This window comes from Rhynchophorus ferrugineus, unplaced genomic scaffold (genome assembly GCF_030347505.1).
Source record: "Rhynchophorus ferrugineus isolate W39M unplaced genomic scaffold, kcgeb_rfMv2 rfM7, whole genome shotgun sequence".
NCBI lineage: Eukaryota > Metazoa > Arthropoda > Insecta > Coleoptera > Curculionidae > Rhynchophorus > Rhynchophorus ferrugineus.
The window spans coordinates 2,701,182-2,989,539 of NW_027472586.1; the positions used below are offsets into that span (position 1 = coordinate 2,701,182).

At 31.5% G+C, this 288,358-nt stretch overlaps 2 protein-coding genes and 2 non-coding genes across 20 annotated transcripts in view; 3 read left to right on the plus strand and 1 right to left on the minus strand.

Annotated features, from left to right (window-relative positions):
- The first annotated feature begins 28,993 nt into the window (after positions 1-28,993).
- Positions 28,994-183,951, plus strand: LOC143200173 (fibronectin). 7 transcript variants are annotated; one of them, XR_013006652.1, is made up of 9 exons: positions 28,994-29,256; positions 98,351-98,395; positions 107,951-108,129; positions 122,731-122,869; positions 143,479-143,624; positions 151,551-151,699; positions 153,161-153,382; positions 179,924-182,055; positions 182,679-183,951. XR_013006652.1 is itself a non-coding variant. In XM_076410578.1 (9 exons), exons 3-9 carry the CDS (start codon positions 108,078-108,080, stop codon positions 180,185-180,187), a joined length of 1,014 nt encoding a protein of 337 aa, XP_076266693.1. In that variant the 5' UTR covers positions 28,994-29,256; positions 98,351-98,395; positions 107,951-108,077; the 3' UTR covers positions 180,188-180,322. The 7 variants fall into 7 exon arrangements, 6 of the variants coding, with proteins under 6 accessions (XP_076266693.1, XP_076266695.1, XP_076266694.1 ...); XM_076410578.1 differs by lacking the exon at positions 182,679-183,951 and adding an exon at positions 171,707-171,730 and having other exon boundaries at positions 151,533-151,699; positions 179,924-180,322; XM_076410580.1 differs by lacking the exon at positions 182,679-183,951 and adding an exon at positions 171,707-171,730 and having other exon boundaries at positions 179,924-180,322.
- A 4,577-nt stretch (positions 183,952-188,528) lies between these two features.
- Positions 188,529-188,600, minus strand: TRNAW-CCA (transfer RNA tryptophan (anticodon CCA)). The gene has a single exon. It is a non-coding gene; the product is annotated as a tRNA-Trp (tRNA).
- Positions 188,601-196,078: 7,478 nt separating this feature from the next.
- TRNAW-CCA (transfer RNA tryptophan (anticodon CCA)) lies at positions 196,079-196,150 on the plus strand. Its single transcript has one exon. It is a non-coding gene; the product is annotated as a tRNA-Trp (tRNA).
- A 74,779-nt stretch (positions 196,151-270,929) lies between these two features.
- Positions 270,930-288,358, plus strand: part of dpy (fibrillin-like protein dumpy) — a 254,407-nt gene continuing 236,978 nt past the window's right edge. For all 11 annotated transcript variants that reach the window (XM_076409337.1, XM_076409339.1, XM_076409338.1 and 8 more), the window contains exon 1: positions 270,930-271,070. In XM_076409337.1, coding sequence (XP_076265452.1) covers positions 271,061-271,070 — 10 coding nt within the window. In that variant the 5' untranslated portion in view covers positions 270,930-271,060. The remainder of the gene's footprint in view (positions 271,071-288,358) is intronic.

Below are 288,358 nucleotides of genomic sequence, written 5' to 3' on the forward strand. Positions count from 1 at the left end.
ATTTTGACAATTTTCTATATATATATATATATATACATATGTATATATATATATATATATATATATATATATATATATATATATATGTATATAGATCGTCCGAGGTGGGAGACGTGTTCAAACTTGTTTGTCAGCATATTTACCTTCTGTATTTCTGGAGTGAGAGGCCTGGGACGGAATACGCAGCTGGGCCTATATATATATATATATACATATATATATGTATATATATATATATATATATATATATATATATATATATATATATATATATATATTTATATATATATATATATATATATATATATATACATATATATACTCCTTATTTGAAGTCAGTTAAAACGCGGCCCAGCTGCGTATTCCGTCCCAGGGCCTCTCACTCCAGAAATACAGAAGGTAAATATGCTGACAAACAAGTTTGAACACGTCTCCCACCTCGGACGATCTGTGACCGATCGTCATAAGCGTCCGATAAGACAATAGTTCTCGACATTTTTAAAAATCAATTTCAAATTAATTCATTACAGTTTTTTTACGTAGATACAAAAGGAATCTACCAAATATTACAGATGATTAACATATCTAACTTATATGTATCTAATAACAATGTCAAATAAAACAAAACAGAGAAATAATTATGGTTTTTCCACTTGTTTGAAGATGTGTGATGCTATAAATATTGATAGAAAACTCGTAAGTGCTTGCTATTATCTGTCGCTTAAATGTTATATAATTTCTAAGAAAATTTGAGATAAATCTGATTATTATATTGTAGAAAACGCAATTGTACAAAGATCTCAATACTTTCGTTATATCCAGTATTGATTTTATTAGTTTGTTATGCTCGGTACAAAACAATGCCTGTTATTTATAAATGTATATCAATTAGTCACCGGTGAACCCTGACATTACCTTCAGCAATTATGTAACTCTCTGGAAGAAGAAACAACGTATCACTACAGTCCAAGGAAAACTAAAAACCGGAAAACCAAAGAAAAAGACGTACGAACGTTTATCGGAACTTCTCCGAAACTTTTCTCGCTCGTTATCGGTCCCGTGAACTATCCAACCCTCTGATCGAAGCGTCGCGACGTCTCGAGCGTCGACCACGGACTGGAAAAGTCGCCGCGAATCCATCAACTCCCAAGGAGAAAGTTCTTCGCTGCGTTTTGACGCGCGCATCCCGTCGAATTTCCAACCGATCCCTTTTTTGTTGTTGTTATTGTTGTTGTCTTTCTTTGTTCGTGTTTACCGAACGAGGGGAGGCGGGAGAATGGTTGCAGACGTTAGACGACAAACTGCGAGTGCCACTGGAACGATAAAAAACGATGAGAAAAATGGTAAACCGCGCGGTTTTTCCATATCGTGGTGTCTGGCTCGGGTAATATATCATCGGCGAGCGAGTGTGTAGGTGGCAAATGATGATGCTATTTAATTTCGCGAATATCAGATTCAATTGGATGGCTTTGTATCCGATAATAGACTTTTTTCTTCCGTAACGTTCATGTTGTAATAATTCTTTCTATTCAGAAGTATCTTGTGGAATATTTTCAAATTTCTATACTCAAATTTTCATGTAGAATATTCCGTTTGTGTAATATATGGGAAAAATGCCATAACAATAAATCTAAAATGCTAAATTGCTAATAAAAAAAAATCTCTAGTTCTCATAATGTAAAATGTGCCAGAATAATTTACCTTTCAGATGATGATAAAAATATCAACATACATGTATTTTGTGACGAAATAAATGAAAATACATATTAAATTGTCTTGAAATTCGTAATTTACATGTTATGTAACAGAAACTGATATCTGTAAATTTTTCGAAAGCGCCTTCTTCATTATATAACTTAAAAATTAGAGGATATATAAAAATGTACGAACTAACATTCAGTTTTACGTAATATTATTTATAACATCTGTAATTTTCACCACCGATCTAACAATAGATTAAAAATTTCAGCATAAAATATTGAAAGTATATGGAAAAAGTGATAAAATTTTGTATCTTTCGGATCAACATGAAATTGTCAAAATATTTGTATTTTAAGGTAAAATAAACGAAAATTCATATTAAATAGTTCTAGAGATTGTAGTTTTTAAGATATTTGATGTAAAGCGAAATCCATTAATTTCTTTAAAATAAACTTTCCATTATATAATTTAAAAACTAAAAAATATACGAAAATTTGCGTACCGTCATTCGATTCAGCACAAAATTCTTTATAAGATCTGTAATTTTCGTTAACTAGCCATAAGTTGATTAAAAATTGCATTAGAAATATTGAAAATGGTAAAAAATCGCAAATTTTCACGATTATATATATGGAAAAAATGGTAAAATTTTGTATCTTTCGGATCAGCATGAAATTGTCAAAATATCTGTATTTTAATGTAAAATAAACGAAAATTCATATTAAATAGTTCTAGAGATTGTAGTTTTTAAGATATTTGATGTAAAGCGAAATCCATTAATTTCTTTAAAATAAACTTTCCATTATATAATTTAAAAACTAAAAGATATACAAAAATTTGCGTACCGTCATTCGATTCAGCACAAAATTCTTTATAAGATCTGTAATTTTCATTAACTAGCCATAAGTTGATTAAAAATTGCATTAGAAATATTGAAAATGGCAAAAAATCGCATATTTTCACGACTATATATATGGAAAAAGTGGTAAAATTTTGTATCTTTGGAATCAACATGATATTGTCAAAATATATGTATTTTAGTGTGAAATAAACGAAAATTCATATTAAATAGTTCTAGAGATTGTAGTTTTTAAGATATTTGATATAAAGCGAAATCCATTAATTTCTTTAAAATAAACTTTCCATTATATAATTTAAAAACTAAAAGATATACAAAAATTTGCGTACCGTCATTCGATTCAGCACAAAATTCTTTATAAGATCTGTAATTTTCATTAACTAGCCATAAGTTGATTAAAAATGACATTAGAAATATTGAAAATGGCAAAAAATCGCAAATTTTCACGACTATATATATGGAAAAAGTGGTAAAATTTTGTATCTTTCGGATCAACATGATATTGTCAAAATATATGTATTTTAGTGTGAAATAAACGAAAATTCATATTAAATAGTTCTAGAGATTGTAGTTTTTAAGATATTTGATATAAAGTGATTTGATATAAATATCATATTGCCCACGGGCAGATTGTTGAATATCTAAGAGAATAATAAAAAAAATGCATTTCTAGATTATATGTTATCAGGAATTATAAATGCTACAACAGTTTTAACTACACTATGTAGCTACAATTAATTTATAAAAGTTATTATTAAATTATATACACTACAGAACATCTAACAATAACCCTAAAAAGTCGAAGAGGCAGGTCTTTAGTCAATAAAAACATATAATCCTCTCTCATTGATTATAAAACGTTTACTTCTAAATGTACCAGTGAATGCTATTCCGGTCGATGTACTTGTTTAAATAAACATTTCGGAGCTTCAGAAACAGAACTAATTACCGAAACGCGAGAAAAAACCCGAATAACACATAATCCGGACCATCCTTAGGCGATGCACGATAAGAAGCAATCAGAATATGCATGACTTTTGAATCCCTTTGATAAAACGTCGCGTAAAAGCAACACTTTTAAAAGGCCCTTATTAGAGCGGCGCAAAATAAAGACCGACTATGAAGATAACGTTGGAGGGATCAGTGGAAATGCACACTCACGGAAAATCTTTTAGTGTTGTACCTCGTGACGAGGACCCTTTAGATTTCGAGGTCAAAAGGATGGTATTTAATTTAGTTGCAAGGAAAATTAGGATGACCTTTTACAAAGGAGATGTAGCGTGTATAAGACAACGTTTGGACGAGGACGTATCAATTAGTGTCGTCTTTTTCTCATTCATTGACTTTTACGAGCGCAATGGAACAGAAGAACTACATTTGTGTCATAGTATTTGATTAATTAATGAGAAATCCTTATATTCTAAGTATTAAGGTTATTACACTCGGTTTTTTTTGACGACAGATTTTAAAAATATTGTCACTAGTCGTTGCTGACTATCCTACAATTTGTCTTAAATGTAAATATATATTTAGGACGTCTTATCGAACCTATCTTGGTATCTAGTGTAATAATACTTATGTATTAACACTGCTGTTTTTTTATTAAATGCACCTCACAACACTACACTATACAATATCAAATTATTTTGAGTCTGTGGTCTGTTCTTCTGTTATCTAAGAGTTACATTACTTCGATATTAACATTAGAATGGAGGTTGCATCCTAAAATTCTCTTGGTTTTCTGAGTGATAGTCGGTCTAAAGGTCTCGGTTCAATTAATCAATCCTGTAGTATCTCGGTGCAGCTACAATACATCTCAGGACTTGGTTCAGAAAAACTTGTACTGTATTTATATTAGTTTTCACGGAACATCCCCATAACTGAATACCGTATGTTCATATAGGTTTCAATACTTGAGGGTATAATGGCAATTTATTAAGAACCGATATTGTGATTTTATTCCAACATTAACCAATACATATTCTTATAGTTTGATCTAAGTCCTTTTGTTTTAATCTTTTTCATGTTCTTTCCAGCGAATTTTTGCATCAAAATTAATTCGAGATGGTTAGCGTTTTTTGTTACATGTTTACGTTTTGAATCCACATGATTACTTTTTATAGAAAGATAAGCTTTTAAGGAAGCAGAATAAAAAAAATATATCTAAAAATACATTAGGAAAATATTACTCCATCTGTAATTAGTATTATGGCCGAAATTTTGATTTTCAACAATGCAATGGCCCTAAAAACCTCTTAAAGCCTAAAAATTCTTCAAAATTATGTGACGGGTTCCTAGAGCAACCATCAGGCCTCTCTCCTCCAGCAAGCAGTGAATTTCATTTGCATTTCATGCAATAGTGGAGTAATATGTAAAAAATGTGTTGGCACAACATGTACCTCTTAAAGCCATAAAAAGGCAGTTAACAATGAGAACAAAATCATAAATATGTATAATTTTAATAAAGCAGGTGCATTGCTTTTAAATAAATATTGACTCCAAGATTAGTGTTTGTATAATAAAAAATCACTTTAGCTTTACACTGTTCTAGCCTATAGAAAAGAGTAGATGTGATGGTGTGTATCGATTTTACCATTAATTCTACTTTTGCAAATTGGATCCACTTCCATAGATAATATCATCACAATATAGATAAAATTGAGCTTGTGGAAATAAAAGTTCACATGTAAGAGATATATCACTCGATGTGCTCTTTGTCAGTGAATATTGAAATGAAAAATATGAAAAAACAAGATACCTACCCCTGTATTGGTAAAAATTGTAGTACATCCAGATCTAGATCTAGATCCAGATCAGATATTAAAAGATTATATAAAAATTAGAATTAATATTACAATAATTTTATTAAAAGTTCTTGGTATTCAAGATATAATTCAAGAAAATATATTCTTGAAATATATATATAATTTACAAGAACTGGCAACGTGGCAAAATACATATTTAGTGCGCGTCCCTATGTGATTTTTTAGGAGTTTTGTGTCAAATGCTGATGAAAGATGCGGAATATCATCCTGCGTTATTAGAATATTGTGAGATTTTTATTGGAAGCGTTTTATTTTATTTATTGAAAACTGCAGTCCAACAATATATTATTTACGACGTAATGATGGCTCATCAAGCGTTAACGACAGGCCACAAAATTTCGAAATCCATTGTCATTATATCGTTTCATCAGTGCCAATGGCCCGCGCAAGTTACGCTCCTCTTCCAAAATGGTAAAAACGATAAATTTGATCCCTCACCAAATAAATTAATGTCCCGCTTCATCCATCGGGACCCGTAAACAGGATCCACGTGAATTTTTACGTTTCCCAATAATAATAAAGTTACTATTGATAGGGGAAAATATAATCGTTTATTTATTTATATTTTATTGGTACTTCTACGATATAAACATCATATAATTATTGAGTTTGATTTTATATAATAATAAAAAGGTTTCATCTGTAATAAATAATACATAAAATGTGTACTAAATAACCATTAATGCAAAAACAACAAAAAATAAATAAAATGATTATCTTTATCCTTTTTTATGTATATTAAGGTCTCCTTTCACCAACTAGGAGTTTATCTGGACTGGACCTACGGTTTAACGCGGGCTCCGAACCGCGGTCCTCGGCATTAAGCTTACCGACTGGCGAGTGACCAACTTATAAATCATCCCAGAAAAAATCCGGTCTTACCCAGCTTGGTTACCGGCGTGACTAGGTTCATTTGCCTTGTCGGATATTGCACTCTTGCCTAGGACAATCACAAATATTAAACAATCACAAACATAAATCTCGAACCTTGCCCCAGCAAGATTCGAACCCGCCACTATCGCAACGGTAGTATAAGTTCCTTGAGATGGATATATTGTTTAATTCTGTGATTATTCTATGACAATCTAAAGACAAGAGACGGGAGGGTGTTTTAAGCAAATTCCAGGTGTTTAGTATGACATAGGATCGTTGATAAGCTATATTATATCTTTTAAGCCAAAATGGACAGATTCCTTTATCAAAACTAATTTAAGGTCTAATATATATATAAATCATCCCAGAAGACATCCGGTCTTACTCAGCCTGGTTACTGGCGTGACTGGGGATTATTTTCCTTGTCGGATTTTACAATTACAATTTTTATGCGGAAATTTTAAACATTCACAAACACAAATCTACGACCATGCTCCAGCAAGATTCGAACCCGCCACTATCGCAACGGTAGGTGGACCGTCCTGTCGCCTTTACCACTACGCCACCAAGCCGTCTCTTTAAATTTTAATAATCTGCTTTGGTTGGACACTTGTATTTCTTAGATATTTTTTACTCTTGATACTTACCAAAATAATAATAAGTTCCTGGGGATGGACATCTTGTTTAATTCTGTGATTATTCTATGACAGTCTAAAGACAAGAGACGGGAGGGTATTTTAAGTAAATTCCAGGGGTTCAGTATGACATAGGATCGTTGTTAAGCTATATTTTATCTTTTAAGCCAGTTGTTAACATGCTTGGAAATATTCCTTCATCAAAACTAACTTAAGGTCTCTTATATGTATTTTACAATTTAGAAATACATATTAAAGAAATGTATTTACAATAATTAGATTCACTACTGTTTTTTCAAAAAATTAGGTCTATAAATTAAACAATCAAAATAATTGATACAAAGGTCAAACAATAAAATGTATTATAGTCGCATATTAATCCTTTAATTCTTTACTATTATTGATCGTTTTTTATTCAAACTTGTCGTAACTCTTTAATAGCTCCCACAATATCGAAAAAGTCTTCACTTTCCATTTTAACATCGTTCTTTTTCGCATATATTTTAAAGTCTGCGTTTACCAACTATGGGTTTATCTGGACTGGACCTACAGTTTAACGTGAGCTCCGAATCACGGTCCTCCGCGTTCTAGCCTACCGACTGGCGAGTGACCAACTTTAGAGATCAACCCAGAGGATATCCGATCTTACCCAGCCTGGTTACTGGCGTGACTGGGATCATTTTCCTTGTCGGATTTTTTAAACAATCACAAACATACATTTACGACCATGCCCCAGCAGGATTCGAACCCGCGGCTATCGCAACGGTAGGTGGACCGTCCTGCCGCCTTTACCACTACGCCACCAAGCCGGCAACATCGTTTTCGATTTAAAATTTAGGGCTCTGTCTTCCGATTCAAAATTGCCTACCAACATTTTTCGATCCAACGTTGCCAGATTTTGATACTAAAAATTACCGTAGTTGATTTACTTACTATTGAAAATAAAGAGAGAGCCAAACATATTTGTTTATATATTATGTGTTATCTGTATCTGTGTCATATATTTAAGACTTAATTTTTTCTATTTTCAAAGCATAAAATATAAAGCGGAATAAATAGTTCTAAATTATAGAACATATTTGTTGATAGGTACTCTTACAATGTCCAGCATAGTATTTCACAATTTCAGGTTTTATAATATTGCCATACAGTAAAATGAGCTTTATGTCAGTGAATCATTTAAATATTATTTTGAAAAAAATGTAAGTCAGTGAAACCCTCCACCACATATATATTACCTTATTACATATACTACCAAATAGTTCAACCAATAGAACGAAACTAAACCAAACCAAGTCCATTCATGTTACCTAAACTCTGAGAAAAAGGAACCTGCCCTTTGGTAAATTTATATAATAAAACCATCCCAGAAGAGAAACATGTAATATACTGCGACTTTTACTTGGACCGTAGATTAACTTGACAGAAGCACATCTGGACCAAGCGGAAACAACTTGACAGCAGGCTCTGTACTCTGAATTAGTTAACAGGTCGTCACCCTCGTTTAAACATGGAGAGAAAAATTATGGTACAGTAATCTATTATTAAGCCAATCTGTATATACTACATTCAATTATGGGACAAAGCAAACAACAGCTATATAAAAATATTGGAAAGGTTCCAGAGTAAGATTGTAAGTAACCGGCTCAAGATCCAAGATCTTGCTATGTGAAAGATATAGCAGGAAATAATACGGTATTGCACAAGGTATCAGAGGAGACTTGGGCAATATTACAAGTGAGATGGCATTGGTTCTGAGTGAAATATAAGGACAACAAGTCTTAAGAGATGCGACATCCGCACTCTCAGCAACATATTCAAGTAGAGATAAAACTATCTCATTAAAAAAAAAAACAGTAATAAACAGTTTTGGAGATAGACAACACAGTAGCTCATTACTCTGAAACATGTTTCCATGGTGCTAAACAGAGAAGGAAAAATGTATAGCCTCTTAATGATAAAGTGTTGAATGTTGCATACATTAAGTGATTATTTCAATGTTCCATGGCTGTTATGTTTAATTTTGGATGTTTGAAACGGACTTGGAAATATATGTAAGGGTAACAAAATTGATTGCTACTGTTACACTACGTGAAACCAAAAATAAATGTAACCTTTATTTGATATTGATTGAGATCAAATGTTCCCTAATCACATCCATTAATTTAATCCAACTTAGATCTATCACCCTTCACGGAAAGTAATGAAAATCGTAGAAATTATCAATGTTGTGTCCTGATATTCGCTAAAATGGCGAAATTTTTATTGCAAGGACACAAAGTTTTTAATTGTTCTTCTTTATTAGACTGTCGACTTATTCTTAGTGTCAGTAATAAAGGCTTCTCTTTTACAGCCGTTTTAACAATTTAATTTTTTAATGTATCATAGAGAACCGACATTGTTACAAATTATTAAAACAGTAATTTCGCAAGTCCTCATTATAATTAATATAACAAAAACTTGTTGTTTCCCGTTGTTTATTATCGTTACAATTTTAGTACATTTCATCATGTTACTACATTTTATTAAAATACGTATTAACTCATCAAAAACGTACAAAAAAATATTTATTAAAACCAGTAATATTATAATTTTTATATTTATATTATGTCAAATATGACTAGAAATGTTAAGTAACTGTATATAAATTACAGAAGTCCTTCCAGTATTACTTTATATAAAAAGAATTCTTTTCCGCAATTTCTGGATAACAATATTCGGAATCTGTACTTTGTTCAAACTTTCCAGGAAAGGTGGCGCTAACGGTCGGGTTTAAATGAATTTTATTGTATTGTATCACATTATCTCTATATAATTTTTATAAATTTTATTTTACTTTAGATATGCTCAGTACAAACCTAGTTTAGAAATTACATTATTACTATTGTTCTGTTGTAGTCGCACCAATATACAAGCAAGACTAGTACACGATATGTTCTAAATTAGAATTAAATTATACTATTTGAGCTAATGCTAAGAGAGAGAAGGAAAGAGAAAGCTAAGAGACTAATACACTCTACAAGTTCATGTGGTTTGGTTCGCTTCAGGCTTTTGATTTCCGGCGACTTGGATAGCTTCCTAAATCCGTTTGATTTCTAAGCCATAGTACAGTTCTTCGTGGATTATGTAGCGATAAGTATTAGCAATTAATCGTAGAACTTTGATTTGTAAATAATTAGCGTTGTGGTAATTTATGAAACAATGTCAAGAAAAAGAAATAAATACCTGAAGAAAAATGTAGAGAAGAATTTTACTAAATATTGTTTGTTATGTATATTTTTAATAACTAACTTATTGTTCGTTCATACAACTAAATATGACCTTTATAGGAAAGCTTACTGTTTCCTGTTTTTATTTATCCTTCCGAATTTACGAATAGGAAATATAACTGAACGTAAATTGGCTTGACCTTGTCATTTTCCAATAGAATGGAACCGATATGGCCTCACCTACTACCACACAAATTTCCGACTACTTTTCCATAAAATATTAATTTTACAGGTTTCACCAAATACAATTTTAATAGACCGGATGTTTGTAGCGTATGCGTTGTGTTATCGTTCGCATTTATTTATAAAATAATAGTTATTTCTTTATTTACATTGTTGTATGAATATTCAACACCCATGTTGATGATACTGGGATGGATTTAAATATATATATTTATTTAACAATATCATATATATCTTAAATTAAGCAACCATCAATTAGGCTTGAGAATTATGCCGTTATAGGTATATTGGAAAAATTGTTGAAAATTATGATTCCGATAAAGATAAACTCTTTAAAATATAAATATTTTGGAATGAAAGATAGGAAAATATATGTAAAATTACATAATAATGAACTATTAATTCGAATATACATATTTTGTCGAATGACTTCAATCCTAAAAGCTATATAAAAGCTGTTATAAAACTTGTAAGTTTCATTGGCCTGCGATAATTTAAACGAAAATGGCAGGAAAAAACGCCAAAACAGCAAAAAATCACTAATTTTCACGACCATAATCATGGAAAAAGTGCCAAAATGTTTTATCTCTTGGAAAGCGACAAAAGTCTCCAAATACACGTATTCTAGTGCGAAAGAAACGAAAATCCATATTAAATTGGCCTAGAGCGTGTAATTTTTGAGATATGTGATATAAACTCAACTACAGCCATCTTTTGAAAATACATTTTTCATTATACAACTTAAAATCAAAAGCTTGCATAAAAATAGTTATACCACCATTCAATTCGGCGTAAAATTCTTTATAAACTATGTAGTTTTTATTAACTAGTGATTACCTGAATAGAAATGACCGTGAAAAATTTGAAAATGGCCAAAAATCGCAAATTTTCACGACTATATATATGGAAAAAGTGCCAAAATATTTTATCTCTTGAAAAGCGACAAAAGTCTCGAAATACACGTATTCTAGAGCGAAAGAAACGAAAATCCATATTAAATTGGCCTAGAGTTTGTAATTTTTGAGATATGTGATATAAACTCAACTACAGTCATCTTTTGAAAATACATTTTTCATTATACAACTTAAAATCAAAAGCTTGCATAAAAATAGTTATATCACCATTCAATTCGGCGTAAAATTCTTTATAAACTATGTAGTTTTTATTAACTAGTGATTACCTGAATAGAAATGACCGTGAAAAATTTGAAAATGGCCAAAAATCGCAAATTTTCACGACTATATATATGGAAAAAGTGCCAAAATATTTTATCTCTTGAAAAGCGATAAAAGTCTCGAAATACACGTATTCTAGTGCGAAAGAAACGAAAATCCATATTAAACTGGCCTAAAGTTTATAATTTGTGAGATATGTGATATAAACTCAAGTACAGCCATCTTTTGAAAATACATTTTTCATTATACAACTTAAAATCAAAAGCTTGCATAAAAATAGTTATACCACCATTCAATTCGGCGTAAAATTCTTTATAAACTATGTAGTTTTTATTAACTAGTGATTACCTGAATAGAAATGACCGTGAAAAATTTGAAAATGGCCAAAAATCGCAAATTTTCACGACTATATATATGGAAAAAGTGCCAAAATATTTTATCTCTTGAAAAGCGACAAAAGTCTCGAAATACACGTATTCTAGAGCGAAAGAAACGAAAATCCATATTAAATTGGCCTAAAGTTTATAATTTGTGAGATATGTGATATAAACTCAACTACAGCCATCTTTTGAAAATACATTTTTCATTATACAACTTAAAATCAAAAGCTTGCATAAAAATAGTTATACCACCATTCAATTCGGCGTAAAATTCTTTATAAACTATGTAGTTTTTATTAACTAGTGATTACCTGAATAGAAATGACCGTGAAAAATTTGAAAATGGCCAAAAATCGCAAATTTTCACGACTATATATATGGAAAAAGTGCCAAAATATTTTATCTCTTGAAAAGCGACAAAAGTCTCGAAATACACGTATTCTAGAGCGAAAGAAACGAAAATCCATATTAAATTGGCCTAAAGTTTATAATTTGTGAGATATGTGATATAAACTCAACTACAGCCATCTTTTGAAAATACATTTTTCATTATACAACTTAAAATCAAAAGCTTGCATAAAAATAGTTATACCACCATTCAATTCGGCGTAAAATTCTTTATAAACTATGTAGTTTTTATTAACTAGTGATTACCTGAATAGAAATGACCGTGAAAAATTTGAAAATGGCCAAAAATCGCAAATTTTCACGACTATATATATGGAAAAAGTGCCAAAATATTTTATCTCTTGAAAAGCGACAAAAGTCTCGAAATACACGTATTCTAGAGCGAAAGAAACGAAAATCCATATTAAATTGGCCTAAAGTTTATAATTTGTGAGATATGTGATATAAACTCAACTACAGCCATCTTTTGAAAATACATTTTTCATTATACAACTTAAAATCAAAAGCTTGCATAAAAATAGTTATACCACCATTCAATTCGGCGTAAAATTCTATATAAACTATGTAGTTTTTATTAACTAGTGATTACCTGAATAGAAATGACCGTGAAAAATTTGAAAATGGCCAAAAATCGCAAATTTTCACGACTATATATATGGAAAAAGTGCCAAAATATTTTATCTCTTGAAAAGCGACAAAAGTCTCGAAATACACGTATTCTAGAGCGAAAGAAACGAAAATCCATATTAAATTGGCCTAGAGTTTGTAATTTTTGAGATATGTGATATAAACTCAACTACAGTCATCTTTTGAAAATACATTTTTCATTATACAACTTAAAATCAAAAGCTTGCATAAAAATAGTTATACCACCATTCAATTCGGCGTAAAATTCTTTATAAACTATGTAGTTTTTATTAACTAGTGATTACCTGAATATAAATGACCGTGAAAAATTTGAAAATGGCCAAAAATCGCAAATTTTCACGACTATATATATGGAAAAAGTGCCAAAATATTTTATCTCTTGAAAAGCGACAAAAGTCTCGAAATACACGTATTCTAGAGCGAAAGAAACGAAAATCCATATTAAATTGGCCTAAAGTTTATAATTTGTGAGATATGTGATATAAACTCAACTACAGCCATCTTTTGAAAATACATTTTTCATTATACAACTTAAAATCAAAAGCTTGCATAAAAATAGTTATACCACCATTCAATTCGGCGTAAAATTCTTTATAAACTATGTAGTTTTTATTAACTAGTGATTACCTGAATAGAAATGACCGTGAAAAATTTGAAAATGGCCAAAAATCGCAAATTTTCACGACTATATATATGGAAAAAGTGCCAAAATATTTTATCTCTTGAAAAGCGACAAAAGTCTCGAAATACACGTATTCTAGAGCGAAAGAAACGAAAATCCATATTAAATTGGCCTAGAGTTTGTAATTTTTGAGATATGTGATATAAACTCAACTACAGTCATCTTTTGAAAATACATTTTTCATTATACAACTTAAAATCAAAAGCTTGCATAAAAATAGTTATATCACCATTCAATTCGGCGTAAAATTCTTTATAAACTATGTAGTTTTTATTAACTAGTGATTACCTGAATAGAAATGACCGTGAAAAATTTGAAAATGGCCAAAAATCGCAAATTTTCACGACTATATATATGGAAAAAGTGCCAAAATATTTTATCTCTTGAAAAGCGATAAAAGTCTCGAAATACACGTATTCTAGTGCGAAAGAAACGAAAATCCATATTAAACTGGCCTAAAGTTTATAATTTGTGAGATATGTGATATAAACTCAACTACAGCCATCTTTTGAAAATACATTTTTCATTATACAACTTAAAATCAAAAGCTTGCATAAAAATAGTTATACCACCATTCAATTCGGCGTAAAATTCTTTATAAACTATGTAGTTTTTATTAACTAGTGATTACCTGAATAGAAATGACCGTGAAAAATTTGAAAATGGCCAAAAATCGCAAATTTTCACGACTATATATATGGAAAAAGTGCCAAAATATTTTATCTCTTGAAAAGCGACAAAAGTCTCGAAATACACGTATTCTAGAGCGAAAGAAACGAAAATCCATATTAAATTGGCCTAAAGTTTATAATTTGTGAGATATGTGATATAAACTCAACTACAGCCATCTTTTGAAAATACATTTTTCATTATACAACTTAAAATCAAAAGCTTGCATAAAAATAGTTATACCACCATTCAATTCGGCGTAAAATTCTTTATAAACTATGTAGTTTTTATTAACTAGTGATTACCTGAATAGAAATGACCGTGAAAAATTTGAAAATGGCCAAAAATCGCAAATTTTCACGACTATATATATGGAAAAAGTGCCAAAATATTTTATCTCTTGAAAAGCGACAAAAGTCTCGAAATACACGTATTCTAGAGCGAAAGAAACGAAAATCCATATTAAATTGGCCTAGAGTTTGTAATTTTTGAGATATGTGATATAAACTCAACTACAGTCATCTTTTGAAAATACATTTTTCATTATACAACTTAAAATCAAAAGCTTGCATAAAAATAGTTATATCACCATTCAATTCGGCGTAAAATTCTTTATAAACTATGTAGTTTTTATTAACTAGTGATTACCTGAATAGAAATGACCGTGAAAAATTTGAAAATGGCCAAAAATCGCAAATTTTCACGACTATATATATGGAAAAAGTGCCAAAATATTTTATCTCTTGAAAAGCGATAAAAGTCTCGAAATACACGTATTCTAGTGCGAAAGAAACGAAAATCCATATTAAACTGGCCTAAAGTTTATAATTTGTGAGATATGTGATATAAACTCAACTACAGTCATCTTTTGAAAATACATTTTTCATTATACAACTTAAAATCAAAAGCTTGCATAAAAATAGTTATACCACCATTCAATTCGGCGTAAAATTCTTTATAAACTATGTAGTTTTTATTAACTAGTGATTACCTGAATAGAAATGACCGTGAAAAATTTGAAAATGGCCAAAAATCGCAAATTTTCACGACTATATATATGGAAAAAGTGCCAAAATGTTTTATCTCTTGAAAAGCGACAAAAGTCTCGAAATACACGTATTCTAGAGCGAAAGAAACGAAAATCCATATTAAATTGGCCTAGAGTTTGTAATTTTTGAGATATGTGATATAAACTCAACTACAGTCATCTTTTGAAAATACATTTTTCATTATACAACTTAAAATCAAAAGCTTGCATAAAAATAGTTATATCACCATTCAATTCGGCGTAAAATTCTTTATAAACTATGTAGTTTTTATTAACTAGTGATTACCTGAATAGAAATGACCGTGAAAAATTTGAAAATGGCCAAAAATCGCAAATTTTCACGACTATATATATGGAAAAAGTGCCAAAATATTTTATCTCTTGAAAAGCGATAAAAGTCTCGAAATACACGTATTCTAGTGCGAAAGAAACGAAAATCCATATTAAACTGGCCTAAAGTTTATAATTTGTGAGATATGTGATATAAACTCAACTACAGCCATCTTTTGAAAATACATTTTTCATTATACAACTTAAAATCAAAAGCTTGCATAAAAATAGTTATACCACCATTCAATTCGGCGTAAAATTCTTTATAAACTATGTAGTTTTTATTAACTAGTGATTACCTGAATAGAAATGACCGTGAAAAATTTGAAAATGGCCAAAAATCGCAAATTTTCACGACTATATATATGGAAAAAGTGCCAAAATATTTTATCTCTTGAAAAGCGACAAAAGTCTCGAAATACACGTATTCTAGAGCGAAAGAAACGAAAATCCATATTAAATTGGCCTAAAGTTTATAATTTGTGAGATATGTGATATAAACTCAACTACAGCCATCTTTTGAAAATACATTTTTCATTATACAACTTAAAATCAAAAGCTTGCATAAAAATAGTTATACCACCATTCAATTCGGCGTAAAATTCTTTATAAACTATGTAGTTTTTATTAACTAGTGATTACCTGAATAGAAATGACCGTGAAAAATTTGAAAATGGCCAAAAATCGCAAATTTTCACGACTATATATATGGAAAAAGTGCCAAAATATTTTATCTCTTGAAAAGCGACAAAAGTCTCGAAATACACGTATTCTAGAGCGAAAGAAACGAAAATCCATATTAAATTGGCCTAGAGTTTGTAATTTTTGAGATATGTGATATAAACTCAACTACAGTCATCTTTTGAAAATACATTTTTCATTATACAACTTAAAATCAAAAGCTTGCATAAAAATAGTTATATCACCATTCAATTCGGCGTAAAATTCTTTATAAACTATGTAGTTTTTATTAACTAGTGATTACCTGAATAGAAATGACCGTGAAAAATTTGAAAATGGCCAAAAATCGCAAATTTTCACGACTATATATATGGAAAAAGTGCCAAAATATTTTATCTCTTGAAAAGCGATAAAAGTCTCGAAATACACGTATTCTAGTGCGAAAGAAACGAAAATCCATATTAAACTGGCCTAAAGTTTATAATTTGTGAGATATGTGATATAAACTCAACTACAGTCATCTTTTGAAAATACATTTTTCATTATACAACTTAAAATCAAAAGCTTGCATAAAAATAGTTATACCACCATTCAATTCGGCGTAAAATTCTTTATAAACTATGTAGTTTTTATTAACTAGTGATTACCTGAATAGAAATGACCGTGAAAAATTTGAAAATGGCCAAAAATCGCAAATTTTCACGACTATATATATGGAAAAAGTGCCAAAATGTTTTATCTCTTGAAAAGCGACAAAAGTCTCGAAATACACGTATTCTAGAGCGAAAGAAACGAAAATCCATATTAAATTGGCCTAGAGTTTGTAATTTTTGAGATATGTGATATAAACTCAACTACAGTCATCTTTTGAAAATACATTTTTCATTATACAACTTAAAATCAAAAGCTTGCATAAAAATAGTTATACCACCATTCAATTCGGCGTAAAATTCTTTATAAACTATGTAGTTTTTATTAACTAGTGATTACCTGAATAGAAATGACCGTGAAAAATTTGAAAATGGCCAAAAATCGCAAATTTTCACGACTATATATATGGAAAAAGTGCCAAAATGTTTTATCTCTTGAAAAGCGACAAAAGTCTCGAAATACACGTATTCTAGAGCGAAAGAAACGAAAATCCATATTAAATTGGCCTAGAGTTTGTAATTTTTGAGATATGTGATATAAACTCAACTGCAGTCATCTTTTGAAAATACATTTTTCATTATACAACTTAAAATCAAAAGCTTGCATAAAAATAGTTATACCACCATTCAATTCGGCGTAAAATTCTTTATAAACTATGTAGTTTTTATTAACTAGTGATTACCTGAATAGAAATGACCGTGAAAAATTTGAAAATGGCCAAAAATCGCAAATTTTCACGACTATATATATGGAAAAAGTGCCAAAATATTTTATCTCTTGAAAAGCGATAAAAGTCTCGAAATACACGTATTCTAGAGCGAAAGAAACGAAAATCCATATTAAATTGGCCTAGAGTTTGTAATTTTTGAGATATGTGATATAAACTCAACTACAGTCATCTTTTGAAAATACATTTTTCATTATACAACTTAAAATCAAAAGCTTGCATAAAAATAGTTATACCACCATTCAATTCGGCGTAAAATTCTTTATAAACTATGTAGTTTTTATTAACTAGTGATTACCTGAATAGAAATGACCGTGAAAAATTTGAAAATGGCCAAAAATCGCAAATTTTCACGACTATATATATGGAAAAAGTGCCAAAATATTTTATCTCTTGAAAAGCGACAAAAGTCTCGAAATACACGTATTCTAGAGCGAAAGAAACGAAAATCCATATTAAATTGGCCTAAAGTTTATAATTTGTGAGATATGTGATATAAACTCAACTACAGCCATCTTTTGAAAATACATTTTTCATTATACAACTTAAAATCAAAAGCTTGCATAAAAATAGTTATACCACCATTCAATTCGGCGTAAAATTCTTTATAAACTATGTAGTTTTTATTAACTAGTGATTACCTGAATAGAAATGACCGTGAAAAATTTGAAAATGGCCAAAAAGCGAAAATTTTCACGACTATATGTATGGAAAAAGTGCCAAAATATTTTATCTCTTGAAAAGCGACAAAAGTCTCGAAATACACGTATTCTAGTGCGAAAGAAACGAAAATCCATATTAAATTGGCCTAGAGTTTGTAATTTTTGAGATATGTGATATAAACTCAACTACAGTCATCTTTTGAAAATACATTTTTCATTATACAACTTAAAATCAAAAGCTTGCATAAAAATAGTTATACCACCATTCAATTCGGCGTAAAATTCTTTATAAACTATGTAGTTTTTATTAACTAGTGATTACCTGAATAGAAATGACCGTGAAAAATTTGAAAATGGCCAAAAATCGCAAATTTTCACGACTATATATATGGAAAAAGTGCCAAAATATTTTATCTCTTGAAAAGCGATAAAAGTCTCGAAATACACGTATTCTAGTGCGAAAGAAACGAAAATCCATATTAAACTGGCCTAAAGTTTATAATTTGTGAGATATGTGATATAAACTCAACTACAGTCATCTTTTGAAAATACATTTTTCATTATACAACTTAAAATCAAAAGCTTGCATAAAAATAGTTATACCACCATTCAATTCGGCGTAAAATTCTTTATAAACTATGTAGTTTTTATTAACTAGTGATTACCTGAATAGAAATGACCGTGAAAAATTTGAAAATGGCCAAAAATCGCAAATTTTCACGACTATATATATGGAAAAAGTGCCAAAATATTTTATCTCTTGAAAAGCGATAAAAGTCTCGAAATACACGTATTCTAGTGCGAAAGAAACGAAAATCCATATTAAACTGGCCTAAAGTTTATAATTTGTGAGATATGTGATATAAACTCAACTACAGTCATCTTTTGAAAATACATTTTTCATTATACAACTTAAAATCAAAAGCTTGCATAAAAATAGTTATACCACCATTCAATTCGGCGTAAAATTCTTTATAAACTATGTAGTTTTTATTAACTAGTGATTACCTGAATAGAAATGACCGTGAAAAATTTGAAAATGGCCAAAAATCGCAAATTTTCACGACTATATATATGGAAAAAGTGCCAAAATGTTTTATCTCTTGAAAAGCGACAAAAGTCTCGAAATACACGTATTCTAGAGCGAAAGAAACGAAAATCCATATTAAATTGGCCTAGAGTTTGTAATTTTTGAGATATGTGATATAAACTCAACTACAGTCATCTTTTGAAAATACATTTTTCATTATACAACTTAAAATCAAAAGCTTGCATAAAAATAGTTATACCACCATTCAATTCGGCGTAAAATTCTTTATAAACTATGTAGTTTTTATTAACTAGTGATTACCTGAATAGAAATGACCGTGAAAAATTTTAAAATGGCCAAAAATCGCAAATTTTCACGACTATATATATGGAAAAAGTGCCAAAATATTTTATCTCTTGAAAAGCGATAAAAGTCTCGAAATACACGTATTCTAGTGCGAAAGAAACGAAAATCCATATTAAACTGGCCTAAAGTTTATAATTTGTGAGATATGTGATATAAACTCAACTACAGTCATCTTTTGAAAATACATTTTTCATTATACAACTTAAAATCAAAAGCTTGCATAAAAATAGTTATACCACCATTCAATTCGGCGTAAAATTCTTTATAAACTATGTAGTTTTTATTAACTAGTGATTACCTGAATAGAAATGACCGTGAAAAATTTGAAAATGGCCAAAAATCGCAAATTTTCACGACTATATATATGGAAAAAGTGCCAAAATATTTTATCTCTTGAAAAGCGATAAAAGTCTCGAAATACACGTATTCTAGTGCGAAAGAAACGAAAATCCATATTAAACTGGCCTAAAGTTTATAATTTGTGAGATATGTGATATAAACTCAACTACAGTCATCTTTTGAAAATACATTTTTCATTATACAACTTAAAATCAAAAGCTTGCATAAAAATAGTTATACCACCATTCAATTCGGCGTAAAATTCTTTATAAACTATGTAGTTTTTATTAACTAGTGATTACCTGAATAGAAATGACCGTGAAAAATTTGAAAATGGCCAAAAATCGCAAATTTTCACGACTATATATATGGAAAAAGTGCCAAAATATTTTATCTCTTGAAAAGCGATAAAAGTCTCGAAATACACGTATTCTAGTGCGAAAGAAACGAAAATCCATATTAAACTGGCCTAAAGTTTATAATTTGTGAGATATGTGATATAAACTCAACTACAGTCATCTTTTGAAAATACATTTTTCATTATACAACTTAAAATCAAAAGCTTGCATAAAAATAGTTATACCACCATTCAATTCGGCGTAAAATTCTTTATAAACTATGTAGTTTTTATTAACTAGTGATTACCTGAATAGAAATGACCGTGAAAAATTTGAAAATGGCCAAAAATCGCAAATTTTCACGACTATATATATGGAAAAAGTGCCAAAATATTTTATCTCTTGAAAAGCGATAAAAGTCTCGAAATACACGTATTCTAGTGCGAAAGAAACGAAAATCCATATTAAACTGGCCTAAAGTTTATAATTTGTGAGATATGTGATATAAACTCAACTACAGTCATCTTTTGAAAATACATTTTTCATTATACAACTTAAAATCAAAAGCTTGCATAAAAATAGTTATACCACCATTCAATTCGGCGTAAAATTCTTTATAAACTATGTAGTTTTTATTAACTAGTGATTACCTGAATAGAAATGACCGTGAAAAATTTGAAAATGGCCAAAAATCGCAAATTTTCACGACTATATATATGGAAAAAGTGCCAAAATATTTTATCTCTTGAAAAGCGATAAAAGTCTCGAAATACACGTATTCTAGTGCGAAAGAAACGAAAATCCATATTAAACTGGCCTAAAGTTTATAATTTGTGAGATATGTGATATAAACTCAACTACAGTCATCTTTTGAAAATACATTTTTCATTATACAACTTAATATTATTCCATTGTAATATATAATCTAACTCATATTATTCCAAAACTACACATGTGTTTTACCTATTGATCAGATGATTGCTTATTTTATACAAATATCGTGCGTAGTGACAATCGATGTCCCAAAGAAAGGGAATCCAAAAGATTCTCCGCCATTCCTCGTACAATCAATGATTACTTATTCGACATTCGAGGCAATAGCTGGCGCTATTGATTTCATGAATTAGTAAAATCGTTCTAGTTTTAGAACAACAGAAATGGCCGCGGATTAACAACCACAAAGAAATTCATGGCATTTGAAATGTGTGCCCGTTTTCAATGTTTCGATTAAAAATGAAAGAGAATTTTTCCAGTGTACTGTTGCACCTACACACGGATACACGGCAAATTGAACTAGTTTTAATTACTGCATAATGGAGGATAAATAATCTAGAGATATGATGGTGGGTGGACAAACTATTAGGGATAACAATGAGATTATTTAATTATCTATTTTAATTGGATTTATGTAACAAATGATTAGTTTGACTCTATAATCTATTGGGATAGTAAAAACTACAAAAAATTACCAAATTTTTATAATATTCGGTTTAGTGATTTTAATATTGTTAACAATAATAGAGCTAGTTTTAATATTTAGTCACCCTTTGCTGTAATAAGAGATAACAAGTCTCAATATAACACATAAATGGGGCTACTAGAATTAAATCCTCATTTTTTTTACTTAGCCATAACCCTCAAAAAATGCGTGTATAAATTTGAAAGCTGTCGGATCATTAGTTTGTGAATTATAGCATTTTGATTGAAGTAACTTTTATAATTGTGAAAAAAAATTAATAAAACGGAATTTCGCATGTTGATAAAATATTGCTTTTTGAAGGAAAAAATACAGTTGAAGCAAAAATTTGCCTTGATACCGAGTTTCCGGATACTGCATCAGGAAAATCAACCATCTAGGATTGGTATTCCGAGTTTAGACGTGAAGAAATAAGCACCGAAGACGGTGAACGCAGTCGACGCTCAAAAGAGGTTGTTACCCAAGAAAACAGTTAAAAAACCCACCAAATGATTTTGGATGAACGTAAATTGAACTTGAATGAAATAACAGATACTCTAAAGATATCAACTGAACGTCTACATCATATCATTCAAGAATATTTGGGTATGAGAAAGATATGAGCAAAGCGGGTGCAGCGCGAGCTCACTTTTAACCAAAAACAACAACGAGTTGATGATTCGGAGCAGTGTTTGAAGATGATTAAGCGTAATAAACCCGAGTTTTTGCATCGATATCTGACAATGGATGAAACATGGCTCTATCATTTCACTTCGAAGTCCAATCGACAGTCAACCGAGTCGACTGCACACTATGAACCCACTCCAAAGTGTGGGAAAACGCAACAGTCGGCTGGCAAAGTTATGGCGTTTCTATTTGGGGATGAGCATAGAATAATTTTAATTGACTGCCTTGAAAAAGGAAGGACCATCAACAGCGACTATTACATAGCGTTATTGGACTGTTTGAAAGACGTAATCGCCGAAAAACAATCACATTTGAAAAAAAGAAAATTCTGCTTCACCAAGATAATGCACAGTGTCACAGGTCAGTAAAAAGGATGGCAAAAATCCACGAATTGGGCTTCGAATTGCTTCCTCATCCACCGTATTCTCCCAGGTCTTTAGAAAATTCTCGCTGGGAAGAAATTTTCGTCGAAAGAAGAGGTGATCGCCGGAACTGAGGCCTATTTTGAAGCAACAAACCGTATTACAACAATAGTACAGAAAAGTTGGAGAGTCGCTATAATCGGTGTATCACGCTTGAAGGAAATTATGTAGAGAAAAATACCAATTGACCTGTTATATTTTCGCATCTTCCGACAGTTTGAAGTTGTGATGCCATTCTCTGCTGAGACTATTAATTAACTACTGCTTGGTGGTAATCACTTCTTTTGCAATCGCCCATTTCCTGAGTTCCCACAGTTTTCTGTGGGAATCATGTCTGGTGAATTACGTGGCCAAGGTAAAACGTTTAATTATTTTCGATTTTTCGAATTTTTCAAAACGCTCTTTTTACTATTTTCGCGGCAGATGTTCTTAGTTTTTCGTTCGATACGAGGTGCTTGTACGATTTGCTACGAATTTCTTTAAAACTCTAGAAATAGCAGCTACCTCTGCAATGTGAGGGGTGCCGTTACAACATTTGTATCTTTCTGCATGGAGACGTGTCCAAAGCCTTTCCCATTGTAAAAAATTGAAAATTTGAGGTAATCAGGTCGAACAATTAATTGAATGTAAATTCATAGACGACACATAACAAAAGTATTATTATACGAATCACTACTTATCTTTTGATTATTTTAGACACATAGGTCGGTTAAAAGTAATGAAACTTTAATATCCAGATAATAAAAACACTACACTGCGAGCATTTTACCGAACAATGACCGAATGAGAAGAACCGTCATATAATTGACAAATGACACGAGCATAACTTGTTACAATTTTACAAGAACAGTAATAATGATACCAGTATCTTTTTAACGTAAAACGACATCATCATTCAATGAAACAAATATAATAAACTATAAAATACGTAAATAAAATTACTGTCTGGAGTAGTTTGGCCACCTACTGTAATTAGTTTCAGGATCTTTGATCAATAACAATTCTTTTACGTTTTAGTGGTTCTTACGTTATTTTTGGTTTAGAACATTCTGGTAATTTTTTCACATTAAAAGACTTGTATTGAGAAAGATTATATATAAATCAAAATATTCTCCACCATTTCCGACAACTTTTTCCCAGCTTCCTGATATCCAATCATGGATCCGTTTTTACACGTTCTTGGCATTTCGATGTCGTGTGTCAATCAAATCACGCTGTATCGATCTGAACGAGTGGTAATCAAAATGCGCTATATCTGGTGAAGAAGTTGGTTGCGACAGTACTTCCCATTCGAGCTACTAGAGTGTATCCATCAAACTCTTGCAATTTGTGGCCGAGTGTTATTATGTAATATAATGATTTTGTGTATCTTACTCTATATTCCTGGTCTTTCTTACACGAGCACCTCCTTGAATTTGTTCAACTAGCAGTTCAATATACATATCTGCAGTAATAATGTCATTTGATTTTAGCACCTTAAAATACACTATATCTTGTTGTTCTTACCATATACAGAGTAAGACTGAAGAAGCAATTATGACTGTTCATGTATGTCACTTTAAGTGAGTTGATATGATAGCTGTTTTTATTTTATTTCCATAGCAAGCAAACATGTGGAAATCATTGATTTATTAACTAGCAAACTGCCTGAAGATAGTTTGAAAGTTTGAGCTGTGTTTTTGTCTAATAAGTCTTATAATTCATAATGTTACAACTTTGTTGGTTCTCCTCCTTGTCAATGATATGAAAACCAGTAGTTTTAAATCATTAAAACCAAAACCGATATCTTATATATGGCAGAACAATATCACCGTGGGATTTTACACGTATCTGATGGACTTCTGCAACAGACTTCTCCAAATTAAACGACAAAAGTAATTAATTATAATAATATAAAAACAATTAATATAAAAATCATCGAATGTATTAGTTAGGTTAGTTATTCACATTTATATTTAATCCCTAATTAGTCCCAAACTAATTAAATTAGGAAGATATTTTACAACTAAAAGCTAAGACATTATATTATTTTCTGAGCTTGTAACTTCAGTGTCGTCATTTCCGATCACATTAAATGTATGACAGACCGAATTAATATTAGTTTTAAAAACTAATTTTATTATGTTGCACCAATCATTCTATTCTGTTATAAAAATAACATTTCTTGTAATTATTCCCACTATTTTATCCTCAATCGTTTTTGATTTGCCGGGATATGCAAACTCTAGATATTTCCCTCGTGTGACAGTGATGTATGAACAAACATATTCGACCTCTGCGTCCAGAGCTGCTCTGTTTGTTTTCCTAGAGTGTCCAGGATACTGTTTGCCTTCGGGGTTTAGTTTTTTTTCGTTAGATTTGTTACCGATTTCAGATTAAAACGTTTCAAAATTCTGCACAATAAAAATCTATATATCTTTCAGGATGTTTTATATTTTATAGTTTTATACTGTATAGTATATTGTAAGTATGAGGCTACAATCCCTTTAAAAATATACCTTAGAGAGGATTACTCAAAATTTAAATTATTTTCTGAGATAACATTAGAAACTATAACATAGTAACTGTTTTTGTTAGACAACTGACATGATAATTCAAGTTCTACCGAACCGAATAGCTTGAAATTTGGTATGCCCTTCCTCTATATGTTCTTCCATATTATTTACTATTTTTAAAAAGAAAATGGTAATAAAATAATTTGACCAAAACCTATTATGTTATAGGGTTAAGCTTTGAAAATATTAAAGAAAATTGAACCCTTCCAAATCTAAGCTACATAATAAAACAAGTAAAAGTATAAATAAAGGTGGGAAAGTCCTCAACCACACGATTTTATCCTGTTTTATTATGATAGATAAAAAACAGCCGGCTTTCCTTTCTTCTACCATAATAATACAGTGAGCATTCCCTATAAACTTCTATATCCTTAACTCGTTCTCAGCTTTCAATAGACGGTCGTAAATCACATGGCAAGGTGTTGACCTAAATACGTCGTATAGTCGTTGAAATGCTTTCTTCCGAAGATAGCCTGACGAAAATATAGTAAAGGAAAAATCGAAATTAATTCGAAATCATAGGAAAATCTGATTGATTTTCTAATATAAATTAAAAACTATAAATGAAAGTCGAAATAACGATGGGTTTGGATGTCTAAAAATATGTATTAGGTGTTATGTTGTGTTATATAACACTGGACAGAAAATAATTTCGGATTGTCTTGAAAGATAGTTTTAAACTTCTATATTATTTCAGGTTATAACTATAACTATAACGTGTTTGAAAGGAAATGATCCTTATATTTTTTTAGATATAAAATAAAGGTAATATTTTCTTTTTATAAGCGGGCAGAAAATCTGCATGGACACCAGGAAAAGTAGTGTTAAATATTTGGTAGAATTTTATTTTCGGATCCGGACAACTCATTAGAAACACAGTCAACTCTCAATAACTTAGTAAAAAATGGTTAAACTTAAGCAATAATCTATTTAGAACCATACACTAATATTTGCCTGGTTGTCAAGTGTGTGCAAAATTCTTGAAATGGAATTATATTACCTTGATGATGACTCTATATGGAATTAGATATATAAATTGTATGGAAAAAAATGAGTATTCATTTCAATATTGTCTTCTAGATATTATCTTATTCACAATATAGTACAATTATTTCAGACGAAAGTGATAAATTGGGAATTCTTAGAAAACTTAGACGTAGGCAGCTCTTTGGGGAGAAATAAATGTTTGTGTTTTATCTAATTTATTATTTTTAAAAATAGGTCTGAAAATAATTAACTGTAGTTAAGATGACAGAAAAATATTGTCACTGAGTGTTATACTTGTTTTTTAGTTTGATAGATTATAAATTAACAATTTGGTAATTGATTTCAACAATGATTCTTTAGTGATTGTAACATATATGTGCCTAGATATGTGTGCAACTGTTCAGAATTTACACGAGCATTTGATTGTAATATATAATAAAAAAGGGATACTAAATCCTTTATAGATGATGTGACAAATATATTAGAGGTAATGGTGATTACGTCAGAAGATATAGAAGAAATTAGTAGAATTTTGCAAGAAAAATATACACATATAACAACAAAAGGAAATAAGTAAAAATACATTGATTTTAAAACGACTTGACAAGGAAACACAGCAAAGGAGGAAACAAGAACTAAAAGGAAAAAAGGTTAATATACTCGGCAATGAAAATAAATTACGTTATTTGGATATAAAATTGTTAATTAGGTGGATAAGGCCTCCAGAAGGTACACTTTATAAAAAACGCGCCTAGAACTCTGTTTCATAAGTAGCGTGGAAAAGAGTTTAATGTAAATATAATAAAACAACCCCAACCTACAAACTATTGTGGCTGTTTAATTCTACAGTAGCTAGTCCTTCAATAATATATGCATTAGGTGTACTATAATGTTCAAATAAGTTGTATTTGGTAAAGATTTAGTCTCATTATTTTATACATTGGGCCATACATTTTGATGACGTGGTTTCTGATATGAAAAAAATCTCTTTGAACAACATTGCCGAATCCATTATTTTTAAACTTCTATGGTTTAATTTACCGAAATGAAAATGCCGAAACAAAGGACGGAAAAATACCGGCAAAATATATGCTTGATTAAATGCTATAAGGGAGGAGGTGCTTTCCCTCTGTCGCCGTTATATTCCAACATATTTCATTTAGTGCTCGTGACAGAATAAAAACACAGTTTCAAACTCATCAGCCTACGGCACATTGCACTCGTTTATTACGATTTTCCCTCTCATTTCGTTATAGCGTCTCCGTAATTTCATATTCTGATACATATTTTAATGTATAATCGCGAAGAGAAGAAGGAAAACCTCTATAAAACATTGCATTTAAACGACGTTCTTTCAGATAATTGTTATGTACAATGAGAGGTGGCAATTGCGACTTAAATCTATTTCTGGATTTCTATATAAATGTTTATTATCCATAAAAACAATAGAATCATCATTTTTTGACTAGTGTTGGTGCTATTGATATTGGTAGATATTATTTCATATAATTTACCGCAATAGTGTAGAGGCTGCATAAAAATTACAACAGGCAAGTGACAATATAAATAATTGGAACGAAAATAAATATGTGCATGTGCAGTTCGCCTACAATCAGACCGTACAAATATCAATAACCTTAAATAATACTATCAGTCGCTGAAAGGAACATACAAAAAAGAAAAGAAAACAACTGGAACAGTACATAATAAATTACCATTATATAGGCAAATATTGAAACATATATGGACATACGGAGTTGAACTATGGGGAAGTTCTGCAAAGAGTATCACAAACAAAATACAAACCTTTCAGAACAAAGCCCTGAGAAGTATTGTCACAGTCAGTCAAAAAATCAAGAGAATTGCAAAGGGGCATGAGAAAAAACTATATTGTCATGAGAATATTGAAGTATCGCAACTGTTGGATACCACCAGAGCAGAGTCACAAGAATCAAACCATCTGATCTTGTATAGTGTTGTGTAGTGAGGTGCATTTAATAAAAAATACAGCAGTGACATGTATAAACATTATTTCACCAGATACTGAGATAGGGCCGATGGGTCCTCCTAGTTATATACCTAGATTTAAGTTATCATAAAGACAAATTGTAGGTTAGTCGGAAACGACTAGTAACAATGTAATAATTAAATAATAATAAGAAAACTTAAAATGTTTCTTGCTGCGTCTTTTTGGACCTCCTGTAATTATTAATAAAATAATATTATTGTATGATACTGGAAGTTTCAGGATTTCGGCCAGAAATTGTGATATCGGTTCCCCGTCGAACATGTCGAAGCCCGACGCGCTCATAATCAGACGAGCTCAACTTTCGGACGGAGGAATCCCGACCTGACGTCGCGATGCACCGCGTCGGCGTCATCCGACGTCGCTTCGTCAAATTCGCTCAGTCAACTCGTAGCCTTCGATGCGTGAAGCGTTCGGACTGCAGCCGGTAGAAATACCGAAGCGCGCTAATCCGTAAAAGTTGTTTGTTGTTCGTTTGATTCGCCCTCGCCATCAGTACGAATCAGTGAGCCCTGAGACCATTTCGATCGGTTTCAGTCTTTATTTATGTAGTTTTTGACAGTGAACGTTCTTTTTCTGCATTAAGTCATTGTTGTGTGTATATTACCACAATATTCAACAGGAAATTGTAGCAGAACCCCCTGGTAAGTCTCTGCACACCACATTACTAATAGCCAAATATTCGAAGCTGCTAATTAACACCATTCACATTCTCTGATGGTGATTCTGTCTTGACTGTTTGCCTTCGAAATCACTAAGAAACAATAAGCCCTGACACGATTTCAGTCAGTTTCAATCTTTATTTATGTAGTTTTTAACAGTGAACGTTCTTTTTTCAACATCAAGTCATTGCTGTGTGAAATTTACCATGATACTCAGCAGGAAACTGTAGCAAAACTCCATGGTAAGTCTCTGTACTCAACATTACTAATAATCAGATATCCGAAGCCACTAATTAACACCGCAATAATTAGGCAAAATGGAATGAAACGTGCGTGCCGGCCCATTTACAAAATGAAAGTATGTTTGGGATATTTATATTTTTAGTAACAAATGACCTTTGCCAGGACTATTCGATAGTATCGGAAGTCGGTTCTGTTCTAAATGAGGTAGTATAGGTCAGAGGTAGGTTGCCATCGAAATCCGATATATAACGACCGTCAGTCGATCGAATGAATGGCTTTTATCAAACAGAATTCGAACCTTGACAAGTTTTGTGGCTAGCTAAGTGGTCCTTTTACATTAAAAATAAATAATATAATAAAGGAAACAATAAGGTAATTAACAAAACAACAAGAAAACACATTATTTATGATTTATTACACACAAATCTTAATCATCATCTTAACCAAACCTTAAATTTTAGCCTCGTCAAAATGGTCATCCTTATTTCTAACTAGGGGCATAGAGATACTGATGATCATTTCATTATTTGCTAAATTTCTTTGTTTTTTTTTTGCTCTAGCATATATAATGTTGATAGATGGCTAGGGTGACTGTATTATTGAAAAATTACACTTCGTCCAATTAAATTTACTTCAGAAGCAAACGCATCTTCGGATTCGTCTACATTATTCAGTTTTCCATCAATTTTAATCATATTATTATTACCAAAATATCCTCAAACCATCGTGCTACCACCACCACCTTCTGAAGCCCATTTGACAACAAAAACACGTCCATTCGTTTCCAAAGCCTGAAATTTCAACTCATTCGTCCATAGGGCATTTTTTAGATTTCTGTTATATCTAGTTTTTTTGTATTTTAGTCAATACCAGTTTATTTATTTTAATATTTTCACTGTTGCGCATTTTTTAAGCCACCAATGCTTCGCAGCTGTTGCTGAATATAGCTTTTCTCGTATTTAATTTAAATTAGCACCAACTTGAGGCTCATATAAATGTCAAGTTCCTTTCGATAACATTACAATAGATTTCAGTTCCTGATATTCTGTATATATATATATATATATATATATATATATATATATATATATATATATATATATATATATATATATATATATATATATATATATATATTCTGTTGTTAATATATTTTACGAATCTTTCTAAACGAATGCCTTTTTAAAATGAAATTATAACCAGGATACATGAAACCATATTCCAAAATTAATGAAATAAATTATAGATACTTCTATATGATCTTAAAATAACCGACAAGAAACTGAAGGGGCTCTAGCCCCGACAGGATCACCAATCAGGAAACAAAGGAATTAGCGGAGTGAAAGGGAATATTACATAAAAGCTCAAGGAACTGAACGAGGACCTTTCAAAGCTAATAGAGTAGTTAGTGTTGGAAGATAAATTGGAACGAATAGTGAAGCTTTGGAAAGCTACTATTTAAATAATGCTTAGTAATAATAGAGGCAATTTTGTACCTGAAAAACTAACGTCCGCTCTTAGTATAACTAGAGTTAGTCCAGAAAATATTCCTAAAGTATTAATGTAGTCGGTAAGATTGCATATTTATTTATTTTTTTTACTCTTTGTGATTCCACAATCTGCCCTATTGGCAATAGGTATTTCTTATGTCTATATTATATTTACATGGCGTGCAGAAAATCACTTCATTAAGCTATCTTTGGTATAAAATATTATCTTAATTAATTAGTATTATTCTAAAGCTTATTCTAAAGTCTACATATGTCCAGTAATCACATCAGGTGGTGTTAAACGTTTTAGTCTATGCACTTCATAATCACGTCACATAGTTAGCTGATTAGCGAGTGCATTGGGATGCACTTGAATGCCTTGGTTTTGTTCATTTTGAATTAGTTCTTTCAGCATTTTTATTTCCGTATTAAATTTTCTTTTATTCTCTTCAGTCCTTTGCTGTTGCCAATTTCGTCGTAACTTTCCTTTTTCTGTATTGTACATGATATATGTGTATTTTTCTTGGAAATGTTTCATTGTTAGCAGTCGCGGAATATGCTGTCTCCTGTATATTTTTTGTAATGTTTATTGCTGCTATTTCTATGTCAATTTCAGTTTGTAACGGTAAGTTTAGAGATATGTTTCGGCCTAAGTTTTCTCTAAATGAGGAATTTATTGCTTAAATATATTTTTATAGTGGTATATTAGTTTCCTCTATATTGACGGTGACTATTTGTGGACTCTATTACTCCATTATATTAAAATGTTATAACCATGTTGAACATATATTGAATTAGTTAAAAATTTGAACATAAATCTTTTTTTACTCAGAAAACTTGGTAGTTGTCTAATAAGCAGTATTGCATTGTCAGTTTGATCATACTATTGCAGTACTAAGAGAGAAAATTACGAATGACTCAATATGAACAACTCTTTCGATGCTCTTCACTTTTCTTTACGCAAGATAACATTTTTCTGTATAGTGGTGAGATCTTCAGTGTATATAGGCGCTATTCATGGTATTCATTACTTATGTTGTTTGATTTGGAGAAAGTTGCTGCCTAAATATATTAAACACTTTTTTAATTTTGAATTTTTTATATATTTATATACTTTTTTACGCTTTGTAGTATATTTGTTGAAAAAATAAATAAACGTTATATACAGAGATACAACTCCCATTTTCGTTGATTGAAGTCTGAATTATTCAAATCTAATGTATGTACCTGCTTGAGCTATAAATATACTCACATTCGAAAGGCTTTCAAGAAGTAATTCCTTCTCGACATGAATAGGATGACTGGTCCCGTGTTCGAACAGCTCTATTTAGAGGGGACGCTCATTCAATGGGGAAATGTTCTTGTCCGTACATAAAAGAACAATATACAGTGACCGGGAATCGATTCATGTGACATTAGATGAATTTCAATGCTAGCTAAGTGATTGTTCTGGCGAGCTGTTTTGATTAAATTTATTGATTATCGTTATTATTGTAGAGCAATTTATATAAAGTTGTGTTAGTTATTATATTTTCTGTGGTGTCACTGATTATTCCATTACTGATATCTATTGAGAAAATCGCATATCTGGAAGAATGCCATTTTCTCTATTTAATTAGGCATGTTTTAGTTGAACAACATCTTTTTAAAGGCTATATCGAAATGAGATTCGCTCAAATTTAGTTTTTCTTACTAGTTCTTTAATCTATTGAATTTTGACTTTTAGGTATTTATGAATATGTTAGTAAACTCTTTTACTAAATATCTTTGTATAGTTATCTACTAGTCTTTATTGGATTGGTTTAGATGAACATGGAACCCAAACAGATATTAACTCATTTTAATAATTTTTATTGCATATCCTGGAAACTAAATGATACAATAATCAGAATACTACCGCTAGGTTCTCCTAAAACATCTGTAATTTTCTTTAACTTGACATTGTAGAAACATAAATGAGAGAAAAAAATTGAAACTGCCAAAAAATCACAAATTTTCATCACTATATACATGGAAAAATTGGCAAAAATGTTTACCTCTCAGATAAAGATAAAATCTTCAATAAATATGCATTTTAGGGTGAAATAAATGAATACCCATGTTAAATCATCTTAGATGTGATAGTTTTTAAGATAAATGGCATAAAGAGAAATTACCTCAGTTTTTGAAATGAGTGATTTCTTTGTATATCTTAGAAAATAAAGGCTGTAAAATATTCATATTTTTACCGTTGGATTCAGCACAAAATTCTCTATAACATCTGTAATATTTATTAACCAGTTGTTATTTGAACTAAAATGACAGCAAAAAGCTGAAAATGGCAAAAAATCGCCAATTTTCACGACTATATACATGGAAAATTTATTAAAAATGTGCATCTCTCAGATGAAGATAAAACCATCAAAATATATATATTTAATGGAGAAATAAACAAACATCTATGTTAAATCATCTTAGATGTGATTGTTTTTAAGATACATGGCATAAACAGAAATCAACTGAGTTTTTGAAAATATAGATTTGTTTGTATATCTCAGAAACTAAAGGTTGCATAAAATCTATATTTTCACCATTCTGTTTAGTATAACATTCTCTATAATACACGTAATGTTTATTAACTTGTCGTTATTTGAACGAAAATGACAGAAAAAAAACTGAAAATGGCAAAAAATCGCCAATTTTCACGACTATATACATGGAAAAATGGTTAAAAATATTTATCTCTCAGATGAAGATATAAGTCTCAAAATATATGTATTTTATGGTGAAATAAACGAATATCTATGTGAAATCTCCTTAGATGTGATAGTTTTTACGATACATGGCATAAACAGAAATCAACTCAGTCTTTAAAAACATAGATTTCTTTGTATATCTTAAAAACCAAAGGTTGTACAAAATGTATACTTCTACCGAACGATTCAGCTCAAAATTTTCTATAACATCTGTAATTTTTGTTAACTTGCCGTTAATTGGACGAAAATGAGAGCAAAAAATCTGAAAATGGCAAAAATCGCCAATTTTCACGACTATATATATGGAAAAAGTGGTAAAAATTTTCACCTCTCAGATAAAGATAAAACTTCTAAAATACATGTATTTTGGGGTGATATAAACGAATATCTGTATTATATCACCTTAGATATAATAGTTTTAAAGATACAAGACATAAACATAAATCAACTCATTTTTTGAAAACATAGATTTCTTTGTATATCTTGGAAAGTAAGTATTGTACAAAAACTATATTTCTACCAGTCGACTCAGCTCAAAATTCTCTATAATATCTGTATTGTCTGACTTGTCGTTATTTGAACGAAAATAACAGCAAAAAAACTGAAAAACTACAATTGTTTACCATACAGATAATGATAAACTCTCAAAATATTGAGAGTTTTATTTTTTGAGGTGAAATAGATGAAAATCCATGCTAATTGATCTTAGATTTGTTAGTTTTTAAGATGTCACGTATCCTAACAATTAACAGAAATTACCTCAGTTTTAGAAAGCACAAATTTCATTACATACTTTAGTAGTAAATTTATTTAAAAATCAGGGTATAAACATTCGATTTAGCTCAAATCCGTTATAATCTGTGTAGTTTTCATTAATCTGCGTTTATTAGAACAGAAATGACGACAAGGAACTTAAAAATGGAAAAAGTCCCCAATATCAGTAACTATGTAAATGGAAATTGTGCCAACTTCTATTTATAAATAGTATTTATAATATAGCATCATGAAGCTGAAGCTTGATGATGGCTCAAAGACAATAAATCTAGTATCATTGGTTATTTAACTGTTTTTGATCAAATATTTAGCTCATTTCATACCACAACCATCATATTTACCTGATTTAGTGTCTGAATATCGGCCTATTCCCTAAACACGAAAAAATTTTTCGAAAACGTCCTTTTTAGCGATTTTATAAATTTAATAGATAGCTACTTCAAAAGGGCCTTTATATGTTGTTCAAGGAAATATAGAAGAAACAAAGTTGAAGAAATACAAAAGCTGAAGAAATTATTTAAAAACATAATAGCTACCATACATCACAGTAAAGTGATATTTTATTAATATAGAGGGAATTTGACGTATCATCCTTTCGCAAATCGAACAAACACGTAATTATTTCTGTGCTTATTCTTTCACGTCACCTCTTTGTCGAGGAAAAGTTTCTATTGAATTCGAAAGGTTCCCAATTAAGTTTTTATGGGCGAACTTTTAGGGAAATCCGATAGGAATGGAGGCTTTAATTGGGTAATCGAGACTGCCTTAAAATAGATAGGGCCTTATCTGATATCCCGTGAATGTTTTAAGTATTCTGCTCAGTTTTAGATCTGGTGTGACTGTAATCAACAACTTGAAAATGCTCCCGATGGTTAGTCATTGCCTGGTTTGTTATTAGAATAGAATTATTTTATTTGTGGTAATCAATGAAACCACTTGACAAAATATAATTGATAATTTTTTCATTGTTGCGTGTTTCGTACTCGATAAAATATGTTTAATAAAATAAGTTTCAGGATATAGGTCAAATAAAGACAGTAATTTTGATCAATATATTGAGTAGAATTTAGTTGGTTATTCTGAATTAGAATTAATAAAAAACGTCAATAATGATTTTTTTGTTGTTTGAATTTCCTTGTTTGGTTTAGTGATGAAATTATGTGAAATCCTTTTACCGATACGTAACCAAAATAATTTGAGAAAAGGTGTATTAACATTTTAAGCCTTTTTCCTATATTAAGAGCAGTACTACCTTCTACATCCCTTACATCGAAATGAAGGTTTTATGGATGCTTTCTAGACCAAGTTCTTTTGAGAAAATTAGACGTATTTTATAAGCTGAGACGAGTTACATGTTCGAACTTATGAGACAACATTGCATCTCTTTTTAGCTAGAATAAATTGAGAAGGAATATTTGTCTGATGTAATGCCACAGAAAACTGTTGTTTTTTCCATGGCAATTAATGAAATTTTGCCACTATGTTTGAAATGTTACTGTCAGTCAAACTATACAGTAGCTATTTCTACTAATTTTTTATCTTTCTACATCTACATCGCATGTAGATATTTGGAAATAGTTGATTTACCAATTTTGAAGCTGTCTGAAGACGACAATATATTTCTTCAAATCCAACAAAGAAATTAAAGAATTAGTTTTGAGCGATATATGATTAACATCTGTGAGTTGGATGATGATGGAATTTTAAATTGGTAGTATATATATACGTTAGCTTCGTATACTTCTAGAGTATCTTCAAAGTTATTTTGTACACACATCGTTTAGCTTTGTGACATAAAACGTCGTAATGTTGGAGCATCAACTCTGAGTTTTAGTTCAGTTTGGCTTTAGCGTACAACAAAATTCTAATCTAAATGAAATAATTGAACAAAAATGTTATTAAATATAATTTATTTTAACACTATGGTACATCTAAAAACTACAATTAATTATACAGACACAATAGTTTATAGGTTAGAGTTCTAACCTCTTATCACTATTGCTTTCTAGAATTTTGCATACGTCTGACAACCGGACGACATTGACAGGCTCATTCGTTTACGTGATCGAACTAATTAGACGGCACTGTGTCTCTTTTTAGCAAGAATAAAATGAGAAGGGAAATATTGTCTGATTCTAAAACGAATATACAGATTGCGACAGGCAATATATTAAACATCTCGATAACGTATGTACAAATAAAATTTGAATAGACTATACATATAAAATTAATGTTATGTTTTAATAAACTTTATATATCAAAAGTTAGAATAGAAAAGAAACATGTTGACATGTTGTAGTGACTTCCTTTGAAAATTGTCAAAGGCTGAAAACGTACGAAACATTCAACAAACAATAAAGTACGGGAATACTAGTTTTACACCTGCGGTTATAGAAGCATTCTTTTAAGTTCGACAGCACCCTCATTGTTTTACGTGTCAGCCGTTGACGTGACCAAAGAACAAATTCTAACAAAAGAAAGGAGCAGCCCTGTTGAGCCCTTTGATATTCGTGCTTGAATAGCTTCGTCAAGTTTTCCTTTTTACGTTCTTAATTAATCTTATATCTAATTCGATATTTTGAAGAGATCAATTAACTCAATATTTTATTATTTAAAAAAATTGTAGGGTATATGTTAACCTACATATGCATAAATTCCGTTTATATTTATGAATAGTTTGTATCAATCGTTACATCCTCATTTTACAATACAAATATTTTTTTAGAATATGTCCCTTACTCTGTAATTTACTCTAACCCAGTCTACTAAAAGACATAAAAATAATTTCTCCTTTTATGTAAATGGAGGGTGAATTATATTTTATGAAAGTAGACTGTTCTTGATAAATATTTAACTTCGATTCGGAGGCAAAAAGGGGACCTTTGTGAGAGCATTACTAAAAAATAAAATATGTTCTCTCTCTCTCTCTCTTTATATATATATATATATATATATATATATATATATATATATATATATATATATATATATATATATATAATATATAATATAGTAAACAAAACTTTGCTTCAAAACAGGTGTCAGTTTAGGTGATCACCTCTTCATTGGAAGAAAATGTCTTCCCAGCGAGCATTTTTTTGAGATCTGAGGACAGGAAGTAGTCGCTGGGGGCCAGATCCGGAGAATACGGTGCATGAGGAAGCAATTTGAAGTCCAATTCATGGATTTTTGACACGGTACATTGTTTTGGTGCAGCAGCACTTTCGTTTTCTTCAAATGCGGCCATTTCGTTTTTCAAACGATCGCTGTTGGTCTTTCCTTTTCCAAGGTAGGCAATGAAATTTATTCTATGCGTATCCCAAAATACAGACGCCATAATCTTGCCAGTTGACTGTTGCGTTTTCCCACGATTTGGAGCGGGTTCATCGTGTGCAGTCCAGTCGGATCGCTGTCAATTGCACTTTGGAGTGACATGATAGAGCCATGTTTCATCTATTGTCTCGTATCGACGCAAAAACTCGGGTTTATTATGCTTGATCATTTAATCTGCTTCAAATACTGCTCCGAATCATCAACTCGTCGTTGTTTTTGGTCAAAAGTGAGCTCGCGCGACACGCACTTTGCACAGAGCTTTCTCATACCAAAATATTCGTGAATGATATGATGTACACGTTCAGTTGATATCTTTAGAGTGTCTGTTATTTTATTCAGTTTCAATTTATGGTCACTCAAAATCATTCTGTGGATTTTTTAAATATTTTTATTTGTCCACTGCGTTCACCGTCTTCGGAGCTCATTTCACCAAGTCTAAACGTAGCATACCAATCCTTGATGGTTGATTTTCCTGGGGCATTGTCCCTTCAAAAATCAATATTTTATCCACACGTGAAATTTCTTATCAATTTTTTTCACATTAACAAAAGCTGCTCACTCAAAATGTTATAATTCACAAACTAATGATCCGACAGCTGTCAAATTTATACACGCATCTTTTACATCTTTTTAGTAGCGTCATCTATGTGTCAGGGCGAGGAGTTTTCAATTGACCTGAATTTAAGGTCTCATATCTCTAGTAATACCTATTCAATAAAGTCTTATAGAGAGTTCTAAAGTCTATGGTGAGTAGAATGTTCGAGATGTAAAAGTAGTGTTATTAGTTTACTGATTCAAAAGTTATTGCGCTTTCAATATGGTAGAGTGACATATTTCAAAACTGTTAATCTTGAGCTGTCCAAAACTGTCCTAACCATTTATTCAACATTTTATTTGCAATAACAAAGAAATTTGAAGCAGCTATTTGAAAAAGCAACAGGAACTGCTAAGCTACAACAATACTATTCTTCAGCATGACAACGTTCGACCATAGGTTGCAAACTCAAAAAATATATCGCTCTTTCGAGATAGATTATGGAAAATTGGCTGCTATCCATGGAAAATACTTTAAATTAAAAAAAAAACCGTTGGGACTAATTTAATTAAGGCCTAATATATTAAGTTATATAGAAGAGCATTTATAGAGCTAACTCTTATTGTATCTATGACGAGTATTCATTAAGTGAAGCTTATAATCACGTACCTTCAAACTTTCAGGGCGTCTAGCTCTAACAACAATTTTATCCCTTTATATATTTATATATACAAACAGAAATATATATATATATATATATATATATATATATATATATATATATATATATATATATATGAAAATGTATAAAAATGTATACAGAAAATTTTTATCCATAATCACACATTTTATAAGACACAGAGCTTGTATCAATGTGGCCCTTCTGAAACAACCTTTTGATAATTTTGATATAATAAATCAAAGCGAATTTTATTCCTTTTATACCGGTACTGGTTTTACACATCCGGTACACCATTTGCTAATGTCAGGTAATTAATTTATAATTACAATGTACAAAACACAAAGTTAAACTAACTGCAGAATTTGCTGCCTGAACTCCCTACGGATTTTGCTGATTTTAATATCTTTTAATAATAAACTATGATAGCAAGCTATATTGTATTTTCTCAGAATCTGACTGCTGTTGTTCTCGAGTAATTAACTTTAGGCAGAACCTTTCATAATGAATTTTATTATCAAAACTAGTATGAGATCAGTTTTAAGTAAAGTATTAAATGGATTGATGGAATATTGAAATTAATTTAAAAAATTGATGGTTAAGTTCAATGTCTTCTTTCATTGCTTTCGCATAATTCACTATAAATAGTTTCTATATTAACAATGCAATTCTAAATTGGTTAGTTCTAACTTCTACTAAAGTATATTTGTTCAACTTGTGAATAGATATACCTTTGCATTGGAATACAATTTATATGAATTCAGTTTGAAACAAAATATATATTTTAATGTAAAAATATGATATTGTGTCAAAAATAATTCGTATTAATTCATGTTGAAGTTTTCCAGAACTAACTCTGAATATGTAGTGGTGATTGGTAAACTTCTTGGGCCATAAATCATTAGACAGTTACGATTTTCTAGTCTGAACATTCGTAATATCTTGTTAATGCTGTGAAGATTTTTTTAACGTCCCTGTAACGAAAATGTTCATCATTCTCAAAAAATAAACCTTAATAATTTACAGTAACCATATTTCTACACTATGAAAAAGACAAATACAGTTAATTATAAGTAATTTTGATCCTAGACAATATTTTGTAGACCCATTTTATTATTCCGAAATTATAGGGTTGACTATTTATCCTAATCTTCTTTAATTCATCGTTCCCCTCAAGATATTCTGGAGATTTTTTGTCCTCTTGTTAAAAAGCGACGACATGAATTAAGGCGTCTTTAATTTTAAGTTTTTGTTTTAATGTTTCATTCTGTTTTACCGACAATTATCTTCATTTAGTTTGTCAGAAATGTTACTTTACCTTAAGCGATTTTTTCGAATTTTATTTAAATTCCAGGGTATCATAAAATGTGGGATGTATAGTATTCTTAAATAAACATTTTTTTATGAAAAATATGTCACAAATTTATTCCAACGCCTAATGAAAGAGATATTCTGGATAAACCTTTGAACGGAAACCCGTATAACTATAATTTGGTAGGATTATATGAAGTGGATGATGATTTCTCTGAGATACCTACATGGCTAAGTATCGCATACCCATGCTCTTTCACTTTTTGTATGCAACTAAATAATTCATATCCAAAATATCACAAATATATATATTCATCCCAAATATATTCATAAAAAGTTCTCATAAATATGCGTATTTGATGTTAAAAGGGTACCATTTTAATTTTAAAATTTCGTCGAAAGGAAAATGGTGTAGCTCTGCTGGTCAGAGTCGGCTCTGCATATATATGTCTCTTATTTCTTGACGAATGGTTTGTGTTAAGTCGACTACATGGAATGCTGTTTAAGACATCGTTATCCAGATGTATTCTATTATAAATATTCTTATGAAAAATCACGAGGGAACAAGTACAGACTTAGTGAAGGTCACTCAACGTAGAACGTAGTAGTGTCAACGTAGTGTGAAAGGTAACCTCATCCCGTTATAAATAGGTATTTGGGCCTTAAACTTAAAAAATATCTTAACATTGTAATACAACATTTCTGAAAGTAAAATTTAACATGATTTGAGTTAATTTGGTATATATTGTGAAGTAGACATAAAATGTAGTTGAGTATGTTGTGATTAGCTTCTTTTTCCGCTTCTTTATTACTCTTCATAAAAATATATTTCAAAACAATAAGCCACTGTATTTCCTACTTTACTGCAGATACATATACTTTTTGCTGATGTCTGAATATTGAAATGGTTCCTTAAAGCTTTGCTTTGGAACTTTGCCAACATTTTTACGTTGGTGCTGCTTACTCAGGCTCCCATTTCACCATTTTCCGTCACCATCCCATACCACTATTTTTCTCTCTTTGGTTAGATAGTAGTGGCGACTTATTAAACAGTTCACACTAGGGTCTGCTGTCAAGTTGTATACACTTAGTCCAGTGTTTCTGCCAAGTTAACCTTCGGTGTAAGTAGAGGCCCAAGTACGTTTTACGTTACGATTATTGACTGTTTACGTTTGTATAATTTTACCAACGTAAAAATGTATTTTCTCTTCTCAAAGTGTGAGTAAAATGAGTGGATTTGTCTTGGTTTACTTTCATTCTCCATTGGTTAAACTATTTCTCAATTTTATTGAGATGAAATTGTAGTTGGAATAAAGCAGGTGATAGGTTCAAGCCATATAACACATATACTAGGTAACATTTGAAATATGAGTAAATTAAAAAATAAAAAATAAATAAAAAAGGTAGATACCAAACTACATATACTATAGAATTAAAATATATTTAAATTTAAGAGGTTATTTGTTGTTTTGTCATAAGCCACTGTTATTTGTTTATTTAATATTTTATTTTTGATTAGTAGGTATCACTTAGTATGTGAGATAGTGCTTTGTTTCAATGAAATTCTTCTACTCTTATAAACGAGGGTAAACATAATTGAGTTAAAATCAAAATAACAAGTCAATTGAAAAGTCCCCGGCCTGACACATAGATGGCGCTACTAGGTTTTGGCGTGGCTACTTTGGAATGCGCATGGAATAATCAACAGCGTTACTGAACCGTTTGAAGGACGAAATCGCCTAAATACGGTCGCATTTGTAGAAAAAGAAAGGGCTGCTTCACCAAGACAATGCACCCTGTCACAAGTCAGTGTAAACGATCGCAAAAATCCATGAATTGGACTTCGAATTGCTTCCTCATCCACCGTATTCTCCGCCACCAGATCTGGCCTCCAGTGACTATTTCCTGTTCTCAGATCTCAAAAGAATGCTCGCCGTGAAGACATTTTTGTCGAATGGAGAGGTGATCGTCGAAACTGAGGCCTATTTTGAAGCAAAGGACAAATCGTACTACAAAAATTTTATCGAAAAGTTGGAGGGCCGCTATCACCCTTGAAGGGAATTATGTTGAATAAAGGAAACTAATTTTGTCAAAAAAAATTGATTTACTACCGGTAAGCCGGGAACTTTTCAATTGATCTGTTATATGACGTATTATCTCAATCCGCTTGCATTACGTTATTTTGCCAAGGCCAACTGCGAAAAGGTCTTCCAACCATCTCTACAATAACTTTAACAAGCAAGCAGTAGAAACTCCCAATCAAGCTATAAACTTTCATAGAGTTCAAAATTTCCGAGGCTTGCGATGTCTCTACACAATTTATACAATGCATCCAAGATACCTGAACACATAGACAGTTTTTTGTTTCGTTTGCGATCAAGGATGAATTTATTTTAACACTGTGTATTTTAATTTAACGAAATAAATCAGGCAGCTATTTTTACTTTTTGTTTGTTTTCAGCCACATTCGCAATGTTGTATGTTGCGTTAAAATAGAATTTTTATAAACAAAATTGCGCAAAATTCGTAAACGATATAAAGGCATAAAAACATAAGTATAAAAAAGCATCATAATAAACAGAACGAATATTGTTTTATGTTCAATATTATGTCTGAATCATTATTTTAGCCATAACTGAGAAGTAAAGTAAAGTATTTAATCAATAAGCACGGCACACCTTTGGGAGATATAAAAAGTCCTGGTTATTCAAAACAACATAACATATTGTGTACATGTGCCTTAAAATTCGAGTTAATCCATCGCAGTCATATCAATATAAAACAAGTTGTTTTTATAGTCATTTTACTATAAGAACAAGTTAATTAATTTTCCATTTATTGAGTTAAATTTATTGTTTAAGAAACGTTTAGGCAGACAAATCAACCGACTTAAGTAGCTAGTGTTGGAATAATTTAGAAAAGTTATTGAAGTTACCTACAGATTTTGCGTTATATATTAATAAATCAAATTGAATTCTTTGTTGCCTCCGTTTTGTATCCATTATTTCTCTTTATGAATCTTTATCATAGCATATGAACAGCAGATATTGATCATCTGCTAAGCTGTTCTTTGTTCTTCTATCGTGGATATCAAAATCCTCAGTTCACCAAAGGTTCCTAAACATATTTGATGGGCTTCACTATCATAGTTCTTCAAACTAGGCAGCAAGAGAATTTAAGTTAGGTTAAGTTGTTTAACAGTTACTTGAAATAATATTTATATAATATTATATATTTTTGCTCAAGATATATGCAAGCAGATAACAATATTACTCGTTTGTAAGACAAATATTGTTTATTTATTTTTCTTTATACTTGCTTTGTAGTTATTTTCTTTACAGTATAAAATAAAAGAGGATATTAATTACCTTAATGGTTCTTGTAAACCATCAGTCCCATATTTCCTTAAAATTATTTACTCAAAAACATAGAGCCTCGTCTAAAGCAAGCGGTGCAAAAACTGATAGCGTTTGTTGCCTTGGCAGCCAACATTCAAGGATGCAAACTTTTTCGTACGGTATTAGGAGCCTCCAACAAATTACTTCTGAAGAAACTCTAGTTTGTTGCAAAAAATATCCTTACGAAAAAATGTACGAGGGTATTTTTATCTCGTATAAAAGTCAGTAGTTAGAACCATTAATGTTTTCAGTAAAATAATGTTATAAATTACAGTTCAATCTGTTATTATAAAGTAAGAATATAATATATTGACCTATTTCATCACCTATATATGCACAGGATATTTTAATATTCCCTATCATAACATAATAATGTTGTATCATGTTTTCAATTTACAATGAAAGAATATTACCCTTGTCATGTAGCTTGAATTACCTGAGGGTACAGAACTTGAGAAAACAATTTACGATATATAATTTGAAATAGCTTTGGGATAACAAGAAAAAAGGTCCTTTTGAGATTTCTCCTTTAGGGGAAAATGATAATATGTACAGAAAATATGTACCTTTTCAAATAATATGTAAAATCAGTATTGTAAATCGTTATCCTTAGGTTGAAGTCTCCTGAAGTGTCAGAAATGGTCCAAAAGATTAACTGTTATATTATCTAAATTGATGTTTGTTTGTTACAAATTTATATTCTGTTCGAGTGTTACTTATACTGAATGGCACCTTATGGTTTGATCTAGAAGCACACTTTGGATCTATGGTATTGAACTGTGGGGTACTACTAGTAAATCTAACATAGATATCCTCCAGAGCTTCCAGAATAAAGTGCTGCAAGTCATCATCAATGCCCCATATTACGTGTCCAACAAACTGATTCAGCGCGATATCCCCATAGAAGTGAGAATGAATGAATGTTAGTGAGAAGTACTCTGAAAGACTATTAATAGATCCCAATGCACTCGCCATACAGTTAAATGTGCGTGATGACAGTGTTGTTCATTGGCTCAAACGCAAACTACCATACGAACTGATTAATAGACACATAGAGTGAGATTTAACAATTTCTAGAATAAGATAGAATAGTCATTAGAATAAGTTAGGATAGACCTTAAAATAAGTTAGAATAGTATCTAGAATAAGATTTAAATTATCAGTTGTGCAAGTGAGAATGAATGAATGTTAGTGAGAAGTACTCTGAAAGACTATTAGTAGATCCCAATGCACTCGCCATACAGTTAAATGTGCGTGATGACAGTGTTGTTCATTGGCTCAAACGCAAACTACCATACGAACTGATTAATAGACACATAGAGTGAGATTTAACAATTTCTAGAATAAGATAGAATAGTCATTATAGAATAAGATTTAAATTATCAGTTGTACAGTAGATCACTTAGTGAAGTGATCTTCTACATGTCAGAATACTTATATTATATAACAAAATGCATATAATAATATTTATTGCCCATGGGCAGATTGTTGACGTTATAGGGGATTAATTAAAAAAAATTCTATTGTATATATAAAAAGGTAAGGTAAAAAGTTCTTGGCCTGACAAGAGAGATTTTAAACATAACGGGCTATACATTTTTCCATTTTGATTCAATTATCCCCTAAGAAATAGGAACTATAGGAAGTTGACAATAGTTTGCAGGGACTCTATACCCTCTACGATATCGCTTAAAAAATTGGCATCACGAGACGGATGCCATCAAATAGCGCATGCTATCGTCTTTGGGGATTGGCGAGTGAAGGTGACGGTGATAGCTGATGAACACAAAGAATTAAAGCTGCTGAAGTTCAGATTATTTTCGTACAAATTTTTGGACAGATTCAATAGGTATCTGAACAAATTTGGATAAGGATTTGCCACCAGAGTTGAGACATGGGTCCACCAATACAAGTCAGAAAGAAAACAGCAACGTTTATGGAGATCATGACTAGCTTTAGAGTCCGAAAGGGATCCTGTTTATTGAATACCTTGAAAAAAGCAGACAAAATATGGCGGAATAGAACTCTAATCCTTTTGACCAGCTGGATGCCGAACTTTCTTCAAGACGCATTGTTTGAACAAGAGAAAACACCTCTGTGTGACAATGACATGTGGGTTATGGGGAAACTGACCCCCTACTCTTTTAATTCGACGCCCTCAATCTACTATCTACTCCCAAACTTGAATGAGTCTATTTATGGGTAATATCTGTGTTGAAGACGAGAGATATACTATTTTTAACTGAAAATTGAAGTATCTCATTGTAATACCAAGAACTTCTCAGCCTACCCACGTATATGTAAGACTTAAACTATCTCTAAAGATATTTCCGAATGGAATGAAGAAATATCTCCTCCAGTTAGCTTGAAAAATAAAACGGCATAACAGGAAAGAGCCACGCGGGCGAATCATTCCCCTTTAATGAGGATTTATGGGGGCATACCGAACGGGAGAGTGTTGGAGGAACGTAAAGACGGTTTAAGATAAAACGCTGAATATAACTATAACCGACTTGTTATTGTCTGTCGTTACATGAAAGCGTTTCAGGGATTATCTGCGGCTTTTGACGTCTATTAAACGACTGTATGTTAAATTTTATTGGGGGCCATATGTGATAAATAACGTCAAAACTATTCCATTCCAGGTGCTTAAGTGATAACGGGATATTGCTGTTATAAATTTGTATTACATCATTAGGGATAATATATACAGAGAAACCCAGAAAATTGAAACACCCGACGGCTTCAATATATAACACCTTTTCTCTGAACGAAACACATGTATTTGTTCCTGAGCTATATATGAAATTCCTTCTCCTGCAAAAATATAATAAGACTGACTTTGGAGCCATTTTAGTTCTTCATAAATACACCGACTCAGTTAAAGGAAAAGATAAGTAAGTTTGGTTTCCACGAAAAGTTTATTTAGTCCTTACTCCTTTTTTTTCGTTATGATTCATTCGTCATTTTCATGATATCCTGCAACATCTGAGGCTGAATTTCTTCCATTTCGTGACGAATATTGTCTTTAAGATATTGAATCCTTTGGGGCTTATTCACATACACTTTTGATTCTAAAAAACCCCATTAGAAAACATTTGGTCCGGCTGGCCATGTTAAATCGGGCCTTCGCGGAAAAGCGTCATTCTATTTACTGAACGAGCTGTGTGTACTGTGGCTCCATCCTGCTGAAACCATATGTCCTCTAGTACTTGCTCTTCCATTTCAGGCACAAGAAAATTTCGAATCATGTCTTGGTACCGTTCAGAAGTAACAGTAACTCAACACCTTGGTCATTTTAAAAAAAATAGGAACTAATGATGTTTCTAGCATGAATACCACACCATAGAGTTGTTTTTAGTGGATGCAATGATGTTTCATGAATTAATTGAGGATTCTCTGTTCCCTAAAACCAACTGTTCTGTTTATTGACGTGGCCACTGAGAAGAAAATGGACTTCATCGCTCATTATCATTTTAGACGAGAAATCTTTAATTTCACCAGACAGTCTTAGGATTGCATTACTGTACCCATTCTCCTTGATCAGGATCTCTCGGTAGCAATTTTTGAAATAGCCGAATTTTGTACGGGAACATTTTCAAATCAGTTTCCAAAATTCACCTCAAATTGCGTGCAGAAATATGTAACTGGAAACCACGTCTCCGAATTGATGTTTTTGGAGAATCTGAAGCAATATCGCGCACCAGAGCCACATTTTCAACGTTACGAGACGTCCGTTGCCTTCCTTCCAGCCTGTCTGCTGACGTACCGTACCGTCGAAAATGTAAACGTTAAATTGTGAATTGGAACGATTATTTCCAATAAATACTGTCACTATTTCTGCTCGTTTTTATGGCATATATTTATCCATAATAATATATGGACGTCTACATAACGCAATGGTTAATGTAAAACAAATCAAGACGTTACATAACCAAGATGGCGCGCAATCAAATTGGTGGCGGGACCCTTTGCTTTAGTTTAATAATAACATTTAGTTTAATATAATATCTCATGTTGCTATTCCAGGGTTGCATAAACATGCTAATCATTTTATAGTACCTCGACAGCAGATATTACAAGGCAATATTTCCCTTTATTTTGTTTTATATACGTTCTAAATATAGCAAGAGCTTAACAGCTACAAAATAAATCACTGGTGCCAGTGTTGCTGCGGTTTCCAGTACCTCGTAAATCTGTGACCGCACAAAAATAGATGACTAACATATGCTATGGTGGATTTTGATCAACATTGGCTTGAAAGTAAAGTAAGAGATGGAGAATGATCAAAATTTTCTCCCAAAATTGTGGAAATATATATATATATATATATATATATATATATATATATATATATATATATATATTTCCACAATTTATATATATATATATATATATATATATATATATATATAGATGAAGAGGAGATATATATGAAGGAAAAGTACAGAAAAGTGGAAATTAATACTAGAGAAAAAAGAACAAAGAGTCCTCCTACATAAATATATAGTTTTGAGTTAACTTAAAAACTATTTCTGGATTAGTAAACAACATATAGTAGCAAGATATTTATAATATAAGACATATAGGGCAGGAAAACTAAGAATTTTAAAAATCTGTATTAACATTTTCTAGAAAGTATTATTTTAATCAATAAAATTCAAGCAAAAAATTGTATCCGCAAACTTTCTAACGTTTTCCTGCTGAAAATCTCCACAGATAGCGGAAAAGAAATTTCTCGTACAGTACGAAAGCTTGTTAAGCTCTGGCGCATGAAAATATTCTTTCGTAAAGTAAGTTAATCCGAATCAATTTACGCTCGTCCTTGCTTGAATCTACTGAAATTATGTGAAGATTAAAAGCTATGTCCGCCGTTATGATATTAAAATGTTTATTAAATTTTCTAGATTTATTATTAATGTAAATACATTCGTTACGTAACTAAACAAGGTTTTTGGTTTGATGTATAATAATAATATAATGAAGTCTTGTATCAATTTAATTAGCATTTATTTATTTCATTGTTTTCGTTGTATAAGTTTACGTACCGACAGGTTTCTCTTCGAAGAATGTAAGGAATATTAGTAAACTTGGTTTGGTTTGTCTTTATACTCTATTAGTTAAACCATATCTCGATTTTATTCAGATACTAGCGACCCGCCCCGGCTTCGCACGGGTGCAATGCTGATACTAAATTAAATACACTACAGAAAAAATATGAACGTTGTATATAAAAATATAGCGGCCCGCTCCGACTTTGCACGGGCATAAAATATATATGCCTCAATGAAAACATGATTAAAATCGATCCAGTATTTTTGGTTCATTCATTACTGCCCTTGGCCTGCACGCATTAAATTTGGAGTAAAACAATTCCTCTTCCCCTATACTTACTATGAAGATTTCCTGCTATCTTTGGAATATCTAAATTCATACAATTTTTATTACATTACACATTTTTAAACGCAAATTTTAAATTCGTAATATCTCCGAAAATATTTGTTTAATTTACATGCTGTAAGGAACCATATTGATCTATATTAATTGCACACTGTATTTAAGGTACTTAATTCGATAAGGATTAATGCCGTATTGCTTAAAATAGCTTCGTAAATAAGCCATTTTCTCACGTAAAAAGTAAACAATAAAAATGGTTAATGTGGGTTATCCCTAAAAGATAAACATATACCATCGCGGACTTTTTTGTAGACCTTTTTATGGTGTACAATACTGTAGTACATTAATTTGATCTAACTCGTAGGGTTAGGCAGCGTTTTTGCTAATTGCTAAATAAGCCTAAAAAAATAGGTTAATTTACGACATCACGTTAGAAACCTCTAAAATTAGCAATGTTGCCTTAGTATATTATGCATGTATTATACATATAAACCTTCCTCTTGAATCACTCTATCTATTGAAAAAAACCGCATCAAAATCCGTTGCGTAGTTTTAAAGATTTAAGCGCACATAGGGATATAGGGACAGAAAAGGCGACTTTGTTTTATACTATGTAGTGATTATTGTAACTATAACTTAGTGTTCAGATATTATCTAAATCAGGTATATTTATTCATAAGCTTGGACCAGGGTTGATAATTCCAAATTAATAAACTCTTCAAATTGGGAAGAAAATTGCTATTTCTCCAAGAAATCCCCTCAAAATCTCGAACTGGGTGACTTCTCAACTTGTCATCTGATTTTTGTTCTGTCACAGCGCTGAAAATTGCTCCAGCAATGACGCCAGTGTTGTAATTTGTAGCTGTGGAGATTCTACTCTATATTTACTGCGGATATAAAAGAAAATGTAGGCTCGCTGTAATCAAATGGCTTTGTAATGTCTCACGTTAATGTAATATAACATATTTGGCATGCTCTGCAGAAATCTGCAATAGCAGCATAAGGTACTACAACTAATATATCATTCTGGGCTTGATTTAAATTCGTAGCGTTTATCTTTTATATGCTACTTTTATCTGAGCTTGGTTGGCATCCAGAGTCATTGCTCAACCATAATATTCACCTGAACTAGCCCTATCGGACTTAGAGTTATCGCTCAATGGACAGATGTTAAAAAAATCGTAATGTGACAACTAAACTAAGTTGAAATCGTGCCTGTTCGTTCTATATATAGGTTTCGAATGGCATAAACACCACCTAACTGCCACACAGCTCGTTCCTTATATATTTAGCGGCTAGGGAAGAGCTTCTCCAGCTTGTTAAATTTTCAAGTGTTACTTGACAGCCCCAATCTACCTTTCCTCGCTGAGATTCTAAGGTGTCTATTAACTATTAGACAGTCTTTATTAAACAAACATGTAGAGGCCATAATACGTACAATATATTATTGAATAAAGTTTTTATCGTATATATACGTACTTTATTATAGAAATTGAGGACTGATTCTTTCGATACTGTTCGAAATTACAAAATATTTGTCGGTCTGCGCTATTCATTAATTAGTTAATTACATAAATGTTTTAATTAGTCAGATTATTTAATAGATATTAGGCAAAACTGTTGAGCCATTACAATCGATATATCTCGGAAAGGTTACTGCGCATAAATTAGTATCACTAATAAATATATTTATTCATAGTCATGCCTTTTCTGTTTATATGTATTAGTAAATAATATTACATATTGAAAACCGCCGTTATATTTGTTTTAAAACCTTGTTACGTTTTTTTTGTTGCTGTTTGTTTGCATTTTAGCGTTTCAAGATAAAATGTCTTATTGAAAGAAAAAAAACTTCCCAGCCAAAAGTAGTCTGATAACATTGGTTCGAATCATTATGATTCTTAAACCTGTGAAAAAATCAGAAGACGTCTCCTCTTATCGTTCTATACGTTTTTTATCTATTATCTCTAAACTATTCAATAAACTATATAGTAAGAGACCCAAAATAATCGTAGAGAAGAGAAATATTATTCCATAAATAGCATCAATTTGACTTCCCTAGTAAACACGAAATAATAGAATAAATACATAGATTGTCAACCAAATTAACAAAAACTTAAACGATAAAAAATATAGCTCCGCTGCATTTCTTGATATTTCTCAGGCCTCGACAAGTTGTGGCGTACTGGACTGCATGTTAAATTGAAAAACCTTTTGCCCCATACGCACTTTCAACTGCTGAAATCGTCACTCATGGACAGACAATTTATTACCAAACAGGGCGACGAATACACTGACTTACATCCAATATATTCGGACGTTCCGCAGGGCAGTGTTCTTGGCCCATTATTATATCTAGTGTGTACAGCTGACTGACCGACCTCAAGAAACACTATTATTGCAACATATGCTGATGATACAGCGGTTTTATCATCACACAGGTGTCCAATATAAGCCATAAAAAACCTCCAACTTCATTTTAACAAAGTTGAATTGAAAACGTGGCGTATCACAGCAAATGAGACAAAATCTACCCATGTGACATTCACCCTTTGCAGAAGAACATGTCCCTCAGTAAAATTGAATAATCATGAACTTCCGCAGGCAGATAACATTAAATAACTGGGAATGCATTTCGATCGATGTTTGACATGGAAAAACATATAGGGACAAAACGCAAACACCTTGGGGTTAAACTAAACCAAATGTATCGGCTGATAGGGCGTAAATCTATTTTTGCGATTTGCTATATCTCTGCCATTCCATAGGCACCAAAAGTAACGGAATTTGGTAAACCTAGATTGTGATCTCAGCAAAAAGCACAACATTTGCAAGTTGCAAGTTCTTGTAGGTTTTTTGAGGTGTAAGGAATAACCTATAGGAACGGATGCATAAAACCGCCGTCATCAAGGGAAACAGCTTTAAGGCTTCATTAAATGAATATTTCAAGAAAACACTCAAATATCTTTTTCGTTACTGATTTGTGTAATAAACATCGAGGATGTTTTTATGATATTTCGGGAAAAACAGTATACATTTAATTTAGAGGAGTAGAAAAACAAGAGTATTTTAAAAATGAATAACACCAGAGTGAAAAATATATAATATATAGCTATACTTCATCATTCGCCCAGGGCTCACACTAAATATTTACCACAGGAACTTTAAATATTCAGCTTGTCTTGGATTCCGCCAATGTCTTGTTTTCCTTTACAAAGACGCTGTTTGGATAAACAGTTTAGCGTGCATATTTTTACTTAAAATAGCATGTCGAATCCGTAAACTTGCTTTCTTAGGTCTACGTTGTACGCTTAATATATTTTCTCGAGCAAATTGCGTTGCCTATTTTATAAAATAATGTGATTATTTTAAAGTAGAGTGAATTAATTCAGTCCTGAATGTTTAGATTATAACAAGTCACTCAATAAGTATACAGTAGGTAATTTCAATTATTATTTTATAATCAAATAATGCTTATTTTTCCGAATGGAGGATTAAAAAATCGACTCTTGATGGATAGAGCACTATTTTTATGTTCAAAATACAGTTGAAGCTAAACAATAGCTTGATATGCGTCATCTTGTCAAGCAAATATCATAATAAAAATTGCAGCTGCCCCTATATGACGGAGAAGTATATATGAATGTGTGAATACAGGGTATAACTTGCCTGAAAACAAATCAGGGCATCTTTGAGAGACTACACGCAAACAAACAAGATATCTTATGTCACTATCTAATACTACACATGCGCACTTCAATAGAATGAGTAACATTTCAAGTTAGTTTGGTTATTTACGACGTTTTTGTTATTTAACGGCCTATGTTTCGCTAAGACGTAAACTTAGTTAGCTATATTATTATTACATTATTATCTGTAGTTGTTACTTTTTCCAATAAACATAATAAATTCAAACTCATATCCATGGATACTTAATATGTTGCTTAAATGTCCTTATATATGTCCAATATGATGTATTTCAATATCAAATTAACATAATTAATATATTCAGTTGTGCACATATTAAGTAGAACTTTATTAATAATATTGACTTATTGTCGACATGTTATACACCTATATATACATCTCATTTTTTTCTTTGTGGCTATTATATTTATTGTTATATTGTTGATTCACCTTTAACAATTCCAAAATGTCGGATATCCGCTCATATTTAATCTAATAAAGTATACTTACTGAATGAAATTGAATTATAACACCTATTCAAATGCAAATATTTAACGAACACAGTGCTTGTTATATATATAACACTAAAATATTAGTTCCCCTATATAATAAAGCATAAAACTTTCTTCGCTATTACATAACCACGTGTGCGTGCAGGTTTCCTTGATCTTATCAATAACCGTAACTGCTCTTCGAAGTTTTCGTGTAAACAACTAATTCTTATGAACCCAGATATGTTTAACATCGGAAATTTGTGATTATGAAGACACTATTTTGCCTATTATATCGCTATATGTGGAATTTCGATTAAACTGTATCTGAAACATATTTCGTATGAATTGAAAAAAGAAAAACAAGTAGCAGGCGCAGACAGATAGTCACTGTTAGGTGAAGACACATTATTGACTATAAATTCAAGTTATTGGGATTTACATCACTAAACATTATATAACCTGAATGATCTGGTCTATTCTTTGTCATCACCTCCTCGATCCTATTATACAAGATAAATTGATACTCATTAAATATTTTAATAAAAATTATCATTTAGATGTAGTTGCTCACTATGTGTATTAACTTTGATGAGTCGCTGACATTTTAAAATGAGCATTACTAAGAGCTATTCCCATTTTAATATAATTTAGAGCTCTCCATCCTCACAGGTAGCTTTTTTAACAATACCAGTAACATAAAAATACCTTCTATTTTGATTTTTGATTAAATGTCTTACATTGATTTGACATGCAACTGTACAAAAATTTACTCTTTTGTAACTGTACTCTTTATCATGTATAGAATTTGTCTATAGCACAGCTTTTGTACTGATTTTTTTATTATAAACTATCAATTTAACGGTTATTGTATATTTATGTTCTTTTAATTTATATATATATATATATATATATATATATATAATATTATCATATATCATATATTATCATATATATAACCAATAAAGATAATATAAAATGATTTCATAATTAGATATAAATTTTATCAACTTAAATGCATTTATTTCAATTATCCTTCAAATGATGATGATTTTTCGCAATTGTCTTAAGGGTCAGAAATCAGGCTGAGATAAATCTGACAAATAAGCTGGAAATTGAAAAAATTTGTAGTTTAAATCTCAAAAACTCTTGATTTCTGAAATCTGTCGTGTTCTTTTTGCACTAAGTTATTTAATAATTTTTGCAGAATGTCTAAATTCTTCATATTTATATAAAAGTTATATTTTCTTAAGAAAAAATATGAAGACAATGTCACGGATCAATATAGGCATCTCGGGAAGACATTTTACATTAAATAAATAATGGATTAAGACGATCAAATAGAATTATCTTGTGAAAGGTTACTCACCGTGTTTAACACAGCTTGATAAAGCGAATACAGCGGCATACGTTTCTTGGCCGATGTAATTTAAGAAGGGTGAACAAAACAGAACGGGGAATATACTGTTTATTAATCGTGACCGGAAAATATAGCCAATCTGACAGTGAGTTATGACATTAAAGCAATATATATTCCGACATTATAACATACTGACCAACAATACTATTTTTAAATAATATTTTACTTTTCAGAATTCACAGCTCATAAAAAAACAAACGAAATATCAAATAAGCAAAAATACGTTTCAAAATAATGAAAATAACAACAGTTTCGTAATTAGTCAGGAAGAGCTAAAAAAAGTCTATAAAGTAATGTGAATCTGACTCATTCCGTTTAGAAATAAAGATTGTGAACTATTTTCAAAGACTGTTCGTGTAAAATCAATGTAACAATGGAAATATCAAGTCGAAAAGCATAGAAATTCTTGCTGACATAATTATAATTGTTGTTTGACTTTGGTATTGATTCCTAAAATTATGATGGACAAGGTAATAGTGGAAAATCGAGCTGGCATGAAAAGGCAATGTTTTGAGTACTAATTTGCGATAAAATTTCCATTGTAATATCATTAAATTAACTATTAGGTTTCTAATAAATATGTTTATAAAGAAAATAAATTAATTATTAATTTATAAAAGGCAGAAACGTATCTAAATTCAAATATTCATATTCATAGTGCATTATATTCGACCCATTTTTTACAACACTACATATATTTTCTTACAAAAATTTCTTACATAATTTACCTACAAACATTTTCTTATAGAAACAATTTACATTTATTTTCTTACATAAATTACTCAAAAAATTTTCTTGCAGAAATTACTCAACAAATATTCTTACAGAAATTACCTACATATATTTTTGTTACATAATCTACCTACAAACATTCTCTTAAAAAAACAACTTACATTTATTTTCTTACATAATTTACTCAACAAATTTTCTTACATAAATTACTCAACAATTTTTCTTACAGAAATTACCTACATATATTTTCTTACAAAGAATTTCTTACATAATCTACCTACAAACATTTTCTTACAGAAATAACTTACATTTATTTTCTTACATAAATTACTCAACAAATTTTCTTACATAAATCACTCAACAAATTTTCTTACAGAAATTATCTACATATATTTTCTTACAAAATGTTTCTTACATAATGTTCCAACAAACATTTTCTTACAGAAACAACTTACATTTATTTTCTTACATAAATTACTCAACAAATTTTCTTACAGAAATAACTTGACAAATTTTCTTACCGCAATTTCCTAATATTTTTTTACATATATTGCAGAAACTGTCTTACATAAATTATTTACAGAAATTTTTCGTAATTTGTATTATAATGATACTCTGTCCTTAGATACATTTCGATTGTTAATTTTCTAAATTCTTCCTTAATTTTGAAATTCATCAAAATTGTACTTTGTGATATTTATATTACGAATATATATTATTTACGAAAATCTAAATGGGTAGTGAAATTTTCCTCTTGTGTGTAGAGGGAGACGAGGTTATTTTTTTATTTAAGAATTTTGTCGATTTATTTCAGTATGAGGAAATAATAGGTTTTCAAATTACACTTTGCCAGTGATATCTTTCTTCTAATAGTAAAACTGACTTCTTATTCAGTTTATAATAATTTGTTTAAATGTATATTTAATTGTCCTTCCATAGTTCCACAATACTGATACAACACTAATATGAAATTGCAGTAGTCATGGTAGTAGCAGCCAACTTATTTTACTCGTTCCATTTTATTTAATTTGTGATATATATACAAAATATTATATATTTTAAAACTTTTAACGTTCTACACTTCTTCTTCATATAAGCATTACATTAAATATCACACTCCTTCATGGAAGTAATGTTTCCTTGATTGATAATATAGTTTTTTGGACTTGATTATATAACACATACCAAAAACATTTATATGGACACTGGAGATTTTGAAATCATTGTCCGTAAAAATATTAGGCCCAGAAATACGGTCGGGCCAATTAATTCAGTTTATTTTCATTCGACCCAAATATATCTCGAAGGAATTCTGTATTTTCTACCTGAATAATTACATAACCTAATGAAAGCAAACCGAATGTTGGGAAACAAAAATAAAAACAAAACGGATAACACAATAAAATAATGTTAATTCTTCAGTACTTGGGGAAATTCATATGTATGGTATAGCAGAATATACTGAGGATAATTGGAATCGTTGAGAATATACTTGTAGTTTCGATTCAATAGTAACTTTGAACCTGAACAGTTTTGGATAGGAGATGTCCGTTGAAGTCACTAGTCCTTTTATCCTGATACCTTTTATATACTTATTGTTTTCGTTTTATTACTTATTTATTATAGTAACAAAGATGGTGCATTGCTATATATGAAAAACACGTCTGTTTTCTTGTAATTTAGTGTGTTCCATTATTGAAAATCTTTTTATTGTTCTTTATGTTATGTTTTTATTGTTCTGTTTTTTTATTATTTTATAATTTATTGTTAATTGTGCGTTGACATATTAAATTTTTGAATTAGATAGATCTTTATTATTTATATAATTAGATTGACAATGCGTAGCTGTAATTTTTAGAGCAACATTATGAGTAATTTTCAGTTATTTGGAATGTAAAATTGAAAGCATTTAATCTTATCTGCCTTTACCATTTTGTATAAACCTAATGATGTTTTTTTTATAATTCACAAGAAAATGTTCCAGTTGCTAAAATGACTGTATTTTGTTCTAATATTGATCTAAATTAAGGAATTACCTTACTTTTTCTAGCACTAGAAATCAGACGGAGCTAAATTTGGCCATTTAGCAGAATTTTGGAGCAAACCTATTTTTACCTTGTCTAAAACTCTCTAAATGTTTATCTTAAAGCCATTCTTGAGAGAATGATTGTCTCTTTGCACTTTAATTTTAATCACTGACTTCGTTCAATGTTGTTATTGATCAGTTATATCCTGATGTATGTAAAATAATCAAACTTACATTTTCATTTTTTATAGTTTAATATGAATCAGTACTGTATCTGCTAAGTATTAAATTACTATATTGTAGATACAAAAAACTACATATATTTTATCCAGTGACAATACTATACACAAATTGTAAGAAGGATACTACCCTTTATTCTGCACTCTGCAAGATTAGTATGTTACATCGAGGATATATCTTCTTATAACTAAAATATATTGGCGATAGGGCCATCTACTGGTAATTGTACGATCAATAAAGCTCAAACGAATTACACAGAAACAAAGAAAAACATTTGGAAGAAATTACATCTGATCTGTAACTACTTTGACTCAATTGTAACTTAGTTTCGTAGGTATTTTATTAATACATGTGTAGTAATTATTGAACAATTGAATAAAAACTGCTTTTTTACAATCCTTTTACAGAATTAGTTCGTAATCTATTTTCGCTCATTAAAATCTGCTCTATTTTTCTCTAATGAAAGGATCCAGAGATAGCAATAATTAAAGTAAACAGTCTGCGTAATACTTTTCATATTTTTTTGTGCTGGGTCAACATTTACATTTATTTTCGTATTCCCCCACCGTTTTGGGAACTAATTCAATTCCCACTTTTATGGCAGGACCAGCATGTGGTTCAACCGTAATTGATTATGGAGGCAAACAGAAAGAATAATGTATTTTTATTAGTTTTTGTACAGTGTTTTAGCTGAAATCCGCTATGTCCTAGTTAGATATAGGCATGGCGTAATTTCATGAATTATTAGACTGAAATGTTTACATATATTTGTATTTGTTTATTGTATAATGTCCAAAATAATGAGATAATATTTCTATAATATGTCAAATTAATTTTGAGGAAGTTAATTATTCTTTTAAATTCCAAGATTCTTAAAAAGATACGAATATGTTAGCTGCGATATAAATCATTGAATATGTACGTTAATGACAAATGATTTGCTTTAGTAAATACGAAATATATATATGAATATAAAATCGGATTCTCATTTTGTAAAAGTTACTGCATTATGAAAAATATGGATAAAGGAGGTATTGTTATTTATAAACTATTTAATGTCAAACGAATAATGTTTAAGCTAGAGAAGAGGAAAAAGTATTGAGGTAGTATTTTGAATGGCATATAACTCTGAATGATTATGTGTATTATGTTCAAAAAAAGGTAGAACAGCCAGATAACTGATGCAAAATTTTCTGGTTTTAAACATCATATTCCAAGATTAGGTGTCAGTAATCAAAGGATAGAATTTTGACCCGAATCTAACGTGCTACAAAAATTTTTATATGCGGCTCAATTTTTAAGTTATGCAATAGAAATTGTAACATACTTGGAAACATTAATCTCAAAAATTATAAGTCTTAGAGTAATTTAGCATGGATTTTTGGGTCTTTTATATCAAAATACATACATTTTAAGAGTTTTATCTTTATCTCAGAGTTAAAAAATGTTGCCACTTTTTCTAGATATACAGTCCTGAAAATTTGGGAGTTTCGGCCATTTTCAAGTTTTCTGTTGTCATTTCCGTTCAAATAATCGCATGTTAAGGCAACTTGCTGGCATTATAAAGAATTTTGAGCTAAATCGAATGGTGGTATAATTGTTTCTATGTAACCTTCAGTTTCTAAGCTATATAATGAAAAGTGTATTTTCAGGAAATGGTCGGATTTCAGTTTATCTCATATATCTCAAAAACTATAAGTCCTAGAGTAACTTAGCATGGATTTTTGGGTCCTTTATACCAAAATACATATATTTTGAGAGTTTTACCTTTATCTGAGAGTTGAAAAAATTTGCCACTTTTTCCATATATATAGTCGTGAAATTTTGGAATTTTAGGCCATTTTCAAGTTTTCTGTTGTCATTTCCGTTCAAATAATCGCATGTTAAGGAAACTTGCTGGCATTATAAAGAATTTTGAGCTGAATCGAATGGTGGTATAATAGTTTCTATGTAACCTTTAGTTTCTAAGTTATATAATGAAAAGTGTATTTTCAGGAAATGAGCGGATTTCAGTTTATCTCATATATTTCAAAAACTATAAGTCCTAGAGTAATTTAGCATGGATTTTTGGGTCCTTTATACCAAAATACATATATTTTGAGAGTTTTACCTTTATCTGAGAGTTGAAAAAATTTGCCACTTTTTCCATATATATAGTCGTGAAATTTTGGAATTTTAGGCCACTTACAAGTTTTCTGTTGTCATTTCCGTTCAAATAATCGCATGTTAAGGAAACTTGCTGGCATTATAAAGAATTTTGAGCTGAATCGAATGGTGGTATAATAGTTTCTATGTAACCTTTAGTTTCTAAGTTATATAATGAAAAGTGTATTTTCAGGAAATGAGCGGATTTCAGTTTATCTCATATATCTCAAAAACTATAAGTCCTAGAGTAATTTAGCATGGATTTTTGGGTCCTTTATAAAAAAAAAGATATATTTTGAGAGTTTACCTTTATCTGAGAGTTAAAAAAATTTGCCACTTTTTCCATATATATAGTCGTGAAATTTTGGAATTTTAGGCCATTTTCAAGTTTTCTATTGTCATTTCCGGTCAAATAATCGCAGGTTAAGGAAACTTGCTGGCATTATAAAGAATTTTGAGCTGAATCGAATGGTGGTATAATAGTTTCTATGTAACCTTTAGTTTCTAAGTTATATAATGAAAAGTGTATTTTCAGGAAATGGTCGGATTTCAGTTTATCTCATATATCTCAAAAACTATAAGTCCTAGAGTAATTTAGCATGGATTTTTGGGTCCTTTATACCAAAATACATATATTTTGAGAGTTTTACCTTTATCTGAGAGTTGAAAAAATTTGCCACTTTTTCCATATATATAGTCGTGAAGTTTTGGAATTTTAGGCCATTTTCAAGTTTTCTATTGTCATTTCCGGTCAAATAATCGCAGGTTAAGGAAACTTGCTGGCATTATAAAGAATTTTGAGCTGAATCGAATGGTGGTATAATAGTTTCTATGTAACCTTTAGTTTCGAAGTTATATAATGAAAAGTGTATTTTCAGGAAATGGTCGGATTTCAGTTTATCTCATATATCTCAAAAACTATAAGTCCTAGAGTAATTTAGCATGGATTTTTGGGTCCTTTATACCAAAATACATATATTTTGAGAGTTTTACCTTTATCTGAGAGTTGAAAAAATTTGCCACTTTTTCCATATATATAGTCGTGAAATTTTGGAATTTTAGGCCATTTTCAAGTTTTCTGTTGTCATTTCCGGTCAAATAATCGCATATCAAGGAAACTCGCTGGCATTATAAAGAATTTTGAGCTGAATCGAATGGTGGTATAATAGTTTCTATGTAACCTTTAGTTTCTAAGTTATATAATGAAAAGTGTATTTTCAGGAAATGGTCGGATTTCAGTTTATCTCATATATCTCAAAAACTATAAGTCCTAGAGTAATTTAGCATGGATTTTTGGGTCCTTTATACCAAAATACATATATTTTGAGAGTTTTACCTTTATCTGAGAGTTGAAAAAATTTGCCACTTTTTCCATATATATAGTCGTGAAATTTTGGAATTTTAGGCCATTTTCAAGTTTTCTATTGTCATTTCCGGTCAAATAATCGCAGGTTAAGGAAACTTGCTGGCATTATAAAGAATTTTGAGCTGAATCGAATGGTGGTATAATAGTTTCTATGTAACCTTTAGTTTCTAAGTTATATAATGAAAAGTGTATTTTCAGGAAATGGTCGGATTTCAGTTTATCTCATATATCTCAAAAACTATAAGTCCTAGAGTAATTTAGCATGGATTTTTGGGTCCTTTATACCAAAATACATATATTTTGAGAGTTTTACCTTTATCTGAGAGTTGAAAAAATTTGCCACTTTTTCCATATATATAGTCGTGAAATTTTGGAATTTTAGGCCATTTTCAAGTTTTCTGTTGTCATTTCCGTTCAAACAATCGCATCTTAATGAAACTTGCTGACATTATAAAGAATTTTAAGCTGAATCGAATGGTGGTATAATAGTTTCTATGTAACCTTTAGTTTCTAAGTTATATAATGAAAAGTGTATTTTCAGGAAATGGTCGGATTTCAGTTTATCTCATATATCTCAAAAACTATAAGTCCTAGAGTAATTTAGCATGGATTTTTGGGTCCTTTATACCAAAATACATATATTTTGAGAGTTTTACCTTTATCTGAGAGTTGAAAAAATTTGCCACTTTTTCCATATATATAGTCATGAAATTTTGGGATTTTAGGCCATTTTCAAGTTTTCTGTTGTCCTTTCCGTTCAAACAATCGCATCTTAATGAAACTTGCTGACATTATAAAGAGTTTTAAGCTGAATCGAATGGTGGTATAATAGTTTCTATGTAACCTTTAGTTTCTAAGTTATATAATGAAAAGTGTATTTTCAGGAAATGGTCGGATTTCAGTTTATCTCATATATCTCAAAAACTATAAGTCCTAGAGTAATTTAGCATGGATTTTTGGGTCCTTTATACCAAAATACATATTTTTTGAGAGTTTTACCTTTATCTGAGAGTTGAAAAAATTTGCCACTTTTTCCATATATACAGTCGTGAAATTTTGGGATTTTAGGCCATTTTCAAGTTTTCTGTTGTCCTTTCCGGTCAAACAATCGCATCTTAATGAAACTTGCTGACATTATAAAGAATTTTAAGCTGAATCGAATGGTGGTATAATAGTTTCTATGTAACCTTTAGTTTCTAAGTTATATAATGAAAAGTGTATTTTCAGGAAATGGTCGGATTTCAGTTTATCTCATATATCTCCAAAACTATAAGTCCTAGAGTAATTTAGCATGGATTTTTGGGTCCTTTATACCAAAATACATATATTTTGAGAGTTTTACCTTTATCTGAGAGTTGAAAAAATTTGCCACTTTTTCCATATATCGTGAGAGTCGTGAAATTTTGGAATTTTAGGCCATTTTCAAGTTTTCTGTTGTCATTTCCGTTCAAACAATCGCATCTTAACGAAACTTGCTGACATTATAAAGAATTTTAAGCTGAATCGAATGGTGGTATAATAGTTTCTATGTAACCTTTAGTTTCTAAGTTATATAATGAAAAGTGTATTTTCAGGAAATGGTCGGATTTCAGTTTATCTCATATATCTCAAAAACTATAAGTCCTAGAGTAATTTAGCATGGATTTTTGGGTCCTTTATACCAAAATACATATATTTTGAGAGTTTTACCTTTATCTGAGAGTTGAAAAAATTTGCCACTTTTTCCATATTCCATTTTGGGATTTTAGGCCATTTTCAAATTTTCTGTTGTCCTTTCCGTTCAAATAATCGCATGTTAAGGCAACTTGCTGACATTATAAAGAATTTTGAGCTGAATCGAATGGTGGTATAATAGTTTCTATGTAACCTTTAGTTTCTAAGTTATATAATGAAAAGTGTATTTTCAGGGAATGGTCGGATTTCAGTTTATCCCATATATCTCAAAAACTATAAGTCCTAGTGTAATTTAGCACGGATTTTTGGGTCCTTTATACCAAAATACATATATTTTGAGAGTTTTACCTTTATCTGAGAGTTGAAAAAATTTGCCACTTTTTCCATATATATAGTCGTGAAAATTTGGGATTTTCGGCCATTTCCACGTTTTTTTTATCATTTCCGTTCAAACAATCGCATTTTACTACGCTGCATTTTACGCATTTTACGCTGAATGGTTTTAAAATAGTTATTTATGTAACTTTTAGTTTTAAAGTTATATAATGAAAGATGTATTCAATCAATATTTTTGTTTCCGTCACCCCAAAATACAATTATTTTGGGAGTTTTATTTCTATATAAATATATTTCCATATAAAGAAATTTAAGAACTACAAAATATAATGCCTCTGCTGGATTGAAAACTGTAAAACTAAGAGTTATACAATGAGAATATAGTAGTACTAAGATATGGCGATTTAACTTCACTGCGTTCCAATTGTTTTTATCCAAACGGATTAGGATAAATTTACGCTCTACAGGCCCGACTCACAAAACCATCCTTTATTAATGATGGCGTGAAGGACAAAGAATTCGCTCATTTGGAATAACACCCAAAAAATAACATATGTTGCGGAATTTGATTTAATTTAATAGACTGCGCCTCACTGTGTTCGACGATCCTGATATAACTCCAACTCCACAGGGAACACCTATACGACTCCTACTTAATTATATATGTAGTTAATTAAAAATAACATCGAAATTGTCCTACCTCTGACTTTTTTTTATGGAATTCATTTTTACGTATGTTTTGTTTTATTGTTGCATATACTGTCGAATATACGCTAGTAGGTTGCTTTCTATTGAATTGTGTAATTTTCAGGATGCTTTATTAAAAATAAACATAACATAGATACATTTTATGGTAAATAATTGAAAATCCCTCTTAAATTGCTTCTAAATTATAGTTTTTCGATATATATTATTCACAATCTCTGTCAAAGTTATTGTGTAAAACAATTAATAGCATCACTACATAGTATAAAACAAAGTCGTCTTTTCTGTCCCTATATCCGTATGTGCGCTTAAATCTTTAAAACTACGCAACGGATTTTGATGCGGTTTTTTTCAATAGATAGAGTGATTCAAGAGGAAGGTTTATATGTATAATACATGCATAATATACTAAGGCAACATTGCTAATTTTAGAGGTTTCTAACGTGATGTCGTAAATTAACCTATTTTTTTAGGCTTATTTAGCAATTAGCAAAAACGCTGCCTAACCCTACGAGTTAGATCAAATTAATGTACTACAGTATTGTACACCATAAAAAGGTCTACAAAAAAGTTCGCGATGGTATATGTTTATCTTTTAGCGATAACCCACATTAACCATTTTTATTGTTTACTTTTTACGTGAGAAAATGGCTTATTTACGAAGCTATTTTAAGCAATACGGTATTAATCCTTATCGAATTAAGTACCTTAAATACAGTGTGCAATTAATATAGATCAATATGGTTCCTTACAGCATGTAAATTAAACAAATATTTTCGGAGATATTACAAATTTAAAATTTGCGTTTAAAAATGTGTAATGTAATAAAAATTGTATGAATTTAGATATTCCAAAGATAGCAGGATATCTTCATAGTAAGTATAGGGGAAGAGGAATTGTTTTACTCCAAATTTAATGCGTGCAGGCTAAGGGCAGTAATGAATGAACCAAAAATACTGGATCGATTTTAATCATGTTTTCATTGAGTGACATAGGCATATATATTTTATGCCCGTGCAAAGTCGGAGCGGGCCGCTATATTTTTATATACAACGTTCATATTTTTTCTGTAGTGTACTTAATTTAGCATTGCACCCGTGCGAAGCCGGGGCGGGTCGCTAGTATTTTATAATAAATAGTTTTGATAATGTCACTTATGTCACTGATTTTGTACGTATAAGAGAGGAATATCTGTATCACGACACCTGCTTATTTGATGATTATAAACCAATAGAATATTATTTAAAAATAATATTCATAATACAAATATGTGTTAAAATATTATGTTCGAAATTTTAAAAAGAATAAAAAAACTAAATATTCATTTATTGAGCTTAGTCTTTGTTATATAGATTTTAATAAAGAGTAAATATATTCGAAAACTAGTAAGTCAATAGTCTTATATAATAAGTTATTTTATAAAACACGCCATTAAGCGATTGAACAATCATTTAGATTTCAGAATATTAAAATAATTGTGTGTTGGGTCAAGGTGATTTATGTCTATATTAAATTTACGCCGGTTTGGGTAGATTCTGTCCCCTAGAGACAGTAATTTTCTTTTGGTTTTTACGTGTTAAATTGTTGTATGAAGTCATCAATTTGGTTTGGAAGATCTTTTCCATTGCTTACATAGTGACAAATTCAAGATTAATGTTATATTTACGCCATTAGATGACAAGTTGATTTGATGGTTTGGTAGTACAAATTATACTTTTACCAAGAAATTAGTTTAAATTTATCTAAACCTGCCTTCTTCTTCTTCGTCTTCCCTCATGCCCCCTTGCAATTATCTTCATTTGTTGACTAACTGAGGGTACCTGAAGGTCTCGACGTAGGTAATCAGTCCTATAGTATTTGGATACGCTCACAATGCCTCTCAGGACTTTGTTCTGAAACATTTGTATTTTATTTATGTTACTCTTTGCAGAACATCCCCATAATTGAACTCCGTATGTCCATATAGGTTTCAGTATTTGCTTATATAATAGCAATTCATCATGTACTGATAATTGTGATTTTCTTTCAATTAGCCAGTATATTTTCATATATTTCAATTCCAGTTCTTTTCTTTTCTTTCTTATTCCTTCCAGCGAAATTTTGCATCAAGATTCATTCCAATATATTTAGCGTAGTTGCTATAAGGAATGATAGTATTACTTAATGTTATTGGTGCTTGTACGGTCTGTTTATAGGTGAACTGAACATGTCCAATTCTTTATATTGTCACTTGCCTGTTGTAATTTTCGTGAGGCTTCTTCACTATTGTCTCCCACAGCTATAATCGTAGTATTATCAGCAAATGTAAGCATCGCAATATTCTCCATTTGTGGTATATCACAAGTGTAAAGTAGATAAAGCATTGGTCCCAGCACACTTCCTTGTGGTAGCCCTGCTTTAGCTTCTTTTATTGTAGAGTAAGCTTCTTCTTGCTTGACTCTAAACATTCTGGTTGTAATTTATGATTTTAATAGTTCGGTGTGTTGATTTGGTAACATTTTCTGTAATACATGAACAAGTCATGGAAGAGTGCTGTTAATGCCCGCTGGTGCTTTATAGTTTATTCAAAGTTTTTTTGGTAATGCAAGTTTTTTTGGTAATGCGTAATGGATATTTGTGACGTTGAAACATTGCAATGTTGCTGCATCAACACTGAGTTTTAGTTCAGTTTGGCTTAGACATACAGGAAAATTCTAATCTAAATAAAATAATTGAACAAAAATGCTATCAAATATAATTTATTTTAACCTGACAGTACATTAATACATATATTATCGAATGACTTAAAACTACAATATAAGAACACAGGTATAATAGATTGAAGGTTAGATTTGTTTCGTTTCCATTGAACTCTTTTCCACACCACCCATGAGGTAGAGTTTCTTGGCGCGTTTTTCTTATGTAGTGGTATCTGGAGGCCCCTGGATATCCCCTGGAGGCCTAATCCACCTAACTAACAATTGTATATCCGAGAAACCTATTTTACCTTCATTCGAGAGTATATTTACCTTTTTATGTTTAGTTATTTTTTCCTTTGATGGTGTGTTTAATTGTCAAGTCATCTTGGTATCATATATTTTAGTTCTTCTGCTACTATCTGTGTACACCAATTTTCATAATATTAATAATTGAATTCTGTATAATGCATTTATCATATCTACAAAACAGTTAATATTCATTCTCTCCTCATACGTTCTAACCTAATGTTCATGTTCAGAACGAGATATTCTTTATTATCACAAATATTTTCAAGAATTATGCAAACATTTGAAAACCAAACGATCTTTGCAGGCTGATTTGGTTACATGTTCGAACATATCAGACAGCATCGTATCGATTTTTAATTGGATTAAAATGAAAAGGAAAATATTGCCTGGTGTTAAAAGGAATTTACAAGCTACAATAGGCAACACAATAAACATATTGAGGATATTGGTATTTTGAATAGACTATATCTATTATTTTTGTAAATTGAACACCCACAGGGATATCTAAAGGACCAATAAAACATGATTTATTAACGTTATTACGCGGCAGCATTATTATAGGATCCGGATGAAACTTCGAGCTCGTTCTAATCAATAGAACAATATTTTTGGACGGAATTATTTTATGGCTCAACTTCGTATCTGAAGCGGGCCCCGCGTTTTAATAATTTATGCCATTTTAATCAATATGTCGTACAGTTCATGCCAAAAAGCCATAAATCGACTGATTATCATCTTCGGGAATTTAGAAGTCGAATTATTAATAGACGAAACATTTGATCGATAGATTAATAAATACGATACAACGCAAAACTGTATTAACAGATGTTTTACGACCGGAGTGACGGGTTTCTTTGATAAGGTACGACAGTTTTTGTACATCCGTCTCCACCAGTATTCATTATGACTGATTGGTAACGTATAGATAAATAATACGTTATTATTTAAATTTATTTATCTCTCCTACGTATGAAACATTAATTAGAACTAATAAATGTTTGTCCCATTACTGTAAAATGTCCTCAAAATATTTTTTCCGCATATTGGCGTTTACGTCTGCATATTTTCCATCTAATTAAAACTTTCAACGCAAAGTAAATTTTACAATGCAAACAAGTAAGCCGATAGGTATTTTAAATTAACGCGAAAATCACCTGGCCAAACTTTATTTTATAGGTTCTGAAAGAAGAGGTCGTTGGAAATGTGGTGGCTAATTAAAGTAAAAAGGATTTGAATTAAAATAACATTAAGAGCAACCAAGAAAAAGGTTTTTTAATAATCCAAGTTGTTTAAATAACCGTCTTTCTAAGACCTAAGCTCACACTGTTTTACCAAAGATTGTGCCATTCAGAAACGAAGACTCAAACTGATGTAGTGGGTCAATGTAAATAATTTAATTATAATTGCTCAACAGTATATATGCAAATTACCAGGTAAACATTACGAATTTGGTATCCAACAAGTGTCATTTCCTAGAGGTGTAACATTTTTGCTTTTAGTGACAAACATAATGCAGCTAGAGCGCCTTAGAATTATTCTAGAGGTTCAAGTCAGGTGATTTCGATGCGTTCCAAAATCTGGATAAGGATTCTTACCAAACTTGGTAAGAACTTGCCGACTCATCAGATCCAACCGAATAAGAAATTTCCCATCGATTGAAATCTTGAAAAATAGTTCGTAAAGATCTACCATATGGATTAAAGCCTAGAAAAATGGCTGTGGTATCAAGAAACACATCACAAAATAATGTTATTACATGACTATGCTTATCAGTTTGTAACATTCTAGACTACAATAATGAAATTTACTTAAAAGTACATCAACTTAGTCTTCATAACAATAAATGTACCGATATTGTAGAAACATCCACTAGATATGCCTTGGAAATGGTTCACAAAGAACAACCAGATGATTTATAATCTAGAAAAGTGGCCTCTATGTCAAGGAAAACATAACACGGTAATATTGTTAAATCAAGATGCCCTTCAGTATCTGGAACCCTGAGATTTCAGACTGCAAGAATGGAATGTATTTAATAGCTGCACAACAATAAATTTACGTCCTACGTGTGAAACATTAATAAGAACTTTTTGTCCCATTACTATATCATGTCCTCAAAATATTTGACATCACAATGTCGCAATGTTATATGATACTAAACATAATAATTATACAATGACAATGTTATCAAATATGATGTATTTGGGATTATAGTTCATCATGTTCATTCGAAAGATTTAAACGACAGTATACAGCCACAATAGTATATAAGTTATGGTTGTTTTATAATATTTACATGCATACCCAAAACATTAATAAAAATCTCATGAAATTAGTCACTATATATATATATATATATATATATATATATATATATATATATATATATATATATATATATATATATGAATAATATAAGGTGGCACAACAAGTAAGTTCAATATTGGCTAACAGCTCATAGCAGGCTCTTTCATAACATAGTCCAATATCTTTGGCAATACTTGTTCAATGAAGCCATATTATTGCATTGTTAAAAGAAGTTCATTTATTTGGTGTAAAGTAACAGCACCTTGAAAATAAAGATCCCAGTCTTGTCATATTTTAAAACCCAAAAGAAAAAAATGCAGCGCCTAGGTTTATCCAAGAGTGAATAGTAAGACAAGTTTAATGTTGATGAGCGTCTAAATTAAATGAATGTACACGAAAACATGAACAAGAATCAGGAATAAATTTTTCTCCAATCCATTATATTTTAAAATTAGCAATAATCATACTATCGGGCTATCTATAGAGGTCATCGATGTCTGACAATACCCCTAACTTTTTGCGTCAATCTCTGGAGACACTCATTCCTTTTAGATCGTTCGGACGTTTGTTTGTACAATGTCTGGTTCTTTTTATTCGATAAACCAAGCTCGATACAAAATACGAGACTTGTTTTTCTACATAATTATATTATGAGGTAGTAAAACAATCTATATTAAAACGGACAAATAATAAATACCGAAACTCGGGATAGACAGTTGAAGCAACAACGTGCTATAGTCTATCAAACCGCAATATGACCGGTATTAAATCCAGCTCGGTTAAGAATCGATATTTCATTATGACGTTTAGTATAGAAACGAAATACAAACTAATCAATAGTGACAAGAAACAAAAACAGGATTTTACTTCGACAAATTCGACAGACAACCCCGCCCAGGAAATCTTATTAATTCAACTTTTTAATTAAACTTGTGCTCTTAATTCTCATTTTCTTTCCGAATATCTGGAACCGTGAATTACTAATTAATTAAAAGCGAAAGTTTCCCGCTAATTAAGTCGTTTGTTGTACGAGAAGCCTATTTAAATATATTTTAATGTTTTTTTCGGTAAAATACAAATTGAACTCGCTTTATATGTATATATTATACATGCGCATTACACTGTCAACATTTGGTTTTCATATAAATGGCGGGGAAACAATAAAACTGAATATAATAATGACTCTGTACCGAACTATTCGACTGTTGACATTTCGAGTTTGATCAATAATGCAATTGGCCTAATTTATCCAACATAACCCGGATTATAATTCAAATATACACCAAATATGTCGAAATTATTTTAGTTATATTTGTTCTTAACTCAATTATCATAGTTCATAAATGAAATCGGTGGCAGTTTTTTTAAACGAGTATGTTTGACAGTGTAATATCTAACAAAAGGTATATCTAAAGAAATTTTGGGTTTGTTTAGCTTGCTATATGTCAATCGGTAATGTGGTTTTTCGAAAATTCTCTTTCTATCATGCGAAAATTAATCGTATGAGAAAAATAAGCACAATTACCACTAACGGAGTGTAACAAATAAGAAACGCAGACATCAGGAATTATTTAAACTACCTAAAGTGATATGCGTACGGAATGAAATTTTATTTCAAATTCTAAAATTCGTATGGTTATAGTTACCGTCCAATTATTTGATTGGAAATAACAGCAAATCACTCGAAAATCAAATATCCTCATAAATTTATGGTGGTTAAGCAATAACAGTAATCAAAGTTTAGAATATTTTTTTTTTAGAAATGTTCGCTTTCTTTTTTTTCTGAAGAGTGTAGCAAACTAATTTGAACATAATTGGCTTGACGAAAGCATTTGTTCAATAGGATTTACTACCATAGGTGTATTTTCTAGTTTATATTTGAATAACCTAAACAGATTAAAGAAAGAATGGATAAGAAGACACTACATTTTAATTACATGCTTTAAGCCTTTTCAGAACGACATTACTTCATAACGTTAATGTGCTTGCGGTGCTGTAGTCGCGAAGATAAACGGAATTGAAGCCGATACGCCCCGTTTTCATCTCCACAGGATAAAACAACTTAACAAACTCCAAGCCGGCCGACTGGAGGCTTTCGGCGTTTACGTCTGCATTTTTTTTATCTAATTAAAACTTCCGACGCAGAGTTAATTTTACAATGCAAACAGGTAAGCCGGCAGGTATTTTAAAATGGCGAGAAAATTACCTGGCCAAACTTCGATTCGGACGGCTCGAAATTAGATTCGGTTGGAATTTTATAGGTCCTGTAAGAGGAGGTCTTTGGAAATGTTGTCTAATTAAAAAAAAATGGTTTTAACTAAAATAACCTTAAGAACAATAATCCAAGTCGTTTAAATAATTGCCCTTCTAAGATCTTATATAATCGTTATTCATAATTATTCGTCAGTATATATGTAAATTAGATACATAAGAATCTACATTCTAAGTACCTTAGAATGACTCTAGAGGTTCAAGTCAGGTGATTTTGATGTGTTGAAGACAAAGAAAGTTCCAAATATGGATGAAGATTCTTACCAAACTGTGTTTGAGTAACATTAAGAACAACCAATAGAAAGGGTTTTTCAATAATCCAAGTCGTTTAAATAATCGCCTTTCTAAGATCTTATATAATCGTTATTCATAATTATTCGTCAGTATATATGTAAATTAGATACATAAGAATCTAAGTCTACATTCTAAGTACCTTAGAATGACTCTAGAGGTTTAGGTCAGGTGATTTTGATGTGTTGAAGACAAAGAAAGTTCCAAATATGGATGAAGATTCTTACCAAACTGTGTTTGAGCTTGCCCACTCATTAGCTCAATAAGCCATTTCCCATCGATTGAAACCATGAAAAATAATTCAAAATATCTACCATATAAATTAAAGTCTAGAAAATAGACTGCGGTATCACGAAATCTGTCGCAAAATAAGTATATTTACTTAAAACCATATCAATTTGGTTTCCATCACTATATATTTACCGATATGGAAGAAACATCTACTAGGTCTGCCTTGCGGAAGGTCCATAAAGAAAATCATCGTCTACCAAATGATTTATAGCCTAGAGATGCGGTCTATATATCAAGAAAAGCATAACAACGTAATATTATTAAATCACAATGCCCGTTAGTAACTGGAACTCTGAGATTCCAGACTGCAAGAACGGAATTTATTTAATAGCTGCACAACAACAACTTTACTGATGTTGAAGATATAGCTTGCTGGATCGGCCCCTACATATACCTAGCCATATATCGACAAACTTCTACACACACAAGCTATAAGATTGTGACGTGTTTTGAAATCTTTATTTTATTGTTAAAAACATTGTCTGTCATTGTCGATATGGATCTCTAACACATCATGTTCATTAGTAATAGCGTGAATACTATTTAGGGTTAAAAGCTGTATTACTATTTATATCAAACCTATTTTAGACCTAATCGAATACAACTGGAAAGGTGCAGAATGTCTTTAAAAATATATATTTTGAATTACTTTCTCGATTTTTCCCCCCTAATTTTGGAATGGTGAGTGACAAACAAGGAGAAGGCTTTGACCAGGATATAAAACAGATTGAAGATAGTTATCAAGGAATATTGAATACTAAATTGTTAGCAGATTATTGCTGGTTTGTAATGAAAGAGGATTCTACTGTTCACAAGAGGAAAACTTAATATTTCATCATTTTCTCTCAGAATATATGGCTCAATTTTTTTATTGAGCTAATTTGATTCATTGTCTATTTGTAAATATATATTACTATTTTTTAAATAAAACTAATGATACAAATAAATACACAGGGTTTAAAATTTTCGTACAGCCTTTATTTATTTATAGTACTTCAATTTATCATAACCTTAAAATGGTACGTGTTACAAAAAATCCGTTTAAGTTTTCGTGTTCAGAAGATACAACTTGATTTGATCGAAGAAGCTAATTTATTTAATGTTTTAGAACAATAAAATATTGTCACACAGTGCTATCTGCCAAAGGTTATATAAGGAAAGAATAACAAAAAACAAATGAAACTACACGTGGCATAAAACAGTCAACGTCCTCATAAGAAACTTGGAAACACTATGGGTACAGTTAGTTCATATTTATATCATTCTCATAATTCCAGAAAAATTATTTCGTGGGCAATGCCGGTAGCCTTCTGTCGGAAACTACTTAAATTAAATCCGGCCAAATTCGCTGGGGACAATTTCCGAAAAGCATATTTTATGTTTTTTTTGTCGTCAGGAAAGGCTCGTTTTCACACAGGCCGAGCTGGTAAAGTCGATAACACTAATCGGCAATAATTCGGCGGGAATGAAAAAGGTTGCACGAATATTTCGTATCGAAATTATTTTGTGACCGAGCTGATGAAAGCCGTCACATCGAAATGTCTTATTGATTTCTCGGAAAACTAATTTTCGTCCAATTAAGATTAGTTAAGGATGATGGGGGATGGGGTGGACCCCTCGCTGAGGCAATAGGTTTATTTTTAGATAGTATCTTATGTTCATAACAGCTCTAACAATACTTGATGTTTTCCTTATTTAATTGAATTAAAGCTTTGATAAAAATACAGTCAAGTTATAAGTATTTCAATAAAATATGTTATAACGATAAAAAAATTGATCAAGATTGTTATCAATTTGGATTAATGATTTTGACGTTTGTTGTTAATAGACGTTGTCAACTAGATTTCAATTGGTTTTAAAATAACCTAAAAATTAGGTATATATCTGTGAGAACACATATATACTTACTTACTATCAATGGTAACAATGTTCATGTATTAACACTGCTGTCTTCGATATTAAACACAACTCACTGTACAGCCAAATCAAATGAGAGCTTCCCAAGAGTTGTAATACTTCGGTCTTAACATGATCATGCAGAACTCATTGACCAGCTGAATAAATTCGAAGATTGCTAATCATGGGATAGCAACGGAAGTAAATCGATATCATTTCAAGAAACTTAATTAGCATACAATTGATCAATACAAGGGGGAATCCATTAGTACTTCCTTAGTCTCTATAGTAATAATGTTCACGCATTAACGCTCTTTTTTTAAATTATCTTTAGTGCGCTACATGATCAAATGGTTTGACCCTATTTACTCTCTGTTTATATCTCTTAGCGATTCTTCATTTTAACTACTTTTATTATAGCATAGGTCTAGTCTTGTGTCACTCAAAACATTCCGGCTGAGATATAAGAGCTTGGAAGTTGATTGTGCTGCATTAGCAATATTTCTGCAGTTCGTTTCCAGTGCCAAAACTTGTCTAGGGCTTAGACTACATCGAGGAATAGAGCTTTGTAGACTTTTCTTGAATTGCCTCAATACTTTTACGTCAGTTGATGGATTTTTGTTCATAAACATAAATAGATAGGCTGGTACTAGATTTTATGTATTAGCAATTTGTTTGAATGTTTCCAATATATGTTTTTCAAGAATGAAGTTCTAAATGTAGAAAACTAGTAATTGACCATTTGGTGGCAAAATTTAGAAATAGTTTGTTGAAATGTTCCATTTGTTTAAATATCTGTCAAAATGTAATCAAGAACAATAATTTTTAATTTAACATTATTTAATTTTTTTATTTTTCTGTATTATTATTTCTGCAAATGTTCATTACTTGAAAATCATTACAAATTATACTAGAATATATCAATAAATGCCAGCCTTGTTATATAAAAAATAGTATTAAAAAAAAAACAGAAATATTGAGATATAAAGCTAAATAAGACATAATATATTTAACTGTTTTTTTCCTGTTATTTTTTTCGGAAAAGATCGATTACAATATTTAAATTTATATAATCCATTAAAAAAATAACTAGGCTTGCTACATGATACTTTTATATATAGAACAATGTTATATCGTCGTGAAACCATTTGAGACATATATATATATATATATATATATATATATATATATATATATATATATATATTGGCTGCTGCGTATGCAGTATAAAATAAAATATAAATTTTGACCATAAATAATTACAGATAACCGACTGAATTTTGGCGTTTCCCTAACCTTTCCTTCCTCCCATTATGTGGCTCCTGACTGTTGGGGTAACCTAATGTTATTATATCGACTTCTCCAGGTCCGACCACCTGCTTCGGGGTTTCCTCAAATGGTTTCTCATTACGTCGAGAAAGTTTCGCGACGACATAACATTGCTCTATTCTTTTACTACATACATATTAGATATTTGCATCTACTCTGATTGATAGAAATATTCTGATAAGCTATTTATTGAGAAATATTGGGAATATATTAATCAAAAATCAAATTAATTTTATCATTGTTGTCCACCAACAGAACGTTGGCGGTCTGCACCTGTAATAACTGTTTGGGTTTTAGCACCTGTTAATATACTGAACGTTGCTGATCTCACTATTTATGCAGCAAATATTATAGCTTTTTACCGCCAGTCATGAATCATTATAGAAAACTCTTCTTTTTTGCCTAAAAGGCAATAATACAATTGATGTGATGGTCAGTTTACCTCCATTTTGATCTTCAGTATATCCTACAACCGCCGCGAAAGAGCTGATGCATCAACTGTTGGCGTTCCTGAAAGTTTGTTAAGATTTTTAGCTGGGTTCTCGTCCAATAAGCCTTGCATATTATTGTCCTCAAACATTTTGGTCTCCCAGATCGTTCCTTGTCATGTACGACAAAATCACCACTTTTAAAAGGTTGAAATCAAAACCGAAAAATGATCACAAGTTTCTCATTATATATGAAAAAGTTTAACAGTATGATTCATAAAAACCAAACAAAAGTCATTAATGAATATTTCATAATTAGCATCCAGCAAATGGAGAAATATTATTTTATGTAGATAAATGTCAAAACTAAATAACACCATTTTTATCATAATTATAGACTCGTAAAGTTTAATAATACGTTTCATTTCATGTTAATATACAGTCAACGTTACAGTGAATATTTATGCAGAATAGTTTTAACATTACATTACATTCGAAAGTTTAATTAATTCGCCAAGGTGGAAACATATAAAGGGCATTAATTTTGTCTCAAATGCCTGAAATTGATTGGAAATCGTTTGAGGTTTCCCCAAGGCGGGTCGTTTGGTCCCCCAAAAAACACTTTAACACAATTACGTTCTCCTAACTAAACTTAATCATATAATAAGAACAAGGAATCTGCTCTGAAATATTTCCAGTTACCCATATTACCTATTTTCTGAAATAATAGATCTATTCTGTTCGTACGTAAAATGTCTATAATTAATTACACCTATCTTCGTTAATATATTTCACAAAGATTAATAGTTTATCGTTGGTTGCCATGTTTAAGAAGAAAATATTAAAAAACGATTGGCAGTAAAGTAATGTCGTACATATGGTGGGTCAGCAAGTATTATGAGATGCTAAAATTAAATGAAACTTTTACTGAAGATGTCTACTAAAGTCAATTAAAGCAAATAAATGACGTATTGGTGCTAAAATTACCAGCAATAGCGAGTGACAGATTTAACCTGATCCTCCTTTAAGACAACATTAGGTTATATATAGCAAGTGTTGTGAATGATACACTGTTGCAGCTCAAATGATTAGCTCAGCCGCATCTAGTGCACTCGCCAGACCTAGTACCTTGCGATTATTACCAAACCAAACCAAACTTCATGGCCATTGCTTTGACGAATGGTTAGGAAAGGTAGAAAAATAATCACAGAAAAATTGTATCCGAATAAAATTATTTCTCATACCTCAAAATATACTTCAATTTTATTCTAAAGACTGTAGTATAATTGGTACATATTTTGAGGTATCTAGAGAAATAGTTACTTGAAGATATGTTTCTTTTAATGAGGAATCTGTCTTTTGGAATGATAACTCAAGTATGCTTGAGTTATACATAAGTTAGGAACATACGAAAAAGAAAAGAAAATAAATTATCCGTATATTATAAGTTGCTGCTATACCAGCAGATACTACAACCGATGTATCTAAGGAATTCAGTTATGGGGATGCTCTACAAGAAGTAATATTAATATGATATTATGAAGTATTTCAGGATAAGGTACTGGAATGTACTTGAGGGTGTACCAGATACTATAGGAATAAGAGACCTTTGGATTCCAACTGTTAAAGATAAAACTTAGAGATATGTAGCGAAACATGAGGAAAAACTGCACTGCTGTGAATAATTCTGAACTCTGTTTGGACTCAAGAGAACCAAACCGTGTGATTTTGCGTAGTTCTGCATTTAAGCGCACTATAAGGCAGAAACACAGAAAAGTGCTACTAACCTCTATTTTATTTCATTAGATACTAAGTAAGGACCAATAGATCCTAAATATATACCTAGCTCTTAGGTACTGTGGAGAAAAACTGTTCAAAAAAGAACAACAATTAATTTTCAAATACTAGCAATAATATATCACTAAATTTAAAAACATTATTTCGTGTTACAAGTTTCGTGGAACAGGTTAAATGAAATAAATAAAGAGTTAGTTGTACTGGACATGTACCTAGAAAAGAATTGTATTTAGTTGAACAACAAAAGAGAAAGATAGGTCTTAAATAGCACTTCTGTCAGGTTAAATCTTCTTCATTTTGTTAGCGTTTCTGTTAAATAATAGTCAGTAGCTAAAATTGGTTATTAAACTATATGTTATACCATAGACTACAACCATCAAATGTCATAGTGTATTTAATCACGTCAGATTCCTTGCTAATTAATATAAATAAATTCTTTTCTGAAAAAATCTGATGCAAAATTAAATTATGAAATTCTAAGGGTAAATCGAGTGGAATTAGGATTCGAACATTTCGGATAATCGAAGCCATCGTCAGAAAAAGAAATTCGACGTAAGCTCTGGATTTAAATTAGCGACATTTTAATCTTTTGTCTGTGTATCTTCGTTGAATTGCTACATCAATTATTTAACCGGAATTAAAAGTTGTTGGTGTAATGCTGACAATTAGAAAATTAATATATTAATGCATGATCTATAATTTGATTGTTCTTTCAACATGTTTCTGAGAAAATACATAATTAGTGATATAGACAGTTGTTTATAAGTTTCTTTCATACGTTGTTCAAGATTTTCACAGAATTCTTGTTGATGTTGATATATACATAACCTGGGAGCTATTGTATCGTATGTTTCGGAATACTTCATATTAATACTAGATCCTAGATGGCAGTCTCCATCCCACTTTCGGTTGATGCTCCTAAAAATGAGTGATACTTTATTGTAAATATTTTGAACCGACCTTCTGGTCATAAATTATGAGTGTTTTTAAAACAGTCACTTCCTAATTATCCTTCATTGTTCCGGGTGACTAAATGGGACACTGAAAGATAAAAAATGAACTTTTTGTTTGAAGAGAATTATAAATCCATTACTGGTAAAATAGCGTGAGGAAAATTAGCATTTGTCCACGAGTTTGATACGGAGTTGCAAAAATTCTGAAAATTATTTTAAGCGACCTGATGTCGGTTGTTATTATTTTAATTGGTATACATATATATTAGTGATAATTCGGGATTTTTTGTCTTTTTCAAATTCTTTTACGGCCACTTCTGTTCAAATAATTGTAGTTTGATGAAATAATTATACAATTATAGATTATAAATAATTTTACGCTGAATCGAATTATTAGAATGAATGAATTAGGATTGATTTTGTCTAGTGTTTGTGTTTATTGAACATTATATTTATTATATAGCCTAATATACTAAAAAATATTATAAAAATCAGCGTATAATCCAAACAGACTTAAAAACTTTCTCTGATTTTTTTTATCCCATAGTCCAATTAAAAATCGATACATTATTATCGTTCAGAGTAGAAATATATCTGTGGACACCGTTACGCTTATAGCTTTTGTCCTCGGTTGTAATAGCTTTTGTTAATTTTCCGCTTTCCAAGCACCGTTATATCTCTATACGATTCGTAATTGCTATCAGACCTGTATTTGTTTCTCAATGGCATTCATGTTTTTTAATTAATATCACAATAACTTCAAAAGTAATCTTCATTAATATTTGATTATATTATAATAATGTTAATGTGTTTTTTACTTTATTGTATGTTTTTAGCATTTTTTTATAACTAGGTTGAGATATAACAGGTCAATTGAAAATTCCTGGATCATTAGTTTGTGAATTATAGCATTTTGAGTAAAGAACCTATTGTTATTGTGAAATAAATAGATAAAAAGGAATTTCGCGTGTCGATAAAATATTACTTTTTGAAGGGAAAAATTACAGTTGAAGCAAAAACTTGACTTCATGTCGATTTTTCGGACACTGCGCCAGCAAAATCAACCATCAAGGATTGCTATGCTAAGTTTAGAGGTGGTGAAATGAGAACTGAAGACGGTGAACGCAGTGGACGCCCAAAATAGGTTGTTACCGACGAAAACATTTAAAAAATCCACGAAATGATTTTGAATGACCGTAAATTGAAATTGAATGAAATTACAGACACTCTAAAGATATCAACTTATCGTGTACATCATATCATTCACAAACATTTGGATATGAGAAAGCTCAGTGCAAAGTGGGTGCCGCGCGAGCTCACTTTTAACCAAAAATAATGACGAGTTGAAAATTCAGTGTTTAAAGATGATCAAGTGTAATGCACCCGAGTTTTTGCGTCGATATCTGACAAACGATGAAACATGGCTCCATCATTTCACTCCAAAGTCCAATGGACAGTCAACCGAGCGGACTGGTAAGGTTATGGCCTCTGTATTTTGGGATGCGCATGTAATAGTTTTCATTGAAAACCTTGAAAAAGGACCGTTTGAAGGACGAAATCGCCGAAAAATGGCAGCGTTTGAAAAAAACGAAGTGCTGCTTCATCAAGACAATGCACCTTTTCACAAGTCAGTGAAAACGATGAGCAATATCCATGAATTGGGCTTCGACTTGTTTTCTCATTCACCGTATTCTCCAAATCTGGATCTCAGCGACTATTTCCTGTTCTCAGATCTCAAAAGAACTCGAAAGAATATATATATATATATATATATATATATATATATATATATATATATATATATATATATAATCGATAATATAGACGATAATATATATATATATATATATATATATATATATATAAAGGAGACTCTAAAGTGATAATAAACACTAAGTTCTACTTCCTATCCCAAAAATCCATACATTTCTTATTCTCTAACTAAACTTCCGTAAAGATTATCAATGACGGAAGCAATCAGCTTCTCCATCGGTCCTCCCTCTCTATATATCAGGGATTCAATGAATAAATAAGCTTCCTACTTAGACCTTGGGTTTCGGCAGAGCTTTCCCGATTTACCATTTCCGCTAGGAACGCTTGACTCGCTCCCTTTTCGCTCCCATTTTACACAAAAAAATATTTGTCTGTTTCCTCCTGAATAGAATCTTTTATTGAAAAAAGGTGAGAGAAGTTTTATATCAGAATAATCATACGTAACTTTCAGTAAAATCTTTTAAATTGTGAATAATTTTTTCATAGATTAGCAGGTAATTCAATATAGCTGCCTTAGTTTATATACTTTCAAAACCAGTCATGAATATAGGACTGTCACAAGAAACAAATATCTATATTTACAATGTAAAAATAGTATAAGTAAGTGAATTTATAGTCCTTGCAATTAAAAGATCTAACGCACATCATCAAAATTTATAATGAAATGTTGCCGCACAATTGTAAACTTTAATTTATTTTGACTCTGACATAACAAAATACGATTAATCAAATAGCCACAGTAGTTGGGTTAGAGTTGTTTTATTATATTTACGTTGAACTTTTTTTCCAAACATCTTATGAGGTAATCTGATGACTTAATCTACCCAATTAACAATTGTATATCAAAGTCGTGTATTTTATTTTCTTTAGGGGACATATTTACCTCTGTGATTCTGTGTTTCTTTGTTGAGTTATTTTGATGATACTTCTGAATTTCTCCTAAGTTATATCTGAGTTTCTACAGTTACTCATCTTTAGTTGTTTCTCACCCAGTCTCTTTAACACTCAGAATCACTGTTCAAGTGAATTTATAATTTATCGAACACTTGCTAAGAACTCCTCCATCTGCCAGTTGTTTCCATCATTCAGTAACCGACCAGCGTTTGGTTTAGACGTGCCACCATCGACTGCCCAAGCCTCGTCGCCAGTTAACACCGCTGCCATCCGTTTTATCCATTTTGTATTTTCTACATTTTTTACATTACTTCAATAAATAACGGCCACATAATGTAAACACCACTGTTTCATTTCGTTTTACCTCCATTCACCGAGCCATATAAATTACTCCATAAAAATACCAACCCAGCTCCAGTAATAAAGCCATACCTATTTCCCCCATGAACAATAGCATATGTGTAATAAATTATTAAATAAAACATTATAAGCAACAAATAACAACAAAACCAATGTCATTCTAAATACTAAGTTTTTCCATCAACTTTTGTTGTCTTTATACCAAGCTTCTTAATAAGCTTCTTACGAATGAAAGAGTGAAAGTTCCATTTACCTTCCTTAACTTTATTATAATCTTTTAAGGATGGTAGTATTTCAAAAACAATGTCTTAAAGTTCCATTAGTCAAGGAGATATTAAAGTAAGATACAAGCAGCAGAAACAGCAGAAAAGTCAGTGGTGTACGAAAGATGGACAGGTAGAGAAATGAAGAAATAAGAGAAGACCTCAATATTGAATTAGCGGAAGAATACATAGTAAGGAGATAACAATCGGAGGGGATACTTATAGCACATGGAGAACAAAAGACAGATAAAGGGAAACTGGAAATAAGAACAGATAGGAGAAAAACCAAATAATATAGTTGTTGACAAAACTACATATTCTGATTTCGATCAACATTTGATAGAAATTGTGTACTTAGTTTTATTGATATTCTATTATATTAAATACTAACTAGGCCACTATCTGTGGCTAGTATAATTGAATCAACAAGAGCTGCTTTTAATTAGAGAATTTAATGGGTATTGAGTTAATTTTAGGTTTCCATCTGCTGTACCAACTTCCTAATCAGTTTGGGTATGCTTGCAGCTATTTAGAAACAATAAAGTTATCCACGTCACTCAATTATGAGATAAAATATTCAATATTTTTTATTTAGCGTTATATATTCTTAATAAAAAACAGTCGACATTAATTATTTATTTCAAAATATATAGCAGCTACTTAATTCACAAAATTATATTTTATTTTATGTCAAATAAATTCCTACGAGGTTCCCAACAGCGAGGGCAACAAACTTCCGTTGTCCCCTGTCTCTCTGTCTATATTTACGATGAATAATGAAGAAGTTTCTTCATAGGAATATCAAGAGTCTTACGTTTAATGACCTCTGGCGGGGAATTAAGCAAATTCGTATTCGCTCTGTTTGCTCCGTTTAGTTTAGTTAAAAAAAACATACAACGAAATACTGTTGAATTCGATGGTATTGATAGTTATTTACATAAAATAATATTTCTTCATTAAATATTATTGAGAATTATTAAAGAAACACATCAAATTTTATACTCCACGTTCATTGTGTTGTTTAGTTTAAAGAAATCTGCTGAAAAACTTTGTTAAACACCTTTAGAAACTTACTACTATGCTCTTCCATCATATCTCAGTTGTCGGTTCTGGTTTCAAACATTTGTCATTGATGTCAATGATTAAAAACTACAACTTGGAGGGTCAAAAAGGTCCAATTGCAAGAATTATTGGACTAAACTATAGTTCAATCCCTCAAGGAACCTCCAGACAGCTGAGCAGTTGATGAATTAGCTATATTCAGACTTTTCATGCAATATTAAAGATCCAGAACGAGGGAACGACCCCATGACCGTCATCCGAATTGTCTAAAAATACCATTTCAAAATGTCTTAATATTTCGTTTCCATTGCTAACAAAAAAAGGTAAAAATCAAAAAAGCTTTTCTGTAGAGTATAGTGACTGGAGGTAAAAACTACTACGATACTACGATATCTGAAGTTACCATAAAACTCTAGCGAAGACAAAATGCTAGTGAAAACCTGGGAGAGAGAAAATTCATCGAAAGAAAAAGCCGAATTTGTCAAAAACATCTTTAATGTTGTTAATTATGTCTTCACTACATATCTCACTAGGTTATTACGATGAACGTATTTCCGTCATAAAACTCAACAACCGCCGCATTGACCTGATCTGGCTCCATGTAACCTCTATCCAATTCATAAACTTAAATTACCACTTCAAGATGCAGGTTTTTTGTCGATAGACGACCTAGTGGATTTTATAAATATTTTTAATCAAGACAATTGGAATTAAAGAACACAAGTGCTACAAACACATATAATACAAAGAAACAAGATAATATAACCGAAACGTTAAAGAGAAACAAAAACTATAGGAACGGTCGTTAGAACATGATGGTAAAACTTCTACATTTACTATAGAAACTCTAACAGTGGCAGGTCTATTGTTGTAAGGGTAATCTTGTACTTTTAGTCGTTTTGGTACGTCCACTCACAATGGGGAGTGATAAAAGTAAAACATCTGCAACATTTTAAACAGAAACTAGTTTCAGTTATTATTATTTACTTTGTTTTATGCTCCAAATAGATAAGGAATAGATATCATTACGCATTGCCTTTACTTGGCTGACGTTCATTCATTGAATACGCCGTAAAACTGATAATATATAATTAAAGTTTGCAAAAAATAATGTTATTTTAAAAAATTAGTGGTATTTTGTTTATTCTTGCTAAATTAATTTTAAGAAACATTATGGTGACAAACTGTTTTCAGTAAGACGCAATGCTGGCTGATTAGTTCGACGTAACGAATTAGCCTGTTAAAGTCGTCAGGTTGCCAGACGTATGCAAAATTCTTGAAAGCAATGGTGATAAGAGGTTATAACTCTAACCTATAAACTCTTGCGGCTGTATACTTAACTGTAATTATAAGATGTACTATAATGCTAAAATAAATTATATTTGATAACATTTTTATTCTATTATTTTATTTAGCTTAGAATTTTGTTGTATGTCTAAACCAAAATAGACTAAAACTTAGAGTTGATTGAACATTGCGATGTTTTGATGTCACAAATTTAAATGACGTATGTACAAAATAACTTTGAATAGATTATATGTGAAAATTTTCAATATATTAGTTCATTATAAATTCAATATATTGTTCAATGTTCATTTTAAAAAGGCACTATATATATAAATCAATATATTTTCCACAACTTTCTCCAATCTTTCTGGTAGCGTGGTGATACAGTATCGAGAGAACTATAAATTTTAATTTTATACTTATTTTCATTTCGAAATCATGTGCTAGCCATGCTATGCTGCATTGATCTGAACAAATGAACTTGAAAAGTAGAATGAGAGCTCTTTGAAAGTTTGAGCTGGGACTATCGTCCAATATGTCTTGCAATTTATGAACCTTTTCGCCATTCGGGCCGTTTTTTCTTTATAAAAAATCAACAGTTTCACATCATTACATTCAAAACCCACAGTTAAAATATAATCGAGCATAAATCTAGGTTGCTAAAATTGCTGGATGGACCTAGGTAGTAGATTTCCTCAAATCAAACAATAGTAATAAATATCGAAAGTGTAATCTTGGGCCTTCCATGTCAGATGAATAACGGTTAATTTATGTAAAGAAATATCAAAAGCATGGAATTTAATAGATAAATTTAATATTAAAATATTATTATTGACTAAATAATTGAATATTAGTATCTATAAATCCTTAAAATTTAATTTCTAATAACAAAGACACTTTGCATTTTTTGCATCTGCATAAATACAATATATGACATTACTGTTTGGAACTCTGAATGCAAAAACAACAATCAATTCGATCCATCTCGCAGGAAACAAAGAAAAAGATAAAGAACAATCAATCCAATAAATTGGCGTCAATTTTCTCCTAACTGTTTTATAATTAATACCAACTGCTTCCAGTTAGTTCAATAACGTTAAATCCACTGACATTTACTTGACGCAGGCACAGTTTGTTAGCAATATCTTGAATAAACTCTGAATAAGTATCTTTAAAGTATTGGCAGGAAGGCGACTTGTTATTTTAATCATCATTCTACCTCGTCCTGAAGTTTCTCGAGGATATTCCTGAAAGTTTTGTATTTTGAAGCTGTTACATAGTAAGAAAATAACCGTCGGAGGGATACTTATAGCACATGGAGAACAAAAGACAGATAAAGGGAAACTGGAAATAAGAACAGATAGGAGAAAAACCAAATAATATAATTGTTGACAAAACTACATATTCTGATTTCGATCAACATTTGATAGAAATTGTGTACTTTAGTTTCATTGAATATTCTATTATATTAAACACTAACTAGGCCACTATCAATGGCTAGTATAATTGAATCAACAAGAGCTGCTTTTAATTAGAGAATTTAATGGGTATTGGGTTCATTTTAGGTTTCCATCTGCTGTACCAACTTCCTAATCAGTTTGGGTATGCTTGCAGCTATTTAGAAACAATAAAGTTATCCACGTCACTCAATTATGAGTTAAAATATTCAATATTTTTTTATTTAGCATTATATTTTCTTAATAACAAAACAGTCGACATTAATTATTTATTTCAAAATATACAGCAGCTACTTAATTCACAAAATTATATTTTATTTTATGTTAAATAAATTCCTATGAGATTCCTAACAGCGAGGGCAACAAACTTCCGTTGTCCCCTGTCTCTCTGTCTATATTTACGATGAATAATGAAGAAGTTTCTTCATAGGGATATCAAGAGTCTTACGTCTAATGATCTCTGGCGGGGAATTAAGCGAATTCGTATTCGCTCTGTTTGCTCCGTTTAGTTTAGTTTAAAAAAACATACAACGAAATACTGTTGAATTCGATGGTATTGATAGTTATTTACATAAAATAATATTTCTCCATTAAATATTATTGAGAATTATTAAAGAAACACACCAAATTTTATACTCTACGTTCATCGTGTTGTTTAGTTTAAAGAAATCTGCTGAAAAATTTTGTTAAACACCTATTACGATGCTGCTTCATCATATCCCAGTTGTCGGTTTCGGTTTCAAACATTTGTCATTGATGTCAATGATTAAAAACTACAACTTGGAGGGTCAAAAAGGTCCAATTGAAAAATTATTGGACTAAAATATAGTTCAATCCCTCAAGGAACCTCCAGACAGCTGAGCAGTTGATGAATTAGCTATATTCATACATTTCATGCAATAGTAAAGATCCAGAACGAGGGAACAACCCCATGACCATCATCCGAATTGACTAAAAATACCATTTCAAAATGTCTTAATATTTCGTTTCCATTGCTAACAAAAAAGGCAAAAATCAAAAAAGCTTTTCTGTACAGTATAGTGACTGGAGGTAAAAACTACTACGATACTACGATATCTAAAGTTACCATAAAACTCTAGCGAAGACAAAATGCTAGTGAAAACCTGGGAGAGAGAAAATTCATCGAAAAAAAAAGCCGAATTTGTCAAAAACATCTTTAATATTGTTCATTATGTCTTCATTATATATCTAGCGATGACAAAATGGTATTGAAAACCTGGGAGAGAGAAAATTCATCGAAAAAAAGCCGAATTTGTCAAAAACATCTTTAATATTGTTCATTACGTCTTCACTACATATCTAGCGATGACAAAATGGTATTGAAAACCCGGGAGAGAGAGAATTCATCGAAAAAAGCAGAATTTGTCAAAAACATCTTTAATATTGTTCATTACGTCTTCACTACATATCTAGCGATGACAAAATGGTATTGAAAACCTAGGAGAGAGAAAATTCATCGAAAAAAGCCGAATTTGTCAAAAACATCTTTAATATTGTTCATTTTGTCTTCACTATATATCTCACTAGGTTATTACGATGAACGTATTTCCGTCATAAAAATTAACAATCGTTCTTAAACTTAAATTGCCACCTCAGGATGCAGGTTTTTTGTCGATAGAAGAGTTTATAGATATTTTTAATCAAGACAATTGGAATTAAAGAACACAAGTGCTACAAACCCATATAATACAAAGAAACAAGATAATATAACCGAAACCTTAAAGAGAAACAAAAACTATAGGAACGGTCGTTAAAACACATGATGGTAAAACTTCTACATTTACTATAGAAACTCTAACAGTGGCAGGTCTATTATTGTAAGGGTAATCTTGTACTTTTAGTCGTTTTGGTACGTCCACTCACAATGGGGAGTGATAAAAGTAAAACATCTGCAACATTTTAAACAGAAACTAGTTTCAGTTATTATTATTTACTTTGTTTTATGCTCTAAATAGATAAGGAATAGATATCATTATGCATTGCATTTACTTGGCTGACGTTCATTCATGGAATACGCCGTAAAACTGATAATATATAATTAAAGTTTGCAAAAAATAATGTTATTTTGAAAAATTAGTGGTATTTTGTTTATTCTTGCTAAGTTAATTTTAAGAAACATTATAGTGACAAACTGTTTTCAGTAAGACGCAATGCTGGCTGATTAGTTCGACGTAACGAATTAGCCTGTTAAAGTCGTCAGGTTGCCAGACGTATGCAAAATTCTTGAAAGCAATAGTGATAAGAGGTTATAACTCTAACCTATAAACTGTTGCGGCTGTATACTTAACTGTAATTATAAGATGTACTATAATGCTAAAATAAATTATATTTGATAACATTTTTATTCTATTATTTTATTTAGCTTAGAATTTTGTTGTATGTCTAAACCAAAATAGACTAAAACTTAGAGTTGATTGAACATTGCGATGTTTTGATGTCACAAATTTAAATGACGTATGTACAAAATAACTTTGAATAGATTATATGTGAAAATTTTCAATATATTAGTTCATTATAAATTCAATATATTGTTCAATGTTCATTTTAAAAAGGCACTATATATATAAATCAATATATTTTCCACAACTTTCTCCAATCTTTCTGGTAGCGTGGTGATACAGTATCGAGAGAACTATAAATTTTAATTTTATACTTATTTTCATTTCGAAATCATGTGCTAGCCATGCTATGCTGCATTGATCTGAACAAATGAACTTGAAAAGTAGAATGAGAGCTCTTTGAAAGTTTGAGCTGGGACTATCGTCCAATATGTCTTGCAATTTATGAACCTTTTCGCCATTCGGGCCGTTTTTTCTTTATAAAAAATCAACAGTTTCACATCATTGCATTCAAAACCCACAGTTAAAATTTAATCGAGCATAAACCTAGGTTCCTAAAATTGCTGGATTGACCTTGGTAGTAGAGTTCCTCAAATCAAACAATAGTAATAAATATCGAAAGTGTAATCTTGGGCCTTCCATGTCAGATGAATAACGGTTAATTTATGTAAAGAGATATCAAAATCATGGAATTTAATAGCTAAATTTTATATTAAAATATTACCATTAACTCAATGACCTTACTATTTGGAACTCTGAATGGAAAAACAACAATCAATTCGATCCATCTCGCAGGAAACAAAGAAAGAGATAAAGAACAATCAATCCAATAAATTGGCGTCAATTTTCTCCTAACTGTTTCATAATTAATACCAACTGCTTCCAGTTAGTTCAATAATGTTAAAGCCACTGACATTTACTTGACGCAGGTCGGTTTGTTAGCAATATCTTGAATAAACTCTGAATAAGTATCTTAAAAGTATTGGCAGGAAGGCGACTTGTTATTTTAATCATCATTCTACCTCGTCCTGAAGTTTCTCGAGGATATTCCTGGAAGTTTTGTATTTTAAAGCTGTTTTTGGCCAGCGAGAGGTCTTATTATACGAGGTGCTTCGAATTTTTCGGTATAAGTTAGTTAAATTTTAAGTTAGTCGCTTTTTGGAGTTCGTAGTTACATCTGAATCATAATTGATATGATGTTCATATCAAAATCAAGAAGAGTTAATAACCCACCATCCAATTTTTTTATATATGAAGGTAGACGAACGCCTATTGTAAACTTTAAATGCCGAAGTAATCACCTTTCGGTCCGGGTGAATAGAGGGCTTTTGAGGAATAGACAGGCACATAAAATAGGTATTCGTATAAAAAAACCTAGCCAATTATTTCGGACTAACTTTATATAAGCTCTACACGAAAAAATTCCCCGCCATCGGCTAAAAATAACCGAAAAAAAAGCGCCCGAAGGCCTGTCAAGAACGGGCATTTCATCCCTCCACGATCCCCAATCATTCAACTTTAATACTCTTAAAATACGGTGGTCAGGAATGAAAAAGGTTTCAAAATTGCGAGCTAAATACAGGGCCCAAGTTATATTTCGTGACCCTATATCGATCTAAAAGGGGATATGTACATATTTTTATTATATTATGTCATTGTTACTTTCCGAATATTAAAATGCAATTAAGCATATTTGGGATCATTATCGTATTCCTCTTTTCACACTGCCAGTTGCCAATTTAAAACTGTTTAAAACGCAGAAAATCAAACAATTATCTCCGTTCCTTCTTATCTCAAAATTAGTACACGAAGGTTTCGTAGATATCCGTCGAAAAAAAAATATAAAGGAAGATAAAGAGGAAGGAAGATAGAAGGATAAAGAAGGATAAAGACGTGGTGAAATGAGCACCGAATACGGTGAACGCATTGGACACCCAAAAGAGGTTGTTACCGACGAAAACATTTAAAAAATCCACAAAATGATTTTGAATAACCGTAAATTGAAACTGAATGAAATAGCAGACACTCTAAAGACGAACTAAAGATCAACTGAATGTGCACATCATATCATTCACGAATATTTCGGTATGAGAAAGCTTTGTGCAAAGGAGGTGCCGCTCGAGCTCACTTTTGACCAAAAACAACGACCAGTTGATGATTCGAATCAGTGTTTGAAGATGATCAAACGTAATAAACCCGAATTTTTGCGTCGATGTGTGCTAATGGATAAAACATGGCTCCATCATTTCACTCCGAAGTCCAATCGACAGTCATCCGAATGGACTGCACACGATAAACCCGCTCCAAAGCGTGGGAAAACGCAACAGTCGGCTCGCAAGGTTATGGCGTCTGTATTTTGGGATGCGCATGGAATAATTTTCATTGACTTCCTTGAGAATGGAAGGACCATCAACAGTGACTATTACATAGCGTTATTGAACCGTTTGAAGGACGAAATCGCCGAAAACGGCCACATTTAAAGAAAAAGAGAGCGTTGCTTCACCAAATCGATGCACCATATCACAAGTCAGTGAAAGCGATGGCGAAAATCCATGAATTGAGCTTCGAATTACTTTCTCATCAACCGTATTCTCCAGATCTGACCCCCAGCGACTATTTCCTTTTCTCAGATCTCAAAAGTATGCTCGCTGGGATGATATTTTTGTCGAATGAAGAGGTGATTGCCGAAACTGAGGCCTATGTTGAAGCAAAGGACAGATCGTACTACAAAAACGGTATCGAAAAGTTGGAGGGTCCCTATAATTAGTGTATCACCCTTGAAGGCAATTATGTTGAATAAAAAAAAATTTCTAATTGACCTGTTATAGATTTTCTTTCAACTAACCCATTTATTTTTCTATATTTTAATTCCAGTTCCTGTGTTTTCTTTTTTAATGTGTTCGTTCCAATGTATTTTTGCATCAATGTTCTTGCTAAGGTACCTGGCGGTATTGTTATATGAGACGACAGCCTAACATCATTCGCATTTCTAAGATATAAGAAAGGTTTGTGTCTTGCTGTGTTTATTACTCACATTTATTTTCCGATATGTTATATTTCTTTGCGTATATAATTTATCGCCTCTTTTGAAATTAAACTGTAATATATAAAAAGACAATCAGCCAAATTTGCTACTACTGATGATGAATATTCAGTAAGAAATGGTAATGACTAAAGAGAAATTATAATTTTACTTTTTTCCAAAATTCATCCAGTTGCTAATTGTAATTAGTAAAATTTGCACAATCAAAAGGCTCTCGAATTCAACAAGACTTCATCAAATATGTATGATGTAATAATTAAAAAAGATTCTGACAGAATAAAGATTTGGCGAAAAAGTAATTTCTTCATATTTTTATGTTTTTCACATGCATATAAACTTGAAACATGAAACATTATTCGATGATATTTGATATGCTGATTTTGTTTGTTACTGTGTCTTCCAAGATAATATATTCCAGCAATTTCAACTTGATAGAAATTATAGAAATCCTTGTTTGTTTTTCCTTAGGATAGGTCATCAGTTGTCCTACATTCGCTTCTAATATTTGTTAGCGTCTCTTGTTAATTATGATTGTCTTTTTTGTTATTAAAATAGTTTTAATATGTTCATATCGTTTGACTAACTGTAGTGTATTAATTGAGAATGGCATAAATTAGATTCTTCTATATCTCTAATCTCTATAATATTTGTTTTACGGCATACTAAATCTTTTTAAAAGTGATTTATTCCTTTAAATGATTGATACTTTATACTTAACATGAATTAGTGACCTATTGAGATAGGTATAAACATAACACTGTTCTGAATATTACACTATATAATACTACACTATATATATAATACTATAATATACCGTGAGTAACTATATACCAAAAGCCAAATTATTTTGTGTAATAAGCACGTGCTTCTTCTTTTTCATTATTCGAGTAAGTTGTAATTAAAGTGAGCTTATGTTTTAGTTGCAGCGTTTATAACTCATTTCCTGTCGAGTCGAATAGTGGTATAATGTTTTTCATGTCACCTTTGGTCTCTAAAATATAATAAAAATAAAAATGTGTTAAAAAATATTTATTGTTGTTGATTTTTCTTTATATCAAATTGTTTATTTGTCCATTTTGAGATTAATTTTATTTTATTGTGATTTTTTTCCATTTGCATACTTGTTCTTGCCATTTCCAGTTAAGCCCTTGTATTTTAGTAAAACTAGTTTACAAAGTTTGTAAAGAATGTTGTACTGGATCGAATGATTGTCTTAGAATTTTCGTTTAATCCATGGTTTTTAAATTACACAGTTAAAACTGTATTTTAAAAAATTAATAGATTTCTGATAATTTTGTAAATTTCTGTAGGGAAAAATATATGTTCCAAACTTAAGTGGACGTTAATGTATGTGTCTCATATCTAAGAAAATATAAATTTTAAGACAATTTGACATTGATGTTCGTTTATTTGACCTAAAAATACATATATTTTATCTTGAAAATTATTTGTACGCCCTTTTTAGCTAAATATAATGGTTGAAACAGTAATAGCTAAGAGTTAGGATTAATTTAGTGTATTTTAATAGCGCTAAAACTCCACGAAAGCATCGAATACGCCGATTTGGCAGATCTTCAAGAGTTCGCGTGCTTATTCCCGTTTTAGACTGCGGTAGGGACTCCAGCCGTCCTGAAATGATAATGAAGTGCCGCATTACACATGGCCCGCTCGGTATGCACTATGTCGAATTGTCGAGCTCGCAGATTATTTTCAAATGTTAAGCGCTGACATATGCCCGAACGAAACTATTTTTTTTTCCTTCCAGTCGGAAGCGGTGGCCGTGCAATGGCGTAAATTCGACCTGTCGAGGCGATGGGTCGGTGCACGGCTTAAAGAGCATCGCGTAATGATGCAATAAAAACGTGGACGTGGTAAATTACACATATTGGTGGGGCTGAAATTGTACCGAGTAATTTTAGGGTTTTAGTTAACAAATCGTTTCAACAATCGCACAAACCATTTAACATTTAACCCGTTTAACCAACCCAACCCAACACAACAACCCATTGTTATGATTTTTATTTAAAAATTACTAAATGAACGTTGTTGTTTCAATATTTCTTGTTGAAATCGTTAAAACTCTCAAAGTTACATGCAGTTTTAATTTATTTTTATATATCTTGAAAAAAGTTAAATATAAAGCAATTTAACATGAATTTTTGTTTCTTTTATCCCCAAATACGTCTATATTGAGTGTTTTATTCTTATCAGAGAGGGTGTGCATTTTAACACTTTTTGCCATTTACTTCATTTTTGCTGCCATTTCCATTCAAGTGAGCTCAAGTTAACGAGACTTGCAGGGATTGTAGATAATTATTTTCTGAACCTAACCATTGTTTACTTATGTTTATACTATCCTTAATATTTATGTTTCACAGTATTTTCAAAAAATGGCTGGATTTTCAGTTTATGTTATATAACTTTAAAACTATAAATTCTGGTGCAATTTAACTAGGATTTTAGTTCCTTTCACCTCAAAATATGTATATTTTAAGTGTTTTATCCTTATCGGAGTGGGCATCCGTTTTGGCACTTTTTCCATATATATAGTCGTGAAAATTGGTGATTTTTTGCAATATTCCCAAATTTTGATGCCATTTCTATTGAAGTAACTTCAAGCTAACGAAACTTACAAGGATTGTAGAAAATTATTTTCTGAATCAACTAATTATATAATTATTTTTATACAATCCTTAATTCTTATGTTATACAGTATAAACTGTATTTTCAAAAAACGGCTGGATTTCAGTTTATGTCACATATCTCAAAAAATATAAATTGTCGTTCAATTTAACTAGGATTTTCGTTCCTTTCACCTCAAAATACGTATATTTTAAGTGTTTTATCCTTATCGGAGGGGGCATCCGTTTCGGCCCTTTTTCCATATATATAGTCGTGAAAAATTGGCGATTTTTTGCGATTTTCCCAAATTTTGCTGCCATTTCTATTGAAGTAACTTCAAGCTAACGAAACTTACAAGGATTGTAGAGAATTATTTTCTGAATCAACTAATTATATAATTATTTTTATACAATCCTTAATTCTTATGTTATACAGTATAAACTGTATTTTCAAAAAACGGCTGGATTTCAGTTTATGTCACATATCTCAAAAAATATAAATTGTCGTTCAATTTAACTAGGATTTTCGTTCCTTTCACCTCAAAATACGTATATTTTAATTGCAATATTCCCAAATTTTGTCCTTATCGGAGGGGGCATCCGTTTCGGCCCTTTTTCCATATATATAGTCGTGAAAAATTGGCGATTTTTTGCGATTTTCCCAAATTTTGCTGCCATTTCTATTGAAGTAACTTCAAGCTAACGAAACTTACAAGGATTGTAGAGAATTATTTTCTGAATCAACTAATTATATAATTATTTTTATACAATCCTTAATTCTTATGTTATACAGTATAAACTGTATTTTCAAAAAACGGCTGGATTTCAGTTTATGTCACATATCTCAAAAAATATAAATTGTCGTTCAATTTAACTAGGATTTTCGTTCCTTTCACCTCAAAATACGTATATTTTAAGTGTTTTATCCTTATCGGAGGGGCATCCGTTTCGGCCCTTTTTCCATATATATAGTCGTGAAAATTGGTGATTTTTTGCAATATTCCCAAATTTTGCTGCCATTTCTATTGAAGTAACTTCAAGCTAACCAAACTTACAAGGATTGTAGAGAATTTTTTTCTAAATCGAGCAGTTATATAACTATTTTTGTACAATCCTTAATATTTATGTTGTACAGTATAAACTGTATTTTCAAAAAATGGCTGGATTTCCGTTTTTTATCACATATCCCAAAAAATATAAATTCTGGTGCAATTTAACTAGGATTTTCGTTCCTTTCACCTCGAAATACGTATATTTTAAGTGTTTTATCCTTATCGGAGGGGGCATCCGTTTCGGCCCTTTTTCCATATATATAGTCGTGAAAATTGCCGATTTTTTGCAATTTTCCCAAATTTTGCTGCCATTTCTATTGAAGTAACTTCAAGCTAACGAAACTTACAAGGATTGTAGAGAATTATTTTCTGAATCAACTAATTATATAATTATTTTTATACAATCCTTAATTCTTATGTTATACAGTATAAACTGTATTTTCAAAAAACGGCTGGATTTCAGTTTATGTCACATATCTCAAAAAATATAAATTGTCGTTCAATTTAACTAGGATTTTCGTTCCTTTCACCTCAAAATACGTATATTTTAAGTGTTTTATCCTTATCGGAGGGGGCATCCGTTTCGGCCCTTTTTCCATATATATAGTCGTGAAAATTGGCGATTTTTTGCAATTTTCCCAAATTTTGCTGCCATTTCTATTGAAGTAACTTCAAGCTAACCAAACTTACAAGGATTGTAGAGAATTTTTTTCTAAATCGAGCAGTTATATAACTATTTTTGTACAATCCTTAATATTTATGTTGTACAGTATAAACTGTATTTTCAAAAAATGGCTGGATTTCAGTTTTTTATCACATATCCCAAAAAATATAAATTCTGGTGCAATTTAACTAGGATTTTCATTCCTTTCACCTCGAAATACGTATACTTTAAGTGTTTTATCCTTATCGGAGGGGGCATCCGTTTCGGCACTTTTTCCATATATATAGTCGTGAAAATTGGTGATTTTTTGCAATTTTCCCAAATTTTGCTGCCATTTCTATTGAAGTAACTTCAAGCTAACGAAACTTACAAGGATTGTAGAGAATTCTTTTCTTAATCAATTAATTATATAATTATTTTTATACAATCCTTAATATTTATGTTATACAGTATAAACTTTATTTTCAAAAAAAAATATATTTCGCTTTTTTATATCATAAACTATACCTGACGCTAATTAATATTTATTATTAATACATAATAACCAAAATCAAAACGAGAAAATCCCAAAATATATATAAATACATACAAATCAATACCAAGCCTTCGATTAAATATACATTAAAAGCTTTCTATTCTATTATTGTAATGGATTTGGTGTCATCCATCGCGGGGACAATTTAATATAGCCTAAAAAGGTCACGTCATTCTTTAATGGACCAGCGAAAAGGAAACGGAAATACATTAGAACTTCGCATCATCCGATTTTTGTCTGACGTTGGATTTTTACTTTGTTAGCGGAGAAAGGTTACTGCTCTTTCACCGGTTCAAAACAAAAATATCACGCATATTTTGTACTACAGTATCTGACCAATGTAAAATTAATATATAAAATAACATTTTTAAAGGTGGTCAGAATAAAAATGCAACTTTCAAAGTATTTTCATTATAACAAAAGTAGAGTAATATTTTAATATCAAGTTGTTTGTAATTTACGTTTTATTCTTTCTTAATTTTGTAAGAATGCAGATACTATTGTTTCTTTTTAGTTAGGTCAAACTAACCCTTAAAAATATTAATATAAATAACGTAATTTATTTATTACAATGTTACTAGTGATTGCCGACTAACCTACAATTTGTCTTTACGGTAACTTAATCTAGGTATATACCCAGGAGAAGCCATCGACCCTATCTTAGACTCTCGTGTAATAAATTTGTGTATTAACATAGCCATTTTTCTATTAAATGCGCCTCTGCTCTGTTCTGATGTGATACGAGACTAGTATTACTTCGATATTGGTATCAGAATGGAGCCTCTCTTTATGCCTACTTACAATTCTCTTGATTTCCTGAGTGACAGTTGGTATCTGAAGGTCTCGGTATAAGTAATCAGTGCTGTAGTATCTGGATGAACCTTCAATACTTCTCAGGACTTTGTTTCTGGAAAACTTGTATTGTATTTATATTAATATTCGCAGAACGTCCCCATAATTTAATTCAATTTGTCCATATAAATTTCAAGACTTGCTTCAATAATAGTAATTTTTGATTTACTCATAATTGTGATTTTCTTCCTATCAAAAAATACATATTAATATATTTTAACTTCACTTCTCTTCTTTTAGCATCACGTTAGACAAAAAGCAAAACACATTAGAATCAAAATAAAAAAACTATACTGGTTAGTCGGAAGATACTCTCAGCTTGATCTAAAATTAAAGAGGTTGATCTATAGCACAATTATAAAGCCAATTTGGACCTATGGGGTGCAAATATGGGGTTGCACTAAAAATTCAAATCAGTTAGTCATATAGCGCTGTCAAAACAAGGTTCTTCGATTGATTACCAATGCCTATCACTATGTAACCAATGAAGAACTGCACGATGGCCTGGAAATCAAATGGATTTGCGAAGTTATCCCAAATTTCGCCTTGAAAGAAGAAAGAAGATTACTAAATCATACTAACGTGGAAGTCAGGAGATTGAAAGGAACAAAACTCTACAAACTTGTGTGAACATTTAGTGTGTAATATTAGTGTAACCTATAGCTATAAGTTAATAATTAATAAATAATTATAACTTTATAATTGAGGAATACATACTGATGTATTTTCTCGCACTCGTCTTGCTTGTTAATTAATCCAAGTACATAGGAAAAGTAGTAACAAATTAATTGTAAATTAAGATTGTACTAAGCGTATCTAATAAAGATGTTATAAAAAAAAAACTTCCCTTCTTTTGTTTTGAAGTTTTTCATCTGATTTCAAAATTAAAAATATTTGACGGACGAGTACGATAGTGAGAGTAAAAGAGAGAAATGAAGAGAGAGGGAGAAATTAAAGGAGATAGAGAAAGAGAAAGACGGAGAGGAAAAGATAGAAAGAGAAATAAATTTAGAAAGAGAGAGATATATAAAGATATACAGAGGTATAAAGAGAGGAATATATAAGTACATAATAAATAGAACATAAAAAAGCGCTACACATATATAGAGAAGATATTTCCTCTAAAATTACAGTTTGTGTTGCTCCTATAAAATGCCACAATATATATTTGTTTTTTTTTGCAACTGATTTGCTTTTTTAATATAGCTATATTTAGTTCTTGAACAATAACACAAATAACGATCTATTTCTTGAACATAATTGATATACATTTCAATATTTCCATATCACAGTAAGTAATATTTTGTTGAAGCTGTACGAGTAAAGCACGTTAGTCAGAAAATCATGGCAAGCTCGATATAGAACTCAGCAAAGAGCTCGCTCGTCTTAAACGCCCCACGAAAGTGCATGGAAATTATTTTTAGAAATTGTTTGTTTTCCCAATATCTCGAAGTGGAAGACCATCGGGCAGACGTTCGCGATATAAACACGGACCGTTCTTAATTAGATCTAAATTTAAAACGTATTTTCTGTCGAAATTAACATCTGATGTGCATCGTTGAAAGTTTATTTGTTTTTCTTTTCAGATTTTATGGCAGAAGCAAACAAAATGGATCATGTCTAATTAGTAGGTAAGTCTTATAGTCAGTGATAAGTATTGTCGGTTAATTTTGGACGTTTACATATTATGTTATTAAGTTTGTTATTCAAAGAGGTTGACTTATAAGACAATCGTAAAGCCAATTTGGATTTATGGGGTGCAAATATGGGGTTGCACTCAAAATTCAAGTCAACTAGTCATCCAACGCTGTCAAAACAAAATTCTTCGATTAATTACCAATGCATATCGCTACGTAGCTAACGAAGAACTGCACGATGACGTCGAAATCAAGTTACCAAAGATTTCGCCTTAAGAAAGAATATTACTAAATCATAGTAACGTGGAAGCAATACAACTAGTGGACAACGCGCAGGACATCAGAAAATTGAAGCAAACCAAACCATACGAACTTATATAAAGTGTATACCTTTAGTGTAAACTATAGTTTAAGTTATTATACTTTCATAACTGAGGAATACATGTTGATGTATTTTTTACAACAGTTATTGGGGATATAAAATAGTATTTTATGAACTATTGACTAACTACAAGGTGAGTTATTTCCTGTACTCTTCCCCTGGTTCAATATTGAGGTCTTTTATTATTTCCGTACTTCTCACCGTGCCCATCAATCCATAGAACGTTCTGGGTCTATCTATCATCTGTTTATTTACTCAAATATATTGTGCTTTGAAAACATTTCGTCATATTTTGCTATTTTTACTTCCAAAAAGGGCAAAGACAGTGCAGGTTACTCAAAAATTTTGTTGTGTGCAGATGAACCAAGCCCTGGTTGTTTGTCTCAATCTCTGCAGAACCCTTTTAATGATGTAAATTGCTCTCAAACGATTCCATAAAGGTCAAGAGTTATTCGTTGTCCAATATATTGTTTGAAGTGTTGTGACTAGATTCCTTTCTAAATACATGAAAGAAATTCATATTATTTATTCATCAAGCCACTATTTGCCAATATTTTTACTGCTCTTTGGTAGATTGCGTAAACACACCGTGTTGGCTCTTGTAATAAGAAGCGGAAATTTTAACAAAAATTGTCTCGTTGTACAACAAGCAGTTGCAGTAATTTTGTTTACGAAATACTATCGCGTGGATTGGCTGGAATAGCGGTGACCGGACTGTATTTATTTTGACGGACATGTTTGTATTCCACAATGTGCAATTAGATATCGTTTTGTTCTATTTTACCTGATGATTAACTGAACTTTAATTAATTAGTGGGTAAAAAAGTATTGAAATCTATGGTAAACAACTTTTTTTAAGCTCTCCATCATCATTAATACATTGGAGGTATATGAAATTGTAATCCTCCTTATATCTTAGTTTGAAATTTGAGTTTTGTGGGAATGTTTGCAAGTCAATTGATCATATAATGAAAATGTATTTAAATCTCAGAAAAATTTGTTATTATTTGTGATAATGTTATAATAATTAAATTATTAGATTGCTTGAATTCTGTGATTTCCTGCATGTTGTACAGTATCTGCATTACTTCCGCGTTGCTGCGATTTAATAACCTTATTCTTTGACTTAAGGTGAAATTTTGGATCACCTTGCATATCCATTTGATTTGGAAGTCATCGTAGAGCTTTTCGTAGTTTCCCATCTCAGCGTAGCGATAAGCATTAGCAATTAATCGTAGAACTTTGTTTTGGCCGCTTTTTCATAAATCCAAATAAGCCTATTATTCACTAATAGATCAATATATTTGATTAATCAGTATAGTTCGCTTAAACTGATTATTAAAAAGTACTGACTGCAGCTTAACATTTTGTCTAACGTGATGCTATTTCAATTATTATAAATATTAGCTTGCAACTAACCTGAAAATAAACCAAAGGTGTATAAATAAGAATAAGTAAAAAAACCGTTTTAAGACATTTTATAAAGTATTTTTTCATTAAAATTATAGAGATCATCACTTAGAAAATTCCGACAATAAAATGAAATATTCTCCATCACCATATGATACTATTAATAAGGTCCAGAGGCAGAAAAAACGGTCCGAATACTTGGCAGACGAGGAAAGCTAAAAGATTGAAATTGAAAAGGGACTGAAATGGGGGAATTTATTCAAAACGTGTTTGTACTTGATAATCTAAAGCAAATACTGATATACGAATATATTTTATAGTATATGGTAGCGATTTTCTAAAAATATCCGTATATTTCCGATAAATTCTCGATGAATATTAAGCGTTTATAATTTGAGTTAATCTTCTAAATTATATCTTAAATGGAATTAATTCTAAAATATGTATTACACAAATCATAGATTTTGTGATCAAGTTGGGCGTAGGGAGATGTCCTAAAAGCTCTAAGCATCTTGTTGGGAAATATAAGTAATATTTTAGTTGATGATTAGCAACATTAATAAATTAACAATGGGAGAAAACACATTCGAAAACTATAAGAAAATCTAAAATATTTTGGGTATGATTTCATTAGTATATATCATACTGAAACCAGTCTATTGATCTCGTAAATAATTAGAATGCGGAAATTGACTAAAACGATATTAATATTACCCCAAAGTTACGCAAAAAGATATACACAATTTTAATATCCTATAGGAGATATTATAGATTTTAATGTGTTAGTTATGCTTCATAAAAGTTTGGTTATGTTCTTACCATTCCTGAAAAATTAAATACTAAAATATGTGCTTCACAGACCTATCAATAATACGAATCGACGTATCTTTTTATGTAATTCTTCCTGGACGGTTTACGTTCAAAACACTCTCGTGAAGACGAAGTTATGAAATAATAAAAAAAAAACAGAAACAAATTAGAGATAATAGGGCCCAGTAGTATTCCGCCCTATATTTGGCTTCGGTGAAATTTAAATTTTGTTTCCATTTAGGAACATTTCGGGATTGTTCCCCGATGACCCATTTTTTGTGGGCTTCCATTTTTCTAACTCTATTTCGGACGATACCTGCCTATTATTAGAGCGATTTCGAATTAGGGTTGTTACGTTGAGTGTCCTTAGTAAATAAATAATCGTCCTTTTCGATGGATTATTGGTTTGGGCTGTTTTAGATTTCCTAACTATTGAAGACAATGTATTAACAGCTTTTATTTATTTCAATCAGAGATGTTTATTGGTGAAAATGTGAAATATCTAAGTAAATAATTGCTAAACAACTTCAATGTACCATTCAGTAACATAGTCCTTTCGCCATAGCGTCGCAATGTTGTCAGAAAGATTGGAAAATGTTGTAGAAAACTGTTGAACATATATAATAAACTATATCTCAATAAAAGTCCTCTTTAAAATGAAAAAAATATTCCTTAGAGAAATATTTCTAATATATTTAATTATATTGCCTATGCATACTACAAATTATTAGGCAGGAAAATAATTAAAAATACATTTTGCTTAAAAAAAAACAGTTTTTTTATTCATTTTCATGTTATACACAAGCTTACTGTATTTTCAAATTTGAGTTTTAAACTGTATCTAAAGAATGTTTTTCGAACATAATACACATTGTAGCTAATGTTAACTGTCATTTATAAAACACGTTCATCTAAAATGTGATGAATCCATCAAATTAGACAAAGAAGAGGAGTTATTTGTGGTGTGTTGTGACTGCAGATAAAAAGGATCTACAGTGACATTCTTAAGTACAAAAAGACATGAGTTAGTCCATGAGAGCCATCTACATTGATACCGAAATGGATTATTAATGGCTATAAAGTATTAATGTGCACATGGTGGGATTAGCAAGATGCAGCGTAATAGGAACTATTAACACCAAATATGACTCTAACTGCAGACGTCAGGTCAACAATTAAATAGTGTATTGTTGCAAAAAAGAGTCTGTAACACCTCTTGCAGCTCCATTACGGAGTTCTGCAACATCCAGTGTACTCACCAGACTTGTTTGGCCTGTGTACGATTTTAAAATGCTGAAGAAATACCAAAAAGTATAAATTATTATATATCTGCCAAAGTAACATAGTTCTTTCGCCATAGCGTCGCAATGTTGTCAGAAAGATTGGAAAATGTTGGAGAAAATTGTTGAACATATATAATAAACTATATCTCACTAAAAGTCCTCTTTAAAATGAAAAAATATTCCTTAGAGAAATATTTCTAATATATTTAATTATATTGCTTATGCATACTACAAATTATTAACCAGGAAAATAATTAAATATACATTTTTCTTTACAAAAAACCAGTTTTTTTTTTATAAATTTTCATGTTATACACAAAGCTTACTGTATTTTCAAACTATATGAGTTTTAAATTGTATCTAAACAATGTTTTTCGAACATAAAGTACATTGTAACTGTCATTTATAAAACACATTCACCTAAAATAATTTCTACGATAGTATTAAAATTGTTGTGACGCAAAATATGACGCAGAGAAATCATAAACGGTCACATGGTATCAACGTCAAACACACTAAAGGCTTATACGGTTTTGTTTTATGCGTTTAATGCTATTCAAGTGGAATAAAGCAGTTTATGCTGAAATCTGTCCATATTTAAGCGAAACTCATTTAAAGCTGAACACATTTATGTATAAAATACGCGAAAATATCTTCGTTTATAATAACGCTGATGTTTGTAGCGTTCATCCACGCATACTTGGGGTTTGTATAAAGGATATCGGGAGTTCTAGTATGAAATTGTTTCCAATTTGCTATGTAAGATAGTAACAGGTGCTTCTTTATGATGTATATCGTGAATAACTCGTTTTTTCATACAAATCCCTGTTTATATTGTTCTGTTTATATCTTTGTTCCACATTATAAATAGAAATGTGTATTTGGAGTTACTAGAACAAGCTTTTAGTTTTATTGATTCAGTTACAACACATTTATGTCCTTAGAAATTCAAGTCATTTTATAATATAACACTCTATATCTTTAAGGACTAATTATTGTAACTATAATATAAAAAAATATTTTCATTATTCCAAAATTATGATAATAAATAAATACCATTTTACGAAATTAGATGATGATGAAATTGATGCCAGGTCAAAACTTTATTTAACTTTATAAATTTTATAAAACTTATTCTAATGACTGATTGAACATGTTTAAAAGATGATTTAATGAATAATTTGAGTGTATTTTATAGATAGATGGGGCAAAAGTCCCGCTGCTATTTTGATTGCGCGCCATCTGGGTTATGTGACCTTTAGCTCAGTTTCGCTTTAACCATTGTGTTGTGTAGACGTCCAAATTTTATTGTGTATAAATATACGCCACAAGAACGAGCAGAAATAGTGACAATATTTATTGAAAATTAATCGTTCTATTATTGGCACTCAGCGGAAATTGCGTCAAAGCTGTCCTAATGGTCCAGCTGCTCACAAAACTACAATTTATCGTTTTCATGCGAATTTTCGAAAGGAGGGTATGACAGCAGACAGGCCTTGTTCTGGAAGACAACGAACGTCTCGTAACGCTCTAGGCTCTGGAGCGTGATCATGTTGCAGAGTCTCCAGAAATATCAATTTCTATATTTCTGCACGCAGTTTAAACCGAATTTTGAAAATTAATTTGAAAATATTCCAGTACAAAAGTCAGTTAGTCCAAAAATACAGTACAGTAATGCAATCCTAAAACTGTCTGGTGAAATTATTCGTCTAAATTTATAATGAGCGATGAAGCCCGTTTCCTTCTCAATGGCCACGTCAATAAAACGAACAGTCGGTTTTGGTAATCACAGAATCCTCAATTAATTCACGAAACATCATTGCATCTGCTAAAAACAACTCTATGGTGTGGTATTTATGCTGGAAACATCATTGGTCCCTATTTTTCTGAAAATGACCAAGGTGTTGCAATTACTGTTACTGCTGAATGTTACCAACACATGATTCTAAATTTTCTTGTGCCTGAAATGGAAGAGCAAGGACTAGAGGACATGTGGTTTCAGCAAGATGGGGCCACAGCACACACAGCAGTTCGTTCAACAATTCAATTATTGAAAGATGTTCTTCCACGAAGAATAATTTCGTGAGGTGGCAATTTAGCATGGCCAGCCAGATCTCCCTATTTAACAGCACCAGACCTTTCTTATGGGGTTTTTAAAATCAAAAGTTTATGTCAATAAGCCCCAAACCATTCAACATCTTGAAGACAATATTCGTAATTAAAAAAGTGTAATTAAAACTTAATCAAAATTACCTAGAACTCGGTAAATTGTTATTAATTAAAATATTTGGCAGAAATGGAATACGTAATATTAATTCGTACGGCCCGTTTCGACTGAAACATGAATAATAAAAAAAAACGAATAGCAAATGCCGGTTATTCATATCGTGCTAAACTATTTCTGGTATGTTTTATTAAAATTCACCCTAACCAACTCCAACCTAAAACTGAAGCTTTTACGCGTTTGTTCCCTTTAATATCGCATTCAGTTTGCGGCACAGACGGTATGGCAAAATTCCCTGTTAACAAATGGACAGAACACTGGTTGTTCAGACCCCGGTGATTACATTTAATTTATTTAATGTAAAAAGTGGTTTATTTATTAATTCACGTTCATTATATATATTTTTTAAATTTTTTCACCAAATTAAATATGATAATTAATAACAAAATTATAGAAAAGTCTCCGGCCTGACACATAGATGACGCTATAAGAATAAAATTAATATGTTTTTTAGTTAGCCCCAACCCTCAAAAGATGCGCGTATAAATTTGACAACTGTCGGGTCATTAGTTTGTGAATTATAGCATTTGGAGTGAAGCAACTTTTGTTATTGAGAAAAAAAATGGATAAAAATGAATTTCGCGAGTTGATAAAACATTGTTTTTTGAAGGGAAAAAATACAGTTGAAGCAAAAACTTGGCTTGATGTCGAATTTACGGAAACTGCGCCAGGAAAATCAGCCATCAAGGTATGCTAAGTTTAGACGTGGTGAAATGAGCAATGAAGACGGTGAACGCAGTGGACGCCCAAAAGAGGTCGTTACCGAGGAAAACATTTAAAAAATTCACAAAATGATTTTGAATGACCGTAAATTGAAATTGAATGAAATTGCAGACACTCTAAAGATATCAACTGAACGTGTACATCATATCATTCACGAATATTTGGGTATAAGAAAGCTCTGTGCAAAGTGGGTGCCGCACGAGCTCATTTTTGACCAAAAAAACAACGACTAATTGATAATTCGGAGCAGTGTTTGGAGATGAATCGTAATAAACCCGAGTTTTTGCGTCGATATGTGTCAATGGATGAAACATTGCTCCACACGATGAACCTGCTTCAAAGCGTGGGAAAACGCAACAGTCGGCTGGCAAGGTTACAGCATCTGTATTTTGGGATGCGCATGGAATAATTTTCATTGACTACCTTGAAAAAGAATGATCATCAACAGCGACTATTACATAGCGTTATTGGACCGATTGAAGAATGAAATCGCCGAAAAAAGGCCGCATATTTAAGAAAAAAAGTGTTTCTTCCCTAGGATAATGCACCAAGTCACAAGTCAGTGAAAACTATGGCAAAAATCCATGAATTGGACTTCGAATTGCTTCATCATCCACCGTATTCTCTAGATCTGGCCCCCAGCGACTATTTCCTTTTCCCAGATTTCAAAAGAACGCTCGCTGGGAAGAAATTTTCGTCGAATGAAGAGGTGATCGCCGAAACTGAGGCCTATTTTGAAGCAAAGGGCAAATCGTACTACAAAAATATTATCAAAAAGCTGGAGGGTTACTATAATCACCCTTGTAATGAATTAGGTTGAATAAAAAAAACTAATTTTGCCCAAAATATGTGTTTTACAATGGTAGGCCGTGGACTCTCCATTTGACCTGTTACAACCCAAAATTAAAAGGTTTAAAATATTGAACTACCAGATCTTTTATGATTTCCTTGGTACCATGTTTTTGTTTGTTAGGAAAAAATATTTATCAAGAAAATAAAAACAAATAAAACTCGCTTTTACACATATTAAAAACGAATTACAGAATATCTATACGGAATTATGGAGGCCCCCATTACGTAGCGATAATGTAATTTAATGATACACAATCGACGTATTTACACGGGCCTCGTTAATATTTTACCGGCTGATCCTATGACCTATATTTCAATGAAAACAATTCTATCGATTGTCGTCGAAGGTCTCGTCAAAATATAAGTTTTAAAATAATCGCCGGGGTAACTTATCGATCGATACATGAAGCCGGGACGGGCGACGTTTTATCACGCCTGTTATTTTACCTCGAAATCGTATCAATAAAATGACAACGATTACTTGGTCGGTGCGATTTAACCGATGTTTCCAAAGACAACAAACCGAACACCAGCCCAGGGAAGGTTGTTGCTTTGTTATTCATATCAGTGCGATTAAATGTACCAATAATACAGCCAATGCACGTCATCAAAAATGTATAATGCAACGTTACCGCATCAAAAGTTTTGATTTATTTTGACTCCGACTAAAAAAAATACTAATGTAAATAAAAATCTTAAGCAAAAATAGCGTTATAACAATACAAATGTACCCGGCCTACTATGGTAAAACACATTTTTTTGGCACAATTAGTTTTTTTTATTCGACACAATTCCCTTCAAGAGTGATACACTGATTATAGCGACCCTCCAACTTTTCGATACAATTTTTGTAGTACGATTTGTCCTTTGCTTCAAAATAGGCCTCAGTTTCGGCGATCACCTCTTCATTCGACGAAAATTTCTTCCCAGCGAGCATTCTTTTGAGATATGAGGAAAGGAAATAGTCGCTGGGGGCCAGATCTGGAGAATACGGTGGATGAGGAAGCAATTCGAAGCCCAATTCATAGATGTTTGACACACTTCAAACTGTCCAACAACGCTATATAATAGTCGCTGTTGATTGTCCTTCCTTTCTCAAGGTAGTCAATGAAAATTATTCCATACGCTTCCCAAAATACAGACGCCATAACCTTGCCAGCTGACTGTTGAGTTTTCCCAAGCTTTGGAGCGGGTTTATCGTGTGTAGTCCACTCGGATGACTGTCGATTAGACTTCGGAGTGAAATGTTGGAGCCGCTTTTCATCCCATCCTTCTAATGAGCTACAAACTACGTCCATTTTGTTCGTAATTTCATTTTGTGTATATATTTCAAAATTCTACTATTATTCTTATATTTTTTGAGCTCGTCATCGACTTCAAACTGATCAGATGGTAACAGTTAAAATAATATTGCAAATAGATAAATAGATTTAGATAAGTATTAAGCTAAATTGTATCTACATAGTAGAATATAAAATACATGTAGTAGAGAGGCTAATTAACATTATTAAAATTATACCCAAATATCTGATTATTTTAGATAAAAAAAATGTGAAAACTTTTATGTGCCTTTGAAATTAGAGGTTCTCCCTCTATTTCATCCCTTCCCCCGTTAGAACCTGACTTGGTACCAATGGAACCATCTCGGAAATGCGCTCTTTCGAATAAAAAAAGAATTTTGAAAATGGATCCATAACTGACAGAGAAATCGGTGAACATCGATCGAAATTCGATCATCACCAAATATAACTTCGTGTTTCTGTATAAATATGATGTTATTTCAAGTTGTTTTCGATTTATTTCAGATGCGCTTAGAACTACAAAGTCGAGAGTGATGTGTCAGCAGTCTGGCGACTGCTCGTGGTCTTTCTGAATGAGGAGGGAGCGCCGCAGCCATGCCGGGTGCTCCGCAGGGCTCCGTGTTCAGTTAATATGTGCTTACTGCCTACTGCGATACTGCTCCTCAGTATACTCAGTCTAGCAGGTGAGTAGAATGGCGTAGAGTATAGCGTATCATTAAATAATGCCTGCTGTTGGTAGTTTGATATTTTCAAGTGTTTTTTTAATCGACGCATCTTCCAATGAAGGCGACTCAATGACGAAACGAAAGAATCGAAATATCTCTTTTAATTTTACCATATATATGCCATTATATATCTAATATAACAGGTCAATTGAAAAGTCCCCGGCCTGACACATAGATGGCGCTACTAGAATTAAATCGGTATGTTTTTTTGTTAGCCCTAACCCTTAAAAGTGAAAAAAATTGATAAAAAAGAATTTCGCGATAAAAATTTACTTTTTGAAGGGAAAAAATACAGTTGAAGGAAAAACTTGCCCTGATGCTGAGTTTCCGGGCCCTGCCCCAAAAAAATCAGCCATCACAGATTGATATGCTAAGTTTAGACACAAAATAATTTTGAATGGCCGCACATTGAAATTGAATGAAATAGCAGACACTCTAAAGATATCAACTGAACGTGTACGTCATATCATTCATGAACGAATATTTGGGTATGGAAAGCTCTACACAAAGTGGGTGCCACGCGAGCTCACTTTTGACCATAAACAACGACGAATTGATGATTCGGAGCAGTGTTTAATGATGATCAAGCGTTATAAACCTGAGTTTTTGCGTCGATATGTGACAATGGATGAAACATGGCTCCTTCATTTCACTCCGAAGTCCGATCGACAGTCATCCGAGTGGACTGCACACGATGAACCCGCATATTTATTAATTCTCTTCAAAGGTGATACATTGATTATAGCGACCCTCCAACTTTTCGACACCATTTTTGTAGTACGATTTGTCCTTTGCTTCAAAATAATCCTCAATTTCGGCGATCACCTCTTCATTAGAAGAATATTTCTTCCCAGCGATCTGAGAACAGGAAATAGTCGCTAGGGGCCGGATCCACCGTATTTGCCAGATTTATCCTCGTGCGACCCCCTTTAAGAAGTCAATTGTATCGAGCTAAAAGGAGATGCTGAGAAATAAAACGCCAATATTCCAAAATTTTCGTTTTTCTTTGTTAGGCTGAGTACCTATAGGACTGCCCTCGTGTATAAGAATATCCCTCGTGACTGCCGCTATTTGGCCGGGCCAGATTTTATAACTTCGCGTTTCAATTATCCATTATCAAATCCACAACGGTGCAGTGATAGAATAAAATTTAATAGATAATTTAAAACGTAACATGAGAAATATTACACAAACGATTTTACCATACAGCGTTCATTTATTTTGTCAATTTATTATGCACGACATGGACGTTGTGTATCATAAAATTATTTATGGTACACTTTTTTCAGATCTAAAAGGTTTTTTATGATATTACGTCGACCTCATTTGATGCCATAAAAGTTAATAATAATCTTATGGTTGTTACAATATCAAAAGTGATTTTCTCTCAGTAAGGAGCGATGATAACTGAGTTGTTCTAGCAGGAATTGTATGGAATCATAAAAAATATTCCAATATTTTTATTAAAGGCTCATTCATAATGTTTATAAAAAAAAACTAGAAAGTATTACGTGTTATTGGATTGTCATCGTCCCGGATGATCAAGCATTTTTAAGTAAAGGAAAAAACAATGTACCTGGTGTATCAGAAATTCATTACCGGTTTTTCTAGCAGTTCTAGGCCTAAGTATACAATGATACGACTTGATAAATATGACATCAAACTTCAAAGCTATACATGTTATATTTTTCGAAAGTATCACCGTCATAAATATGAGCATGCTCCAAAAGTGGTGAGTTAGATGTGGAAGATAAGACAAGAGTATTCTGGTAGCCCGAAAAAGGTTTTACGATGTGAAACTACAAGAGTTATTAGATGAAGACCCAAACTCAGAAATAATTGACAGGAGAGTTAAAGGTGGCCCAAGAGACGATTAGTTACAAATTACGAACAATGGTGAAAATCAGTTCAATAGAAAAAGCGATGAAAATCTTTAAAAAAGTCAGTCATGGTTGAAAAACAATGCTGTGTGTTTGGTGAGACCAGAGTGGCGTGGTGTATTATGAACAGTTGAAATCTGGTGTAACAGTTAGTAGTGATTGCTACTAACAACAAATAATCAATTTGAACCATTCAATGATCATTCATTGATACGGTAAAGTCATTTTCCAGTCACATAAAGCAATACCGATCAAGGAAGCGTTGAAAGTACTTCAACGGGACACGCCTTTGCAGAGCAGTACTTCGCCAATTTAGAAGAAGTTAGAAAATGGCTCGAAGAATGGTCTTTCTCAAAGTATAAACAGTTTTTTTTAGGATCGCATCCATAAATATCCTGAAATATTGCCAAAAGATGTACAGAATCAAACGGCTAACACTTTAAATAATAAAAAAATATTTCTTCTATGCAGGAATATAGAAAACAAGCAGCAGCAGATCATGGCAATTTCGGCATTTAGCAATGAACAAAAACAAATTGCTCGTCTTATTGAGTCACTATGTCGTTGTAGATTGAAACGGCATGAAATGCGAGTATATAAAACCCGCCAAAATAAACGGCGATAGTCACGAGGGGAATTATTTAAAAATATAAAGATAATTAATAGATTGTGGGTAACATAAATCATATTTACGTTGGCAGTCACGCTAGTTAATTTTTCTCATAAACCAGAAAATTACATATATTATATATATATATATATATATATATATATATATATATATATATATATATATATATATATACTCGGTTTCTTTTGAATTGTCAACAACGTCCAATAAACGATTATGTCTGCGATTGTGTCATTGAGCTTAATTGCTATTGCTTTGGCAACTGTTTATTGTTTTAATTATTTCCATGTGGAACAAAAAATATTATCTTTCAAATGAAGATAAAACTCAAAATGTCAAAAAATGTAAAATGAAGCACACATTATTTAGTAACTGTTATAGCTTTGAAGATATGTAATAAATACTGATATCCATTAATTTTTTTAAAAACAATTTTCACTGTATAACTTAAAAACTAAGGATTGTATAAAAATTATTATATCACCGTTCGATTCATCGTAAAATTCTTCATAATCCCCGTCTTTTTGCCTGTGAACTTTCCCTTTAACTTCAATTAATATCAAAGCTTAAGGACAGAGACTTTGTTTACCTACCGAACATACTAAACTATATAATTCCATTATCGATATAAACTTGATTTAGATCAACGCGGGATATTACATACTATTAGATTAACTTGCTCTATTCATATCACGATAATCTTTATTAAATTTCCACTGTGATATCATATAATCTCTTTATGGAAATTTTGATTACGGTAGTTCGTAAATTTTCTATGATATTTTACAGACAGGTAATCCAATTAGTGAGGCTTCAGGTGTATTGCGAAATTGCTTTAAATATGACTTATTATAATTTAATTAAAATGGAACAACGGAGGCTCTCTAATATACTATATTTAACAATAGGCCTTGAATATTCTTAAACATTTATGTATTTAGTGAAAATGGTTTGGGAAAAGGTAGCTGTACGCTATTTCAAGTTTCTTTACAACATTAAGTCAGTTTCTCTTATAAAGGAACAAATGACAGTCTGTCATTTTCATTGCTTTAATTGGCATGGCTTCATATCATCTCAGTAGTAGTTATACTTTTCGTTATATAACTCAGAAACCAAAATTTCTATGACAATGATTAAAATTCTCTATAATATCTGTAGCTTCGGTTAATCTGCAGTTATTTGAACGGAAATGGCGGCAAAATATTGAAAATGGCCAAAGAATCGCAATTTTTCACGACTATATATATATGCAAAATGTGCCAAAATGTTTTATCTCTCGGATAAGGATGAAAGTCTTAAAATATATGTAAACTGAGGTGAAAACAAAATGAAAAATAACGTTAAATTAACTTACGACTTTTAGTTTTCAGGATATTTTATTCAATTATATTCCGAAAATACAGTTTCGCAATATCACCATTCGATTAAGCTTAAAATTCTTTATAATTTCTATAAATTATATCAACATGAGGATATTATTATAGAAATGTTAGCAAAAAAACTGAGAAATGGAACCTCTTGATTGAGAAATGAAAAGTCTCAAAATATACATATTACGGGACAAAAACAACGCAAGTCCATGTCAATGTGATTTGAAATGTATTATTTTTAAGGTACGAATAACATAATTTGTGTATTGTTATTAAAAAAAATGTTATACTACCATTCGTTTCAGTGTCCAACTATTTATAACCCCCATAACGTTGAATAAAATGCGTTTATATGAATGTTATGGGAAGCAAGAGGAACTAAAATGATTATGTTTCATGTCTCTGACTACTGGCCTATCACGCCAGCTACCAGAACTCTTGAAATATTAGTTAACAATGCGAAAATTTAAATTCCTTTCTATTTTTTGCGTTTACTTTAAGATGAACGGAGTCTAAAACTGGAGTAACTTAGTGCGCTTAAATACTAGTAATCACGTAAATTTCTTGAATTGCAAATTTATTTAAGTTAAATCTACTGTAGCCATCTTTTGAATTATTCATCGGGAAGAGGCTCCGAAATATTCCCCCAAAATAATGGGAATTTGAACGGAGACATAGAAAACCTTAGGTTGGTAAAACACTGAGAGCAGGTGCGAGTTTTACCATAACGAATTTGAATGAAATTAATCAATTGTACGGTATAAAACGACAATATATCCTTACATTTAAAGGAATAAGGCGTGTGTTAAGTGATGGAATTCCAAGTAGTTACTTAATAAGAAAATACACTTAGTTTATCCAGTCTTTTCTCTCTGTTCGACAATGTACATGAACGAAAATATATCGGAAAATATATACGTTTTATGTCAAGTAAAGAGAAAGTAGCTGGCGTAGAGGAGCATAAATAATAGGCGATGAGAGGGAAATGTGCAAGATGGCTGTCGGATGTGCTGAATACCGATCAAAACCCAATGCCTAAAGGATTTTCACAGCTAGCATTGGGCCGATTTAATGGAACACAAGATTTGAATCATGTTGATCAATAGCTTGAAAAATTCAATTCTCCCGACTTCCTAACCAACTAAATGTCAAAATTCGAGTTAAGTGTCCTGGCTAGTAGAAGGATACTGCTAGCTATTATCCTTATTTGGTATCTTGTGTTTCCGTCTATTCCCAAACTTGATGATGTTTAGTTTTGGTAAGGAATACTGATGTATAATTAAATGGGTCAAAGTCCAAGTTATAAGTCCAATAAACTCTTCAACCTACCCTCGTATGATGGTGAATTAAACATACATCTACGGTAAAATATCTCAACAATAACAAAATTAACAATTTTTAAATTCATACTTTCATTAAAAGTATCCTTTGTTGATGTAATCTATGTTTTACCTTGTTCGCTTTTACTTTTCTTTTTTTCTTGTCGAAAAATCAGCTAGAAACATTTCCTCAAACCTATAGATTTTTTTTGTAAAGCAAATAACCTTTTATTCTGTCTACATCAACGAATCAGTCGAAAGACAGACATTTATTTGATTTCATTATTTGAGATAGTCCTTTTTATAACTCGCCAATAGAGTTTTTTTTATTGTTAACTATTAAATTACTTCGTTAACGTATTAACATATTAACCAATTCAGTTATGTTGCTAACGTTTTTATAAAACTAACAGGTCAATTGAAAAATCCATATGTTTTTTAGTTAGACCTAACCCTCAAATGATGCGTGTATAGATTTGATAGCATTTTGAGTGAAGCAACTTTTGTTATTGTGGAAAAAATTGATAAATAGGAATTTCGTGTGTTGATAAAATATTACATTTTGAAGGGAAAAAATACAGTTGAAGCCAAAACTTGTCTTGATGCCGAGTTTACAGACATTGCCCCAGGAAAATCAACCATCAAGGATTGGTATGCTAAATTTAGACGCGGTGAAATGAGCACCGAAGACGGTGAACGCAGTGGAGGCCCAAAATAGGTTGTTACTGACAAAAAAGGAAGGACTATTAACAGCGACTATTACATAGCGTTATTGGATCATTTGAAGGACGAAATCGCCGAAAAACGGCCGCATTTGAAGAAAAAGAATGTGCTGCTGCACAAAAACAATGCACCGTATCACAAGTAAGTGAAAACGATGGCAAAAATCCATTAATTAGGCTTCGAATTGCTTCCTCACACACCGTATTCTCCATATCTGGCCACCATCGACTATTTCCTATTATCAGATCTCATAATAATGTTCGCTGGGAAGGGAATTACGTTGAATAAAAAAAAATTTTGGCAAAAAAATGTGTTTTACTCTGATAGTCCGTGGACTTTTCAATTGACCTGTTACTTGTTACTTGTAATACTATAAGTAAATAACTGCGCGAGATATAAGTATAGGGAGAAACTGATTTAATAAATATTTCAAATTTAAAAATAAAAACTTATAAAGACAAAATCAGGGGCCTTGGGACTGTGTTAGCTTGTTGATTTATTATTCTTCCACATTACCTTCATTTTCCATTTCAAAATCATAAATATATCATAAAGATATATAACGACAAACTATTAGAAAACTATTGGCTATTTTTATGCGTTCAAAACTAACAAATTCATTATATTTAATTATATTTCCTCGGCATTCCTAAAGCGCAAGGGCCTCCATGCCTTTGTTCGCATTGTCGCCTAAAGGGGACAAAGTTCTAAAGACCCTACACAGTCTAGAATATTACATAAATTATTCGTAATACGGCAATGGTAGATTTGGCTTAAAGAAGTTTGCATTCAGGAACTGTAGGTCATTACTAACGTTTAAATGCAATGAGGTATTCATGAGTCCGACTCGTTATTCCATTCAATCCGATTTTACCACAATTCCACAATCAGTATAAACGTTATACGAGGGTCACTATTTATATTTCAGGGAATTAGCAACACTGTTGTCGTTTGAGTCTATTTGACAGTTCCATCGTAAAGTTTAACATTTTTGACGATATACGTACTCAGACGGACGGACGCTATTTGTTTATTTTATATTTAGTTAAAAGTTTCGTCTCGGCAAAAAATGGAACTGAATCGTGAACATTTTCGTGCGATGATTTTTACGATCTTCAACGTGGATTATCACAACAAGAGTGTAACAATCAACTTAATTTGACTTTTGGGATGAAGCTCCACCAAAAACCACCATGTATCGCTGATTTAATGAATTCAATCGTGGTCGTAGAGTTTCGAGAAGGTCGTTCAAAATTGGCTGTTGTGCCAGAAATCATCGATGCTGTGTGCAAAATGATTAAGCAAGAGGTCATGTCACCTGTTGTGAGATTGAGGCATCCCTAAGCATTAGTTCCACCAGCATATATGCGATTTTACATGAACTGTACGAAAGATATGTTCGCGTTGGATCCCACACAATTTGACAACCGCACAAAAAAAAGGCAACTCCTTTTGGGTTTCAAAACGGTTTATATGTTTATGTTTACAGAATTTACTGAACAGTATTAGGATTTTAGTTTTATTTCACTTGCTTTTATAGTTTAATTGTAACTATTCTTCATCACTTCCATTATCTAACCGTTAAACTTGAATAATCCCTCAAACTCTAGTAATGGGTATTTTAAATTATTAAAACATCAAATGCGGAACTTTCGGTTAGAAATAATTACTGAAATAGCGTTAAGCCAAATTGTAGTTTAAAAGAGACGCCGGGGATATTCCTGTAGATTTTCAGAATATTTAGTTAATAGTTCTTGCATCGTTTGGTATAATGCTGCTAAAGTTTATTCCTAGTAAAATTTGTAAACTTAAAATTTAAAAGAAAATATACAGCAAAAAAAATGTTGCTATTTTTTAACTAGTCGCAAAGGGTGGAGGCAAAAATCCCGCTATCATTTTGATTGTCTATAACTTTGCTCAAAGAAAAAATAAGTAAGTTTGGTTTTCATAAAAAGTCTGTTTGGCCTTTACATCTTTTTTCGTTATGATTGAAAAACTATATCGGCTAAATGGTGACCGCGATCCGCTATGCGACTTTCGACTGTTTCTAAGGCATTTTTATGATATCCTGCAACATTTGAGTCTGAATTTCTTCAATTTCGTGACAAATATTGTCCTTAAAATGTTGAATCGTTTGGGACCATGCTAAATCGCCACTTCGCGAAATTAGTCTTCGTGGAAAAACGTCGTTCAGTAATTCAATTGTTAAACGAGCTCTGTGTGATGTGGCCCCATATTGTTGAAACCACATGTTCCCTAGTCCTTGCTCTTCCATTTCAGGGACAAGAAAATTTCGAATCATGTCTTGGTGCCATTCAGCAATAACAGTAACTGCAACATCCTGGTCATTTTCAAAAAAATAGGGACCAATGATATTTCCAGCATGAATAGCACCCCATAGAGTTGTTTTTAATCGATAAAATGATGTTTCATGAATTAGTTGAGGGTTTTGTGTTCTGTTTATTAACAGACAGACCCTTTCTGCTCATTCTTGTGGCGTATATTTATCGATACGAACTGCATATTTATCGATATCGGCACATAACCATAGATCCAAAATGGCAGCGGGACTTTTGCCCAACTTTATATATCATTAAAAAAGGCAAAATATAACGTATTTTGTTTTTTTAAATACATTAATGCGATCTCTAAGAAAACACAAACCCAATCTGTGTTTTCTAAGAAGTGGCATTGCGAGACGTGGCCCTGGAGCTATAAACTCAATTAACAGAGTCTAATCGAATTTTTCCGATTTTATGGGATGGCAAGTGAAATCCAATAATCGACGTTTATTGTATGAAAGGAAACGAAAATGAATCACAAATAATTGGCACGAACTTATAATTCGAAAACTGATTGATCTGTAGATATTTTCTCGGTTCCTTTTGCATATTTTTTACCGCCTGCTGTCAAAACGTTACAATATAAATTAAATATATATTGAGAATCCGTTTTTTTCTGACGGTTGAGGTTGTCCTTTTGTGTTTTCCCTTTTTATTAAAGTTCTTTCTGCATTAGATATGCTTAGTACAATCTTAATTATAAATTAATTTATTACTGCATTTCATTTGTACTTGCATTAATTCACAAGCAAGACGAGTATGATATAAATACATCAATATATATTCTGCAATAATAAAATTATAATAACTTAAGCTATAGTTTACACTAAGTATAGACTTGCTCTTGTAACTCTTGCACGTTGTCCAGTAGTTGTATTGCCTCTACATTAGTATGATTTAGTAATGTTCTGTCGTGTTTTAAGGCGAAATCTTGGATATCTTCGCAAATCCATTCGATTTCGAGGTCATCGTGCAGTTCTTCTTTGGTTACATAGCGATAGGTATTGGTAATTAATCGAAGAATTTTGTTTTGGCAGCGTTGGATGACTAGTTGATTTGAATCTTTAGAGATCCAAATTGGCTTTATGATTGTATGTTAAATCAATCTCTTTGATTTTAGATCAAGGTAAGAGTATTTTCCGACAAACCAATATAGTTGTTTTATTTTCGTTCAAATGTGTTTTCCTTTTTGCCTAACATGATATGTCTATGCTCTATGATATAAAATTGACATAATATATTATTATTCCTATTGTACTCTATATTTAAAAATACTAAAGTATTTATAAAGTAAAAAACATCAAACGTCAGTTATAATACCCAGATAGTTATGACAATTTGAAGGGAAAAAATACAGTTGAAGCCAAAACTTGTCTTGATGCCGAGTTTACGGACATTGCCCCAGGAAAATCAACCATCAAGGATTGGTATACTAAATTTACACATGGTGAAATGAGCACCAAAAACGGTGAACCCAGTGGAGGCCCAAAATACGTTGTTACTGACAAAAAAGGAAGGTCTATCAACAGCGACTATTATATAGCGTGATTAGATCATTTGAAGGACGAAATCGCCGAAAAACGGCCGCATTTGAAGAAAAAGAATGTGCTGCTGCACAAAGACAATGCACCGTGTCAAAAATCAGTGAAAACGATGGCAAAAATCCATGAATTAGGCTTCGAATTGCTTCCTCACACACCGTATTCTCCATATCTGGCCCCCATCGACTATTTCCTATTATCAGATCTCATAATAATGTTCGCTGGAAAGGGAATTACGTTGAATAAAAAAAATAATTTTGGCAAAAAAATGTGTTTTACTTTTTATTACTTTTTTTATATTAATTAATCGAAGAATTTTGTTTTGGCAGCGTTGGATGACTAGTTGATTTGAATTTTTAGTGCAACCCTATATTTGCACCCCATAGGTCCATATTGGCTTTATGATTGTCTGATAAATAAATCTCTTTGATTTTAGGTCAAGTTAAGAGTATCTTCCGACTAACCAGTATAGTTGTTTTATTTTGGTTCAAATGTGTTTTCCTTTTTGTCTAACATGATATGTCTATACTCTGTGATATAAAATTGACATAATATATTATTATTCCTATTGTACTCTCTATTTAAAAATACTAAATGTATTTATAAAGTAAAAAAAACTCGAACGTCAGTCATAATACCCAGATAGTTATGACAATTTGTGACCATTAGATCACAAATTTCGAGATATGTATTTACGAATTGTTCGAAACAAACTTCTAATGGGGAGGCGTATTGGATTACAAGTAGAAAATTGCTTTTATCTTTTCCCAGGTTTGGTTCTGACAAACTCCGCCAATATAAAAGTTTTTTCTTGGCGAACTTTATGTAATAAAAACGCTTTGATGGGTTATTATTTATGGTCTCCGTATATGAAAAGCTGTATAAAATATTAGAGAGAACCTTAGAGGAGTTGCGGCATCTGTTATCTAGTTACATTACTTTTGTTTTAAGTCATTATTTATAAATGTGAATCGGTAAGTTGGTAAATTTAATTCAAGAAGATTATTTTTAATCTTTTCTCCGTATATCAATTATAACACGAATATATCGCCCGAAGTAACCAAATCTTATTATTCTACCACAATGAGCAGTCTTCAAATCGTAAACTATGGCAGATGTAAGGAGAAAAGCATCATTAGAGGTGCTGCTAACACAACAATTGAAAAGTCTGACAAATAGATGGTGCTACTAGAATTAAATCCATATATTGTTTACTTAGCTCTAACCCTCAAAATATGCGTGCATTTTATAGCATTTTGAGTGAAGCAAATTTTCTTAGTGTGAAAAAAATGGATAAAAAGCAATTTCAAGTGTTGCTTTTTGATGGGAAAAAATAGAGTTGAAGCAAAAATTTGGCTTGATGCCTAGTTTTCGGACACTGCCCCAGGAAAATCAACCATTAAGGATTGGTATGGTAAGTTTAGACGTGGTGAAATGAGCACCGAAGACGGTGAACGCAGTGGACGTCCAACAGAGGTTGTTACCGACGAAAACATTTAAAAGATCCACAAAACGAGCAAAATTCTAAACTAAATAAAGTAACTGAACAAAAATGTTATCAAATAACATTTATTTTAACGTTATAGCAAGATCTAAAAACTACAGTTAACTATACAGTCACAATAGTTTATAGGTTAGAGTTATAACGGCTTATCACTATTATTTTCAAGAATTTTACATACGTTTGACAACCGGACTGATTGTTAACAATTATTATGGGAGAGACGGAAAAGAGATGTAGGTGGTATGGAGTGGTATGGACAGAATCATTTTGTAATTAAACAATTATAATTTTATAGAAAGTCCTTAAGGTTTATTATTTTTAAAAAATGAAAATGTTTTTTTTTTGTATTACAGCATTCCCCCTCGATTTTAAAAAGAGAATAAGTTATATAAATAAGACTAAACTCCTTATTGAGTCCCCTTTTATTGAATAACATATATATTGTACTACAGAATATACATATATATTACAAAAAACTGAACAAAATAAAAATAACAAGCAAAAAACACAAGTTTAAACTGTGTTTTCGATTATGATATCTGTATATCCGTTCTCAAATTCCACGTTAAGCTATAACAAAAAAAAGTAAAAGTTATTTCAACCAATGAACTGAGATCGAAGAGATCGAGTGTAATGCGTATAGATAAAAAAAACCTTTTTTCTCGAACAAAGACAAACTTTATAGTATAAAAGCCTTTTTGATAAAAAGCTTTCATTCCATTAACAGTTCAAAGTACCACGGATGCTGTCCAAAATCGATCTGAAATACCTATCACCTATGAGGATGGGATAGAGGTGAAATCGTTTTCTTAATATAGAATACTAAATTATTTTGAAAAGGAGCCATTGAAAAGTTTACTTAAATGGAATTTTTATAGTTAAAATATTTCAAAATTATATTATCTAATTTAGTTCTAGCAAAATAGCATTAATATGTATTCACACAAATGTAATATCGATAAAAGCAACACAGCGATTGTTGTTTTATTAAAAGACTCATCCAATGAACTGAGGAAAATCGAGGAAAAGGCTCAAATTTCAAAGGCACGTACAAAGCTTTCACATATTTTTTTTATCTAAAACAATCAGATATTTCTGTATAATGATGTGTCGAAGTAATTTAGTATAAAAACCATTCAGTTTGCTTTTTAAGCACTAACCTTATGATATGAGACGTCGTAGTAACAAAATAGGCAACTTTATACAAGTTTACAACAAGTTATGCTCACACGCGGTGGTTGGGTCTTCGCTTCTCAACGGCGACAGCAACAACTTTTATTTGTTCTTTGTTCAAAATTGCATTCTCGACATTCATTTTATTGCTTAATTTTAAGGAATCTGGAGCTGAAAACCATCAAAGACTTTTGATGATGCTGTTTCTTCATGTTTACAATTATCGGCTTTGCTTTCACATAAAAGTGGAGATTTTTATGCTGGTGACAACGGAGATACTGGAGGACCAACAAAGTTCGAGGACAATGAGTTGAAATACTTATTGGATCAAAATCCAGCTGACGCTCAAATAACTTTATTAAACACTTACATGTGATGGGAAAGATCAAAAACAAGAGAAAATGGCAAACACACGAATAAGCTGAAAATTTTATTTGAAATAGTTTTAACATTGCGTTTTCTACCAGATCATCCATCTCTGACTGTGGATGAAGAGTGTATTGACATTTAAGGAAAGTTATGGAAACTCAACCTGTCTTCCTTTTATGTTAAGTTATTTCTTGTATTGATAAATAACTGCTTTTAATTTCTTCTTTTTCTTCTTGATTATCATTACTTTGGTGCATTGATGATTGCTGATGACTGCAACTAACTTTATTTATCAGTTCTATAATTATTGTGGCAGTTAATATTATCTGTAGTTGTATAGCTAATTTATATACAAACTTTTAAAAGTGTATCCGTCAGTTGGACAGTAATAGCTTTTTTTTCAATCAGCGATTAGCATGGATATTTTAGGTGACTCGAAGCCTTTCGATGAACTCAAATGAGAACTAATACCAGAAGAATTTTGGTATTCATTAAAGGTTTTCTTTATTTAATAATCCTATTTTTATTCAATAATTCCTATTCTTTAATAATTCTCTCTGCTTTATTTTGCATTATTTCTTATAAAACCATGTTTTTTGTAAAAATTTTACTATACACATATTGAGTAAATGCTTCTCCATGGACATCCAAGTATATACAATCTATAGATTAAAAAAACGGTGTTTGACTAGTGTATTCACACGTTCCGAATTTCCTACAATCCCATTATTGATTTTGTCTAATAACTACATATAGGAATGGAAGAAATATTCCGTGTTCGAACATATTGTTAATCGGGAATGCAGGTGGTGAAGTGGTGGTGAATGGAACAATTTCTTGTACTCTCAAGACCGATCTCTGCGGAAACCTGCGAAGTGTTTTATTTTATTTATTCTTGTATCCTAAATGTGGGGTTATTGTTTTGTAACTACCCAAAAGTAGAATGTTTGCTCATGCTCCATGTTTCCATTAAACAAATTAATTCATTTCGTGTATTTATGCATATTTATTACCTGTTTTTGGAGTATAAACGGCGTTTCACACAAGAACAGTATAATTCTCTTCGGCAAATAAGGTTTTCTAACAAAATTGGACGTATATCGTTTTTTATGAAGCTCTTTCGCGTAAACATATATCATTTTATATTCAAAAAGAGTACGCAATCATATATATAACAGGAACAAAAGGTAAACAGTCAGACTAGTTATGAATAACGAATGTTATATTTATTGTGTCACAAAAACGTATAATTTTGGCTAAAACTTAGTTAAAAAAGAACTGTTTTACAAATGAGGTTAACTGTACTATAATTATTAACAAAACATAATATAAAAAAAATATAAAAACGGTAAAGTTGTTTTGTAAATCAGAAAGTTCTTCTCTTTCGAATTTATGGATTTAAAGAAGATAAATGAAGAAAACCTTTGCCCGACAAAATAATGGAAACTTGAAACAGATACATGATTATTTTGCATTTTAATGATAACGATAGATATTAATTTAAAGTGTTATTGTTTTGTGTGTCAGTTTACACATAGGGATGGCTGGTAAAATCGATTGGTCGACGATCGATTTTGCTAGGTTGCCAATTCTTGTAAATTTTACGCACACTTCAAGAATAATATGTATTTTATAGAACAGGTTAATTATAGTTATCTGTGTATTTTTTTCTAACTGTGAGCTACAGCGAGCGATTTTCTGTTTCAGGTTCGATGCCCGGTGGGCCCGGGGCTCCCGAAAACATCACCGTCACTTTCCTAAACCCCACCGCCGTCAGAGTGTCGTGGGCGACAGCGTTGGACAACGCGGACAAATACGATGTCACTTACAAGCCGACCGATGCCAGGTATATTGCCTTTCAATTAAAATTAATCGATGATAATTACTGTTGGAAGCTTTGTTATTCCACGGAATTCGTTTCTTGTCCATAAAACCAACGATATACAGCAATTTTATTGGTTTGCTTATTGTATTTTTATTGCTGATAGTACAAATTATGTGGGTCCTTTTATTTTTTTAATTTATTTTCGAAATCTTCGAAAATAAAAAACTCGAAAATCGAAATCGAAAAACTGGATATTTTAGTATTAATCAAAAATAATTTATCTTGCAATATCCCACTCGCATATTTCTTACTGTCATTTCCATCCAAATAACTTTAAGTTAATGAAGTTGGAACCAATTATAGTCCGTTCGATAAAATCGTGAACTCACGTCATCTGAATTGTGACGAATTGTGTCGATCTCTCCATGAAAAGTCTACCAAGAGATAGTTTTGACTCTGGCAGTATCAGCACCCAATTCAATCAATATAAAACTGAGAAATATGCTAAACACCTTTTCATATTCTCAGACGCTTCCAAGAGCGATGCTTATGTGGCAGCAGCATTTACATCGGTGATGTCAGATGGACATTTCAGGCTCCCCGTTTCATCGAGTGTATTGACGACTGAACTATTTGCTTATTGAACTTATACCTCTACATCCGTTCCTACATCGGTTCCTATCCGTGAAAAATGGAAAGGAGCGGCAAAACTTTATGTGGCTCTCTTCTCACTCTGGGATCATTGAAAATGAAACAGCGGATTACTTAGCCAAGAAGTGGGAGGGATCATTTACGGAGAATTTCCTCTTCTGGAGTAGATATATGAAGTACCACTCTATTAGAATTTTTAGACATCTAGACCAACTCGAATGGGTTCTATTAGAAAACAGTAAGCTTTGAAACGAGAAATAGAGTATTATCAGGGCCTTAATACCACTAACATCAGCAGGTGCAACTTAAGCTTATTCTCGCGTCTCAGAATTGGTCACTGCAAACTGACCCATGAGTTTCTCATTAAAGGAGGAAGTCCACCACTGTCAACCAAACACATACTAATGGAATGCCGAAGATATTACTCGCAAAGACGTTTCGTCAACCTGGGAAAGACGATGGACCAGTGGCTAAGGCTGGAGAACCTGGACAAGCTGACTAATTCTCTAACCGTAACAGGACTATTACTAGAAATATAATAGAGTGTATATATCCTTATCACTGTCATGGGTTATGCGACCATTATATTGTAGCATTCATTTATCCATGTATCTATATGCTTTTACATGTTTTGCTTATCATCTTGCAACATACTTGTAATAACATTATATAATTTGACTTATACTGTAAATCTGTTGTATACTGCATATCTGTAAACAGACCCTAAATAGTCCCGGAGACTGATGGATCTATAATATACAAATAAATAAATAAAATATTACATTTTCAATCCCAAAATATATAACACCGCATAATTTACCACTATTATGTCATATTAACTAGACACTAGAACGTATTCAGATCGATCTCCCTTAATCCCATTTAAAATTGTATTGGCAATGCTCGATATGAGATGAACTCATTCGAAACCAATCCAATGGAAAACGTCCAAAACCTAGATTTCTCCGAATTGGATTAGGTTTGTCGACCGGTTCAATTTAAACTTTTTTTTTGGAAAACTTTACTCCGAATCGCTATTGCACTAATAATAAAAGTTTTATGTGCATTTTATGGCTCCTACAAGTACAAGTTCGCATAAAACTCATTTTTAATTGATGCAAAATAGTGAATAGAATGGATAGTTAAATAGATCAAGCTCATTTATTTTTGCAAGTATTTCTTTAATTGTCTAATAACATTGTTTAAGCTGGTATTCTAGTCTGGAAATTTATAGCACCCATTAAGTGTATTACCTTTAAGAGATTTTTCCAAAACACATAATTTTTGGGGGATAAAATTTTTTTCAATATTTTTCTCGAACTCCAACTACTTTTTTATAGGCAATTGCCATGATATCTCAAGTTCTACTGAACCAAATTACTTGAAAGTTGGTGTAAGCTTTCTTTGTACATACTTCTGTTATTACATACTATTATAACTATATTATACTGAAAGTTATACTATAAAATTATGTTAAATTGTTTAAAAATATTTAAAAAAAAACGATTTTTTTAATTTGTAAAATCTCTTAATGAAAAAATAAGCTAATATAGTGGCTACTAGTCATAGAGTGTAATATAAATTATTTGAATGAAATAAGAAGAGAATTATTAAAAGTATTTACCCGACATTTCTACAATACTAGCATTTACGGCTCTGTAGCCTTCAGAAGTTATTAACCATCCCTACAAATATAACCGCTTGTAATCTGTGATAGGCTAGGATCGATCCAATTTACCAACAGTTATCGTACTGCATTTAATTACCACCATGCAGTAAAAGCAGTACATAGTTCTCGACAAAGTTACGTAATAAATTAAATTCTGAGACATGGAAACAGTTCGTAGGATTGGTATTGTAAATCAAATTCAACTCGATTTTCTTCTTAGAATGTGGATTGATATAGAGTTATAATCATTAGCTTATTACATTCATTTTATTGTATTCTTCATGCGATAGCACTGCAATTTTTAAACTAAACCCTGGATAACTAAAAAACTATAGGACATTTTGAAAGCTATTGGATATCCATAAAATTGGTAGTTTTCAATAATCTGTAATTATTGGAGCGAAAAAGTAAATAATAAATATATTTATAAAATTTGAAAGGATTAAAAGCTCGATATGGAAAGAGTCAATTTTTTTACCCGTTGTAAAAAGAAAAATATGTATTTTGGGATCATAACAATTCATACTAAACTGCCCCAAAATACACATATTATTATATAACCCACAATCTGAAGTTCCAACAAAAAGTATTATAACACTACCTGATTCCGTATAAAATTCTTTATAATTTGTGTTAGTTTCAATAACCTGCGATTATTTGGGATCATATGACAGCAAAAATCTTGAAAATGGCATAAAATCGGAAATATTCATATGGAAAAAGTGCACAAAAATTTTATCTCTCGGATAAAGATGAAACTCTCAAAATACATGTATTTTAGGGTGACAAAAACAAATATTCATATTAAACTGCGCTAGAATGTATAGTTTTCGAGATATCTGACCTAAACCGAAATCTACTATTTTTTTGAAAATACACTTATCACTATATAATTCAAAAACTAAAGGTCCGATAAAAACCATTATGACACTACTCCATTCCGCATAAAATTCCTTATAATTTGTGCTAGTTTCAATAACCTGCGATTATTTGGGAAGATATGACGGCAAAACTTCTGAAAATGGCAAAAAAACGGAAGTTTTCATGACTATGTACATGGAAAAAGTTGCAAAAAAATCTTATCTCTCGGATAAAGATGAAATTCTGAAAATATATGTATTTTAGGGTGACAAAAATAAATATTCGTATTAAACTGCGCTAGAATGTATAGTTTTCAAGATATCTAACCTAAACAGAAATCCACTATTTTTTTGAAAGTTCACTTATCAGTATATAATTCAAAAACTAAAGGTCCGATAAAAACTATTATGACACTACTCCATTCCGCATAAAATTATTTATAATTTGTTTTGGTTTCAATAACCTGTGATTATTTGGGAAGATATGACAGCAAAAATCCTGAAAATGGCAAAAAATCGCAAATTTTCATGACTATATGCATGGAGAAAGTGCAAAAAAATTTCATCTCTCGGATAAAGATGAAACTCTCAAAATATATGTATTTTAGGGCGACAAAAAGAAATATTCATATTAAACTGCCCTAGAATGTATAGTTTTCAAGATATCTAACCTAAACAGAAATCCACTATTTTTTTGAAAGTACACTTATCACTATATAATTCAAAAACTAAAGGTCTGATAGAAACTATTATGACACTACTCCATTCCGCATAAAATTATTTATAATTCTTGTTAGTTTCAATAACCTGTGATTATTTGGGAAGAAATGACAGCAAAAATCCTGAAAATGGCAAAAAATCGCAAATTTTCATGACTATATACATGGAAAAAGTGCAAAAAATTTCATCTCTCGGATAAAGATGAAACTCACAAAATACATGTATGTTAGGGTGACAAAAACAAATATTCATATTAAACTGCGCTAGAATGTATAGTTTTCAAGATATCTGACCTAAACAGAAATCCACTATTTTATTGAAAGTACACTTATCACTATATAATTCAAAAACTAAAGGTCCGATAAAAACTATTATGACACTACTCGATTCTGCATAAAATTCTTTATAATTTATGTCAGTTTCATTAATCTGCGATTATTTGGGAAGATATGACAGCAAAAATTCTGAAAATGGCAAAAAATCGCAAATTTTCATGACTATATACATGGAAAAAGTACAAAAAAATTTCTAACCTAAACAGAAATCCACTATTTTTTTGAAAATACACTTATCACTATATAATTCAAAAACTAAAGGTCCAATGAAACTTATTATTTTTTAACAAAACTTCCATCAAAGCCTTTTCTTGGAAATTGATGTCTTAATGAAGCTTTAATCCAACAAGAGGGCCTCTAAGTCAACTAATTGTTTTACTTCGACACTTTCTCCATAAATTACTCCCTCAAATTATCGTCACGAAATCTCTCCCCTGGAGTTAATTCAGTTCAGCGATCGATTCTGGCATACAAAGTGGACATTACCAAACATTGTCTTAATCTCCTAAAATCACCAAATAAACAAGACCTAAATTGAAATAAACAACCACAGTATTATAATTCAATGAGTAGAAAAGATAGTTATTTCTTATAAAATCCTAAATGGTATGATATATATGTGTCTTTTACAGAAGGAAAGATCATAATATTATTTTTTTACGTATAGGATCTCTGTACTGTACAGAAAACGATAAAATATTTCCTGTTATGACATCAAATTTGCATTTATATGGTATCATTATTAAGATAGAACATACGTGCCCTTATATCATGTCATGATAATGCCGGTTTATCCTTTAAAGACTGGAAATGCGATGTTGCTGACTCAGAAATATCAAATAGATAGAACACTATAAAGTAAAATTACCGTAAAAAATACGCAAGGATAACTGTAATTTATTTTAAGAGCATCAATAATCGTTTTTTTGGTTTAATATGAATATTTATTTTTGTCACTCTAACATACATATATTTTGAGAGTTCCATCTTTATCCGAGAGATGTTTATGCATTTTTCGGCATTTTCAGAATTTTTGCTGTCATATCTTCCCAAATAATCGCAGGTTAATTAAAGTAACACACGTTGTAAAGAATTTTATGCGGAATCGAGTAGTGTCATAATAGTTTTTATCGGACCTTCAGTTTCTGAATTATATAGTGATAAGTGTATTTTCAAAAAAATTGTGGATTTCTGTTTAGGTTAGATATCTTGAAAACTATACATTCTAGCACAGTTGAATATGAATATTTGTTTTTGTCACCCTAAAATAGTTATATTTTGAGCGTTTCATCTTTATCCGAGAGACAAAATTTGTATGCCCTTTTTCCATGTATATAGTCATGAAAATTTGCGATTTTTTGCCATTTCCAGAATTTTTGCTCTCATATCTTCCAAAATAATCGCAGGTTAATTAAACTAGCACAAATTACAATGAATTTTATGCGGAATCGAGTAGTGTCATAATAGTTTTTATCGGACCTTTAGTTTTTGAATTATATAGTGATAAGTGTATTTTCAAAATAATACTGGATTTCTGTTTAGGTTAGACATGGTGAAAACTATACATTCTAGTGCAGTTTAATATGAATATTTGGTTTAGTCACCCTAAAACACATCTATTTTGAGAATTCCATCTTTATCCGAGAGTTAAAATTTTTATGCACTTTTTCCATGTATATAGTCATGAAAATTTGCGATTTTTTGCCATTTTCAGATTTTTTGCTGTCATATCTTCCCAAATAACCGCAGTTTAATGAAACTAACATCAATTATAAAGAATTTTATGCAGAATCGAGTAGTGTCATAATAGTTTTTATCGGACCTTTAGTTTTTCAATTATATAGTGATAAGTGTATTTTCAAAAGAATAGTGGGTTTCTGTTTAGGTTAGATATCTTGAAAACTATACATTCTAGCGCAGTCTAATATGAATATTTGTTTTTATCAGCCTAAAATACATGTGTTTTGAGAGTTTCATCTTTATCTGAAAGATAAGATTTTTTTGCACTTTTTCCATGTATATAGTCATGAAAATTTGCGATTTTTTGCCATTTTCAGATTTTTTGCTGTCATATCTTCCCAAATAACCGCAGTTTAATGAAACTAACATCAATTATAAAGAATTTTATGCAAAATCGAGTAGTGTCATAATAGTTTTTATCGGACCTTTAGTTTTTCAATTATATAGTGATAAGTGTATTTTCAAAAGAATAGTGGGTTTCTGTTTAGGTTAGATATCTTGAAAACTATACATTCTAGCGCAGTCTAATATGAATATTTGTTTTTGTCAGCCTAAAATACATGTGTTTTGAGAGTTTCATCTTTATCTGAAAGGTAAGATTTTTTTGCACTTTTTCCATGTATATGAGTCATGAAAATTAGCGATTTTTGCCATTTTCAGAAATTTTGCTGTCATATCTTCCCAAATAATCGCAGGTTATTGAAACTAACATAAATTATAAAGAATTTTATGCGGAATGCAGTAGTGTCATAATAGTTTTTATCGGACCTTTAGTTTCTGAATTATATAGTGATAAGTGAATTTTCAAAAAAATTGTGAGTTATTGTTTAGGTTAGATATCCTCAAAACTATACATTCTATTTAACTCAATGACCGATTTAATTGTCTTGCAATTTCTGATTCATGAACTAGAATTATTCCATTGGTTTTAATTAAAAATCGATATTTTTTTTATAAAAAAAAACTCGCCTTTATTGAAAAACTCGGCAGAAGAAGGACGTTGAGTGCACTTTGTTTGGCAGAGATAACAGATTTAATATCGATTCGAATGGGACGAAATCCTCTCAAGATTCATATTGAATTTTCGGAGTCCCTTCTAAAATATTCTTTTGCATGGTATTATTTTTCCGTAGCTTCGAGCATTTTTTCTATATAAACAAAAATCCATCAACCTGTATCTGAAAATAAAGTAAAAGTCACCAGGAATATGTATTTTTTCTTAGTTCTTGATACTGTTAGTTGCTTTGGTTGCTTTTTCCTTTCGTTGATCGAAAAAGATACATCGTTAAAAATGTAGTAAAGTTGAGGAAGTAGTATTAGAATGTCAATTTTAATCGTGGATATATTTATAGTCACATATATCTAGTAGTAGTTATTCATTAAAGTTGGGATACCTAAACGACATATTTAATAAATATTGGGATTGGTTTTGTAACAAATCAATTGAAACGTCTCCGACCTGATACATAGATGACGCTACTAGGATTGAATCCATATGATTTTTAGGTAGCCCTAAGCTTCGAAAGATCATTAGTTTGTCAATTATTGTATTTCGAGTAAAGCAACTTTTATTATTGTGAAAGAATTAATAAAAAGGAATTTCGCGTGTTGATTAAATATTGCTTTTGCAAGAAAAAATACAGTTAAAGCAAAAATCTGGCTTGATGCCGAGTTTCCGGATACTGTGAAAGGAAAACCAACCATTAAAGATTAGTAGCTAAGTCTAGACGTGGTGAAATAAGCACCGAAGACGATGAACGCAGTGGACATCCAAAAGAGGTTGTTACCGACGAAAACATTTAAAAAATTCACAAAATGAATGACCGTAAATTGAAATTTAATGAAATAGCAGATACTCTAAAGACATCAACTGAACGTGTACATCATATCATTCACGAATATTCGGGTATGAGAAAGCTCTGTGCAAAGTGGGTGCCTCGCGAGCTCACTTTTGACCAAAAACAAAGACGAGTTGATGATTCGGAGCAGTTTTTGAAGATGATCAAGCGTGATAAACCCGAGTATTTGCGTCAGTATCTGACAATGTAAATATGTCTCCATCATTACACTCCGAAGTCCAATCAACAGTAATCCGAGTGGACTGCATACGATGAATCCGCTCCAAAGCGTGGGAAAACGCAAACGTCGGCTAGCAAGTTTATGGCGTCTTTATTTTGGGATGCGCATGGAATTATTTTTGTTGGCTACCTTGAAAAAGGAAGGGTCATCTAAGCAACTATTATATAGCGTTATTGGACCGTTTGAAGGGCGAAATCGCCGGAAACGGCCGCATTTGAAGAAAAAGAATGTACGGCATCACCTAGATAATGCACCGTGTCACAAGTTAGTGCAAACGATGGCAAAAATCCATGGATTGGGCTTCGAATTACTTCCTCATCCGCTGTATTCTCCAGATCTGGCCTCCAGCGACTATTTCCTGTCCTCAGATCACAAAACAATGCTCACTAGGAAGAAATTTTCGTCGAATGAAGAGGTAATCGCCGAAACTGAGGCCTATTTTGAAGCAAAGGAAAAATCGTACTTCAAAAATTTTATCACAAGGTTGGAGGGTCGTTATAATCAGTTTATCGCCCTTGAAGGGAATTATAAAAATTATGCCATGAAATATATATTAAATTGAAATCTACTACCGTATATATAGTAAATATGCTAACACTGGAGTAGATTAATTATTCTACTCCACATAGTACTATTCGCAAACATACATACCCCAATACCGCGTTTATTAAACGCCATATATTTGATTTAAATTTCCATATTTCACACACTCTCAGTGGGGCGCTTCTCTAGCGAGCAAATAAACAAGTATTAGCATTATAAACAGCCAATCTGTTAACCCTAAGTCGAAATCCCCTAGGGCATTGTTAATACTATAAGAAGTAAACGACAATATGCGTATATACACTTCAGTTTATCTATATCGAATGTGATTCATAAAATATATTATAATTTGTATCAATAAACTTTCAGATATTTAAAAGAGATGGGGTTATTAGTAGTAAATCACTTGGAATCATCACTTCCCACATTCCTTATACTATAAACTTATCAATCTTTGCGCCAACAACTGTCACAACTGAACCAAGCGATAGCGTGGTACAAATTCTGTCGGCTTCAGATTAACCCGAGCAAAACTCAGGCTATTCTGTTCCACCGCAAGAAGAAGTTTCGCGCCTATCGCCTCCAAATCGACAAAGTCCCTATCCCTTGGCTCCAGAAAGTCTCATAGCTCGGTCTCCAGTTCGACCGCAGATTTCAATGGTCTGCCCACATCCAGCACGCCATTTGCAAAGGAAATGGCGTGCTGCGACATCAGTCGAAGATCATTTGGTCCTAGCTGGTCATTCTAGTAAACGAAAAAAAATAAATAAAAATATTTGCGTCAGCAACATAATTTACGGGTATCATAGTTGCTTTGTGAATCCACATTTCATTAATAAAATCAGAGAAGGGGAATCAACTTTGGCCAAACCCAAGGGTATTGTTGAGAATCATCCAACCATTCTTCTGATAAAAACAATTATTTACTATCAGTTTCAATGTTAATGTTAACGCTATTCAATATTATGTTCAATTTAACAAGGTCTGAAACTGAACCTGAAAAAAACTGTAACTAACTTGCCTTGAAATATTACTATTATCTTAAGTTGTTAGTAAATAAATAAAAAATATATTTAATGACATTAAATTATCATCATTTTTCTACTACTACATCATAAATAAAGTCTCAGGCAACCATACGAAGATAAAACATATATAATGGAATGAAATAAAATAGATATCAAATATATGACCGCATTTCTTTTCTGTCTTATTCTCGTAAATCTTTGGGCTATATAAAATATATAAAACTATATAAGCTTACATAAGAACATACGTTATACCGGCTGAATTTGTTCAAGTTTTATGTATTTATTTTACTTGCTTTGGATGGAAATTCATAAAAAAATTGTATGGAACTTAAATGTTCTACAATAAAGTCTATTTGATAAAGAACATTTTCAAAAAAGAACTTCAATAAACTTTTAATTCTGGAATATTAAAATTTCTGGTTGCATATATGCAAAAAAAATCATTTAATGAACCTTAATTAAAAAACGGCATTGCGCTAATGAAGTTAGTTGCTTTAGAGCAGTCTGAATTAATGTTCACGGCTTTTTTCCAGAAAAATCGATACATTGTTGTGAAAATCAGTGCAAATACTTACTGAGCTTTTTTGATGCTACGAGAGCTAGCAATTAGAGATAATGATTGCAATTTCATCATTGGCAATGTATTCTTCTTGTATACAATATCAAGCAGCTAAAGAAAACTGAAAATGGTACACTGTCGCCAACAAAAAAGAATGATGATTTAAGTAAGTTAAAATTTGAACAAAGGATCAATAAAAATTTTAAATTTGAACTCAACAACCAAAAAAAAAAGACTAATAATTGATGGAGGATGCTGTGAAATATGAAATACAGCCCTGGAAATTACTAGGAAACAAAAAACTGAAATAATAAAACCCAATAGTATGATTGAAACCAAAAATGTACATTGAAAAAGAAGGTTGGAAGTCTCCTTAAAAGTCTGCCTTAACAGGCCTTACAATATAGTACAATGAGCATAATAAGTACTGCTGTATAAATAAATCTTAAAACTCATCTGGAAATATGAGACTTATTTATGGGGTTAGGTTAAGCAGAGAAATATGTGCCATATCTAAATTTACTTCAAGAGTATTAAGCCTTTTCAGTTGCTGTAATATATAGTTTTGTGTTTCTAGAGAAAATATTAATTTTTTGTATTTATAGTAATTTAGAGTGCTACAATGTTATATATAAGTAATTTTAGTAATACCATTGTGATATTTAATGATAAAGCAGAAAACCATAAAATGGAAAACGGATTTATCCTTATTCTCTACAAAAAAATCTATAAAGCCTTTCCAGCAATGGCGGTTCCCCTTCGTGGCATCTCCAGGTAGTTTAAATGACTATTTTGATCCAGCAAATAAATATAACGTATTAAATAAATCAAATCGCCGGTACCCATTTCATATAACTCCGAAAACTGTATTGGCAGTGCAGCCGATATTATCTAAACAAAAACTCAAATTCCGGATAACAGATAGCGTATGGGGTTTACCGAGGATTAATATCCTAATAGGGAACAAATCCGAGGCTAGGGTCCGCAAACGTCAACTAATTGTTTAACTTCGGCACTGGTCTTATAAATTATCGGGGCCGAATTGTCGACCCCGCATTTGAATGGTGCCGAATCCAGAATGTAAACTAGGTATTAAGGAAGTTCTGGTGGAGTTCTCTGATAGAAATCAACAAATTAGTTATACAGCAACGGTTGTATGTTAAGAAGTTAAGGAGAGTTGTTTTCAAACCTGTAGTTGCTTCAATATCGAGTCACTTTAGCTACAGTACCAAAAACTAGTGCATATATAGCAAGAACTAATATTTAAAAGCTAAAATACAAAAAGACATATTGTACCTTTAAGAGTCTATTAGCTTTTAAAATATAATTCGTGATTTTTTCATTATTACTACTCGTCCTTTAATGTAATTATAATTTGATCTTTTCTATAGAACTTAAAATAAATAGGTGATACTTAAATTAATGTCTTTACTCGCTAGTTTGCCTTCACCAGGTATGCTCGAGATTAACATATACATAATATAACAACAAAACTTCCACAATTATCTACTTTACAATAGTACTACTTGACTAACTCATAAGGCTTGAGTCTTCTTTACCAGGTTTTTGTTGTGTGTGTTTGGGTTCGGTATACATCGTTTCGTGACTACTGGCACTTCTTATAATGGTTTGCTTGCTTTGGTATCAATTTAAAGGTCTTAATGGATATGTCTGTTTCAGCAGTACCACGATGCATCAACAATAATCTTTAATGCTTTATTCTAGAAACGCTGTATCACTTGACTGTTGCAGGTTTGACGCACAGTCCCAGGTTTGAATGCCACGAGTCCAAGTGGGTTTTAATATTGACTTATAGAGGAGTGTTTTTTATATATAGACAACTTGGAATTGTTACCGAGTAGCCCGTTCTTCTAGTTTATTTTTGGAATGAAGGTAACCCAGATAGTTCCTAAAGATTAAACCGAGTCAGTAAAAAGTATCAGGATATTGTAGTTTTAACCGCAGTACATTAACTTGTGGTACTCCTATTCTAATTTCCATTATTGCAGAATAAGAGTCTTGCTTAATTCCAAAGTATCTATATATCTATACCCCCAACTGATGACAGGGAATCCGATTCTTTTTGTTTTGATTACCATTTTTTGACTTAACCCTTCGTCGAATTTTAGGTCGTCTAATGATTCACCATTGCTGATAAGGATCCTAGCTTTAACATATATTAGGATTATAGCCCTAAAGTTCTCGAAGCTTAGACCTAAAAGTTCCTACGTAAGCTGCAAATATAGAGCTTAATTTTAATCCGTCCTATACAAAAAGAACTTCCCCCAATAAAACAATCAGAAGAGGTCTAGTAAAAACATTCATTCTTCTCAACTATTGAATAAAAACTTAACATAGATATAGTTTTCAAAATTCTCTTCAACTTCCTAAATATTTATAAGGCATATATCAAAATATAAAATAAAATAATTATCTTTATTACTAACAGACCTTAGAAAATACATTATGCCAAATCTATATCGCATTACATCTGGTTACAGATATTTCAACGCAGGATAGTTCTTCATTTACCGCTCCGAAAGTTTTACCATAAAAGATTACGTCTTAGTGGGTACTAAAGTTTTCAGAAAGATTAACTAAATCTAGTCCATAGGGAACAATTGCGAAAACTTTTCCCATAAGAGAAGCTCTAGGGCTATGATATTAATTATTTAACATGTCCAGTTTTTGTTTTCGCGATAAATGAGTTGCCTTTAAGATGGATTTATATTCACTAAGACAATTAGTTTTATATGATTTCTGTTATAAAGGAAACTTGGAAATCGTATTATTCGTATTCGAAATTCACCAGAGCCCCAATAACACTCACTAAAGGATTATTTGTCTTGAACAACATTTTCCATAACAAAATGCAATATTTAGTGAAGACACGATTCTTTATCATGTCTCGTTTCAAAAACTAGAAAAGTTATTTTACGAAAACCACTGTATCTGGTCCACTAATTGTTAAAAATATACAGAAATTATAAGAGACCATTAGACCAGAGTCTTTAACGCCCTTTAATTTCATTTACACCTTACAGGAGCTCATTTTTCTTTTAAGTTTTCTTTTCCAATATTGATTGATCACCAAAAAACCTCTAAACATAAACAATAAAAATAAGTCCATAAAATTTGAATGATATTTATTGACATAATGCTTCCTGGCAGAGTAAATGGATTACTTCCGCATCCGCTTTAGAAATTTCCTTTGAATTAGGATCTCTTGTTGGAAGTAACCTTCTAAAGGATAAGTAGCACAAATCATTAGTTATTTTTATTAAAATATTTAATTTTTTCACCTAAAACCTTATAAATTATTTAACAATTATTGGCAATGTTAAATTAAATATTTTAAGCAACTTCTTAACAATTAACAATTGTAAAAGCGAATTATTTTTTAATATATTTTTTTAAATTAATCTCTAAAAAAACGAACAAAAAGAAACACTTGTGGTTCGAGGAGTTGGAAATCCCAGAATCGACCGTTAGAAAGTTTACGTTAACGGTGAAACGTCTATCATATTTTAAGGGTAATTTGATATTTTGTTGGTGCGTTTTATGTTTCTGGGAAAATTGAGATACCAGTAAAGAAACTAAAAGAGCGAGGTTGTCACCTCTGCTCGATTAGGATCTGTCATTCTTGCAAACACCCTGCACCAATAAGAATTGGCATAATTGCCGTCATGTTTAGTCCCCTCCTCGAACTGCATTTGCCAAATGTGATAACTTAATATGCCCAGGGCTTTTCGAGCTCTATGAAAGTTCAATTATGCAGCCGCGATCGTCAGAGTAAGTACGTCTTCCAATCGTGTCGATTAAACAGTGTTTTATGCTGCACAACCCGAGAAAATGGGAGTTTTTCACAGAGTATTTACAATTTTCTTTTTATTTTTATTCTATACATTTAACTATTTATTTACCTATTCATTTAATCATTCAGTTATATATTTATTTATCTATTCATTTATTTATTTCGTTATCTATTTATTTATCTATTCAGATACCAATTTATTCTGAACATTCTCCGCTATTTATTTATTTAATAATTATAACTCAAAATCACTATAAATCAATGATAATGACAAGTTTTATGGTTGCAACTGTAAATATAAATTGTAGCTATTTTATAAACCAGAGGCTAATGCCATAGTGGCCAAAGTTTCTGATGTGTAGCATACATACATAAACGCCACCGAAAGTGGTTTCTACTGGCTCTTGATGGCAGCGTATCTAGCATGTGGCTTTTAGCTTTCTCCCTTATACGCATTGAACGTCCATCATAGCTGCAGCTGGAGAAGTGAGTGCACTACTAACAGTAGTGTTCATGTGTTAATTTGTTTATTTATTTTAAAACTACAGCTTAATCCTAGTGAGACCTACAAACCTTAGTGACAGTAGATCTCGCGCGTTGCCCCTTGATCACATTGCACGTCATTATTGTTAGTGTTAGGACATAAGCTGGTATGTCGCGTGCTATCCCTTCGTACCGTGTGCACATGTCATACTTTATCCAAGCATAGTTCATCATTGCTATCAGATATCAATATTGTCTTTCATCATTATTCTCTAATGACATGTTTAAGCATTGTTATCACTATCGGCATTGAAAACTCAACAGACCGACGTACAAATTCAATTACCAGTCAATTGGTTAATCAACCTGGCCGATAATTCCTTTAATAATTATATGGCTGACTTAAAGTTCTTTATATCTTACTGTTGTTCTCGAAAATTGGTTATTCAGATACTTTTTTATCTATTTCCGAACTGTCGCCCCACTATTTCCTCAATAGACGTTTACCACCTGTTTACTTTTAGTTTAATAGATTTATTGTTGTTTGCAAGTTCTTTATATGATGTTTGTTTTTATTATGTATATATTTCTAAAATAAACAAATATCCTTTAAAAAAATATTTTTTTTGTACTTACGCCCACATAATAAAATTTGTTCTACTCAATCTTAAATATTTATAATTTTATGATATTTTTCAATTTTATATATACTTATTAATAAATTAATGAGTGGCACGACAAGGATGGCTGAAATACAACTGTTGCAACTCAAAAAATATTTATTTATTGCTTAACTTTTTTATTATCTAGAGTTTACTGTAAACTAATCCAAACTGCAAATAAGTCATTGATGTGTATTTAAAATATTTCCACTTTGATTATTATATGACAATTTTTACATAATGCTTTAAGCACCATTTTTAAAATATAAATAGGCATATTTTATATATATAAAATATAAGTTAAAAATAACCATAAATAATCTTCATATAACAACAGTATTTGCTAAACCAGTTCAAAATATATTATCAAACAATCAGCAACAGGTTTATGCCGTTTATTTCCACCCGGTTTCCTCGTTGATATATTTTCTGTAAAATTTTGCAGCTGTTCTAAACTTTCTTGTGGGGGGCATTGTTTAAGCCACATGTGCTTGTTCAGAATTATTCGGATCATGCAAGTTTTGCGTAACAAAAAGCATATTATTATAAAGGCGAACTTGTTCAAACCGAAATAGATAAGAAACATTTTGTCGAATAATAGAGATGATAAAGGGAACTGCATTCATGAACATTTATATGAGAGATAAAATGTTCGTTGGTTTCCTTTGTTGTCCTACGTTCCACAAAATAAAACATATTTTAAAATAGTATTATTAAATTATTACTCAGTATATCATTGTAAGGTTATTAACACACACTATATCCCAGGACTAGAGTTAATTCAGCAAATATCAACGAAGCCTGATGAATACAGAAATTGAAATGAATCAGGGAAACAAACAAGACTTAGTATATGATTAGTTAGTAGTTTCAATTTATTTAGTCCTTAGAGATCCATATTTTGCTGAGAAAACTTAATTAACGATATTATTTGCATTATCACTTAAGCTATTTCTACTATGTTCAACTAAATAATTTAAAATAATATAAATAAAACTTGTTGTAGTAAAACTAATGAAAATGAAACATATAAAACAAATCTAATGTTAAATATTGTATAATGAAGTATCTAAGTATCAAAATTGACATGTTCTATTGTCTATATTTATGTATTATTCATGTATTTAGTTTGTATTTGACTTTTATCACATTACAATATAAATGTATCTTGTATGGATTTGTTATTATCCATATTAATTTCTTTGAAGCGATGTACAGAATAATTACGAATCCAATCTGGATATATGGCATACAAATCAGCGTAGCATATGGTTTTAGAAAATATTTGCACAATACGTAAATGCGCTAACACTAGGGCTAAGTGTAACAGCACAAGAAGCTAAAGAAATGTGACATCCCCAGTCTCAGCAACAGATTCACATAAAGAGATGGATTCCGATTAAATGAAACAGTTAAAAAATTGGTTAACACAGAGATTTATTGTTCTATGACAGCTTGCCAAGGTACAGAAGAGAGAAAATATAGTAAGAAATGGTTAATTAATAAATATAAGATAACCTTGTGGTATTTTTGTTAGTTTTGTTTGTAAAATATCAAGATTTTGTTGAAATGTATTCATAAATATAACAACTGCAACACAGAAAGTACCAGAAAACTAAAATGATGTCAACAAAACAACATAAAAACAATGATTAAACCAGCATAGGGTTATATCCTTTAATATATGTTCATAATTAAATACAGCTATCGTTTTAATGGGACGTAAGTTACACCTAAATATTACCAGACATGGTTATCTCGGTCTCCCTCTGAGCCAAAATTAACGAAACGCTAGGGTGTGCCGGTGAAATTCGAATCTCTAGCTTTGTATTACTTTTGTCTAAATAATTTATTTGATGTGGCGTGAAGTACGGCTAGGCAGATTAAATAAGATTCTGCAAAGTTTCTATTATACGGCTTTATATTAAAGTTGATAATAACATTATCGTAACTCATATTGATTATACTTTAGACGTGTTCGATATTAGACGCCCATTGTGCTTTTGGTAGACATGAAAATATCATTATCAGTCTAAGAATCTTCTTTTTTTCTTGTGGTTAATTATAGGGGGAATAAAGCTCCGTTATATACTTTACTTGAAATAATTTGATTTCAATCTTATTCTAAGGAAAATAAAACCCCTTATGTCTAGAAATATAAATAATTTTTTGTCGAATATAAACACATTTGCTTTTATCTTGAACAATTATAGCCATATCTTTCGTGCTATATAACACCTTCCTCCTGATTGCTGTCTCCTCTAGAGAGCTTATAGCTGTAATACGGTTATTTATTAGTATCACCTCTACCTTTTTCCACTAGTTTTCTCTTCATAATAGCATTATTTTTAATAACATTTCTATGATATACTATTCTGTATAGAATGGTCTCCCAAGTTTCAATAGTTTATAGCTAACTAATCTACTGCAATATCCTTTTTGGTGGCCCTATACCCCGAACTGCAAGTGTTTGTGCAAATCCAGTGGTCTAAAATAGCTATCAGCAACTTTAATATACCATGGGGGCCGTTATATCTGGAACTGGAATGGCTGGTCCAGGAATTAGAGGACAAGAGGTGTTTTCCAGGTTTGGATGTATCGTAATTGTAATAGGTTATGTATAGAGCTCTTCAAGCAACTTAAATTCACCTTTTGTGACCATACAGCTTCAGCTGAGTTATCTTTACCCGAATTCCGTTTAACTACGCCAAGAATTGCTGCTAGTAACTGCGAAATATACTGTAATAAAAACCAAACTCCTTTACCTACACTTTACTCATTACACCTTTTAGCCGTAAACTTTCAACATAAATCCACAGTTTTGTGAGACTACTTGTGAAGTCATCCATTTTCACTCAAGAAGTCGTGAAGAATGATTCAATATACTGAAGAAAGCCCTTTCTGTCATCATATATTCCTTAGTTCAAAAAGTTATATCCAAAAAAACTATTTTTATCAAAAAAATATGGGTATTTTGCAGTTCTTCTTGAAAAAAACTATATTGACGGATTTCTAACTTGAAGATAGGACTTGAAGTTCAGGATAAACATAACATATAGAATGCATAAAATAAATAATTAATATTTCAATTTTTTATTTTTAAACAAATATTTACTAAAATTCCAACAAAAGCATTAATATACAATAATGAAAGTAAATACGTATTTTCTATTTTATACATTTAATTGTGTGTTATTTGATTTATTTACATTACACTATATAATTAATAAATTTATTATTTATCGTATTACAACTAGCATTATTTTGACTGTATTATTAGTAATATATTAATGTAAATATATTATAAATAAATAACAGTACGACATAATAATGTTGTTTATTTCGTATTATATATATTTCGATATAATTTATTGGATTATTTAGAATACTGAAAATAAAATTATTGAAATGCTTTTAACAAAATCGTTAGGTAAATTATTCAATATTTAAAGATTTTCCACCTAATTTACCTCATATAAAAATATATCTGGATATAAATCGAAACATTAAACATAAAATAAACATAAGGAAATTAAAACAAGATACAAGTGCCAGAAATTAAAATAGAATAGTGAGGAGTGTATCGAAGATGGACAAGATGCGATGTAAAGAAATAAAAACTTAACTTTTGAGGAGTCATCTGAACATCAGGAAGAAAACTATTTCCACCCCTATAGTCAGTCAAAAAGAACACCAAATAGTAAATAATATAAACTAAAAATTTACAATAAAAATTTATATTCGTAACAGACTTTGACATAAAAAAAATTACCATGGCGTTCATATTTCTACATATTAATTATTCTTCACTTAAAACTTTGTTCTAAAAGTATCCAAGTTTAAATATACTATCTTTAAGCTGCAAAACTGTTATAAAGTCATGTATCTTTATAAAAGTTTGATTAAAAACTTTCTCGTATGTAGTCTCGTGCGTCTATTTATATTAATTTTGTTTCAGTTTTATTATCATATTACTTGCTTCGGAATATTATGTTAGGTTTAGCAACATGGCAAACTATGTAGCATCAGCTAAATTTACATGTCTTTAATTAAATTGGGAATATTCATATTTTACATTTGGTGATTGTAATATTCATAGCAGTTTTGTTCATTTAAAAAAGCCTATACAAACGTTGAGTATGTCAAGATGAATCCACGATATCCAAAAAGGAATTTAAAGATATTTATAATCACTACGACGATGTCCATAATCAGTATAACTTACTGACTAAACCCTTTCTTTTATTGAGTTTCCGAAATTTTTTAATTCGTTTTTCAATAATTTTAAGTTATTTATTAATTTCAAGTTGTTATGCATTAATCTGCTTTAAATACATGTCGTATTATATCAACTCATTCTTTTCGGAACCTCAAATGTTGTCATTATTTATGATATAACTACGCATATGATATATGTTGAGAAATTAACATATGATATTTGTTGAGATATATTATGTCCATAATATACAAACTAAGTTTAGCATAAGTTCAAATATAAATCATAGATAATGAAGATAAAATAGTAGTAACTCTTTATCTTCTAGGGACAGTTGAAATGTTCCGATTACTTGATCAAATGCTTTATATTTGGATTGTTTGATCCATTTACATTTGAAGATTTACATAGCTCAATGTGTTCTTTAATGATATAAAGATAATCTGTTCACTATTAGAACCCCCAAGTATTTCATATACAGATTCAGATAAATTCCTTTTATTTTTTAAATGAAAATAACTGCTACTTAAAGGTTAGGGGTTAATATTTACCCTTAGTTAGGGAGAATATTTAGCTTGAGCAATCGCTGACATTATCTCTCTTCTAAATGATGGTCAGAGACTAGATCCTCTCGAAAATTTTAGGACGATGTTCTTAATTAACGTCACCAAGTTGCCAAGTTACTAGGTTTACCAAATGGAGCAATACTCATGAGCTATTGTAGACCATTGCCAAATGCCCAGAGCTACTACATTTATTTTCTTACTAAATTCAATGATTATTTGTAACAAAAAGGGGTATTAAGATTAGATATAACTCATGACTCAATGATTCCTGAAATTGACCATAGAAGACCATAGATTAATCTTCTTCATTTTAAAGGTTACAGTGATCTTAGCGTAACAACTTTTGTGTTCCAAGTCATTACGATTAAATTGAATGAATTGAGATTCAAATTGTTTTGACACCCATAATACAGTCCATATCTGGTCACTACTAACTAATTGCCTGTAGTTACAAGAAACAGACCTCAAAAGAATGCTTTAAGGAAAGATAACCAACGACAAATCGTTCTAGGAAACGGTTGAATTTTTCCAATAAATTGTTGTTTAATTGAATATTTATGGAGTAACGTGTTACTAAAGTAACTCAAAATTTCGTGTAACTCAAATTTAAAGAAATTTATAGTCGAATAATATTTTAGACCAATAGAGATAGTATATGAGCGTAAACCAAGCTGCTACATCAATGAACCAGCATGCTATTAGTTTCAGGGTGGTGGCAGTGGTGGCAGGCAACAGTGATGCTGTGACCCTCTCGAACCTTAAGCCAGATACGCAGTATCAACTCACAGTAGCTGCTGTCTGGGCGGGAAGGAAGTATCGAAGTAGGCCTATAGTCTTCCGAACCCTCGGTAAGTAATAAGCACTAAATATACTTTATATTATACTGTTTATGATATTATATAGTCTATGATCAGTCTTCAGACGATTAGTTTTTTGTATGTATTTTAATCAACCACGAATTGGACGAGACTAACTGGACGAGAATCAACCTCATATTCTTAAGGGACTTTCCAAGGATTACGAACTTCTAAAGCATAATAATATGATTGACTACTGTCAATTGAGCTAATTTAATAACATATATGCTTGCAACAGAATAAAGTAACTCAGTAACAGGGTGTAACAGATGTAAAGTCATCATTTTGCATGAGAACACGCAACCAGAGGTTGCAAGAGTTACGAAGGTACCCCTCCTAATATGATGAAAAATATTTTGATCATATAGGTTGTACCAATTTCTCTCAATAGATTCCTTCCTATTAAGATGTTAAAAATGACCGAGCCTAATAAACACAAGAAAATATATTCAAATTAGCAACTAAATAACTGAAACACTTTTCCTACACCCAATATTAAGGAGTTAATACCTTAAGACTGCAAAACAGGGGGAGTCGGCGATAAAGGGAGAGGGGAAGGGACTTCCTAAAAGGAAAGTTCTTTATCTTGTTTATTTGGTTATTTCCTCGAAGTTAAATATTTAAAGATTACCGTCAAGTTCGAGTGGATGCTGCCGCGTACTTTTGTTGATACAGATTTTTATAAATCCTCAGAAACTTCCGAGATATGCCGGTAAACATCTATTGATTTTGTAAAGTCTCCGAAGATTTTACATCCAAGGTCAATTAACTTTTAAAACATGGCGTCAGTTGAATTGATCTTAGATGAAACTAATTAAAAAACTTTTATTTTTTGTTGTTCAGTCACTTAAATATCAATTTGACATTGGAAACATTGTTATTCCATCTCTTGTCTATACATATATTCACCATATAACTAATGTTTTGTGCAAATAGCAACAAACTTGTAAAGCCAAATCCACTTCTAGATTAAAAAATCTTAGGCATCAATGCAGTATTTTACTAAATACCAGTAATATATTTGTACACAAGTTTTGTGCGTGGTATATACAAGATTTAGTTGAATGATAAAGCTTTTACATTAACGTAGTTACAATTTACGACACCATGTAGCATAACCTGTACCCAATCTCTGAAATCCTACCAATTTGTGATGGATAACAACTAAATATACTCAGGTGAATTGAAAAAAGGTATCTGATAAAAAAAGTACGGTGTTTACTGGATTTTAATGGTCGGAACATTAAAAAGTAAACGGCTATCGAGGTTTGTTTTATGAAGCTCCTTAGAAAAGCTCAGAGAACGTATTTATTTTTATGAGGAAATTTTCTCCAGAATGCGGTCTCTAAATAAACAAGTGTAGGTGGGATACGGGAAGGAAGCTTTTATTCCTTTACAGGCAATGGAATTTATTGGGGCGCTGATATTTCCACACCGTATTTTTTTCATTGAATAATTAACTTTTCTAGTTTGCATATGGTAGGTCATTCACTAAGTTCACCAAAGTTACTTTAGTTTATTTAAAAAGATAATGGTATACAACTAACTGTTCATTATCTACTAATTTTTCCTTGATATTTTTCTTCATGGCCGGATATTTCAGACACAAACATAATTAGTGTTTGATGGAATTCCTTCACTAAATGTTGGTACACTAAAGTCTTTGAGGGTTTCCTAATTTATAACATACCCCGAGCCTTAACAATACTCCAAGGAACTTTGTTTTGATGATATTGATGACGGATATACAAAGTGGGGTAAAAGACCTGCTACCATTTTGATTGCTCTTTGCTCAAGGCAATAACAAATAAGTTTGGTTTCACAAAAAGTTTACTTGGTCTTTTAAAAAACGTGATTTTAAAAATTAATAAATAAATTTAAAAAAAAACCATAAGTAAAAGTCTGGTGCTGTTTAATCCGCAGATCTGGGCGCTCATGCTAAATCGCCACTTCGCGAAGTTAATCACCGTGGAAAAACATCATTCAATAATTGAATTGTTGAACGAGCTGTGTGTGCTGTGGCCCCGTCTTGCTGAAACCACATATTCTCTAGTCCTTGCTCTTTCATTTCAGGCACAAGAAAATTTCGAATCATGTCTTGGTACCGTTCGGCAGTACAAGGAATAGCAACACCTTGGTCATTTTCAAAAAAATAGGGACCAATGATGTTTCCAGTATGAATACCACATCATACAGTTGTTTTCAGTGTATGCAATCATGTCTCATCAATTAATTAAGGATTCTGTGTTCCCCAAAATCGACTGTTCTGTTTATTGACGGGGCCACTGAGAGAAAAATGGGCTTCATTCATTATAATCTTCAATTTCAACAGACTGCCTTAGGATTGCATTACTCAACTGCACTCAACTCACTGATCAGGATCTTTGGGTAACATTTTCCAATCAGTTTTCAAAATTCGTTTAAAACTGCGTGCAGAAATGTGTAACTGCGAACCACGTCTCCGAGCTAGTGCCACATTTTCAGCGTTAGGAGTCCGTTTTTTCTTTTCAGAACGAACTTTATGCCGTCGTACTGTACTGTCGAATATTCACTTGTAAACGATACATTTCCGCTGAGTGGCTATAATGGAACGATTATTTTCAATAAATACTATTCAATAGGAGCTATTTCTGTTGGTTCTTATGAAACTCAGTCAAACGTTACATAACAAAGATAGCGCTCAATCGAAATGTCATCGATACTTTTGCCCCACCTTATATCTTTGGTAAACGTCAGAGTTGCACACCAGGTCCACATCGGCTTCAATTTTTATTATATACCGGATAACTCTGTCACATCACCTATGTCTATCTTGCAATTAACAACAGCCTCTTCTTGTATAACCATCAGGTGTTTTGTTAAGTCTGAATGAAGAGACGTTTCAAATTCTTCGACGGTAGTACGCTTCAGTGTTGGATTGTGAGCGTAACGCCTGTCAATTTCCCTATCCGCATTACCCATAAAATAAATTTGTAAGAATTTATGATCTGCATCTGATAGCGTGGTATCACTGGGCGATCACTCCTAGTAGGTGATAAATTTGTTCTTATATCTGTAAGTGTTTAAGATTTTTCACTCATAGATATTTGGCAACCAACGAATTGTCAATCCTTTGTGATAGTGAAACTTTTAATTATAAAATGTTCGTTTTCATCATTTTTTAGGAAATATTGCATATCTTCTAGTATACAAACCTTCCCTGGACTTCCACAAATATTTACAAAACAAAATTAGCTAAATCGGTTCAGTCGTTCTCGAGTTTTAACAAAACTAAGGAACATAAATTCATTTTTATGCATATATAGATGACAATTCGTTGTTACGTGATAAATCGGTCATTATTTTCAAGCAGCCCCACGTTTTTTACAGTTTCATACAGATTTCTCTACTATTTTCTCCTTAACATGATCTTTTATACAACTTCACGATCACGTTTTTGAAGTTTGAAGATGTAATTTGGATCATAATAGATCCAATCCTCTAAACAGGAAAGAGAATATGTATATTTATACCAGCAGTATGTTTACAAATAATATTATAATAGAATATAATAGATACTCTAATCTTACCACTAAAACCGGGTATTCAGTAGGAATTTGAGTTAATCTAAGTTAATAGTCGACACACAATGTATGCCGTATCGTATTATTTTAAGCCGTTTATTCCGGCTCCTGACAGTTCTAATTTAAAACGCACAAAGCCGGAGTGACACGGTACCGTGTTTTCAATGGAAGAACTAAATAAACTGGTTACATTTTTAATAACAAGGTCCCAGCTTGGAAGGTAAACAAACTGCGTGAGCCAACAAACTAAATAATGTATAACGTATTATTGCTTGCTTCATATTTCCGGATGTTTAAACATACAAATAATCATGTGTGTAGCGCGTAATTGTAACTTCTACGCCTACAGAAGAATATATAATATAGCCAGTGTTTTATTTCATGTTTTATATGATATACATTCATATATGAACTAAAAGATGATATTTTTCTAGAATATCAGATTTTTACATCTACTTCGGTTCTTTCAGTTACAGCGTGGATCTTGAGAAATTTCATTCTCTTACCATGCTTGCAAAAGAATTAATAATACTATTTCGACTGCTTTGTTCAATGTTTTATATAGTATATTCAAAGTTTATTTGCATATACGTCATCAGTATGTTTTTATATAGAATATTTTCCTTCTCATTTTATTCTAGTTAAAAAGAAACACAATGCTGCCTGATTAGTTGGAACTTGTAAACGAATGAGCCTATCAAAGTCGTCCTGTTTTCAGACGGGCAAAGTCTTTGGGCAAAGTCCTTATATATATTGTAGTTACGAATATACCATGAAGCTTCAACAATAGCTTGCAGTACCCTATATTGGAATCTTGTTATAATAATTTTAATGCTTTGGCTTTTACTACCGTGGACTTGAAAACCATAAGACCACACACTTTGGTTTCAAAACTTATTGGTAGAGCAAAATCTTGTTATATAGTAACAGAACTGAATAGGAAACTTTAAACATTTTTTGTTATTCGGCTTCAGTTCTTAAAATTTTTTCTTAAAATGTGGATTCCACAAGATATTTGGCTGCATTTCTATATGGGACTATTTGCTGATTTATATACACTGGCGTGTACTTTATTCAGTTTGATGCGCCATTTTTCTGTAACTTTTCGGTTGATTCAGTATCCTTACCACCAATGATTAGGATTACAAAGTCATCTGCAAATGTAGCAATATTTTCAATCAATTAAAAATAGGCAAGTCCCAAGTGGACACCAGATAAAGAATAGCCCAATATTTATGTATTATTATTTATTAGTTACCTATTTCCAGTTTCCTCAAGTCAATATAGGCATCTTTATCTTTTCTTCATCTTTTCTTCCTTATATTATCTGTTTCTAATTACAGGATATGCATTGAGAAAGCCCATTCTTTTGTAACGCTTATAAAATAGTATATAATATTATTTGGACTTTTTGTTTAATGTTTTATACGACTCTCTTCATGTTTCAGGCAAAAATAATAATACTGTACTGGAATCACATAATTTTATAATAATTTAGTTCCGATATTATATAATTCCAGTTACAATATACTAAAGTGGGGATAGTGGAGAGAGATTATGCGAGTTTACCCATCAATTATGATTTTCTTTCGAAGCAATATTTGTGGCAGAATAATTCTGATTTTGAACGGAGATATATCGTGAAGAGTAGAGGAATAGAATAAAGAACCACAGAATTTTATATGTCCTCAGATATACTTTGAAACACCCTAATATATATATTAATTGGCATAGCAAACATTTTGCCTCCCTAAAGAAAATGGGGACACCTGGAGGCGTGAAATTCTGCAGAGTTAAAGCTTATATCGAGGAAGAATATTTAGGCCAAATATTTCTGTGCTACATGCCCTACCAATAAATATACTCCCTCAAAAGGAAAAACGCCCAAATCAAGCAACCTGGAATAGCTGTCAGATCACTGATACAAAATATATAAGGAAACCCAGCGGGTAGCCGTGCGGGCTAAGAGTTTAGCTCGCCAATAATAAAGTACTAGGATCGAGTCTCGCTAGAAATAAAGTTTTTTTAAGTTTATAAAATAAAATAAATGATAGTGTTCATTAAAATTAAGTGAATGTTTGTTTTCTACATTCGATATTATATCTACACTAAAAGTGAGTGGAAAAAATATTATTAAACGAAGCTATTAAATTTTAAGCAGTATTATTTAAGATGTTGTGTTACTTTTGGTTATTCTCCTATTGTTGGAATTATTAAAAAGTTATGGCAAGTTTTATAATCTATCTAAAGTAGTAAATATCCTAACAGGTGTGCTGCAAGTTAACATGATAAAACGATCAGGGTGATCTTATAATTATATACGAAGATTTCCATCGCCCGGTAAATAAAATTCGTTAGCTGATAGAGAAGTCTCGTTTCTCGAATCGACAACATTTTCTCCCTCCCTCTGTTGTGATCGATTTCGGATGGAGTGCGTTGTTTTAATTCATCGAAAACAACGGACCGGGTCGTAAATTATTGAAAAAGCTGCCCTTTTTTTCCTTGTTGCGGCCGACTAATTGACAGGTTCGTCCGATATCGGTTCGGATCCGGAGCGAGTTGCGTGCACGCGTGTGCGTGAGCCTCCGAACGGTCGTTCCCTTTTGATTAAAACTGCTTTTTTGTGTGTCGAAATTGAAACTGTTCCCGTCACTTAGTCCCTTTCTATCTCTGTTGAGGTGTTCTATATTTTATCGGCGTTGGAGTGAGTGGTGTTTGGCTTATGGCTTTCCATTGTTCGGCTGTTTGCTCTATGGAAATTCAGGTATTTATATTATTTTGATTGTGCGATGGATAAATTTACAAATTAACAGCTACATGTCACATCTCCATTATACAGTAAACAAGGTGCTTGAGAAATATATGAATTTATGAATACGAAAGAAAACATAACAGGTCAATTGAAAAGTCCACGGCCTGACACATAGATGGCGATACTAGAATTCCAGATGTTTTTTAGTTAGCCCTAACCCTCAAAGGATGCGTGTATAAATTTGATAACTCTCGGATCATTAGTTTGTGAATTATAACATTTTGAGTGAAGAAACTTTTGTTATTGTTAAAAAAAATAAAAAGGAATTTCGCGTGTATGTTAAAATATTGCTTTTTGAAGGGGAAAAAAAATGTTTGAATCAAAAACTTGACTTGATGCCTAGGTTTCGAATACTGCCCCAGGAAAATCAACCATTAAGGATTGGTATGGTAAGTTTAGACGTGGTGAAATGAGCACCGAAGACGGTGAACGCAGTGAACGCCCAAAACATTTAAAAAATCTACAAAATTGTTTTTAATGACCATACATTGAAATTGAATAAAATAGCAGACACTCTAAAAATATCAACTGAACGTGTATATCATATTAATCACGAATATTTGGGTATGAGAAAGATTTGTGTAAAGTGGCAGCCACGCCAGCTCACTTTTGATCAAGAACAACGACGAGTTTATGATTCGGAGCAGTATTTGAAGACGATTAAGTGTAATAAACGCAAGTTTTTGCATCGATATGTGACAATGAATGAAACGTGGCTCCATCATTTCACTCTGAAGTCCAATGGACAGTCATCCGAGTGGACTGCATACGATGAACCCACTCCAAAACGTGAGAAAACGCAACAGTCAGCTGGTAAGGCTATGGCGTCGGTATTTTTTGGGATGCGCATGGAATAATTTTCATTGACTACCTTGAAAAAGGAAGTACCATCAACAGCGACTATTACATAGCGTTATTGGAGGGTTTGAAGGACGAAATCGCCAAAAAACTGCCGTATTTGAAGAAATAGGAAGTGCTGCTTCACCAAGACAATGCATCGTGTCACAAGTTAGTGAAAACGATGGCAAAAATCCATGAATTGGGCTTAGAATTGCTTCCTCATCCAATGTATTATCCAGATCTGTCTCCCAGCGACTATTTCCTGTTCTCATATCTCAAAAGCATGTTCGCTAGGATGACATTTTCGCCGATTGAAGAGGCGATCGCCGAAACTGAAACCTATTTTGAATCAAAGGACAAATCGTACCACAAAAATGGTATAAAAATGTTGGAGGGTGGCTATAATCAGTGTATCACCTTTGAAGGGAATTTTGTTGAACAACAAAAACTAATTTTTCAAAAAAATGTGTTTTAATATGGTAGGCCGGGGACTATTCAATTGATTTATTAGATATTAAATGTTACTATTCTTTTCATATATATGATCTAAAAATAACAATTATGTGCTGTTATAACTGTGATTTTTATATTGATTTAATGCTTTAGGTTTTAACTCTACACTGATTTTAACCTGTTAAAACTTCTTCTAATTCACTAACTACTACATCAAAGCAATTATCGTAGAATTGTATTGTCTTGCAGAACCTCCTAGATCATCTCCTCAACAAGACTCTATGGCTGTGGTGGCTGGCGCGGGCGCTACGACTATAAATCCAACAGACCCACCAACTACGAAAGAGCCGTACACTGAGGACGATATACCGGTCGAATATCCACAGACAAGTTCAACGGTAGGTAACAATAATTGCTTTAAGCAACTTCCGCCACGCAGGGCCCTCCCTTATCTGCGTCTCCGAATTTGTTCCTCAGTTGTATACTGATTGATATATCTCAAAGGAATTACTTTTCATTTCTGGTACCATCTAGAAGAGAAACCTGTAGAATTTGCTTTAAGAATTGCATTTTAATGACCTGATGCCTGTAGATATTAGGGGTCTCAGAGCCAGGGATTGGTGGGATAGACATTCGGAAGAAGCGGGTTTTGATCTTGGTTGCAATATTTCCCCCTTTCCACACCCACCATCTTAGAGAACCAAAAGCTCCTGCAGCTTATTGATTCAGCTGTATGTGCCACTTTTTCTGTATTACTGGCCTTCTTGTTTGGAAATATGTATAACAGGAAGCGCTGAACTTTTGGTCATCTAAGTTAACACACGTAATTCTGACTAAGCTATAAGTTAACTGAGTACTATACTTACAATAAAGAGACATGGAATGGTAGCTTCCTTTTATAAATTTGTAGCCAAGATCCGTGGGTCTTATCCGCTTGAGAAAAACCACTATACACGCCAAGTGGGAACATTTGTTACTTTATTACTAAGGGAGATTAAAAAGTACAATTTCAATGATATATCTATATTACAGGAGAAATTGGAAGAAAGAATTTTAATAAAATATTCCATTGAAATGTTAGTTAATATTTTTATAAAACATTTTCAAAATTATCAAAAAACAATATCTAACCTGACAACTGGAAACTTGTTTCCTAACTATATACTGTTGTTGCCTTAAATATAATAAACTAATAAACTTAGATAGACTTGTTGATGACTTTTTTATATGTATATGTATAGAAACACAATCCATGTTATATGTGGTAATGCAAAATTTACCATTTTTGTCTTTTCCAATCCTAGTTATTGTTCCATCCTCCACAGCAATCAACACCTAATTATTATTTTCATTATTTTACTGCCTTCAATAGGTTAAGACAAAAGGTCTATGACTATACACATATAACATATTTTAAATCATTTATTGACGTAGAAGTCACAGACATTCTATTAAAATTACGACTAGATATTGCATCTTGGTTAAACAATGCTCTTAGATATCTGGGTCAATAATCATCTAGTTTTTAAATTCACGGAACAAACCTTCCTGTCGGGAAGCTTAATGTGCTAGACCCTTTATCATATTTGAAGCTTCATATCCAGAAAAACAAAACTCTTATTCTGTTTCTACATTTAATTAAATGATATTTACCTTAGATGCTACAAAACTATCGTAACAACAACACATTGATTTAAAATTATACATAATAGGGAAAAAGAACCATATAATCTAAGATGTCTTATACAATTCGAAAACGAAACAAAAAAGAAACCTGTAAATTCATGGGTTTGTACCTGAAGTTCTTTAATGAAAATGTACACATTTATGATGCTTTCATTGTCACTTTTATATTGCAGGTGCGGGGTGTAGAAATAGGTATAGTTCTTCTGGTGCTGGTGGTTTGGATAGCGGCCATAGCGCTATTCTTTAACCGCTGGGGAAAAATAAGAATGTTGCTGCCATATCAGCCGGACTACAAGCAGGAACAGCTCAAAGTGCCGGGGACGGCAGCATGCGCTGCTGCGGTGGCTGCCGGTAACACCTGTACTCACCATGGAACAACAAACATATGTCAGCAGGTATTCAGCTTCGTATCCTGAGACAATATCAGGGAAACAGTTTTTTATACATCTAATATTGTTTCGACAGTTTTAAAAACATCTCAATATCAAACTTCAATCTTTTGAGTAACAGAATACGGTGTTGTTATACCGCTAAGTACAAGACGTATCAGAAAACTGTTTTCCATTCAAAATAACTGTACATATATCCAAAAAGATTTAATAAAGCTGCCTAAAATTAATCTGAAGTATATTTTAAAAAATCTTAATGTTAACAATCTTATAATAACATATACATCTTAATTACATCAATTAATACTAATAATTGGTTATAATTTACTGTAGAACAGTAATTTCAAATATCATGATTGGTATTTAGTTTTAAGGGATTTTGTTATTTGTTGTTTAATCTCAGAGAGTCGAATGAATAATTTAAAGTGTTCAAAAGTTTAAATATATATAATGTCTATTCGGCAACCAATGCCATTCTCCTTGGATCTTCTAACGCTCCCTGTATATATTTTTCTTGTAATGTTCTTTTATTGTCTTCGTTATCTTGTGAGCGAATCATTGCATTCTGTTGTAAAACACTTCCTGCAACCTTTATAAAAGAATTAGTGTCCATTCTTTCCTACACTATGCATACAAGCTTACACAGTTTTTCATTATATACTCTGGCCAGCTATGGACATATCTATTCAAACAATTCAACAATTATAATTTACTTCAAACTTACCTGAGTATAAAATAAATAACAAAAAAATAATTATATTACCTCAACAAACTTTGTAAACATAACATGTCAATTAAAAAGTCTCCGGCCTATCATAGTAAAATAAAATGTTTTGGCAAAATTAATATTTTTTATTCAATATAATTCCCTTCAAGGGTGATACACTGATTATAACGACCCTGCAACTTTTCGATACAATTTTTGTAATACGATTTGTCCTTTGCTTCAAAATAGGCCTCAGTTTCGGCGATCACCTCTTCATTCAACGAAAATTTCTTCCCAGCGAGCATTCTTTTGAGAAATAAGTACAGGAGATAGTCGATGGTGGCCAAATCTGGTGAATGAGGAAGCAATTCGAAGCCCAATTCATGGATTTTTGCTATCGTTTTCACTGACTGGTGACAAGGTGCATTGTCTTGGTGAAGCAGCATTTTCTTTTTCTTCAAATGCGGCCGTTTTTCGGCGATTTCGTGCTTCAAACGGTCCAAAAACGTTATGTAATAGGCGCTGTTGATGGTCCTTCCTTTCTCAAGGTAGTCAATGAAAATTGTACCATGCGCATTCGAAAATACAGACGCCATGAACTTACCAGCCGACTATTGCGTTTTCCCAGCCTTTGGAGCGGGTTGATCGTGTGCAGCCAACTCGGATGACTGTTGATTGGACTTCGGAGTAAAATGATGGAGCCATGTTTCATCCATTGTTACATATTGACGCTAAAACTCAGGTTTATTTAGCTTGATCATCTTCAAACACTGCTCCGAATCATCAACTCGTCGTTGTTTTTCTCATACCCAGATATTCGTCAATGATTTGATGTACACGATCAGTTGATGTCTTTAGAGTCGCTGCTATTTCATTAAATTTAAATTCAAAATAATTTTGTGGAGTGTTTTAATGTTTTCGTCGGTAACAATCTCTTTTGGGCGTCCACTGCGTTCATCGTCTTCGGTACTCATTTTACCTCGGGTAAACTTAGCATACCAATCCTTGTTGGTTGATTTTCCTGGGGCAGTGCCCGAAAATTCGGCATCAAACCAAGTTTTTGCTTCAACTGTATTTTTTCACTTCAAAAAGAAATATTTTATCAACACGCGAAATTCCTTTTTATCCATTTTTTCACAATAACAAAAGTTGCTTCACTCAAAATGCATGCATCTTTTGAGGGTTAGGGCTAACCAAAAACATATGGATCTATGTCCAGTAGCTCCATCTATGTGTCAAGCCGGCTACATTTCCATTGGCCTATATGTATATTTTACGATATTCCGAATTATTTTCTGCTTTACTACTTTTTGCCCATGCCTTGAGGAATACTGAGCATGCTCTTTAAACAACTTTCTTGCTCTGATACCTTTCCAATGTTTCTATATTGCTGTTGCTTGCTGTCTCCCGTAATGCAATGCCATACATCCAGATCAACTTGATGATAGTTTTGCATATCTTAATTTTGCTCTCATTGGTTTAACGGGAGTGAAAAAGCAAGCATTGACTATCACGGACACTTTAAATTATTTAAACTATAACGAGGATATTGTTAAAGTAAAGCTTCCTGTATTAAATGTATGGGTTAATGCATAATTATAATTAAGTACCATTTCTAAACTACGTCGACAGGTAAAAGACCGAAGAATCGATTAGTTTTTGGCAGACTTGAATGAGCATCGGACATTTTTTGCTTAGACTTTTTTTTGTTGTGTATCGATTTTCCCTAGCGATTTGAGCGATGAACGAGCGGTCCGTAGCGCACCGAGCGGTAACCTCTCTGCTTTTCCGTAGATTTTTTTTTGACCAGTAGGCGATTGAATAACATAGATACCTTCTCACTTTATCATTTTCCATTATTCCCGCCTGCGACCACGAATAGTGCAAAAAGAGGAAGCGGGAAAGGCTGCGCTTGCTCTGTCGCCCGCAGCCGATAGCAGGACCAGTTTGTACTTGTTTTCTCTCCAAGAACAGGAACGGCATGGAGATGGCTGGCGGATACGTCGCAGATATCGATTCCGATTAAAAGTCCACGAACAAAATCGTTTTACACTTATGTCGCTACCTCTTATTTATACACCCGACGATTACCAAGACTCTTCCTTACGGCTTCGGGCGGGCATCGGCTGCAGGAACATGCCTCTGTGAGAAAAAATGGTACATACTATTTTTTACACCTTTTTTACCAAGCGATGTGTCACGTTTGTGTACCACCAGCTTTTTAAAGATATTTTACACATAACATAGATGTGGTGTTTCAAATTATTTTGTTGTACATATATATACATACATATATTTGTTTAAAACTTTCATGAATATCATATGAACCAATCGTTTAAGAATGGTTTCGAAAAACATTTAACTGCAAATGCTAATAGTTAAGAATTTTTATAAAATTAATTAATTTATTTATAATCTTAATAAGACTGTGTGATTTTTTCTTCTAGACCATTAAATAAAATGGATACATCTTGTTAAGTTGTACTTAGTAAGTTGCTGAACTTAGACGGATTTTTTGTAACACGTACCATTTCAAAGTTGTGATAAATTAGAGTACTATAACAGGTCAGTTGAAAAGTCCCTGGCGAACCTACAATAGTAAAACACATTTTTTCGGTAAAACTGTTTTTTTTAATCAACATAATTCCCTTCGAGTGTGATACACTGATTATAGCCACTCTCCAATTATTCGATACCATTATTGTAGTACGATTTGTACTTTGCTTCAAAATAGGCCTCAGTTTCGTCGATCCCCTCTTCATTCCACGAAAATTTCTTCCCAGTGAGCATTCTTTTGAGCTCTGAGGACAGGAGTGGGCCAGATCTGGAGAATACGGTGGATGAGGAAGCAATTCGAAGCCCAATTCATGGATTTTTGTGACCGTTGAAACGGTCCAATAACGCTAGTAATAGTAATGATGATCCTTCCTTTTTCAAGGTAGTCAATGAAAATTATTCCATGCGCATCCCAAAATGCAGACTCCATTAACTTACCAGGCAACTGTAGCGTTTTCCCACGCTTTGGAACCGGTTCATCGCGTGCAGTCCACTCGGATGACTGGTGATTGGACTTCGGAGTGAAATGATGGAGCCATGTTTCATCGATTGTCACATACCGATGCAAAAATTAGGGTTTATTACGCTTGACCATCTTCAAACACTGCTCCGAATCATCAACTTGTCGTTGTTTTTGCTCAAAAGTGAACTCGCGCGGCCCACTTTGCACAGAGCTTTCTCATTCCCAAATATTCGTGAATGATATGATGTACGCATTCAGTGGACATCTTTAGAGTGTCTGCTGTTTATTGACTGAACTTTTTTGCGTTAATAGTTCATTTCCATTTCGAAGAAGCTTCAGCCAAACCTTACCATTTTCATAAAAATAACCTGCTAGTTGTTTTTGATGATTTCAATGGGATATCTGAACTTCCTAAGTTAAAAAACTGATTGTTTCTTGTTTTTTTTTATTGTCAGCTTTTATTTTGAAACATTTTTAACTACTCGCTGCTGTTTACAGAAAAATATAATGTTTGCCTTTGATGTGGCAAAACAATAAAACCGAGACACGAAATAAATAATAATTTTCTTCCAACTAGTTGCCTTTCACTAGTCACAAAATTACATAAATCAAGGACGTTTATTATTTTGGGTTTGTCGATGAAACACAGTTTTATTATTTGACGTCAAATGCCATGTTTGTCAATAGCTATTACGTCGAAATTATACATTCAATATCGAAAATACGAGCGTTGTAATTTTATTCAAAATGTATTCGTGGGTTTTATTATCCAGGGGTGAAATTACGGCCGATGTACAGGCCACAATAGATTTAGTTTGAAAATGTCATATGCTCAGCACCGAAGTCGATCGATAAAAACGATATATATGCTTCAGATTTTGTTTAATCTCTTAAAAACGCCTTTTATCCACTTAGGGTTGTGGGTTTGGTATGTTTATTGTAATATTGGGAACTATCGACTGAAATCGACTACCTACTGTTTAGTAATTGAGTACTTTTACTATCAAGTGTTTCTCTCATATTTTTGGTTCGACTGATTTTTACTACTTTTTACCAGTGACTGTTTTCAGCCGGTATTTTGAGTCCGACTGATTTTGTTAATATTTACTAGCGACTGTTCCAGTCGTGTACCTTTCATGAAAAATAACTTTAAAAATATGTATTTTTTACTAACACCATCCAGGAACCATTTAATATGTCTCATACGATTGACATAAAAGTTCAGAATGTTGTTTGAAGGTCTTCAAAAGCCCACTGGATGAAACACACATCCATTGCCGCGCATCTGTATCAAAAGACTTGTAAACTGAAGTGAACAGGACATCGTGAAAACCCTTCAAAGCAACTAAAATGAAAGCGTTCTACGAAAGATGATCAAAATGCCAAAGAAGCCTTGGGGTTGGTATAAAACGCGCTGCAAATATATTCAGCGATTATGTTATATACAAGATATAGTTTCAAACGTGGGACCTTTGAGATATAGAGAATAATAAGTCAAAAATCGGAATTACTGAGCAATATCAGATGATGTCATAAAAATTATCGATTTTTGGCCATTTTCAGTATTTTAGATGCCAATTCCGTTAAAATGAAGACAGGCTAATGAAAATAACAGGTATTGATAATATATGTATATTTAACGTAAAATTCTTTATATATATATATATATATATATATATATATATATACATACATACATATATATATATATATATATATATATATATATATATATATATATATATATATATATATGTATGTATGGAGGAAAAGTTAATTAACAATAATTGTATACTAACTTTCATACAACCTTCAGTTTCTAATTTATATAATGAAAAATTATTTTTCAAATAATGGGTGGGTTTCTTTTCATGCGTGCATCTTAAAAACTATCAATTCCGGAGCTATTTAATATGGATTTTCATTCCTTTCGCCTCAAAATACATATCTATTAACAATTTCATCATTATCTGATAGGAAAACATTTTTGGTACTTCTTCCCTTACTTAAAATATATTCTCGAAAAAACTAAGGATTGCACTTTCTATTGTATATTATATAAACTATAGATTCTAGAACAATTTAACGTGGATTTTCATTTATTTCAGACCAAAATACATATATTTTGAGACTTCCATCGTTATCGCAGAGATAATAATTTTTGATACATTTTTCATACATGTAGTCGTGAAAATTGTCGATTTTTGTCCATTTTCAGACTTTTTCTCACCATTACCTTTCAAACAATGGCAGGTTAATAAAAATAACAGAAATTATAAAGAATTTTACGCTGAATCGAATGGTGGTACGATAATTTTTATACGACCTTCCATTTTGAAGTTATATAGTGGAAAATATATTTTCGAAAAAAATAAGGATTGCAGTTTCTATTGCATATTATAAAAATTATAGGTTCTAGAACAATTTAACGTGGATTTTCATTTATTTCAGACCAAAATACATATATTTTGAGACTTCCATCGTTATCGTAGAGATAATAATTTGTGATAATTTTTCCATACATATAGTCGTGAAAATTTGCGATTTTTGTCCATTTTCAGGTTTTTTCTCACCATTACCGTTCAAACAATGGCAGCTTAATATAAATGGCAGGAATTATAAAGAATTTTACGCTGAATCGAATGGTGGTACAAAAATTTCTATACGACCTTCCACTTGGAAGTTATAAAGTGGCAAATATATTTTCGAAAAAACGAAGGATTGCAGTTTCTGTTGCATATTATAAAAACTATAAATTCTAGAACAATTTAACGTAGATTTTCATTTATTTCAGACCAAAATACATATATTTTGAGACTTCCATCGTTATCGTAGAGATAATAATTTGTGATAATTTTTCCATACATATAGTCGTGAAAATTTGCGATTTTTGTCCATTTTCAGGTTTTTTCTCACCATTACCGTTCAAACAATGGCAGCTTAATATAAATGGCAGGAATTATAAAGAATTTTACGCTGAATCGAATGGTGGTACAAAAATTTCTATACGACCTTCCACTTGGAAGTTATAAAGTGGCAAATATATTTTCGAAAAAACGAAGGATTGCAGTTTCTGTTGCATATTATAAAAACTATAAATTCTAGAACAATTTAACGTAGATTTTCATTTATTTCAGACCAAAATACATATATTTTGAGACTTCCATCGTATACATATAGTCGTGAAAATTTGCGATTTTTGTCCATTTTCAGATTTTTTCTCACCATTACCTTTCAAACAATGGCAGCTTAATATAAATAGCAGGAGTTATAAAGAATTTTACGCTGAATCGAATGGTGGTACAATAATTTTTATACGACCTTCCACTTGGAAGTTATATAGTGGAAAATATATTTTCGAAAAAAATAAGGATTGCAGTTTCTATTGCATATTATAAAAATTATAGGTTCTAGAACAATTTAACGTGGATTTTCATTTATTTCAGACCAAAATACATATATTTTGAGACTTCCATCGTTATCGTAGAGATAATAATTTGTGATAATTTTTCCATACATATAGTCGTGAAAATTTGCGATTTTTGTCCATTTTCAGGTTTTTTCTCACCATTACCGTTCAAACAATGGCAGCTTAATATAAATGGCAGGAATTATAAAGAATTTTACGCTGAATCGAATGGTGGTACAAAAATTTCTATACGACCTTCCACTTGGAAGTTATAAAGTGGCAAATATATTTTCGAAAAAACGAAGGATTGCAGTTTCTGTTGCATATTATAAAAACTATAAATTCTAGAACAATTTAACGTAGATTTTCATTTATTTCAGACCAAAATACATATATTTTGAGACTTCCATCGTTATCGTAGAGATAATAATTTTTGATACTTTTTCCATACATATAGTCGTAAAAATTTGCGATTTTTGTCCATTTTCAGATTTTTTCTCACCATTACCTTTCAAACAATGGCAGCTTAATATAAATAGCAGGAGTTATAAAGAATTTTACGCTGAATCGAATGGTGGTACAATAATTTTTATACGACCTTCCACTTGGAAGTTATATAGTGGAAAATATATTTTCGAAAAAACTAAGGATTACATTTTCTGTTGCATATTATAAAAACTATAAATTCTAGAACAATTTAACCTGAATTTTCATTTATTTCAGACCAAAATACATATATTTTGAGACTTCCATCGTTATCGTAGAGATAATAATTTTTGATACTTTTTCCATACATATAGTCGTGAAAATTTGCGATTTTTGTCCATTTTCAGATTTTTTCTCACCATTACCTTTCAAACAATGGCAGCTTAATATAAATGGCAGGAGTTATAAAGAATTTTACGCTGAATTGAATGGTGGTACAATAATTTTTATACGACCTTCCACTTGGAAGTTATATAGTGGAAAATATATTTTCGAAAAAACTAAGGATTACATTTTCTGTTGCATATTATAAAAACTATAAATTCTAGAACAATTTAACCTGGATTTTCATTTATTTCAGACCAAAATACATATATTTTGAGACTTCCATCGTTATCGTAGAGATAATAATTTGTGATAATTTTTCCATACATATAGTCGTGAAAATTTGCGATTTTTGTCCATTTTCAGGTTTTTTCTCACCATTACCGTTCAAACAATGGCAGCTTAATATAAATGGCAGGAATTATAAAGAATTTTACGCTGAATCGAATGGTGGTACAAAAATTTCTATACGACCTTCCACTTGGAAGTTATAAAGTGGCAAATATATTTTCGAAAAAACGAAGGATTGCAGTTTCTGTTGCATATTATAAAAACTATAAATTCTAGAACAATTTAACGTAGATTTTCATTTATTTCAGACCAAAATACATATATTTTGAGACTTCCATCGTTATCGTAGAGATAATAATTTTTGATACTTTTTCCATACATATAGTCGTGAAAATTTGCGATTTTTGTCCATTTTCAGATTTTTTCTCACCATTACCTTTCAAACAATGGCAGCTTAATATAAATAGCAGGAGTTATAAAGAATTTTACGCTGAATCGAATGGTGGTACAATAATTTTTATACGACCTTCCACTTGGAAGTTATATAGTGGAAAATATATTTTCGAAAAAACTAAGGATTGCAGTTTCTATTGCATATTATAAAAACTATAGTTTCTAGAACAATTTAACGTGGATTTTCATTTATTTCAGACCAAAATACATATATTTTGAGACTTCCATCGTTATCGTAGAGATAATAATTTGTGATAATTTTTCCATACATATAGTCGTGAAAATTTGCGATTTTTGTCCATTTTCAGGTTTTTTCTCACCATTACCGTTCAAACAATGGCAGCTTAATATAAATGGCAGGAATTATAAAGAATTTTACGCTGAATCGAATGGTGGTACAAAAATTTCTATACGACCTTCCACTTGGAAGTTATAAAGTGGCAAATATATTTTCGAAAAAACGAAGGATTGCAGTTTCTGTTGCATATTATAAAAACTATAAATTCTAGAACAATTTAACGTAGATTTTCATTTATTTCAGACCAAAATACATATATTTTGAGACTTCCATCGTTATCGTAGAGATAATAATTTTTGATACTTTTTCCATACATATAGTCGTGAAAATTTGCGATTTTTGTCCATTTTCAGATTTTTTCCCACCATTACCTTTCAAACAATGGCAGCTTAATATAAATAGCAGGAGTTATAAAGAATTTTACGCTGAATCGAATGGTGGTACAATAATTTTTATACGACCTTCCACTTGGAAGTTATATAGTGGAAAATATATTTTCGAAAAAACTAAGGATTACATTTTCTGTTGCATATTATAAAAACTATAAATTCTAGAACAATTTAACCTGAATTTTCATTTATTTCAGACCAAAATACATATATTTTGAGACTTCCATCGTTATCGTAGAGATAATAATTCTTGATACTTTTTCCATACATATAGTCGTGAAAATTTGCGATTTTTGTCCATTTTCAGATTTTTTCTCACCATTACCTTTCAAACAATGGCAGCTTAATATAAATGGCAGGACTTATAAAGAATTTTACGCTGAATCGAATGGTGGTACAATAATTTTTATACGACCTTCCACTTGGAAGTTATATAGTGGAAAATATATTTTCGAAAAAACTAAGGATTACATTTTCTGTTGCATATTATAAAAACTATAAATTCTAGAACAATTTAACCTGGATTTTCATTTATTTCAGACCAAAATACATATATTTTGAGACTCCCATCGTTATCGTAGAGATAATAATTTTTGATACTTTTTCCATACATATAGTCGTGAAAATTTGGGATTTTTGTCCATTTTCAGATTCTTTCCCACCATTACCTTTCAAACAATGGCAGCTTAATATAAATATCAGGAGTTATAAAGAATTTTACGCTGAATCGAATGGTGGTACAATAATTTTTATACGACCTTCCACTTGGAAGTTATATAGTGGAAAATATATTTTCGAAAAAACTAAGGATTACATTTTCTGTTGCATATTATAAAAACTATAAATTCTAGAACAATTTAACCTGGATTTTCATTTATTTCAGACCAAAATACATATATTTTGAGACTTCCATCGTATATATAGTCGTGAAAATTTGCAATTTTTGCCCATTTTAAAATTTTTTGCCACCATTTCGTTTCATATAATGGCAGGTTAATGGAAATCGCAGAGATTATAAAGAATTTTACGCTGAGTCGAATGGTCATACAACCATTTTTATGTAGCCTTCACATTTGACGTTATACAGTGGAAAGTGTATTTTCGAAAAACGAAGAATTACAGTTACTGTTACATATAGTAAAAACTATAAATTCTAAAATAATTTAACATAGATGCGTAGATAGCGGAGGTATTTCAGCACAAAATACATATATTTTGAGACTTTTATCTTTATCTAATATAAATTAGCGAGTTTTTTAAATTTTCAAATTTCTTCCGTTCAAAAATCAGAATTCCTTGAAAATTACAAGATTTATATAGAATTTTACGTTGAATGGAGGGGTTGTATAATAATTTTTATATAGACTTTATTTTTTGAGATAAATAATGAAAAGTATGAGTAGTACTCAACACGGAACCTATTTTCTTAAAAAAATTGTTTGAACATATTTTCCCACTGATTTTTTGATCCATGTATCATTGTAAGATTAAATGACCAAATTTGAAACACCATTGCTCTGCGGTGACTAGTATACCTGATCACGGACGATCACCAGGTGAATTTCAAAAACGATTGAGGGCTCAGCCGGCATTTCCGTGGCAGTAAAGGCAAATCTAACCGACTTTTTCGCAGGAATGCGGCATATGGGACGCTTGCTTCCGTCCCACCCGTCGTACTCGGGACTCCAAGGACTGCGGCTGCCAGTTCGCCCTCCTGCACCGCGTGGACGATACCTAGCAGCAGCCATCGGGCGCGCTCGGATACTGGACGGACGCGGCCGAACGCGCCGAGTGCGCGTGCGAATGCGGCCGAGTGGAGGCGCTTCTTGCCGAGCACGAGGCGATGTTCATCCGGCAGGAATCGTTCGTTTCCGAGTGCGACGTGTTGCGATCCGACGACAGCTGGTCGTCGGTGGAGGGGGACGACTCAGTAAGTCCGGGCACCAAGTGTGTTTCTTGCACTCGTGTTCATACCATGCAAGCTGTAAATATAAGGATACATTACTCCACAGTCATCTCCGGATTTGGCGCACGCGAATATTGAGCTCCATTTAATTTTAAAACAAATAATAATACGAGTTTAGTGCATGCTTACATACAACTTTGAAAAGTCGCCGGCCTACCATAGTAAAACTTATTTTCTTGCCAAAATTAGTTTTTTTTATTAAACATATTTCCCTTCAAAGATGATACACTGATTATAGCCACCCTGCAACTTTTCGATACCATTTTTGTAGTACGATTTGTCCTTTGCTTCAAAATAGGCCTCAGTTTCGTGCATCACCTCTTCATTCCACGAAAATTTCTTCCCAGCGAGCATTCTTTTGAGATCTAAGAACAGGAAATAGTCGCTGGGCCCAGATTTGGAGAATACGGTGGATGAGGAAGCAATTCGAAGCCCAATTTTGACACGATGCATTATTTTAATGAAGCAGCACTTTCTGTTTCTTCAAATGCGGCCCTTTTCTAGACGATTTCGTCCTTCAAACGGTCGAATAATGCTACATAATAGTCGCTGTTGATGGTCATTCCTTTTTCGAGGTAGTCAATGAAAATTATTCCATACGCATTCCAAAATACAGACGCCATAATCTTGCCAGCCGACTGTTGCGATTTTCCATGCTTTGGAGCGTGTTCATTGTGTGCAGTCCACACGGATGAGAATCGATTGGACTTTGGAATGAAATGAAGGAGTCATGGTTCATCCACTGTGATACATCGACTCGGGTAAACTCGGGTTTATTACGCTTGATCATCTTCAAACACTGCTCAGAATCATCAACTCGTCGTTGTTTTTGTCAAAAAGGAGCTCACGCGGCATCCACTTTGCACATAGCTTTCTCATACCCAAATATTCGTGAATTTTTTTGGTTAGTCACTTCACCACGTCTTAGCATACCAATCCTTGATGGTTGATTTTCCTGGAGCAGTGTCCGGAAACTCGGCATCAAGCCAAGTTTTTGCTTCAACTGTATTTTTTTCCTTCAAATAGCAATATTTTATCAACAAGCGAAATTCCTTTTAATCCATTTTTTTCACAATAACAAAAGTTGCTTTACTCAAAATGCTATAATACAAAAACTAATGATCCGACAGCTGTCAACTTTATAGACATCTTTTAAGGGTTATGTCTATCTAAAAATATATGGATTTAATTCTACTACCGCCATCTCTGTGTCAGACAGGGGACTTTTCAATTGACCTGTTATGTACAGCCGTTTTATTTTTATAAAAACATCATAAATAAGGTATATAATTGATTTAACGTTGAAACTATATATAAGGAGGGAAATAAACATTGGAATATTTTTGAAGTAACATATTTTGTTTAAAATATATTGAATAAAACAAAAAAATAAAAATAATTTCTATATGCCTTTCTATTTTTATAAGAACACATTATTTAAATTAATTTACATATTTGAAGAATAAACAAGAACTCCAAGAACGATTTAAATAAACATTACCATATGAAAGACCAAAAGAGTTTAGATCATACCCAGCCGATATAGTTAGAAACCAAATTAAAAAGCCACCACTATATATGAAAGCTCCCAAAAATGTTCAAATATGATCAACTATGATCGCTACTCTTCTTGGCCTACAAACTCCATTAATAAATTGACTGCATCGAGCTTTCAATTAACATTAGTACATTTACTAGCCTAAAATTAATAGGTTATGGTAATTTTAAGTTGAAAGAAATGTCAGTCAATATATCACTATTTTTACAAAACAACAATGTAATTACTTTTACCCTTATATTATAATGCATTGTATTTTCCTTATCACTAGATCATTAGGGTGTCGTTGACAGTTTTATATTTTGTTTATTTGATCCAGGTCTACTTTTGTTAGCAAATATAATTATTTCATAGTATCACTGTACACTCTTCTTGCATCTTAGCAAAATGCTGTTTAACTTCTTCTCTGAATTTCACATTCTTCAACTTCCACTACCGACAAATTCTAACTACATCTTACCCATAAAATAAAATTTAAATCTTTACTAAAATATATTTTGTATAAAAAAAGTGTTCAGTTATTACCAGTTAGTACAATTTTTGTTACTATTCTTGGTGGACAAACTTCATTAATTACTTGACTACTTCGAACACAACAAGAATCCTTTTCTTCTCTGTTCTTGTTATCATTAAATTTTGGCACATGTTAATACCTGTTCGACGAAAATGATGTGTTATAAATTTGGCAGCTAACATTAGCACTATGAACAAAATTGATGCTGTTTGGATTTTATAACTTTTACAAATATAACCGTACATTCTGCACTTACACTCGTCGTTACATATTTTAAAACCAATGTATGTTAAACCACCAACAATAACATAACAATTTAATTATTATTACTATAGAATTATGAATGTAAAACAAAATCTAAATATCCTGTTTTTTTTGTTGTTGTTTTGACTTGATCGACTCGCAAAGAATGTACCGCCATTTTCTATGGTTTATTCTATGATGGATAGTACGCATGCGCCAAACCCGGAAATGCCTCTGGAGTAACGTATCCTGTAAATATACGATTCTTCTTCATATTCGTTTGTTTTATTTTTTGTTTCGCCACGTTAATTGTCTGGTCGACAATATTTTGTTCGTTAATCTTCGGAAAGCTAAATAAGGAATGTTTAAAGGCTTTCATTTATAGTGAGGATTGAGAGATCTAGATTGCCATGTAAAACGAATCATTGTTTATTAAATAGTGCGATCTTTCAACCATTCATGATAGCTTAATTTATCAATTCACCATGAATGGTGTTTTAATAAGTGTCTACAGTCTGTCCGAAGTAGCAGTGAACTCACAGCTTTTATTTATCTTCGGTATAACAACATTCTAATCCAAATAAAATAGTGAAGCATAAATGTTGTAAAATATAACGTATTTTAACGTTATATTACATCTGATGCATATAATATCGAAAGACTTTACCTAAAGCCACAATACTTTGTAGGTTAGAGTTGTTTTATTATATTGAACTCTTCTTAAAATGTCTATGCTATCCCCTGAAGGTTTAATCCACCTAATTAATGATTGTACATTCAAATAATGTATTTAGTTTTTATCAGAGAACATATTTAACTTTTTAAGTGCTTCGATGCAGTATTTCCTTATAAAATCCTTTTAATATCACTGTATTTCTCTCGAGCTTGTTCTGCTACTACCTGTATACATATTTCTTAATAAAACTGGATTTAAATACTGCATTCTCCTTAACAAATTTGCCATATCCGCAAAACGATTAGTATTCTTTCTGTCCTCAGACATTTTAACAGAATGCTCATGTATATTCTGAACAATTACTCACACATCTATTCACATAAATCTGTCACACTCTACAATACGAATTAATACAATTATCATGTATTTTCATGTATACTTATCTTTAATTATTTCCTTTCTTGTCACCCTGTTTTTAAAATTGTCAGCATTGACTCATAAACCACATTCAGAAAGTTTCATTCAAGTGAATAAATAATTAAGCTATTAGTTTCCAATCTAGCACTTGTGATTCTATCTAAACTATTTGCTGTTATCCCAATTATTTCTTTTTAGGTAGTTTAGTTAGGACATTTCACTACTTTACGAACCTTTTTTGAAAGGCCTTTTATATCTTGGATTTACTATATAATAAATATAATATAGAAGTGTCGTAATAAATATTTTATGATTTATTAAGTTTCATGTAATAAAAGATTGGGTAATCTAAATTCACTGCAACAGGTTTTTAAAAAACTATTTTTACGTGTTACTGTTACGAAACATTCCTTGTTTTTTTCCTCAATTATATTTAGAAAAACCAACTTGGTTCATAATCAAAGTTTATTATAATTTTTTATAAATTATTTATTGACTTATAAAGAGCATATCAGCACTAAATATATATAAATAACACTCACTAGTTAGACTGACGAGTTTAACAGACTTTCAAATGTTTTGATAAGTACCTACCATTAACAGAAACTTTTTCAGATATCAGATACATTTGTACTCATTATAAACATACAACAACAGTCTTATTCTTGAAGTGGCTTCATTTTTTATGCCTAAAAATAGAAAATAACATGCTAATGGTAAAATATGGTGAGTGTTACATTATTATTGCCTTTTTACCAAGCAGAGTTTGTCTGAACTTCAAGCCTAGTGATTGACAAATGATGAACTTTGGCTGGAACATATACCATCTTATTCAGCACCCATCAAATATCTCTCTTAAATTTGAGACATCTATGTGATAATTGTAAATTGAAATATTATTCATATAGTTTAATATACTCATATATTATCACTATTTATTGTTATCTTATAACTGTTATTGTCTTATTGTTATTAACTTATTGTCTGGGGAATACGGCGGGTGTTATAGCACTTCCAATTTTAATGTTTCTATGTACGTTTTCAGCCATTTTGCGACAGGTAGTCGAGGGTTGTCATGCTGAAGAATAATATTGCTCTGTCTTTTCTGATATTCGGGCCCTTCTTCGCGCAGTGCTTGGCTCGAACGCATTAATTGACAAAGATATAAAGTTCTCATTCCACTTCTAACTAAATATCGTTTTCCAAAAAGCTATTACTGTATTATTACTTTATGTAACACTATACTAGGTAGGTACTTATCAAAATATTATTAAGAATCCTTTTTCAGATATTATATTTTGAAGGATGAGTCATCTGGTTATTAATATATTAATATAAGTTCAATACTGACGAAAAATTGTGCACACAGGTTTTTCTGAGATATTCAATAAGTTCGTGGATTAAAATTAATACATTGCATCAATGACCATTGCTAAAGTAGCTCTCATCTCTTTTTTTTAATTAAAATCGCTGTCCTAGAAGATGAGCGAACTACATTTTTCGAATAAGCTGCTAATTAACAATCATTTCTTAAGCTGTGCTATAAATCAGGTTCTTTTCGCCATTTTTTAAGCCAAATTGATCCTAAAGTTTCCAATAATAATCCGAATTCGTTATATTACAAGCCTGGAGGTAATTTCCAAGAAGACATATAGTTCTAAGTTCAATTGTAGGCAAATATATGGCGTTATACGAACTTATTGAACTACCTCTTTATATATTACGAGTTATCTACTTCCCTGTAAAGCTTGCATCAATTAAATAAGTGCTAATTTTAAGCGTAGAATTATTGAACTAAGGATTGTTAATGTATAAATCATAAATTAACATGAAATTGTTATTTTTAGAGAGAATTATCAAATTTACCATTTTCCAAATCAAATCAACCTTTTCTGAGATAGGAATGAAAAAGTGCTGGTAAGCTCTATATAAGCTAAGTAGTTGATTTTGTTTTGATTGATTGATTTTTGCGTTGCGGGTACATTTCATTTTATTTCAAAGAACGCTTAGTACACTATGGGATATATAAATACAATGATAAACGCTTCTTTTACACCAAAGTGATGTTTATGATTTAGTTGGTTTTATTTAGTTGAAGCTTTTTACACATTTTTACAATTTGCATGGTCGCATCGTTGATGAAAGCTTTTTGAGCAAACGTCCCACGTTTTTAAATAAGTTGCAACTATTATACTGATGACAAAGTCGTGTTGTTTTATATATAAATACATTTTGTACTTACGGATGAATAAAAACTATTTGGAAAACGCCGTTTTCGTTAACTATATCATTTTAAATATGTTTTTTGCATTTATATATATTTAATCAATAAATATTGGGTAAGTATCACAATATCACGTGTCCTGTTCGTGTTTATACTCACATAATTTAAGGTAGAACATTAGAAAGGGAGGGTACGATTTCAATCGAATTGGACTGGTTCATATAAGTACTACAGCATGTGTGCCGATCAATTTTGAGGAAATATCTGTCATTATTTTCTGACTAATGATTAATATCCCTAAAGAACTTTCCTCGTTTATCTTTATTAATAACTGTCTTACGTCAATTTTTCATTAATTTGGCAGCAAAACCACTTTGGGCTCAGGACGATTAGTCAGCCTTTTCTTGGATTTAGTTAAGTTCAGTCTGTTTTCTCTTTCTACCATTGCACATCAGTCATATTAAGGAGCCATAGTAATATGTCATATTAAGGAGTATAGTATTTTATCCAATAAATACTGTACTGCTTATGATAATGAGTATTTAAATGAACACCATTTTGTTTGGTAAATTTGGAAATGTAATATTTATCATAGACTGATCAAAGCATTAGTTATTAGGCTCTCTATATGACTTCAAGTTGGCTATAGAAGAGACGCATGTGAACACCGTTTGGTTATGTTTCTCTCCTAGAAATATCGGAAGTTCTACAATGACGAAAATGTTGTTTTACCAAAACAGTGCCAAAAGATAATCGACTAATCATAACTCATTAATCTAGAGTCTCATTTTTGCACATTTAGGATTACCTGGACTAGAATTACCACGTAACCAACCAGGGTGGAATTCCAAACCAGGGTCCTCAACATTAAGCTTACCAGCTGTCGATTCTCAGACGTCTGGTGACTTCCAGGAAGGTACCACAGCGGTTTCTCAGATTCTACACTCTCTAAAAACAATTTCAAGCAATAAAAACATTAATATCTTAGCGAAATTTCAACATAGCTCTGTGGCATTAAGAGAGGGTCTAATGCAAAACGCCAGAACTTGTATGAGTAACCGTCATGTGAAGATATTACAAAAAATCTATCCACTAATATAACTTGGGTCGTACCGTCTACTTATGATGTTCAGATCACTTTTTAACCATTTTCACCAAAAATATAAAACTGAACCAAATACTTTAAGCCATTACCTATATATTTAATTATTATTACATAGTATTCAAGTTTGTGTACTGTCAATATGCAATTTATACAAGATCTGTAGAGATATCACTGCATCTTATAAATCATTAGGTTTTAACTAATTGTTAATGATCCTGGCCTATTTTGTAATACTAAATTTTCCATTTGCAGCCTTGCCTCATAGATGAAAATCAGGTATGAATTTATAGAAAACGTTTTGCTAGCATAAAACTTGTACCTGACAACCATCCTGCATTGTTGTAAAGGCTGAATTTTACTAAATTTTTAGAAATATGCTTCCTTATTTTTTAAATGAAAACGTTGTTTTTATGTATCTGCTTAGCTGTTATAGTATTATTTGTTTTAATATTGCTTACATTGATAGTTTAAGAATAGTGTCGTTAGTGCCATAGATATATTACTGTTAAACTAATAAGATTTAGTTAAATTTATAATTAGGATCTTTGTGTTTCGTTAAAAAACTGTTAAGGTAACAAAATTTGGAATAGAAAATGTGTTATATCAAAAATGTTACATGATATTAGTTTCGCCTGTAGATGCTCCATCAGAGTTTCGGTGTGGCTTATATTTTGTCACAATTTGTCATATGTAATGTGATTCTTAATGTCTCCTATATCACCTAGTTATCCTGATACTCAGATATCTAACTACAGATATTTTATAATCTTACAAGTTTTTGCCAAGTCACTTCCTGAGAGTTGCACTAACGAGAAAATACTTTTGCAAACTACCAGTGATAATCAACAAACAGAGATATCAAAGGAAGAGATGAAAGCACTTTATGGATAGCTCTTTATATCAGGCTTGGTGCATTCTAGTCCAGTATAATAGGTTTATGGGCCACTGATGGTACTGGGCATTTTTCGAGGCACAAGGAGTAGAAACAGATTTCGTTCTTGTTGGACAACTTGAGATTCTATTGTGTAAGTAGATGGAACGAGAGTATAAAGACCTATAATCCATATGAAAACCTTAAAATTGACGAAGAACTAGTTACTGTTAGAGGATGATGTGCCTTCTACCAGTAAATTCCTTCAAAAGCGGCAAAGTACGGTGTTAAAATGTATGCTTGGTGGATAGTAAAATGTTTTACACTTTAATATGAAAATGTATTGTGGGAAGCCGCCCGAAAATAATCCTTTCGCTGTAAGCAACCAGTCTTATGATGTTGTGGATCGATTAGTACAATGTGAATCACAATCATCTGGGGACGTTACCATGGACAACCTTTTACTAGTTACGAAACTACAGAAAATGTATTAAAGAACCACAAGCTTGTTGGTAGTTTGTACTTTACGCGCTAATATAACTAAGATATAACTATAATCTATTCAAAGTTACTTTGTACATACGTCATCTAAATTTGCGACCTTTAAAGTTATAGTAACATCGAAAAACTACAGTTAACTATACAGTCACAATAGTTTATAGGTTAGAGTTCTAACCTCTTATCACTATTGTTTTCAAGAATTTTGCAAACGTTTGAAAACCGGACGACTTTGATAGGCTGGTTCGGTTAAGTGTTCGAACTTATCAGACTGCATTGTATCACTTTTTAACTAGAATCAATTGGAAAATATTGTCTGATTCTGAAACGAATTTACAAATTGCAGCAGGCAATACATTAGACATATTGATGGCGTATGTACAAAAAACTTCGAATAGACTATATGTTATCTTAAGTCCTAAAGCCACGTAAAGTGATATATATGATGTCCATGATAATGTGATATATATGAGATACGATGTCGTCAATACATCATGACAAATAAATTAATTCTCTAACCGGAAGTAAACAAAAACCAGGTGTGATAACATTTTATAATCAGACTAAAACTGGTGTAAATGTAGTTGGCAATTTAAGCAAAACTTGCAAAATTATGCAAATTTTATGATATTTTACAGTATGTGATATGCCACACCCCACCGAGTATAGGACAGATTTTTTAGTCACTTAGTATACGGAAGGTTAAATAACTAGCCCCATCAGTATTACAACAGATGATAGGAAACTTCTACGTATTAATACAATAAAAGACATAAAAGGTATTTTTAATAAAAATCAAATAAATTATATGTAATATAATTAAATTAGTTTCATTCTTATCACGCTCTTTATATACTAATAATCTCGATTAAAATAAATCTTGTTGTGGAATCGGTAAAAGACTTCAGAAAACCAACTGCGGTACTCTGGTTAATTTTAAAATGCCGCAATAACTTATTATCCCGCAAACGTTTACATACAAAGCGACTTAACACTTATTTCTATTTATAAGAGCGGACATGGAAATGAGTGCGCGATTTACGCTACCGGAAAAACTGCTACATTTATCCGTATAAAGTTATTGCCGGCAAATTTTAAAATAATGTAGCGAAAATTATCGTTTCCTTCATCTTTTATTCATCGTTCGGAAGTAACAATACATTCTAATACGTGGGCCTTGCAAAATAGAGGTGGATAAAAAAGAATATTCAGGTTTTTTCTTTATTGTGTATGATTTCATTCGGAGTCGGAATAAATTACCATAGCCTTTTTGTTACTCTGTGGTGTTTTACTTTTTCGAATAGTTTAGTACATATCGATTGTCCTTTATGTAGAACTAGTTATTTTCTTTGAATGACTTTCAGGTTCTGAACATCACTAGGATGTACCCAAAATATCAAAAAATTTTGAATTTCTCTCATATAATTTCGAAAAAACACCCTCAGGCTTCCAAGTACTCTCTACTGGTACTAATATAAAAGGACTTTCTTCATTTATCTTCTTTAATAACTGCCTTACGTCAATTTTTCATTAATTAGGCAGGAAAATCAATTTGGGCTCACGACGATTAGTCAACCTTGTCTAGGATTTAGTTAAATTTACTTTGTTTTCTCTTTCTATTATTGCACCAAAGTAGCTATATCAGTCATATTAAGAAGTCATAATAATAATGGTATAGTATTGTATACAATAAGTACAGTACTGTTGGTAATGGTAATGAGTATTTAAATGAACACCATTTTGTTTGGTGAATTTGGAAATGTAATATTTACCATAGACTGATCAAAGCATTAGTTATTAGGCTCTCTAGATGACTTCAAGTTGGCTATACAAGAGACGCATGTGAACACCATTTGATTAAGTTTCTCTCCTAGAAATAACGGAAGTTCTATATTGACACAAATGTTGTTTTACCAAAATAGTGCCGAAAGATAATCGACTCATCATAACTCATTAATCTAAAGTCTCCTTTTTGCACATTTAGGATTACCTGGGCTAGATTTACAATGTAACCAACCAGGGTGGAATTCCAAACCAGGGTCCTCAGCATAAAGCTCACCAATTGTCGATTCTCAGTCGTGTTTTACATCTTCATATAGTTTAGTACGAATCGATTGTATTTAAAATATGTAGAACTAGTTATTTCCTTTGAATATATTTTAGGTTCTGAACATCACTAGGATGTACCTAAAATATATCAAACTTTTCGAACTTCTTTCATTTCAATATGAATAAAAAACCCTCAGGCTTCCAAGTTCTCTCCACTGGTACTAATATATAATGAATGCAGGGGGTGGCCAAATTATTATGGACAATATTGAGATTGACATTGAGGAAAAGCATACTTGCAAATTAATAGAACCAATACTAGAAAATCGTTATTGACCAATTGCATTGTTCAAAAAAAGCTATACCTACTCAACTCCAGTCTCCGACAATCATATTTCAATGTTTTCTAGGCCATTGGAGTCGTTTCTTTTGATGCCGTTGGTTAGGCGTGGTTGTTTTGGAAGGCCTCCGTCCTATTAGATTACCTTCAACCAACCGCCTCCGCATTGTCCTCTTCTAAATCTTTACACCTTTGTTGTTTATTATCGTAGTCAAATGAGAGACGCTCTATTTACGATATTCGAGGCAGATATTTTTGATTTTTCGATCGGTATGAGATGTAGTGATTCTTTTCTGCCATATTTGGCAATACGACTTACCTCAAGATCCTTTTACTTATCAGTTTTCGTTATAATTCAATTGACGATAGGCTTTGAAACTCCAGCAATAGATGCTATCTCTCTCTGGTACAGTAGCAACTTAACTTTATTAACTTCGAACCGTTAATAAAATGTAAATTCGTAGACAAAACATGGCAAAAGTTTTATTATGCAATTGATTAAAAGTAATGAAATTATAATGTCTAGACTATTCAACAACAATATTGCAAAGCGCACTTTATAACGTACAATGACTGAGTAGCAGGAAACATCAAACAGCCTACAAATAACATGCGTACACTATGGTGACACTTCACAGAAACAGTAATAATGATACCAGTACTTATTTGATAGAAAATAATCCTTTAAAAACAAGATAATTGATTCAAACAAATTGAATAAGCTATTAGTTACGTAAATACGAGTACTGAACCTAATAATTTGGCAACCTACTATACACAAAAAACTTTTATAACATAATTTGAGTTATAAACGTATTTATTAGACAATAATTTCATTGTTTTATATCAATTATATAATAAGTAAAGGCTGACTCGCTGATTTAGTTATATCCGGAAAATGAACGAGATTTATTGCGTATTTATTTAATTCATTTTGTCCGTTGTCCATTATATTTTCAAGCCAAACACGACTCCTAACAATCCGACCCTTATCACCCCTCACTGACAGCATATATCTCTGATATGAATCACTAAATTTAAATCGATAACAAAGCCAGGAAAACCATTTGGCTCTGGAAAATATTATATACCTTTATGTTTGGTCCTTTTATATCATAATTAATTTCACTAACTTGCTTTAACAGAAAGTTGTTTGTTGAAATTCTGCATCTGGAATGAATAGGTTAATATGTTTAGTACGATATATATATATATATATATATATATATATATATATATATATATATATATATATATATATATATATATATATATATTTACACTGTTATAAAAAAATGCCTATTTCTTTTTCAATTTTTAAAGTATATGTATGCTAAAATTAACCTAATGTTTCTTCGGCCATACTAGTGATGTAGTGCCAGTAGAGTTATAGTAACAGAAGGCAGTCAGTCGTGAGTGACATACGACTATTAGGAGGATCAATAAAAGTATCGAATCGATGGATCATACCCCTTACAGTCTTGATTTAGTACTCCATGATTTTTTATTACAGCACATAATATATAAATTGAGACTTCAAAGAGATCACTAGAAGACAAGATATATCGCTGGTAATAGCCCAATGTTACATTAGCTAGTACAGATGTTAAGATTTCTAACATTTTTCATAATATAGTTACATATAGGGCTTGAAAGTTAACAAAAAAGACCAGAAGTTCAATTAGTTGGGATCATTACTTACTACAGGAGAAAAATGTCGAATCGGCCAAACTGTAGGAGCTTTTGTTTCTGTCTAAGATGGTGTGTATGAAAAAGTTTCTATATGGCTTCAAGGCTTGGACGGTGTTACCGTCTGACATCAACGAGCTTAAGGTCTTTCAAATACGATGTTTAATACAAATTACTCATCTTTATCCCATCTTAGTGCACTGATTTCGTGTGCAATATTGTGAAAAATAATAAACTCAATTTTGATCATCAATATTGTTTATTTTTATTATCTGGCCATTAATGTAAGTAGCAACTTCATCTTCAATGAGAACAGTATAATAATTTGAATACGAAACTAACAGCCTTGAAAAGAACATCAGAAATCTGGTATTATTATTCAGTACTTAAAATTCCCTATATTATCCTTATAATGGGTTTTTTTCTATTCTGAAGCACCCTAGTGCTTGATAAAGGTGTGACAATAAAATCCTTACAACATCTCGCCACCGATTTTCATAGATTTCCATGACCTTTCTACATATTTTCTCCAGTCCTCTTGCGAGATTGACTGACGTTACAGTCTTGTCGACGTGATATTGTAAAATACGAAGAAACTATTTTAGCTCCGAGCTTACGGTTGTCGAAAGCAGATACGTCGAAATTTCAAAACTGACTTAACAGGTTCGTTTTTTTAGTCTAAAATAATGGATATTTCGAAAAACAAACAACGCGTGTTTCCGTAACGTGTTTTCTTATTTAGTGCCAATTGTAAAATTGTCGAGAATAACATAAAATCCTAATAAAGCCACACGGAGTTATATGGCAAGCAGCAGCACGGCGATAAATCACCAGACCTAGAGAATTACTCCCTGTTAGACATAAAAAACGACGTCGAATACCTCTGACACGTAAGCTATTGCTTCCCTAGCCTCGTTGTATCTGTATTGCGGGTTACATTTGAATTATTTTCTTGCAGTCTGGTTCATCCGATATATAATCGGTTGGGGAACAAGTAATTTTGAGGCTTTTCAAGTTTTACAAAGCTAATTTAGACTTATAAATGCTAATCGATACTCAAACACCATAAATAATTATATACAAAACATCCTCAAGCCAATATGTACTAGGGATAACTAAGGAACACATCAAGCAACAGTGACATAGAAATATTGTCAAAAATCCAGAGCAAACCATTAAAAGGCTTACTCAATAGTCTCCAAAGAAGTACATGTACAGGAAGAAGAAAATAAGTCGGAAAAGCTTTAAAGATTAAAGGACACTCACTAGAAACATACATACGAGCTCTCTGAAGAAAGACACATATGGAAGCTCCCTTCTAAATAAATTCAACCTCAACAAACAAATAAGTTTTGAGGTTGGACAACACAGTGGCTCATTAGTTTGACATACATTTCCATGGTGCAGAATAGAGGAAAAACTAAAGCAACGATAGGTTTACCATTTTGATCAATGCTCTTCGGCCTTCAACCACTATCTTTTTGCTCATTATTAAGCTACAAAATGTTGAAGGGATCCACAATCATTGGATAATAAATATCGAACTTCTTTGGTATTCAATCTTACATAGATGTTTCATAACAAGAAAAATAGTTTTTCGAACATACATAAATTGTATTTATTATAAATTCTTTTATATGTCATTATTGGCATAGTTATAAATAATTTTGATACTTTTCTATCGTCCAAAGTAATTTTTTATTTTGTCTCGATATATGATAGTGAATATTTTTTATCTATTGACTTTTAAAAATGAAAAACCCAATAAGGCCAAATATTAATACATTATTAATAGAATTTAATGTATCTTTACAGACACCAGCAGGAGTATTGTTTTATTTTCGCATGCCCGTCAATGATTAGTTGATTATTAAGACAAAATTTTATATAAAACACTATATTAGAAAGAAAGATTTTCTGTTGATGCGTTCTTGTGATCTCTATTTATTTTAAACTATTTTTGATAGCTGGATAATAAAAAACTTCCATATAGTGTATTACTTAATATATAATACTTAACACATAATGTGTACGTTATCTTATATGTCACAATAATCAAGTATGCACTATATTTACTGAATAAATTACAAAAATCACTACAACTACATATCTAACTATTAGATGTATAACTGCACTATGGCACATTCTTCCGAACATTTATTTCATTAAAGAATTAACAATGCAATTAGCATAATTTTGGAAATATATTTCACTGTTTGCACAATGTTTTGAAGTTATGTATATTTGCTAGAGCGTAACGCATTGGTGGTTTATTGGTTATTCAGGAGCATCAAGCTTCAGCTGTGTTTTTGCACTGTCTATTGTAATGCAATTATCTTATTTTATAAATAAATTCGCCTTTTACCAAAAGTATGTACTAAAAATGTCTATGAATAGCTAAGATATTTTAGGAAAATAATTGTAGATTAACATTACAGTACTGTCCCAATATTACAAATGTCTCTCTTATATCCAGTTCTCTATATGCAAATATTTTTTGATTAAATCTCCAAAATATGTTCAACTTAACAGTTACTAAAAACTGAATTGTTGAAAAATTGTACGCACCTAAACATATATAGATAAATTATAAAAAAACAAAACCCCCAATGATTCAATCAAGAGAATCTACAAAATACAAAAAAGTATTTGTCCATTTACCTAAAGCACCTGACCAAAATCTTGATAACATTAATTAACTAGACGTTAAGCTGACTTAAATTGCTTATCTTTTTGTTTACCAGTACCTTACCAGTATTTTCTTGCACAGTTCATTGTACCCTTAATCCATTTTTATATGCAGTCATGAAAAACTTTTCAAAATTTAACTTTAAGCTCTGTGGAGAAAATATGTAAAAAATAAACTAGTTAAACACCTAATAGTATAGATATTTAATAAATCACTGTGAATCGTGTCGCTAAATCCACCACTATAGTAAATTAAACACTTGATCTGACATCATAGCCTTTTACCAAACACTTCCGATTATTAACAAGAGTTTCTTTTGTTTTTCTTGTGTAGGTCCACGCTCAGCCTCCACGCACACCAAGGCCCCGACTCAACTCGGCCATATTCGTCTCCAACAGCGGTCCAGGCATCGACCCCAAGGAGTTTTTCCGCAGACACGGCTCCGTGTCCAAGCTGTGTCGGAAAGCTCGCAGCGTGGACAACATCTCGCTGGAGGAGAAGCACTTCGGCCTGCCCACGCTCTCCATCAGCGGACCATCGCCTCCGGAGGCGGACGAGGAAACGGAAATCAACGAGACGCAGAAATTTCTGGCGTAGGACGTCGTTTCGCATCTTCGAAGTCCGGAAAACTATCCTCGCCTCTGAGTCGTTAGGATTTCCGCGAACGGTTGTCTGAAAATCATCTGTATGTAAGATACGTTTACCATCTCAACTTCACCTCACCTCGTATGGTTTTGTTTTTTGGTGATATCGACACGTAACAGACTGATATTGTAAAGAAAAATCGAAGTTACACTTTGTAATGATACAGTCTCGTGTGTGGTAGTCTGTCATTAAGGTAGAAATAAATAGGGTCCAGCAAAAAGAGTCACAATGGAAGAAAATTAGAGTTATAATTCGTATACAGTTTTTTATTGGGCTTAACACACGTAAACTATGTTATATATTATACAAAATGTTCTTGAACGATGACAAGTGTTCATAATTGGTTGACCAACCTTCAGTAAATTTAAAAATGTAAATGTTTCCATTAATATCTAGTAAGACGTCTTCATCTTCAGATATTTCTGCACATATCGATGAGTTCACACTTGGTAGCTGGAGCATTAGATCCAACCAGCATCATAGTTACTTCCAGCACAGTATAAAAGTAGTTTTTTCTGTGTTATATATTTTAGTTGACAGTTTATCTTTCTTAGCTTTATTTCAACTTTTTCCAGTGTCTTTCTAAACTACAGTTTAATTGCCCTTCTCTTTTAATACTGTTTATATAATAGAAAGTTCTTTTCACCAATTTTTAAGTTTTTGAATCTCTTGTCCAACTAATTAACACAAAGCAACTAAATTCGCATTTTAATGTATAAGTGTTTCGAGCTGTAGAGCAGATTTTATTGATCGTTGGTAACTTTGGAACTTTAACGTATATCTTCTTAGATGTTAGAAATAAATCAGGAATAACAATATAAGATGGTTCAAAGAACATTTTGTATATAATATGCTATATATTTTTCTTTAAAAGATATAAAAACAAATTTTAACAAACTACTTGTCCCAAATTAATATTATCTTGTGATAGTTATGAAAAGTTAACTGTAGGAAATGAAACAGTATTATCTCACCTGTTTGTGTCTAATAAAATGTTGTTGTCCAATAAAACAAGTCCTTTTGTTTTGTAGATAATGGTGCCAATAATCTATAAAGAACGGTGCAGATTGTACATTGTATAGGTTTAAGTCAAGATAAAGCTTTTTTTATTGAAATTAATTAATTAGGTTAACGTTCCTGGTTGTTATTTGTCACAATATAATTTGGTTTTCACTAATAATTATATGCGTTATCTTATATATTAATTACTAATAAGTAGTTAAAATATTCGTTTTGAAAAATAGTTATTATTGGTTATGTTGTTTTATACATACATTCACGAGATATTTCCTAAAATTCACATCATTATCATTTTCCTATTAATACTTATGTAAAAACTTGAACTGTATAAAATTACTAAAAGTATCTACTAAAAATTTCTACCAATAGTTAAGATATTTTAGGAAAATAACATTTTACCAATCTTGTAACGGTAGCCTAGTTGAAAAGTAGATCGTAGATTAATATTACAGTACCGTCATAATATTACCAATGTCTCTCTTATATACAGGCCTGTCTATGTGCAAATATTTTTTGATGAAACGTCCAAAAAATTCTCAACCCAACACTTACCATGAAGAGGAACTGTCGAAAAATTGTACACGCATACACACACATACAGACAAATAATTATAGGCCACGTATCCCAATGATTCAATGAAGGGACCAAGTACAAAATACAAAAAAAATATTTGTGCATTTACCCAAGGCACCTAACCAATATCTTAATAGCTTTAATAAACTAGACTTTAAGCTGACTTAACTTGCGAAGGTTATGAGAATTATAGGGCCTTTTTATAGTTTCATACATGAAAGAATAGGTAAATCTCTACGAATTTTAAATGCTTGTATCTCCCCAATATTATAAAGTCAATTTATTTAACCTATAGGAATATAGTAAGGCTCTTTTTATAAACACAGGTCGACAGAATTTTAATTAAATATAATATTTATTATTTTAGTACAAGTAAAGCTATTTTTAAACCTTTTTTTTTTGAACTACTAGTTTTGTAAACTTGCAATAATAGTTCATAAACATGTGCTAGTTCATCGAAACCACAATATTTAACATTTTTGTCATAAATAACATGTTTTAACATTTGAACGCTGCTGTTTTTAATTCTTACCACCCGAAAAGGAACAGTTTCCTAACGGTTAAAGCTGATAGTTTGACTCAATAAAATAAGACGCGACGTTGTGTGATTATATGTAACTTTAGTGTAGTAAAGGACATAAATATCAACTATTTAAAAAAAAATAATGTCGACCACTGTAATTATCATTTGCATATGAAATTCTGATGAAAATTGTACTCATACTGTCACTTTCAAAGTCTTTAAGACCTAAATTAAACTGCATATCCAGAAATTTATCAAAGAAATGTAGAGTGACACTTATTTTAGTACTTATAGGGCCTTTTTTAGTTTCATACATGAAAGAATAGGTAAATCTCTACGAATTTTAAATGCTTGTATCTCCCCAATATTATAAAGTCAATTTATTTAACCTATAGGAATATAGTAAGGCTCTTTTTATAAACACAGGTCGACAGAATTTTAATTAAATATAATATTCATTATATTAGTACAAGTAAAGCTATTTTTAATCCCTTTTTTTTGAACTACTAGTTTTGTAAATTTGCAATAATAGTTCATAAACATGTGCTAGTACATCGAAACCACAATACTTAACATTTTTGTCATAAATAACTTGTTTTAACATTTGAACGCTGCTGTTTTTAATTCTTACCACCCGAAAAGGAACAGTTTCCTAACGGTTAAAGCTGATAGTTTGACTCAATAAAATAAGACGCGACGTTGTGTGATTATATGCAACTTTAACGTAGTAAAAGACATAAATATCAATTATTAAAAAAATGATGTCGACCAGTGTAATTATCATTTGAATATGAAATTCTGGTGAAAATTGTACTCATAGGGTCACTTTCAAAGGCTTTAAGACCTTATTTAAACTACATATCCAGAAATGTATCAAAGAAATGTAGAGTGACACTTATTTTAGTACTCATTTAATTATAATTTCAATAAATAATATATGATGGGGACGAATTTATTATTATATTAACAAATGTTAAACTGGTTTATATGTCACCATCCCAAGCCTGCTTGGATTTCGAACTAAATCAGCACAAGATAAATTCGTTAGAGTAGGCTTGAGAGGGTGGAAATAAAACAGAAGATAATCAACGACCAATTAAACTTAATTCAAAGGATGTTATTTTATTGACACGACGCAATTCCCCTTTTGTATTACTGTGATTCGAACCGAAAGCCTTTCTTTGTAAATAGGACACTATTCTAGGTAATCCTGAGTGGCTAAAAGTATCTATTTATACACCGAGGATATGTAAAGCACAAAGCTAGAACACCAGTGTGTTTAAAGTACATTGCTTATAGAGATAAGAACGACGAGCAAGACATATATATTGTTGAACCTTAAATAACGTTTTCCTAATATTATATTGTTTACTTTATTTTTAATAGTTAAGATTTAATTATATTTACGTCAATTAATATTACAGTTCTGTATTTACGTATCAAAACTGACTACAATACAATATACACTAATACTAACATAGTAGGGTGTTTTTTTTGTTTGATTATTATCAGTAATCATTTTATATCATAATACAATATATATTGTATATTGCAATAGAAGTTGTAAGATCTTATCCTAAAATAAATTCTTCGAAAATATATTTTGTGGCCTTTTTGTTAATGAGACAATAACAAGTTCATTGAAGTTCTACTACTTTCGAAATATCTTTTATTAAGTGTCAAAATGGTGAAGGTATAAAAACTAACTGCAGACAGAATGACGAAAGAATTTTGAGTTTAAGTTTAATGCTTTAAAGTAGCAGTTAGCTTGAAACAAACTTGCTACAAGACTTAAGAGAGTGAAATAAGGGTAGAGAATGATCTAAACCACTTATCAATTAATATATCAATACCTATTATCGAAGTACTTTATATTTCATCAAAACTAAATTTTTTGAAAATATGTATTGAGGTCTATTTGTGTATTCAAGTAGGTTTGGCTTATTGTTTAATCTCATATGAGGTAATTAGAAATTTCATCTACTACTACTAATTCTGCAACTGCTAGTAGTAAATAAAAAAAGACGAAATGGTGAAGGATCAAAACTACATGAAGACAGAATGGCGAAGGAGCTTAATACTATGAATATAATCGTTAGAGTATAATAAATTTTAGGCTGATTGTCATTTTACTACTCGTATCTTAAACATTCTTGGCTAAAAAATAGTACTCTAAGTTGATACAAATTTGCTAGAAAATAATTAGCAGACTAAAAAGTGGGAAACATGAATGAGAACTATTTTATTAACAGGACATATTTTATTAGAGGTTTTTCGTTTTATTTTTATAAATATGAAGTTTTTTTATATTTTATGACATATATAAGTTATTTTATAAATAACAAAATGCTTCTCTAAGGGTCTTTAAGTAAGTCATGTAGACTGTTGAGCCTGATACGATACGTTCAGACAGAATTAAAATAATACGGCTCCTAAAAATGGTACAGTTGCCTTATAAAATAAATATTAGTGGTTATGCAACTTGAAAAACACTATTGTTTTATAAAATGATAAAATGGTGAAGGCAAATAAATAAGTAAATATATTGTATGACAAATAAATAAGTAAATAAAGGCAAAAGGTAGTGCTTTTAGAACGGGAATAGTTTAGAATTTTACACTTTAACAGTAAATAAAGCATATATTCATTAGAATATATCTAGGTTTCTAAAAAATCATTAACTGAGTGTACAAAACTGATCAACGCTGACCTTAATAAAATAATTATACAAAAAGGCATTAAAGTAGTTTGGCTTAGACGGATCGGAGACTTGTTGAGTATTAGAAAAATAACGAATATTAATTTTCATTAAAAAATCGCAACACGCAGAAAGCAACACCTTAATGTCAAGAAATTTTTTAAATATTCTTACGAAAGAAAAGTAATTTAAAGGAAAAGGTAGGCGATTAACGGATATTATTATGGAGAAATCTTGTGCAAGTAGCGAGAAAAGTTACAAACGAAAATTAATAAAGACATTGGTTTAAAGAATGAATGGATTTTCACTTTTCTTTTCGGAATACTTTGGAGAGTATTATGGTAAATTTCCTGAGGATAAACCCACTTCCTTATATTCCTTTTATCCATCACCTGATAAAGAACGATTGGGGAACATTAAATGGTCTACTACCTCTTCTAAAATGTTTAATAGCCAACAATCTAGGAGATATGTTGAAGGAGACTAGACAATTATTAGAAATCGTAGTAACAACTCCTATGAGAACACGAAAGCGCATCAAAACGTTTATCAGAAATTTAGTCACCAAATATCGTTTGACAGTTCTTTCCACGCTATCTATGGAACAGTTTATCTCTGAAATAGACAATCATAATAAAAAAATGATGACAAAATTTGCGAGCAAGAAACAACATAGAATGGACTTAATTTATAAAAATGGGTAAGCTTTGTTTGCAAAGAATCTAAAACACCTTAAGTTTTTTATCAGGAGCCGCCACTGTTCGTTTTATTGCAATTATTTAAAGAAAAGTTGTTAAACCCGCTCGACTATTTTCTTTTATATGAATTTCTAACAATATTCATATTTTCGTTCATCCTGCTGGTAAAGGCCTGTGGGTGAGCTAACCTATTAATCTTCGGAAACAGAACGACCACTACGCCATAAACAAAAGCAACCCAAAACGGCGAATTTCGGTTAGCAACCGGCAGAGTCAGCGTCAGCGCTGGGTAGACGTCGGCCGAAGGAGAGTACCATTAGAACCACCCACCGCCACGTCCAAAAAGCCGCGGGTCGATTTGCAATCTCGACAGCGACGACTCCCTCGACGTGGGAGACGCCCAAGGCGGGTTTTACTTTCTTTATTTCGCCGTTTTTGTAATACGTTACGACACGACGGCAGCCTTAAATATGGACAGAGAGCGCGTTAGTCACCGCTGAGACCGTATCTGCCTTCGTACAGGATGACCACGGCCGATTCGCGAGAGAAATGTCATAAGTCACCTTCAAAGTTCCGAGATTATCCGCTTAGGAACGATTTTGAAGTATTTATGCAACCCGGGTGCAATAGATGTGACCGTCGTGACGTTATAAAGTTCACTGATTAGTTCCTCAAACCATCACCCTTGCAATTTCTTCATTGATATCAATTAATTGCCAGTTAGTACACCTAACCATTTCTTCGTCCATCTAACAACTTGTTTGTGTCTTTATATCTCGAACTAGGCTTGGCAGGTTAATACGAGACATATAGTTTATTCAAAATAACAGTGACCTCACGTCATCAAATATTTAATATATTTCCTACCACATTTTGCAAATTCGTTTTAGAACCAGAGAATATTTTCTTTTTCATTTTATCCTAGTTAAAAGGAGATACAATGCTCTCTAATACGTTCGAATATTAACCGAATTGGAGTGCAAAAATGATTCGGTTGTCAAATGTCTGCAAAATTCTTCAAAACATTTGTGATAAGATAATTGTGCTTTGCTTGTTTTGATAAATTTGAAATCGCTGCTTAATATTGGTGATCACCCTGGTTCAAAAAAGTCAAGGCCAATTAAATAGCTAGTTAAATAGCCTATCGAACCACATCGAACGACGCTCTGCAGTTAATAGCAGACACACCACCCCTATACCTGGAAGGCGAGATCCAGGGGTGGGCTGCAGAAAAATACGGATACCCCAATGGGACAAAAGGATTAGAACCGAAGAAAATGCCATGGCGATGGGAGGAACCGTGGGAAAATCGGACAAACAGCGCCGAAAACACCAAGATAGGGACAGACGCTAGTGCCAAAGAAGGAAAAGCAATCATAGGAATAGTGATACGGACAGAAACAGACGCCCAGGAAGAGATAAGTCCTAGAATAAAAGACCAATCGAGCTCTAGAGCGGCAGAATTCGTAGCGAAACAGAAAGCCATAGAACTGGTACGGGACAGAAGACTCCCGGGACTAATCACCATACGAACGGACAGTAGGATATCCATATGGTGGGCCGAGTACGCAAACACACGAAATAAGGACATAATGCAAATCAAAACAACCTTGCTAGATTTGCAGAAAACCGACAGTGATATATCGCTAAGATGGTGCCGGAGAATGACAACGGAGGGCAGACTCGCGAGAGAAGCCACCGGAAGGGAAGAAATAGGGCTGAAGAGAAGGAGAGGTAAAAAGAAGGTGGCAAATATATTGGGAGCAATCCATTAAAGGAAGAATCCTTTACAAATAATGCCAACAAGTAGGGACAGGAAACATAGGACTGAGTAGGAAGGCTGTGCAACTGGTGACAGGCCATGGGAATATGCAAGCTTAACTGCACAGATTCAAACTGAAGGAGACCGATGGACTCTCCGAGTGTCGCACAGGACCAGAAGACACTACGCATATCTTGGAGACAAGCGAAATTGGAAAAAGGATGGATGCCCGAAACAGGCGTCGGACAGCCGACGGGAACTACCAGCTAAGAAACGCAGACGGGCTGGTCGATGAGGAAACTGTTACAAGGATCAACGTTTGGGCCGAAACGGTGATTGATTTTGAGGAAAGGGATACCCAGAACGGCAGCCCAGAAGGAGACAAGTACTGGCGCGCAAGAAAGCGGTCAGGCTAGAGATCAGGGGCTGAACATGACAGGGAACTAAGAGAATAAAAAGCGCAATAACGTCGCGACGGTACCGAACAGGCGCTCGGAGACTCATCCGTTAACCGTTTCGGCGATTTTATGTAGGAATGGCCAGCTCAGAGCTTTAACAAGCACCAGAGCTAAAGACAAATGGTCTACAACTTCAAAATGTAGTCAACAATGAGAATTTATTAAAATATAAACATAATTTAATCAATTTTTTTCAGGGAAAACTATTAATCTGGAATGTATCCATAGAAAACTTAGAGATATGCAGTTTTTGAGGGATGTAGGATACCCTTCATACACTGTTGGCTCATATAGTATTTAAATAGTGTAAAGATAACTCCTGAAGAACTTTAATGGATCTTTCAGACATTGCTTTTAAAAGTGTACAACTTCTAAAAGCATATAATAAGATCTAGGAAGGCTTATTATTTCAACTTGAGATTAATATAATAGAATGAGTATTTTACACTGGATCACTCATGGCAAGATGATAATAAAAACAGGATATATCCTAGGATATAATTTTATGATCTTTCTGAAAGATATTTTTTAAATATACTTATTTTAAGAAAAAGTGATGTTGACCCCGACGTGATTTGAACACGCAACCTTCTGATCTGGAGTCAGACGCGCTACCGTTGCGCCACGGAGTCTTGTAAATTACTGACGCGCCATATTTTAAAGGTTGGTACCTTTAGGTTTATTATTATCATTAATTTTTTTCATTGCATTTGTCAATTTTTTAAATTTACTTTTTATTAACATACATTGTTTAAATAAACTATTAATACAATTTTAAATACACATTTAAAATCGTATTACAAACATAACATAAAACTATCAGACATACTTCTGTCTCATTTTGACTTGGGTAAGACGAGAAGGAAAAATCCGCTTCGATATGCAAACGAACTTTATATTTTTACAAAATGCATTTATATGCATTTGGTATAATTTATTGGATAGGCTATACTTACATATAAGTCTACATAAACAGGAATCACTTTATTTCTTGAAAATGTACTTTTGATTGTATAATTTAAATACTAACCATTGCGCAAAAATTATTGTACCACCATCGGATTCAGTGTAAAATTCTTTATAAAACACGAAAGTTTCATTAACGTACGATTATTAGAACGTTAATGAGAACAAAAATACTGAAAATGGCCAGAAATTGCACATTTTCAGGACTACATGGAAAAGTTGCTAAATTATTTCATATCTTGTATAAAGATAAAACTCTCACAATATATGTATTTTGGTGTGAAAGGAACGAAAATCCTGATAAAAATCCTTTAGAATGTATAGTTTTTAAGATATCTGAGATAAGCAGAAATATGTTTATTTCTTGAAAATTTACTTTTCATGGTATAACTTAAATAGTAACCATTGTGCAAAAATTATTGTACCACCATCGGATTCAGTGTAAAATTCTTTATAAAACACGAAATTTTCATTAATGTACGATTATTACAACGTAAATGACAACAAAAATACCGAAAATGGCCAAAAATTGCACATTTTCATGACTATATACATGGAAAAGTTGCTAATTTGTTTCATCTCTCGTATAAAGATAAAACTCTCACAATATATGTATTTTGGTGTGAAAGGAACGAAAATCCTGATAAAAATCCTTTAGAATGTATAGTTTTTAAGATATCTGAGATAAGCAGAAATATGTTTATTTCTTGAAAATTTACTTTTCATGGTAGAACTTAAATACTAACCATTGTGCAAAAATTATTGTACCACCATCGGATTCAGTGTAAAATTCTTTATAAAACACGAAGTTTCAACGTAAATGACAACAAAAATACCGAAAATGGCCAAAAATTGCACATTTTCATGACTATATACATGGAAAAGTTGCTAAATTATTTCATCTTTCGTATAAAGATAAAACTCTCACAATATATGTATTTTGGTGTGAAAGGAACGAAAATACTGGTTAAAATCCTTTAGAATATATAGATCTTAAAATATCTGAGACATACTTCTGTCTCTTTTTGACTTGGATAAGTCGAGAAGGAAAAATCCGCGTTCCAAAGGAACCTTATATTTTTACACTGAATTTGCTATAATTTAGTGAAAAGACTATATTTACATATAAGTCTACGTAAACATTAATTAGGCACGTTATTTTTAAGGTGGCTTCTATGACGACAAAAATCTAGTCAGTATAAAACTAATAACGAATGAAAACTTCGAACTTGGGGTGTCGACTACTAAGAAAAATATCGATATATCGGTGTATTGGAGAAAGAAAATTATATCATTTTCTATAAATATATATTCGACACATCGGTCAAAGATATATCGCACAAATATATCGATATTTTTTCGGCTACTTCGCACGCTTTTTGTAAATAAAATCTCATGATGACCGAAACTATGCAAAATCGAGGATCCGTTAAACTAAGAAGAACGAAAGTAACCGTTAACGAGACAAATTTTAAATTTCGCGCCCACTTAAAATCATCAGTTGGAGCAAAATTGAAGCAACAAAAAAAAACTAATCGCTGTACCACATAATAAAAATCGAATTGGTCCTGGTGCTGCTACAATATCAATCTATTTTCGTGTAAGAAATTTCAGAGGGTATAAAAAACGAATTAAAATATTTCGGAGAAATTTATCTTTAAATTGGCAGATATAAATAGTTACTCGTTCCTATTGAAGTCAGAGTTCGTGAAAATGTCTTGAAATTACCGTGGTATGACAAAAAAAGTTTTTTCACAGAGTATCTGTTTATGTTTGTGTAACCTCGTACTCTATAGCACTAGTTAGATAAAAAAAACCGGCTAATAAAACGGTTGTATGAGTTGATTGATCATTAAACGAACTGCAGAACCTTATAACGTGATTTCAATGGAAGAAAATTTATGCGAGTCAATTGTTACGGCTCTACTTTTCATTTTGATTTTGAAGAAGAAATAGAAAATCCTTCTCTCTTTTAACTTCAGTGATGGACTTTATCCTTAGTGATGAAGTCAATTATATCTAGTGCTTTGTGTCATTTCTTAAAATATACTTATTAATTTGTTACTAGTTGTTGATAACTAAGCAATAATTGGTCTTGACAATAATTTAAATCTCCATCGTCCTATATTAGTTTCTATTGTAATAATGTCTATGTATTAACACAGCTATTTTTCAATTAAATCCACCTCACTACACTACACTTGATTATTTTGAGTCCGGTTCCCTTTGTGGTTATCCAGGAGTTGTAATATTTCGATATTGACATGAGAATTGAGTGTATCCTCATGTTCCCTTAAAATTTCCTTGGTTTCCTGAGCGACAGTCGGTGTCTAAAGGTCTCCATGCAAGTAATCAGTCCTGTAATATCTCGCTGTTCCTACAAAACTTGTATTGTATTTATATTAGTTTTAGAACGTCCCCATAATTGAATTACGTATGTCCATATAGGTTTCAATTAGCATTGGGAACTATCGACTGAAAGCAGCCGAAACAGTCGATAGTCAAAAAACTAGCGACTGAAAATAGTAATTACTATATTCAGTCAAACGAACGGTTCGACTATTTTTTTTCCAATTCGTGATGTCAGGCGAAGACGAACCCTTTCTTGTATAAATTGTGAGAGAAGAAAGGACAGATATAATTGCTTGGAGCAGATAATTTAATATGTGCTTATATTTTCCAACTTTAGCATAAGCGAGATGGAGATGTACATATTCACTCACGCACTAACATTAAAAAAGAAAAGGAAAAAAGTAATTACTGAATACTATTAATATGCGAATAATAATTTCATTTTAAACGAAGTAGAATTACGTTTATATCTATGTTCTGTTATGTTCTGTTGATCTGTAAAAAGGAATTGACTTTTTATATGGAATGAAATAATACCCCAGAAATGATCTTTCGTATTTTAATATGTTAATTGCTATTTTTAAATAGTATACTGTAATAAATATAGACAATACAATAGAACTTAAACAAAACCCAAAAAACTAAAGATGTAAATAAAATAAAAAGAAACTAATCATGAAATAATTAAAAATGATAGCACAATAACTAGTAGAGCTTTTTTAAATAAACTAAATGCTTTATTTATTATTGAACGGAAATATTTTTTAACAAAAATCGAGAGAGTAATCGAAATATTACCTATTATTGCCATAAAAACATTCAAAATTATTTTACTATTTATTATTCACAATTTTAATCACAACTCAACCCTAATTTTACCCTATTACATTAACAATCTTGAAAAATATCGTTCCAAAATGATGCTCTATTAATATACAATATATTGTTATTTACAAGCAAACTACCAAAAAAATCATAAAACCATATATATATTACATATAAATTTATGTAAGCACAAATTGGGTACATTTTTGTCAAGATCGCGGCTACGACGACAGAGCCAGAACGTTAAAAATCAGTCGAATAAAACTAGTAGAACCAAAAATAGTCACCAAATGTACACGACTGAAACAGTCGCTAGTAAATAGTGAGAAAATCAGTCGGACCGAAAATAGCGACGGAAAACAGTGGACTGAAACAGTCATTTGGTAGAAAGTAGTAAAATCAGTCGAACCAAAAATAGTGACTGAAAGAGTCGATAGTAAAAAGTAGTTATTTACTAAACAGTCGCCAGTCGATTTCAGTCGATAGTTCCCAACACTAGTTTTAATACTTGTTTTTATAAGAGCAATTTATTATGTACCGCCCCGGCTTCGCACGGGTGCAATGCTGATACTAAATTAAATACACTACAGAAAAAATATGAACATTGTATATAAAAACATAGCGGCCCGCTCCGACTTTGCACGGGCATAAAATATATATGCCTATGTCACTCAATGAAAACATGATTAAAATCGATCCAGTATTTTTGGTTCATTCATTACTGCCCTTGGCCTGCACGCATTAAATTTGGAGTAAAACAATTCCTCTTCCCCTATACTTACTATGAAGATTTCCTGCTATCTTTGGAATATCTAAATTCATACAATTTTTATTACATTACACATTTTTAAACGCAAATTTTAAATTTGTAGTATCTCCGAAAATATTTGTTTAATTTACTTGCTGTAAGGAACCATATTGATCTATATTAATTGCACACTGTATTTAAGGTACTTAATTCGATAAGGATTAATGCCGTATTGCTTAAAATAGCTTCGTAAATAAGCCATTTTCTCACGTAAAAAGTAAACAATAAAAATGGTTAATGTGGGTTATCCCTAAAAGATAAACATATACCATCGCGGACTTTTTTGTAGACCTTTTTATGGTGTACAATACTGTAGTACATTAATTTGATCTAACTCGTAGGGTTAGGCAGCGTTTTTGCTAATTGCTAAATAAGCCTAAAAAATTAGGTTAATTTACGACATCATGTTAGAAACACTATCACTCTATCTATTGAAAAAAACCGCATCAAAATCCGTTGCGTAGTTTTAAAGATTTAAGCGCACATAGAGATATAGGGACAGAAAAGGCGACTTTGTTTTATACTATGTAGTGATTAATAACTGTGATTATTTCCAATTAACCAATACTTCCAGAGAAGTTTCACATCAAGATTCATTTCGAGTTACTTAGAGTTGTTGCTATGATATTGTATTGCTATGATATTGGAATGATAATATTATTTATTGTTATTGGCGCTTGTGCGGTCTGATTATACATGAATTGCACCTGCATAGAGTTGCTTTTGTTAAAGTAATAATTATTAATACATTTTTTGTCACATATCACATATAATTTAGACACTGTGAAATTGGAAGTAAAACGAATTTTCTCTTTGTTGATGTTAATTTTTAACATTTCTTCAAAGGAAATTGCGGAAAACATTCACAGAACTGTCAAATATTATTTTTGTTCTAACGCCATCTAGTGTCAAACCGGCCGGAATTTTACAGCGCGGTATATAATGTATTCATTATCATTTTATTCTATTTATCCCACCTGTTTAATGCCAAAGTACACGTTCACTTAGAAAAAACACGCTAATATAAACAAATCCGGACTATAAACTTCAGAGACGACTTATTTAGAGAACGCTGATGACAATTATATTGCATCGCTCTCTAATACATATATCTTGCGGCAGGTAAACCAGAATATAGCTTAAATTACTTGTCAGCGTCGGAAGATTACATTAGTCAGGCCTAGCGTTATACAATTTGTTCGTTAGTGTGATCATAAACATTGAAGCAAACTTGAACTTGAAATGGTGACTTTATACATACCTCGGTCAAAGTAATAATAACAAGTGCTGGTAAGTAAATAACCCCAAATTCTCATGTATATATGAGTATACAGAAGGGTGACTATATTGTTAGGTTCCTACATGTATTCTGCTCATTTTCTCTATGTAAAAAGGCATTTACTAATAAACTTTGGTACAGTATGATACAGATATGATATGATATACGATTTGAATTGAATACATTTATTTTATTGAATAACTTGAGAGAAAAGGTTTCGTGCTGTTTTTGGATATCGAACAGACTCGATGAAAAAAACATGAAGTTATTTTTTAGTTCCGTACAATATTAGGCCAATTGAAAAGTCCCCGGGCTGACACATAGATGGCGATACTAGAAATAAATATATGCGATTTTTAGTTATCCCTAATCCTCAAGGGACGCGTGTATAAATTTGATTGAATTATAGCATTTTGAGTGAGCAACTTTTGTTATTATGAAGAAAATGGATAAAAAGGAATTTTGCGCGTTGATAAAATTGAAGCAAAAACTTGGCTTGATGCCAAGTTTCCGAACACTATCCCAGGAAAATCAACCATCAGGGATTGGTATGCTAAGTTTAGACATGGTGAAATGAGCACCGAATACGATAAACTGAACGTCCACTGTACGCCCAAAAGAGGTTGTTACCGACGAAACCTTTTTAAAAATCCACACAATGATTTTGAATGACCGTAAATTAAAACTGAATGAAATAGAAGATACACTAAAGATATCAACTGAACGTCTACACGAATATTTGGGCATGCGAAAGCCCTGTGCAAAATGGGTGCCGACTGAGCTCATTTTTGATTAAATGCAACGACAAGTTGATGATTCGGAGCAGAGTTTGAAAATGATCAAGCCTAATAAACCCGATTTTTTGCGTCGATATGTGACAATGGATGAAACATGGCTTCATCATTTCACTCCGAAGTCCAATCGACAGTCATCCGAGGAGACTGCACACGATGAACCCGCTCCAAAGCGTGGGAAAACGCAACAGTCGGCTGGCAAGGTTATGGCGTCTGTATTTTGGGATGCGCATGGAATAATTTTGATCGACCACCTTTAAAATGGAAGGACCATCAACAGTAACTATCTCCTGTATTCTCCAGATCTGGCCCCCAGCGACTATTTCCTGTTCAGATCTCAAAAGAATGCTCACTGGGAAGAAATATTCGTCGAATGAAGAGGTGAATGACTGAGGCCTATTTTGAAGCAAAGGACAAAACGTACTACAAAAATAGTATCGAAAAATTGGAGAGTCGCTATAATCAGTGTATCACCCTTGAAGGGAATTATGTTGAATAAAAAAAACTAATTTTGGGAAAAAAATGTTTTTTTTTATGGTAGGCCGGGGACTTTTCTATTGACATGTTATATAATATTGAGTAGTTTTAAAGACAAATGGATGTTTGTGTATTTATATATTGATAAATAAATTAAATCTTTATTAAATATTTGTTTCCATACATGTTGTTTTATTTTCTCTATATCCCTTTGAAATTAATTATAGTTATAGTATATAAACGTAAAATAATAGACAAACTTGGTTAAATGGAGTTTTAAATGACATTTTAGGTTAATTTGGGAAGTATGGGAAGAATTTACAAGAATTATAACTTTGGTTTGTTATTCTAATGTTAATATATTGATAAATAATAATTTAATTTTCTCTTCAAAAAGACCCTTTATATTATATTTTCTATATTATGGAAGATAAAAAAATGTACAAAACATTTTTAATTTGAGCCTTAATATAATTTTTAATCAAATGTACGTATAATTTGCAAGAACTGGCATTATTGCAATTGTAAATGCTTGTACGCATGCCATGATCCTCAGAATTAGACTTTTGTTTCGTAACCCCACTGTATCTAATAAATATTTGCAGGAACGACTCCGTGGCGCAACGGTAGCGCGTCTGACTCCAGATCAGAAGGTTGCGTGTTCAAATCACGTCGGGGTCACATCACTTTTTTTCAATCTCTTTCCATCATGTATCTTTATATTTTTGAGGACCCCAAAAAAAATATTTGCAAGAAATTCCAAGAGTCATTCTTTGAGCTGACTAATATGTTATAATAGACGATTTTCCCACCACCGTGATGGCAACTCTGGTTCAAATATTCAAGTATATCGTCTAGAACTATTTAAAAAACTTTCAAAATTGTCGAGGTGTTGTCATTTCTAATTTTTACGTATCTCTCATTTTAAAATCAATTCCGAAACTATCAACCGTTGTAGTAAAATTTTAAAAACTCTTCGGTCGATATACGTAATCAAGTTCATTAGCTATCTTACTCAAATTAGAATATTTCTAAAATCATTTTGTGAACTTGTTTATTCTGTGCCATGTTCAGCATCATCAGTGTGTGTATGGTTTCGTTTGTATTCAACAAATTTACAACTACAGCAGTTGATGTCCCTATTGCTTACTCAATATCTATGTTCGAGATATGCAAACACTCTTGCTTGCAATATTAGCTCCTATACAGTTAATTCTTAATCACAGATTCGTATGTTTCAAAAGAAACCACTGAGAAACGTATGTTATAATTTTAAAATCTCTCAATGTATCTTCTTTAAAAAAGACGTTGTATTTGTATTTACCTATTCCATTTTTTTGGTGATTCCAATATGTACAACAACTACTATTCCAATGTTGAATTTATAGCCAAATTATCCTTTTATAGGGTTAAATCAAAGGATACATTGTGTCCTATTATCGCTATACACTTTATTGAAAATCTTATATAAACATCTGGACTGAAATGCAAAGAACCAAGAATGATGTACGATTTCATAGGATATTCCCTTAAGTTTATCATTGATCACTTTCAAGAACTATATCATTTGATACCCAGTATAAACCAAAATATTTGTGAAACCTTTTATTTTAATACTATTGATGAAGATACCAGCTATATACGTTAATGACATTGGACAGGTACCCGTTACAGACACAACTGTCAAATTAGGCGTCGACAAGATGAATTTTAATTCTCTTGGCGGGCTAGATAAAACTAAACCCATAAAAAATTAATAGCTTTGCCATGTTGTAACGAAATTTCGAATCGGTGCTTGGTTTAATATGTTTAGCAGGAGTTGCGATCAATTTATTTCGAGACGTTTCAACAGATTATTATTTTCCAAAACGATTCCTGATATAAATGAGTGTTTGCAAAGATTGAACTAATAGTATGTGGGCACAAAAAACGAGATGTCTGAATTATACAAATAACCAGATCGATTAGTGAACATGTCGGGGTTTCTAGCTTTAATGACTTCCTGAAAAAAAAATCGTTTTACGAAAACCAGGACTGGAAATACTTCTTTCTTTTGATGTTTTTAGTAGTCTGGCACGATATTGGCTGTCATACGTTTTGAAAACCAATGAACATCCCATAATGTTTTTAGTAATTTATCGGTAATATTGATTTTAGTCTTAAAATTGATACTGAATGTAGGAAATAATTCGTAACTTTCTCAAAATGATGCTTCAACGGTTTGTCCTCCACGAGGTAGTTGCGATTAGCCTTTATTTTGATTTATTTTACTTAGTTAAGGTTAGAATGTAGGAAATAATCACTATTTATCAAAAATGTAGCTTTTCGGTATAAGATGTTTCTGCAGGAAACTGTAGTAACTTTATGAACAATATTTATATAATAGATAGCATAATAACGTAAGAAAAACTATTATCTTGACTAGGAAACATGTTTACAATAGTTTTTATGCTTTAAAAGTAGTGAATTCGATATGAAAATCAGAGAACCACGTTCACATCCTCCGCAGCGTAGTAACGAAGAACGTAATGTCAAGTGCTTCAAGAATTGTTTGAGTTATTGGGAGTTGACTTATCAGAAATAAACCAAATTCCCAAAAATCTTAGAAATTATAAGGAGGGAAAAATGTTATCATTACCCTTAAACTAAAAGCCAAGTTCGTTGAGATTGAGAAGATATTTTTACATGCGTTGAAGAAAAATGTATACATTAAAGTTCCAGGAGCAGCAACACTTTGTTTCTCTAACATCAACCTTTCTAACTTTAAAAAGAATACAACAAGACGACATTGTTATAATAACCTTTCTTCTAATAATAATCATCCTGTGTATATTTACGTCTTTGGTTTTATCTCATTATTTTTTGAAAGATTCTTTTAAAGATTTCAATAAACTACGATCATTGGAGAATAATAATGTCAGCAATGAATTTAAATCAACCCGAAAATTGTTGATAAAAGTGCTAAAAACAACCAAAAAAAGACCGCATACATAATTTTAAAGGAAATCATAAAAATAAATGTCCAGAATAGCCGCTTCTATATATAAAATCGCTAATTAAGTAACCGCAACATTTTGGCGTGTCAATAAAAGTTAAATAGTCGGATATGGGGCCATTTCCGTTTCTTGTGTTCTCTGCACGTCTCATAATGACCGCTAATAGTGACAAATGCATCATGTATATAAAAATCGAACCATTTATAACTAAAAATACGACAGATTTACAGCTTAAGGGGGTACGTGCAAACGACTGACGATTTCAAACGTATGGGAAACCAGCAATATCTACTAAGATGAAGACATTTTAAATAAGAAACCTGCTTATTTCTGGAAATTTATTTCGTACCATTCGAAGGGATTCTCCTTGAATATGTACATTGAAGGTTTTTCTAGTTTTCGAAAAAAAGTTTTTCGAGGGGAGCTAAATCAGGCGCGTATGGCGGACGCAGAATCATTACGTTGTTTTTTTTGAAGAAAAAGTAAAAAATCGTCAATACTGTGTGACAGGGACCTTTACTGTAATAAAAATACGACGATAACATGCAAATGACGCTTAAAATTAAAATAATTTATTGTCATTAATTATTACACTGATTTTTTGATGTTTTTATAATTTGTAATACCATTTTCACGTTCTATAATTTTTTTATCATTATAATTTTGCCATATAATAAAAAATTGTAAATAAAATAGTAGAACGACGTGGACTCAATGTCTTAGAAGAATATGTCAATTAATTAGTGTAATTAGAACAGGCCCAGTGTATCGACATTAATTTTTTAAAGCTTACAATTGCAGTACAACAGTACTTATATCACAGAGCTCTTTTACTAGTGTTAACTTATAGTCAGTCTTCTTGATTTGGCCTGTTTCTCTGATATAGTCATCCCAGGTTCGCTTAATTCCTTAAGTTTTTACTTTCCAAGTTCTCTTTACCGGTGGAAGAAATGGAAGACACTAATTGCATGCGCTGTAAGGGTCTCTACAAATTGAGTTGTATCCTTTCGTACTCTTCCACTGATTAAACACTCAGGTATTTTCGTATTTCCTTATTTTTCGTCTTGTCCTTCTCTGTTACACCCCTGACATTCATTTCCATCCCTACATAAGTGAATTTACTTATTATAATATATCCGATCTGTTTCAGATGTACTGTAGGTTTTTTGACCTATCATTTGTTATTATTACATCATCTGGAAATGGTCTAACCGACATTTCTGTTTTGTTTCATGTTTTTATACTCTGTAAGTAGTCCTATTTTGTCTATTTTATAAGTCGTTGTTCATATTTCATCCACTAACTTTTTATTATGGTTATTTGTACAAAAATACAGATATAGATTATAGATATATCAAATGGATTTCTAGACTAGAAACCCCTTAAGAAGATGAATCTGTTTTTAAAACAAAAGAACCTGAATAATCTCAACGTATTTCTTTTTTGTTGTTGTTGATGCTATTAGCACATCCGCTGCAAACATTTATTAACTTAAATTAACTACACCATATGGTTTTTTTTCGTTATGTAACATGTCACTATATTTATAAAATAATTTTGTCGAACGGTTATTAAAAATTCTGATCGATTTTTTCGATGGTATCTTCTGTAAGTATACCCAAATATGTATCGAGTCGAGACACCTGTTTGATGTACATTTTGTGTGGATTACACCTGTACTGTATTATCATTTCCTGTTCCTTTGAAAGGCTTTATTAATTATTAAGAGATAGAAGGAATGAATGGTCGCTATGTGTTTCTAACTAGTAAATCTATTATTTATTAATTAATATGGGTTTTAATTATTTGTTGAATACATTCATTAGCCACTAGATGTACTAGAATGTTTTAAATATTATATATAAAACAAATTATTTAAAATAAAAACAAGTGACTTCATGACTTACAGAGTTTTTTGGGTCCCTAAGACGTTCTACTGGCACTGATAAAATGTGATGTGTATTCTCCATAAAAATATGTATATGGGCCAGTGTGGTGTGAACAATAGGATGTTATACTGCTTCTATTTTAAACGTTAAGTTTTCTTATGAAAGATCTTGACCTGAACCCTTTAAGAAAGAAATTCTGACAATTGGTTGTGGTAGGCCAGGTCTCAGTTCAGCTGTTTCAGCAGATTCTTGAAGGTTTGAATAATACTTAAACTTGTTCTAAAAATCTATATAGGAATATCACTCGAAGTAAGTTAATTGATAAAGAACCCCTGAAAATTGGTTGTGGTCACAGTCCATCTGTTTCTGCAGATTCTTGAAGGTTTGAATAATACTTAAACTTGTAATGATATCTATAGAATATCACTCAAGGTGGTTTTATAAAAACAATGCAACTCTCATATAACTAAAAAAGCAGAAGTGATTTAAAATACAAATCATTACAACATTCCTCCTTTTGTCTCACCTGGGTCCTGACTCCTTCTCCTATTTCCAAACATCTATATATGGGAATCGATGTTTATTGAAAGAAGAAGTAACTTTAATCACGAATGCTGCTGTCAAACATTAGAAAATTTTGATATATTGTGTTAAATTCTATAGTAAATGACAAATTTTATTGAACATATTGGTGCTCGCAAAATAATACAAACTCAGTCCAAAACATGAACTTAAATAATCAACAATAATATACTATTAGACTGTTCAAATTACGTTTATCAATTCCTTGATGAAAACTAATTTCCTTGGGTATAAAAAATATCCTTCAGGTATAAAGGATTATTAAGATTCGAAAAAAAACATATTAATACATTCATCAGTATTAATCATAATAAATCAAATCAAACTAATTACTTAGCCTAATCTATATTAATTTTTTTATGCATTATTTAAACTTACTGTTGTTAAATTGGCAGATTTACAAGGACGTAAAACAACATTAGTTGTATATCTTAATTTTGTATTATTGCAAATGACAAAGCTCGGCAATATTTTTAAAAGCATATAATTAAATTAAGGAAGATTTATAGTTTCAAATTATGTATCCAGAAGAGAAATGGATATTTCAAAAGGAAACATTGCGCCTGTCTTCACAAAATATTAATAAAGAGTGTAAAGAAAACAGTTGATGGAAAAAGGTTCAATAATTACTTACAATGTTATTTTTAAATAATTCACGGAGACAAGAATTCATTTTTGGAGCTGAGGTAGTCTTTTGTTACTCGATACAAATAAGCTTGATAAAATATACAATGTACAAGTAAGCATTGTGTACAATAACACCTTCGATACAGATAAACTTAATCAGACAGACAGACAGAAAAAAAACTTAACAGATGGCCGAATCGTTAACAAGCATTTCATAGATTAGAAATTAACAATTTGGTAATTTACTTGAACAGTACTTCTGATATTGAAAGTGAGACTGACTGAATGACACTGAGGCCAATACTGAAGATTATTATACATAGAATGATAAGAGCAAAAACATTTAAGGGTAATTATATATTTAATATAAGATAGCTGTAGAAAATCATATTGGAGAGGGTGAAATATTTATGTACGTAGATACTTGTATAATTGTTTTGAATATACATGAGTTTTAGGTTAGAATTCATACGAAATATTTTGCAGATATGGCAAATTCATTAGGTAGAATGTAATAGTTAATAGTAGGTACACAGACAGTAATAGAAGATACTCAATGTGATTAAACATATCAAAAATTACTTACAAGAATCACGGGAACTAAGTGTTAAAAGGTAAATATGCTCTCTAATGAAAATAAAATACATAACTTTCATATATAATTGTTAATTAGGTAGATTAGGCATCTAGGAAATTACACTATATCAAAAAATGTGCCAAGAATTCTACCTCATAGCTGCTTTGCAAAAAAACTCAATGTAGCTGTACCTGAAGTCTTTCAGAAATATATGTATTTGATGTACTACAATGTTAAAATAAACTATAATTAATAACGTTATTTTTGTTTCATTGTTTTATTTCGGAGACAAAACAAACTAAAATTCAAATTTGATGCGGTAAACGTTACCTTAACGTTATGCATTTTGATGACGGACATTGGCTGTTTTATTGGAAGTACTATACTTCAGCTGTTGATGATACGTCTGCCTACTCCATTTATAAATCAACATACATCAATTTCTCTCTCCATTTCAGTTTGATTTGATTCAGTTACCGTCATATCGCTATGGTCGAGAATAAGACAGTTTCCCAGAAAACCGGTCATGGAATAAAGAAGAAGGAGAATGTCTAGAGCATTCCGCGAGTCCATTATTTATCCGGAGACAATTTTAACGTCGTGCTTCAAGACGTAAGCATACCGAAGCACCTCAAATCTCATGTCACGACAATTAAACGTGATGTTATCATGTACCATCTTCTCTTTGACAACTGCTACTGGCAACTATATGACATACGCCGCGTTTCCATATATGGCCGAGAGCTGAAAAAGTTAAAAGGGATCCGCCATCGAAAATTGTATCACGTTCTTTCCAGTCCTGCATAACGGTCGAAATAAGCCTGATGGGATCGGTTAAATTTAGGCTAGCGTCGCAAAACGACGATAACCTGTTTTTTATGGCAGTCAGTAGGACCATCCACCGGCCAACCTTGACTGGTTTGCGATAGGGCGTTTGTTGTGGCCGCTGCTTCCAAGTATGTACCATAATTTCAAAAGACACTGACAGGGTTTTGTTTTTTATATCGCTGGGAATTATTTTTTGGAACCGTAGATTCAACAAGTTGGCAAAATAATAGCCGTAATGGAAATGAGTGGTATAACTTATCCCCAGTAGCGACGAATTCACGTCATCTTAATTTATAACATCAAAATGTCGCAATGCTGCCGCTTTTAACATTGACATTTTACCCATTTAAGCTTTGATATATAACAACATTCTAATGTACATAAAATAATGAAACAAGAGTGTTATTAATATAATTTATTTTAACACTATAACACATCTAATGCATATATTATCGAAGGACTTAAACTGCAGTTAATTAAACAGCGACAATAGATAATAGGCTACAGTTTTACAGGCTACTATTTTGTTATATTTACGTTTAAAACCTTTCTAAACCATCTATGGTAATACCCGAAGGCTTGATACATATAATTAATAATTGCGAATCTAAATAATGGATTTTTTTTATTAGGGAACATATTTACCATTTTATGTTTTGTTGTGGTTTCCTTCATTACTGTTTTCTTGTAAAATCATTCTCATATCACTGTGTATCTCGTTATTTTATTCTGCTACTACCTGTGTACTTTTTTCTTGATAAAATTTGATTTAATCACTGCATTCTCCCTAATTCATTTGTCAGACCTGTAAAACAGTTAGAATTATTTATCTCCTTCTATATTTTAAACAAATGCTCACATATATTCTGAATAATTGCAAGCATATCTACCCACATAAATCTTACACACTCTACAATAAGTTTTTAGTTATCCTATATCAATTATATATTCACTTTTAGTTTTAGTCATCACCCTGTCTTGGTATTGTCAGCATTGAAACATAATCTTACATCCAGAAACTTTATTAATTCATTTACTGTTACTTGAGCCACTATTCAGGTCAAGAACTGAGCTGCCCATTTTTGATCTAACACTAGTTCACAATTCTACCATTTGTCAATTTCTTCTTCCATCTGCTTGATCGAGTTCATCCAAACCGGAGGATGTTATTGTAGATAATCATTTCCATATATCCAAACAATGCTTGCCTGTATATATTTCTTCACCTGCATATAAGCTGTAATAATTCTTTGCAACATCCCGTTACAATTCCATTTGACTGAATATGCAATGATAGTTACAAAGATGTTACCAGCAGCCATCCATCGTTTATATATACCAAGTGATAATTTAAAATACTTCACTCTTTAACATGGTCACTGGAAAACCTAGTTTATGTTTTTGTTAATTTGTTAATTACAGACTTTGCCAACCACTTGTTGGGAACTTTTTGTTAGATTCCTGTCTCTAACTTATATATATATATATATATATATATACTTGTCTGCCAAAGGCAGTTGAACACAACACATTGAAGGACGTATTGTTCAAAACCAATCAGAAATTGTATGTAACTGACGCAAAATCGCCCTCTTGCATGACAAAGGTCGACCACACCTTATGAGTCTTGTGAGGGGTCCACAGTTGCAGCTTTAACGGAAGGTTCTGCCGTATACAGAGTACTCATCAGATATCTGGTTACCACTTGTTCAGATCCTGAAGACTGATGTTGTAACTTGGAACTGATGTATATTAATTTATAAACGAAGTATATAGAAAGATATATAATCAACAACTGAATCATTTTCTTTGTTTCTTCTATTTTTCCATCTATTACGCGGAAACTTGTAACTGAAGAATATTCATATAAAATGGTGTAGGAAGATGCATCAAGTACTGAAGGCTTGAAAGGAAAAAACAATGATTCTGATACTTTTCCGCCTATGATTCAGAAACTCAGAACTAAAATATAAAAAAATCTGAACCTGAAAACTTTCAAATATGTCTTAATATACACTAATAATTTCAATAATAGGGTCACCAAACAAAGCTATTGTTTTTAAAAAGCTTTTTGGTTAGTGTGAACTTGTCAGTTATTTTGATGATAGTTCTGTTGATCCTGGTAAGTTTAAAAATGACAGCACGGAATATAAAAAAATATGTGTCGACACAATGTTTTATAGGAATTAAAAATGAGACCTAAAATAAAGAAGGTTTGTTTTTCAAAGTTAATAATAATAAAGTTATCAAACACAGTTATTTTACCAAAAAAACATCTTTGTGTACAACGTGTATGTTCGCTTATCCCTAAAAACCATCCAGGTCGCGCCATTAACCACCGCACCGTCGCCAAACCATTTTTATTGCATTTTTCTGGTCTTCAACGTCAAGCGGCTACGATTATTCCGCGAATACGGTGAAATTTCGTTTACATAATGCCGTCTCTGCCAAAGGTTTATTAACTTTTTGTTATTAACAAAGAAACGCCGACTCAACAAACATCCTTTTCGTCTTGGAAAACGAGTTCATCGAGCTCAAGGTCTATCAAGGACGCTACGGCCCACTACGGAGCAGCGCGACGTCATTCTAGTTCAGAGTAGATCGTGTACAGGGTGTGGAGCTGTTTACGTAGGCTTAGTCGCTTAGTAGTTCGAAGGAAACATAGAAAAACACTCTTGGGTAGTAGGTTGTTCAAAAATTCTTGTTATACGACAAGAAAAATATAAATTTATTATGTTTAAAATACATTTGGTCTCCCTGAACCTCAAAATTGTAACAGAAAATCGCTTAATAGTTCGAAGGAAACATAGAAAAACACTCTTGGGTAGTAGGTTGTTCAATAATTCTTGTTATACGAGAAGAAAAATATAAATTTATTATCTTTAAAATACATTTGGTCTCCCTGAACCTCAAAATTGTAACATAAAATCGCTTAATAGTTCGAAGGAACCATAGAAAACCACTCTTGGGTAGTAGGTTATACAACAAGAAAAATATAAATTTATTATGTTTAAAATACATTTGGTCTCCCTGAACCTCAAAATTGTAATAGAAAATCGCTTAATAGTTCGAAGGAAACATAGAAAAACAGTCTTGGGCAGTAGGTTGTTCAATAATTCTTGTTATACGACAAGAGAAATATAAATTTATTATCTTTAAAATACATTTGGTCTCCCTGGACGTCAAATTTGTAATAGAAAATCGCTTAATAGTTCGAAGGAAACATAGAAAAACACTCTTGGGTAGTAGGTTGTTCAATAATACTTGTTATACGAGAAGAAAAATATAAATTTATTATCTTTAAAATATATTTAAACTCTTCTGAATCTCAAAATTGTAACACAAAACCGCTTAATAGTTCGAAGGACACATAGAAAAACACTCTTGGGCAGTAGATTGTTCAATAATTCTTGTTGTACGACATGAAAAATATAACTTTATTATGTTTAAAATTCATTTGATTTCTCTAAACCTCAAAAGTGTAGCAGAAAATCGCTTAATAGTTCGAAGGAAACATAGAAAAGCACTCTTGGGTAGTAGATTGTTAAATCATTTTTGTTGTACAAGAAAAATATAAATTTATTATGTTTAAAATACATTTGATCTCCCTGAACCTCAAAATTGTAACAGAAAATTGCTTAATAGTTCCATCACAACATATAGAGGAAATAAAATAACGCATTTGAAATTAATATTGAAAATATATCACCTATCATATAGAAAGAACTATATTAAACCTGACAAAAGAATCATTATTTATAGCAGTTACTGGTGCGGATTAATATTCTTTGTCTATCAGTACACATAAATTATTAGCAAAAATTATTTTATTAAACCTTATGTGGTTAGTGACTGCGTGTTTATTTTAAGAAAAACGTCGAAGAAAACCACTGTAAATCACTGTAAACATTTCAACAAACCTATTAAGGTATTATACGGTAAGAAACAATGGTTGCTATTTGTGGAAGTTACTATATTATCTATATTTAGAAATATAGCGTGAGAATGAAAAAAATATATATAAATTAGAAAGATGAGTGTGCAAAATTACCTGTAAATAAGTATAATCAAATTTAAATCTTCCAAAGCTAAACAATTAGGAAAATATGTGCAATTTTTTCAGTGCTTTGACGGGTGTCATTTTGCGACAACACAGTAATACCATGTTGTTAACAAGAGGGCGGAGACAGACATACACTGTATATAAATAATAAATTAATAAGTAAATAAAATTAATATCACAAACAGGGGGGTTAGAAGTATAAATAGTATATATACAATTTAATGTGAACACAAATACATGAATACAAACACAACCATAACGAATTAGAGGTTTTATCCAGACAGCAGACGTCAGCACCCATGCCGAAGTGGTAACAGTTATTTGATCACTAACACTAAATTTAGCATAGGCTAGATTCTGTGGAGAAAATTTATTTCTGGTAGAAATCTGACGAGACCGTTTGTATAGCATGGCGACGAAGGGAAAGAAAGTGAAAAGAGGAGAAAAAATTAGCTTTAACCTCAAAGAATCTGTTTTGGTTGGGCACCTGGGACCAACCACGTCTTACCTCGTTTTTTGTGAAACAAGAAACGAATGGGATAAGGCCAGTATAATGCTCTTATTTATTACGAATAATAAGCATTTTAAATAACACACCACTGTATATTTTTACGCATTGTTTATTTTATTCATATATGAAATATATGATGCTAATTCTGTGGCTGTGTCTTTACTTATTTGTTACTCTGGTAGCTTGAATCATCAATGTTTAAAGAAACGAATGTATAAATAAAAAAACATGATACATATACAAAGAATTATTATAGAAACAAAAGGATTCAACGAAACATACCATCAAATAATTCGGTATGTAAGGTGACCCTGGATTGGTCATCCACCTACCAGTTCTTAAAAGCTCTACAATCATTATAACCTCAACCTCTTGGCTATTTAACTTGATTATCAATTATGCGAACTAATAGAACACCGCTCGATTATTGCTTTTGGAATTTCGTATAAAAAGTGTTAGATAAACATGTATTTACTGAACTGAAATTAAACAATCACGGCTAATTATTATAAAAACATATTCGAAAATTGTTATAGATGAGATGTAGTAGAATTGCCTGAAGATTTCATTAAAAAAAACGGAAAAAGGTTGATAATGATTTGGTATAACACTGGGCGTTATCATATCGGTTCCAAACGTGTATTTCAATGGAATATATCGAACCATTGATTGATATACCACGGTTCAAGTTCAAGTACAATCGATATATCATCTTTACAATGTAAGTGAGTTATATAACGTTCGAAATGCGTGACTGAGATGTTAGTCTCTACAGCGTCGCTCATTCTTAACTGTAATTTATTTATGCAGGTATCATGACAAACTGATAAAAAATATTGTTTATATGGTATGAATTTAAGAAATATTGTATTAAGTTCTATAATTTATATAACAATAAAATTATGTTAGTTATAATAATCTTTAATTTTGAATATATCAAGATGTATGAAATTATTGTATAGTTCTGTGAACTTCTCCACTGTTATCCTGGCTGCAAGCACATGTATACCGATGGCTCCAAATCTCGTAGCGGACATGGCAGTGCATTTGTGATGGAATGCCCGGTTGGCATTCCGTTTCAAGCTCCCTGAACAGGGTTCAACTCTTCGCGATATTTAAAACATTGTCCTACATCACAACACAGACTCCTCGGATTTCTATGAGAAATCGAATTAGAGGTTCTATCCAGACAGCACACATGAGCACCCATGCCGAAGTGGTAACAGTTATTTGATCAGTAACACTAAACTTAGCATAGGCTAAATTCTGTGGAGAAAATTTATTTCTGGTAGAAATCTAACGAGACTGTTTGTATAGCATGGCGACGAAAGGAAAGAAAGTGAAAAGATGAGAAAAAATTAGCTTTAACCTCAAAGAATCTGTTTTGGTTGGGCACCTAGGACCAACCACGTCTTACCTCGTTTTTTGTGAAACAAGAAACGAATGGGATAAGGCCAGTATAATGCTGTTATTTATTACGAATAATAAGCATTTTAAATAACACACCACTGTATATTTTTACGTATTGTTTATTTTATTTATATATGAGATATATGATGCTAATTCTGTGGCTGTGTCTTTACTTATTTGTTACTTTGGTAGCTTGAATCATCAATGTTTAAAGAAACGAATATATAAATAAAAAAACATGATACATATACAAAGAATTATTATAGAAACAAAAGGATTCAACGAAACATACCATCAAATAATTCGGTATGTTAGGTGACCCTGGATTGGTCATCCACCTACCAGTTCTTAAAAGCTCTACAATCATTATAACCTCAACCTCTTGGCTATTTAACTTGACTATCAATTATGCGAACTAATAGAACACCGCTTGATTATTGCTATTGGGATTTCGTATTAGTAGTATTAGATAAACATGTATTTACTGAACTGAAATTAAACAATCACGGCTAATTATTATAAAAACATATCCGAAAATGGTTATAGATGAGATCTAGTAGAATTGTTTGAAGATTTCATTAAAAAAAAACGGAAAAAGGTTGACAATGATTTGGTATAACACTGGGCGTTATCATATCGGTTCCAAACGTGTATTTGAATGGAATATATCGAACCATTGAAAGATTGATATATGACGGTTCAAGTTCAAGTACAATCGATATATCATCTTTACAATGTAAGTGAGTTACATAACGTTCGAAATGCGTGACTGAGATGTTAGTCTCTACAGCGTCGCTCATTCTTAACTGTAATTTATTTATGCAGGTATCATGACAAACTGATAAAAAATATTGTTTATATGGTATGAATTTAAGAATTATTGTATTCCGTTGTATCACTACATAGTATAAAACAAAGTCGCCTTTTCTGTCCCTATATCCCTATGTACGCTTAAATCTTTAAAACTACGCAACGGATTTTGATGCGGTTTTTTTCAATAGATAGAGTGATTCAAGAGGAAGGTTTATATGTATAATACATGCATAATATACTAAGGCAACATTGCTAATTTTAGAGGTTTCTAACGTGATGTCGTAAATTAACCTATTTTTTTAGGCTTATTTAGCAATTAGCAAAAACGCTGCCTAACCCTACGAGTTAGATCAAATTAATGTACTACAGTATTGTACACCATAAAAAGGTCTACAAAAAAGTCCGCGATGGTATATGTTTATCTTTTAGGGATAACCCACATTAACCATTTTTATTGTTTACTTTTTACGTGAGAAAATGGCTTATTTACGAAGCTATTTTAAGCAATACGGCATTAATCCTTATCGAATTAAGTACCTTAAATACAGTGTGCAATTAATATAGATCAATATGGTTCCTTACAGCATGTAAATTAAACAAATATTTTCGGAGATATTACAAATTTAAAATTTGCGTTTAAAAATGTGTAATGTAATAAAAATTGTATGAATTTAGATATTCCAAAGATAGCAGGAAATCTTCATAGTAAGTATAGGGGAAGAGGAATTGTTTTACTCAAAATTTAATGCGTGCAGGCCAAGGGCAGTAATGAATGAACCAAAAATACTGGATCGATTTTAATCATGTTTTCATTGAGTGACATAGGCATATATATTTTATGCCCGTGCAAAGTCGGAGCGGGCCGCTATGTTTTTATATACAATGTTCATATTTTTTCTGTAGCGTATTTAATTTAGTATCAGCATTGCAACCGTGCAAAGTCGGAGCGGGCCGCTATGTTTTTATATACAACGTTCATATTTTTTCTGTAGTGTATTTAATTTAGTATCAGCATTGCACCCGTGCGAAACCGGGGCGGGTCGCTAGTAATTCATATAACAATAAAATTATATTAGTTATAATAATCTTTAATTTTGAATATATCAAGATGTATGAAATTATTGTATTGTTCTGTGAACTTCTCCACTATTATCCTGGCTGCCAGCACATGTATACCGATGGCTCCAAATCTTGCAGCTGGCTCGACAGTGCATTTGTAATGGACAACCGGGCATTCCGTTTCAAGCTCCCTGAACAGGGTTCAGTATTGATCGCTGAACTCTTCGCGATATTTAAAACATTATCCTACATCATAACACAGACTCCTCGGATTTCTATGAGAAATATAATTTCTTCATAGAATCTAGCCTATGCTAAGTTTAGTGTTACTGATCAAATAGCCATTGCCACATCGGCATGGGTGCTAATGTGTGCTATGTGGATATGGATGTGTTTGTAGTCCTGTATTTGTGTCCATTTTTTAATTGCATATACACTATTTATACTTTTAGCCCCACTGTTTGTGTTATTAAATTTATTTATTTTTTTATATATACACTTTATGTCAGTCCCCGTCCCCATTATATCAACCCCGCACTATTGTATACTCACGAAATGACGACATCCGTCAAATAGACAAAAAATTATTGTATATTTAACAGAAGGTATAAATTCATTGCTTGGATATAAAGCACGTTATTTTGTGATTTAGATATTGAATTGGAAACGAACGTGCTGTAGTTTGTATACCATCATTTTTTAAATACGTTTGGTACTGATTGGTTAATAGCAACCAACATTTCTCAATCCTTACAATGGTGGCTCCGATTTTTCTATAGTGTCATGGCCAATTCAATAGCTCAATAACAAAATACCTGGAGGATGATGCCCATGTTTTTATAAAAGTTTCATGCTATTTGTTGTTCTATTCTTACAAAATCAACTTTTGGCATCAAAGGCCTTGAACATATTTTTTGTCATAACCACTTTCCCTATATTTTATGGACACACAATGAGCACTAGAAGAACAGAAAAATAACTCAAGGGCCTAGAATATGGCCGGCTTACTCTAGGTCATTAATTCCAACAATATCCGCTCTAAAATTGAAATAGGCATCCTTCAGTAGCTCATGGTGTTATTCCAGCGCTATTAGCCCATGTATCCATTCCACGAAGTCCACAATCTATAGAAATGAACGTGCATAGCTTATAGCAGGAAAGACGCTTAGATCTACTGTATACCAACACTAGAAAATATTATTAACAATTCTCTCACTTACTATGAGACCAGCTATAAGAAAATAATAAAATAATTACTTCTCTTGGGTCGTATCTTTTACATCTTTCGGTTCGTTGTAATATCATCCCCCAGTAGAGATTTAATATTTCTTTCTTTCGGGTTTTCTTCATCATAAGACACTTAAGAGAGATCCTGATGTTATGATAACATGCCCGTCACTCTCAAAATATAAAGAGATAAGAGACATAAGAGAAGCAAATATATAAAGACCGCAAATGGCAAATATAATTTATATATCGAAACGTTTCTACGATAACGACGATCTCACAATATATTCTATTAAATAAATTTATCAAAAACACTGCAGATATTTTATTTTATTATTTCGAATCGAACTTTTCATGTCAATAATTTTAAATAACTGTATTGTCGGACGTGTTTATGCAGGATATATTCTCAGGATATCTTTGCAATAAAAAAAATCGTGCCTATCTGGGTAAATTGAGTTTATTACAGCTTATTATTTCATCTTATTTACTGTAAATGCTTGATATAGAGTGTTGTCAATATTGAAATTATGGGCAATTTATCATCATTTCTTCAGCTATTTATTACCAACGTTCACGTACATTTCACGACTAGGAAATAGGTGCAGGTTTTAAGCATCAAACATGTTTTATTTTCGTATATGTTCTCGTAGTTATAGTTAGTAAAATCACATGGTTATATCATTATTTTACTAATAGGAGTTTTCGTTCAAAGTAATAAATCATACATTTTATAAAACTGACACTTAGTTTAAGAGTAATTCTCAGCTCGAAAGATATAAAGTTATATCTCATCAACAAAAGACCATTTTTCAAAAAGTCCATTGAAGAAGTTTTTGAACTTTAAAAAAATCATAGGTTTGATGGTCCTAAATTTGGCGAATAGAGTACTTGTGGAATGATACGAGTTATTTTCTTTAAATCAAGAAGTTCTGAAGAGTTCACGTTACGTGAGAATTGATGAATATTTAAACTTACTAACATCATTATGAAGCGTATTTCGAACTATTTTCGCATGGTTCCTTCTATCATTATGGAGAATAATTAGTCTCTTCTTCCACTCTTTTCTGAAATTCCCCGAAAACTTCCCTGAAAAACATGGGGGTTGTTTAAGGGTTATTATATTATAGGCAGCGTTGCCAAACTGTGGGGAATAGCCTAATCTGCGGGGAATCTCCTGTCGATGGAGGGTTTATTAGAGATTGAAGAATAGTGAAGAATAGAGTAATAGAATTTTGACATCTCATCGTAAATACCAAAACGATTGACTGGGCCAGAACTAGTTTTCTTATCCGGTTCCCTTAAAGAACTCTAAATACCTACATAATTATTTCAAACTTTTTTATAATACTATATAGAATACTTTTGCGTTCTGTTGGAGCTTGGTTCAGTCAAACTTCACATAGACTACTGCAATATAAGAGGTTTAAGAGTTCTTTCAAGTAGAGACTTATAAAATTCTCGTACCAACTCAAACTCGATGGCTATGGTTAAAAGCATGTGTGGTGTACACTGGGTCTGTTAGAGCAGTATTTTGCGATAAAGCCTTCTTGACGAAACAATATTTTCTGGTCAGACAAAGATTACATCGAGAGAATGAACAACTAATTCACCGATAATGCTTTTTTTTGGGTGAATAAAAAAGTTGATGAAAAAATAGACATTTTGAAAAGACATGAACATGTTAAAAATGAAAGAATTTTATATTATATTTGCGTTAGATATACCCAGCGATTGAGTGATTTTATATTCCCAATAAATACAGCAAAAGCTAAACACCTACAAATTAATGTGCTAGTGTCAATGCCAAGTGGTTTCAAGTACGTGTAAAATTTATCTTCTTCAAAACGCTGGGACTGAATACTTGTTCCAAAACGTAAACACTATAAAGTACTTACTGTTTTCGTATGCATAGGTCAAGTGAAAATTCAGTGTCCTTAAAAATGTAAATACACAGGACAGGGACAACTTAGGACAACAAGGGAGGTTGATAAATTGGCATTGGCAATCGTGGTTATAGAGTCCGAGCCCAGACAGCTGCGGCCCAATTAGATTTAGTGAAGAATATTTGAAATCCTGCGGCATCAACAGCAGCATTTTAGTACTTCCGAAGCGTAAAACTTGGTTCTATCAATAAACCTACAGTAACAGGTCAATTGAAGTCCCCGGCCTAACACATAGATAGCGCTATGTATAGTAAGTTGCTAGCGGTGTTGATAAAATATTGCTTTTTAAAGGGAAACAATACAGTTGAAACAAAAACTTGACTTGATGCCGAGTTTCCGAACACTACCCCAGAAAAATCCACCATCAAGGATTGGTACGATAGATTTAGACGTGATGAAATGAGCACCGAAGACGGCGAACGCAGTGGACGCCCAAATGAGGTTGTTATCGACGTAACCACAAAATGACTTTGAATGACCGTAAATTGCAACTGAATGAAATATTAAGCACTCTAGAGATATCAACTGAACATGTACATCATATCATTCACGAATATTTGGATATGAGAAAGATGTGTGCAAAGTGGGTGCCGCGCGAGCTCACTTTTGACCAAAAACAACGACGAGTTGATGATTGGAAGCTGTGTTTGAAGATGATAAAGCGTAATAAACCCGAGTTTTTGCATCGATATGTGACAATGGATGAAACATGGCTCAATCATTTCATTCCGAAGTTCACTAGATAGTCATAAAAGTGGACTGCACACGATGAACCCGCTCCCAAGCGTAGGAAAACGCAAAAGTCGGCTGGCAAAGTTACGGCGTCTGTATTTTGGGATGTTCATGGAATAATTTTCATTGACTACCTTGAAAAAGGAAAGACCATCAACAGCGACTATTACATAGCGTTAATGTTCCATTTGAAAGACGAAATCGCAGAAAAACGACCGCATTTGAAGAAAAAGAAAAAGTCCTGCTTCACCAAGACATTGCACCGTATCAAAAATCCATAAACTGGGCTCCGAATTGCTTCCCCATCCACCGTATTTCCTAGATCTGGCCCCCAGCGACAATCTCCTGTTCTCATATCTCAAAAGAATGCTCGCTGGGAAGACATTTTTGTCGAACGAAGAGGTGATCGCCGAAACTGAGGCCTATTTTGAAGCAAAGGACAAATAATACTACAAAAATGGTATCGAAAAGTTGGGAGGTCGCTATAATCAGTGTATCACCCATAAAGGAATTATGTTGAATAAAAAAAAATTTTGCCAAAAAATGTGCTTTACTATGGTAGGCCGGGGACTTTTCAATTGACCTTTTAAACTAAATAGCAGCGACCCTGTATAAACACCAAGCAGCACTTTTCTAAAATAAAAGAAACTAATGCTATCTTCATCCTACCCATAATATTTTATGTACCAGGCCATGCCGATAAAAATATCGTTTCCAATTACAAGCCACTCTTAACCAGTAGTACCATAATAAAGGCACGTGAAATAATCGCGCCATCATTGTTCAATGGATCATAAATTAGAATCGTTCCACCCCAATGAAACCGAAAGTAAGGCATCATATATTTAGCTCCCATATTCCAATAAAATAAGATAATTCGTATTCAATCTCCTCGTCCGTTCGACTACTGTTTAAGAGAAAAGCGACCGAACGAAAGAACAAAAAGTCCCGTCTCGAAATGTGGCGGGTAAACGAGTATCCACAGTCGCCGCCAATCTACGTTAACGATAAGCCGTAGCGGCAATACCAATTTGCAATTTGAAGAGTCATGCGCTGGATCTGTCGAGAAATCTCCGCTGTTGTTACGGTCCGCGGACTCATGGCAGGATTGTATTACCGCGGCCGGAGGCGTAAAACTGTTTCTCCGGAACCAAAAAATGTCCGAGAAGAGCTCGTCAGCGTTTATTTTACGATTTTTACTGCTACGACGGCGGTGTTCAGTGAAATTTATGGTTGTTGTATTAGTACTTTCACTAATCATGTGACACTGTATACTTTTGTCTGATTACAGGTCTTTGCTATGAGAGAAAAGATCTAACCAATAGGTCTAGGATTTTCTTGATTCACTACACAAATACCTGAGGCAAAACAACCAGCATGATGATCCGAAGAAATAATAATGAAAATAAAACAGAAGAAAAAATCTGGAGAAAGCACCTGAATGAAAAGTCAACCGAAAACTACAAAATATACAAAGGCAGCAGAGCAAGAGTAAAACAAATTATACAAGAGGTAAAAAAGAAAACATGTATACCATTTGGTACAAGGATGGAAACAAACAAATCCAAAAACGTTTTTACAAAGTCTTAAAAATTTGCTGAAAAGGTGCTTATTTCATGTTTTATTGCGAAATCTTGGATCACTTGGTGTATCCATTTGATTTTGAGATCATCGTGCAGCTCTTCGTTGGTGCGTTGGATTACTAGCTGGTTTGATGTTATAATACAACCCCATATTTACAAACTAATAATGACTGATATGACTGATGGTAATGACTGATAAGTCAATATCTTTGATTTTAGACTAACCAGTACAGTTGCTTGATTTTGAGTCTAATTTGCTCTGCTTTTGTTTAACATGATATACAAGCAAATTATATAAAATCGTCTAAAATCAATAGTAGATAAGTGGCTAACATCATATTGCAGATTGCAAGACCATATATCACTACATAGTATAAAACAAAGTCGCCTTTTCTGTCCCTATATCCCTATGTGCGCTTAAATCTTTAAAACTACGCAACGGATTTTGATGCGGTTTTATCAATAGATAGAGTGATTCAAGAGGAAGGTCAAATTAATGTACTACAGTATTGTACACCATAAAAAGGTCTAAAATGTTTATCTTTTAGGGATAACCCACATTAACCATTTTTATTGTTTACTTTTTACGTGAGAAAATAGCTTATTTACGAAGCTATTTTAAGCAGTACCGCATTAATCCTTATCGAATTAAGTAACTTAAATACAGTGTGCAATTAATATAGATCAATATGGTTCCTTACAGCATGTAAATTAAACAAATATTTTCGGAGATATTACAAATTTAAAGTTTGCGTTTAAAAATGTGTAATGTAATAAAAATTGTATGAATTTAGATATTCCAAAGACAGCAGGAAATCTTCATAGTAATTATAGGGGAAGAGGAATTGTTTTACTCCAAATTTAATGCGTGCAGGCCAAGGGCAGTAATGAATGAACCAAAAATACTGGATCGATTTTAATCATGTTTTCATTGAGTGACATAGGCATATATATTTTATGCCCGTGCAAAGTCGGAGCGTGCCGCTATGTTTTTATATACAACGTTCATATTTTTTCTGCAGTGTATTTAATTTAGTATCAGCATTGCACCCGTGCGAAGCCGGGGCGGGTCGCTAGTTTAGTATAAGACAATGAGTTGAAAAAGTTCATATTCTTCAAAAAACAATAGATATACTCAGCATTTATTTATTTGGAAAATACCTTAACAGACCAAGAAGAGAAATTCTATGAATTATGTGAGTATAAAGAAATGCAAATAATAAAATCGTAATAATGTCGTCATTGCAGAATGTAAATAAAAAACATTCAGACTGCAAGTTCTGTTTGTTATGCATGGAATAATAAGGATACATCGAATGTGGGTACTGATAAGCCAGAATATCTACAAAAAATCAGAAAAACAGAATAAGGAGAATAATATTGGGTAAAAGTAAAATGAAAGGCATAGTGATGGAAGAGCTAGGAGATGTAAATATCCAAGTGCTGTTAAATATTTAGACAGTGAAATCGAAGATAACGGAAGCCAAGATAAGAAAATTAATGCTACAATTAGAAAAAAAACTGAATTTGTGTTTCCCTTTATGTAGGAAATGCTTTGATGAAAAGAAATATGAAAAAAACGAAAATATATAAAGCGATTTATAGACCAACGTTAACATTTGGCTGCCGAACGTGGGATAAAAGCAAGAGACAAACAGCTTAAATAAAATACCCGAGATTCTGTGGTGTAACAAAGAGAAGCAGGATTACGAGCAAAGAAATAAGCTACTGGAGTAAGGACAAAAAATTATATGCTATAAAAAATTTTTAGAGAACCTGAAAGGCCGTTTCAGATTATCACTTTCTTCAATCCATGTCACATCATCTGACTCAGCAGCGTTTCCATGTTTATGAAGATACAACCGCTTCATAAACAACAAGCTTCCATCAGAATGGTTTACAAACGGAGAAAATTTCTCTTAATTATACAAAACACGGTTCCTTCAAAAACGATTCTCCACAAAAACCCCCACAAAATAATTAACGGGTTTCCTACTAATTCGATTTCGATGAAATAGAATAAACAAGAATCCCCCACAATATCTGACGCTGATTGGTGTTATTTAACTTGTCACAAATTGCTAACAGTTAACACCGATGGACACTTTCTTGTTACGGTCAGAGTAGGCAGAGAGATGAAAGTGAAATATCTTTTCTAGATAACCCAATTATTCTGTAACTAAATAAAATATATTCAACATTTTATTAATAACTTGGTGGGCAGTTCTCTATATGATAATCAGTCAGAATCTGTTGATGATTTAATCTATTTAAAACTTTTAGAGATGGTTCATGTACGATTAAGTTGGTTATCCTTTTTTTTTGTTAAATATGCCCAAAAAATTAGTACATACATATGATATTCAATTAATCAATAAGTAACCATTACAGCTTTTAAGATTTCGTTTGTTTAAAATTTTGGTATAAGAAATATGAACAGTTCAATAATGTATTAGGCCCAACGAAATTGTTAAATAATTAATATTATGAAAAACCATTGCCGTTATCGTAAAAAAGGTATTTTAATGGTATTTAAATGAAAATAAATGAATTTTAAATTGACTAAATTTTGATACTGTAGCAGGACTAGATATATGAGTGTCATATATCCTGAACATAGAATACTATATAGAGTGTTAACTTAAAACAAATAATTTCAAAATGTTTTGCGTGGTCTCAGCAGGAAGGCGCTGAGAATGTCATTTCGCCGAATTTCATTGGTTAGTTTAAATTACCATTATAGGTAACTGTAAAGAAGATATTATAATTAAGAATAGATAAGAGGGCATAACATTGGTCGAAGACTTCATTCGCATCACGTAACTCACCTCTGACCTCACATTCTACTGACCAATTATATTTGAAATAGAACAGAAACGTAATTTTTCAAAATAATTTATTCAAATAAAATTCTATATGAATTTAAATATAATAAAATATCATAAAGCTAAAATATAAGTATATCATGAATATATATAATGAATATAAATAAAAAATAATTAAATGTGAATATAGGGAAGGCTGTAATCTAATTGGATATATAAGATAACTCCTGGTATATCCTTAATATAGCTAACTTGGGTTGTTTCTTTCCTTCTTTGGAAAACGACGCCTTGTTTTTTTTTATTTCCGCACACATACTGGATACACAACACTTTTGACAATGAAGATACACTATAATCAAATAATAGTGATTATAATTAAAAATACTGATTGTACTCCATGTCAGACATACAAAAATGGCGTCTTAAACAAACCATTGAAACAAACAATTGGGTTATAGAAATTGTCCAATCAAATGTTTTTGTAAGAAAATTCAAATTCAACTAAAAGTGGTCTCAGAGCCAGCATTGGTTGGACCACGCAAAACATTTACTCGGTTTCGCCTATTTAAGTAAATCCTCTATATATACTCAATGATCCTGAGTTAAGTCATGTCATATAATTAAAATTATTGCAATATCGTAAAGCTTGTCACAAATTGTCACACAGTGTCACACCAATGGAATGAACGTTAGAGTTAAATGTAGTATATCACAACCACAAAGTGTTTTGTACGAAATTAGAATATGATGACCAAGAGCAAAGTAAATGAATTTGTTAAATTCCAGAATGCTCCATGTGTTATTCGATCTTGTTTTACCTCTTTTGTGTTTCTATACTGACATATCATTGATGGTAAAAGGAAGGAGACTCTAGAATTTAATTCAGCCACTATAAACTAATATTATCAATATCTAATTGAAGTCAGCATCAATAATTTCTTTATCTGAAGAATATTCTTGAAAATAAGAAGATAATTAAACGCTACCAACCAACAATCGGTTAGTCATTGCTGTTATTTGTTCCTGCTGACAATCGCAATATCTTCTCACTCATTTATATTTTAATGGCTCAAAAGTACCAACCGTTCGTAATTAATTCAAATTGATATAATGGTGTATTTTTAAGAGCCTGGTAATTGCTATAATTACCAGTGAATCTCTCGGCAATTGCGATCTTCTTCTTGTTTTCCTTGTATCAGTGTCTTAAATAAAGCGATGATCGAATTTTAATGAACGAGACTAAAACTATACTTTGAAAAAATCATAAGCCATATTAGTCGGTGTGTGATATTATAGAAACATCTCCCGGATGCAGTGATGTCATTAGAAAAAATCCTACACATTAATGGGTATATGTTATAATAAAATTGTTGTTATAATGTGATTGCAAACATTGGAAAAGGAGTAACAATGATGTTGAATAATTTCTAAATAAAAAAACACAGCATTCTATATAACTAATATTGAAATCTCTATCTCTGTATATAAAATAAATCATTTACTGTATATTTTAGACATATATATTTTTATTTAATCTAGCTGCTGTCCAAAATATATGCAGGTGGAGTCCAGTTTAAAGTGTTAAGTGTTAGTTAAGGACCAACATATTACCTCCATTTTACTCCATACTTATTCTACAAGAAAAACCAGCTCGAGAGAGGCAAAGTACTCTTATGATATCTTATAATGGACATGCACAAATTCAAGTCTCATGTAGATATTGATTTCAACATTTCAAGGGTGGTTGTTTTGATATGAACGTTCAGACTAGACACCAGCATAAGGAGTTAGTGAAATCTAAGCTAAACTCCCAAAGATTTTGCCGGGGTTCTTGGAATGATTAGAATACAAGAAATCAAAATGCGAAGGATTTGGAAAGGAAACTGAAAGCTGTGCTAATACGATATTGTATGTTAGAAATATTGGTTCTAGGATTAGAAGAAGTTTTGCTGATATGTCATATATCAGATATAGTTTTCAAAATGTTTCCTTTAATTTCTTAATACGAGAGATAAAAAATGTTGTCAGTTTTTCAATTTTTAGCATATCAGGTTAATGAAAACTACACGTGTTATACAGAATTTTAAGCTGAATCGAATGGTGGTATAATAATGTGTGTACCTTCTTTATTTTTTAAGTTATATAATGAAAAGTGTACTTTCAACAAATGAGTGGATTTCAGTTTATGTCTAATATCTTCAAAACTATAGGCGTTGCAGCAATTTAAAGTGGATTTTCATTTATTACACCCCAAAATACGTATACTTTGGGAATTTTGTCTTAATCCAAGAGGTAAAAAAATTTGGCAGATTTTCCATGTATATAGTCGTGAAAAATTGCGATTTTTTGCCATTTTCATTCTTTTTGCTGTCATTTAAGTACAAATAAGCTCAGGTTAATGAAAACTACACGTGTTATACAGAATTTTAAGCTGAATCAAATGGATGTATAATAATTTGTGTACCTTCTTAATTTTTTTAAGTTATATGATGAAAAGTGTATTTTCAAAAAATGAGTGGATTTCAGTTTATGACAAATATCTTCAAAACTATAGGCGTTACAGCAATTTAAAGTAGATTTTCGTTTATTACACCCCAAAATGCGTATACTTTGGGAATTTTGTCTTAATCCAGGAGGTAAAAAAAATTGGCAGATTTTCCGTGAAAAATCTCGATTTTTTGCCATTTTCATTCTTTTTGCTGTCATTTAAGTTCAAATAAGCTCAGGTTAATGAAAACTACACGTGTTATACAGAAATTTAAGCTGAATCAAATGGTTGTATAATAATTTGTGTACCTTCTTAATTTTTTAAGTTATATAATGAAAAGTGTACTTTCAAAAAATGAGTGGATTTCAGTTTATGTCAAATATCTTCAAAACTATAGGCGTTACAGCAATTTAAAGTGGATTTTCGTTTATTACACCCCAAAATACGTATACTTTGGGAATTTTCTCTTAATCTGAGAGGTAAAAAAATTTGGCAGATTTTCCATGTATATAGTCGTGAAAAATTGCGATTTTTTGCCATTTTCATTCTTTTTGCTGTCATTTAAGTACAAATATGCTCAGGTTAATGAAAACTATACGTGTTATACAGAATTTTAAGCTGAATCAAATGGATGTATAATAATTTGTGTACCTTCTTAATTTTTTAAGTTATATGATGAAAAGTGTATTTTCAAAAAATGAGTGGATTTCAGTCTATGACAAATATCTTCAAAACTATAGGCGTTACAGCAATTTAAAGTGGATTTTCATTTATTACACCCCAAAATACGTATACTTTGGGAATTTTGTCTTAATCCAAGAGGTAAAAAAATTTGGCAGATTTTCCATGTATATAGTCGTGAAAAATTGGGATTTTTTGCCATTTTCGTTCTTTTTGCTATCATTTAAGTTCAAATGAGCTCAGGTTAATGAAAACTACACGTGTTACACAGAATTTTAAGCTGAATCGAATGGTTGTATAATAATTTGTGTACCTTCTTAATTTTTTAAGTTATATAATGAAAAGTGTACTTTCAACAAATGAATGAATTTCAGTTTATGTCAAATATCTTCAAAACTATAGGCGTTACAGCAATTTAAAGTGGATTTTCGTTTATTACACCCCAAAATGCGTATACTTTGGGAATTTTGTCTTAATCCAGGAGGTAAAAAAATTTGGCAGATTTTCCATGTATATACTCGTGAAAAATCTCGATTTTTTGCCATTTTCATTTTTTTTGCTGTCATTTAAGTTCTAATAAGCTCAGGTTAATGAAAACTACACGTGTTATACAGATATTTAAGCTGAATCAAATGGTTGTATAATAATTTGTGTACCTTCTTAATTTTTTAAGTTATATAATGAAAAGTGTACTTTCAAAAAATGAGTGGATTTCAGTTTATGTCAAATATCTTCAAAACTATAGGCGTTACAGCAATTTAAAGTAGATTTTCGTTTATTACACCCCAAAATGCGTATACTTTGGGAATTTTGTCTTAATCCAGGAGGTAAAAAAAATTGGCAGATTTTCCGTGAAAAATCTCGATTTTTTGCCATTTTCATTCTTTTTGCTGTCATTTAAGTTCAAATAAGCTCAGGTTAATGAAAACTACACGTGTTATACAGAATTTTAAGCTGAATCAAATGGATGTATAATAATTTGTGTACCTTCTTAATTTTTTAAGTTATATAATGAAAAGTGTACTTTCAAAAAATGAGTGGATTTCAGTTTATGTCAAATATCTTCAAAACTATAGGCGTTACAGCAATTTAAAGTAGATTTTCGTTTATTACACCCCAAAATGCGTATACTTTGGGAATTTTGTCTTAATCCAGGAGGTAAAAAAAATTGGCAGATTTTCCGTGAAAAATCTCGATTTTTTGCCATTTTCATTCTTTTTGCTGTCATTTAAGTACAAATAAGCTCAGGTTAATGAAAACTACACGTGTTATACAGAATTTTAAGCTGAATCAAATGGATGTATAATAATTTGTGTACCTTCTTAATTTTTTTAAGTTATATGATGAAAAGTGTATTTTCAAAAAATGAGTGGATTTCAGTTTATGTCAAATATCTTCAAAACTATAGGCGTTACAGCAATTTAAAGTAGATTTTCGTTTATTACACCCCAAAATGCGTATACTTTGGGAATTTTGTCTTAATCCAGGAGGTAAAAAAAATTGGCAGATTTTCCGTGAAAAATCTCGATTTTTTGCCATTTTCATTCTTTTTGCTGTCATTTAAGTTCAAATAAGCTCAGGTTAATGAAAACTACACGTGTTATACAGAAATTTAAGCTGAATCAAATGGTTGTATAATAATTTGTGTACCTTCTTAATTTTTTAAGTTATATAATGAAAAGTGTACTTTCAAAAAATGAGTGGATTTCAGTTCATGTCAAATATCTTCAAAACTATAGGCGTTACAGCAATTTAAAGTGGATTTTCGTTTATTACACCCCAAAATACGTATACTTTGGGAATTTTCTCTTAATCTGAGAGGTAAAAAAATTTGGCAGATTTTCCATGTATATAGTCGTGAAAAATTGCGATTTTTTGCCATTTTCATTCTTTTTGCTGTCATTTAAGTACAAATATGCTCAGGTTAATGAAAACTATACGTGTTATACAGAATTTTAAGCTGAATCAAATGGATGTATAATAATTTGTGTACCTTCTTAATTTTTTAAGTTATATGATGAAAAGTGTATTTTCAAAAAATGAGTGGATTTCAGTCTATGACAAATATCTTCAAAACTATAGGCGTTACAGCAATTTAAAGTGGATTTTCATTTATTACACCCCAAAATACGTATACTTTGGGAATTTTGTCTTAATCCAAGAGGTAAAAAAATTTGGCAGATTTTCCATGTATATAGTCGTGAAAAATTGGGATTTTTTGCCATTTTCGTTCTTTTTGCTATCATTTAAGTTCAAATGAGCTCAGGTTAATGAAAACTACACGTGTTACACAGAATTTTAAGCTGAATCGAATGGTTGTATAATAATTTGTGTACCTTCTTAATTTTTTAAGTTATATAATGAAAAGTGTACTTTCAACAAATGAATGAATTTCAGTTTATGTCAAATATCTTCAAAACTATAGGCGTTACAGCAATTTAAAGTGGATTTTCGTTTATTACACCCCAAAATGCGTATACTTTGGGAATTTTGTCTTAATCCAGGAGGTAAAAAAATTTGGCAGATTTTCCATGTGAAAAATCTCGATTTTTTGCCATTTTCATTTTTTTTGCTGTCATTTAAGTTCAAATAAGCTCAGGTTAATGAAAACTACACGTGTTATACAGATATTTAAGCTGAATCAAATGGTTGTATAATAATTTGTGTACCTTCTTAATTTTTTAAGTTATATAATGAAAAGTGTACTTTCAAAAAATGAGTGGATTTCAGTTCATGTCAAATATCTTCAAAACTATAGGCGTTACAGCAATTTAAAGTGGATTTTCGTTTATTACACCCCAAAATACGTATACTTTGGGAATTTTGTCTTAATCCAAGAGGTAAAAAATATTGGCAGATTTTCCATGTATATAGTCGTGAAAAATTGCGATTTTTGCCATTATCATTCTTTTTGCTGTCATTTAAGTTCAAATAAGCTCAGGTTAATGAAAACTACACGTGTTATACAAAATTTTAAGCTGTATTGAACGGTTGTATAATAATTTGTGTACCTTCTTAATTTTTTAAGTTATATAATGAAAAGTGTACTTTCAACAAATGAGTGAATTTCAGTTTATGTCAAATATCTTCAAAACTATAGGCGTTACAGCAATTTAAAGTGGATTTTCGTTTATTACACCCCAAAATGCGTATACTTTGGGGATTTTGTCTTAATCCAGGAGGTAAAAAAATTTGGCAGATTTTCCATGTATATACTCGTGAAAAATCTCGATTTTTTGCCATTTTCATTCTTTTTGCTGTCATTTAAGTTCAAATAAGCTCAGGTTAATGAAAACTACACGAGTTATACAGAATTTTAAGCTGAATCAAATGGTTGTATAATAATTTGTGTACCTTCTTAATTTTTTAAGTTATATAATGAAAAGTGTACTTTAAAAAATGAGTGGATTTCAGTTTATGTCAAATATCTTCAAAACTATAGGCTTTACAGCAATTTAAAATGGATCTTCGTTTATTACACCCCAAAATACGTATACTTTGGGAATTTTGTCTTAATCCAAGAGGTAAAAAATATTGGCAGATTTTCCATGTCGATTTTTGCCATTATCATTCTTTTTGCTGTCATTTAAGTTCAAATAAGCTCAGGTTAATGAAAACTACACGTGTTATACAGAATTTTAAGCTGAATTGAATGGTTGTATAATAATTTGTGTACCTTCTTAATTTTTTAAATTATATAATGAAAAGTGTACTTTCAACAAATGAGTGGATTTCAGTTTATGTCAGATGTCTCCAAAACTATAGGCGTTACAGCAATTTAAAGTGGATTTTCGTTTATTACATCCCAAAATACGTATATTTTGATAATTTTGTCTTAATTCAAGAGGTAATAAATTTTGGCTGTTTTTCCATGTGATGAAAAATTGCGATATCTTGCCAATTTAAATTTTTTGCCTGTCATTTCAGTTTAAATGATTTCGGGTTAATGAAGTTATATATATAGCAGTTTAATAATTTTTATACAACCATTAGTTTTTAATGTATACAATGAAAAATATATGTTCGAAAAATGTGTAGATATCCCTTTTTCACATACCTTTAAACTATACACTCTAAATCAGTTTAGCTTTAATTTTAAAGCTGTTTAATTTTCCTTTCCTTTACCCTAAAATGTATACATTTTGGGAATATTTTCTTAATATGAGTGTCAAAAAATGTTGGCACTTTTTCCATATTGCTGTGAAAATTTGTGAATTTTTGACATTTTCCAGTTTCTTCCTGCTATTTGCATTTAAATAATCAAAATCTAATATAAAATTATAGAAATTAAGAACAATATGATCACATCTTCCACATACATCTCGTTTCATTCCAACAGTTGTTCATACCTTTTTAATATATGATAATTAATTTAATTATGATAAATAATCATCAGTGTAATAAATGTGTAATTCTTTAACAGTGCCGTCCTATATTTTATTGACTAATTGGTTAGGGATTATATTAAAACAATGGGAAAAGGACATCAGATAAGTATAGAATATAGACATCTATTACAAAACTGAACATCTTCTTCCCTAGGTATAGAGATATTATTTCCTCCTGCTGGAAGCCGATTATTTTTTCTCAGTTTCTGTTCTTAGAATATATCTAAATAACATATCTTATACTCTCATTACCCTCTCATTTAGATATTGTTGAATCGTGCAGGCATTTTTTTCACCTACAAATAACGACGTTAATTTTAATAGTTATAAATAACACACAATGGGTTCGAAGATACTTGGGTTTCATCCGAGACTCGATCCGCAAGAAGTTTTGACGGGCCTTTTCCGCTCGAACACAAAATAACCATTCATTGATGAACGCAGATGGACTTAGCAATTAGACTTCGGCAGGAAATTGAACATTAGTTCTTTGGTCTCTCGATGATAACTCTATGATGGTCTTTTTTGTTTGTCGCGTCACCAATCTATCCGAGACATTCTGCAATAAAAACCTTAGTCATGGGTTTCATTGTTTGATTTCCTGTAAGGTATTTACTAAGTCTTGTTCACTCACTCTTTTAATATGTCCTTGTCCAACATATCTAACGTATTCTCTATGTCTAACATATTTCGAATTTTGCTTTATATTTGAATAATTAATGTTTTTCTTTATGTGATTGAAGGTAAAAGGTAGCATATTTGCGGAACAAGGATTAAAAAAGATAAAGAATTAAAAAAGACAGCCGCTGCTCTTGCTCACTAACTGTGAAAGAAATTGTCGTTTTCGTAGCTCAGATTGTCCTCTTACTGATGAAAAAGTTACTCGTTCAAATTATGTACGGATGTCTTTATTTTATATATAGCTGAGTTATATTTGAGGTCTTTTGGTTTTTTTGGATGCTTTATAAATTGTCACTCACCAACTAATAACATTACTGCTGAGGAAATATGCATATGGGACCACACAGTTTGTTCAAGGAGTAATTGAGTTACAAAATGCAGTCAAATATGTTTTAGAGGGTGTACAGTTTCATATTGATGTTAGTGTCATCTTGGTGTAGCTCCTTTAGCAACTTGTGAGTTCGAAATGATGTGTCCAGAATAAGTACCATCATCAATGCTGGAGAAAAAGGTGGCATATTCTGCTGAAGTTGCAAACTGAATAAACCAAGCTTCGGGAGGTTTTGCTTCTCTAACATAGTACATGTGGACGAGAAGATGGATATCAAGGCTAAAATCCGTTTCTTTCGAAAGCTTATCCCGTCAATCCTTCTTTATTGCTCTGATACTTGAGCACTGGTCCCTTCTAACGTCTTTAAGCTTGAATTATTTCCAATGCAGTACTTAAGACTAATTATACGTGTCTCTCTCCAAGAGAATATTAGAAACAAATCCTAAAATACTCACTCAAATGATCAGGAAGATTCGGAATAAGAAGGCCCCGGGTTTCGATAATATTTCGATAGCCCAACTAAAAAATCTTCCCTACAAGCAGCTCGTCGAACTAAGTAATATCATCAACGCCATTCTGAGGCTGCAACACCTTCCATCCACATGGAAACATGCATTCATCGCAGTTATCCCCAAAAAAGGAGCTAAGTCATCACCTTCTGACTACAGACCTATCAGCCTACTAAGTTCCATTTCCAAGCTGGCTGAAAGAGCAATTCTTTATGCCCTCAATGACCTTACGAAGACAAACAATATCATTCCAGATGAGCAATTCGGGTTCCGCGCTAAACATTCAGCCGTTCATCAGGCCCATCGGCTGGCCGCAAAAATCAACTGTGCTTTTAACCGACGTGAAAGACTTGGAGCGGTCTTCTTGGACCTAACCAAAGCCTTTGACAAGGTTTGGCACGAAGGCTTAGTGGCGAAATGCATCCGATTAGGTCTACCTGATGACCTAACAGCTCTTATCAAATCATTTCTGTCAGGACGATCGTTCCAGGTGAAGATTAAAGATATTCTCTCTAGCCGGAAAACCATCGACGCAGGAGTTCCACAAGGCTCCCCACTGGCACCCGCTCTATTTAATATTTTTCTTTCAGATATCCCTAGGAGACCACAAGTTGAGGCTGCTTTTTACGCAGACGACACTGCTTACTTTGCTTCTTCAAGAGTAGCACCGCACATCCGAAGCAGACTCCAAAAACAACTCGATGAGACGGTCCACTGGTTACATTTCTGGAGGTTGCAGGTCAACCCACAGAAAACCCAGGCCATCTTCTTCCACAAGAAGCGTTTTGCACCGAGCATTTCGCGTCTTAAAATCGAGAACGCAGAAATCCCATGGTCAGAAAAAGCCACCTATCTCGGTCTTGTCTTCGATCGCAAATTTAGGTGGAATTCCCACATTCAAAAGTCCCTCCATAAAGGTCAAGGTATTGTAAATTTGCTGTTCCCGCTTATCAACAGAGCCAGCAGGCTTCCTCTATCTATAAAATCTCTCCTGTACAAGATGCTGGTTCGATCAGTCGTTCTATACGGCTCCAGTGTCTATCAAAAATACGTCTCCCCTAGCCAGGTAGAACGTCTCCAAGTGTTTCAAAACAAAATTCTCAGGATAATTATTAATGCCCCATGGTTCGTCAGGAACAATCAAATTCATAGAGAAACAGACGTCCCCCAAGTTCACGATTTTATCTCCGAGGTTTATTCGAGATATTTCTCCACTCTTCGTCTCTCGGACAATAGATGTATTACCGAGCTGGCCGATATTTCAGGCCAAAAGCTCATTCGGCTCTTCGTAGCTTTATTCTATCACAGCCGACACTACCCCGTCGTGCTCTAACTCCTAATTGTCTCGACCTTCTCCGGCGAGCGATTAACTCATGTACCGCAAGCTGCGTGGTGTGATAACGTCCACGTCCTTGCCTGGCCCTTGTGCCTCTTAACGGTGTTACCGGTTACGGGCACCCTCCTTACTAACAGTAAGAAGTATCAGTTAGGGTCATTGGATCAGCTGATAGGGTGGGGTTTAGTGGGTAGCCCAGAGGCAGCCTCCACATAACCAGTCCAACTCGCTTATTCTTGCGGGTCTTCCCCACCAGGTATCCGTAACAGGATTCCCCTACCCGGTTCCAGGCCAAAAAAAAAAACTGTCAAGGCACAAATCCGTAGACACAGATTACCATGGTTTGATGAAGGATATTCAAAGTCCTGTGACATCACTAGTTGAGAAGTAGATAGTGCTACGAGTTGGTGATAATGATGATAACCAAAAACTCTTAAATTTTCAGTTATCTCTCTATTATGTTAATTCAACCCTTCATAATAAACTCAAAACTGCAATGAACTGATATCCAAAAGCAAATCGACACAATTACAATAAGAATGAAATCATAGATATATTAGGTCAATGCTCGCATCTCATAAAACATAACAATTAGTATAGTTAATAAACTAACATTACCCATGAACCAATAAAAAACGCCTCCAAGTGTTGATGAACTATTAACGAACACCCGAAGCATCATATTTTATTTAAGTGTTAAATTGGAAGATATTTAAATTGAAAAACCATTTTAATACGATTTTTTATGGCCTAAATCTAATTAATAACAGGTCCGTGCATAGCCACATAGTCGAAATCCCGCTTTTCAAGGCCCTCACATTGTTGTTATTAAAACAAAAATTACAGATAAGTGTTGTGGTGCGATGTGTCGGTGGTACTAAAAAAATTCGCTGCTACATGACAAAAAAGAACAAAAACAAGTTGATTATGGAGGAGTATACGAAACGTGACCGAAAACTTAATCATATAGGTGCCTGGGGGTTAGAAGAATCATTGTATTTTGTCGCTAATCACTCTGCCAATATATTTAGCGAATTGTTGCTTCTTTGGAATGAGTTGAAATTAATATCTCGATATTGAACATATAGTATACTGAAAGAAGTTAATTGAGTGGGTCAACGAAATTTATTTTTAATTATCTTTACCATTATAATACGGAAAACTCGCTTGTTGTGAGATTAGTTCTTATTTTAGTTTTAATTACAATTTTAATATACGGAGGATGGAGAAAATAACATGAACACCTGACATATATACAATTATAATAATTAAATAAGGTGTCGGGCCATCAATTGCTTTTAAAACCGTTCTATTTCTGGAATACATTTGTAGAGGGTTTGAACAGTTTGAATGCCCAAATCTTCAACTAACATATCAATACATAATAATTATCATAGCCCATAAGAAAACCCACAAAAAATAAGTACATAATCCATACAGTTTTGCAGCCATCCGGCATGGTTGGCGCAGTGGTAAAGACGACAGGACGGTCCTCCTGCTGTTGCGATAGTCGCGAGTTCGAATCCTGCTGGAAAATTGTCGTAAATATGTACAAATATGTGTTTGTGATTGTTTCACAAATTTGTGGTTGTCATTAGGCCAGTAACAGGGCTGGGTGGGACCGGATGTATTTTGGGATTGGTTAGGATAGGAAACATTGATTTTAAAGTGATACTTTTTAGGAAAACCCATATAAAAAGTCAAACGTTATGATAGTTAAATGATTAAACACTTGTAAATGTTATAATTATCACTATTATTTATATTTCGAACTAAATATTTTAAAAATCCTATACATCATTCACTTTCACTCTTAATCCTTCACTTTCCAACAATTTAAATAAAATAATTAAATTTAAATTTATTAAAAATCTTATTTCTATCTTCTCTTATCTTACTAATCTGTTAAAAATACGAATTTCGCAAATAATTTCAATACTGGAAACTAATATTCTTTGTATTATTTTTGTTTTCTAAAAGAATAGTATATACTATAAACTACGTAATTACTAAAATTAATAAACCTCAATAACAAACATAATAAACCATTAAGAAATAAATTACGGATATCATTTCTGTTACGTTGGTAAGATAATATTAGTTATCGCAATAAAATTAATATTAATAAATCAGTGGTAATTAATCAGACATACTTAACTCCAACATTAATAATATGTTTCTTTTTTTTACACCGTCAATAGTTGCAAATGTAATAATATTTTTAATTTCAAATAGCCTAGTGATCACATCTGAATATAAATTATTAATATAATTACTTCGCAGACTCACTTGAATAGTCGTTTGAATGTTTGCACCAAGCAAATGATATATAATAATTTAAAAATACTTTTTTCTTTTTTACTTATGGAGAATGTAGAGAATATTAATACGTTAATAATGATTCATACATCAATACACTGATATCTGTATAAAATACTGAAAAATATAACCAGTGCCTCCTAAAATATCGATGAATAAACACTGCAAAATTTTCTAGGACAGCAGAAAACACAAAGGGTGGAGGTCACATGTGTAGATTTTATCTCGTTTGCTTAAATACGCTATATTTTCAACCTATAGTTAACTGATCAATTGAAAAGTCCCCGGCCTGACACATAGATGGCGCTACTAGAATTAAATCCATATGTTTTTTAGTTAGCCCTAACCCTCAAAGGATGCGTGTAAAATTTGACAGCTGTTGGATTATTAGTTTATGAATTATAGCATTTTGAGTGAAGCAACTTTTGTTATTGTGAAAAAAAAATGATAAAAAAGGAATTTCGCGTGTTGATAAAATATTGCTTTTTAAACTGAAAAAATACAGTTGAATCAAAAACTCGGAGGGTCGCTATTATCAGTGTATCACCCTTGAAGGGAATGTTGAATAAACAAATAATTTTGCCAAAAAAGTGTGTTCACGTGTTCACATTCATGTGGTCGGGGACTTTTCAACTGACTTGTTATATATGGTTCTGGTTAATGTTTGAAGGTTTATATGAAGATACTCACAAACAACATAGCATAACCATATGATTTTGTTGACTGCATTAAACATATACGCCAAAGTTAAGAGAAAAAAAATCGAGAACCCATTGTTCCATCTACTGCGATTCGTAAACCCAGTAAAGAATCGAAACTGAGCTTCCACAACCTTCGTCAGGCTAGAACGGTCTCGAAGAGGCAGACGCGTCCATTTATCAAAAACTACAAGCAGTAAAGTCACCAAGAACATGGTTCTTCAATCGCGGATCCTTGACGATTTCCCGTCGATGGTGTCCAACGACCGTGAAGTCCAAGAAATGACGCCACGGTCGTTTTCTTCGACACCCACTGCCGAAATAAGCGATGATCCAATGTTTTTCGCTTTTTGTTGTTCGAACGTCTGCAAGAAAACCGAGTGGGAAACGAGAGACTATATTTTTTAATGATATTCATTTCGTACGGGATGCGTCGCCGTACATAGCTAATGAACGGTTAGCTGTGTTGCATAACATCGCTTCGTTCTCGATGAAATTGGTTCACTCGAATTTACCATAAGGTCGAGTGTGTTTTAATTATCGTTATTGTTAATTTGGTGTGCAAAAAATGAGAATTGGTGATGAATTCATTAGATACGTTGCAAAACAAGGATAAACATCGTGTAATAAAATTGTTATATATAGTTTTTTATTTTAATTATACACAAAATACTAGTTAAACACTTGTAGGATTTTGTACAAAGTACAATCATACCAATTTTTAACAAAATATTAATTAAACAATTAATGATTAATTTTTTGTTCATTATTACACTATTTCTAGGCATATATATATATATATATATATATATATATATATATATATATATATAGACCGAAATCATCTCATTTAAAAGTAAAAGACACTTTTTAATGTATAACCTAAAAACTATTAACTATATACATCTCAAAATCTGAAGATTGTATAAAAATTATTGTATAACCTTTATATTCAGCGTAATTTTCATTACCCTGAGATTATTTCAACAGAAGTGAGAGCAAGGAAGATGGAAATGGCCGAAAATCGCAAATCATCACGATATGGATTGAAAAAGTGTTAAAATTTGCTACCCCTTATAAAGAGATAAAACTCTCAATATGCACGTATTTTAGGGTGAAAGAAGCGAATATCCAGTTTAAATTGCATTAGAGTGTACGGTTTTTAAGATAAGTGACTTAATAATAAATTCTGTGATTTCTTTAAAATAAACTTTATGGTGTATAACTTAAAAACCAGAAGTTATCTAGCAGTTATTATACTATCATTAGATTCAAAATTCTTTATATACCCTGTATATTGTATTACCATGTGATAACTGGAAAAAAAGTGGCAGTAAAAACATCGAAAATTGAAAAAAGTGCTAAAATTTTCTATCCCTTATAAAGAGATAAAACTCTCAAAATATATGTATTTTGGGATAAAAAAAAACGAAAATCCATATTAAAATTCTCCAGGATTTATAGTTTTTAAGGTATGCGACAGAAATAATATAATTTTTTGAAAATATAATTTCCATTATACAACTTAAAATTTGAAGATTTTTAAAAATTTATTAGAAAATCATTCTATTCAGCGTAAAATTCTTTATAATGCCTATAATTTTCATTGATCTACCATTATCTAAACATTGATGGCAGATAAGATAAGAAAATAGCCAAAAATTGCAAATTTTCACGACTATATATATAGAAAATGTGTGAATTTTTTTAACCTTTTCGATCAAGATAAAACTCTCAAAATATATGTATTTTTATGTGAAAGAAACGAAAACCCATGTTAAAATGCCACGGGATTTATAGTTTTTAAGGAATGTCATATATAGAGAAATAAACTATTTTTTGAATATATACTTTCAATTATATAACTTAAAAACTGCAGATTGTTTAAATTTATACAACAATTCGATTCACCGTAAAATTCTCTATAATCCTTATAATTTTCATTGATCTGCCATTACCTAGACATAGATGGTGGCAAAAGATAAGAAAATAGCCAAAATATCAAAATTAAACTCTCAAAATAGGCGTATTTTGGTAAAGAAAAGATGAATATCCCTGCAAAATTTTTCGAAATATTATAATTTTTACGGAAGCCTAAAATTTTCTGTGGCTGCAAGAACAGAAGAACTTCGCCAGGTTTCCTCGTTTTCTCACTGACTTTTTACTAGAAGCTATATAATTTTACAATATACATACACTTAATATATACAATTAATAAATACCATTAAATATAGGCGATTGATTTCTGTACCTTTTCATGTCCTTTCACCATACATTAGAGTTTACATAAAAATCAATTCAAATAATAAAATTATGTCCCCTTGATAATCAGAACAAACATTTTTGTGGCTGTTAATCATTGTATCCGCTTATTCCAATATGAAATCCATATGTATGTATAAAACAAGTAATTAGAAGGCATTTCAAACACACAATATGATCATTATCAACACACATCACCATAAAATAAAAATCTTATTGTTAATACAAGTTGTGTACGATCAATTATTTTTATTGTTAGTTATTTTTCGAATAATACTTTAAGTATTTGATATCGCAATCACATGCCAGCAAGGATAGTGTCAAGAACAAGTTTGCTTTCTAATATTTGTACGATTTTAACCATTAAGTGGTTGGAAGACAATATCAAGTCATCAATAACATGTACGTTCTTTTGTTTCTATTATAACCTGATTGTCAAATATTTATTTATTCGTTTTTTGTGTGTGTTTTGTGCAAGTGACATTGACAGATTTTGTGTGTATGTACTTTTCACAGCCTTCTATGCTTTATGTGCATTAAATCTCGGGATGATATCACCGAAACATATTTTTCTTGGTTTTTTTTTGTAATTGATGGGGTCGTTCTCTATCTCTCGGTTAATAGCTTCTTAATGATAGATCATAAAATTAATTAACCAAATAGTAAGTCATATTGGACTATTAAGCGGCAAGGCTATTGACAAGAATTTATGGCGAAAAAAGAAGAATGTGCGCGTCGGACAGAGAGTCTTAAAAGCACTTTATCACTCATAAATTACTTTTACTTCCTCTTGACAAACGCTCGGATGATGCCATTTTTCCGATACAAGGCGAAGCGACATCATCGTAATCGTAAATATTAGAATATACTCTTAGGTGCCCCGTAAAAATCCGCCGAGATATTGAAATTGAAAATATTATCGTAAATCTTGTATATAACAGGTCAATTGACAAGTCCTCGGCCTATAACATAGTAAAACACATTTTTTGGCAAAATTAGTTTTTTTTATTCAACATAATTCCCTTCAAGGATGATACACTATATGACTATAGTGACTCTCCAACTTCTCGATACAATGTTTCTAGTACAATTTGTCTTCTGTTGGTAACAGCTACTATTACGTCGCGTTATTGGACCGTTTGAAGGACGAAATCGCCGAAAAACTACCGCATTTGAAGAAAAAGAAACTGCGGCTTCACCAAGACAATGCACCGCGTCACAAGTCAGTGAAAACGATGCCAAAAATCCATGAATTGAGCTTCGAATTGCTTCCTCATCCATATTACTCCCCAGATCTGGCCGCCAGCGTCTATTTTCTGTTCTCAGGTCTCAAAAGAATGCTGGCTGGGAAGAAATTGTCGTCAAATGGAGAGGTGATCGCCGAATCTGAGGCCTATTTCTACTTTGCCTCGAAATCGTACTACAAAAATGGTATCGAAAGGTTGGAGGGTCGTTATAGTCAATGCGTCACCCCTGAAGGGTATTTATGTTGAATATAAAAAAATATTTTGCCAAAAAAATGTGTTTTACTATGGTAGGCCGGGACTTTTCAATTGACTTGTTATGCACAAAACAAAGTGCCTTCAAACAGAATCTAAGCAAATACATTTTTGTAAATCCTATGAACAGAAACCCCAGAAAAACAATTTTATTAGAATGCATTCATTTTAGACTTAAATGACATTACAACGAAATTGAAATGTCCATTAATTCTGAACACGTATCATATTTAATTGCCAATTAAATATTCGTAAGCATTTAAAAAGTGACAGACACAAAAGTATATACCGACGATGTCGGTAATGCTTATTTAATAGTTTACATTTAATTTAATTAATTTTATGAGATATCATTAAAATACTATTAAGCTCAAGAGCAGGAAGTGATCTTATTGTAGAACCCTTTATGGTAATCGATATTATTATTTGAATATATCAGGGCATATGGAGGAAATATTATCGTTAGTTTTATACTAATAAAACAAATATAACATACAGGCCTCCTTATAACTACTAGTTAATAGATTTACCATCTAATTACAGTATTATTTAAACAATATATTATTAGTATTAATTATCAACTAACAGTTTGTTGGTTGTACCATTACAGTTTGTGTCTAAAGCGACTCCAAACTGGATACTTATATAGGAAGACCCATTGGCTCAGACTGAGACTCTAATAAAATGGTTTGATTATCCTTACTCTGTGCCCTATCACAATGATATCCAACAGTTGCAACACTTCGATGAGAGTGAAGTCTTTCCGCATGTATTGTTGCGAATCTCTTTAATTCCTCCTCTCTTAATTCCTTAAGCAGTTGGGATTTGAAAGTATTGGTATAAATAGATTTCTTATGTCGCTTTGGCGGGTATTGATCTTTTCGCGACTATATAGAACGGTGTTGATATAAAGGAGACGGAAACAGACATAAAGTGTATATATAAAATAATAAATTAATAAATAAATAACATTAATAACACAAACAGGGGGGCTAAAGCCAAGGAGTGTAATGCTTGATATGTTTTATATGCAGTTACAAAGGTATTTGTCAATATTTTCATCATCTCGTTCCTGTAGTTCTGTGAATTATGCATTAAAGTTGATTGGTCAGGATTTTCGTCTTGTTTAAGCCAAATTCAGTATCTGAAATGTATTGTTTTGTTACAGCACTCATATTAAATGGATACGATGAGCTTGTTTTCTTATTCTTTCTTATTTGTGTGCAGCTTTCTGAAATCTAAAACATCAGCAAAAATATTTCTCAAACCATCTGATAAAATTGTCATGGCTTAAAGTGTTAAACGAAGCTCATCGATGCAAATAGTTGGCCTTTGTATTAGAACCACCTATAGCGTAGGAAGGTCAATTATGAACAGCATATGATGATATCTTGATCATAAATATTTGGAGACTGGATATTGGAAAGGAGTTGAATCATTCTCTATCACGACACACCTCGTCTCAAGCAATGACGTCTTCGACAGGCCACAATACCGAATGGATGGGTTATGGATTATCATACGGGTAACTCGATGATAAAGTTGACCTAACAAATGAAAATATATATAGATTTTCACGAAAAGAAACATTAACTTACATTTTGTTCAACCCTCGTACTTGATGTTCAAAATAATTAACAATCTATTATTTTTAACTAGGAAAAACAATATTTATGCTCAACCTTATGCATTAATTATTATTATTTGCAATTCCTTGTACGGCTTTGGTCTATCACGGGACCTTGAGAGAAGATGACAACAAATTGTCAATTATCCAATAACAAAAAGCTCATGAGAAATGAGCATCTTCGACTAGACCATGATAATATTACTTCCCAAGTTGGTTTTTTCTTGTGCATTTTGAGTAGTTTATTGTTATATTCTTTAATAATACATAAATTAACTACTGGGATGCTGATGTAATGTGTGTACTCAGTAAAACGACCTTAGATGACATCAAATATTGTTTAAGCGATTATGGTATAGTAAATATTGTAAATGCTAATTAATTCAAAGTAAACTCAATATATTTAATGCATTCATGGCTTCAAACTTATTAGCTCCACCAAGAATTTTATCATCATTTTTAAAATAAGATTGTTGTTATTCTCTGATGGTTTTTGGAAGGGTCAATTTTAGTTTTGTTGAAGATCATTGCGATTCTTGTTGCCATAGCATTTTACTTGTAAATAAATCGATTGTTTTTCCTTTCCTAAGATGCCCTTTCAATACTCACTCTGTTAAAGCCTTCATTTAAACAGAAACAGTAAATAATCCCCAGCAAAACACGATTTGTTCGATTGGCCTTTCATATAACATATCATACAATTTTTTGGAATAACGGAGATTTAAAAGACCAAAATGTTGTGTGTTCCATAATGAAAAACGAAAAGAGTTTGAATATCTCCTTTTTCTCGTTGTTTCTTTCCATAAAACTAATTATTTTAATTTATTCTACCTGTTCTGTTAATAATTCGCAAACTTTTAACAGTTATCTTAATGGAAATGTAGGATATTATGTTGTTTTATTATGACCGGATATGTAGAACATAGTAATGAAATATGAAAGGACTAACTACGTTAATGGTGCAGACCGATGATTTAATGAACGAACACGTGTCAAGTTGCATGTCGCTCTCTTGTCGCAATATTTTAACTATTTTTAAGACATCGTGGATAATTTTAGTACAGTAGAATGACACATTTTTCCAGCTGCCCTTGTCTTTAGTTTAAAATCATTGATTCATTTTATCTCTGGCGTAAATATCATAATCTTATATTATGGTATAATATGAATAAGAATAATCAAAATACTATTGCTTCTAATAAAAAAAATGAGAACGAAATAGCCAGGAGTGACCTCAAGATAAAGCACAACCTTGGTTGAAATATTACATTTAAGTGATGTTTTTGTCGCAACTTTTTTTACATTTCAAATGCTTCAAGATCAATGAATTTAAGGATTTCAGAAACCTGGTCGCAACAACGACGTTGAATACTCTCCATATGTGACTGTTACTATATGTTAATAAATATTTATGAATAATTGCTTTGAACTAAGACCTTCATTGTTTGTGTAACCTCCCTATTTCCAGTCTCATTTATCTACAACAGTTAAACAAGAAAATTAACGATAGGAAAAACGTTCAAATTAACAGCGTTTACGGGCAAAATTATTTAAACAATGGTGTGTGATTATTTTTGCAACAACTTTATGAGGTGTAAAAATTCTAAGGACAAAAGATAGGGAAAATTTATGGTGTGTATTTAATATTAATAATGTGGCAAGTATCGTTAAACAATATATAATTTTATTTTACACACCTCATGTACCATAACTACGAATGTATTATTTTAAAACGATATAGTGATTTTATCATTTTTATAGTATCAAGGAAATTTTAATAACTCTGAGTTTTTATTTTGTTGCATAGATCCTCCTCGATCTATGTGAAACTGTCCAGAAATTATATGATGGTATTCTTTCGTTCCTAATATGGTTTCTCCATCCCGTTTATTTTCTGACGAAACCATTCCTCTTGCTCTTCACTTATATCACCTAAGTTTGGAAAAATAGTCATACAGGGCTTTCATATTAGCCACATATGTATTCACAAATTCTTTAAATGATATCCAAGTTACATCTTCTGTTTTACTCATGTTTCTTTAAAGTTATGGTGGAGAAGAATAATTTTGGAGTCTGCCAAAGTTGGATCAATATCTGTTCCTGTGCTGTCCTCTGGGCTTTCTCTTCTCTACCCTTCTTTACCTATATTCTACACTCCATAAGTTGTCTCTTTTCTATATACTCTTCCATTGGCTCCATATTTAGGTTTTTTTTCATGTCTTTAGTCCTCATTCTTTCCATCTCTTTTACAGCACTGACTGTTCTGATGTATTTAATCTTCATTAATTATTTCTTGCTTTTATTCCTCCTTGAGAATACCCATGTTTTACAATCCAACGGTGCTTCATAGAATTTCATTTTCATTTTGTTTCGTATTTGTTTTTTTAGTTATTTTACTATTCATAGAGGAGTACAAATTCATTCTTCAATTTTGGGATTCATTTATTTCTCTTGGCCTCTAATATCTCCCAGAGATTTAAGGGCATTTACTTGACCTACTTGATCTCTTCCACTGCTGTTTTCTGGTCTCTTCTTTGTCATTCCTTGCCTATCTTGTAGCCTGCATGTGCTGTAAGTGTCCCAACTGAGTTGTCTCCTTTCTATGTACTCTTATTGACTCATTGTTATATTTTCTTGTCTTTTGTCCTCTTTCTTTCCATCTCTTTTACGGCCTTTATTGTTCTGATGTATGTAATTTTTACTGCTTGTTTCTTGCTTATATTCCTCCATGACAAGACCCTTGTATCACAACCAAATGTTGTTTGATAGAATTCCATTTTTGTTCTTCAATTATGTTATAAAGATTTAAAGGCATTTACTAGTTCTATTTTTACACCTTCGTTTTGGATATTTACTGTTTCCCTCTCTTCCATTACCACAACTTTCTTTTTGGTCAATAATCCGACTATTTTAGTTGTTATTTTAACAGACAATTGTTTTGGTCAATTTTATAGAATTTGGAAAATTAACCCTACTTTTATTAGCTTTGAATTTGTGTTTTTTTTTCACGAGAGCTAATCCTAAAATAAGGAAGAAGTAAACAAAAAAATACACTAGGTGTGAAAACAACATTACAGACTATTAATTGCTTTTATGACAGATGAGCATATTAATGGCTCGATAAATAAATGTTTAATTAACTAAAACTTAATGACAGTCGATTCCTTGGTTAAGCACTTCAATCATCGCTATGTGCAGCGAGCAAATAGCGAAAAAAAAACCGTAAAGTCTATTTGTTCCGTGTGGACGTCGAGTGGGAATTGGAATTGACAATATTTGCAAAACTACTGACCCACTGACTATTTTTATAAGTTCTACTCATCGCGCACAAGTACAGTTGTCTAATTATGCAACGATCCGATGAGATGTACGTTATTTACGAACATATTGAACGGTACCAAATACCAAGGTCGTGCTATAGAAATGGCTCGCGATTATGTGAGTCTCATGGATACCCTATTCAGTGGAAAAACGATGGGTTTTTTCGTTACAGTGATGTGGGACGGTGGAATAGGTGTTATATATCGATTATAGACACTTTATGGCATATATTGCCTTGTATATGAAAAATAATATATTCACAACATATTATTATAAAATTATAAGCCATTCAGACCTTTAAATTTGAAAAAAAACAAACGCATTAGTCTTAAACAAGTAATTAATAAATTCTGACGCTATACTTTAATTTAATAACTTTCTAAACATTTTCTTACTTAGTTTTTGGTGTATGTATTTTGATAATAAGAAATATAAGTGAATTTTCGTTTGTTTCGCTCCAAAATATGAATATTAAGTTAAATAAATGTATATTTTCCATATAGTCTTGGATATTTCCCCATTTTCTGGTTTTTTTGTGTTATTTCCTTTGAAATAATTTCAGGTTAATGAAAATACCGCGGAATATTAAGAATATTACGTAGAATTGAATGGTATTATAAGAAAATTATACAAAATTTGCTGCCGCAATAAACTACACATATTTCAACAGTTTTATATTTATCTGAAGAGAAACAAATTTTGGTAGTTTTTCTATATATATAGTCGTGAAAATTTACTCTTTTTGCCATTTTTATATTTTTTGCTGCCCTATCAATTGAAATAATGGCAGGGTAATGAAAATTGTGGAGATTGTAAAGACTTTTACACTGAATCCAATGGTGGTATACTAAATGTTATATAGAGTGTAATTTCTAAGTTATTTAATAAAAATTATATTTTCAAAAATTAATAGATTTCTGTTTATGTATCGTACCTTAAAAAGCATAACTTCTACAGCAATTTAACATAGATATTCGTTTTTTTCATTACAAAATACATATATTTTGAGACGTTTATCTTTTTCCGAGAGGTAAAAAATGTTGCCACTTTTTCCATATATATAGTCGTGGAAAATACTAAGATGGATTTTAATATGTTTCACCTCGAAATACCTACATTTAGTTTAGGTAGATCCTATATCTCCAAAATTTTCAGAACAGAAATAGAACCTAGGTCTTTCCTCCACTAAAATGTTAGCATAAAAATTGCTAAGGTACCTTAAACAACTTAGTAGTTCAAGCTAAGAGCTTACATTTTTAAAGTGGATCCACTAGATTGTGTGAACAGTTGTTTATAGAAGAGATAGAAATTTAATATTTGTATGCAATTGAAATAGTTTACCTGGGTAGAAAATAATGGTAACTGATAAATAATGATTGATTAATAACACATCCTAGATCTATCAATTTATTTCCACGAATTCAAAATAGAAATGATAATATATACAAACTTTCTACTTTTGTTTATTAATATTGCTTGCATTTGTCTACGTATTGGATTTTCTACTTTCATCCCTGTTTCGTGTTTCTAGCATGATGAAGAATATATCTGCAATGAGTTATTAAAATATATTATGATTTACAAATCCTTATGAAATGTTATTCTTATTAATCTCAATGTAAATCTTTAAAAACGTAAAAGTTATTTTATATTATTTTTCATCAACTTGCTGTTTTTATACTCCTTTTATTAGCATGTTGCCAAGGGGGCTTAATGTTCCATTTTCAATTGCCTATGTGTGCATATACATTGAATTAATTTCTCCCAAAATTTTGTTATGTGATTTGAGAAATTGTATTACAAGTTACAATTGGAGCTCTTCCTGAGTTATCTTTATACTATTTAAATAATACGTTTCCTAACAGTGTTTGAAATGATGACTTATATATGACACATGCCACTCAAAAAGCTGAATATCCTTAAGTTTTCTATGGATAGTTTCTATAATAAGAGTTTCCTATGAATAAGTTGTATTTAATTATGTTTAACACAGAAATTACTTCTGCCAACAGATAATAAACCTTATGGGAATTGTTTTTTATTATTTATTCGAGTTCGAATCGAATATTCATAGCACAGACAGGACAACGTTTGTGGGGGGCAGCTAGTAGTATTATATTAAAATAAACGCAGATTTTAAGAATTGATTGATATAATAGCAATAGTTTTAGTTTCACCTTGTTGATATGTACACCAGACAAGATATATAAGAAAATATATTCAAGATTCAAAACTTGTACAAGTTTAACGAAGTATTTTAATGAAATTTGCAATGCAGTCCCACTCAAATAAAACTCCAGCAGCGTTGAAATATATTCTAGTTAAGCCGATGCGCGGTGGTGTCGCAGGAAATTGCAATGGTGCCCTGATCTAGCGCCTTATTAGTTTCGTCGACCTCCGATTCCTTCGCCGTTGGTGATGGTCGACAAAGAAGTAGTATGGACCTGTTCTTGCGCGCATGTGACTCACATCTATAAATAGTTGCGTACTAGCGAAAATCTGAGATGCACATAGCGGGGTAAGAGAAAAAAAGGACGTAAATTCTCGAGCTAAAAACAGAATATTTCTATTCGACGCACTGTTAGTGGCTTTCGAGTTATTCGACTCGATATTCAGAATAAATGAATATTATACCGACGAGAAATGCTAATGTAAAGCGTCCAATTATACTATAATATTTCTACAGAAAATACCACTGCCTTTCGTCGTTAAATACAACACTTTATGTACTTCTTTTAAGTAATAGAAGGGGTGATACCGTAGAATGGAGTAAGTTTGATCAATTTAGGAATTAAAACGATCGCATTTCGTAAAATATACTGCCAAGAAAATAATTAAATCATGTGAACATTAGTCTTGCCTGAACTGTTCAATTTTTGATTAAAAATGTTATATTTCTCATTATCTTTCGACCAATATTATACAAAGTAGCAGTGAACACGTTATCAAGATGTTTAATGTATTGCCTATTGCAAATTCGTCTTAAAACCAGCTAATATTTTCCTTACAACTGTGCCTTTACAACAGGCTAGTGACAATATAAATAATTGGACATAAAGTTGGAAAATAAGAATTAATGAAAGTAAATCTGTACATGTACAGTTCATACCTAAACAGATCGTACAAGCACCAATTACATTAAATAATACTATCAACAACGCTAAATATCTCCGAATGAATATTGATGCAAAACTTCGCTGAAATGATCATATAATGAAGAAAATAAAAGAACTGGAAGGGAAATATAGGAAAATGTACTTGCTAATTGGAAGAAAATCACAATTATCAGTACATAATAAATTGCTATTTTATAAGCAAATACTGAAACCTATGGACATACAGAGTTCAATTATGGGGATGTTCTGCAAAGAGTAACATAAATAAAATACACGCACCCAAATACTATAGGACTGATTACCTACATCGAGACCTTCAGATACCCACAGTCAGTCAAGAAATCAAGATAATTGCAAGTATTGCAGCTTTTGGATACCACCAGAGCAGGACACAGACTCAAAAGAATCAAACCATCTGATAATGTGTAGTTTTGTATAGTGAGGTGCATATAATAAAAAATACAGCAGAGACTGAGATAGAGCCGATGGGTCCTCCTAGTTATATACCTAGATTTAAGTTATTATTAAGACAAATTGTAGGTTAGACGGAAACTACTAGTAACAATGTAATAATTAAATAATAAAAAATTTGCAATTAAGCAATATGGCATTGTAATAATTCATGTAATCTTCATATTGATTTAAGGAAACCACCCTAAAATAATCAAAAGAATTTCCTAGTTTCACCTAGGGAGTCATATTTTATACAGTTTATACCAACATAAGATAAAAATAAAAAATAACCGCCTGTTCTAGAGTCCATTATATTTTTCTTATGTAGGTTTTATTGTCTATGTTTCATGCTATTACGTAACAGAATGATTTAAGGACCGTGGTAATGAAACACCTTCAACTATTACTTATTCTCAAATGTTATGACGAATTGCCACATTAGTTTGGCTTTAAAAGGCAAATAGTGAAATTTAAAACACTTGGTGTCATATATATTTAGTAAATGTAAAATATTCTTAGTAGTAAAGGTAAATATTTTGTTTTAAGTAATAGATTGCGTCAGCTTGTTAGGCCTCTGATAACACAAAAGCAGTAGATCAATAATGCATTTTATACACACGATTTTATATGTGAAATATATTAAAATAATATCTCATCTAACCCGTCAAATATAGAAAAGATGCAGAGACTAATCAAGATAATTATTATTAATATAATTATTATTATTAAAATTAATAAAAATCGTTATATTCATAAAAAATTAAAACCCAGTTCACAAGAACCAACACGCACTCCCTTTTCACCAAAACCACATATCCTCTCACTATTGGAGAAACATACATCCATGCTATTTTCCAGACTTAGTTCTTAGTTCAGACATCAGACTACAAAAAAAATCTCCGATTCTGATTTGATAGATGAGTTTATTAAGTAGGAGCAACTGCAATTCAAGAAATTGTGTCTCTTTTATCGAACGACAAAAATTATTGAACAATATACGAAAATATAAAAATAATTCATGAAGAATTGATACTAAATTTTCTGTTATCCAACAAGCAAAACAACTCGGCTACCATTAATCTTTATATTATATAACACCATATGCTTTATTTATGACCTTTTTTTTTCAATATGCATCATAACATTATAATAATATTTCAAATATATCTATTTGAATATCTGATGGTTTCTATAAAGTTTAAATTATTTAACCAGTGGGTGAAGCAATTGCATAAAAAGTACCATTATATGCTAATAAAACTTGGGGTTTCAGAATCGTTGTAATACACAAATATAACACATGATTATTTTACTGATGGTTAAATACAACTTTGGATGAGTTAAGTTCTTGCAAATATTTTGATCATCGGTATATGTTGGTGTATAAACGTACGTAACTGTTAAAAAGCATCACGTAACTGTTAAATTGGTTTTCACATTTTTCTATATAAGATAACTATTAAGAAACTATTTGGTATGTTAAAAACGTATGGTGATGCTTCTCCATCATGTTCCAGTTATAATAGAGAGAAAAAACTTAATACCAACACACCAGTTTGGGATTATTAAAAAGAATTCACCAATTGACCAGGTTCACAGAATAACAGACGTTACTTAAAAAGCCTACGAAAGTAAAAATGTATGCTCAGCTATATTCTTAGAGGTAGCGCAAGCCTTCGATTAGGTTTGCCATGAAGGCCTTGTTCATAAACCACATAAAATTTTACCAAAACAACACACCGAACTATTAAAATCTTACATTACAACCAGAACGTTTAGAGTCAAACAAGAAGAAGCTTACTCAACAATAACAGAAGCTAAAGCAGGTGTACAACAAGGAAGTGTACTGGGACCAATGCTTAATCTACTTTACACTTGTGATATACCACAACTGGAAAATATCACGATGGCTACATTTGCTGATGATACTGCGATTACAGCTGTCGGAGACAATAGTAAAGAAACCTCACGAAACTGACAACAGGCAAGTGGTAATATAAATAATTGGACACAAGCTTGAAAAATAAAAATTAACGAAAGTAAATCTGTGCATGTGCAGTTCACCTACAATCAGAGCGTACAAGCACTAATAATATTACATAATTCAATATAGCAACAACGCTATATTCGCTGGAAGGAACATATAAAGAAGAAGAGAAAAGAAGTGCAATTGAGGAAATATAGGAAAATGTACTGGCGGATTGGTAGAAAATCACAGTTATCAGTATATGATAAATTGCTAGTATATAAGCAAATACTGAAACCTATATGGACATACGGAGTTCGAATATGGGGATGTTCTGCAAAGAGTAACATAAAGAAAATAAAAGTATTTCAGAACAAAGTCCTGAGAAGTATTGTGGGCATACCCAAATACCATAGGACTGATTACCTACATCGAAACCTTCAGACACCTACAGTAAGTCAAGAAATCAAGAGAATTGCAAGGGGGCATGAGGAAAGACCCCTTTCTCATGAGAATTTTGAAGTATTGAGGCTTTTGGATACTACCAGAACGGGACACAGACTCAAAAGAACCAAACCATCTGATCTTGTGTAGTGTTATGTAATGTGGTGTATATATTTAAAAAATACAGCAGTGACATGTATAAACATTATTTCATCAGAGACTGCTATAGGGCCGATGGGTCCTCCAAGTTATATACCTAGATTTAAGTTATCATAAAGACAAATTGTAGGTTGGTCGTAAACGACTAGTAACAATGTAATAAATAATAAAAAAAATATTCCAGTTATCGGTTTTAGTTTAAACGACACGGAGGTTACAAAAAATCGAAAGGCAATGAAGACTACAAGACTTATTGGACTAAAACTCAGTTTAAACTATCAAGTAACTTTCAGAAATCTTAGTTTATAGACTTTGCATTCACTGGAAAGATCCAAAAAGGGGACGAAATGATAAAAAAGCATAGCGATATTTCGTTATGCTTTAGTCAAACTAGATAACCCTATCAATGCAAACGTAATTTCTATTATACAATAATATCTTAAATGCTAATAAAATATTCACTAAACAACGAATATGTGAGCATGTAAAAAAAGCCTTTTTATAACCATCATAAAGCGTTATTAAGAACATATTTATAGATATTCTATTTGTATAGTTTTTGTTCTTTAATAGTTACTGTAGGACATAGCCAGTTCAATACTAAGCAGCACTGAATATTAAGCAGTCTACGTTTTGCTGTACAATGATTTTCCGTATGATCATTAATGCCGGAAAGCCGGACTAAGTTGATGTCATTAACCCACAGAAGACTAACAAGACAATGGAACTGGCAGCACGAACCCCGAAAATCACAAAAATTCACTACATTGTATATGGAAAGGGTACCAAATTTATCTTACCTATCGGATAAATGTCAGAGACTCGAAATATATTTATTTTGGAGTGAAAGAAATGAAAATCTATATTAAATTGCTTTGCAATTTATAATTTTTAAGACATCATACATAGACAGAAATTCGCTCACTTCTTGAAAATACACTCTTCCCTGCATAACTTAAAAAATAAAGGATATATAAAAATTGTTGTAGGACCATTTAATTGAGCATAAAAATCTTTATAACTACTGTAACTTTCATTGCCCTGGGGTTATTTCAACTGAAATGGCAGCAGAAAATACGAAAATCGCAAGAATAGCATTTTTTCACAACTATAAATATGGAAAAAGTACGGACTTTTTTACCTCTCGGATGAAGATAAAGGTCCTGTGATATATGTATTTCGGTATGAGAAATAAACAAAATTCTATACCAAATTGTTTGAGAATGAATAATTTTTAGGGTATATAACATTAACATAAATCCAGCCATTTTTTGAAAATACCCTCTTCACTGTGTAATTTAAAAACGAAAAGCTGTATAAAAATTTTTGGAAAACCATTTAGCTCAGCATATATAATTCCCGTAACTTTCATTGCCGTGGGATTATTTAAACTGAAATGGCAGTACCAAAATATTTTACGCCACAGATAAAGATAAAAGTTCTGCTATATATGTTTTTTTAGATCAAGAAAACAAAATTCTATACTAAATTGCTTGAGAATGTATAGTTTTTAAGATATGTGATATAATCAGAAATCTAAAATACACTTATCACTACTGCATATCTTATAATATAAAGGTTGTATAAAAATTCTTATAGCACTCAATTCAGTATAAAATTGTATATAATTCCTGTAATGTTCATTAATCTGCGATTACTTAAATGCATGTGACAGCAAAAAGACATAAAAATGGTAAAAAGTCGCAAATTATGCGCTTTTATACTTTACCTGGAAAGGTACTATTGTATTTAGTTAAATGCAAAGATTAAATGAATGTAATCTCGATAGTTATTCAAGAATATATCTGTCTAATTATCTTATGCAAACGTACTAAGAAAAAAAAAGATTGGCATGTGTGAAGACAAGATCCCCAAATTGGCTAGAAACTGGGCAATAGAGCTTTTTATCTCCTAATATGTCTATGTTGGATCAGTCATTCATAAAGAAAAACCACATTAATTAGAAATCCAACGCTGCCAAGACAGTTCTTCGATTAATTACCAACGCATATCGCTATTTAATCAATGAAAAACAGCAGGATCATCTCAAAATCGAAATAGATTTACGAAGTTTGGTCAAGATTTTGCATTAAAATATGATATTGAGCTACTAAACCACAGGAACTTATATAGCGTATAAGTATTTACTCGTAATATTAGCTTAAATAGTCAAATTTAATTTTAATTTAGGAAATATATGCTGAAATATAAACATTACATATATATATATATATATATATATATATATATATATATATTGCACCCTTCTTGCTTGTGTGTTGATGCAAGTACAACAGAACAATAGTAATAAATTAATTTTATCCAACAAGCAACTATAAAAACGTCAATAAGTATATGATGTTGATTTTCATGATATCAGCAACAATGTAACATTTAATAAAACAATTATATCAAATTATTTATAAAATGTAGCTCCTACAACAACTTCAAATGCTTGGATTGCACTGCTTAATATAAGAAAAGGCATTAAAATGTATAGAGTGAAAATTCAGGCACGTAGAAATGCTTTGCTCGAAAAAAATTCCCCTACGTGTTCTGCGTCTACGTGAATTCCCGACACCAGCTGGCAAAAATTCGTATTGACACCACATAGGAACATAGCTGGACTGAGAAACAGTTACGGCTAGCACGGCCATAAAGAAAATTGCATTTGGAGTTCGCAAATATAAATTCTAAGAATTATTTCAATTAAAAATATAAAATAATAATCACTACCTCTATTTATAGCTACTAATTTGGAGTTATATTTAGTAAAATTGCTTCTTAATACTCTTTTGTTTATTTCATTTTAATATTTCCATTCTCTTCTTCATTTCTTTTTCTCTGTTTCTCTTCCACTTTCCATCTTGTGCCTTGAATGCTTTTATATACTATTTTATAATTCAATGTTGTGTAGATAAGAATAAAGGACTATATTCACCCCTTATTTTGAGTTTTTTAATTATTTTTGTACATAAATCGAACTTTATTATATCTTGCAACTTAATAAGAGTTTAGACTCAACATAAATAACTCCAAACTATTTATATTACAGCTATATTGTATTTGAGAGTCTAAAATGTAATACTCAAATATTTCTTGTAATAGTGATCACTGAACTTCTCTTTCTCACATTTATTTCATCAGTTAAAAGTATCTCTAGGCTCTGTCATGAACGGCATTTAAAAAAGGGTTCCTCAAACTAATGTTAAATAACTAAGCTGATAATAATAACTAAGCTAAGCTGATAATAATAACTAAGCTAATAAGAGCTGAGTAGATCTATTGAGGTTTTTTAAGGTTTTTAGGACATTACTGATGTTGATTAACTACTAAGACTAGGGAGTGAGCCAAGGTGATGGACTCCATTACTTTTCAACTCTCTTTTTGAACAGAAGAAATTCAAAAGAACGAAAAAAAAAAAAAGAACAAATTTAGCCTCAAAATACATTGAAAAAGGGAAATCCTAGTTAAGGGCAAATAAAGAAGTATCAAAATATATTTGGATTAAATAAAAAAGGTTTTTGCATGGAAAGTTTGCGACTTGGAGTTCGACCAAACAGGGAAATGAAGAAGAACAAAAATAAGTACTTTATAATGATGTGTGTTTAATATAATTTATCAATTTTTTGTCACTGTACCCTAATCTAAAACATATTACCATTTCCTCTAGTATAAAAGGCACAAATACCTTCTAAAATATGATTTAGTTTATAATTTTGTACATAACATCACTTACTACTTATACCACAAACAAAAATCAGAACAAAATGTTGAATATTGCACTAAATTACATACATACGTAATAGTTTTCAATAATATACTGCAATTTTACATCATAAACATTATTCAAGTAATGTGCCGTAATGTTATCTGATACATACCTATAATAAAATAACTCTCTGCGAGCTTAATATGTATATATTTATAGTTCAGCATAATATATGTAGCACTATTGTATTCGAATGAGAAATTACATGCTATGATAAATATCTACCTGTTATAACCTCTACATATATAAACCAATTTACCCCAATAAACAAACCAGCTATTGAATAATTTGCATCCTTTTGTGACTTAATGGGAAGATGGATAAAGACTGTTAGTAGTAAAACTATTTTTCATGATGAAGTATCATATATATATATATATATATATATATATATATATATATATATATATATATATATATATATATGAAAGCTATAGAAGATACTTAAGATGCTGCATTATTAGGTAGCACATTGTTTGTAAATGTGGCTATATATTCACAATACAAAACTTTGAAAGAATTGTGTAAAGTTTTGACGATTAATTAAAAAATAACGTGCCAGAATAAGATTACTAGGGACCATAACTTACAAATAATAGCATACAATACTATACAGAAGCAAAACGACAAGGAGTATTGTATATATAAATGTATTTACAGCTTTATTCATATATTGGGTCGCAATATTTTATTTATATTGGAAGATCATAATAGTATTAGAAATATTTTGGGTAAGGTTTTAGGTCTCACATAACTGGGGGTTTAACGGATACCAATATTTCATTGAAAATCAAAAATCAGTCTTGAAACTGATTAAGAACGTGTTAATATCCCTTTTTGGTAATGGATTAATTTCAAATTGATCAATTAAAACGTTATATTACAGTATACTAACATTTTTTGTTTCAAATATGTATTTTTATAACGTGACCATTACAAAAATCATTCAGAAAATCGTTAATAAGCTTATAAACGTAAAAATAAGGCAACGTAAGAAAAATTAACAATAAAAAAACTGTTGTCAGCAATATCTCAAATTGCTCCAAATATTACGAGTCGCACTGACTAGAGATGTGGAAGGAAACTGGAACTGAACTATAAAACATAAAGTTTTCAGGAAGCTGACAAGGGATTTCTTTAAAATTCGATGACCCGCCATTCGTCCTCATATTGAGAATACTTTGAATGTAATTATTTAAGAATGAGAAAATAACTTTAATTTTGTTTTCACAGTTGTGTTTCGGCTGGTATATGCTCTAGTGATTTCTACAAGTAAACATTTTTGTTGTATCATATTATTTTTGCAACGTTCGAGTCAGCTTGATATGAAAATTCATAAAAAGTTTTATATAACTGAATCATAATATAAAACTATAAAACAACCTAATATAAACGAAAACTATTTATATGATGATTCACACAATGACAAACATTTTCTTTTATTACAGTTCGACATCATTTTTCGATATATCTTAGATACGTTCGTTGAGAAATCGAGAAGGCGCTGCCCACCACTTCAACCGGCAGTCAGTGTGGTCCAATCCCACAGCCTGCTCTCAGATTATTCCACTTGTTGGCAGGAGAAGAAAAAATCTAATTGAATTAATTTCACCGAAGCTTCTGCCCACCATTCGTTAAAAATATACGGTGTAAATGACGCTACCTACCACTCTTAAGGACGATGAACAGCTTTCATTTCCTCGTTCTGTCACACTTTTAACAGGAATTAGCGATAAGATGTTAGTTTGACAGGCAAACAAACGAAAGTCAATGCTATTTATTTGAAAATTGCAGAAAACATGTACAGGAGATGAACAAAATTGTATGAACACATGATATATATAGTGCTATAATAAAACAGCCAATGCATGTCCATGATGAAGTCGAATATACTACCAAATGTAATTAAATGTTCTGTTATATAATTTACATTTTTAGAAACAAGGCTGAAAAAAAGATACTCTGTAGAAATAATTATTGTCTTTCTTATAAATATTTGTATGAATAGATTTTTGTTTCGAATTTATAAGGATAGAATTATTACTAACTCTCTTGCAGATATGGGAAATGAATTAGGGAGAATGCAGTGATGAAATCTAATTTTGTGAAGAAAATTGTATATAGACAGTTACAGAAAAAACGAAAATAACTTGACTGGGAAACACATCAATGAAAGAAATATGGTAAGGACTAATGTAAAATGAAAATACACTACTCCATATAATTCTTAATTAGATATATAAGGACCCCAAGGGATACCATTAAATAAAAAACGTGCCTAGAGCACTTCCTCGTAGGAGATGTGTAAAACAGTTCAATGTAAATATAATACTGTAATTTATGTTCATCGGAAATATATGTATTGGATGCATTACAATGTAAACAGCACATGGAAGTTGAGAGACATATTACATAGTAAAACGTATATTATACTTCAGAGAAATACTTATAATTTATTTAGTACAAACTCTTTTAAAATATTAGCAGTAATAAACCATCATATGATGGCCCTATCTACCCTGATATCTTTCTTCCATCACACTTAGATCAGAATGGACGAGTATTTCTGGTTCCTCACTATAAATTCCTCCAAAAGTCCTGAGACTTGCCAATATCTTTTCTATAATTTCTTGATGATTTATAGTTAACTGTAATTGTTCCTACCAACAACATAAATCGCCTCCAAGCTTCATCAATGTCGATACTTAAGAACCATCAAACATTCCAATGTTTTCCTCTCCCAAACTCCATATTAGAATAATATTTATAAAAATAAGGTTAAAAAACCATTAGTCAATGGCAGGTATTTTGAAATAAATTTTCTTCAATGGAAAACAATATCAGTCTCTATTTTGGTCCTCAGTCTCTGATCTAAGACTGTCCATAACAGTTCAATAATGTTGAGGTCCGGTGATTGTGCTATCCAGGGAAAATGTTTGACGATATTCTGACGCTTCTCAAACCAATACTGTATTATCGTCTTGGAATTTGGAAATATTTGGCAACAATATGCTGATCATAGTGTACTTTCTATTCAAAACTTCTGTTATTAAAGATACTCCTCAAGGTACTTCATTAAATGAGTTTTTACCATCTTCCAGAACCTATATCCTGTTCTTTAAAGATACAGTCTTGTAGAAGTATTTTTTAACCAAATTATCATATCAATAGCCTTTAAATATCCTTTACGAATAATTTAGTCATTGCACGATTATGAATTATATTAAATGTTGATTAAATATTAAAAGAGAAATTAAATGAATCATTATAATAATTAACAATCGACGCAGGGTCGTAATAAAGTTGTCGGCCAACGGTTATTCACATCTATATTTCCGCCCTTCCGGTCTCGCTCTTGCAAGTGACAGTTCTTTCGTAACTCTAACGCTTCCAATAACAAATCGAAATCTAATTGTTATTCGACGTAGATCGTTAGGTGGTGACGTCTGCTTTTTTCTATCTGCTATTGCCCAATCGCCAGTCGTAAATACTAATGCAGGCTTCTCAACGAATTGATTCATTTTAAATCGTATTGGGAACTCTGTTGTATTGTTTTTAGTTATTGAATTGAATTTAGTTGACTATTTTGGGGATATACTAGATACATTTTGGTAACTGTGGCATTATAAAACAGCAGCACTTACAGGAATCCAAGTACCATCATCGATAATATAGAAGATAACTAAAATTCTGCTCTTTCAATAGGTTATCGTGCCAACCCTCAATTTTCTCTTTGAATGCGAAACTCTAGACGTTCTGTTTATTCCTCATTCTCAAGACTTCTAAGCCCAAGTCGATACCCACTGATTCTTCGCGGGTCTTCATGAAGCAGACCGTTCAATTCTTCATCACTGCTAGCGCTGCTGGGCTTTTACTTTTCTAAAATGGTAGGTGTGGAAGATAGGGCATATTATAATCAATAGTAATATCTATCTCGAACGTTCATCTTGGAACACGTAGTATGTGGTTTTAAGACTTATTAGACACTGTTGTGGTCTGAAATGTGTAAGCTTGAGCCAAATTCTACATGTTTCTCTCCAAGACCTAGAAATCAATTCGGTTACAATGTGATAATCAGTGTACAGTTCTGAAAAAGACATGGTTCAAGATCACAGAAAGAAATCTAAAAAATAGGATACTAACATGGTCCGAAGCCAAAACAGTCTCGGCAACTATGGCGAAAATTAATGAACAGTATTCGAAGTTCTTCAGCATCAAGAGCAGCATATTTGTTGAGAAGTAGATATTCTCGCAGATGATGATGATGATGATGATCGATTTCGTTCTCTTATTTTTACTAGCTTTGATAGATGGCTAAAAGTTTTGATTCTAATGAGAATTCAACTAGTACCTGATTTGTGGAAAAAATAGCTTACAGCTCTTACAGACAGCACACAGACAGAATAACGATATTAAAGAATAAAGATACAGAATGCAATGATAAAAATAAAAAATTAATTAAAAGAATTCCCTTAGAATTTATTCACACTTTTCTGTGCCCATTATAAAAATAAACAATTTCAAGTATGACATCTTCTTATATATTTTTTGTCTCAAACAACAACAAAAAATCTAGACAAGTCCAAGTCATTATACGGAGAATAACTGCATTGTCATTAAAAGTAAATCGTCCAAAAATGCTGGGATTTTCAGTAACATTTGAAGGAATCGATTGTAATTACGACATAATTACAATTGTCTCGCTAGTCTGAATTTACCTTGGCATTTAATACATTTTCAACGAGCTCTTGAGTGTATTCATGAATTGTTTTATTCTGTGTCTCGAACATATTAATGATTTCATTTGATATCGATGTAATTAACAAAAGAACTATCAAATATAGACCATTTAAGATTTAAACATGTTTTTTTGTTATTATTTTCAAGTATCACATAATTTTAGACATTATTAACTTGTCCATTACACACGTGTTTTAAACTCGTCTATTTTCTAGTAAACATAACGTATAAACGTTCTTATGTTTAGTTACTAGAAGCATAATATTTAAGTACTATAAAAGTACTATAAACTCCGAGAGACTTTATTTCATATTTGTATAGAAATAGTCCGGATTGTCGCCTTAGCAACCACCACCTTTGTCATATGTTAAACGTATATAAATTAAAACATATGCACACATAAATCAATGAAGAAAAAACTAACCAATATAATTTAATATACGAAGAAATAATAACAATATAACGTTATATTGCTAAACAACAGGAATAGATTAAATAAAAACCGATATGTGATTATTTTCTGCGAATTCAGACGAGGATGAAGGCGCTAAAATTTATATCTTTTTCATATTTGTGAAAGGTTAAACAGTTGCGAATATTTTGGATGGTGTTGGCGATTTGCAATGTAAATTTCACCGTTAATTTCGCGCAAAGAAGAGAGAACCAGATGCAACAATGTAAACGGGCAAATGTTCCCGATGAAACGCTAAAATGGAAGCTCCTTTTTAGGCACGGTATTTAATGATTATTATTTTGCCCAGAAAATCATTAATTCCTGTGAGGTTGTCGGGCCCCAATGAGGGGTATATCTGGTTCATCTCCTTAGTTTATATATTCGTATTACTTGCTTATTAATCTTCGAAACTACTAGTTAAATGTTGAAGTCAACAAAGTTTCTGTACAGTCAGTTTTTCGCTAATTTTGTCAGAGAGAGCCTTTATTGCTTGATGTTGGAGATAATATTTGACTGACTTTACAAATGGTGAGGTTGGCTTTATAAAGAAAAAAAGAAACATAATTGTCAACTTCCCCAAGCTGGGGGTGCTAAATATCTTGGTATGCCTCTAGACCGGCGTCTAACCTGAAAGTAGCACATACTTGCTAAACGAGAACGATTTGAACTTAACTATCAAATGTATAGGCTTATAAAAAGCAAATCCAAGTTATCATTAGAAAGAAAGGATTGCCATATGAATTAATACATAAGCCTATCTGCTCATAGGGAATTCATCCATGGAGTAGTGCCAGCAAGCCCATTATAGCCAACATAAAACGATTTCAAAATAAAGTGTTGATACTCCACGATACCCCTCTAGAACCTATAACGAGTGTAAAACAAAATTCTTGTGTTAAGTACTTTGAAAGAGTGTTAGTGCATAGCAATGTGCTCGCTAATCACCTAAGAATGCGGCGTGATACTGAAGTGCGAAGACTGAAACTTTCAACACAATCTGATCAGGTTATAGGACATATATAGACTTTAGAATAACATTTAGAATTAAGATAATATTTTACATAGAGCATTTACCAGAAGCTTTAATCAAAACACATCAATAACTAAAGTAATAGAGCTATATAAAATGGTAACAATACCCAACCATCTTACGTTCCGGATTTATTTCCATTCGGCCTTTTTTGTAATAAAACATACCTCAGTAATTCAAAGTTTGAACCATGATATATAAAATTACAATCAATTATCATTTACAGCAAATATATTTAAAGTAGATTTAATTAATAAACTTTTTCCAGTTAATGCCATCACTTTGATAGTATATTTAAAATATATATTTGCATGTTGTTATAAAAATATGTAACAAATATGGATTAACCAATGTTTTTTTGTTTTGTTTCTCAATATAAATACAAGCATATATTATATCTTGTTATTTTGCCAATTTAAACAAATTAACCATAAATAACGGTCATTTCTTAATCCTCAACAAATCAAGAACGTTAGAGACGAATAAGTGACGCAGCCAGATTATTGTCTCGATTTTGTTTCCTGTTATAATTGAGATTTCCTGCAAATGTCTTCTCTCAAGACGGTTCTTGTTAGTTTTCAGCTGTTGCATTGCCAGTTATCTTCAATCTAATTACGCCAGATGAAAGGATGATTTGTTTTCATTCGGTTACTCGTCACCAGGTATATAAATTGTCTTTATAGCCAGTTTAATTGATGAGAATTTATTGGTTCGAGTTGGTTTGGTATAAATCATAATGAGCGATGATTATTTTAGTGGTTGGATGTTTATATAGAAACTGTGACTCTACCAGGCCGCTCTACTATGGTTCATGCAATTTAAATAGAAGAAGAAGAAGAAAAGAAGAAAGGTTCTAATATCTTAAATTTATATTGTTTGTACTTTAGTAAAGCTGGTAAGCCTCTTAATGATGATCACATATACATCATTAGATCAAATGAACTGAAAAATAATATTACATAAAAAGAGACAAGCTGAAATATATTTGTGATTTTTAGAAAGCCATATTTCCACAGATTAGCTGTCTCTTGCTTCAAGAATAATAAATTACACCGAGTAATAATGGTTTTGTTACCCTTGATGTCATAGGGACTTATACAAATATTTTTGTGTTAATAATTCGAATAAATTACGAATGACTTTGGAGGGTTGTCTCTGTTTTTTAATATTTATTTTTATATTGTACTATAAATGCGTTTAAAATGAGAAACAAGTAACATATATATACTTAAACGTCAAATTTATATTGTATATTATTACCTATCGTTGTTTTAGTGTTTAATTAAAATACATGAAAGTTGAGAGAGATATTACATTGTATTACATATATTATACTTCAGAGAAATACTTATAAAGTTGTTTTATATGTTATTTAGAACAAACTCTTTTAAAACAACAGCAGTAATAAACCATCATGTCATGGCCCTGTCTACTGTGATAACTTTGTTCCATCACATTTAGGTCAAAATGGAAGAGCATTCCTTGTTCCTCACTATAATTTCCTCCTAAAATTCTGAAACTTGCCAATATCTTTCGTATAATTTCTTGATGATTCATAGTTAACTGAAATTGTTTCTACCACCAACATAAATCGTCTCCAAGCTTTATCAATGTCCAAATTTGAGATCCATCAAGCATTCCAATCTTTTTCTCTCCCATACTCCATATTAGAATAATATTTATAAAAATAAGGTTAAAAAAAACATTAGTAAATGCAGCAAGTATTTTGATATATATTGTCTTAGCAGTGGAAATATATTATTAGTTGAGAACAATATCAGTCTCTATTGGTCTAAGGAACAACGAAATCACCCTGGAGAAGAATCTGTACCATTTTTAAATGTGTTCAATACGTTCTTGTTAAACAACGTTCTTGTGTTTTATATTTACGTATCGTATAACCCTCATATTTAACAAAAAAATGCATTCATACCAAAAATGCTCATACCACAAAATTATTTATAGGCTTTAATGAACAGATGCTATGTTTTTCTGATAATAAATAATAATCTAATATGCAAATCGTTCTCTAATTGGATATTTGGATTTTGTTTGTATATTAGAGCGGAGAAGACGTAGTATATATATATATATATATATACTGATTAAATATTAGAAATACAACTTTCCATTAATTGTAAATTAAATTCGAAAAGCGTGCAGAATTATTTGCGAACTTATTAAGGCCGGTGCCGATAAAATAATATTAACTTACTGCTAACTAATGTAGATACACTGCTTGAAATTTGAATTGAATTAATAGTTACACAAAGTATCAAGATTTCTATAATACATATTTTTAAAATATTTTAGCTCATAGTTCTAAAACCTTGTCATTCTGAAAACTTTTTTGAGAATTTTTTACTTGCAACAGGTCAATTGGAAAGTCCCCGGCCTGACTCATAGATGGCACTACTAGAATGAAATCAATATATTTTTTAGTTTGCCCTAATCCTCAAAAGATGCGTGTATAAATTTGACAGCTGTCGGATCATTAGTTTGTGAATATATATCATTTTGAGTAAAGAAACTTGTGTTATTGTAAAAGAAATGGATAAAAATGAATTTCGCGTGTTGCTTTTTGAAGGAAAAAAACAGTTGAAGCAAAACCTTGGCTTGGTGCCGAGTTTTCGGACACTGTCCCAGGAAAATCAACCATTAAGGATTGGTATGCTAAGTTTAGACGCGGTGAAATGAGCGCCGAAGATGGCGAACGCAGTGGACGCCCAAAAGAAGTTGTTACCGCCGAAAGCATCAAAATAATCCGCAAAAAGATTTTGAATGACAGTAAATTCAAATTGAGTGAAATAGCAGACACTCTAAGGATATCAATTGAACGTGTAAATCATATCATTCACGAATATTTGGGTATGAGAAAACTCTATGCAAAGTGGCTACCGCGCGAGCTCACTTTTGACCAAAACAACGACGAGTTGATGATTGATTGAAGATGATCAGGCATAGTAAACCCTAGTTTTTGTATCGATATGTGAAAATGGATGAAACTTGGCTCAATTATTTCACTCCGAAGTCCAAAGCGTGGAAAGACGCTCCAAAGCGTGGAAAGACGCAACAGTCGGCTGATAAGGTCATGGCGTAAAGGAAGGACCAACAACAGCTACTATTACATAGCATTATTGGACCGTTTGAAGGACGAAATCGCCTAAAACAGTCGCATTTAAAGGAAAAAAAGTGCTGTTGCGCCAAGACAATGCACCGTGTCACAAGTCAGTGAAAGCGTTGGCAAAAATCCATCCACCGTATTCTCCAGATCTGCCCCCAGTGACTATTTCCTGTTGTCAGATATCAAAAGAATGCTCGCGGGGAAGGCCGAAACTGAGTCCTATTTAGAAGTAAAGGACAAATTGTACTACAAGAATGGTATCGAAACGTTGGAGGGTCGCTATAATCAGTGTATCACCCTTGAAGGGAATTATGTTGAATAAAAAAAACTAATTTTGCCAAAAAATTTTTCAGTAGCAGTAAACAGTTCAGTAATTTGCAGATGCGTAAAGACCCTTTGAGCCATAAAATATGCTCTGGCATATAAAATATTATGTTAGCAATATATTTGTATAGAATAGTAGCAATACTTTGGTATTAGCATGAGAGTGGAGACTTCTCAAGTCTGTCGATTTCTGTTTATAGTATGGTAGACAAAAAGTTATAAAGAAAAAGATAGTGAAAAAATGCCTGCAGCGTTATCAGACAGTGCAGAAGCACAAAGCCTCAATGGAAGACTGCAAGATATAAAACAAAATAAAGAGAAAAATTTAACCGATTGATAAAATATAAGAAAATAAAAAATAAAATGGAATTAAAAAAAGAGCAAGTACATTAAATTGTAGGGTCTACAAAAGAAAGGCAATAGTGACACTGTAAATATTAAAAAATTCTCATAGATTGTATAATTCTGATATTTAATTTCAAATCGTTTTGTTGATATTTATTTTGTATTGTGAAATCTGTTATTAGAAAATGTATAGCTTGTACATAATTTTTCAAGTGAAAATTCGTAAAATGAACTTTTAATAACAGTGTGTATGGATTAAATATTATCAATAATTATAAATTAATATGAAAAAGCGTGTGGGATTATTGCCGAAGTTATTATACCCAGCCTATAATTTTTATTATATACACTGCAAATAGTTTGAATTGTAATATTAAAAAACATGCACATTTGTTTGAAAATACAGGGAAATTCTAATGCACATCAAGCCCAAACTCGTCAAAGAACTCGAGGGTGCCTTTTATATTTCGGGATTAAGTCAAACTATCTTATAAATGAAATGTTTTTAAAACATCACATTTTTGAGATCTAATAATTATAGATTACTTAATTGTCATTTTATTTTCTTTAAATTCCTGTTCCTACAAAGTACTTTGTCATTAAAATTTGTTCAGTAAAGTTTTCACACGAAATTATGAAATTACTAAAATCTTGGATATTTTATGTTATTTTTCATTATACCTATTATTTATTGTTTATTATTATCCTATTATTCATTTATTTTTATAATTTTATTTTGTGTCAATGTTATGGTAAATAATTAATCAAATCAAACCTGAATACATTTCTTAAAATATCGACTGTAAACAGAAATACAATTAAAGTGTATTATGTGCGATTCTATTTCCATTATTAGAAGCAAGATTTGTTGTTATTTACTGTTGCTGAACTATTTTGTTAGTGTTAACGACTTCTGCAGCTTCTGAGAAGGTAAAGTAACAAAAAAAGTTAAAAATAATTTGCAATCTTTTCAAAAGAGGTCCTACAAAAAACAATCAATGATGGTATATTTACAATATGTGTATGAGCTGAATTAAGATATTTTTATACGGACAATGAACTGTTTTTACGTATAATATTTAAATGTAAACCCACAGCCGTAACTTACCGAACTTAATAGCCGTTGAGTTATTGATCTCTGAGTTTATACATTTAAAAAAAGTGTTTGTGAAGTCATCATTGTAAAAGAACAAGCCACTAGATTTGAAACGCGGCTTTTGTGCAGATTGGATGATAAAACCGGACATTATTCGGCTGTCAATCAGTTGCAGGTGTTACTTTTGAAGTTTTTTTTCTTGTTTTAATTCGCGCTATTAATACTGTAGTTTAAAAGAATTGTTTAACTTTGTTTCATTAGTGCATTATGCTGATGGTTCAGTTATAATGTACAATTTACAAATAAAAAAACAGTTTAGAGTAAAAAAAAAACACTGTATTATAGATGCTGGGCAAACATGGATATTTGTACAACGCGAAAAGTCCCGCTACCATTTTGATTGCCGATAACTTTTGTCAAATAAAAGATGAGTAAGTTTGGTTTTCATAAAAAGTTTACTTCCTCTTTACATCTTTTTTTTTTGTTATGATTGAAAAATTATATCGGCTAAATGGTGACCGTAATTCGCTATGAAACTCTCGGCTTTTTTAGGACATTTTTCATGACATCCTGCAACATCTGAAGCTAGATGTTTATTATCAATGAATATTGTCTTCAAGATGTTGAATCATTTAGGGCTTATTCACAAAAACTTTTGATTTTAAAAAACCTCATAAAAAAATCTGGTGCCCTTAAACCCGGAGAAATGACTGGACATGCTAAATCGTCACTTCGCAAAATTAGTCTTAGTGGGAAAACGTCATTCAATGTGTGTGCTGTGGCCCTATCTTACTGAAATCACATATTTTCTAGTCCCAGCACAAGAACATTTCGAATCACGTCTTGGTACCGTTCAGGAATAACAGCAACACCTTGGTCATTATCAAAAAAATAATGACCAATAATGTTTCCAGCATAAATACTACACCATACAGTTATTTTTAGTGGATGCAATGATGTTTCATGAATTAATTGAGCATTCTATGTTCCCCAAAACCGCCTGTTCTGTTTATTGACGTGGCCACTGAGAAGAAAATGGACTTCATCGCTCACTATGAATTTAAATGCAAGACTGTACTCCACTCGTTGATCAGCATCCCTCGGTAGCAATTTTTGGACTAATTGAATTTTGTACGGGAACATTTTCAAACCAGTTTTCAAACTTTTCCTTAAACTGCGTGCAGAAATGTATAACTGCAAACCACATCTCCGAATTGATGTTTCTGCAGACTCTGCAACACTATCGCGCACCAGAGATATATTTTCAGCATTACGAGACGTCCGTTGTCTTCCAGAACGAGACCTGTCTGCTGTCGTACTGTCGAAAATTCGCATGGAAACGATAAATTGCGGTTTAGTGAGGCACTTGACGATTAGGATATTTTTGACGCAATTTCCGCTAAGTGAAAATAATGGAACGATTCTTTTCTATAGGATTGTCATGTATATTGTCAAAGTTTGGACGTCTACACAACACAATGGTTAAAGCGAAATCGAGCTAAACGTCACATAACCAAGATAGCGCGCAATTAAAATGGCAGCGGGACTTTTACCCCACCTGTTGTTATAAAATGTAGCCAGTCAGTTTCCGGAAAAGCACTTAATATCGATGATTTTTTGAAATAAAGGTACCGCCAATAAAAAATGTTCAAGGTTATAAAAAATGGGACTCTCAAAATAAACCTTTATTATGAGGCAATAAACTTTTATTTTGACAGCACTACATTTATAAGATAAAAAATAAACAAAACATGAGAAAAATATGCAATTAGAATCATTGAGAAAAACAGAATTAATTAACTAAATCAGGTCTATGTAATAAAATGTGGACCAGGATATTAGCAGAAGTGACCAATGTCTGTTGAGTATAAGAAGTGGCACTTTTCATTTCATTCACAGATTTTGCAATATATATATATATATATATATATATATATATATATATATATATATATATATATATATATATATATATTCAAAATTTAAATCAAACTTATACATTTAACTCTGTAGTGATGTGCTATGATTCAACATTGGTTCTTTATAATTTTTAGTCAATTATTTGCATTACTTTCCTGGTAACATTAAATGAAGGAAGCAAGAAAGGAAGTAGGGAAACCGTTCATATAAAATTATCTAATGCCAATAACTGAGTCTTTCTGGGCAATGTATTAACCTCTCTAGTGGGGTCTAGAATACTTTTCAATACTAAATCTAGAATACTTTTCAATGGTTTTTAGCTTTTAAAGACAATCAATTTCTATACTGAGTAAAATTTCCTACATTTTCTTTCACTTAAAGCATTGTTTAATAACAATACAACTTTTATTTCATATATTTCTTAATTCATTTTGTATTTTGTACACGTCAACACTGCAATGTCTCCCTTCACAAGACGATAAATCATTAAATATCATAAATAATGATTTTCAATGTACATCAGGTAGATGCAAATAATTTACACGTAAACACATTCTGTGGAACAACATAGATTTTTACTGCATAAGGCTCTGTTCATAATTTATCTTATGTGAAACAGGAATTATATTCATAAAACCACGTCGTTAACAGCGAAAAATTGAGGAAGCAATCAGTGGTTTTATAGATATGAGACATTCCCTTTATTGCACCGGGCAATTTTCTTTATTAATGTTACCTTTATAATTACCTCATCTTTATTAGTGGTCAATTATTAAATTTTCGGATATATTAAACGTATATACAAAGATTGTATCGGGTAGAAGAATTAATATTATAGTTACATATTTCTCATCGAACATTATATGTGTGGACTCACATAACTTGAGTTTGTTTACATTACATACATCAGTTACCTTCCTCTCTTACTATTCTTCTTCCATACATTCCTATGGTTCATGTAATAATTAGTGAATAAGATAAAGGGAGAATTTTCTGAAGTGAGCGAAATGTTGGAAAGTATTCCATCGAAATTTCTCGACATTTATGCTCGAATGATGATACTTGCAGGCTGAAACCAGAACTGAAATAGAAACTGAACCTTCTCAATTGTAACCAGCATTTAGATTAAAACATATTCCAGACATTTGGAAGATGGCGGAAATTATAATGATCCCAAAACCTGCAATGTCACCAAACGAAATAAAAGACTATAGATCTATGTCACTGCTGCCAGTAAAATCTAAGGTTTTTGAAAAATTCCAGTTGAAAAGAATAAAACCGATCATAGAGAGAAAAAACTTAATATCAACAAACCAGTTTGGGTTTATTAACAAGCATTCAACAATTGACCAGATCTACAGAATAACAGATGTTATTGAAAAAGCCTAAGAAAGTAAAAAAGTATGCTCAACTTTATTCTTAGACATAGCACAAGCCTTCGATAAGATTTGGCATGAAGGCCTTGTTATATGTTTAGAGTCAAGCAAGAAGAAGCATACTCTACAATAAAAGAAGCTAAAGCAGGTGTACCACAAGGAAGTGTGCTGGGGCCAATACTTTATCTACTTTACAATTGTGATATTCCAGAAATGGAGAATATTACGATGGATAAATTTGCTGATGATACTGCGATTATACACAATAGTGAAAAAGTCTCATGCAAATTACAACAGACAAGTGACAATATAAATAATTGGACACAAGCTTGGAAAATAAAAATTAATGAAAGTAAATTTTTTCCATATGCAGTTCACCTACAATCCTACAAGTACCTAGAACATTAAATAATACTATCATTCCATAGAGCAACAACGCTAAATATCTCGTAATTAATCTTGATGCAAAACTTCGCTGGAAGGAACATATAAAGAAAAAAGAAAAGTACTGGATTTGAAATATAGAAAAATTTACCGGCCAATTGGAAGAAAATCAAAATTATCAGTACATAATAAATTTCTATTATATAAGCAAATACTGAAACCTATATGGACATACGGAGTTCAATTATGGGGATGTTCTGCAAAGAGTAACTTAAACATAATACACATTCTTCAAATTCCTGAGACATATTGTGGACGCACTCAAATAATATAGGACTGATTACCACCAGAACAGGACACAGACTCAAAAGAATCAAACCATCTGATCTTGTGTAATATTGTATAGTGAGGAGTGTATAATAAAAAATACAGCAGTGACATATATAAACATTATTTCACCCGAGACTGAGATAGTGCCGATGGGTCCTCCTAGTTATATACCTAGATTTAAGTTATCATAAAAACAAATTGTAGTGTAGTCGTAATTTGTAACCATCCTTATTTTTTTTCGCGATATAATATTAGGCTCATCCAAAGACATATTGTGGTTGAACCCTGTATGTATCAATATCTTTTAATACAGAATACGACTGTGTATTTTATTACACATAATTCTGTACGCAGAGCTTTATGTAGATCTACGCTTATATTTATAGTTTGTATCTATATTATATTTATGCTTATTTGAATATTAATAATTGCTTTGCTTTTATATCTTTAATATTTTTTTATTGTACCTACCATAATGATACTTAATTTTTGTGTTTTTAAATAGTGTTTTTGTAGTCATAATAAGATGGTGATAGTGTGGTGTAAGATATATATATATATATATATATATATATATATATATATATATATATATATACTTGATCTCATCATCACTATGTTTACATTTATTGATATATTTTATTAAAAAATCGTTGTAAATCGCTATACCGTTATTTTAAATGCTGACTCCTTCAGAACAATTATATAATTAAACCTCATACAAGTCTTAAGTGTTAAATAAATAATAATTATACCCCTGAGAACAGGATGTGTAAACCGATACTTAAGTCCACTGAATTAGCTGTGATATTTTTACTGGATACGGTTCATAAAAGTTAATAATTTCAATATGCCATATATAGATGATTTAATGGCTACGCATTATAACATCCTTAATTTCAACAGTGGTTCTTACCGAAAATTAAGATGTTCCTGTATACGATGCAGAAAATGAAAAGTGTCTTAAATGTCTAGTGAATACATATTATATTTATACAAATCTATATTCGTTGTATCATTGCAGTTTCCAGAAATAATATAAAAAATTTTGCGACCAATCGATTGATCGATTTCTGTTTATGTTACATATCTTAAAAATTATATTCTTCAAAGCAATTTAATGCAGATTTTCGATTCTTTTGGTCCAGAATACATATATTTTGAGAGTTTTATATTCATTCGAGAGGTAAAAAAAATTGGTAATTTTTCCATATATAAAGTCGTGAAAATGTACGATTTTTGGCCTATTGATTTTTTATCGTATTTTTTGCTCTCACTTTCGTTCATGTAATCGCAGGCTAGTGAAAACTACAAGGTTTATAAAGAATTTTACCCTGAATCGTGTAGTAGTACATAAATATTTACGTAGCCGTTAGTTCTTAAGTTATGCAGTGAAAAGTATATCTCCAAAAAAATATGGATTTCCGTTTATGTCACATATCTTAAAAATTATATACTTATAAGCAATTTAATATAGATTTTAGTTTCCTTTGGTCCAAAATGCATATATTTTGTTAGTTTTATCTTTATCCGAGTGGTAAAAAAAATTGGTAGTTTTTCCATATATATAGTCGTGAAAATGTACGATTTTTGGCCTTTATCATATTTTTTTACTGTCACTTTCGTTCAAGTAATCGCGTGCTAGTGAAAACTACAAGGTTTATAAAGAATTTTACGCTGAATCGTGTAGTAGTACACAAATATTTACACAGCTGTTAGTTCTTAAGTTATGCAGTGAAAAGTATATCTCCAAAAAATATGGATTTCCGTTTATGTCACATATCTTAAAAATTATATACTTATAAGCAATTTAATACAGATTTTATTTTCTTTTGATCCAAAATACATATATTTTGGGAGTTTTATCTTTATCCGAGAGGTAAAAAAAATTGGTAGTTTTTCCATATATATAGTCGTGAAAATGTACGATTTTTGGCCTTTATTATATTTTTTGCTGTCACTTTCGTTCAAGTAATCGCAGGCTAGTGAAAACTACAAGGTTTATAGAGAATTTTACGCTGAATCGTGTAGTAGTACATAAATATTTACACAGCTGTTAGTTCTTAAGTTATATGGTGAAAAGTATATCTCCAAAAAATATGTATTTCCGTTTATGTCACATATCTTAAAAATTATATAATTATAAGCAATTTAATATAGATTTTATTTTCTTTTGATCCAAAATACATATATTTTGAGAGTTTTATCTTTATCCGAGAGGTAAAAAAAATTGTTAGTTTTTCCATATATATAGTCGTGAAAATGTACGATTTTTGACCTTTATCATATTTTTTGCTGTCACTTTCGTTCAAGTAATCGCAGGCTAATGAAAACTACAAGGTTTATAAAGAATTTTACGCTGAATCGTGTAGTAGTACATAAATATTTGTACAGCTGTTAGTTCTTAAGTTATACAGTGAAAAGTATATCTCCAAAAAATATGGATTTCCGTTTATGTTACATATCTTAAAAATTATATAATTATAAGCAATTTAATACAGATTTTAGTTTCTTTTGGTCCAAAATACATATATTTTGAGAGTTTTATCTTTATCCGAGAGGTAAAAAAATTGGTAGTTTTTCCATATATATATACTTGTGAAAATGTACGATTTTTGACCTTTATCATATTTTTTGCTGTCACTTTCGTTGAAGTAATCGCAGGCTAGTGAAAACTACAAGGTTTATAAAGAATTTTACGCTGAATCGTGTAGTAGTACATAAATATTTGTACAGCTGTTAGTTCTTAAGTTATACAGTGAAAAGTATATCTCCAAAAAATATGGATTTCCGTTTATGTTACATATCTTAAAAATTATATAATTATAAGCTATTTAATATAGATTTTAGTTTATTTTAGCCCAAAATACATATATTTTAAGAGTTTTACCTTTATCCGAAAGGTTAAAAAAATTGGTAGTTTTTCCATATATATATAGTTGTGAAAATGTACGATTTTTGACCTTTATCATATTTTTTGCTGTCACTTTCGTTGAAGTAATCGCAGGCTAGTGAAAACTACAAGGTTTATAAAGAATTTTACGCTGAATCGTGTAGTAGTACATAAATATTTGTACAGCTGTTAGTTCTTAAGTTATACAGTGAAAAGTATATCTCCAAAAAATATGGATTTCCGTTTATGTTACATATCTTAAAAATTATATAATTATAAGCTATTTAATATAGATTTTAGTTTATTTTAGCCCAAAATACATATATTTTAAGAGTTTTACCTTTATCCGAAAGGTAAAAAAAATTGGTAGTTTTTCCATAAATATAGTCGTGAAAATGTACGATTTTTGGCCTTTATCGTATTTTTTGCTGTCACGTTCGTTCAAGTAATCGCAAGCTAGTGAAAACAACAAGGTTTATAAAGAATTTTACGCTGAATCGTGTAATAGTACATAGATATTTACACAACTGTTAGTTCTTAAGTTATGCAGTGAAAATTAATATTTCCAAAAAAATAATGGATTACTGTTTATGTCACATATCTTAAAAATTATATACTTCAAAACTATTAACACAAATCTTTATCTGTTTTGCCCTAAAATACGTATATTTTTGGGGTTTTATCCTTATCTTCGACGTAAAAAAAATATTGGCAGTTCCAAGAAAATTTGCCATTTTTGGCTATTTTTCCGTTTTTAGACTGTCATTTTCGTTCAAATAACCGCAGATTAATGAAAATGGCAGGAGTTATAGGGAAGTTTGAGATAAATCGAATAGTGCTATGATAATTTTTAAAAAACTTGCAGTTTTTAATTTATAAAGTGAAAAGTTTATTTTCAAATAATGAGTGGGTTTCTGTTTTTTTGATTTCTGCTTATGAAACATATCCTAAATTTATATACTATGAAGCAACTTAACGTGGAATTTTGTTTCTTTTAGTCTAGAATGTATACAATTTGAGAGTTTTATCTCTATCTGTTAGGTAAAATCGTGAATACTAGCGATTCTTTTATATTTTCCTATTTTTTACTAGCTCTTGTCCTTTTGTTGAAATAAGATAATGGGATAATGAATGAAAATCGCGGTTATTAGGAACTTTAGGTTCAATCGAATGGTAGTATAGCAGACATTGTACAAATTGTGGTTTTGAGTTATTCAATGAGGCGTATGTGAAGAATTTAGTATAGATATTTTGTTTCTCTCGCCAAATAATTGATATATTTGAAGGTTTTATCTTTTGTTTTGTTCGTGAGTAATCGCTAATTTGATTATTTGATATTTACATATTTGTTGCTGTTGTTTCCTTTAAAACAGTCACAGATTAATAAAAATCACAGAAGTAATAAAGAATTTTGTGTTGAATCGAATTATAGTACTAAAGTTTTTATACAAGATTTAGTTTTTGAGTTACAAATTGACAATGAAGGTATTTTCAAAAATGGGCAAATTTCTGTTTATGCCGAGAAATGTTATTATGGAAACATCTCCATCCTAAGAACCATTCCCACGGGCGCCCTCCGCGATCCGCCGTCCGATCGCGGACGCGTCGGTCTCCTCGCTGGCGCCGCTCGCAGAAAACACCGGGCTTCGCGTGTCGCGATCTCCAAACGGTCGACTCCGCGGCTCGCACACCTCGCAGGAACCAATCACGGTGCCGCTCTCAGGGCCGCGCTCGGCACCCAAGACGCCGACAGTCGCCGGCCTCGTCAGTCTGCCTCAAGACTTCTCGTGAGTAGCTAGTGCCCTAATAAGTAACGTGGAGTGATAGGGCGCCACATTAGCCCTGGCAAAATCGGCCATGGCGACTGGTAAGTCTCTTATTTTGTCAACGCGTAGATTAGTTCCATCGAGCGCCCCTTCATAACGCACCCTCCCGCCCCCTCCTATCGCGCCGGCATCGACCCCCCCGGGCCCCAGTGCAGATCCGATCCGAAGTGTCGATAACGTGGACAGTGTCTTAGGGAAAGTGTTGATAAAAGTGCCGAAATTACGCACCAGAAAGCGAGCGAGCGCGCTCTCGACGCGAGAAGAGAAATCTGGCGACCCAAATTCAGTGCGGGCGACTGAGTGACTTTCCGATTCGGTGAAGGACCGGGCGTTGGTGGTACCGGCGGAATAGTCCCGATTTCCTAACTCTTACTCGCCTTCTAACTCCCATAACCTAACACATATCGAGGAATTAACGAAATAATAAAACCAGCAATGTCACACTCCACAGACACCTTTCTCTTAGTACGTAATAACTATTTTCTGAACAGTACCATACGTTGAAATAACGTTCTTTATGTAACAGGTCCGAAAATGCTCGTAATATCGCATTTTGGGATCGAAGATATTAATGAAGATGAAAGTCCGAAGGATACTTCAACTAATACCAAAACTAAATCGAAATTATTCTATTTGTTTCATCAGAATATTTTATATTAGAGAGTCATTTAACATCTTAAATATCGAGTTAGCTACAATATAATTTTCTTTCTGTGTTTTTTATACATATATAGAATATTAGTTATGGTAAATTATTATAAGTATGTGCAATTTTATTTGCTACCGAATTGTATCCAGAATTTATTAATATATTATTACTAGACGCTGAAGACTAACATACAATGTGTCTCTACAGTGAGTTAAAACTAGGCAATTTCTCAACCATGTCTCGCATTCTAACTCCGACAATCTAACACATATCGAAAAATTAACAGAAAAATAAAATCAGCAATGTTACATACTACAGACACTTTTTTCTTAGTAGGCATTAACTATTTTCTTTATTATATCTATTATCTATTAACTATTTCTTACCATACGTTAGAACGATGATTTTACACATAATAGATCCATGAATGCTCATAATTATTGCATTTTGAGATGGAAGACATCAACAGGCAGTCAGAAGGGTAGCCCCTTCATCTAATACAAATTAATTAACTAACTCGAAATAGTTCTAGTTGTTTCATCACAATATTTTATATTAGAGAGTCATTTAATATCTTAAATATCGAGTTGGCTACAATATAATTTTTTTTCTGTGTTTTTATACATATTTAGAATATTAGTTATGGTAAATCATTATATATATGTACAATTTTATTTGCCGCCGAATTGTATCCTGAATTTATTAATATATTATTACTTGTCGTTGAAGACTAACTTACTATGTGCCTCTATAGTGACTTAAAACTAGGCAATTTCCTAACTCTTTCTCGCATTTTAAGGCCCATAACATAACACATCTCGAAAAATTAACGGAATAGTAAAACCAGCAATACTACATACTACCGACACGTTTTTCTTAGTACGCAATATCTATTTTCTTACACGAACCATACGTTAGAACAATGTTTTTTTTAATAATAAATCCAAGAATGCTCGTAATATCGCATTTTGGGATGGAAGACATCAAGAGGCAGTCAGAAGGGTAAACCTTTCATCTAATACAAATTGATTAAGTAACTCGAAATAATTCTAGTCTAATATCTTAAATATCGTTTGCAAGAGAATACTTTTCTTTCAGTGTTTTTTTACACATTTGTATAATATTGGTTATGGTAAATAATAATATGAATTTGCAATTTTATTTGCTATTCAGTTTTATCCTGAATTTATTAATATATTATTATTAGTCGTTGAAGATAAACATACAATATATCATTACATTGACTTAAAATTAGGTACTTATCTAGGAGAACCCATATTTTAGAGTTAGTAACACTTTTCAGTTTTTTTACCATTTTTTACACAAAATCACTTGGTTTGGTTCCCTTGAGTATGCGTCCTAGCTCAGTGTTGAGTCCAAGTGGTAGCATTTTGGTGTTAACATTATCTCCTTGCGAATCTCTTAATAACAGTTCGAATCGCAAAGTCTCGGTGTCAATAATTATTCCTGTGGTATATCCACAGTACTTCTCAGGACTTTATTCTGAAATACTTACATTATGTTGATAATACAAGAACAATATACACATAATTGAACTTTTATAGGTTAGTAATCGATAATTTAGATATTTTTCCTTAAACCAATACTTTTTTTGTCATTATGGATATGCTCTATGCCTATAAATAATAGTTACTGAAGTAGAAATATGCTAAGTACGATGAACGAATTTCCAAAAATTCCGGTTCACTGTTTTATTTTAATTTGTTAATAACTCATTTAATTACTATTTTGATTTTAATAAATAAGACTGTTCTTATCGTCATATATTCGTTTTGAATTTGTCGATTATATTAATTTTGCAATCAACTTAGATCAATATTTCTATGCTAACAGAATTGATGGTGCTATAATAGTATTGTAGTGTTTTTAAACACCTTAAAAGTATGTATCTTAATACTCATATTAAAAAACCAATAATACTTTTTCACAGCTACTAAAAATATATATGTATAATTTTCTATATTCTTCATATTAAATAATTCTAAAATATTTATTTGTATTTATATGTTATGTACAAAGAATTGTGTACTCTACACAACATATATATATATATATATATATATATATATATATATATATATATAGTTACACAAATAAGTTTAGAAATTTCAAATATTTCGTTGAAATTTTCATATTACAAACCACAGGTTTGTATTTTATATATCAATAACTATAGAATATACTCAATTTTATACTCAGGATGATAGAGCTCGATTTGAAGTTTGAATACACGTCTTTATACCAACTAGCTTTTCTGTTACAATATTTACTTTACATAAAAAATTTATTCCAATTAAGCCAGCGTTGTCACTGTACTTCCAAATATAAATAATGTATCTCAATCAACTGGTCCCTTCGAATTAGGGAATATATTTTACAGGTCATTTAACATTACTTAACCAATAAGGGTTATTTTTCTTCAATATTTAAAGAGATTTCTTTGTACAACGTTCATCAGTTATTATACATAGCATTTTTGTTTATTTCACGAAGGTATAATTTTGAGAAAAACCAATAAAAGTATGCATAAATATTTATGTTTTGCTATGATAATGAGAAAAGACGATTCAAACAAAATTCTACCAGTCTCACGATACTGAAAACCTTACGTAACACTTTAATATCCCATGGCAGAACCAAGACCACAAAACCTGTTAATCAAATTAACATAACTGTTACGAGAATATATATGTATTGTGCTGGCCTGCTCTGAAAAAAATTAAATCTAAAATAATCTCAATCAAACGGTAAAAGATAACAAGCTTTTTTTCAATTCCAAGACGAATTAGCATAACAGAGTTACCGCATTTGAGATCATCTCGACTATAAATAGAAAAACGACTTTTTGAAATAAGGCTTCCTTCCACCCGTGCCAGATAAATATGCCGGCCGTCATCTCTAGCTCACTTCCTAAATCGTGGCGAACTTCCTTTAAATCACAGGACATCCTCGAATTTCGTAAGAAATCCTGTTTGAAATATCGAAGGTATAAATAAAGATAGAAGGGAACTGTTTTCCCTATATAGTAACATCAAATTATATCTTCAGATAGAGCAATGTCTGGCCAATAGGGCAAGTAATGCGGTAGAGCAAACCTGTTGGTGTTATTTCTTTCAATACCTCTTAGATATGTATAAATAACATCTGTAAAAATGATTTTGAAGAAAATTGTTTCATGCCATTCCCCAAAAAATCCAGATCAATTCTTCATTAAATATTTCATTAAAAGTAAAATAATATTATTATTAATTTGTTTGTTATACCTTGTAATTAAACCTTAATAGTTTATAAATGATTTTTGATTAACATACACACCAAACAACACTTCAAATGTATTAAAATCTAATTTGCTTTAAACAATCATTATTAAATAAAATAGGCCAATAAATAACATGTATATTTAAACTCAATACTTTTCACACACGATTTAACCATACAATAGTAGTTCGAAAGATTGTTGTTCCTTATTTTTGATATTTATACACCCAATTTTTCTAAAGGTTCTTGTTCTATATGGATGAGGTTAATGTTTAGGATATTTTTCATCACACCGTAATATCTCATCACCAGTGGATAATATTTCTGATATTTTGAGAGTATCATATGTCTTCATTCTTTTGTTGCTATTATGTACATTTGAATAAATGGTCATTTAAGTGATAAAGAGGACAATTAAAGTTTTCTCTAGTGCCAAGGATGTCTTTTATTTGTTGCAAAACTTTAACTATCAATCACACTAGTAATTATAATACACCTATTATTCATTGATTATTTAATTATGTTTAAATATGTGTTGTTTAGTATCCACTCTTCCGTGCACGTATCAGGTGTATTATAGAATTGTTTTTATGACCCAAGTTTACAATAAAAAGTATATAAATAGTTCCAGATGATTTGCCAAGATTAATTGCATAATATCTTCCATATTGTATACCACTTACTATTTATTACGTCTAGAGTACCATACGGTCAGTTATTAAGTGAAAATATATTTAATTATTTGTCAATACCAAGCATCTGACATACAAAGTTGGTTTTGTTACTTAAAAGTTAATTAAAAGCTTCTAATAATCTCGAAATCTTAAATAATCATGTATAGCAATTTATATTTGACTACGTTTGATTATATGAATTCAATATTATTGTGCGGTTATATCTTATATATTCCAATACTGAAAAATGTATTAAAATGTGATGAGCTTTACTGGTTTCAAAAATACTACGCCGAAAAGCCACAACTTTTTGTTCCCCTCTGATCGAAAGCCGATGAATACTTAACAATGAACACAAAGCCGTTTCATTGAACCGACTTTTTTTCGTTGTTTCTGAAACAATCTGTAATGACTGACCGTTTAATAACTTCTTCTTGGGTGTAATTAAACGTATCAAGGTCAACAATAAGTGCAAAAACATCCGTTATTCTCTGATCATGGTTAACAAATATCCTCGTCTTCATTCGAAAGGTATCTTAGTGTTAAATAATAAATACCAGACGGAATGTTGTTCATAGGTTAATGTTTGAAATAACGTATATATATAAATACAAGAAGCTTTCACTTTTTGCCTTGCAGTGTCTGATATTTGAATGGTGCTTAATCTGGTTGTTCGACAACATTTATCTTTTAGAAATGATATTTGCATCCATTTTTAGATACATTTTTGAATAGAATAATCAATAAATATGAATAAAGTTGACTCATTACTAAATATAGACTATATCCTTTCAAGAATTAAGAATTCGTTTAATATATTTTCGTTATAGATAGTGGAAACGTACTTTCCTTTGATAATTTTACAAATGGTTTAAAACTAACTGATCAATATCATTTGGTAAGACTCCCATTTATTTTGGTCTTCGCAAAATTCTTCTATAATATTTTAAAGTTTAAAAAAAGCTGGTGAAAATCTCTCTTTTTTTGTTGGGTTTTTATTTGCTCAAACTTAATCTTTATAGTCATAATTCTTCTCTTGTATGTGTGCATTTGAACTCCTCCGTTTGGGCCGATTTTGATGAAACTTTTAGTGTATGTTTATGTGGACACAAAAATGATTTAGATCCACAACTGGGCCCAGTAGGTGGCGCTGCGTTAGGGATCATATCATAATATGAATCTATAAAGACGTCTATCTATAAAATCCAGCTCGCTATTGCCCTTTTTGCCCAGCAGGCTTGACTCCAGTAATTGATGATGCTTCATTTTTTGCAAATTTTTAAACATAAATATCTGTTTTTGTTATTTCAATATTTAAAGTTTCTCTATCCACACGACCAGAATATTTCTTGAAAAAGTAGTTGATGAACTAGAAATTAAACCTGAACGCGGCTTTTAACAATTCAAAAAACATCCTCAATCTCTGTCTGTGTACAAATAACATAAACCAGTAAGTCGAACAAGGATGATGTCATTGTACGCGTTTCAGAACTCACTGGTTCTGAATTTGTAGAATTCTACATGTTACGTGACCAAACTATAATAAATTATACCGGTTGTTTCACAAAAAAAGAACAACACCGAGTGATGGATATTTTACCAGTATCTGTTAATCGAAGCTATTACATTTTATTATTTCTATCTGGATGATCGCGACTTGTTGATAAAACCGCCCAAATTGAGAGTATATATGGGTTATTTTATCGCATGATTTCGAAGAGTAATCATTTATCTTCGGGTACCGCTTGGCAAATAGAAGATTTTTTTCCACACAATCAATAACGGTGATAAAAAAGATGTATTGAAAAAAGCTTAGTGAAAAAATAACAATAAAGGCACAACCAAATCTCAATTTACAAAATATATATCATTTTAAAAATATCCAATGATTAATTGTTACTATGTCAATCTATTGATTTATTGATACATATTGTATACTAGAGTGTTCAGTAACTTGATGTAAAGGCAATAACAATGAAAAAATTGATTTGAGTTATTAAAAATTAGTATATTTTTCAGCAAAAAATTAATAAACGGTCAAAATGCCTTTTATATCGTAAATTCTAACGCAAGCTCTTTTCTGGCAGATTTCTGAATGTGTATTTGCCTCTGAACCGAAGATCCATGTTCGCAATAACCGTCAGTCTCTTGTTTTGATTCAGAGCACAGGTCTGATTCACATAGTGATCAAAGAATCCTTTTGATTGAGTTTTGCATGACAATAGAAAGTGTCTTTATTCACAGCTTGATGTATCTGAAGTGAATGAAATATATTCCTTTATAATCTTCAATAAATCTTAAATTAATTCGTATGGCTTTTCCTTTCCCTATAAATTGCAAATTCTCAGTGTACAAATATCAATCCGTCTATTTCTTAAGCAGATGCTAATTAATAAAAATACGATATTATCAAATACATCCAGTATTATGGAAAGTTTCTTAATGACTAATATGATAATGAATGCAGCTGTACGTAGAAACCTTGGATATTAAGAACAATTAAATTAACTGGCCGCATACAAAATAACAACGAAAAAAATAACGAAAATATTGATCAAAGTATGCCACTTAAATCGAAAGAAATATATTCGGGTGCATGTCTCGTCCAAATCGTCATATAAATTATCGAGAGAAGGTTAAATTTCGTCAACAAAATTGATTGTGACATATTTTTAATCATCACTGGTTGAGTAATAGTGATTTTTGTTTGTTTGTCTTTTTGTTCACAGATTAGAAAAAAACAGTTTGTCAACTGTAAGACATGATATATAATTATAGTTCTTAAACTATACAACAATGTTTACTTATTATAATGATATATTACTAAAAAGTCAATATTTTCGCATTCATTTTTCCTTATAGCTTTTTCTGTGTGATACATATTTGATTGTCCTTTCTTCATTTTTTTTGTATTCTGATCAAATATTGCTGTTCTCTGGCATTACCTAAAATTTCAGAGAATAATCCAAGATGATTGTGTAAGTTGTTGAAATTCACATTACTCACGAACATCAGAACTTTTCTAATATCATCCAAGATTCCTTGAAAACATGATAATTTATATATAATGACACATCTTATTGTTAATATTATTCCTCAGTTTCAAGGAACGATGCCTTAGTATATGAATATTATGCTTGGCGCAGAAGAATCCACATAAAATCTCAGTAACGTATATCATTAACAAGTTTAATCTGCTTCAGACTACATATGGTCTGATTTTGAAGTAATATTTATTTTTAGACCTATCAGTACATACGACACCTTTGCATTTCTGCCAATATGCAAATTAATAACAATACAACAGCAGGTGTTTTTAATCATCAAGATATATAAGTTAAAAGTTAACTCTTTTTTAAATGTTTTAAACCATATTTAACTTTATAAATATGTAAAATGGTTTGTCGACTTTCGAAATTATATATAAAGTACTCTATATCAGTGCTTGAGGAACACTTCATCGGACATTCATTTTTATTTATATAGATACATTTTTGAGTAAATTTTTTCAACAATGAGTATTTATAAAATCATTTTGAAGCTGAATCATTGAGGCTAAATGAAGAAAATTATAAGCAAACATTATTATTGGTGTTGTTACATAATATTAAAAAAAAACGGATGCGTCAAAGTTTGAAATATTTTGTTATTCCTTTATTAAATTTCATTAAAGGCATTACACTGGAAGCACATTTAATGCAAAAAAAATTATGGTGTTGCATGTTATATTGTTTTAGGCCCCCATAGGATCAAAACAGCTTTTTCACGTTATTATACATATATCTAACAGTCGTTTTAATTGAGAAATTTTCCAGTTCCCATCCGTAACCAATGTAAGTCGTCCACACCAATTAAACCAAGCCATCGCAACTCCGCGCTCATTAAATTCCATCGTTTTAATGAAAACGCATTTTCTCGCAAAGAAAATTATATATAACGATGCGGGACCGCGATTTTTCTCGGAAAACGAGTCGGGGTACGTCCGAGTTACAAGTTCATTAGTTTTCCGAGTTCGAGAACTCGATAAGGCCGAAAGCGAGGTTTTTAGCTTCGTGTAATGTCTCAATTAAAACGCGATTTAGATCTAAGCGCTGCAAAACAGTTTCCAACGTTAGGCCGTTGGTTTTTTGTTGAAGTTGTTAGGATCAGTGTTAGGTTATCAAAACGCGATTAAGATTCCTTGTTATTAAAATTAAAGTTTAATTCTTAATAGAAAACCTTTTTCTTCTCTCTAGAAAGGCATTTATTGTCTATATTTGCTACAATTTTTTTCAATTCCCACGAAAGAATAATTTTGGCTTTAGTATATATGCCTATCCATGCCGCATCAACCTACACAAGTAGAAATGAGAAGGTGTTATGTCTTTAGAAATAGTTTCATTCGATTTTAGCAGCTCATAATACACTACATCTTGCTGATACTATAATATAAAGAGCAGGCTTTTATGGCCATCAATATTACGCTTCGGTGTCAACAAGGATGATTCTCCTGGACTAACCGCTGACTTAATGATCTTAGAATATAGTAGTAGATCCAAATTGTATCGCTAGTTACAATACATCACGGATTAACAATGAAAGTATGATGTTGAAAAGCTTTGAAATGACGTTTTCAATCAAACCATATTTTAACAATTTTGCCTTTATTTGAAAATTTCCTGTCACATATAAACCTCTGAAAACAATTTACTCATCAACTACTAACCTATCTGAAAGTTCTTGGAAGATTTGTGCTCTATTCTCGTCCAATGAGTCTCGACATTCATCAACTATTTTGGTGCGTTTTTTATCGCGGATATCAAAATCACAACTTTCAAAGCTCTAAAGCCAAAACAGACAATTGGAGTATAACAAAACGCCATTACCGTGAGTATCTAAAAAGACTTGGTGAGCTTCAGCAGGTAGATTTCTCAAAAACAAACAACAAAACTGAAGAAATTTGATAACTAGGGTTTTTAATAGTTGTATACGTTAATATTTCCCACTTATATACATATATATCGCTGAATAATATGTATTCAATCACCAAGAATTGGCAGTCGCATATCTCTAGTAATACTTAATCAGTGAAGCACACTTCACAGCATGGCACACTTGAAAGGTAGTCCATATAGCAACCTCGGACACCATTCAGAAAGATTGCCACATAATCTGACTGAAAAGAGCTGAAAGATGTTAAAAAATAAAAAAAACCCAAATGAAAGGACTTACAGCGTCTTTTAAATACAACAAAATATAATATTATTGTTGGTTCAAATCCCACTATACCGATGGCTTTTTTGAATAATGTTCCATAGCAACAACATAAATAAACAACATACATTTAGTTCTAAAAATTAAGTAAAAATGCCTTTATTTAATCTGGACGACAAACAACAGGATGGTAATCAAGCCAGAGTAAGGCCATATCTCTTCTGGAATAATTTTTAAGCTAGTCACTGGTTAGTTAATAGGTTTAATGCCGAGAACAACAGTTATTTGCTAAGAAGGAGTACGCTTAAGGAAAATAATGTACACAATTCAGTTTTCAATAATCTAGTATAAACAGAAACACGCTGCATTGTATTTGGCGTCATTTAACATATATCTTAATCAGTACCGGTATATATTTCCGGTTTCTCGAACGTTTAGCCCCGGAGCATTGTTACACCGTTACTTTCGAATCTAGACGGAGTTACGGAAACACTAGAACAGCTATTAGATTATCGTAGCCAATGTTGCCAATGCCAATGTGTCAAATTCGTCAGCAATCCAAGTCGAATTCCCCAAATTTGGGGAAAAAAAATTAGCTGAATCTTTCTGAATGGAATGAATAGAATTGTCATAATATGAAGTAAAGTGTAATGTTCTAAATTATATTATTAACCTAGCACCGTTGCATAATGTTTCGACGCCTTTCGACCGAAGAGTTCGAAAACGACAATCTTCAGCAGTAGGGACACAAATGTTTTGGGCACTATTATTCTCCCGCAGGCGAAATACTTTACACTATCATCATTTTCCATCAATATGATCTTCGTAGAATTTCAAGACAATGTTGATCAAAATTTACCTTGGCAGGAGCTCGTCTCACATCATCCAATCTTTGTGCTGTTCTAGAGATTTGTGAAGCACTGCGATAAAAAATGTCATGCTTTCTCTAATTTTTAATCCAATGTAAATTTCGCCTCAAGTTAGGTGTAATACTAATTCCCAATGAACATGATATTCCTCGCATATTGGGAAATCCCAGACAACTTGGCAACGTTGAGCGCAGACTACTTTTAAACAAATAACGGGCGCGCTCGTTATTTTTGTTTTAGAGGTTTATGAAGCACCATTAATGGCTTCAGCACCGGTACAAGTGATTCTCTTGATAGCTGTCAAATTTCTGATGGATTTACAGCGGATATAAAAAAATTAAGGATCGCTGAAATCAAATCGCTTAGTAATATCTGACAGTCAGCAGGAGGTACATTTTCGTATCTATTTTAATGCAAAATGTCATGCTTTCTCCAGCTTTTAATCCAATGTACATTTCACCTCAACTTAGTTATGGAATTGGTAACCCAATCAATATTAGATTCCTCACATATGAGGAAATCCCGCACAACTTGGCAACGCCGATCGCAGCCTACTCTTAAACAAATAACGATGGCGCGGTCGTTAGTTTTGTCCAGGGGTGTACCAGGCCGGACCACTGCGCTCGCGATTTGGCGAATGTGCAGAAACGTCAAGGCAGAAAAAAAATTAAGACAAATAACTGTCAAGGTAAACGGTCGTGACGAAATATTCTACTTCGCCACGCGTTGACATTTAGAATCGTCGGTACACGAGCGCTGAGAACGGGCTAAAAATAAACATTACAGGTAGAGAGAACATCCCGCGGTACATATGTCGTAGAATGACGTTCTAGCGAGATGCGAGGGTAGTAATTTCGAAAATTCCGAAAAACCAGGGTTCACGATAAATACTGGGCCTTTCGGTCCGTAATTTAGTGTGGTACGACCTGATTTCTTGATAATTATGATATTCATGATACCGTCCGTACTTTATGGTAAAAAAACGTCTCGTTGAAAGGGTATACTTTAAAAAAGTGACTGCGTGAGAATTTTACCGAAGTATAATACTTAATATTAAATTTGGTTCAGTCTGTATGCGTCAAATTTTGGTTTTGTACAGAAAAACAAGTAAATTAATCATCATTTCAATTAAGCATCATTCTATATATACTTAATAATAATTATAGCATTGTCTGGTGACCTTAGTTTTACCAATTTTCCCATAATTTAAAAGCACAATCATTTTTAATTTGCAAATAATCTATATTGTATGAAAATATATAAAATAAACTAATGTAGATAAATATACAAATTATATTACATAGGTTTTGTTCCTTATTTTTGATTATCTGGCATGGTAGAAATTCAAAAAATAATTGAATAAAACAAATAAGATGATATACAAAACTTACTTTAAATTTCTTAAATCTAAGACATTAACAGAAACTAACTGATTTATTAGAAACACTCTTCGTTATATAATAAAAAATAAAAATTAATAGTTAATTAATTAATTCAGCATAATTTTTTTCACTGCAATTCTCGTTAACTTGTGATTATTTCAAGGGAAATTTGTAAGTTTCACATAGAAAAAAATTAACATTTTTCACCTTTCGTATACAGATGAAATTCTCAAAATATATGTACTTTGGTGTAAAAGAGATGAAAAGTGACGTTAAATTTCTGTAGAATTTATAGATATCTGACGTAAACAGAAATCCACACATTTCTTGAAAATACAGTTTTCATTGTATATACGTAAAATTCTATATAATTTCTATATAATATATTCTATATAATATATAATTTGCGAATGATAAAAAACTGCAAATGTTCACGACTGTATATATATAGAAAAAGTGACATATTTTTTAACTCTCAAACTCTCATATATATATATATATATATATATATATATATATATATATATATATATATATATATATATATTGAGGCAATATGAACGAAAATCATTGTTAAATTGCTCTAGAAGTTATAGTTTTTAAGAAATGTGACCTTTAAGAAATAGGAACCCACTCATTCCTTGAAAGTACATTCTTAATTGTATAATTTAAAAACCAAGGGCTGCATGAGGTCTGTTATACTACCGTTCGATTTAGCGTAAAATTCTTTAAAATCATTGAAAATTTGATTAACCTGCCATCACTTGAACGGATATGGTAGTAAAGTGTTTGAAAATTGAAAAAAACTTGCCTATATGGAAATATTGCCAAAATTTTGCACCACTGTGATATAAATAGAACTTTCACAATATATTTATTTTGGGGGGAAAAAAAGGAAAATTCATGTTATATTTCTGTAGAACTTATACATTTTAAGATAGGTGTCAAAAATCGAAATCCACTCACTTTTTGAAATACATTCATCGATATATACCTTTAAAACAAAAGGCTGTATAAAACTCATTATACCACAGTTCGATTCTGCGTAAAAATCTTTATAATCCTTGTAATTTTGGTGAACCTGTCATCACTTGAACGGAAATGGTGGTAAAAAGTTTGAAAATCGGAAAAAATCGCAAATTTTCACGACTATATATATGGAAAAATTGGCAAAATTTTTCATATCTCGGATATAAATAAAACTTTCAAAATATATATATTTTAAGGTGAAAGAAAGGAAAATCTATGTTATATATATATATATATATATATATATAGAATATATATTTATTCAAAACTTATTATATCTGGGATAAATAATTTTCAAAATATATGTATTTTGAGGTAACAAAAATCTAATTTAAATTAGTACCACAAAAAAAAAAACTAGAAAAATTATTATTTTTTGCTAACCACCTCATGATAATTGATGATAAAATGCGAGAATATTCTATAAGCCTATGACATCATCCTGTCAAAATAAAATCTGCTCATCATTTTACCGATTCCCTACATGGTTTAACACAAAATATTGTGCTGTGATCAACATTAGTCAGAATGACGACCAAGAAATATTGGTGACTAAATCGTCAAGAGGAACAGAGATAAATTATAGACTACGGTATAGTTAATTACCAAAATATGCAAAACGCTAACCAGATATCGTCTATCGCCTATACCGTTCATGTGGGTATAGAGAAGAACCTTGAAATAACGTTATAAATAATTTATATAACCCTGTGCATAAATATAACTAAAAACAATACACAAAACGCACAGTATTGGCCAGATGAAACTGTAATGTATTTTTAATAATGGAATATGTATAGGCATACTCATTAAAATTAGTATGGAACATTTGCATATTGGTCAATAAAAGAGAAGCACACCTAGTAGTTACGACACCATTAGTAATATTATTCATTCAGCTATTATATCACCTTGACAGACACACGGCTAGCTGCTTTACGATTTTTTTAATGCACAAATATAGCCGGACTCAACTAACTGCAATTCTGTTAATTGAGTTTCCAATTATTAAAATAAATTCAATTTAAAAACTATTTATCATGATGTGATAGATCAATAGGTTTCTATCTAACAATATTCCTATATTCCCTTTTTTCCCTTTATTAAAAACAACCAAATTTTGTTTGGTTTTCAATTCAAACAATGTTTAACATTCATATTTAGAATTTAAAAGTAATAGTTTCAATGTTAAAAAGATATATAATAGAAATTAAGACTAAAGAATATCAGGAGAAGGAAATTAATACCAGATTTGGAACAACTATGGATATATAATTCGTCATGGACAATAAATTAACAAACTAAAATAGAAGTATACAAAACCATAATAATGTTCGATTGGCAGACAAAGACAAGACACAAAGAACAGAAATGGAATATATAAGAAGAGTAAAAGTAAAGATCTCAATACAGAAGAGTAAAGCTACTTACAATTCATCGAGGAAACGAAACATATTAACAGAGTCTGAAAAGCAAGGAAGGAAAAGAGAAAGGGCAAGAGATATACAAAAGAAAAAATACGTTTGAAGCAAGAACATTAGTAAATATTTTCAAATTTTGAGAATATCATTGAAATAAAAGAGGGAAATGCTAAAACAACTTGTAAATTAGCAAATATATAGATTATTTAATAAATAAAAAATTAACGTATAGATCCATATTAATAGTGTTTAGCTGTAAAAGCTCAAAAAACCGAAATAAATTGTTCGAAGTAAATTTACAACACATATTCTGATTCTCTAGTCTTCACTGTTTCGACTTCACAATCTCACAAGTAAAACTAAGCTACATTGGGTGAATAGGATGGTTGAAGAATAGTATAAGTTAATTTTTTATCTAAAAAGATGCTGTTTACGAAGAAAACTTATTGTTTTATCGATTTGGATAATTACTTAATCACAATAGCGTTCTTCAAAAGTAGTTCTGTGAATTAGTGAGAGGAAAAAGACACATTAGAATCAATTTATTCACTCAAATAACCCATGATATGTTTACCTAACTGTTTCCGGAGTTTTGATGAATATATCAACGTAAAAAAAAGTATTTTAGGAAGATTAAAAATATGATATTCAAGTAAGTTTATATTCAGTTATGAGTAAGTTATAAATCAACTGGATTACAGCAAAATAAAAATAAAAAGTAGACGTATATATAGATATATAAAAGCCAAAGCTGTGCGGTTGTTTTATACAGTTTTATTGCAATCGAACAAACCTGCTTTGACTAGTTACTTTGCCTTTTTCGAACACGAATTCCTGTTAGCCATAAATCCTTTTAGTTGCTTGATTTTGATATCGTAAAAACGTATATATCCGATTAGACCTTACTTGTATTATTCCTAAAAACTTACGTATTTTTGTTTATACTCTACGATGGTCGGTATTTTTACATTATAATCGTGATATTTGTTAGTGAAACCACCGTCACATCAAAGAGCGTTGATTGTTCAATACGAAAAACCGGTTTATTTGTTTGATACTTTCAAATTATCAAAATTAGGTTACTTCATTGTGTACCAGTGCTGTTTGATTATTTCTATAAAATAAATATTATAGAATTTATCTTAATATTAATATTTATTACTTAGTAATAAACGGATTTACTTGCAGAACCCCATCAATACAGTCTTTTGTAGTTGGTAACTGAAACTAAGCTACGTCAGCAATATTTAATCATCCTAGATCGAATCGTATAAGAGATACAAGATCTAAATTGCTCATATTTCACTCCAACAACCATTTGCCACATAATATCTCAAAAACGTGTTCAGTGATTTCATACCTAGACCAAGAGATTTTTTTTAATGTGTTGTATGTTACTTAGAATGGTATAAAGTAAAAAATGAGTGGGTGGTAACTTTATACGATCATATTTCAATGTCAGTTATCAGATTCAATCTCGTTTTATTTTGTTATATAATTAAAAAAACTATAGTTGTTTAAATAAAGATGTTGATTAATTTTTTTTGACATTTAGATTAATAAAACTACCAGAAGAGTATTGAATGACGTTTAAATTTCTTTTTGGTGTAAACTCATAGATTTTGTATAAATAACATTATTATTTTCTACTGCCAAGCAAGACTAACTGGCATCTATCAAAATCAGTGATAACTGGAAGGAAAAACCTTCTATGTGGGTTTTTAGGTATTTGGACCCTGTATCTTTATACAAATCTTGAATCAATTATATTATTATACTAACTGATATGGAAACTCGATATCGAAGTTTCAAACTATAGAGAAGCCTGATACAGTGTTCCGAATTTCATAATCGTTCGCATGCTATAACACTGAAAAAAATGGTGTTGTATGTTAATGGTATTAAACGATTCCTTCCAATGTATGTATCGAGTTTTAGCAGCCAATTCAAGATGAACCGTTACCACACACTTATCTACAATTATATGAATGTTGAAATTGTAAAATAACAGTTAGACTGCTCGGTCTCTCTCATGTATAATTGATTGTTAGGCTGATCCATTCATTGAATACATATTAAGAGGATCATCAATAATCCCCATCGGAGACATCTCACTAATATCGATAGTAGAAACGTTAAAAGGATATAATAAATATTGTGTTGTGTTCTTGGTGTTTATTTTATCTCTAAAATTTTTGTTATTTTTAAATAGAATAATCCTCATGAAAGGATTATAGTTTCAGGGTACTTAATACGTTTACGAAAAGGAAAGGAGAAAAATATTGTTTTTTAAATTTTGTGGATAGATGATTTAACTTGAAAGGCCTTCTTCTGTAAGCTAGATTTTTGTTACGATTTTTTTAATCAAATTGGTTGAAGAAATTGTAGTCATTATCTAAGATTAAAGGTAGTGATCTACAAAGATGGAACTATGACCAAAATTATTTTAATCATATTTTTCGAAAAACAATATTTAATGTAAAGAGTGCTCACTGTTTCTAGTGAAATTCCTGGAGATTTTGTCATAATTTTAAGACGACTCCTTTCAGTGTTGATGGATTTTTTTGCGAGTTTTTCATACAGGTTATCTTCTAGACTTTCAAGACCAGTTTTATATGAACTATGCTGCTTATAAATTATAGATTTTGAAGGGATATATTACGAGTACGGGATAAATGTATATTTTCTAAATTAGAATAAAATTAAACTACCTAACGTAAATTTATTTGAGAAATCTTCTGATTTCTTACATTTTGACCAGTAGCCTACTTCAAGTTTTATTACAAATCTTGGATAACTTCGAATATGCGTAGCGATAAGCATTGGTTATTGG

Bases quoted from the DNA above. Each gene is read 5' to 3' on its own strand.
- LOC143200173 (XM_076410578.1), top strand. From the start codon at position 108,078: ATGTGCTTACTGCCTACTGCGATACTGCTCCTCAGTATACTCAGTCTA. The intron at 143,625-151,532 runs GTAAGTAATAAG...CAATTATCGTAG, and splicing joins TATAGTCTTCCGAACCCTCG to AATTGTATTGTCTTGCAGAA. The intron at 171,731-179,923 runs GTATGAATTTAT...TTTCTTGTGTAG, and splicing joins GCCTCATAGATGAAAATCAG to GTCCACGCTCAGCCTCCACG.